The 288,358-nt window shown below is 43.5% G+C and overlaps 2 protein-coding genes and 1 long non-coding RNA gene across 3 annotated transcripts; 1 reads left to right on the top strand and 2 right to left on the bottom strand.

The window, feature by feature from the left end:
• Positions 1–47,510: 47,510 nt before the first annotated feature.
• LOC106566274 (synapsin-1) lies at positions 47,511–270,276 on the top strand. Its single transcript, XM_045692010.2, has 13 exons — positions 47,511–48,830; positions 77,023–77,080; positions 101,868–101,959; positions 125,337–125,493; positions 127,620–127,709; positions 199,855–199,917; positions 202,039–202,181; positions 212,658–212,732; positions 216,576–216,678; positions 246,102–246,233; positions 251,191–251,242; positions 263,348–264,497; positions 267,904–270,276. The coding sequence occupies exons 1-13, from the start codon at positions 48,427–48,429 to the stop codon at positions 268,058–268,060; spliced, it is 2,676 nt and encodes an 891-aa protein (XP_045547966.1). The 5' UTR covers positions 47,511–48,426; the 3' UTR covers positions 268,061–270,276.
• LOC106566273 (metalloproteinase inhibitor 4) lies at positions 148,921–193,942 on the bottom strand. Its single transcript, XM_014134161.3, has 5 exons — positions 193,398–193,942; positions 172,236–172,333; positions 162,160–162,274; positions 151,139–151,263; positions 148,921–150,047 (listed from the first exon to the last, which is right to left on the bottom strand). The coding sequence occupies exons 1-5, from the start codon at positions 193,549–193,551 to the stop codon at positions 149,850–149,852; spliced, it is 690 nt and encodes a 229-aa protein (XP_013989636.1). The 5' UTR covers positions 193,552–193,942; the 3' UTR covers positions 148,921–149,849.
• A 2,387-nt stretch (positions 270,277–272,663) lies between the features above and the next one.
• On the bottom strand, positions 272,664–284,752 carry LOC106566277 (uncharacterized). The gene is made up of 3 exons (XR_014379828.1): positions 284,277–284,752; positions 283,842–283,964; positions 272,664–277,352 (listed from the first exon to the last, which is right to left on the bottom strand). It is a non-coding gene; the product is annotated as an uncharacterized LOC106566277 (long non-coding RNA).
• Between the last annotated feature and the right edge of the window lie 3,606 nt (positions 284,753–288,358).

The following is a 288,358-nucleotide window of genomic DNA, read 5'->3' as shown; positions in this document are numbered from 1 at the left end:
AGCATACGAAAGCATCTTGGACTAAACTCACTCAAGAGGAAGCTCCAACGAGAACAGGAGGCTTGGAAAGAGACTAAGGTGAAAGAGTTTTTTTTCTTACCTCTAAATATGGCTGCTTTAAATGGAGAGAATCGTTCCGGTCAGTGAACCATTACCAAAGAATTCTTTGGTAGGAAAATATTGAGGGACCTTCATGATTTTAAAATGTTTTTATGTTTTGTCTTTTAAAATGTTGTGATTTGCATTTTTTTCCCCCCTTTTTCTTCCTCCCCCCCCCCCCTTTTTTTTGCTTTTGCTTTGTTTTTAACTTTTAAAAACGATTGTGGTATGGTAGAGACTTATTTGGGGGAATATAGTGTATTATAGTTTTTTTCTCCCCTTCCTTTCTTGGTAGGAGAAAACGATGTTTCCCAGGAGAAATCGGTCTGAGCCCTTGGTAAAGCCGATGGCCCTGGGGGGGAATATACCTACTTTAGGCTCAGATGGCCCCAAAACCTCCCTGGATCTTAAACTAACGAAACAGTATTTCAAATTGTTGCAGGCCATTCACCATGCAGAGATTCTAGCAGAATTACAGATTAAAAGGTCTTTCCCGCCTGGCATGATGAAGCAGGTGGTGAGACTTACGGCTTTTATCAAACCTTCCTCACCCAATCCCACCGTTTTGGAGCTGGTAAGAGAGAATACGGACCACTGGATGGACACTAATATGTGCATCTTAGTGGACCACTATGATTCAGTTCTGGCAGCAGGGCTACAGGAGGTAGGGAGATTTGATATTAACTGCTTTGATCGAGCTGTTGCTTGGGCAAGGGTAAGATATAGACGTAAGTTTACCGAGTCCTCAGTGGCAACATTACAGGCTATGCTCCCAAAGGCAAATGCTAGCGAGGTAGTAGGCCCAGGCAAATTGACTATGGAGGCCTTTCCGCCCTTGTCGGGTGTCCTGTCTCCAGCCCCCAGTAATGTGGTAGGAGTGGGAAATGGTAGTGGAGCAAGTGGCTTAGTTAAGGGTGGGGTAAAAAATAGACTAAAGAGGAGAAACTCTAGGATGCCCCCAAGTATACCAGCCCTTGAGCTGGATTTAGGTCCCCCGGGGGGGGAAAACCATTTCGGTTATGGCTGAAACATATTCCCCTAAACCCCAAGTATTGGCGGGAGATCAATTGACAATAGGGCTGGCTCCAGGGGGGGTGGAGATTGGGAAACACACACAGGTGAGGCAGGCTCTTGTTAATGGCCCTGAGAGGGTATTATATAGCAATGTTGTGGTAAAATGTAGTAATACTATTGCCTCTTTGTCTGACTCTGGCCAGGAGGGACCTGGAGTTGGAGGGGAGCGGGACCCGTGTGAGGTTGCGATTGGGAACCGAGAGGGGGAGGAACAGATGATGATAAGTGACGACAAAACAGAATTTTTCCTGAATACGTCCTTGTCTGAGCCCCCAGGGCGGTCCCAGTTTACCGCCGCTCCGGTTTCCCCGCTGCCACTCTCCTCGGGGACTTCTCCTCTTGGCCGAGGTAAGAGTAAAATAGTGGCACTCATATCGGCCGCAGCCTACCCAGGGGTTTCTTCCTCTTCCTCCTCCATCCCAGTGATTCATTTACCTGTTAGGAGGCCGGGATCAATTAGCCTTGAGCCAGTTAGACACCCAAATTCTACCAGGAAAATTTTGGAATGGGAACTTACAATTAGAAAACCAATTGTTATAATTGGAGACTCCAATATTTCACGGATACCTGGGTTTACCGATTCTAGAGTGCAAGCAGATAGCTTCCCTGGCGCTACGTTCCACCATCTAAAAGGAGTAGTAGAAAAACTAGAACAACATCCAACAGTGGAGAAGGTGGTGTTATCAGGAGGGCTAAACAACTGCCTGTCGAAACAGCTGGCGTTGACCTCCTGGAAGCAACTACAACAACTGCTGAAAGTGGCAGAAAGTAAATTTCCTAATGCTACACTCTATGTGCCTATTATTAACTACTCAGATAGATTGGAAAAACAGCAACAGTCACTCTTGGATCAACTTAATCAAAAGATTTTAGAGCAATGTAATTACTTACCTGAGATCAGTAAACTTAGGTTTCACACATTGCCACGGGACCCAGTACATTGGACACCGGAAACAGGAAATACCATCTTAAACTTTTGGTTGGATAATTTAAACATGTAAGGGGAGAACAGTGCTTTGATACAGCTCCATATTCAAATATTACTAATCTCTCACACTCATATATGCTTTCTGAGATAGAAAGAAATGTATTGGAACGGGGATTGTCTTTTATCCCCACTCCCGGAATTTTAGACCGGATGGAGCTTCGTAGGGACCTACACACATATCATAGAAGGCTGAAATTGTTGGATCATTTTAATTATGATACTGACATTCCTTTTGTACCATTTACAGATCCCTCAGTTTGGGAACCCAGAATACAATCAATATCTCAATCCATCCAAACATTGATTAGGAAGGATCTCGAGGCATTTAGGTGCTTCCGACCTGGGCAGGTAACTGGGGGGAATATGACGGTATTGGAGTCAGAAACCATCAAATTGTTGGGGTCAAACCGGAATATAGTTATTAAGCCGGCAGATAAAGGATCACAGATTGTAATCATGGATAGAGTACAGTACTTATTGGAGGCTAATAGACAACTGAATAACCCCAAAAATTATGTCGCATTAGATCACTCTATTCAATCTGAGACCAAAAACATGATTAAGATGATATTGTTGGAATTGCTTGAAAAAAAGTTTATTATTCCAAAGCAATATACCTATCTTCTGGGCCCAGATGTACCAAGACCGCGACAATTCTATCTCCTCCCAAAAATCCATAAACCTTTGGAAGAGTGGTCGGTGCCATTTCAGATCCCGAGTGGACGCCCAATTGTTAGTGACTGTGGATCGGAATCATACCGAATTGCTGAATATATTGATTATTTCATCAATCCACTATCACAGAAGCATGCTTCCTATGTAAAAGACACATATGATTTTGTTGGTAAACTTAAAGGTCTTGAACTACCATTGGGGGCGTTCTTATTTTCAATAGACATCAACTCACTATATACAAATATTGATACCCCTTTGGGACTGCGGGCAGTTAAACGGGCCTTTGATAGGTTTCCTGACCCTCAGCGCCCGGATAAAGAAATCTTAGAGTTGCTGGAGTTGAGTTTATTGAGGAATGATTTTAATTTTAATGATAAGTTTTACCTTCAGATCCATGGAACGGCCATGGGGAAGAAGTTTGCTCCAGCCTTTGCCAACCTATATATGTGTTTTTGGGAAGAGACAGTGTTTGTGAAGTGTCAGACCCTTCCCTCTTTGTATCTTAGGTATTTGGATGACATCTTTGGGATTTGGGTGAATTCTATGAGGGAGTTTGAGGGTTTCTTGGAATCCCTAAATACACATCATCCTGCAATTACAATATCCCACAATATACAAAGAGAAAAACTAGAGTTTTTAGACACTCAGGTTTTCTTTGTACCTTCGGAGGGGCAGACTAAATCATTGGCTACTAAAGTCTTCTTTAAGGAGACAGATAGGCATGCTTTGCTACATAAGGCAAGTTATCATCCAAAACATACCTTTAGAGGGATAATTAAATCCCAGTTGATCCGGTTCAACAGAATTTGTACATTGGGTGAGCATGTGGAGGAGGCAACAACCATTCTCTTTGGAGCTTTGGGGCCACGGGGATATTCAAAACGTTTCCTTAGGGAGATAAAAGCAGAGGTAGGAGAATTATTTGGAAGGGAAGAGGGTTACAACAAAACAGCAGAAACACATAATCTGATACCATTTGTTGCTACATACTCTGGGAGTTTGGGTGGACTTAGCAGGACGTTGAGGTCTAACTTCCGGGAAGCGCAACAAGCGGTGGAGGGGCTGTTGAATTGTAGAATAATCTCAGCATATAGGAAAAATAAAAACCTTGGGGATAAATTAGTCCACTCTGCCTTCCGGCAGAAAGAGGTACCTAACAAATTGGAAAAATATCTGGAGAGACCAAAATATATTACTAATGCCTTCTCGGGTTTGGGGTTTCCTATAAGACAGAGAATCGAATTGTCAACGACAAACTTGATTTATGTAATCAAGTGCAAATTGTGCCAAAAAATGTATATAGGAGAAACCAAGAATGCACTACAGGCTAGACTAAAACAACACCTATACAATATGGCAAAAGGTAATAAGAGCACGGGGTTGTATTTACATTTTAGCCTTCATGCCAGTGATAATTTGAAAATCTTTGGTCTGGAGACAAACGGGGGCTGGTCTAGGAAACAACGACAGGGGATGGAAAGAATTTGGATTGGGCGCCTCCAAACAATAGATCCCAAGGGCCTGAATGAAAAATATTAAATTTATTCTGGCTTACTTACCTGATGAGAGGTGCCATCTCCAGTGGGATTGGATGAGTGGGGTTTCGCTTAGGGATGGGATGGTGGGGGGCTGTGGGAGAACCGCCCAAGATAAATGTTCGTTTATCAAATAATTTAATAATTTATTTATTTATCGGTACTTTTTATTTGTGTGTTTGTCGGGCGGTTCCCCACTCCTGAAATCCTACTCCTCGAAATCCTGATCCCCTATCCTAGACCCTTATATTCAACCCTAATTCTAAAATCCTAATTATCTACCCTAATTTATAGATCCTCATGCCTAACCTTAACCCCTAGACCCTAGATCTAAACCTGATTCTTGGATTGATCCTAACTTTAACCCCAACCCCTGGTTATTAGGTCCCAACCCTTATTTTTCCATTTTCACCTCAATCTCTGCACCTTTCTTACCTAACCCCTACCCGAACCCTCATATTCCTTTATTTAATCCTCATACCCCTCTAGTTCTGATCTTAACCTTTATATCCCCTTATCTAACCCTAACCTTTACACCTGCTTACCTAATCCTAACCTTGATACCCCGTTATTTAACCCTAACTCTTATACTCCCTTATAATCCTAACCTTAACCTTTTGTATCCCTTTATGTAACCTTTATATCCCCTTAGCTCTAACCTTAACCTTATACCCCTTATCTAACCCTAACCCTTATACCTGCTTATCTAACCCTAACCTTGATACCCCCTTACCTACCCAAACCTTTACATCCCCTTATCTAACCCTCAGTTTACCCTTTATATTTCTTTATTATACCTTTACATCCCCTTAGTTCTAACCTTAACCCTTATACCCTTTTATCTAACCTTAACCTTTATACCTTCTTATCTAATCCTAACCCTTATACCCCCTTATCTAACTTTCATATCCCCTCATCTAATTCTAACCCTTATACCCTCTTGACCCTTATATCACCCCGTTTGGCCCTAACTCTTGGAGCTGGTGTGCCGTACTTCAACCCCTGTATGTCTATGACCATCCTAATTCCAGGCTGGTGGTCTTGACCTTGGGTTTTGGCTTCTATCCCTTAGGGATTGCATCTTGGGTTGCAAACCTAGGTTTATCTTCCGGGTAATCTGTTTGTAAATATTTTTTATTTTCCTTCTTTCCTTCCTCCCCCCCCCTCTTTTTTTCTTTTTTCCCTCCCCTGTTCTTAATTAAGGTATTTTATACTAGGTTTTTACCATTTATTTAAAGTTTTGCCTGTGCCAGTGCATATCAGATTCGTCTGTTTTTTTTCAAACCTAACCCTAACCCTAACCCCTAACCCTAACCCTAACCCCTAACCCCTAACCCTAACCCTAACCCCTAACCCTAACCCCTAACCCTAACCCTAACCCCTAACCCCTAACCCTAACCCTAACCCCTAACCCTAACCCCTAACCCTAACCCTAACCCTAACCCTAACCCCTAACCCTAACCCTAACCCTAACCCCTAACCCTAACCCTAACCCTAACCCTAACCCTAACCCTAACCCAACCTAACCCAACCTAACCTAACCTAACCTAACCTAACCCTAACCCCTAACCCCTAACCCCAACCCCAACCCCAACCCTAACCCCAACCCTAACCCTAACCCCAACCCTAACCCCAACCCTAACCCCAACCCCAACCCCAACCCCAACCCTAACCCCTAACCCTAACCCCTAACCCCTAACCCTAACCCCCTAACCCTAACCCTCTAACCCTAACCCTAACCCCTAACCCCTAACCCTAACCCCTAACCCCTAACCCTAACCCTAACCCTAACCCACTAAGTCCAAAAGTCTCACAAAAACGGCTATGTTTCACCTCTCAGAAATTGCACTATGTTTTATGTTTGGGTTACCAGGACCATTTTTTAAAAAAGGTTTTAAATACTTTTAAAGGCCATCACCACCCCCAGGACACATGTTTCAGCACCCCACTGCTGTCCCATGTCAGTGGGATAAAGAATGAGTGTTTTATGGAAGTTTTAAGGTTTTGGTGGGGACGTGTCCGTAGCATATGTGCACCTGGTATTATTCTGGGTTACCAGGACAATTTTTTTTTAACAGTTTTAAATACATATACCGTGTATATAGAATTTCCACGCCCGTTGTTTGGTAGCAAAAGTACATTTAAAAAGTCGCTTGAGGGCGCCATAGATCAATTTATGGAGCTTTCAAATAATTCTCTGAAAAATGACTAAGTCCAAAAGTCTCACAAAAACGGCTATGTTTTTCTTCTCAGAAATTGCACTATGTTTTATGTTTGGGTTACCAGCACCATTTTTTAAAAAAGGTTTTAAATACTTTTAAAGGCCATCACCACCCCCAGGATACATGTTTCAGCAACCCACTGCTGTCCCATGTCAGTGGGATAAAGAATGAGTGTTTTATGGAAGTTTTAAGGTTTTGGTGGGGACGTGTCCGTAGCATATGTGCACCTGGTATTACTTTGGGTTACCAGGGGTGACATTTTTAAAGGGTATACAGACCTACATGGGGGGGACCCATAGGGGGGACCCACACCCCCCACCAAGGTCACCTGGTAACCCAATACAATTCAATGACAGAGTCATACTTCTCTCTCATTGCACTAAGTCCAGCATGTGTACCTGGTGATTGAACTGGTTACCAAGGGAGCTCCATAGCTCCATTCCTCTGGGCTTACTCTCTCTACCCTGCCTGCCCACATGCCTGCCCTCTATCGCGGCCTGTCTCTTCAGCTCAGTGCACCTGGTACCCCATAACACCCTGGTATTTCAGACCCTCAGGCCTCCATACATTCTCAACCATGACCAAATGACACACAAAGACATGGGTGAATTTCAAATAAATGTTCTTTATTTATCAGTGAATCATGGGTTGATTTGTCCCTCAATTAGTGACCGCGCTCGGCTGGCGTTACGAGGCAAATTATGGTACCGGTAGTACCGTGCCTGCGTTTCCAGAGAATGACACATATGGTCAGCCACAGTTCCCCGGTCTGTAACCGAGCCTTGATTAAAGTTCAATGTAGCAACGCTTCGTCGAATTGTACCGAAGGTGACTTTACTTCCAATGCCAAACTCTGCAAATATCTGGCCCACATACTCACAGAGATTGCTGTACGGTTGACCACAGGACGTGAAAAAGAAGAGTGTTGTGTCTGAGGTGATTCCACTCAGATTAGGCCTGATCTGATGGAATCGTTTAAGCCAAGTGTATTCCTGCTCAGATAGAACAACTCTGCACTCACCGAAGCTATAGTTCGTTTTGTGGCTTGAAATGCACATCTGATAACCCCCACTTTCCGGGGTTACTTCAATAAATTCCCTCTCACTGAAGGTGGTGACTGGGGATCGTCGAGTGCCATTAAAGATGGCCAACCGGCTGGACATGAGAGCCGCAAACCTACGTCTATCAGCGCAGGTGGCTCGGACCTCCAGCCTACTGAGAACCGAAGGAATAGCTTGATTACTTAGCTCAACAAACCGGCTTAACTCCGCAGCGCTGAGCACCTCGTCCCTGCACCGTTTGCGGAATTTTGCCCTGTGTGTTGCCTGGCTCTGCCGCGAATCCCTGTCCATCTTTGCCAAGCAGAGTAACACCTTTCGAATTCCACTGGCTTTAGCCTGCAGACCTTTTGGCCGGAACTGAATAAGATAATTCAGGAAACTTCGAACATCAGCTCGGTACATTTTTAACGTGGATGGTGCCAAACAACGGTCTTCACATTGACCATACCACTCAGACACACGTCTGTAGTTATCCAGAGAACACAGTCCTTCATCGGCCTTGCCCTCTGACATATAGCGGAGGAATTGTAGTACTCGGGATAGACTGGTGCGACTATTGTCAATTCGTTTAACTGAAGGGTTTTTACCCATAGCAAAGTGTTCATATTCAGTCAAAATTCCATTCCTCCAACCGTCAATTCTGGAGGACACACCGCCGCCTTCATCACTCTCGCTCTCCGTGGAAGTCACCATGACGCAGCCTTGCTCCCTCGGTTCCGAGCATGGTTCACCACCGATCTGACTGGTTGACTGCACCGGCGCAGTCGCCGCCGCCTGCTCACTCTCGTCCCACAGCTGCTGATCCACCACCGCGGACTGCTCACCCTTGTCTACCAGCTGCTGCTCCACGGACAACTCACTTTCAACACACTGGAAATATCCAGGGTTCTCCCAGGGCTCCAGCCGCGGTGCAACACCGTTGTTAGGCTGCATACACTGCCATGATTCGGGCTGCTGTCTCTCAGTTGAACGCCGGCTAGATTGCATAGCACGCTTCCATTCTGTAGTAGCAGGCTTAAGTGCATGGACAGACTTGAAATGTCGGTCTATCCGCACGATATTCCGCTTGGAACAAAGCCCACAATCACGTTTTAGTCTGCTGTTCATAGCTTCTCTCTCCTGCCTTCCTGCGTGCGTGTATGTCTCTTTGTTAGCTCCACCAAACAACAACCTAACCCTAACCACTTCCGTGAACAAACAGATCTTGAAAAGGCTCACCTAAACCTAACCCTTAACCTAACCCTAACCTTAAACCTAACCCCAACTCTAAACCCAACCACTCTAACCACTCTAACCCTAAACCTAACCTTAACCACTCTAACCCCTACTCTAACCTTAACCCTAACCTTAACCATCCCTTAACCCGACGGACGGACGGTTCTAAGCCCAACCAACGCAACCCAGGGCACTTCTACAAGTGGGCAACCATGGGGTCTACAACTTTGGCCGGGTGCGCCCGGACCCCTCTGGAGTGCACCCCTGTCGGCTTCCACGTGTCAGAGATGGAAGTGGATCAACCGACTCAAAACTAGAAACCAAACCAATAGCCTGTCACCGTGGCATTGCTGGCCGCTGGGTCTGGACGCATCAAGCCATTGACTTTTTATCCTGGTACTTTATCTGGGATCTTTTTACAATTTTATAACTTTTTTAAATCTTTTTAGATAATTTAATCTGACCTTTTTATAAGGGTGAATTTTTATCCACCATTTTTTAGGAATGATGGGTTGGTGAAAAGGTTTAAATTAGGTTAATCATATAATACATATCTAAAAGGCAACCTAAAAATAACTCCATACGGACTCCTCAGGACATCACCTCTGGAATCTTATTTTGGAACAAAATATCACTGGACATAGCGTAAAAGTGTTTTTCAAATACACTGCCTTCACAGAGGGATCTAATAACCTTCAACACATCACAGGAACTTCTGGAATGGATTATTCTAACCCTTGGGACTTCTAGTCTTATCCAAAATTCACCTTGAACTCCCCGGATACCCACAACGAAAACAGTACCCCAAGATGTAAGAGGCTACCACCCTAGATAATTCCCCATAGGAATCAATGGAGGAGGTTTTTACCAACACAAACGGGCTACAGGCCCTACACCTTGAAAAAAACGGAGCAATCCCATTGGATGACAAGGGCCATACCTCTCACATGTACAGTGCATGCACGCCTCATGGACCAATAGGATTCGACCAAACCTGGGGATCACACCCCCCTCCTCTCCTATAAAAGAAGAGCATCCCTCAGTATCAGCACCATTCGGTCGAAAAACCTTTTTGAAGACGCTTCTACTGGAAGAACAGACAACTTGGATCTTTTAACCTTCAGCGAATACACCATACTCTGGACCACCACCTTTCAACATACCACCAGGCTCCAGCCCCATTCTACACCCAGAACTTGGACAACTCCAACCTACTTTAGGAACTTCCAGACTACAGAGCCTCCACCTCTCATCAAGAAACTTCATCGAACTTCAGACCATAGCGTCTCAACCTCCACGACACTCACCCACATACAAACACACACATAAACCATTTTTTCGGTCGAAAGAACGGCTTTTTTCCGTACTACGACCGAGTGCACATTTTTGGCACATTGTTACTTTTTACCTCCCTGCTACCTGATGAAGCCGAGTAAGGCAGAAACGCGTCATGGCTGGGATACCTCTAGATCTGTTGTGCAGCTGTAAGGAAGGCAGGATCCACACGGACGTCAGAGGTATCTCCTTTTGGCTACTTATTTTACTTTGTACTTTTCTCTCCCCTTACTTTGAGTTTTACACAGGGACACACAGCATGGAAAAATATTTCAACAACAAAACGAAACCTTTCCAAGAAAGCGGCAAACCCCCACCATACCCGGGGACCCAGAGACCCGGCCATACCCCGACCAGGGTGGCACAGGGAGGGTTCCTTTTGGGGAAACAAACCCTCCTAACCTACCCCCACATCATACCCTGACAAGGGCGATTGAGGGAGAGGAGCAGAGGTAGAGTGTTAAGGTGGCCCCTGAACTTTCATTTCCATCCCATACCCAGACCAGGGTGGTATGGAATGAAAATCAGCAGGAGCAGGTTACAACTCCCCAACCATCTACTTCCATATACTCTTCAAAGTCAACAAAATTATAACAATCATTATGACCTACAACTCATCAAGCTGCCGGGTGGCGACCAGAATTAAGAAGAGGCTACTCATAGCAACTACTTCCTCTCCACACACCCATCCGGACCTACAAAATAAATACCAGCCTGAGGGATTCCTAGGTACATAGCCGTCTCCAAAGCTCCCACAAAGAACCAAAGAAATCTCACCGGGTGACAAATATTTCACCAACTTACAGAGACTGATGAGACTGAGCAATACCATTACAACACCCCAACATCATCTAAAAATTGGATGGAAAAAAATAAAAAAGAAGACCTCCCCAGTTGGCAACAGGACCCCACAGCAAATGTAGGCAACCACCTCTAAAGCTCCAACAAGAAACCAAAGAATCTCACCGGGGACCTACAGGCCTAGGAGGGTCCTCCTAAAAATGTCTAAACAACAAAGCCTCCTGGAAACACACTACACCTACAGAACCCATACTCCACACTCATAAAAAATCTCTCTACTTGGGGTTACCATGACCATGGACCCCTGGATGAATAGGGTAATATAAATCTTGACCTATAACATCCTCTCACCAACCTACCATCTTCAGAAAACATTTTTGCAAACTTCTTTTTGGATATACCCACCTACACCCCCAACGGACGAGAAGTATTTTTTCTCCAACAACTCTGGGGACCCTGACCTTGGGGACTCCCCCGCAGCGATTGCTCTTCTAAGCAAAATAGGCCCTTCCACTCCCGAAGGAAATCGCAGGATAAAGTGGATAGACTGGACTCCTTCGGGACCTCTCCGAGACCTGTTGTGCAGACCGACAGGCCAACAATCTCAACCCCGCCAAATGAGGGCTCACGTACCGCGCTGGACGACTACCTACCCCAGTTTAGAATTGGATTGGTAGTATGTCCAGTAGCGCGTGTTTACTTCGTGTGGGTAGAGTTCTTTTAAGTTAAGGTAAAGTGGTGCTTTGGGAGGTGGGCGGTGCCACTGGAATTATCCCCGGGCCGGGAAATCCCTGGGGTGCCCAGATGATGTCTGGCGGAGCATTTCATCCCACAGAACAATTTTTCACTGGGGGAGACCTCGCCCCGCCGTACTCTGCCTGGACAACCGAAACACTTTTTGACCTTTCTGACTATGACAAAATCCACTGTCTAGGGATGACATACCACTGGTACACTACGATCCTGAAAGGGAGTAGCCCAATTGGTCACTGCCACCCGAACCACCGGATGATCCAGGACTACACTTGGGGCGGATGCACGACAACTGGGAGGTTTCCTCCTTGAGGGTTTCTTTGTCTGCTGAAACTCACAAGTATGACAGACTGACATGACTGGTATGGAAACATGGCAACCAATCCGAGAAACCGGACCCTCATACAGTAAAAAGACTATGGGGTTTTGCCTGATCCTTAACCTGACATGTATCTACAAGGACGCTGGACGGAACTCCAAGGGCGGATGCATGACAACCGTAAAGAAGGCTTGCCCTTTGGGTTTTTGTCTGCTCAAACCATTGGAAGTTCAATGACTTACCACTCGACAGGGACACATGGCAACCAACTGAGGGCCGGACCTACACAAGGTACGCTACTCAAGGGCCTTTGCCTGATCCTACGTCGAGTATACCCAAACAGACCAACTGGATTCTACTAGACATGGGTTGATTGGGAGTTAGGATCCTGGAAGGGAATAACTCTTAATTATACCAATGATTGAAAACATCCAGGACTAAAAGACAGACGGACACGGAAGTAAATACATAGACAACGTGGAGAAAAAAAGAAGGATCAGATGGGGAGTAACTCCTAGGTTGAACTATGCTTTCCACTTCCGTGGACAAACAGATCTTGAAAAGACTCACCTAAACCTAACCCTTAACCTAACCCTGACCTTAAACCTAACCCCAACTCTAAACCCAACCACTCTAACCACTCTAACCCTAAACCTAACCTTAACCACTCTAACCCCTACTCTAACCTTAACCCTAACCTTAACCATCCCTTAACCCGACGGACGGACGGTTCTAAGCCCAACCAACGCAACCCAGGGCACTTCTACAAGTGGGCAACCATGGGGTCTACAACTTTGGCCGGGTGCGCCCGGACCCCTCTGGCCAGCGCGTCAGAGCTGTGGAGTGCACCCCTGTCGGCTTCCACGTGTCAGAGATGGAAGTGGATCAACCAGCGTCATTTCCTGTTTCCGGTCACAACTTGCAGACTTGTTTACGCTGCGTTATTTTTTAATATTTTTTTGTTGCCGATCTTACTTTGCTACCTGACGGTTTTTTACTTTTTCATTACCGTATATTTTTACTTTTTCCCTCACTCAACTTTTTCACCCCGGAGGTTTTATCTGGACATGGTTCATCAGGACTTCAAACAGCCGAAGCTAAGTAACATTAACATGATGCCTTCTAATTGCAGTCGTTGTACTTATAATATACAGGAGAACGATCGCCTTACGGCAAGGATAGCTGTGCTGCAAGCCCAGCTTCAGACGCGATCGTTAGGCAAGGGCAATTTCAGTGTAGGAAAGGATGAAACAGCGTCTGTGCCACCAGTAAGTACAGATAGTAACGTTAGTATAAACCCCCTCGCACGGTCCCCGCAGCCGGACATCTTTCTCATGGCTTCTGGAGGGAAACGCTGTAGGAATGCTCAACCGGTGTCGCTTATTCAGCCGACAGAAACTTTCAACCGGTTCTCCCCATTAAGCGAGTCGGAGTCGGAGGCCGAGACTTCTCTGGTCTCTACTCCTCCCGTTGTGGGGTCTGAGACGCCGACGGCTCCCACCATTAGCTCTGACAAATTGAAAACCCTAGTCATTGGCGACTCCATTACCCGCAGTATTAGACTTAAAACTAATCATCCAGCGATCATACACTGTTTACCAGGGGGCAGGGCTACCGACGTTAAGGCTAATCTAAAGACGGTGCTGGCTAAAGCTAAAACTGGCGAGTGTAGAGAGTATAGAGATATTGTTATCCACGTCGGCACCAACGATGTTAGGATGAAACAGTCAGAGGTCACCAAGCGCAACATAGCTTCAGCGTGTAAATCAGCTAGAAAGATGTGTCGGCATCGATTAATTGTCTCTGGCCCCCTCCCAGTTAGGGGGAGTGATGAGCTCTACAGCAGAGTCTCACAACTCAATCGCTGGTTGAAAACTGTTTTCTGCCCCTCCCAAAAGATAGAATTTGTAGATAATTGGCCCTCTTTCTGGGACTCACCCACAAACAGGACCAAGCCTGGCCTGTTGAGGAGTGACGGACTCCATCCTAGCTGGAGGGGTGCTCTCATCTTATCTACGAACATAGACAGGGCTCTAACTCCTCTAGCTCCACAATGAAATAGGGTGCAGGCCAGGCAGCAGGCTGTTAGCCAGCCTGCCAGCTTAGTGGAGTCTGCCACTAGCACAGTCAGTGTAGTCAGCTCAGCTTTCCCCATTGAGACCGTGTCTGTGCCTCGATCTAGGTTGGGCAAAATTAAAAATGGCGGTGTTCGCTTTAGCAATCTCACTAGTATAAAGACCTCCTCCATTCCTGCCATTATTGAAAGAGATTGTGATACCTCACATCTCAAAATTGGGTTACTTAATGTTAGATCCCTCACTTCCAAGGCAGTTATAGTCAATGAACTAATCACTGATAATAATCTTGATGTGATTGGCCTGACTGAAACATGGCTTAAGCCTGATGAATTTACTGTGTTAAATGAGGCCTCACCCCCTGGTTACACTAGTGACCATACCCCCCGTGCATCCGGCAAAGGCGGTGGTGTTGCTAATATTTACGATAGCAAATTTCAATTTACAAAGAAAAAAACAATGACGTTTTCGTCTTTTGAGCTTCTAGTCATGAAATCTATGCAGCCTACTCACTCACTTTTTATAGCTACTGTTTACAGGCCTCCTGGGCCATATGCAGTGTTCCTCACTGAGTTCCCTGAATTCCTATCGGATCTTGTAGTCATAGCAGATAATATTCAAATTTTTGGTGACTTTAACATTCACATGGAAAAGTCCACAGACCCACTCCAAAAGGCTTTCGGAGCCATCATCGACTCAGTGGGTTTTGTCCAACATGTCTCTGGACCTACTCACTGCCACAGTCATACTCTGGACCTAGTTTTGTCCCATGGAATAAATGTTGTGGATCTAAATGTTTTTCCTCATAATCCTGGACTATCGGACCACCATTTTATTACGTTTGCAATTGCAACAAATAATCTGCTCAGACCCCAACCAAGGAGCATTAAAAGTCGTGCTATAAATTCTCAGACAACCCAAAGATTCCTTGATGCCCTTCCAGACTGCCTCTGCCTACCCAAGGACGTCAGAGGACAAAAATCAGTTAACCACCTAACCGAGGAACTCAATTTAACCTTGCGCAATACCCTAGATGCAGTTGCACCCCTAAAAACTAAAAACATCTGTCATAAGAAACTAGCTCCCTGGTATACAGAAAATACACAAGCTCTGAAGCAAGCTTCCAGAAAATTGGAACGGAAATGGCGCCACACCAAACTGGAAGTCTTCCGACTAGCTTGGAAAGACAGTACCGTGCAGTATCGAAGAGCCCTTACTGCTGCTCGATCATCCTATTTTTCCAACTTAATTGAGGAAAATAAGAACAATCCGAAATTTCTTTTTGATACTGTCGCAAAGCTAACTAAAAAGCAGCCTTCGCAAATGGAGGATGGCTTTCACTTCAGCAGTAATAAATTTATGAACTTCTTTGAGGAAAAGATCATGATCATTAGAAAGCAAATTACAGACTCCTCTTTAAATCTGGGTATTCCTCCAAAGCTCCATTGTCCTGAGTCTACACAACTCTGCCAGGACCTAGGATCAAGGGAGATACTAAAGTGTTTTAGTACTATATCTCTTGACGCAATGATGAAAATAATCATGGCCTCCAAACCCTCAAGCTGCATACTGGACCCTATTCCAACTAAACTACTGAAAGAGCTGCTTCCTGTGCTTGGCCCTCCTATGTTGAACATAATAAACGGCTCTCTATCCACCGGATGTGTACCAAGCTCACTAAAAGTGGCAGTAATAAAGCCTCTCTTGAAAAAGCCGAATCTTGATCCAGAAATTATAAAAAACTATCGGCCTATATCGAATCTTCCATTCCTCTCAAAATTTTTTGAAAAAGCTGTTGCACAGCAACTCACTGCCTTCCTGAAGACAAACAATGTATACGAAACGCTTCAGTCTGGTTTTAGACCCCATCATAGCACTGAGACTGCACTTGTGAAGGTGGTAAATGACCTTTTAATGACGTCAGACCGAGGCTCTGCATCTGTCCTCGTGCTCCTAGATCTTATTGCATAAAGCACTCCCTATTCGGCCTGTGTAGTAACGACCAATCATGCGCAGAAGGGATATGGACCAAAGGAACCATGGTTCTGAGGGACAAGCAACCCTCAAAAATGTCCATAAAGCACTCCCTATTCGGCCAGAGTAGCAACCACCTATTGGTCGCCGACAGAATGTGGTTCTCCAGTTGTCAAAAACCAGGTTTCTCAAATCGCGCCGGCACCTGTCTGCCCCACACGGCCACGAGTGTGTAAAAATAACTGTCACTCACACGGTTTCAAGGCTTTTCCCATGTCACGGTAGGACACTTTAAACTTGAATAAATCGAAAGCAAAAGTACATTTAAAAAGTCACTTGAGGGCGCCATAGATCAATTTATGGAGCTTTCAAATAATTCTCTGAAAAATGACTAAGTCCAAAAGTCTCACAAAAACGGCTATGTTTCACCTCTCAGAAATTGCACTATGTTTTATGTTTGGGTTACCAGGACCATTTTTTAAAAAAGGTTTTAAATACCTTTAAAGGCCATCACCACCCCCAGGACACATGTTTCAGCACCCCACTGCTGTCCCATGTCAGTGGGATAAAGAATGAGTGTTTTATGGAAGTTTTAAGGTTTTGGTGGGGACGTGTCCGTAGCATATGTGCACCTGGTATTATTCTGGGTTACCAGGACAATTTTTTTTTAACAGTTTTAAATACATATACCGTGTATATAGAATTTCCACGCCCGTTGTTTGGTAGCAAAAGTACATTTAAAAAGTCGCTTGAGGGCGCCATAGATCAATTTATGGAGCTTTCAAATAATTCTCTGAAAAATGACTAAGTCCAAAAGTCTCACAAAAACGGCTATGTTTTTCTTCTCAGAAATTACACTATGTTTTATGTTTGGGTTACCAGCACCATTTTTTAAAAAAGGTTTTAAATACTTTTAAAGGCCATCACCACCCCCAGGATACATGTTTCAGCAACCCACTGCTGTCCCATGTCAGTGGGATAAAGAATGAGTGTTTTATGGAAGTTTTAAGGTTTTGGTGGGGACGTGTCCGTAGCATATGTGCACCTGGTATTACTTTGGGTTACCAGGGGTGACATTTTTAAAGGGTATACAGACCTACATGCCCACTCTGAGACCACCATAGGGGGGTTAGGGAGACCCCATAGGGGGGACCCACACCCCCCACCAAGGTCACCTGGTAACCCAATACAATTCAATGACAGAGTCATACTTCTCTCTCATTGCACTAAGTCCAGCATGTGTACCTGGTGATTGAACTGGTTACCAAGGGAGCTCCATAGCTCCATTCCTCTGGGCTTACTCTCTCTACCCTGCCTGCCCACCTGCCTGCCCTCTATCGCGGCCTGTCTCTTCAGCTCAGTGCACCTGGTACCCCATAACACCCTGGTATTTCAGACCCTCAGGCCTCCATACATTCTCAACCATGACCAAATGACACACAAAGACATGGGTGAATTTCAAATAAATGTTCTTTATTTATCAGTGAATCATGGGTTGATTTGTCCCTCAATTAGTGACCGCGCTCGGCTGGCGTTACGAGGCAAATTATGGTACCGGTAGTACCGTGCCTGCGTTTCCAGAGAATGACACATATGGTCAGCCACAGTTCCCCGGTCTGTAACCGAGCCTTGATTAAAGTTCAATGTAGCAACGCTTCGTCGAATTGTACCGAAGGTGACTTTACTTCCAATGCCAAACTCTGCAAATATCTGGCCCACATACTCACAGAGATTGCTGTACGGTTGACCACAGGACGTGAAAAAGAAGAGTGTTGTGTCTGAGGTGATTCCACTCAGATTAGGCCTGATCTGATGGAATCGTTTAAGCCAAGTGTATTCCTGCTCAGATAGAACAACTCTGCACTCACCGAAGCTATAGTTCGTTTTGTGGCTTGAAATGCACATCTGATAACCCCCACTTTCCGGGGTTACTTCAATAAATTCCCTCTCACTGAAGGTGGTGACTGGGGATCGTCGAGTGCCATTAAAGATGGCCAACCGGCTGGACATGAGAGCCGCAAACCTACGTCTATCAGCGCAGGTGGCTCGGACCTCCAGCCTACTGAGAACCGAAGGAATAGCTTGATTACTTAGCTCAACAAACCGGCTTAACTCCGCAGCGCTGAGCACCTCGTCCCTGCACCGTTTGCGGAATTTTGCCCTGTGTGTTGCCTGGCTCTGCCGCGAATCCCTGTCCATCTTTGCCAAGCAGAGTAACACCTTTCGAATTCCACTGGCTTTAGCCTGCAGACCTTTTGGCCGGAACTGAATAAGATAATTCAAGAAACTTCGAACATCAGCTCGGTACATTTTTAACGTGGATGGTGCCAAACAACGGTCTTCACATTGACCATACCACTCAGACACACGTCTGTAGTTATCCAGAGAACACAGTCCTTCATCGGCCTTGCCCTCTGACATATAGCGGAGGAATTGTCGTACTCGGGATAGACTGGTGCGACTATTGTCAATTCGTTTAACTGAAGGGTTTTTACCCATAGCAAAGTGTTCATATTCAGTCAAAATTCCATTCCTCCAACCTTCAATTCTGGAGGACACACCGCCGCCTTCATCACTCTCGCTCTCCGTGGAAGTCACCATGACGCAGCCTTGCTCCCTCGGTTCCGAGCATGGTTCACCACCGATCTGACTGGTTGACTGCACCGGCGCAGTCGCCGCCGCCTGCTCACTCTCGTCCCACAGCTGCTGATCCACCACCGCGGACTGCTCACCCTTGTCTACCAGCTGCTGCTCCACGGACAACTCACTTTCAACACACTGGAAATATCCAGGGTTCTCCCAGGGCTCCAGCCGCGGTGCAACACCGTTGTTAGGCTGCATACACTGCCATGATTCGGGCTGCTGTCTCTCAGTTGAACGCCGGCTAGATTGCATAGCACGCTTCCATTCTGTAGTAGCAGGCTTAAGTGCATGGACAGACTTGAAATGTCGGTCTATCCGCACGATATTCCGCTTGGAACAAAGCCCACAATCACGTTTTAGTCTGCTGTTCATAGCTTCTCTCTCCTGCCTTCCTGCGTGCGTGTATGTCTCTTTGTTTGCTCCACCAAACAACAACCTAACCCTAACCACTTCCGTGAACAAACAGATCTTGAAAAGGCTCACCTAAACCTAACCCTTAACCTAACCCTAACCTTAAACCTAACCCCAACTCTAAACCCAACCACTCTAACCACTCTAACCCTAAACCTAACCTTAACCACTCTAACCCCTACTCTAACCTTAACCCTAACCTTAACCATCCCTTAACCCGACGGACGGACGGTTCTAAGCCCAACCAACGCAACCCAGGGCACTTCTACAAGTGGGCAACCATGGGGTCTACAACTTTGGCCGGGTGCGCCCGGACCCCTCTGGCCAGCGCGTCAGAGCTGTGGAGTGCACCCCTGTCGGCTTCCACGTGTCAGAGATGGAAGTGGATCAACCGACTCAAAACTAGAAACCAAACCAATAGCCTGTCACCGTGGCATTGCTGGCCGCTGGGTCTGGACGCATCAAGCCATTGACTTTTTATCCTGGTACTTTATCTGGGATCTTTTTACAATTTTATAACTTTTTTAAATCTTTTTAGATAATTTAATCTGACCTTTTTATAAGGGTGAATTTTTATCCACCATTTTTTAGGAATGATGGGTTGGTGAAAAGGTTTAAATTAGGTTAATCATATAATACATATCTAAAAGGCAACCTAAAAATAACTCCATACGGACTCCTCAGGACATCACCTCTGGAATCTTATTTTGGAACAAAATATCACTGGACATAGCGTAAAAGTGTTTTTCAAATACACTGCCTTCACAGAGGGATCTAATAACCTTCAACACATCACAGGAACTTCTGGAATGGATTATTCTAACCCTTGGGACTTCTAGTCTTATCCAAAATTCACCTTGAACTCCCCGGATACCCACAACGAAAACAGTACCCCAAGATGTAAGAGGCTACCACCCTAGATAATTCCCCATAGGAATCAATGGAGGAGGTTTTTACCAACACAAACGGGCTACAGGCCCTACACCTTGAAAAAAACGGAGCAATCCCATTGGATGACAAGGGCCATACCTCTCACATGTACAGTGCATGCACGCCTCATGGACCAATAGGATTCGACCAAACCTGGGGATCACACCCCCCTCCTCTCCTATAAAAGAAGAGCATCCCTCAGTATCAGCACCATTCGGTCGAAAAACCTTTTTGAAGACGCTTCTACTGGAAGAACAGACAACTTGGATCTTTTAACCTTCAGCGAATACACCATACTCTGGACCACCACCTTTCAACATACCACCAGGCTCCAGCCCCATTCTACACCCAGAACTTGGACAACTCCAACCTACTTTAGGAACTTCCAGACTACAGAGCCTCCACCTCTCATCAAGAAACTTCATCGAACTTCAGACCATAGCGTCTCAACCTCCACGACACTCACCCACATACAAACACACACATAAACCATTTTTTCGGTCGAAAGAACGGCTTTTTTCCGTACTACGACCGAGTGCACATTTTTGGCACATTGTTACTTTTTACCTCCCTGCTACCTGATGAAGCCGAGTAAGGCAGAAACGCGTCATGGCTGGGATACCTCTAGATCTGTTGTGCAGCTGTAAGGAAGGCAGGATCCACACGGACGTCAGAGGTATCTCCTTTTGGCTACTTATTTTACTTTGTACTTTTCTCTCCCCTTACTTTGAGTTTTACACAGGGACACACAGCATGGAAAAATATTTCAACAACAAAACGAAACCTTTCCAAGAAAGCGGCAAACCCCCACCATACCCGGGGACCCAGAGACCCGGCCATACCCCGACCAGGGTGGCACAGGGAGGGTTCCTTTTGGGGAAACAAACCCTCCTAACCTACCCCCACATCATACCCTGACAAGGGCGATTGAGGGAGAGGAGCAGAGGTAGAGTGTTAAGGTGGCCCCTGAACTTTCATTTCCATCCCATACCCAGACCAGGGTGGTATGGAATGAAAATCAGCAGGAGCAGGTTACAACTCCCCAACCATCTACTTCCATATACTCTTCAAAGTCAACAAAATTATAACAATCATTATGACCTACAACTCATCAAGCTGCCGGGTGGCGACCAGAATTAAGAAGAGGCTACTCATAGCAACTACTTCCTCTCCACACACCCATCCGGACCTACAAAATAAATACCAGCCTGAGGGATTCCTAGGTACATAGCCGTCTCCAAAGCTCCCACAAAGAACCAAAGAAATCTCACCGGGTGACAAATATTTCACCAACTTACAGAGACTGATGAGACTGAGCAATACCATTACAACACCCCAACATCATCTAAAAATTGGATGGAAAAAAATAAAAAAGAAGACCTCCCCAGTTGGCAACAGGACCCCACAGCAAATGTAGGCAACCACCTCTAAAGCTCCAACAAGAAACCAAAGAATCTCACCGGGGACCTACAGGCCTAGGAGGGTCCTCCTAAAAATGTCTAAACAACAAAGCCTCCTGGAAACACACTACACCTACAGAACCCATACTCCACACTCATAAAAAATCTCTCTACTTGGGGTTACCATGACCATGGACCCCTGGATGAATAGGGTAATATAAATCTTGACCTATAACATCCTCTCACCAACCTACCATCTTCAGAAAACATTTTTGCAAACTTCTTTTTGGATATACCCACCTACACCCCCAACGGACGAGAAGTATTTTTTCTCCAACAACTCTGGGGACCCTGACCTTGGGGACTCCCCCGCAGCGATTGCTCTTCTAAGCAAAATAGGCCCTTCCACTCCCGAAGGAAATCGCAGGATAAAGTGGATAGACTGGACTCCTTCGGGACCTCTCCGAGACCTGTTGTGCAGACCGACAGGCCAACAATCTCAACCCCGCCAAATGAGGGCTCACGTACCGCGCTGGACGACTACCTACCCCAGTTTAGAATTGGATTGGTAGTATGTCCAGTAGCGCGTGTTTACTTCGTGTGGGTAGAGTTCTTTTAAGTTAAGGTAAAGTGGTGCTTTGGGAGGTGGGCGGTGCCACTGGAATTATCCCCGGGCCGGGAAATCCCTGGGGTGCCCAGATGATGTCTGGCGGAGCATTTCATCCCACAGAACAATTTTTCACTGGGGGAGACCTCGCCCCGCCGTACTCTGCCTGGACAACCGAAACACTTTTTGACCTTTCTGACTATGACAAAATCCACTGTCTAGGGATGACATACCACTGGTACACTACGATCCTGAAAGGGAGTAGCCCAATTGGTCACTGCCACCCGAACCACCGGATGACCCAGGACTACACTTGGGGCGGATGCACGACAACTGGGAGGTTTCCTCCTTGAGGGTTTCTTTGTCTGCTGAAACTCACAAGTATGACAGACTGACATGACTGGTATGGAAACATGGCAACCAATCCGAGAAACCGGACCCTCATACAGTAAAAAGACTATGGGGTTTTGCCTGATCCTTAACCTGACATGTATCTACAAGGACGCTGGACGGAACTCCAAGGGCGGATGCATGACAACCGTAAAGAAGGCTTGCCCTTTGGGTTTTTGTCTGCTCAAACCATTGGAAGTTCAATGACTTACCACTCGACAGGGACACATGGCAACCAACTGAGGGCCGGACCTACACAAGGTACGCTACTCAAGGGCCTTTGCCTGATCCTACGTCGAGTATACCCAAACAGACCAACTGGATTCTACTAGACATGGGTTGATTGGGAGTTAGGATCCTGGAAGGGAATAACTCTTAATTATACCAATGATTGAAAACATCCAGGACTAAAAGACAGACGGACACGGAAGTAAATACATAGACAACGTGGAGAAAAAAAGAAGGATCAGATGGGGAGTAACTCCTAGGTTGAACTATGCTTTCCACTTCCGTGGACAAACAGATCTTGAAAAGACTCACCTAAACCTAACCCTTAACCTAACCCTGACCTTAAACCTAACCCCAACTCTAAACCCAACCACTCTAACCACTCTAACCCTAAACCTAACCTTAACCACTCTAACCCCTACTCTAACCTTAACCCTAACCTTAACCATCCCTTAACCCGACGGACGGACGGTTCTAAGCCCAACCAACGCAACCCAGGGCACTTCTACAAGTGGGCAACCATGGGGTCTACAACTTTGGCCGGGTGCGCCCGGACCCCTCTGGCCAGCGCGTCAGAGCTGTGGAGTGCACCCCTGTCGGCTTCCACGTGTCAGAGATGGAAGTGGATCAACCAGCGTCATTTCCTGTTTCCGGTCACAACTTGCAGACTTGTTTACGCTGCGTTATTTTTTAATATTTTTTTGTTGCCGATCTTACTTTGCTACCTGACGGTTTTTTACTTTTTCATTACCGTATATTTTTACTTTTTCCCTCACTCAACTTTTTCACCCCGGAGGTTTTATCTGGACATGGTTCATCAGGACTTCAAACAGCCGAAGCTAAGTAACATTAACATGATGCCTTCTAATTGCAGTCGTTGTACTTATAATATACAGGAGAACGATCGCCTTACGGCAAGGATAGCTGTGCTGCAAGCCCAGCTTCAGACGCGATCGTTAGGCAAGGGCAATTTCAGTGTAGGAAAGGATGAAACAGCGTCTGTGCCACCAGTAAGTACAGATAGTAACGTTAGTATAAACCCCCTCGCACGGTCCCCGCAGCCGGACATCTTTCTCATGGCTTCTGGAGGGAAACGCTGTAGGAATGCTCAACCGGTGTCGCTTATTCAGCCGACAGAAACTTTCAACCGGTTCTCCCCATTAAGCGAGTCGGAGTCGGAGGCCGAGACTTCTCTGGTCTCTACTCCTCCCGTTGTGGGGTCTGAGACGCCGACGGCTCCCACCATTAGCTCTGACAAATTGAAAACCCTAGTCATTGGCGACTCCATTACCCGCAGTATTAGACTTAAAACTAATCATCCAGCGATCATACACTGTTTACCAGGGGGCAGGGCTACCGACGTTAAGGCTAATCTAAAGACGGTGCTGGCTAAAGCTAAAACTGGCGAGTGTAGAGAGTATAGAGATATTGTTATCCACGTCGGCACCAACGATGTTAGGATGAAACAGTCAGAGGTCACCAAGCGCAACATAGCTTCAGCGTGTAAATCAGCTAGAAAGATGTGTCGGCATCGATTAATTGTCTCTGGCCCCCTCCCAGTTAGGGGGAGTGATGAGCTCTACAGCAGAGTCTCACAACTCAATCGCTGGTTGAAAACTGTTTTCTGCCCCTCCCAAAAGATAGAATTTGTAGATAATTGGCCCTCTTTCTGGGACTCACCCACAAACAGGACCAAGCCTGGCCTGTTGAGGAGTGACGGACTCCATCCTAGCTGGAGGGGTGCTCTCATCTTATCTACGAACATAGACAGGGCTCTAACTCCTCTAGCTCCACAATGAAATAGGGTGCAGGCCAGGCAGCAGGCTGTTAGCCAGCCTGCCAGCTTAGTGGAGTCTGCCACTAGCACAGTCAGCGTAGTCAGCTCAGCTTTCCCCATTGAGACCGTGTCTGTGCCTCGATCTAGGTTGGGCAAAATTAAAAATGGCGGTGTTCGCTTTAGCAAACTGTCACGTCCTGACCAGCAGATGGAGCTGTTGTTGTAGTTTTGGGGTCAGGACGTGGCAGTCTTGTGTGTGTGATTGTTCTGTGTTGGTCTTGTGACTCCTGATCAGGAACAGCTGGGGATCGTTGTTCCTGATTGGGAGTCATATATGTAGGAGTATATTTGTCACTTGGTTTTGTGGGTAGTTGTTTTTGCACTGCGTGTTGTGTGCCTGCAAAACTGTTCCTGTCTTATATTTTGTTTGTATTGTTAAGTGGATGCTCTACTCCTTTATTTTAATTAAAGATGAGTATTCACATACGTGCTGCGCCTTGGTCCATTTCCACAGAAGACAGCCGTTACAGAACTACCCACCACCAAAGGACCAAGCAGCGGAGAAGAGGACAGAGGCAAGTGAGGGAGGAATGTTGGAGGCAGCCCCAAGAATTTTTTAGGGGGGGGCACAAGGGCTATTTGGCGGGGCGAGATTACAGCCCCAGGCCAGCTCCCCGTACCCTTGTAGGGCAGACTGGACAGGTCCCGTGCTTTGGGGTTGGGGCTGTGGTGAGGCCTGGGATTTTCAGGCCGGTAGACAAGGTACCAGCGCCCCGCATGTGCCAGGGCGAAGTAGGCATCGAGCCGGAACGGGTGATGCCAACCCTGCGCTCAAGACCGCCAGTGCGCCCTTTCGGTCCGGTGTTTCCCGCCAGACGCACTAGCATGGAGGTGCGTGTCTCCAGGCTGGCACGTCCTATACCAGCCCCACGCATCAGGAGTCTAGTGTGTCAACCCAGCCTCGCCAGTCAACAGTCACCAGAGCTGCCCGCCAGTCAACAGTCGTCAGAGCTGCCCGCCAGTCAACAGTCGTCAGAGCTGCCCGCCAGTCAACAGTCGTCAGAGCTGCCCGCCAGTCAACAGTCGTCAGAGCTGCCCGCCAGTCAACAGTCGTCAGAGCTGCCCGCCAGTCAACAGTCGTCAGAGCTGCCCGCCAGTCAACAGTCGTCAGAGCTGCCCGCCAGTCAACAGTCGCCAGAGAGGTCAGACTGCCCTGAACTGCCGGAGTGGCCAGACTGCCCTGAACTGCCGGAGTGGCCAGACTGCCCTGTTCTGCCAGAGTGGCCGGACTGCCCTGTTCTGCCAGAGTGGCCGGACTGCCCTGTTCTGCCAGAGTGGCCGGACTGCCCTGTTCTGCCAGAGTGGCCGGACTGCCCTGTTCTGCCAGAGTGGCCGGACTGCCCTGTTCTGCCAGAGTGGCCGGACTGCCCTGTTCTGCCAGAGTGGCCGGACTGCCCTGTTCTGCCAGAGTGGCCGGACTGCCTTGTTCTGCCAGAGGTGCCCGCCTGCCCTGATCTGCCAGGGTGCCCGGCCTGTCAGGATCAGCCCGAGTGGTCCTCCTGCCCTCCGGTCCAGCCCGAGTGGCCCGCATGCCTTCCGGCCCAGCCCGAGTGGCCCGCATGCCTTCCGGCCCAGCCCGAGTGGCCCGCATGCCTTCCGGCCCAGCCCGAGTGGCCCGCATGCCTTCCGGCCCAGCCCGAGTGGCCCGCATGCCTTCCGGCCCAGCCCGAGTGGCCCGCATGCCTTCCGGCCCAGCCCGAGTGGCCCGCATGCCTTCCGGCCCAGCCCGAGGGGCCCGCATGCTCTCCGGCCCAGCCCGAGGGGCCCTCCTGCTCTCCGGCCCAGCCCGAGGGGCCCTCCTGCTCCCCGGCCCAGCCCGAGGGGCCCTCCTGCTCCCCGGCCCAGCCCGAGGGGCCCTCCTGTCCCCCGGCCCGAGGGGCCCTCCTGTCCTCCGGCCCGGCTCGAGGGGTCCGTCTGCCTGGCGCAGCTATCGGCTCCACCGAAGTGGGCGACGCCGAGGGTGGAGCAGGGTCCACGTCCTGCACCGGAGCCACCTCCAGGATAGGTGGGTTGGGGAGGGAGGGTGTAGCACAGTGCCGTCGTTGACGGCAGCCACCCTCCCTTCCCTCCCTTATTGTTTAGGGGTTATTGTTTATGGATTTTGTTTGTTGGTGTTTTTTCGTTGTTAGGTGCATTCCGGGGTCTGCACCTTGAGGGGGGGGTACTGTCACGTCCTGACCAGCAGATGGAGCTGTTGTTGTAGTTTTGGGGTCAGGACGTGGCAGTCTTGTGTGTGTGATTGTTCTGTGTTGGTCTTGTGACTCCTGATCAGGAACAGCTGGGGATCGTTGTTCCTGATTGGGAGTCATATATGTAGGAGTATGTTTGTCACTTGGTTTTGTGGGTAGTTGTTTTTGCACTGCGTGTTGTGTGCCTGCAAAACTGTTCCTGTCTTATATTTTGTTTGTATTGTTAAGTGGATGCTCTACTCCTTTATTTTAATTAAAGATGAGTATTCACATACCTGCTGCGCCTTGGTCCATTTCCACAGAAGACAGCCGTTACACAATCTCACTAGTATAAAGACCTCCTCCATTCCTGCCATTATTGAAAGAGATTGTGATACCTCACATCTCAAAATTGGGTTACTTAATGTTAGATCCCTCACTTCCAAGGCAGTTATAGTCAATGAACTAATCACTGATAATAATCTTGATGTGATTGGCCTGACTGAAACATGGCTTAAGCCTGATGAATTTACTGTGTTAAATGAGGCCTCACCCCCTGGTTACACTAGTGACCATACCCCCCGTGCATCCGGCAAAGGCGGTGGTGTTGCTAATATTTACGATAGCAAATTTCAATTTACAAAAAAAAAAACAATGACGTTTTCGTCTTTTGAGCTTCTAGTCATGAAATCTATGCAGCCTACTCACTCACTTTTTATAGCTACTGTTTACAGGCCTCCTGGGCCATATGCAGTGTTCCTCACTGAGTTCCCTGAATTCCTATCGGATCTTGTAGTCATAGCAGATAATATTCAAATTTTTGGTGACTTTAACATTCACATGGAAAAGTCCACAGACCCACTCCAAAAGGCTTTCGGAGCCATCATCGACTCAGTGGGTTTTGTCCAACATGTCTCTGGACCTACTCACTGCCACAGTCATACTCTGGACCTAGTTTTGTCCCATGGAATAAATGTTGTGGATCTAAATGTTTTTCCTCATAATCCTGGACTATCGGACCACCATTTTATTACGTTTGCAATTGCAACAAATAATCTGCTCAGACCCCAACCAAGGAGCATTAAAAGTCGTGCTATAAATTCTCAGACAACCCAAAGATTCCTTGATGCCCTTCCAGACTGCCTCTGCCTACCCAAGGACGTCAGAGGACAAAAATCAGTTAACCACCTAACCGAGGAACTCAATTTAACCTTGCGCAATACCCTAGATGCAGTTGCACCCCTAAAAACTAAAAACATCTGTCATAAGAAACTAGCTCCCTGGTATACAGAAAATACACGAGCTCTGAAGCAAGCTTCCAGAAAATTGGAACGGAAATGGCGCCACACCAAACTGGAAGTCTTCCGACTAGCTTGGAAAGACAGTACCGTGCAGTATCGAAGAGCCCTTACGGCTGCTCGATCATCCTATTTTTCCAACTTAATTGAGGAAAATAAGAACAATCCGAAATTTCTTTTTGATACTGTCGCAAAGCTAACTAAAAAGCAGCCTTCGCAAATGGAGGATGGCTTTCACTTCAGCAGTAATAAATTTATGAACTTCTTTGAGGAAAAGATCATGATCATTAGAAAGCAAATTACAGACTCCTCTTTAAATCTGGGTATTCCTCCAAAGCTCCATTGTCCTGAGTCTACACAACTCTGCCAGGACCTAGGATCAAGGGAGATACTAAAGTGTTTTAGTACTATATCTCTTGACGCAATGATGAAAATAATCATGGCCTCCAAACCCTCAAGCTGCATACTGGACCCTATTCCAACTAAACTACTGAAAGAGCTGCTTCCTGTGCTTGGCCCTCCTATGTTGAACATAATAAACGGCTCTCTATCCACCGGATGTGTACCAAGCTCACTAAAAGTGGCAGTAATAAAGCCTCTTGAAAAAGCCGAATCTTGATCCAGAAATTATAAAAAACTATCGGCCTATATCGAATCTTCCATTCCTCTCAAAAATTTTTGAAAAAGCTGTTGCACAGCAACTCACTGCCTTCCTGAAGACAAACAATGTATACGAAACGCTTCAGTCTGGTTTTAGACCCCATCATAGCACTGAGACTGCACTTGTGAAGGTGGTAAATGACCTTTTAATGACGTCAGACCGAGGCTCTGCATCTGTCCTCGTGCTCCTAGATCTTATTGCCGCTTTTGATACCATCGATCACCGCATTCTTTTGGAGAGATTGGAAACCCAAATTGGTCTACATGGACAAGTTCTGGCCTGGTTTAGATCTTATCTGTCAGAAAGATATCAGTTTGTCTCTGTGAATGGTTTGTCCTCTGACAAATCAATTGTAAATGTTGGTGTTCCTCAAGGTTCCGTTTTAGGACCACTATTGTTTTCACTATATATTTTACCTCTTGGGGATGTCATTCGAAAACATAATGTTACATTTCACCGCGATGCGGACGACACACAGCTGTACATTTCAATGAAACATGGTGAAGCCCCAAAATTGCCCTCGCTAGAAGCCTGTGTTTCAGACATAAAGAAGTGGATGGCTGCAAACTTTCTACTTTTAAACTCGGACAAAACAGAGATGCTTGTTCTAGGTCCCAAGAAACAAAGAGATCTTCTGTTGAATCTGACAATTAATCTGGATGGTTGTACAGTCGTCTCAAATAAAACTGTGAAGGACCTCGGCGTTACTCTGGACCCTGATCTCTCTTTTGAAGAACATATCAAGACTGTTTCAAGGACAGCTTTTTTCCATCTACGTAACATTGCAAAAATCAGAAATTTTCTGTCTAAAAATTACGCAGAAAAATTAATCCATGCTTTTGTTACTTCTAGGCTGGACTACTGCAATGCTCTACTTTCCGGCTACCCGGATAAAGCACTAAATAAACTTCAGTTAGTGCTAAATACGGCTGCTAGAATCCTGACTAGAACCAAAAAATTTGATCATATTACTCCAGTGCTAGCCTCCCTACACTGGCTTCCTGTTAAGGCAAGGGCTGATTTCAAGGTTTTACAGCTAACCTACAAAGCATTACATGGGCTTGCTCCTACCTATCTTTCCGATTTGGTCCTGCCGTACATACCTACACGTACGCTACGGTCACAAGACGCAGGCCTCCTAATTGTCCCTAGAATTTCTAAGCAAACGGCTGGAGGTAGGGCTTTCTCCTATAGAGCTCCATTTTTATGGAATGGTCTGCCTACCAATGTGAGAGACGCAGGCTCAGTCTCAACCTTTAAGTCTTTACTGAAGACTTATCTCTTCAGTAGGTCCTATGATTAAGTATAGTCTGGCCCAGGAGTGTGAAGGTGAATGGAAAGGCTGGAGCAACGAACCGCCCTTGCTGTCTCTGCCTTGCCGGTTCCCCTCTCTCCACTGGGATTCTCTGCCTCTAACCCTATTACAGGGGCTGAGTCACTGGCTTACTGGTGTTCTTCCATGCCGTCCATGGGAGGGGTGCGTCACTTGAGTGGGTTGAGTCACTGACGTGGTCTTCCTGTCTGGGTTGGCGCCCCCCCCTTGGGTTGTGCCATGGCGGAGATCGTTGTGGGCTATACTCGGCCTTGTCTTAGGACGGTAAGTTGGTGGTTGGAGACATCCCTCTAGTGGTGTGGGGGCTGTGCTTTGGCAAAGTGGGTGGGGTTATATCCTGCCTGTTTGGCCCTGTCCGGGGGTATCATCGGATGGGGCCACAGTGTCTTCTGATCCCTCCTGTCTCAGCCTCCAGTATTTATGCTGCAGTAGTTTATGTGTCGGGGGGCTAGGGTCAGTCTGTTACATCTGGAGTATTTCTCTTGTCTTATCCGGTGTCCTGTGTGTATTTAAACATGCTCTCTCTAATTCTCTCTTTCCCTCTTTCTGTCTTTCTCTCGGAGGACCTGAGCCCTAGGACCATGCCTCAGGACTACCTGGTATGATGACTCCTTGCTGTCCCCAGTCCACCTGGCCGTGCTGCTGCTCCAGTTTCAACTGTTCTGCCTGCGGCTATGGAACCCTGACCTGTTCACCGGACGTGCTTGTTGCACCCTCGACAACTACTATGATTATTATTATTTGACCATGCTGGTCATTTATGAACATTTTAACATTTTAACATCTTGACCATGTTCTGTTATAATATCCACCCTGCACAGCCAGAAGAGGACTGGCCACCCCTCATAGCCTGGTTCCTCTCTAGGTTTCTTCCTAGGTTTTTGGCCTTTCTAGGGAGTTTTTCCTAGGGAGTTTTTCCTAGCCACCGTGCTTCTTTCACATGCTTTGCTTGCTGTTTGGGGTTTTAGGCTGGGTTTCTGTACAGCACTTTGAGAATATCAGCTGATGTACGAAGGGCTATATAAAAATAAATTTGATTTGATTTGAAATTTGATCAACCAACTCAAAACTAGAAACCTAACCCTAACCCTAACCCTACGCCGAGTATACCCAAACAGACCAGCTGGATCTGACTAGACATGTGTTGATTGGGAGTTAGGATCCTGGAAGGGAATAACTCTTAATTATACCAATGATTGAAAACATCCAGGACTAAAAGACAGACGACACGGAAGTAAATACATAGACAACGTGGAGAAAAAAAATAAATAATAATAAATTAAAAAATTAAAAAATTAAAAATTAAAAAATAAAGAAGGATCAGATGGGGAGTAACTCCTAGGTTGAACTATGCATTCCACTTCCGTGGACAAACAGACCTTGAAAAGACTCACCTAAACTAACCTTAACCCTAACCCCAACCCTAACCCCAACCACTCTAACCCTAAACCTAACCTTAACCCTAACCTTAACCACTCTAACCCCTACTCTAACCATAACCATCCCTTAACCCGACGGACGGACGGTTCTAAGCCCAACCAACGCAACCCAGGGCACTCCTACAAGTGGGCAACCATGGGGTCTACAACTTTGGCCGGGTGCGCCCGGACCCCTCTGGCTAGCGCGTCAGAGCTGTGGAGTGCACCCCTGTCGGGTTCCACGTGTCAGAGATGGAAGTGGATCAACCGACTCAAAACTAGAAAACCTAACCCTAACCCTAACCCTAAATCAATCCCAACAGTTTCCTGTCTGAACCTTCCCCAATACTAACCTCTCCACACACCAGATACCTCTTACCCACCCCACTTAGTCTGTCTCCAAAAAATAGGGTTCCTTCAGAGCCCACTGTGAGACTCTCCCCTCTACCTTCACCTAGACACTCTACCCCAACATCCCCAGCCACCCCCCCATTCTTGTACCAGCCAACTAGACATGATATGACAAACAGAAAAATGTATGACTGGAAAATAAAATCTCTCAAACCGATTGCCATCATTGGAGATTCAAACTTGAAAAGAATACCCTACCATCCGTACAAACACATCCAAATCGACAGTTATCCTGGAGCACAGTTCCACCACATTACTGGGGTATTGGTCAAATCTACGCCAAATCCTAACACCATGGTGGTTGTGCTGTCTCTGGGCCTGAACAACAAAGATCAAACACAGAAACAAACACCCATAGGACAACTACAATCACTTCACAGTAAAGCAACAGTGATGTATCCCAATGCAACCATTTACTTCCCCATCATTAACTACTCTCCCCACCTGTCAGAGAAACAACAAACCATGTTGAAATATATTAATTCACACATCGCCACACACTACAACCCCCTATTAGAAATCCACCATTTAGATTTCCACACAGAGAAAGACAACATACACTGGACACCAGATACAGGGGCAAAAATACTCCAACATTGGATGGAACAGCTAAAATAGTGGGGGAGGGTATGCCTATATCACAGCCCCTCCACCAAGACACAAACATCCTTAATCTTTCATCCACATTTCACTTATCACCTTCTGAGACTCGGCTGCTGGAGAGAGGACTCACTTTTATCCCCACACCACTGCATTCTGACTATGGGGACCTCCAGAGGGACATCTACAGGTATCATAGAGCTCTGAAGCTTTTGGACCACTTTGATTATACATCTGATTACCAAACCCTACCATTCACAGCTCCATCCAGATGGGAACCAATATCACAGACAATATCAGCACCCATTAGGAAACTCATTAAAACCAACACACACATCATCAGAGAATTCCATACCGCCACCATAACTTCACAACAGAATATCACAGTAGAAGAAAGACAAGCCATAGCTAAATTAAGGAAACACAAACATATAACCATAAAACCAGCAGACAAAGGCTCAAAGATAATTATTATGGACAACCAACAGTACCTCTTTGAAGCCCACCGCCAACTCTCTAACACACAACACTATACTTCTATCCCTGCTTCTACACAGATCCAGACACAAATAAAAATTAGACAGATAATATCAGATCTTTATAAAAATAAATACATTACATATAGACAAAAGGAATATCTAGATGGACCAGACTTACCCAGACAGAGACTCTTATATCTCCTCCCTAAGATACATCAAACACCAGATACCTGGACAGTCCCTTTTGAGGTCCCGAAGGAAAGACCTATTGTGTCGGACTGTGGGAGTGAGGCCTCGCCAGCAGCGGAGTTTATTGACTACTTCCTCAACCCCATTTCACAAAGGCACCCCAGCTACCTGAAGGACACATACCACTTCATAGACACTCTTCACAACATTCCAGTCCCAGCAAATGCATACCTATTCACCATAGATATAGACTCTCTCTACACTAACATAGATATCTTGTCAGGTTTAACAGCGGTGAAATCTGCACTCCGGAGATACCCAGATCCAGACAGACCAGACTCACACCTCCTACAGCTTCTAGAACTTGGATTAAGAAACAATGACTTCACATTCAATAATAAACACTACTTACAGATTCATGGGACGGCGATGGGTAAAAAGTTTGCCCCAGCCTATGCTAATATTTATATGGCGGACTGGGAGTTGACAGCCTTAGATAAATGCTCATTGCGTCCCATGTTTTATAGATGATACCTGGATGATATCTTCGGAGTGTGGGAACACGATCTGGTACATTTCAAAACGTTCATCGAAATACTCAATAACCATCATCCGACCATAACTGTTAAATATGTCATTCACCCACATACAATCAACTTCCTGGATACAACAATATTCTTTCCAGATACTGACACACACATAGTCTCTTTACAAACAAAAGTATACTTTAAAGACACAGACACACATGCCTTACTTCACAAGTCCAGTTATCACCCAAAACATACATTCACTGGTATTGTAAAATCACAACTCATTTGATTCCATAGACTATGTACACAACAGAAAGACTTTCATCTAGCCACACAGACTCTTTTTAGTGCACTGAGGAAGAGGGGATATTCAAAGAGATCACTGAGGTACATAAAGGCTAACACACTGGCGGGCTTCCCCCAAAACAGATTGCCTGATCCTCCTAACCCTACCTCTAACCCTAACCTTAACCCTAACCTTAACCCTAACCTTAACCCTAACATTAACCTTAACCCTAACCCTTTCCCGATTCTGGGTCCGTATCCCTATCCCCCCCATCCTATCCCTGTCCTCCACCCTCAGACCTTTCCCAGACCCCCTGCTCCCACTCCCCCAACAGACACAGAACCCCACATTATACCCATTATCAGCACCTTCTCTGACGTAAACAGACTCCTTCACTCCAGACTGAAAGCCGCTTTCACCCAAACACAACGCACATTTCCCCCACTTCAGGAATTCAGACCCATATCAGCTTTCCGCAGAAACCCCAACTTAAGGGATCTCTTAATTTTTGCAAAATTTTCCAATAAACCCACTCCTAAACTACCCATTGAACAACAGTATTATAGACAACTCTCGCACATTCAAAATCCACATGCACAAACCTCCAGTCCTATCTCACAACTGATGACCATTCAAAGCACTAATATTGTCTATGCCATAACATGCACACTATGCCATAACATTTATATAGGAGAAACCGGTCACACAGTCTTGACACGCCTCAAACAGCACCTCTACACAATTGTAAAAAACATTTTACAAACACACCTGGTCCAACACTTTCAAACCCACCCAACCACCTCCCTCCGTATTACCGGTCTGGAGATGAAATCCACCTGGACCACAGGCCAGAGGAAAGCGGCCGAATCCAGGTGGATTTCAAAACTTAATACTTTGGCTCCACTGGGCATGAACATTAAGGAATGATAGAAAACACTAATAGTGGGAGGGGGTGGGGAGCTAATTAAGAGGGCTGGAGGGACCACTGGAACGAGGAGGAGGTTAAAATAATAAGAAAGAAGCATTTGATTGCTGAACCTGGTGGTGTCTTTTTTTGTATTTGGTGCTGAGTTTTATTATATTATACATTTTAACATGACAGGTGATTCCTTCATCTTATTTACTTGATTATTTATTCAACTTTTAAAGGAAATCCAATTTTTCTTTTTTAGTTGCCTATTGATCTGGTATGCATGTTTTAATGTGATTTTATATGAAATTTGGTTTAAGGTTAAACATTTTACTCCCAGGTGGTTTTTGGATGATTGTCCTCCTCCTACTTTTGAATTGTTGTGGATGGCCCCTCGGAGCGCTCAGTCTCTCATGCCCTCCCACTTTCTCCGGACCGGTAGGGGGTGCAATAGGCCCGTGCAACCTAAGGTTTGACACCAACACAAACATAAACCCTCTTAAACCTAACCCTAACCCTAACCCTAACCCTAACCCTAACCGCAATAGGCCCGTGCAACCCAAGGTTTGACACCAACACAAACATAAACCCTCTTAACCCTAACCCTAACCCCTAACCCCTAACCCTAACCCCTAACCCTAACCCTAACCCCTAACCCTAAACCCTAACGCTAACCCTGATCCCTAACCCTAACATAAACCTAACCCTAACCCTCTAACCCTTAACCCTAACCCCTAACCCTTAATCCCTAACCCCTAACCCTAAACCTAACCTTATCCACTCTAACCTTATCCACTCTAACCTTATCCACTCTAACCTTATCCACTCTAACCTTAACCATCCCTTAACCCGACGGACGGACGGTTCTAAGCCCAACCCAGGGCACATCTACAATTGGGCAACTATGGGGTCTATAACTTTGGCGGACCCCTCTGGCCAGAGTGTCAATGCTGTGGAGTGCACCCATTCCCTTTCCCCCCCTTCGGCTTCCACGTGTCAGAGATGGAAGTGGATCAACCGACTCAAAACTAGAAACCTAACCCAAACCCCTAACCCCAACCCCAACCCTAACCCCTAACCCCTAACCCTAACCCTATGCTTCCCAAGGCAAGTGCTAGTGAGGTGGTAGGTCCATGCCAATCGACCATGGAGGCTTTTCCGCCCTTGTCGGGTGTCCTGTCTCCAGCTCCCAGTAATGTGGAAGGAGTAGGAAATAGCAGTCCGGCCAGTGGGTTAGTTAATGGTGGGCCTAAAAACAGACCTAAGAGGAGCTCCCCTAGGAGGTCTCCAGGTCTATCAGCTCTAGAGCTGGATCTGGTGACCCAGGAGGGGAAAACTATTTCGGTTACGGCTGAAACACATTCCCCTAGACCCCAAACACTTGCTGGAGATCCATTAACAACAGGGTTGGTCTCAGGGGGGGTGGATATTTGGAAACAAACACAGGTGAGGCCTGCTCTTGTTCATAGTCCTAAGAGGTCTTTATACAGTAATGTTGTCCTACAATGTAGTAATACTATTACCTCTTTATCTGACTCTGGCCAGGAGGAACCCGGAGTTGGAGGGGAGCGGGACCCGTGTGCGGCTGCCCTTGGGACCCGAGAGGGGATGAACAGATGATGATAAGTGACGACAAAACGGAACCTTTCCTGAATACGTCCTTGTCTGAGCCCCCAGGGGGGCCACACGTTGCCGCCGCTCCAGTTCCCCGGCTGCTACTCCCTTCGGGGACAGCCCCTCTTGGTTCAGGTCGGAGTAAAACAGTGGGATTTATACCAGCTGAGGCCTACACGGGGGTTTCCTTTTCTACCCTGGTGATTAATTTACCTGTCAGGAGGCCTATATCCACCTGCCTTGAACCAGTTAGGCACCCAAATTCTACCAGGAACATTTTGGATTGGGAACTTACAATTAGAAAACCAATTGTCATAATTGGAGACTCTAACATTTCACGGATACCTGGGTTTACCGATTCCAGAGTGCAAGCAGATAGCTTCCCTGGTGCTACATTTCACCATTTAAAAGGGGTAGTGGAGAAATTAGAACAACATCCAACAGTGGAGAAGGTGGTGTTATCAGGAGGTCTAAACAACTGCCTTTTGAAACAGCTGGCGTTAACCTCCTGGAAGCAACTACAACAACTGCTGAAAGTGGCAGAAAGTAAATTTCCTAATGCCACACTCTATGTGCCCATTACTAACTACTCAGATAGACTGGAAAAACAGCAAGTTACTCTTGGATCAACTTAATCAAAAGATCCTGGAGCAATGTAATTATTTACCTGAGATTAGTAAACTTAGGTTCCACACATTGCCACGGGACCCAGTACACTGGACATCTGAAACAGGAAATATCATCTTAAACTTTTGGCTGGATAATTTAAACATGTAAGGGGAGAACAGTGCTCTAATACAGCTCCACATTCAAATATCACTAATCTCTCACACTCATATATGCTCTCTGAGATGGAAAGAAATGTATTGGAACGGGGATTGTCTTTTATCCCCACTCCTGGAATACTAGACTGGATGGAGCTTTGTAGGGACCTACACCTATACCATAGGAGGTTGAAATTGTTGGATCATTTTAATTATGAAACTGATATTCCTTTTGTGCCGTTTACAGATCCCTCGGTTTGGGAACCTAGAGTACAATCGATATCTCCATATATTCAAACATTGATCAGGAAGGATCTCGATGTATTTAGGCGGTTCTGGCCTGGGCCGGTAACCAAAGGGAATATCATTGGAGTTAGACACTATTAAATTGTTGGGGTCAAATCGGAGTATAGTTATTAAACCTGCAGACAAAGGATCACAGATTGTAATCATGGACAGAGTACAGTATTTATTGGAGGCTAACAGGCAATTGAATAATGCGAAAAATTATGTCGCATTAGATCACTCTATTCAATCTGAGACTCAAAACATGATCAAGATGATATTGTTGGAATTGCTTGAAAAAAAGTTTATTACTCCCAAGCAATATACCTATCTGTTGGGCCCGGAGGTAACAAGACTGCGACAATTCTATCTTCTCCCAAAAATTCATAAACCTTTGGAAGATCTTTGCCCTTTCAGATCCCTAGTGGCCGCCCAATTGTTAGTGACTGTGGATTGGAATCGTATTGAATTGCTGAATATATTGACTATTTTATCAATCCGCCATCGCAGAAGCTTCTTATGTTAAGGACACATATGATTTTGTTGGTAAACTTAAAGGTCTCAAATTACCACTAGGGGACTTCTTATTTTCAGTAGATATTAACTCATTATATACAAACATTGAAACCTCTTTGGGACTGCGGGCAGTCAAACAGGCCTTTGACAGGTTTCCTGACCCCCAGCGCCCGGACAAGGAAATGTTAGATCTGTTGGAGTTAGGGTTAGGGTTAGGGTCTTTTAAGGAATGATTTAAATTTTAATGATAAGTTTTATCTTCAGATCCATGGCACTGCCATGGGTAAGAAGTTTGCTTCAGCCTTTGCCAACTTATATGTGTTTTTGGGAAGAGACGGTGTTTCTTAAGTGTAAGATCCTTCCTTTTCTGTAACTCAGGTATTTGGATGACATCTTTGGCATCTGGGTGAATTCTATGAAGGACTTTGAGTGTTTTAGAAACCCTCAATACACAATATCCTGCCATTACAACATCCCACAATATACAAAGAGAAAAACTGGAGTTTTTGGACACTCAGGTTTTCTTTGTATTTTCTGAGTTTTTTATTTATTTATTTATTTATTTATTTCACCTTTATTTAACCAGGTAGGCAAGTTGAGAACAAGTTCTCATTTACAATTGCGACCTGGCCAAGATAAAGCAAAGCAGTTCGACAACATACAAAAACACAGAGTTACACATGGAGTAAAACAACATACAATCAATGATGCAGTATAAAAAATAAAAAATAAGGCTATATACAATGTGAGCAAATGATGTGAGATAAGGGAGGTAAAGGCAAAAAAATGCCATGGTGGCAAAGTAAATAAAGTATAGCAAGAAAAACACTGGAATGGTAGATTTGTAGTTTGAAGAAAGTTCAAAGTTAAAATATAAATAATATGGTGCAAAGGAGCAAAATAAATAAAATAAATAAATACAGTAGGGGAAGAGGTAGTAGTTTGGGCTAAATTATAGATGGGCTATGTACAGGTGCAGTGATCTGTGAGCTGCTCTGACAGCTGGTGCTTAAAGCTAGTGAGGGAGATAAGTGTTTCCAGTTTCAGAGATTTTTGTAGTTCGTTCCAGTCATTGGCAGCAGAGAACTGGAAGGAGAGACGACCAAAGGAGGAGTTGGCTTTAGGGGTGACCAGAGAGATATACCTGCTGGAGCGCGTGCTACAGGTGGGTGCTGCTATGGTGACCAGTGAGCGGAGATAAGGGGGGACTTTACCTAGCAGGGTCTTGTAGATGACCTGGAGCCAATGTGTTTGGCGACGATTATGAAGCGAAGGCCAGCCAACGAGAGCGTACAGGTCGCAGTGGTGGGTAGTATATGGGGCTTTGGTGACAAAACGGATGGCACTGTGATAGACTGCATCCAGCTTGTTGAGTAGGGTATTGGAGGCTATTTTGTAAATGACATCGCCGAAGTCGAGGATTGGTAGGATGGTCAGTTTTACGAGGGTATGTTTGGCAGCATGAGTGAAGGATGCTTTGTTGCGAAATAGGAAGCCAATTCGAGATTTCACTTTGGATTGGAGATGATTGATGTGAGTCTGGAAGGAGAGTTTACAGTCTAACCAGACACCTAGGTATTTGTAGTTGTCCACAAATTCTAAGTTAGAACCGTCCAGAGAAGTGATGCTGGACAGGCGGGCAGGTGCAGGCAGCGATCGGTTGAAGAGCATGCATTTAGTTTTACTTGTGTTTAGGAGCAGTTGGAGACCACGGAAGGAGAGTTGAATGGCATTGAAGCTCGTCTGGAGGGTTGTTAACACAGTGTCCAAAGAAGGGCCAGAAGTGTACAGAATGGTGTCGTCTGCGTAGAGGTGGATCAGAGATTCACCAGCAGCAAGAGCGACATCATTTATGTATACAGAGAAAAGAGTTGGCCCAAGAATTGAACCCTGTGGTACCCCCATAGAGACTGCCAGAGGTCCAGACAGTAGGCCCTCCGATTTGACACACTGAACTCTGTCAGAGAAGTAGTTGGTGAACCAGGCGACGCAATCGTTTGAGAAACCAAGGCTACTGAGTCTGCCGATGAGGATGTGGTGATTAACAGAGTCAAAAGCTTTGGCCAGGTCAATGAATACGGCAGCACAGTATTGTTTCTTATCGATGGCGGTTACGATGTCGTTTAGGACCTTGAGCGTGGCTGAGGTGCACCCATGACCAGCTCTGAAACCAGATTGCATAGCAGAGAGGGTGCGGTGGGATTCGAAATGGTCGGTAATCTGTTTGTTGACTTGGCTTTCGAAGACCTTAGAAAGGCAGGGTAGGATGGATATAGGTCTGTAGCAATTTGGGTCAAGAGTGTCACCTCCTTTGAAGAGGGGGATGACAGCAGCTGCTTTCCAATCTATGGGAATCTCAGACGACACGAAAGAGAGGTTGAACAGGCTAGTAATAGGGGTTGCAATAATTTCGGCAGATAATTTTAGAAAGAAAGGGTCCAGATTGTCAAGCCCAGCTGATTTGTAGGGGTCCAGATTTTGCAGGTCTTTCAGAACATCAGCTGAATGGATTTGGGAGAAGGAGAAATGGGGGAGGCTTGGGCGAGTAGCTGTGGGGGGTGCAGTGCTGTTGGATGCAGTAGGGGTAGTTAGGTGGAAAGCATGGCCAGCCGTAGAAAAATGCTTATTGAAATTCTCAATTATAGTGGGCTTATCGGTGGTGACAGAGTTTCCTATCCTCAGTGCAGTGGGCAGTTGGGAGGAGGTGTTCTTATTCTCCATGGACTTTACAATGTCCCAGAACTTTTTAGAGTTGGAGTTGCACGAAGCAAATTTCTGTTTGAAAAAGCTAGCCTTGGCGTTTCTAACTGCCTGTGTGTATTGGTTTCTAACTTCCCTAAAAAGTTGCATATCGCGGGGGCAGTTCGATGCTAATGCAGAAAGCCACAGGATATTTTTGTGTTGGTTAAGGGCAGTCAGGTCTGGGGAGAACCAAGGGCTATATCTGTTCCTGGTTCTAAATTTCTTGAAAGGGGCATGCGTATTTGAGATGGAGAGGAAGGCATTTAAAAAAAGAACCAGGCATCCTCTACTGACGGGATGAGGTCAATATCCTTCCAGGATACCAGGGCCAGGTTGATTAGAAAGGCTTGCTCGTTGAAATGTTTCAGGGAGCGTTTGAAGGTGTTGAGTGGAGGTCGTTTGACCGCTGACCCATTACGGGTGCAGGCAATGAGGCAGTGATCGCTGAGATCTTGGTTGAAAACAGCAGAGGTGTATTTAGAGGGCACGTTGGTTAGGATGATATCTATGAGGGTGCCAGTGTTTGCGGCTTTGGGGTTGTACCTGGTGGGTTCATTAATAATTTGTGTGAGATTGAGGGCATCAAGCTTGGATTGTAGGATGGCTGGGGTGTTAAGCATGTCCCAGTTTAGGTCACCTAGTAGCACGAGCTCTGAAGATAGATGGGGGGCAATCAGTTCACATATGGTGTCCAGAGCACAGCTAGGGTACCGAGGGGGGTCTATAGCAGGCGGCAACGGTGAGAGACTTGTTTTTGGAGAGGTGGATTTTTAACCTCTATGGGCTAGGTGGGACGCTAGCGTGCCACCCGTGGTGCACTCCATCAACAGCAGGTGCATTTCAAGAGCGGCAAATTTGAATCCAAATAAATGTCAAAATTCTAATTTTTCAAACATACAACTATTTTACACCCTTTGAAAGATAAACATCTCCTTAATCTAACCACGTTTTACGATTTCAAAAAGGTTTTACGGCGAAAGCATAAATTTAGAGTATGTTAGGACAGTACATTTACAAGAGTTGTGTGTAATGTTTTGTCAATTCAAAGACAGGGTAACCAAAACCATAAAACCAGCTAAAATGATGCACTAACCTTTTACAATCTCCATCAGATGACACTCCTAGGACATTATGTTAGACAATGCATGCATTTTTAGTTCTATCAAGTTCATATTTATATCCAAAAACAGCGTTTTACTATGGCATTGATGTTGAGGAAATCGTTTCCCTCCAATAACCGGCAGTCAAGTCAGCGTCACAAATTAAATAATAAAAATTAGAAAACATTGGTAAAATATTATATTGTCATTTAAAGAATTATAGATTTACATCTCTTGAACGCAATCAACTTGCCAGATTTAAAAATAACCTTACTGGGAAATCACACTTTGCAATAATCTGAGCACTGCGCCCAGAAAAATACACGTTGCGATACAGACTAGACGTCATGTTGGGGAGATCTAAAATCGAAAATACTATGTAAATAATCCATTACCTTTGATTCTCTTCATCAGATGTCACTTCCAGGTATCACAGGTCCATAACGAATGTAGTTTTGTTCAAAAAAGCTCATAATTTATGTCCAAAAATCTCCGTCTTGTTAGCACATGATCTAAGCCAGCCGGACTTCTCGTCATGAACGAGGGGAAAAAATATATTTACGTTCGTTCAAACATGTCAAACGTTGTATAGCTTAAATCATTAGGGCCTTTTTTAACCAGAACATGAATAATATTCAAGGTGGACGAATGCATACTCTTTTATAACGTATTGGAACGAGGGTACCCAACATGAACTCGCGCGCCAGGTGTCTAATGGGCAATCATCGTTCCATGGCTCTTGTTCGGTCAGATCTCCCTCCAGAAGACTCAAAACACTTTGTAAAGGCTGGTGACATCTAGTGGAAGCAATAGGAAGTGCCAAAATATTCCTCAGCCCCTGTGTTTTTCAATGGGATAGGTTTAAAGGCAATACAACACATCAGGTATCCACTTCCTGTCAGAAAATGTCTCAGGGTTTTGCCTGCCAAATGAGTTCTGTTATACTCACAGACACCATTCAAACAGTTTTAGAAAATTTAGGGTGTTTTCTATCCATATGTAATAAGTATATGCATATTCTAGTTACTGGGTAGGAGTGGTAACCAGATTAAATCGGGTATGTTTTTTTATCCAGCCGTGTCAATACTGCCCCCTAGCCCTAACAGGTTAAAAGTAGAAGTTCAAATTGTTTGGGTACAGACCTGGATAGCAGGACAGAACTCTGCAGGCTCTCTCTGCAGTAGATTGCAACACCGCCCCCTTTGGTCGTTCTATCTTGTCTGAAAAGGTTGTAGTTAGGGATGAAGATTTCAGAGTTTTTGGTGGACTTCCTAAGCCAAGATTCAGACACAGCTAGGACATCCGGGTTGGCAGAGTGTGCTAAAGCAGTGAATAAAACAAACTTAGGGAGGAGGCTTCTAATGTTAACATGCATGAAACCAAGGTTATTACGGTTACAGAAGTCATCAAAAGAGAGCGCCTGGGGAGTAGGAGTGGAGCCAGGCACTGCAGGGCCTGGATTCACCTCTACATCCCCAGAGGAGCAGAGAAGAATAAGTATGAGGGTATGGCTAAAAGCTATAAGAATTGGTCGTCTGTGACGTCCAGAATAGAGAGAAAAAGGAGCAGGTTTCTGGGAGCGATAAAATAGCTTCAAGGTATAATGTACAGACAAAGGTATGGTGGGATGTGAGTACAGAGGAGGTAAACCTAGGCATTTAGTGATTATGAGAGAGATATTGTCTCTAGAAACATCATTGAAACCAGAAGATGTCATAGCATGTGTGGGTGGAGGAACTGAGAGGTTGGATAAGGTATAATGAGCAGGGCTAGAGACTCTACAGTGAAATAAGCCAATAAACACTAACCAGAACAGCAATGGACAATGCATATTGACATTAAGGAGAGGCATGCTTAGCCGAGTGATCAAAGGGTCCAGTGAGATTCAGACAGCTAGCCGGGCCATAGGTAGCAAGCTGGTGGAAGATGGGAGGGAGGTCTGTTTTTAGCCACCTCGTGCGTTTCCGTCTGTTGGTTAGTGGGGTTCCGTGTGGAAGGGGGGGACCTGTCCTAGTTGGCAAAATAGTTAGTTATAGTGGCCCAAGAAAAGTGTCCGATAGACCTATTCAGATCGCAGCCGAAAAGACAGCTAACGATTAGCCGGCCGCAGATGGGCGATCAGGTTACGTCGCGACGGAGGGGCCAGTTGGATAACTCCCTCGGGCAGATAACGTCGGTGGTCCAGTCGTGAAGACCCGATGGGGCTCCGCATCGGCAGTAAAACGGGTCAGGATAGGTGAGTTGTAGCCCAGGAGACACTTCAGCTGGCTAGCTCAGGAATAGCCCAGGAGTGGCTGACGGAACTCTTCAGCTGGCTAGCTGGCTAGCTCCGTAATAATGTGTGTTAATTCCGTGACCGACGTTGCCAATAGTCACTCAGGTAGCAGCTATTTAGCTGCAAGATCCAGGTGTAAATGTCCAGAGCATGCGGTAGAAATCGGGGAAAGGAGAGAGAATAGGTCCGGGTTAACTAAATCATTGGCCACTAAAGTCTTCTTCAAGGAGACAGATAGGCATGCTCTGCAACATAAGGCAAGTTATCATCCAAAACATACCTTTAGAGGGATAATTAAATCCCAGTTGATCCGGTTCAATAGAATATGTACATTATGTGAGCACGTGGAGGAGGCCACAACCATTATTTTTAGAGCCTTGGGGCCACGGGGATATTCCAAACATTTCCTTAGGGTGATAAAAGCAGAGGTAGGCCAATTATTTGGCAGGGATGGGGGTTACAATAAAACAGCAGAAACACACAATTTGATACCATTTGTTACAACATACTCTGGGAGCTTGGGTGGATTTAGTAGGACCTTGAGGTCTAACTTCCAGGAAGCTCAACAAGCTGTGGATGGGCTGTTAGATTGTAGAGTAATCTCAGCCTATAGAAAAAATAAAAACCTCGGGGACAGGTTAGTCCACTCTGCCTTCCAGACGAAAGATTAACCTAATAAATTGGATAAATATTTGGGGAGACCCAAATATATTGTTAATGCCTTCTCGGGTCTGGGGTTCCTCGTAAGACAGAGGATCGAATTGTCCACTGTAAACTTGATCTATGGAATTAAGTGCAAATTGTGCCAAAAGATTTACATAGGAGAAACAAAGAATGCACTACAGGTCAGACTCAAACAACATCTATACCATATGGCTAAAGGTAATAAAGAGTACTGTATTGTATTTGCATTTTGGCCTACATGCAGTGGACAATTTGAGTGTTTTTGGTCTGGAGACAAATGGGAGCTGGTCCAGGACACAACGACAGGGGATGGAAAGAACTTGGATTGGGCGCCTCCAAACGATAGATCCTAAGGGCCTGAATGAAAAATATGAAAATTACCTTGGTTTATTTACCTGATGGGAGGTGTCCTCTCCGGTGCAGTGATATGGGTTATCTTCTTTCAGGGGGAAGGAAGGAGGGGGGAGGTGGTGGGGGGCCGTGGGAGAGCAGCTCATGATAAATGTTCATTTATTTAATGATTTATTTATGGATTTATTTTATATATATATGTTTTTTAAGCACTTACCATGAATATGATGGCACTTATTTTTATTATATATTTTTTATTCCTTAGTGTGGCGTGGTTTTACCTTATTTATATTTTTGTATACTTTTACAGCACTTATCTTGAGTTGAAAGCACTTACTTTTACACTTAGTGTGGTATGTTGATTCGTCCATTGTGGATTTGTCTTTGTTCGATAGCACTTATGATTGTCCTTAATACATACTTTTTATTTGTTTATTTAGTTATTGGGCGGTTCTCCTTTTTGGCCCTCCTCTTTTCGATTATTTTTCTTTCCTTTGATCCCTAACCTAAACCCCTAGTTCCTAATTCCTAATCCTAGTCCCTATACCTAAACTTAATCCATAGACCCTAATACTTAACCCTAACCCCTGGTTTCTAAATCCTAAATCCCAATCCCTATACCTAACCTTAATCCCTAGACCCCCATACCTAACTCTAACCCCTAGTTCCTAATATCCCAACCATCCCAACCCTAACCCCTAGGCCCCCATACCTAACCCTAACCCCTAGTTCCTAAATCCTAACCCTAATCCCCCACCCAACTCCTAGACCCTCATCCCTAACCCTAACCTCTAGACCCCATACCTAATCCTAATTCAACCCTGATCCTAACCCTAACCCCAACCCTAACCCTAACCCCTAGTTCCAAAATCCTAACCCTAATTCCCTGCCCTAACCTTAACCCCTAGACCCTCATACCTAACCCTAACCTCTAGACCATCATTCTGACCATGGCCCCTGGTCTCTAATTCTTAGTACTGAATCCCTGGTTCTTAACCCAAGCTTTATTTTAAATTATGATTCTGGTTCTCTTTTATTTTATTTTTTTGTCATTAAAGTATTTTTATACATAAGTCTTACCATTTATTTTAAAGGTTTTGCCAGTGCCAGTGCACATCAGATTCGTCTGTTATTTATTAAACCTAACCCTAACCCTAACCCCTAAGCCTAACCCTAACCCAGAGAAAGGCCGCAGAATCCAAGTGCATAGCCACCCTTAGATCTCTGGCTCCACTTGGATTGAATGGCAAAATGTAAGTGTAGGTAAACTATTCATACATGTCATATTTTCACACACACAACCCTCCCAATAAACCCAGAATGGAAACAATAACAGATCACAATAGGCCAGTGAAACGCAAGGTGAAAAACCTCAAAATACAGAACTTATCATAAACCTAACCCTAACCCCTGACCCTAACCCCTGACCCTAACCCCTGACCCTAACCCCAACCCCAACCCCTGGCCCGCGTGTCAATGCTGTGGAGTGCACCCATTCCCTTCCCTCCCCTTCGGCTTCCACGTGTCAGAGATGGAAGTGGATCAACCGACTCAAAACTAGAACCCTAACCCTAACCCCTAACCCCTGACCATAACCCTAAACCCTAACCCGACCCCTACCCCCAACCCTAAACCCAACCCTAACCCCCCTAAACCTAACCCCTAAACCTAACTCCCCCATTCGGCAAGCAAAGCGCAACCCTCCCCCGGTCTCTGAATTAGCTTGAAGGTATCAGATTGACCTTGTGGATTCCTTAAACAAAAACCTAACCCCAACCCCCTAACCTCTTTGGGCTAGGGGGCAGTATTTTGACGTCTGGATGAAAAGCGTGCCAAAAGTTAACTGCCTGCTACTCAGGCCCAGAAGCTAGGATATGCATATAATTGGTAGATTTGGATAGAAAACACTCTAAAGATTCTAAAACTGTTAAAATAATATCTGTGAGTATAACAGAACTGAAATGGCAGGCGAAACCCCGAGGACAAACCATCCCCCCCCCCAACAACAAAAAAATCAGCCTACCACTGTTTCCAGTGGCTTTCATGTTTATTATGAGGCTAAAAGAAGAAGAGGGGGAGGAATAGGGAGAGAGACAGAGAGGGAAGCCGTCACAGCAGAGTAGAGTGGAGTCTCTGTGCGTAAGCAACACTGCACCTCCCTCTCTATACACATTCACATTGACTGGAAACCCTTTCAGAAGCTACACTACTCTACACTAAGCCTGCCTCCCTGTAACCCTAACACTTCAGAGGCTGCAGTACACAGAGCTGCGTCACATAGCTATGATGAGGGAGAGGGGGAGGGTGACAGCAAACCAGAATACATATTACAGAGAGGAAGAGAGATAGAGCGGCAGAGAGAGAGAGAGAAGGGGGGTAAGGAGAGAGATTGAGAGAGAAGGAGAATTTAAACGAATTGAGAGAGGGGGGAGGGGGACAGCCAACCACCATACATACTACAGAGAGGAAGAGAGAGAGAGGGGAGAGAGATAGAGGGGGGAGAGAGATAGAGGGGGAGAGAGATATAATTGAATACAATTGAGAGAGAGGGGGAGGGGGACAACCAACCACCATACATACTATAGAGAGGAGGAGGAGAGAGAGCGGCAGAGAGAGAAAAGGAGGAGAGATTGAGAGAGAGAGCGAGAGATTGAGAAAGAGAGAAAGAGGTGGTGGAGGAGAAAAAGGTGGAGGAGAGAGATTGAGAAAGAGAGAGAGATATAGGTGGTGGAGGAGAGAGAGAGAGAGAGAGGTGCAGGAGAGAGAGGTGGAGGAGAGGCAGAGAGAGAGAGAGGCAGAGGAGAGAGCAGAGCTACAGAGAGAGAGAGAGAGAGAAGCAGAAAGAGGACGAGAGGCAGAGTGAAATCATCTCTTGCAGGCATTCAGGTTTCTGTCGCCGATGGGGACAGGCAGAGTAGCGGGATACCACCAGTACCTTATCGAGGGACAGCATCACCACATACACACCCTGCTGACACATAAACACGCCACAACACTCCATAGGAGAAGCTGGTGAAGCTCGGAGGGGGAAACAAGCTTCTCTTCTCTGTGGTGTAGAGAGCTAGAAGACTGGACTAGAGCCTCTGCTACACCATCACGTCGTGCAGGAGCCTCATCCAGCTCTCCAGGATCCTCTAGCAGCAACAACCCTCATACATAGCTCTCCACTCGCAAAGCTCTCTCCATCCGACTAGCTCTCTCTCTCAAATCTCTCTTGTCAGCTCTCTCTCAACCGCTACCATGAATTTCCTGCGTCGCCGGCTGTCTGACAGCAGCTTTATAGCTAATCTTCCTAACGGCTACATGACAGACCTCCAGAGATCTGATCCTCCACCGCCTCCCCCCTCTACAGCCACCTCAGGAGTCCCAGCCACATCCCCAGGACAAGTTCCAGCACCAGCCCCCAACGCTGCCCCCCCAGCTCCAGAGTGTGGGCCCCAGCCTGCCCAGGCTGCCCCAGCCCCGGCCCCCTCTTCAGGCTCTGGGTTCTTCAGCTCTCTGACCTCCCTGAGTTCCATCACTAACGTGGTAAAACAGACAGCAGTGTCAGCTGGCTTGGTGGATCAGAACCCAGCACCCGGGCCTGGTCCTGTCTCCAAGAGATTTAAGATACTGTTGGTCATCGACGAGCAGCAGTATGTGTGGTGAGTGGACACCTGGACGGCATGACTCAACAAATCAGCTCATCCTGTTGGCTATACGAGAACAGTCAGGGTGGATTCCAGTAGGGCAGTAGGAACCTGCTTAGGGTATAGGGATAACCGCATGGATCAGAATACGGCCTCAGATTGATGTTGGAGTTGGGTTTGTTGTCATAACTGTCTTAATGTAAGTTGCTCTGAATTAGAGTGTCTGCTAAATGCCTGAAATGTAATGTCAGTTCTCATTGGTGAGCTGCAGGATCAGGTTGGATTGATTTAGGATCAGGTTGGATTGATTTAGGACCAGGTTGGATTGATTTAGGATCAGGTTGGATTGATTTAGGATTAGGTTGGACAACAGTAAAATATGACTGCACAAGATGCATCTGAGGTGTGTGAGCACTGAGCATTGACAATGATATTCTATTACATGCATACATCCTATTTCCTTTTCCCATGTTGAAATTAGTGTTTGAAGCTTGATAGTCAGACGGTTCTACTATTTCAACACACAGCTACCACTCTATTCCCCGGGAATCAACAGCACCCTGCTAGCTCTAAGAGGGATGTTAAGGATGGAGACATGTTATAGAGAGGATAGAGACATGTTATAGAGAGGATAGAGAGATGTTATAGAGAGGATAGAGAGATGTTATGTAATAGAGTGGATAGAGAGATGTTATAGAGAGGATAGAGAGATGTTATGTAATAGAGAGGATAGAGAGATGTTATAGAGAGGACAGAGAGATGTTATGTTATAGAGAGGATAGAGAGATGTTATAGAGAGGACAGAGAGATGTTATATTATAGAGAGGATAGAGAGATGTTATAGAGAGGATAGAGACATGTTATAGAGAGGATAGAGAGATGTTATAGAGAGGATAGAGAGATGTTATGTAATAGAGAGGATAGAGAGATGTTATGTAATAGAGTGGATAGAGAGATGTTATAGAGAGGATAGAGACATGTTATAGAGAGGATAGAGACATGTTATAGAGAGGATAGAGAGATGTTATGTAATAGAGAGGATAGAGAGATGTTATAGAGAGGATAGAGAGATGTTATGTAATAGAGAGGATAGAGAGATGTTATGTAATAGAGAGGATAGAGAGATGTTATGTAATAGAGAGGATAGAGTGATGTTATGTAATAGAGAGGATAGAGTGATGTTATAGAGAGGATAGAGTGATGTTATAGAGAGGATAGAGTTATGTTATAGAGAGGATAGAGAGATGTTATAGAGAGGATAGAGAGATGTTATGTAATAGAGAGGATAGAGAGATGTTATGTAATAGAGAGAATAGAGTGATGTTATAGAGAGGATAGAGAGATGTTATATAATAGAGAGGATAGAGAGATGTTATATTATAGAGAGGATAGAGATGTGTTATGTAATAAAGTGCATAGAGATGTTATGTAATAGAGAGGACAGAGAGATGTTATGTAATAGAGAGGATAGAGAGATGTTATGTAATAGAGAGGATAGAGAGATGTTATAGAGAGGATAGAGAGATGTTATATTATAGAGAGGATAGAGAGATGTTATGTAATAGAGAGGATAGAGAGATGTTATGTAATAGAGAGGATAGAGAGATGTTATATAATAGAGAGGATAGAGAGGATGTTATGATTATAGAGAGGATAGAGAGATGTTATGTAATAGAGAGGATAGAGAGATGTGTATGTAATAGAGAGGATAGAGAGATGTTATGTAATAGAGAGGATAGAGAGATGTTATGTAATAGAGAGGATAGAGAGATGTTATAGAGAGGAGAGAGGAGATGGTTATAAAGAGCATAGAGATGTGTTATGTTATGAGGAGGATAGAGAGATGTTATGTTATACAGAGGATGTATGGAGTGATTGAAAAACGAGTTTTAATGACTCCAACCTAAGTGTTTGTAAACTTCCGACGTCAACTGTACATGATATGGTCATTATTTGAACTAGCTAGCCAGCTAATTTAGCATTAGCTAGCTTACAAGCTAGAAATGAAACAAAACTTTGTTTAGAAAGTTGCTTTTAATTGCTGGTTTGCTAGATTGACATATATTAAATACATTTTTAAACAGATAGGTTTATTGGTGTTAAAATACACCAGTTATGCCATTTTGTACCACCAGGATGCTGATGTTATGCAGCCTGTCGTTTTTGTGTTTATGATTTTTCATAACGACAAGTTTGATGTCGGACAACAATAGAATGTTAATGATGTCACCTCAACAACTGTATACAGACATCTGAATGGGCGTAGCATAAACTAGCCTTTAGTGTCGAAATCTTTGGTTGTTTAGTACACTACTGTACTCACTCTGTTTAGCAAAGGCCTCCTGTGAATCCTTAAGAGGGTGTGAACGATACTGAGTAATTGTAGACAAAGAAGAGCTCTCCACTAGGTGTACCAAATTATTCAAGGTACATTTTCTCAAAAGTAGGATTACAAGTTTAGCAACTTTCAAAGCAGAATGACTTTCCAATTGTTCCTCAACTGCAGTATATGATATACTATTTTCTAGCTCTGAGTCTCTACTTTTATCCAACATGAAGAAAAGTACAAAAAATACATAAGACCGAAACGAGCCGTTCGGTCGCATGTTGAAGCTTATTCATAGTGTTGAGGCATCCAGTGAGAAAAAACTGCAAAAGCTTGTAGGGATTCGGAATCTTCAGCCCTAATTGGAGGCCTCTATAACTTCTGTCAGACTCCATATGTTGGCAACTGCGGAATAGATCTCTGGGTCGCCCCATGGCGTATTGCTCGGTACTGCCTTCAATAGTATGTTCAAAGACACGTGCAAAGAACCTGTAGTCTAGTGGGTCGCCCTTAAACACTGGTACACTAAGAGCAACATTCACCAAGGTACCCTCAGGCCTTCCCATTGCATTCAGGTAATCGTTCAATCCATCATCTGATTCACATCATGTTACAAAGTGGAACACAGTCATATTACATGCTGAAACACAGTGAAATGTCACATCATGTTACAAAGTGGAACACAGTCATATTACATGCTGAAACACAGTGAAATGTCACATCATGTTACACCAACCTGATCTCATAGTTTCTTTTTGGAATTTGCAGTATTATGAATGAATGCCATATTATTTTTGACGCATTAATTCCATGTGGTTACAGGGTTAAAACTAAATGTCACATTATGTTACACCGTGAAACACAGTGATATGTCACATTAAGCTACACAGTGAAACACAGTGATATGTCACATTATTAAGCTACACAGTGAAACACAGTGATATGTCACATTATTAAGCTACACAGTGAAACACGGGTGATATGTGACATCATGTACCAGCTCTGTGTCCCTGTTGTTTTTCAGATCCCTCTGAAATATAAAACCATCTCTGAGTTTCATATGAAATGACAGGGAATCTATTTTAGGTATTAAAGAACGCTGATTAACAGGAGGACACAACACAATTTGGCTCTGAGCTGCAAGACCTGCTGGGTAAATAATCACATTTCCTCCTGCTAGTGAGACATAGCAGAGAGAGAGGACTCAGTGCTCTGTTCTACCTTGCTCTGTAATGCCATTGACTCTCAGTACACACACACACACACACACACACACACACACACACACACACACACACACACACACACACACACACCACACACACACACACCCTGAACAGACGCTGATGGGAAGTGAAAAGAGGCCGTGGGGTTCCACTCTGTTCTGTTGCCCGGGAAACGGCTGCCTGACGCCCAGAGTGGTGACACGTGCTGCATCAGTCTGAGACAGCGTCACATGACCTCCTCAGGGCTACTCTACTCCAGTCCACTGCACCATGATGTTATCAGAGAGTGAGAGAAAAAGGGTGAGGGAGAGAGAGGGAGGGGGAGAGAGACACAGAGAGGTGGAGGGAGAGTGTGAGTGGTAGGGAGGGAAGTAGAGAGAGAGGGTAGAGAGAGAGAGAGAGAGAGAGAGAGAGAGAGAGAGAGAGAGAAAGAGGGAGGGCGAGAAAAAAGGGAGAGAGAGCGACACCTTTGCTATAGAAATATTATCATGCGTCATTCGCATATGAAATGGTTTTTGGAGTTCCCACTGTTATGTTTCTATCTGCACCGCCATCTTTTTGGATGTATGTGTAAAACGTAATGCACAACAGAATGTCAACTGCAATATTCCTCTCCACTGCATGCTTTGGAGCAAACACACGGCATCGTCATTCTATGGTGAATAGTTAATAAATTAACATCTTTCATGCTTGGTATCAGGCAGAGAAGCCTCTACATGCAACAATTTCAAAGATTGTACTGTGTTACAGTTCATGGGTAGGCATAAGCTACAGACAGTGTTATGAAATGTAATGTCATGTAATCTTTTTTATTGTATATAACTGCCATAATGTTGCTGGACCCCAGTAAAAGTAGCTGCTGCTGCCTTAGCAGAAGATGACTGCAGAAATGTGTGAAGGTGAGAACAAAACTGTGTGAATGTGTAGGCAGAACTGTGTGAACATGTGAAGTAAGCAGTAGAACTGTAGGAAGGTGTGAAAGTGACAGCAGTACTGTATGAAGGTGACAGCAAAACTGTATGAAGGTGACAGCAAAACTGTGTGAAGATTACAGTAGATCTGTGAGAAGGTGGCAGCAGATCTGTGTGAAGGTGGCAGCAGATCTGTGTGAATGTGGCAGCAGATCTGTGTGAAGGTGCAGCAGATCTGTGTGAAGGTGGCAGCAAATCTGTGTGAAGGTGGCAGCAGATCTGTGTGAAGGTGGCAGCAGATCTGTGTGAAGGTGGCAGCAGATCTGTGTGAAGGTGGCAGCAGATCTGTGTGAAGGTCTGAAGTATACAGCAGAATTGTGTGAAGATGACAGCAGAAGTCTGTGAAAATATGAAAGTTAAAAACAGAACTATGTGAAGGTGTGAAAGTTACAGCAGACCTGTGAGGGGGGGGTGAAAGTTACAGCAGACCTGTGAGGGGGGGGTGAAAGTTACAGCAGACCTGTGAGGGGGGGTGAAAGTTACAGCAGACCTGTGAGGGGGGATGAAAGTTACAGCAGACCTGTGAGGGGGGGTGAAAGTTACAGCAGACCTGTGAGGGGGAGTGAAAGTTACAGCAGACCTGTACGATGGCGCCTGACCAGAAGGCAGATGTTTTACGTGCCCCCAACTGATGTGTTTTTTTTTGTCTGCGTTGTTTATAACTTAACCTGTTAGGGCTAGGGGGCAGTATTGACACGGCTGGATAAAAAACATACCCGATTTAATCTGGTTACCACTCCTACCCAGTAACTAGAATATGCCTATACTTATCCTCTATGGGCTAGGTGGGACGCAGGCGTCCCACCCGTGGTGCACTCCATCAACAGCAGGTGCATTTCAAGAGCGGCAAATTTGAATCCAAATAAATGTAAAAATGCAAATTTTTCAAACATACAACTATTTTACACCCTTTGAAAGATAAACATCTCCTTAATCTAACCACGTTTTACGATTTCAAAAAGGTTTTACGGCGAAAGCATAAATTTAGAGTATGTTAGGACAGTACATTTACAAGAGTTGTGTGTAATGTTTTGTCAATTCAAAGACAGGGTCACCAAAACCATAAAACCAGCTAAAATGATGCACTAACCTTTTACAATCTCCATCAGATGACACTCCTAGGACATTATGTTAGACAATGCATGCATTTTTAGTTCTATCAAGTTCATATTTATATCCAAAAACAGCGTTTTACTATGGCATTGATGTTGAGGAAATCGTTTCCCTCCAATAACCGGCAGTCAAGTCAGCATCACAAATTAAATAATTAAAATTAGAAAACATTGGTAAAATATTATATTGTCATTTAAAGAATTATAGATTTACATCTCTTGAACGCAATCAACTTGCCAGATTTAAAAATAACCTTACTGGGAAATCACACTTTGCAATAATCTGAGCACTGCGCCCAGAAAAATACGCGTTGCGATACAGACTAGTCGTCATGTTGGGGAGATCTAAAATCGAAAATACTATGTAAATAATCCATTACCTTTGATTCTCTTCATCAGATGTCACTTCCAGGTATCACAGGTCCATAACGAATGTAGTTTTGTTCAAAAAAGCTCATCATATATGTCCAAAAATCTCCGTCTTGTTAGCACATGATCTAAGCCCGCCGGACTTCTCGTCATGAACGAGGGGAAAAAATATATTTACGTTCGTTCAAACATGTCAAACGTTGTATAGCATAAATCATTAGGGCCTTTTTTAACCAGAACATGAATAATATTCAAGGTGGACGAATGCATACTCTTTTATAACGTATTGGAACGAGGGTACCCAACATGAACTCGCGCGCCAGGTGTCTAATGGGCCATCATCGTTCCATGGCTCTTGTTCGGTCAGATCTCCCTCCAGAAGACTCAAAACACTTTGTAAAGGCTGGTGACATCTAGTGGAAGCAATAGGAAGTGCCAAAATATTCCTCAGCCCCTGTGTTTTTCAATGGCATAGGTTTAAAGGTAATACAACACATCAGGTATCCACTTCCTGTCAGAAAATGTCTCAGGGTTTTGCCTGCCAAATGAGTTCTGTTATACTCACAGACACCATTCAAACAGTTTTAGAAACTTTAGAGTGTTTTCTATCCATATATAATAAGTATATGCATATTCTAGTTACTGGGTAGGATTAGTAACCAGATTAAATCGGGTACATTTTTTTTATCCAGCCGTGCAAATACTGCCCCCTAGCCCTAACAGGTTTTTACATATGGATAGAAAACACCCTAAAGTTTCTAAAACTGTTTGAATGGTGTCTGTGAGTATAACAGAACTCAAATGGCAGGTCAAAACCTGAGAGATTCCTTTACAGGAAGTGGCCTGTCTGACCATTTCTTGAACTTCTTTTCCATCTCTATCTTTTACTAAGGATCTCTGCTCTAACGTGACACTTCCTACGTCGTCCATAGGCGCTCAGAGCCCGGGAAAAACCTGAATGTCGTCATCCCAGCCCCAGGCTGAACCACATTATCGCCTTTCTCAAGTGGCCGATCAAGGGACTCTGGGCTTAGGCGCGTGACCCAACCGCCCCCGCCTTTGTGATTTTTTCCTCTGTTTGCCGTAAAGGAGATTCCCTGTCGGAATATTATCGGTTTTTTACGAGAAAAATGGCGTAAAAATTGATTTTAAACAGCGGTTGACATGCTTCGAAGTACGGTAATGGAATATTTAGAATTTTTTTGTCACGAATTGCGCCATGCGCGCGACCCTTCTTTACCATTTCGCATAGTGTCTGGAACGCACGAACAAAACGCCGCTATTCGGATATAACGATGGATTATTTTGGACCAAACCAACATTTGTTATTGAAGTAGCAGTCCTGGGAGTGCATTCTGACGAAGACAACAAAATGTAATCAAACTTTTATAATAGTAAATATGATTATGGTGAGTGCTAAACTTACCGGGTGTCTAAATAGCTAGCCCGTGATGCCTGGGCTATGTACTTAGAATATTGCAAAATGTGCTTTCACCAAAAAGCTATTTTAAAATCGGACATATCGAGTGCATAGAGGAGGTCTTTATCTATAATTCATAAAATAATTGTTATGCTTTTTGTGAACGTTTATCGTGAGTAATTTAGTAAAATGTTAGCGAATTCCCCGGAAGTTTGCGGGGGGTATGCTAGTTCTGAACGTCACATGCTAATGTAAAAAGCTGTTTTTTGATATAAATATGAACTTGATTGAACAAAACATGCATGTATTGTATAACATAATGTCCTAGGGTTGTCATCTGATGAAGATCATCAAAGGTTAGTGCTGCATTTAGCTGTCTTCTGGGTTTTTGTGACATTTTATGCTAGCTTGAAAAATGGGTGTCTGATTATTTCTGGCTTGGTACTCTGCTGACATAATCTAATGTTTTGCTTTCGTTGTAAAGCCTTTTTGAAATCGGACAGTGTGGTTAGATTAACGAGAGTCTTGTCTTTAAATAGCTGTAAAATAGTCATATGTTTGAGAAATTGAAGTAATAGGATTTTTAAGGTTTTGAAAATCGCGCCACAGGCTTCAAGTGGCTGTTACGTAGGTGGGACGAATTCGTCCCGCCTAGCCCAGAGAGGTTAATTTTTTACTTATTTTGTACATAATGTTGCCGCTAGCATCTCTTATGACCGAAAATAACTTCTAAAACATCAGGACTGCGATTACTCATCTCGAACTGGCAGAATCCTTTTTCTTCTTCCACGACAGTGACGAGCCCGAGGATATACGGCTCACTCGGGAACAGGCCCCGACCCCAGTGATCTGCGTGAAGAGGAGGCGGAGAAGGAGGGGCCGGAGAGCGGGCTGCCTTCTGAGACGTCGGAGGCGATCGAATATACCCCCACTCCCCTCAATTCTGCGAGCAAACATGCAATCTTTGGACAATAAAATTGACGAGTTACTGGGAAGATTAAACTACCCACGGGACATTAAACACTAACATCTTATGCTTCATGGATTCGTGGCTGAACGACGACAATATCAACATACAGCTGGCTGGTTATACGATGTACCTGCAGGATAGAACAGCGGCGTCTGGTAAGACAAGGTGCGGCAGTCTATGTATTTTTGTAAATAACAGCTGGTGCATGATATCTAAGTAAATCTCAAGCTATTGCTCGCTTGAGGTTGAGTATATCATGATAAGCTGTAGACCACACTACCTACCGAGAGAGTTCTCATATGTATTCTTCGTAGCTGTTTACATACCACCTCAGTCAGAGGTTGGCACTAAGACAGCATTGAATGAGCTGTATTCCGCCATAAGCAAACAAGAAAAATGGTCACCCAGAGGCGGCGCTCCTAGTAGCCGGGGACTTTAACCTCTATGGGCTAGGCGGGACGAATTCGTCCCACCTACGTAACAGCCAGTTGAAGCCTGTGGCGCGATTTTCAAATACCTTAAAAATCCTATTACTTCAATTTCTCAAACATATGACTATTTTACAGCTATTTAAAGACAAGACTCTCGTTAATCTAAGCACACTGTCCGATTTCAAAAAGGCTTTACAACGAAAGCAAAACATTAGATTATGTCAGCAGAGTACCAAGCCAGAAATAATCAGACACCCATTTTTCAAGCTAGCATATAATGTCACAAAAACCCAGAAGACAGCTAAATGCAGCACTAACCTTTGATGATCTTCATCAGATGACACACCTAGGACATTATGTTATACAATACATGCATGTTTTGTTCAATCAAGTTCATATTTATATCAAAAAACAGCTTTTTACATTAGCATGTGACGTTCAGAACTAGCAAACTTCCGGCGAATTTACTAACAATTTACTAAATTACTCACGATAAACGTTCACAAAAAGCATAACAATTATTTTAAGAATTATAGATACATTACTCCTCTATGCACTCGATATGTCCGATTTTAAAATAGCTTTTCGGTGAAAGCACATTTTGCAATATTCTAAGTACATAGCCCGGCATCACAGGGCTAGCTATTTAGACACCCAGCAGGTTTAGCACTCACCAATATCAGATTTAATATAAGAAAAATGGTCTTACCTTTCCTGTTCTTCGTCAGAATGCACTCCCAGGACTTCTACTTCAATAACAAATGTAGGTTTGGTCCAAAATAATCCATAGTTATGTTCCAACAGCGACGTTTTGTTCGTGCGTCCCAGACACTATCCCAATGGTAAATAACGGTCGTGCGCACGGCGCATTTCGTGACAAAAGATTTCTAAATATTTCATTACCGTACTTCGAAGCATGTCAACCGCTGTTTAAAATCAATTTTTATGCAATTTTTCTCGTAAAAAAGCGATAATATTCCGACCGGGAATCTGCAATTAGATAAACAGCCGAAGGAAAATATATCACTGGGTCGAATCGGGCACGCGCCTAATTCCATTGTCCTCTGATGGGCCACTTGGAAAAGGCGATAATGTGTTTCAGCCTGAGGCTGCCTCGTCATCGTTTAGGTTTTTCCCGGGCTCTGAGAGCCTATTGGAGCCGTGGGAAATGTCACGTTACAGCTAAGATCCTGACTCTTCAATAAACAGAAGCAAGAACAACAACACCTTGTCAGACAGGCCACTTCCTGCATGAAACCTTCTCAGGTTTTTGCCTGCCAAATGAGTTCTGTTATACTCACAGACACCATTCAAACAGTTTTAGAAACGTTAGGGTGTTTTCTATCCATATGTAATAAGTATATGCATATTCTAGTTACTGGGTAGGAGTGGTAACCAGATTAAATCCGGTACGTTTTTTTATCCGGACGTGAAAATACTGCCCCCTATCCCAAACAGGTTAATGCAGGGAAACTTAAATTAGTTTTACCAAATTTCTATCAGCATGTTAAATGTGCCACCAGAGGAAAAATAACTCTGGACCACCTATACTCCACACACAGAGATGCATACAAAGCTCTCCCTCACCCTCCATTTGGCAAATCTGACCATAATTCCATCCTCCTGATTCCTATTTACAAAAATTAAAGCAGGAAGCACCAGTGACTAGATCAATAAAAAAGTGGTCAGATGAAGCAGATGCGAAGCTACAGGAATGTTTTGCTAGCACAGACTGGAATATGTTCCGGGATTCCTCCAATGGCATTGGAGTACACCACATCAGTCACTGGCTTCATCAATAAGTATTAATGATATAGTCCCCACAGTGACCGTACGTACATACCCCAACCAGAAGCCATGGATTACAGGCAGCATCCGCACTGAACTAAAGGCTAGAGCTGCCACGTTCAAGGAGCGGGACTCTAACCCGGGAGCTTCTAAGAAATCCTGCTATGCCCTCTGACGAACCATCAAACAGGCAAAGCGTCAATAAAGGCCCAAAATCGAGTCGTACTCGATTTTATTCACAAGGCCGCAGGGATAGATGGATTACCAGGACATATGCTGCGAGCATGCGCTGACCAACTGGCAAGTGTCTTCACTGACATGCTCAACCTCTCCCTGTCAGAGTCTGTAATACCAACATGTTTTAAGCAGACCACCATAGTCCCTGTGCCCAAGAACACTAAGTTAACCTCTCTGGGCTAGGCGGGACGAATTCGTCCCACCTACGCAACAGCCAGTGTAATCCAGTGGCGCGATTTTCAAATACCTTAAAAATCCTATTACTTCAATTTCTCAAACATATGACTATTTTACAGCTATTTAAAGACAAGACTCTCGTTAATCTAAGCACACTGTCCGATTTCAAAAAGGCTTTACAACGAAAGCAAAACATTAGATTATGTCAGCAGAGTACCCAGCCAGAAATAATCAGACACCCATTTTTCAAGCTAGCATATAATGTCACAAAAAACCCAGAAGACAGCTAAATGCAGCACTAACCTTTGATGATCTTCATCAGATGACAACCCTAGGACATTATGTTATACAATACATGCATGTTTTGTTCAATCAAGTTCATATTTATATCAAAAACCAGCTTTTTACATTAGCATGTGACGTTCAGAACTAGCATACCCCCCGCAAACTTCCGGGGAATTTACTCACAATTTACTAAATTACTCACGATAAACGTTAACAAAAAGCATAACAATTATTTTAAGAATTATAGATACAGAACTCCTCTATGCACTCGATATGTCCGATTTTAAAATAGCTTTTTGGTGAAAGCACATTTTGCAATATTCTAAGTACATAGCCCAGCCATCACGGGCTAGCTATTTAGACACCCGGCAAGTTTAGCCTTCACCAAAATCAGATTTACTATAAAAAAAAATGTATTACCTTTGTTGTCTTCGTCAGAATGCACTCCCAGGACTTCTACTTCAATAACAAATGTTGGTTTGGTCCCAAATAATCCATCGTTATATCCAAATAGCGGCGTTTTGTTCGTGCGTTCCAGACACTATCCGAAATGGTAAATCAGGGTTACGAGCATGACGCATTCGTGACAAAAAAATTCTAAATATTCCATTACCGTACTTCGAAGCATGTCAACCGCTGTTTAAAATCAATTTCTATGCAATTTCTCTCGTAAAAAAGCGATAATATTCCGACCGGGAATCTCCTTTTTGGTAAACAGAGGAAAAAACAGAAAGACGGGGGCAGCCAGTGCACGCGCCTAAGCCCACTGTCCCTTGATCGGCCACTTGAGAAAGGCGATAATGTGTTTCAGCCTGGGGCTGGAATGACGACATTCAGGTTTTTCCCGGGCTCTGAGAGCCTATTGGAGCCGTGGGAAGTGTCACGTTACCGCAGAGATCCTAAGTTTTGGAAAGAGATGTCAAAGAAAGCCAATAAATGGTCAGACAGGCCACTTCCTGTAAAGGAATCTCTCAGGTTTTGACCTGCCATTTGAGTTCTGTTATACTCACAGACACCATTCAATCAGTTTTAGAAACTTTGGAGTGTTTTCTATCCAAAGCCAATAATTATATGCATATTCTAGTTACTGGGCAGGAGTAGTAACCAGATTAAATCGGGTACGTTTTTTATCCGGCCGTGTCAATACTGCCCCCTACCCCCAACAGGTTAACCTGCATAAATGACTTCCGACCCATAGCACTCACATCTGTAGCCATGAAGTGCTTTGAAAGGCTGGTCATGGCTCACAACACCATGATCCCAGAAACCCTAGACCAACTCTAATTTGCATACCGCCCCAACAGATGATGCAATCTCTATTGCACTCCACACTGCCCATTCCCACCTGGACAAAAGGAACACCTATGTGAGAATGCTATACATTGACTACAAGTCAGCGTTCAACACCATAGTGCCGTCAAAGCTCATCAATAAGCTAAGGACCCTGGGACTAAACACCTCCCTCTGCAACTGGATCCTGGACTTCCTGACGGGCCGCCCCCAGGTGGTAAGGGTAGGTAATAATAACACATCCGCCATGCTGATCCTCAACACAGGGGCCCCTCGAGGGTGCGTGCTCAGCCCCCTCCTGTAGTCCCTGTTCACTCATGACCAGGCATGACTCCAACACCATCCTTAAATTTGCCGATGACACAACAGTGGTAGGCCTGATCACCGACAACAACGAGACAGCCTATAGGGAGGAGGTCAGAGACCTGGCCATGTGGTACAAGGACAACAACCTCTCCCTCAACGTGATCAAGACAAAGGAGATGATTGTGGACTACAGGAAAAAGAAGACTGAGCACGCCCCCATTCTCATCGACGGGGCTGCAGTGGAGCAAGTTAAGAGCTTCAAGATCCTTGGTGTCCACATCACCAACAAACTAACCAAGCACACCAAGACAGTCGTGAAGTGGGCACAACAAAACCTATCCCCCCTCAGGAGACTGAAAAGATTTGGCATGGGTCCTCAGATCCTCAAAAGGTTTTACAGCTGCACCATCGATAGCATCCTGACTGGTTGCATCACTGCCTGGTACGGCATCTGCTTGGCCTCCGACCACAAGGCACTACAGAGGGTAGTGCGAACGGCCCAGTACATCACTATAGGGCAAAGATTTCTGCTATCCAGGACCTCTATACCAGGCGGTGTCAGAGGAAGGCCACCGTAGTCATAGACTGTTCTCTCTGCTACTGCATTTCAAGCGGTACCGGAGAGCCAAGTCTAGGTCCATGACGCTTCTAAACAGCTTTTACCCCCAAGCCACAGGATTCTTGAACATCTGGTAAAATGGCTACCCAGACTATTTGCATCCCCCCCTCCCCTCATCACTGCCACTCTCTGTTGTCATCTATGCATAGTCACTTTAATAACTCTACCTACAAGTACATACTACCTCAACTAACCGGTTTCCCCGCACTAACTCTGTACCGGCATCCTCCTGTATCTATTGTTATTTTTTACTGCTGCTCTTTAATTACTTGTTTCTTTTATTCTTATCTGTATTTTTTTTAAACTGCACTGTTGGTTATGGGCTCGTAAGTAAGCATTTCACTGTAAGGTCTACACCTGTTGTATTCGGTGCATGTGACTAATACAATTTGATTTGAAGGTGACAGCAAAACTATGTGAAAGTGACAGCAGACTTTGTGAAGTTGTCTGTAGAAGTGTGTGAAGTTGTCTGTAGAAGTGTGTGAAGGTGACTGCAGAACTGTGTGAAGGTGACTGCAGAACTGTGTGAAGGTGACAGCAGAACTGTGTGAAGGTGACTGCAGAACTGTGTGAAGGTGACTGCAGAACTGTGTGAAGGTGACTGCAGAACTGTGTGAAGGTGACAGCAGAACTGTGTGAAGGTGGCAGCAGAACTGTGTGAAGGTAGCAGCAGAACTGTGTGAAGGTGACAGCAGAACTGTGTGAAGGTATTCTTGTATTTATTAAGGATCACCATACTCTTCCTGGGGTCCAGCAACATTAAGGCAGTTATGCACAAGTTACAGTATTACATGACAAGACATTTCATAACACTTTACCCAATACATTTAGTGTGTTCCCTCAGTCCACTACCACATAATTACAATACAACATACATGTGTAAGCGCCTGTAAAGTGCGTGCCTTATAATGTGTATGTGTGTCTCTTCACAGTCCCCACTGTTCTATAAGGTGTATTTTTATCAGTTTTTTTAAATCTGATTCTACTGTTTGCATCAGTTACCTGATGTGGAATAGAGTTCCATGTAGCTATGGCTCTATGTTGTAATGTGTGCCTCTAATTGTCTGTTCTGGACTTGGGGACTGTGAAGAGACCTCTGGTGGCATGTCTTGTGGGGTATGCATGGGTGTCTGAGCTGTGTGCCAGTAGTTTAGACAGACAGCTCGGTTTATTTAACATGTCAATACCTCTCATAAATACAAGTAGTGATGAAGTCAATCCATATTATTAATGTTGGCTCTCCGTGTACATTTAAGGGCCAGCCGTGCTGCCCTGTTCTGAGCCAGCCGTGTTGCCCTGTTCTGAGCCAGCCGTGCTGCCCTGTTCTGAGCCAGCCGTGCTGCCCTGTTCTGAGCCAGCCGTGCTGCCCTGTTCTGCGCCAGCCGTGCTGCCCTGTTCTGAGCCAGCCGTGCTGCCCTGTTCTGAGCCAGCCGTGCTGCCCTGTTCTGAGCCAGCCGTGCTGCCCTATTCTGAGCCTGCCGTGCTGCCCTCTTCTGAGCCAGCCGTGCTGCCCTGTTCTGAACCAGCCGTGCTGCCCTGTTCTGAGCCAGCCGTGCTGCCCTGTTCTGAGCCAGCCGTGCTGCCCTGTTCTCAGCCAGCCGTGCTGCCCTGTTCTGAGCCAGCCGTGATATATTAACCATTGTCACGTCCTAGATGGAGGAAGATATACCCCCTTCCCCTGAAACACCCACAACATGGTCCCCCGTATTGACCATATTCCCAAGCATCTCCGTGCAGTCAGACCTTTGATTTTGTGCCACCAGGCCCACAATAATATACCCCCTCTCTGAGTGTGACCCCCTCCCCATGGGTTAATGCAGCTAGTGTTGCCAGCACTGCCACTGCCTGGGTCGGGGAACCCCACCGGAATCCCCACCGGCTAGGTACAAGGTCGTCAAGGTTCTCATTTGCAGTTTGGAGAATTTCCTTGTATATTATGCTCTCCCTTCAGGGGGCTTTGGCTTTGCAGGACCAACCCTGCCAAGCATGCTCAGAACCACTACAGGACCAACCCTGCCAAGCAGGCTCAGAACCACTGCAGGACCAACCCTGCCAAGCAGGCTCAGAACCACTACAGGACCAACCCTGCCAAGCGGGCTCAGAATCTAGAGGGGGCAGTGCTGCTCTAGGTCTCTGACTGCATTTTGGCTGAATACAGACCGCTTACAGCAGGCCCATAAAACAGTTAGGGACTTCTCCTTAGTATCTGGGTCATTCAGATGGGTGTCTAGGGTATAGGGTTGTGGACTGTTCCATCAATATAGGACTATAAATAAATAAATTAGATGTATAATTTTTTTTTTTTAAATGTAGTTCCCCGTGATAGGACAATAAATGAGATGTATAATTTATTTTTTAAAATGTAGTTACCCATGATAGGACAATAAATTAGATGTATAATTTATTTTTTTAAATGTAGTTCCCCGTGATAGGACAATAAATGAGATGTATAATTTATTTGAAAACACTGTTCCACCATGATAGGACAATAAATAAATAAGATGTATAATTCATTATAAATGTATATCCCTCACATGCACAACACTGAAAGCTCTCTCACGACCCCCACTCACAGAAATACATTGGTTCAGGGATATGCAACCATTTCATTACTCACTCAACGCCACACTTTCTCAAACACCACACCATCCATCTCAAAACATACACACATAGTCTTCTGTTTTTATCTCCACCATGTTGAATTTGTGCCTTTGTGTTCCAATTAGTTATATTTGAATGTTTGTTGTGTTATTACAATCCATAACAGGGAATGAATTGTGTATTTCATTATTTGCCGCCTCTATGAGAACTTTGTAATAAAAAAAAAGCCATGGAGTAGTCTGTCTCCCAATAGTTTTGTCACAAAAACGGTTGTTTTAAATGGCAGACGGAAGGGTGGGTGCTGCGGCAGGTGCCGCTTCTCATACAAATGCTGTTATTTTATCTAAAACATCAGGTGTTCGCCGACTCCAGCTAAGTAACTCATGCAAAGATTTAAAGCGCAATGATGTGTTTTATCTCCAGTACATTGCCATGATTGTCAGTTATGTAGCTGCTCTACTGATAATCTCAGTGTGTCCTTGCTGGGATGACGCAATCAATCTACTGCCGGAGAATATCAACACCAAACACATTGGTTCACCGTTCCACGGGAGCGGACTATACACAGCATACCATAATGTTCTGAATAATGGCCAAGTATACCTCGCTTCCTATTCCACTGACCTGCTTAGGCATAACAAACACAAGTCCAACATTTATCGGAAACTGTTAAACTACCTGTTCACTACCCTCCTGCTCTCCGGGGATGTGCAACTCAATCCTGGGCCTAACATCACCGAGCCAGCGATACTCACTGAAGTGGTAAGCAGTGGACTGATCCGTCCACTGATCGTCGCTACTGTGGAAGTGGGTGAGTGCTATCGTCCCATGGTTTCTCTCGATTCACCCAGCTCCAGGATAGATTTGGACTCTTCAAACATACCCAAGTCGCTATATGCGACCCCTGACTTTGCTTCTGGTACGCAAGCTGTTTTAAGTAGTTCCCCACATCCAGTGCAAGCGGGAGGGATAGATAATTGCACTACCAAACTGCCCCTAATCAAAACGAAACAAAACGGCCTTAACCCAGCCGTCAGAAAACACAGAAAATCTAACTTTTTTTCAATGTGTCAATCACTCTCGAGTCATTTGGGACCCACGAGCTAAACCCAAGGGACTACTAGGGGGACACTTGAACATTCGTAGTGTCGTTCCAAAAAGTGATCAAATTCAACATCTTCTCACAGACTCCAACCTTGACTTCCTCTGCCTTTCAGAGACATGGCTCCATAAAAACTCTCCATATGCTGCTTTGATTGTGCCTGGCGACAATGTTTTCAGGAGAGACAGGATTGGAAGAGGAGGGGGTCTGATGATTTACATTAAAGAACATATCCGATGTAAACAAATTTAGTGGTCATGTGATAATGAACTAGAATGTATTGGCCTGAACGTTACTGTCTCCCCAAATGTCTTTTACCCTTATTGGAATGTATAGACCACCTTCCACCAAAAGTGTGTTTTTTGATCAGTTTAATAACATGCTTAGGGAATGTGATTTTGGGAAAGAGGTCATCTTAATGGGAGATTTTAATATTAATTATGAAGACAAGTCTTGTAGGAAAACCCTCAAATGGATCACTAATACCTTTGACCTTACACAGCTAGTTAAAGGGCCAACCAGGGTGACTTGTTGCTCTAAAACACAGATTGATTTGGTGCTCAGCAATAAACCAGAAAGAGTGACTAAATCATTCAATATGGTTACTGGGCTGTCTGATCATAATCTGGAAACCGATGAAAGAACGAGAATATACTCTAAAAACAGCCCTAAAATCTAAATTAGAGCATGACAGACGTAGGTTTACCATGTTGAGAAATAAGGTGATGAAAGAAATCAGGCAGGCCAAGGCAAACTTTTTTATTAACATAATTGGTGAGGCAAAGGGAAATTCTAAATTGATCTGGGAGAATCTAAAAAAGTTAACAGGGAAAGACCATAGTAACACCGCAAAAAGACTAGAAATCATGGTGAATAACAATATAACACTCGATGCAGTAGAAATAGCAATAGCCTTCAATTCCTACTTTATTGACTCTGTCAGGGTACTGACACAGAACCCCTCCACTGGTTTCTTGGGCTCAGTGCTAGTAAATTACGCTCAACCTGTCTTCATCATAAGGGAGGTTTCTGAGTCAAAGGTGAACAAGGTGATTAGCTCACTAAAGAACTCTAAATCCAAAGATGTGTTTGGGCTGGACTCTACCTTTCTTAAAAACTACAAAGAGTCACTCATTGGCCCCATTACTAAGGTCACCAACACATCTATTGGTCAGGGGGTGTTTCCAAGGGTATGGAAGTTTGCCATAATAACGACCATCTTTAAATCGGGTGACCCTGACGTGAGTAACTACAGGCCCATTAGTATACTACCTGTGGTGACGAAGGTTGTTGGAAAGTGTGTAGCAGAACAACTGATTTCCCACCTCAACAACAGCCCCTTCACATTACACTCCATGCAGTTTGGCTTCAGAGCGAAACACTCCACAGAAACGGCCGACTGCTTTCTTCTGGAAAATGTGAAGTCCAAGATGGACAAAGGGGGCGTTGTTGGGGCTGTGTTTCTGGACCTAAGGAAGGCTTTTGATACTGTTAACCATGAGGTTCTCATCACAAAATTGTCCAAGTTCAACTTTTCCCCCGATGCCTTGAGATGGATGAAATCATACCTCGAAGGCAAAACTCAATGTGTCAGAGTAAGCAATGAGCTGTTGCCCACCCTTAGCTATGATGTGGGCGTGCCCCAAGGGTCAATACTGGGGCCCCTCCTGTTCAGCCTGTACATTAATGATCTGCCCTCTGTCTGTACTGGGTCTGAAGTTCAAATGTATGCAGATGATAGTGATATATGTGCATGCAAAGAACAAACAACAAGCTGCATAAGAACTCACTACTGTAATGGTCCAGGTTACAAAGTGGCTCAGTGACTCGTGTTTGCATCTCAATGTGAAAAAAACTCTCTGCATGTTCTTCAGAAAGAGGGCAACAGATGCTACTGAGCCAGATGTCTATGTATCAGGGGAGAAGCTCCAGGTGGTATCTGATTTTAAGTACCTTGGCATCATACTTGATTCTAACCTCTCTTTTTAAAATCAGGTGAAAAAGGTAATTCAAATAACCAAATTCAACCTCGCTAATTTCCAATTTATACGAAATTGTTTGACTACAGAGGTAAAAAAACTGGACTTCAAATCTGTGATACTCCCCCACTTAACATACTGCTTGACTAGTTGGGCCCAAGCTTGCTGTACAACATTAAAACCCATTCAGTCTGTCTACAAAACAGGCTTTCAAAGTGCTTGATAGGAAGCACAATAGCCATCACTGTTACATCCTCAGAAAGCATGAGCTCCTGAGTTGGGAAAATCTTGTGCAATACACCGACGCATGTCTTGTATTCAAGATCCTAAATGGCCTGGCTCCCCCTCCACTCAGTACTTTGTTAAACAGAAAACCCAAACATATGGCAGCAGACCCACAAGGTCTGCCATGAGGTGACTGCATAGTTCCCTTAAGGAAACTATACCAGATTCTCTCTCATGGATCTAGTCTGTATGTCAAGTAAGGCTTCTCTCAGAACGATGTTCTCCTTTTTAAGTTCATTAACTTCGGTTTCAATCTGATTGGCCGCCCCTTTCAGCTTGTGTCTTTCTCCAATGTAGCAGCTTTTTCATCACTCATCTCGAGGCCTTCAACTCTTTTATACCTTACTGACTAGTTCAAGTATACCCAGTTTGTCATTTATTGATTTTAACAGATCGGTTTTGACCTTTACCTTTCCCGGTGATTAAAATAATAAATCTTTCTTGACCTGGAGGCCTGCTTTAGTTTTTGCTTGTAAGCAGGAATAAGGAGGATAGAGTTAAGGTCAGATTTTCCAAATGGAGGGCGAGGGAGAGCTTTCTACGCGTCTCTGTGTGGAGCAAAGGGGGTCTAGATTTTTTTTTTACCTCTGGTTACACATGTAACGTGCTGGTAGAAATGAGGAAGAATGGATTTAAGTTTCCCTGCATTAAAGTCCCCCGGCCGCTAGGAGCGCCACACCTAGATCAGCATTTTCTTGTTTGCTTATGGCCTTATACAGCTCATTGTGTGCGGACTTAGTGCCAGCGTCGGTTTGTCGTGGTAAATAGAGAGCTATGAAAAATATAGATGAAAACTCTTGGTAAATAGTGTGGTCTACAGAGATACTCTACCTCAGGCCAGCAAAGCCTTGAGACTTCATTAATGTTAGATTTCATGCACCAGCTGTTACTGACAAAGACAGACTGCCACCCCTTACCGGAGGCATCCGTTCTAGCTTGCCGATGCACGGAAAACCCAGCCAGCTGTATGTTATCCATGTCATCGTTCAGCCATGACTCGGTGAAACATAAGATATTAGTTTAATGTCCCGTTGGTAGGATAGTCTTGATCGGAGCTCATCCAGTTTATTATCCAATGATTGCATGTTGGCTAATAGGACTGATGGTAGAGGCAGGTTACTCACTTGCCATTGGATTCTTACAAGGCACCCCAACCTACGACCCCTATATCTCCATCTCTTCTTCATGCGATTTACAGGGATTTGGGCCTTGTCCGGTGTCTGAAGTAATTCCTTCACGTCCGACTCCTTAAAGACAAAAATCTTTGTCCAGTATGAGGTGAGAAATCACTGTTCTGATATCCAGAAGCTCTTTTCGGTCATAAGAGACGGTGGCAGAAACATTATGTACTGTCACGTCCTGACCAGCAGATGGAGCTATTGTATTAGTTTTGGGGTCAGGACGTGGCAGTTTTGTGTGTGTGAATGTTTGTTGGTGATTGGGACTTCCAATTGAAGGCAGGTGTGTTGAGTTGCCTTTGATTGGAAGTCCTATATAGGTGTGTGTGTTTTTCTTTGGGGTTGTGGGTAGTTGTTTTTGCACTGCGTTTGCAGAGCCTGTAAAACTGTTGCTGTCGTCATCTTTATTGTTTTGGCAGTGAATACTTTACTCCTTTTTTTAAAATTAAAACCATGAGTATTCACATTCTCGCTGCGCCTTGGTCCTCTTCTCTCCAGTACGACATTTTCCATGACGAGTACGACATTTTCTGTGACATGTACAAAATTACAAATAACATGAAAAAGAGCTACATACAGTATACAAGTATGTGGACACCTGTTTGTTCAGATTCAGAAAACGTGAATGTCCTCAGAGGCAATTCATCTTGCAGCAGTCATAAAACATAACATCTAAAAATGTAAAATAAACAGCATATGACATTTACAAACAAATAGGCAGGGTAAGTGCAGTTTCATAGTACAAGTGCTAAGTGCAGTTAGTCCAACATTTGTTAAGTTGCTTTCGGAATAAAAAAGAGAATTTGGCCAAATGTTTTACCTTAGATAGTCTGTACCTGCATCCAGAGGGAAGGAGCTGGAATTCAGAGTGGAAGGGAAGAGTCAACTGCTATTTTATTTGCCAGATGGAGGTCTCTGCCCAGGTAGAGAGAGATGGAGGGCTCTGCCCAGGTAGAGAGATGGAGGGCTCTGCCCAGGTAGAGAGATGGAGGGCTCTGCACAGGTAGAGAGATGGAGGGCTCTGCGCAGGTAGAGAGAGATGGAGGGCTCTGACCAGGTAGAGAGATGGAGGGCTCTGACCAGGTAGAGAGATGGAGGGCTCTGCCCAGGTAGAGAGATGGAGGGCTCTGCCCAGGTAGAGAGATGGAGGGCTCTGACCAGGTAGAGAGATGGAGGGCTCTGACCAGGTAGAGAGATGGAGGGCTCTGCGCAGGTAGAGAGAGATGGAGGGCTCTGCGCAGGTAGAGAGAGATGGAGGGCTCTGACCAGGTAAAGAGATGGCGGGCTCTGCGCAGGTAAAGAGATGGCGGGCTCTGCGCAGGTAGAGAGAGATGGAGGGCTTTGCCCAGGTAGAGAGATGGAGGGCTCTGCCCAGGTAGAGAGAGATGGAGGGCTCTGACCAGGTAGAGAGATGGAGGGCTCTGCCCAGGTAGAGAGATGGAGGGCTCTGCCCAGGTAGAGAGAGATGGAGGGCTCTGACCAGGTAGAGAGATGGAGGGCTCTGCCCAGGTAGAGAGAGATGGAGGGCTCTGCCCAGGTAGAGAGATGGAGGGCTCTGCCCAGGTAGAGAGAGATGGAGGGCTCTGCCCAGGTAGAGAGATGTCGGGAAGCAAGTTCAGGGAGTGTTTTAATAAATAAACGCAACATAACGCAAAACAAGAAACACACAGACATGAAACAGAAACAATGACACCTGGGTAAGGAACCAAAGGGAGTTATTTATATATATATAACACTGCTCAAAAAAATAAAGGGAACACTTAAACAACACAATGTAACTCCAAGTCAATCACACTTCTGTGAAATCAAACTGTCCACTTAGGAAGCAACACTGATTGACAATAAATTTCACATGCTGTTGTGCAAATGGAATAGACAACAGGTGGAAATGATAGGCAATTAGCAAGACACCCCCAATAAAGGAGTGGTTCGGCAGGTGGTGACCACAGACCACTTCTCAGTTCCTATGCTTCCTGGCTGATGTTTTGATCTTTCACTCTAGTGGTAGCATGAGACGGAGTCTACAACCCACACAAGTGGCTCAGGTAGTGCAGCTCATCCAGGATGGCACATCAATGCGAGCTGTGGCAAGAAGGTTTGCTGTGTCTGTCAGCGTAGTGTCCAGAGCATGGAGGCGCTACCAGGAGACAGGCCAGTACATCAGGAGATGTGGAGGAGGCCGTAGGAGGGCAACAACCCAGCAGCAGGACCGCTACCTCCGCCTTTGTGCAAGGAGGAGCAGGAGGAGCACTGCCAGAGCCCTGCAAAATGACCTCCAGCAGGCCACAAATGTGCATGTGTCTGCTCAAACGGTCAGAAACAGACTCCATGAGGGTGGTATGAGGGCCCGACATCCACAGGTGGGGGTTGTGCTTACAGCCCAACACCGTGCAGGACGTTTGGCATTTGCCAGAGAACACCAAGATTGGCAAATTCGCCACTGGCGCCCTGTGCTCTTCACAGATGACGCAGGTTCACACTGAGCACGTGACAGACGTGACAGGGTCTGGAGATGCCGTGGAGAACGTTCTGCTACCTGCAACATCCTCCAGCATGACCGTTTTGGCGGTAGGTCAGTCATGGTGTGGGGTGGCATTTCTTTGGGGGGCCGCACAACCCTCCATGTGCTCGCCAGAGGTAGCCTGACTGCCATTAGGTACCGAGATGAGATCCTCAGACCCCTTGTGAGACCATATGCTGGTGCAGTTGGCCCTGGTTTCCTCCTAATGCAAGACAATGCTAGACCTCATGTGGCTGGAGTGTGTCAGCAGTTCCTGCAAGAGGAAGGCATTGATGCTATGGACTGGCCCGCCCGTTCCCCAGACCTGAATCCAATTGAGCACATCTGGGACATCATGTCTCGATCCATCCACCAATGCCACGTTGCACCACAGACTGTCCAGGAGTTGGCGGATGCTTTAGTCCAGGTCTGGGAGGAGATCCCTCAGGAGACCAACCGCCACCTCATCAGGAGCATGCCCAGGCGTTGTAGGGAGGTCATATAGGAACGTGGAGGCCACACACACTACTGAGCCTCATTTTGACTTGTTTTAAGGACATTACGTCAAAGTTGGATCAGCCTGTAGTGTGGTTTTCCACTTTATTTTTGAGTGTGACTCCAAATCCAGACCTCCATGGGTTGATAAATTGGATTTCCATTGATTATTTTTGTGGGATTTTGTTGTCAGCACATTCAATTATGTAAAGAAAAAAGTATTTAATAAGATTATTTCATTCATTCAGATCTAGGATCTGTTATTTTAGTGTTCCCTTTATTTTTTTGAGCAGTATATATATATATATATAGGGAAGGTAATCAGGGAAGTGATGGAGTCCAGGTGAGTCTGACGACACGCAGGTGCGCGTAATGACGGTGACAGGTGTGCTCCATAATGAGAGGCCTGGTGACCTAGAGGCTAGAGGGAGCATACGTGACACTAGCTATCTTGCCCAACCTATTTTTCTGTGCAACCTTGATATTCCCAAACCAGCAGGTCAAGCAGTAGGACAGAATGCTCTCAATTAATGATTTATAAAAGAGAACCATGATGGTTAAATCATCATTAACCTCTATGGGCTAGGTGGGACGCTAGCGTCCCACCCGTGGTGCACTCCATCAACAGCAGGTGCATTTCAAGAGCGGCAAATTTGAATCCAAATAAATGTCAAAATTCAAATTTTTCAAACATACAACTTTTTTACACCCTTTGAAAGATAAACATCTCCTTAATCTAACCACGTTTTACGATTTCAAAAAGGTTTTACGGCGAAAGCATAAATTTAGAGTATGTTAGGACAGTACATTTACAAGAGTTGTGTGTAATGTTTTGTCAATTCAAAGACAGGGTCACCAAAACCATAAAACCAGCTAAAATGATGCACTAACCTTTTACAATCTCCATCAGATGACACTCCTTGGACATTATGTTAGACAATGCATGCATTTTTAGTTCTATCAAGTTCATATTTATATCCAAAAACAGCGTTTTACTATGGCATTGATGTTGAGGAAATCGTTTCCCTCCAATAACCGGCAGTCAAGTCAACACCACAAATTAAATAATTAAAATTAGAAAACATTGGTAAAATATTATATTGTCATTTAAAGAATTATAGATTTACATCTCTTGAACCCAATCAACTTACCAGATTTAAAAATAACCTTACTGGGAAATCACACTTTGCAATAATCTGAGCACTGCGCCCAGAAAAATACGCGTTGCGATACAGACTAGACGTCATGTTGGGGAGATCTAAAATCGAAAATACTATGTAAATAATCCATTACCTTTGATTCTCTTCATCAGATGTCACTTCCAGGTATCACAGGTCCATAACGAATGTAGTTTTGTTCAAAAAAGCTCATCATTTATGTCCAAAAATCTCCGTCTTGTTAGCACATGATCTAAGCCAGCCGGACTTCTCGTCATGAACGAGGGGAAAAAATATATTTACGTTCGTTCAAACATGTCAAACGTTGTATAGCATAAATCATTAGGGCCTTTTTTAACCAGAACATGAATAATATTCAAGGTGGACGAATGCATACTCTTTTATAACGTATTGGAACGAGGGTACCCAACATGAACTCGCGCGCCAGGTGTCTAATGGGCCATCATCGTTCCATGGCTCTTGTTCGGTCAGATCTCCCTCCAGAAGACTCAAAACACTTTGTAAAGGCTGGTGACATCTAGTGGAAGCAATAGGAAGTGCCAAAATATTCCTCAGCCCCTGTGTTTTTCAATGGGATAGGTTTAAAGGTAATACAACACATCAGGTATCCACTTCCTGTCAGAAAATGTCTCAGGGTTTTGCCTGCCAAATGAGTTCTGTTATACTCACAGACACCATTCAAACAGTTTTAGAAAATTTAGGGTGTTTTCTATCCATATGTAATAAGTATATGCATATTCTAGTTACTGGGTAGGAGTGGTAACCAGATTAAATCGGGTATGTTTTTTTATCCAGCCGTGTCAATACTGCCCCCTAGCCCTAACAGGTTAAAAAAGTGCAGTTTCCGTAGGAAATACAGTCTCTGTTGGCCATTCTTAAAAATATCGTCAGTACACTGATCCCAGGACAGCTTGTTGTCAATGACTAGCCCAAGGTATTTGTACTCCTCCACTATTTCAATGGGCTCACCTTTTATCAGTGATTGTGTGTGCATAGTAGTGTTCCTTCCAAAGTCAAACACCAGGTCCTTTTTTTTAATGTATTTAATATTAGATGGGATGACTCACACCAGACAGTAAAATCATTCAGAGCCAATCCATGCTCTGTCTCATCACCTTCAAGAAGACTGACCAAAGCAGCATCATCAGCGTATTTGATCAGTTGGAGCCCTGGGAACTGGCTCTGGCAGCTGTCTGTATACAGTATGTATAGTACTGGTGAAGAACACTGCCCTGTGGGGTTCCTACTGAAACAGTGCCCACCTCAGAGAGTGTGTTGCCAATTCGTAGCTGCTGAGACCTATCAGTTAGGAAGTTGGTGATCCATGTGATATGCATCAAGTCCGAAGTCTGTCCGGGAGGGCCAACGGATTGATTGTATTAAATGCTGAGGAGAAATCTGCCAACATGATCCGCACATCGGTTTTACTGCCCTCCATCACATTCCAAAGTCATGGGCATTAATATGGAGTTGGTCCCCCCTTTGGTGCCATAACAGCCTCCACTCTTCTGGGAAGGCTTTCCACTAGATGTTGGAACATTGCTGCAGGCACTTGCTTCCATTCAGCCACAAGAGCATTAGTGAGGTCGAGCACTGATGTTGGGCGATTAGGCCTGGCTCACAATCGGCTTTACAATTCGTCCCAAAGGTATTCAATGGGGTTGAGGTCAGGGCTCTGTGCAGGCCAGTCAAGTTCTTCCATACCGATCTCGACAAACCCTTTCTGTATGGACCTCGCTTTGTGCATGGGGCATTGTCATGCTGAAACAAGAAATGGCCTTCCCCAAACTTTTGCCACAAACTTGGGAGCACAGAATCATCTAGAATGTCATTGTATGCTGTAGCGTTAAGATTACCCTTCACTGGAACTAAGGGGCCTAGCCTGAACAATGAAAAACAGCCCCTGACCATTATTCCTCCTCCACCAAACTTTACAATTGGCACTATGCATTTGGACAGATAGCGTTCTCCTGGCATCTGCCAAACTCAGATTTGTCCATCGGACTGCCAGATGGTGAAGCGTGATTCCTTATTCCAGAGAACGCGTTTCCACTGCTGAGTTTAATGGCGGCGAGCTTTACACCACTCCAGCCGACGCTTGGAATTGCAATCGCCGGCTAGTGTGCACCTGCTCAGACATGGAAACCCATTTCATGAAGCTCCAGACGAACAGTTTTTGTGCTGACGTTGCTTCCAGAGGCAGTTTGGAACTCAGTAGTGAGTGTTGCAACCGAAGACAGACAATTTTCACACGCTTCAGCACTCAGCAGTCCCGTTTTGTGAGCTTGTGTGGCCTACCACTTCGCGGCTGAGCCGTTGTTGCTCCTAGCCGTTTCCACTTCACAATGATATCACTTACAGTTGACCGGTGCAGCTCAAGTAGGGCATACATTTGAAAGGTATTATCCTATGCCATGTTGAAAGTCACTGAGCTCTTCAGTATAGGCAATTCTACTGACAATGTACTCATGGAGATTGCATGGCTTTGTGCTCAATTTCATATACCTGCCAGCAACGGGTGTGGCTGAAATTGCCAAATCCACTATTTTCAAGGGGTGTCAACATCATTTTGGGCGTGTAGTGTACCTTTAGATGTGTGGGTGTGAAAACTAATCTCTGCTCTGTTGAAGGAACATTTCCAGAGACAATGGTCTGTCTGTCTGTCTGTCTGTCTGTCTGTCTGTCTGTCTGTCTGTCTGTCTGTCTGTCTGTCTGTCTGTCTGTCTGTCTGTCTGTCTGTCTGTCTGTCTGTCTGTCTGTCTGTCTGTCTGTCTGTCTGTCTGTCTGTCTGTCTGTCTGTCTGTCTGGGTGACTATACTGGACCCAGGCAGGTTTAGGCTGGATGCTGCAGTGGGTGACTGACCGTCCTCCACAGCTGCTCTGCTGCTAACAGCTTACTGGGTAGTATAGTGGTGCCTGGGTACAGGGTAGTAGCCTATACAAAAAGGTTAGCCCATTTCTGCTAAGGTCCTGGGTTGTGATACATAACAGTCCTGCACTGCATGGGTTTCGGTAGTGTAGTATGATGCTATAGTAATCTCATCCCTTTCATATTATGTGAACAATAATAATTGTAATATTTATCAGTTAGCGCCACAATGTTTTACAACTGGCACAACCAAAAATAACATGGGGAAGGGATTGTGTACTGAAAAGTATGTACTTCATTTGCTGTATTGCCATGCTTATGCAATCTGAACAGAAGTGCATTCCAGAACCATTTCAGTAGTTGTCTTCCTGTTTACTGTCCTGTACCCAGAGGGTTAGGGTTAGAGGACCTATCTATCCAAGCAATATGGTTATTTGACCAGTGACTATGTCTCTGTCTCTTATTTTAAATACTGTATATCTCTGTCTCTCAGGTCCAGACTGTTCAGAGGGAAGAAGCTCCAAGGAGACTATGACATCAAAGTGGAACAGGTGTGTACAATCACACACACTCCAGTAATTTGAATTCATTCATCATCAGTTATTTTGTACCCTTATTATTATAATTATTATTATTATATTTATCAGTTAGCACCACAATGTTTACAACTGGCACAACCACAAAGAACGCAGGGATGGGGTTGTGTACTGAAAAGTATGTACTTAATTTGTTGTGTTGGCAAACTTAAGTAATCTGAGCCAAAGTGCATTCCAGAACCATTTCAGTAGTTGTCTTCCTGTTTACTGTCCTGTACCCAGAGGGTTAGGGTTAGAGGACATTCAGGTAATAAACACTACTGTCCTGTACCCAGAGGGTTAGGGTTAGTGGATGTACCAAGAAGGTTAGGATTTTTTGCTTTGGGGAGGGTTGTGTGTTTTGTTAACGAGCAGAGGGGAAGGTAGTGCAATTTTTCCCCGGTCTACATTCACTCTTTTGCAGGTTATACTTTATAATTTCTTACATCCTAGCCAAGTTTCCTCATCTTCCCTTATGCACTACATTTTTCAGCACACCAACTATACCGCAGGTCAATATAGTCTACCAGTATATCCTGCCCTCTATCCACCATTCATAGTGACAATAATGGTAGGTGGATCGTTTGTCCAGATCTGCAATAGGCTAACTAGCAATCATACCACACATAAAAGCATTTAAAGCTGCACCAATGTTCAATATAAGTGGAGAGGCCAGGTGTGTCATTGCGCATGAAAGAACAGTAAAGACATGAGACACGCAGCTCAAAAAGCTCCCCTATTGGTATTGTTCAGCGACATTATGCTACCTAGACGAGCCTACAACACCACAATGCAATTATTAATTGCATTATTATTTTCAAGTAAGTACAAAATTCTACTCTAAGCTGTAAACTGCAATGAAAATGTAATTTGAATAATGGCACAAAAGCCCTGTGATTTGAGATTTCATAGCCGAACATTCAGAAGTAGAGACAGCAAGTACGGGAGGGAGGCGGCAGAGAGAGAGGGTAGAAACATCTGGTCATGGACAAGGTAGCATGACTGGTGAACAGGTCAGGGTTCCATAGCCACAGCCAGAACAGCAGAAACTGAATCAGCAGCACGACCAGATGGACTGGGGACGGGGACAGCCAGGAGTTGTCAGGCCAGGTAGTCCAGAGGCATGGTCCTAGGGCTCAGTTACTCTGGGAGAGAGAGTGATGAGACAATTAGAAGGGGACATACCGAAGATCACACTGGTCACCAAATAAGACAGGAGAATTATACACAGCTCTAGTGTGGGTCTGCCTGACACCACAGATCTTGTTAGCATGGTCCTAGGGTGGTAAGATGGCACTGATGCTCCTCAGAATGAGTTTATTAAAAAATGTCAGGTTTCTTTTTCTAGGTTATTTTTTCTAGCGTTTTTGTAAAATGTTCTTACTCAGTTTGTTTTGTGAAATACTTCATACACCCGGACAGAACAATTGGAAGATGAGTCGCTGGGTACTCACTGTCCACCCGACCTTCCCGAATTCTCAGAGACGGCAGAACAATGGGCTAGTCTCTTCAGTGAGATCTCAGGCTGCCTGGGAGTCCTAATGGAGAGAAGGAAACGGACATAGAGGCAGACGTGGTGGGGTTTTAGTGAGATTAAGATGTAGAGCGACCCGTCTTCCATTACCCAGAATACTACTAGCCAATGTTCAATCATTAATTAATAAACTTGAACTCAGAGCAAGGATTTCCATCCAGAGAGACATCAGATTCTGCAACATACTCTGTTTTTATGAGACTTGGCTTTCCAACATCCAAACGGACTATTTACAACCAGCGGATTTTACAGTTTTTTGAGTGGATAGGAAGCAGACTCTCTGGCAAGAACAAAGGTGGTGGGCTCTGCTTTATGACCAACAAAATATGGTGCGACGGAAAACGTACAAGAACTTGCGAGCTTCTGCTCTCCAGACTTGGAGTACTTGGTAATGAAATTTCACCCTTTTTATCTTCCGAGAGAGTTCTCAGGGATTATCACCATAGCTGTGTACATCCCGCCCCAAGCCGACACCAAAAATACTCTCAAAGATCTACATTGGACACTAAACAAACTGGAGGCCGCATACCTGGAGGCAATGTTTATTGTTGCGCGGGTAATTTGAGGTCCATGCTCCCGAATTATTACCAACACATTGACTTTCCAATGTAAATGCACGCTCCAGCAGGTATATCTCACTGGTCACCCCCAAAGCCAATTCCTTCTTTGGTCGCCTTTCCTTCCTGCCAATGACTGGAATGAACTGCAACAATCACTGAAGCTTGAGACTCTTATTTTTTTAATTTTGTAATTTTTTTTTTTTTAAATTTTTTATTATTTTTTTTAGTCATTTAGCAGACGCTCTTATCCAGAGCGACTTACAGTAGTGAATGCATACATTTCATACAATTTCATACATTTTTTTTTCTGTGCTGGCCCCCCGTGGGAATCGAAACCACAACCCTGGTGTTGCAAACACCATGCTCTACCAACTGAGCTACAGGGAAGGCATATCTCCCTCACTAGCTTTAAGCACCAGCTGTCAGAGCAGCTCACAGATCACTGCACCTGTACATAGCCCATCTGTAAACAGCCCATCTATCAACCTCATTCCCATACTGTATTTATTTATTTATCTTGCTTTTTTGCACCCCAGTATCTATACTTGCACATTAATCTTCTGCACATCCACCATTCCAGTGTTTAATTGCTATATTGTAATTACTTCGCCACCATGGCCTATTTATTGCCTTACCTCCCTTATCTTACCTCATTTGCACTCACTGTATATAGACTTTCTGTTTTCTTTTTTTTCTACTGTATTATTGACTGTATGTTTTGTTTATTCCATGTGTAACTCTGTGTTGTTGTATGTGTCAAATTGCTATGCTTTAGTCATGACGTTGCCCTCTTTGGGTACAGCGAGCACAGTTGACCCCCTCCCTCTGCACCATCTTCCTCTGTCTCCTACACCCAGGCTGCTGCGGTCAGAAGGGGTCGTAAATTCCTATGAGGAGATTCTCTCCTCATGGCCACAGTATAGAGACAGAGTGTTTTCATAGAGAGACAAAGGAATTTCTTCCACCTCACAGAACTGGAGAACCGAACGACATTTAGGTTCTGGAGAAGGTATAAAAGATCAGTGAAGAATCCAGCTACGAACTGGTCCGTTTGGTACAATTTTGTGAAGCTCATGAGAGACAATACGGCCACATTACCATGGCGCTGTTTAACCTCTCTGGGCTAGGCGGGACGAATTCGTCCCACCTACGTAACAGCCACTTGAAGCCTGTGGCGCGATTTTCAAAACCTTAAAAATCTATTACTTCAATTTCTCAAACATATGACTATTTTACAGCAATTTAAAGACAAGACTCTCGTTAATCTAACCACACTGTCCGATTTCAAAAAGGCTTTACAACGAAAGCAAAACATTAGATTATGTCAGCAGAGTACCAAGTCAGAAATAATCAGACAACCATTTTTCAAGCGAGCATATAATGTCACAAAAACCCAGAAGACAGCTAAATGCAGCACTAACCTTTGATGATCTTCATCAGATGACAACCCTAGGACATTATGTTATACAATACATGCATGTTTTGTTCAATCAAGTTCATATTTATATCAAAAACCAGCTTTTTACATTAGCATGTGACGTTCAGAACTAGCATACCCCCCGCAAACTTCCGGGGAATTCGCTAACATTTTACTAAATTACTCACGATAAACGTTCACAAAAAGCACAACAATTATTTTAAGAATTATAGATACAGACCTCCTCTATGCACTCGATATGTCCGATTTTAAAATAGCTTTTTGGTGAAAGCACATTTTGCAATATTCTATGTACATAGCCCAGGCATCACGGGCTAGCTATTTAGACACCCGGCAAGTTTAGCACTCACCATAATCATATTTACTATTATAAAAGTTTGATTACCTTTTGTTGTCTTCGTCAGAATGCACTCCCAGGACTGCTACTTCAATAACAAATGTTGGTTTGGTCCAAAATAATCCATCGTTATATCCGAATAGCGGCGTTTTGTTCGTGCGTTCCAGACACTATCTGAAATGGTAAAGAAGGGTCGCGCGCATGGCGCAATTCGTGACAAAAAAATTCTAAATATTCCATTACCGTACTTCGAAGCATGTCAACCGCTGTTTAAAATCAATTTTTATGCCATTTTTCTCATAGAAAAGCGATAATATTCCGACCGGGAATCTCCTTTTCGGCAAACAGAGGAAAAAATCACAAAGACGGGGGCGGTCAGGTCACGCGCCTAAGCCCAGAGTCCCTTGATCGGCCACTTGAGAAAGGCGATAATGTGTTTCAGCCTGGGGCTGGGATGACGACATTCAGGTTTTTCCCGGGCTCTGAGCGCCTATGGACGACGTAGGAAGTGTCACGTTAGAGCAGAGATCCTTAGTAAAAGATAGAGATGGAAAAGAAGTTCAAGAAATGGTCAGACAGGCCACTTCCTGTAAAGGAATCTCTCAGGTCTTGACCTGCCATTTGAGTTCTGTTATACTCACAGACACCATTCAAACAGTTTTAGAAACTTTAGGGTGTTTTCTATCCATATGTAATAAGTATATGCATATTCTAGTTACTGGGTAGGAGTGGTAACCAGATTAAATCGGGTATGTTTTTTATCCAGCCGTGTCAATACTGCCCCCTAGCCCTAACAGGTTATATAATAGCCTCAGTTGTGAGACTTACATCTAATGGTTGTATAAAATGAATAATAAGGATAAAGCTATTTGGAATATGTTGGGATGCTTGTAAGATGTTAATGTGAGAGAATTGTATTTCTGTTTAAAGTTTCACCAAGTCATCCGCACGCCCCCATGAACAGACGGGACCTGGCGTCATGAGACAGCCTTTTTCTGTTATTTCCGAATATAACCCCCACCCAGGGTTTCTATCACCAGACCGAGCTTACCTCCATTACGAGTGGCTAAAGGTTGGAGACCATGCATTCCTCTTACTGAACTTTAACCATACCACATGGTTAAACTCTTAGACTATTGATACCGACAGAATAATAACAAGTCTTTGATATTAATTACTCGTCTGCAGCTAGGAATTCGGTATCATTGAACGCGAAGACCGCCGAAACATCTGTCCTATAACGACATCAATGAATGTCACTTTGAAATATCCATTCTAACCGAGAGAGAGAGAGCGAGAACGCGAGAACTCTCCAACAGAAACAAACTTTTCAACAAAGATCCCGACGACACACTGAGCGTAAATATATATATTGATTGCAATTGTTCCCGAATGAGTGAGCGTTCATGTGCAAAGGTTTAGCATTTCAATTGTTATAATTATCAACTCTTATCAACCCTTTTGTCTAACAAGCCGCCATGCCGGTTTAGCCCACTAGGGTACATTCCTCTATCATTTCTTGTAACGATGTCTACTGTTTGTTATGCATTTCTGTGAATTACTTAGTTAGTAAATAAATGATTTGAAGACAATTGATGTATGGATGACTCATAGTGAAGACTGGGTTCGTGCAGACCAACAATTTACGACGTTTGGAATGAGACTGACGAGGTAACTAATACGTCATTAATCAGAAGACTAATAGATCCGATATTATAATATCTGAAAGTTATATTAGGAAAATTATAACTTTGTAATCTGAATATTTTCCTTGGTGCCCCGACCTCCTAGTTAATTACAGTTACACGATTAATCAGTTTAATCGCGTAATAATAATTACAGAGTTATTTGATAAACATGTCTTCAGTTTTAATGATGCCAAAGACACGACACTTTATCTTGACCAGGTCGCAGATGCAAATGAGAACTTGTTCTCAACTAGCCTACCTGGTTAACCTGTTAGGGCTAGGGGGCAGTATTGACACGGCTGGATAAAAAACGTACCCGATTTAATCTGGTTACTACTCCTGCCCAGTAACTAGAATATGCATATAATTATTGGCTTTGGATAGAAAGCACTCCAAAGTTTCTGAAACTGTTTGAATGGTGTCTGTGAGTATAACAGAACTCAAATGGCAGGTCAAAACCTGAGAAGATTCTGTACAGGAAGTACCCTGTCTGACCATTTCTTGAACTTCTTTGCCATCTCTATCCATTACAAAGGATCTCTGCTATAACGTGACACTTCCTACGGCTCACATGGTCTCTCAGAAGGCGGCAAAAAGCTGAATCGTGGCTTTGCAGGCTCTGGCTGAAACAAAGTAGCGCGTTTGGGTAGTGGCTGGTTACAGTACTGTGAGACTCAGGCTCGTGCCCGCGTCGACCGAAAGCTTTCTTTTCCTTTGTCTGTTTACCTAAAAGGATATTCCCGGTCGGAATATTATCGCTTTTTTACGAGAAAAATGGCATAAAAATGGATTTTAAACAGCGGTTGACATGCTTCGAAGTACGGTAATGGAATATTTAGATTTTTTTTGTCACGAATTGCGCCATGCGCACGACCCTTATTTACCATTCGGATAGTGTCTGGAACGCACGAACAAAATGCCGCTATTCGGATATAACGATGGATTATTTTGAACCAAACCAACATTTGTTATTGAAGTAGAAGTCCTGGGAGTGCATTCTGACGAAGACAACAAAAGGTAATCAAACTTTTGTAATAGTAAATCTGATATTGGTGAAGGCTAAACTTGCCGGGTGTCTAAATAGCTAGCCCGTGATGGCTGGGCTATGTACATAGAATATTGCAAAATGTGCTTTCACCAAAAAGCTATTTTAAAATCGGACATATCGAGTGCATAGAGGAGTTCTGTATCTATAATTCTTAAAATAATTGTTATGCTATTTGTGAACGTTTATCGTGAGTAATTTAGTAAATTGTTAGTAAATTCCCCGGAAGTTTGCGGGGGGTATGCTAGTTCTGAACGTCACATGCCAATGTAAAAAGCTGGTTTTTGATATAAATATGAACTTGATTGAACAAAACATGCATGTATTGTATAACATAATGTCCTAGGGTTGTCATCTGATGAAGATCATCAAAGGTTAGTGCTGCATTTAGCTGTGGTTTGGGTTTTTGTGACATTATATGCTAGCTTGAAAAATGGGTGTCTGATTATTTCTGGCTGGGTACTCTGCTGACATAATCTAATGTTTTGCTTTCGTTGTAAAGCCTTTTTGAAATCGGACAGTGTGGTTAGATTAACGAGAGTCTTGTCTTTAAATAGCTGTAAAATAGTCATATGTTTGAGAAATTGAAGTAATAGCATTTCTAAGGTATTTGAAAATCGCGCCACTGGATTAGACTGGCTGTTGCGTAGGTGGGACGAATTCGTCCCGCCTAGCCCAGAGAGGTTAAATAAAGGTGAAATAAAAAATATAATTAATTAATGAATTAACCACTGCCACACACCTTTTCGTCATGTGTATGAGGCCCTCTCTTGCCCTCCTTTTGGCAAATCTGACCACGACTCCATTTTGCTTCTCCCCACATACAAACAAAGACTCAAGAAGGAAGTTCCAGTGGTCAGATCTGTACAGCGTTGGTATGGCCAATCAGATTCCATGCTCCAAGAATGTTTTGATCCAGTGGAATGGAATATGTTCCGGGTCGCCTCTGGGGATAAAATCAATGAGTGTGCCGATTCAATCACTGGACTCATCAAAAAATGCATAGATGACTTAACAGAATCAAAAAACATGGATTGATGGCAGCCTTGTAGGGAAACTGAAGGAGAAAGATGCTGCTTATAAACACGGCAAGGTGACCGGGGAAAATAGTATGGTTAAACAGCACAAATACGACCTACGCAGATCGAACAAGATGGTGAATCTTGATAAGTCACCAAGAGCTAAATCATTAGCTAAAAGCTCTCAAGCTTTGGCCAAAATTATTGATGAAATAGGGCTGACTGATATTTGGCCTATAGCACATCCTGCAACCAAAGACTTACCCTCATGGTTCCTATTGGAGGTTAGACTACTTTCTCATTGTTCTCTAACCATCATGGTTCATATTCGGGGTTAGACCTATTTCTCTTTACACCTTGTTAGTCTGGTCAGGAGATGTACAATAGGTTCAATCCATATTTCTGATCATGCATTCATTTCTATGGAGTTGTTCTTTAAGAAGACAACTTCCCAAAGAGCAAACTAGTGTTGTGATCACGTTATCCTGTCTGACCCAGACTTCCGTGAGAGCGTAAGTAAAGATCCTGTCTGACCCAGACTTCCGTGAGAGCATACTAATCCATCTATGTAATGGGAAACCACCAGAGAATGACAATGATGACACTAATCCATCTATGTTATGGGAAACCACCAGAGAATGCCTTATTAATCACATACTGTTAATGTCTGTTGCATGAGTAAAAGATGCATCAGGCAAACTATGTTTTGGCTCTAATGAGATTAACCTCTCTAGGGTCGGCAGGACGAAATCGTCCCACCTACTCAACAGCCAGTTGAATCCCGTGGCGCGTTATTCAAATACCTTAGAAATGCTATTACTTCAATTTCTCAAACATATGACTATTTTACACCATTTTAAAGACAAGACTCTCGTTAATCTAACCACACTGTCCGATTTCAAAAAGGCTTTACAACGAAAGCAAAACATTAGATTATGTCAGCAGAGTACCCAGCCAGAAATAATCAGACACCCATTTTTCAAGCGAGCATATAATGTCACATAAACCTAAACCACAGCTAAATGCAGCACTAACCTTTGATGATCTTCATCAGATGACAACCCTAGGACATTATGTTATACAATACATGCATGTTTTGTTCAATCAAGTTCATATTTATATCAAAAACCAGCTTTTTACATTACCATGTGACGTTCAGAACTAGCATACCCCCCGCAAACTTCCGGTGAATTTACTAAATTACTCACGATAAACGTTCACAAAAAGCAGAACAATTATTTGAAGAATTATAGATACAGAACTCCTCTATGCACTCGCTATGTCCGATTTTAAAATAGCTTTTCGGTGAAAGCACATTTTGCAATATTCTATGTAGATAGCCCGGCATCACAGGGCTAGCTATTTAGACATCCACCAAGTTTAGCCCTCACCAAAGTCAGATTTACTATAAGAAAAATGTTATTACCTTTGCTGTTCTTCGTCAGAATGCACTCCCAGGACTTCTACTTCAATAACAAATGTTGGTTTGGTTCAAAATAATCCATAGTTATGTTCAAATATCCTCTGTTTTGTTTGTGCGTTCAAGACACTATCCGAATGGTAAAGAAGGGTGACGCGCACGACGCATTTCGTGACAAAACATTTCTAAATATTCCATTACCGTACTTCGAAGCATGTCAACCGCTGTTTAAAATCCATTTTTATGCCATTTTTCTCGTAAAAAAGCGATAATATTCCGACCGGGAATCTGCATTTAGGTAAACAGACGAAAGAAAATAAAGCATGGGGTCGACTCGGGCACGCGCCTAAGCCCATAGTACTCTGATCGGCCACTTGCCAAAAGCGATAATGTGTTTCAGCCAGAGGCTGCCTCGATATCGTTCAGCTTTTTCCCGGGCTCTGAGAGCCTATGGGAGCCGTAGGAAGTGTCACGTTAGAGCAAAGATCCTCAGTCTTCAATAAAAAGAGCCAAGATGAACAACAACTTGTCAGACAGGCCACTTCCCATATAGAATCCTCTCAGGTTTTTGCCTGCCACATGAGTTCTGTTATACTCACAGACACCATTCAAACAGTTTTAGAAACTTTAGGGTGTTTTCTATCCAAAGCCAATAATTATATGCATATTCTAGTTACTGGGCAGGAGTAGTAACCAGATTAAATCGGTACTTTTTTTATCCGGCCGTGCAAATACTGCCCCCTATCCCCAACAGGTTAATATGGTTCACTGTGTGAGGTGTATGAGAGTGTGTTTGTATGTATTGTACTGTGGTGTGAGGGAGAGAAGGTCCAGAGTGGTGGTGGCAGCAGCGCCAGCTGGCAGCAGCGCAAGTCTGTGACTGTCCACGTGGCAGATAACTGCAGCGGCTATGAGAAAGAATTGGACATTTAGCTAGCTTGCTGTTCCTAGCTAATTTGTCCTGGGAGATAAGCATGGGATGTTATTCTACCTGAGGTGCATATGCTCCTTTTATGTTGCTGGACACATTATATATATATATTATATATATATAGGATGCACCTGAGCTCAATTTTGAGTCTCATAGCACAGGGTCTGAATACTTATGCAAATAAGGTATTTCCGTTTTTTTTTTTAAATCAATTTGCAAACATTTCTAAAACCTGTTTTTGCTTTGTCATTTTGGGGTATTGTTTGTAGATCTAGTAAGGGTCTGCCTGACACCACATATCCAGTCAAGGTCTGGCTGACACCACAGATCTAGTTAGGGTCTGGCTGACACCACAGATCTAGTTAGGGTCTGGCTGACACCACAGATCTAGTTAGGGTCTGGCTGACACCCCAGATCTAGTTAGGGTCTGGCTGACACCACAGATCTAGTCAGGGTCTGGCTGACACCACAGATCTAGTTAGGGTCTGGCTGACACCACAGATCTAGTTAGGGTCTGGCTGACACCACAGCACTCTTTAACGTGGATGCACATTTTGTTTAATCTGTGTAATGTGCTTCACGTGTTTGGCTGTCCGGCTCACGACTCTGCTCAACCTCAGAAGGCCTTTTCTCTCTCTCTTTTTTCTTCTCTCTCTCTCTCTCTCTCTCTCTCTCTCTCGCGCTCTCTTTTTTTCTCTCTCTCTCTCTCTTTCTCTTTCTTCCTTCCCCCCGGTCAGATCTGTCCCTATTCCCTTTAGCCCTGACTCTCTGTCTCATTACGGCTCACAGACTATCATCTGAGACTTTACAGCTCATACAAACATATTCCCTTCTAACATACACACACACACACTCCCTACACCAGGGATCACCAACTATATTCAGCCGCGGGACTATTTTTATCTTGAGAGGATGATCAAGGGGTCGGACCATAATTACAAATAATTTGTATATAATAATTCAAATCACTTGGAGCTGATTTGCTCGTGTTTTTACAGTTTACAGTCAGGTCCATAAATATTTGGACATTGACCAAGTTATTATTTTAGCTGTCTACCACAGCATGTTGGAGGTGAAATTAAATAATGAATATGAGCTGAAAGTGCAGACTTTCAGCTTTAATTTGAGAGTATTTACATCCAAATCGGGTGAACAGTGTAGGAATTACAGCACTTTTGTGACCCCCCCCCCCCCCCCCCCCCCTTTCTAAGGGACCAAAAGTAATTGGAATTCTCTGCTCAGCTGTTCCATGGCCAGATGTGTATTATTCCCTCATTAGTTCATTTACAAGTAAGCAGATAAAAGGTCTAGAGTTGATTTCAAGTGTAGCATTTGCATTTGGAATATGTTGCTGTTAACCCTCAATATGAAGTCAAAGAGCTGTCACTGCCAGTGAAGCAAGCCATCATTAGGCTGAACAATCTAAACAAATCCATCAGAGAGATAGCAAAAACATTAGGTGTGGCCAAATCAACTATTTGGTACATTCTTAAAAAGAAAGAATGCACTGGTGAGCTCAGGAACACCAAAAGGCCTGGAAGACTACGGAAAACAACTGAGGTGAATGACAGAAGAATTCTTTCCCTGGTGAAGAAAATCCCCTTCGCGACAGTTGGCCAGATCACAAACACCCTACAGGAGGTAGGCATATCTGTGTCAAAGTCAACAATCAAGAAAAGACTAAACCAGAGTAAATACAGAGGGTTTACCACAAGATGTAAACCATTGGTAAACCTCAAAAACAAGACCAGATTAAAGTTTGCCAAAAAAAACATCTAAAAAAGCCTGTACAGTTCTTGAACAACAAATGGACAGATGAGACAAAGATCACCTTGTACCAGAATGATGGGAAGAAAAGAGTATGGGGAAGGAACTGCTCATGATCCGAAGCATACCACCTAATCTGTGAAGCATGGTGGAGGTAGTGTTACGGCATGGGCATGTATGGCTGCCAACGGAACTGGTTCCCGTGTATTTATTGATGACGTGACTGCTGACAAAAGCAGCAGGATGAAGTGTTTAGGGCTATATTATCTGTTCAGATTCAACCAAATGCTTCAAAACTCATTGGACGGCGCTTCACAGTGGAGATGCACAATGACCCAAAGCATACTGCGAAAGCAACCCAATAATTTTTTAAGGCAAAGAAGTGGACTGTTCTGTAATGGCCATGTGAATCACCTGACCTGAATCCAATTGAGCATGCATTTCACTTGCTGAAGTCAAAACTGAAGTCAAAACGCCCCAAGAACAAGCAGGAACTGAAAGACCACTGCAGTAAAGGCCTGGCAGAGCATCACCAGGGAAGAAACCCCGCTCTGGTGATGTCCAGACTTCAAGCAGTCATTGACTGCAAAGGATTTGCAACCAAGTATTAAAATTTACAATTTAATTTAGGATTATGTTAGTTTGTCCAATTACTTTTGAGCCCCTAAAATTGGGGTGCTCTGTATAAAAATGGTTGTAATTGGTGGTTCATACAATAATTTGGACAAAACCCTTTTAAATTAAAAGATGAAAGTCTACACTTAAAGCACAACTTGATTGCTTCCTTTCAAATCCATTGTGGTGACGTACAGAGCCAAAATGATGCAAATTGTGTCGCTGTCTAAATACTTATGGACCTGACTGTGTCTTTTATGTCCAACAATAATAATATTTCTTTCCTTAGAAAACGTGAGCCGCCAAATAAAACCACCCGTGGGCCAAATTCGGTCTGCAGGACACCAGTTGGGGAACCCTGCACTCACTCACACTATACACAACACACAGTACTTTCCCAACAGGCAGTAGGTGGGTACTACACACCGCCTCTGTCCCTCCAGGAACAAAGGAAGAAAACCTCAACAAAGTATATTCTCTTTTATCTACTATTTAGGCAGGTTGAGAAAAGGACTTATTTAATGACAATATTTGAGTAAGTATAATATTAATCTATCTTTCATTTCTGAGAGGTCCTTGGTTGTTGTTATTGTAAGTTGGTGGACAGACCAGTCCTCCACAGTCATTTACATTTTAGTCATTTAGCAGAAGCGCTTATCCAGAGCAACTTACAGTAGTGAATGCATACATTTCATTTCATGCATTTTTTTTATTATTATTATTTTATTTATTTTTTTGTACTGGCCCCCCGTCGGAATCGAACCCACAACCCTGGCGTTGCACACACCATGCTCTACCAACTGAGTCACAGGGAAGCCACCCATCAGTACAGACTGTCTTCAGGCCAACACCATGATTATATCTACTATCATGATGTCACATGATGTTCATTCTATATTTTATCCTAGCACAGGATTTAATGTCACATCATCCAACCAATTGTGCTATTTTGTAATTTTTTTGTGTTTGTGTAACTTATTTTTTTTACTTATTGTGCACATAATGTTGCTGCTACCGTCTCTTATGACCGAAAATAACTTCAGAAAAGCGATTACTCACCGCGGACTGGAAGAAACGTTTTCCTTTAAAGACTCAGACGAGAAGGATATCCTGCTTTTGCTGGAAAAGGCCCAGATCCACGCCTTTTGCGTGAAGAAACGACGCTGGAAAAGGGGACGCAGATCGGTGATCCTTCTGAGAATCCAGAGGTGAGCGTGTAAACTCCCAATGCCTTCCATTCTTCTTGCTAACGTGTAATCATTGGTTAAGATTATCCTACCAACGGGACATTAAAAACTGTAACATCTTATGTTTCACCGAGACGTGGCTGAACAAAGATACGGACAAGATAGAGCTAGCGGGATTTTCCATGCACCGCAGAACAGAGACGCTACCTCTGGTAAGACGAGGAGTGGGGCTGTGTGTCTTTTTGTCAATAATAGCTGGTGCACGATGTCTAATATTAAAGAAGTCTTGAGGTATTGCTCGCCTGAATAGAGTACCTTATGATAAGCTGCAGAACACATTATCTACCAAGAGAGTTCTCAACTGTATTATTCGTAGCCGTCTATTTACCACCACAGACCGATGCTGGCACTAAGACTGCGCTCAACCAACTCTATAAGGCAATAAGCAAAGAAGAAAATGCTCACCCAGAAGCGGCGCTCCTAGTGGCCGGGGACTTTAATGCAGGTAAACTTAAATCAGTTTTACCAAATTTGTCACATGTGCAACCAGGGGGGAAAAAAATCCTAGACCACCTTTACTCCACACACAGAGATGCATACAAAGCTCTCCCCCACCCTCCATTTGGCAAATCTGACCATAATTCTATCCTCCTGATTCCTGCTTACAAGCAAAAACTAAAGCAGGAAGTACCAGTGACTCGCTCAATACGGAAGTGGTCAGATGACACGGATGCTATACTACAGGACTGTTTTGCAGCACAGACTGGAATATGTTCCAGGATTCATCCAATGGCATTGAGGAATACACCACCTCAGTCATTGGCTTCATCAATAAGTGCATCGATGACATCGTACCCACAATGACTGTATGTACATATCCCAACCAGAAGCCATGGATTACAGGCAACATCCACATCGGGCTAAAGGCTAGAGCTGCCACTTTTAAGGAGCGGGAGGCTAATCCGGAAGCTTATAAGAAATCCCGCAATGCCCTGCGATGAACCATCAAACGGGACGGACATCCAGCGAAAAATCATATCGCCATTAGCATAACAAAATTTAATAATTTTTTTATACACCTCTCCTGAATCGAACCACGTTGTCCGATTTCAAAAAGGCTTTACAGCAAAAGCAAATCATTAGATTATGTTAGAGGAGTATATCGTAAAAGTAGCCACATAACCATTTTCCGACCAACCACATGCATCACAAATAACCAAAAAACAGCTAAATGCAGCACTAACCTTTGACAATCTTCATCAGATGACACACCTAGGACATCATGTTACACAATACATGCATTCTTTTGTTCGATAAAGTTCATATTTATATATAAAAACAGCATTTTACATCGGTGCGTAACGTTGACTATTTTCCCTCAAATGCATCCGATGAAACAGAGCTACAATTTACTAAATTACTATTCGAAAACATTTTTAAAATGTAATATTGTCATTCTAAGATTTATAGATGAATATCTCTTGAAAGCACCTGTAATGCCAGATTTAAAATTAACTTTACTGGGTAATCATACTTTGCGATGAAAGGGGATGCGATACTCTGAAAAATAGGCTAACGTTACAGGTCAGCGCCATCTTGGAACAATCGCATATCACATCTAGTCTTGTATACTATTGTCAATAATCCCTTACCTTTGGTTGTCTTCATCAGAAAGCACTTCCAGGAATCCCAGGTCCACAACAATGTATTTTAGTTCGAAAAAATTACTCCTTTATGCTCCAAGAGCTTGTTCTTGTTAGCGCGTCTGAAAGCTGATCCAAATGCTCCGTCGGCCGCGGGACAGCCATTTCGAGAAAATGCATTTTTTTCCCATTTAGGTTCGTTCAAACATGTCAAACGTTGTATAACATAAATCTTCAGGGCGTTTTTCAACAAGAGAGCCAATAAGATTCAAGGAGGATGATTGCATTGTGTTTCAAAACGTTTCGAAAGGGGAGGGTAACCAGGGGCGCCAGCGTCATAATGGTGATGGCCCTCTCCGTGTGACCACGTTCCACAGCGTGTCATTCATTCAGTGTTCACAGTAGGAGACTCAAATCACTTTGTAAAGACTGGGGACATCTAGTGGAAGCAATAGGAAGTACTCAATGAACCATAGCTCACGGTGTGATTAATAGGCAACGTGATGAAGTTGAGTTCGCAATTCAGAATTCCACTTCCTGTTTCCATCTGTCTCTGGGTTTTGACTGCCATATGAGTTCTGTTATACTCACAGACACCATTCAAACAGTTTTAGAAACTTTAGGGTGTTTTCTATCCACAAGTATTAATTATATGCATATCCTAGCTTCTGAGTTTGAGTAGTAGGCCGTTTAAAATGGGCACACATTTTTTTCAAAATGCGCTGTGGCGCCCCCTATCCTAGGCGACCGTCAAGAGGTTAAGATTGAATCCTACTACACCGGCTCTGACGCTCGTCGGATGTGGCAGGGCTTGAAAATTATTACGGACTACAAAGGGAAACCGAGACGCGAGCTGCCTAGTGACGCGAGCCTACTAGATGAGCTAAATGCCTTTTATGCTCGCTTCGAGGCAAGCAACACTGAAGAGTGCATGAGAGCACTAGCTGTTCTGGATGACTGTGTGATAACGCTCTCGGTAGCCGATATGAACAAAACCTTGAAACAGGTCAACATTCACAAAGCCGCTGGGCCAGACGGATTACCAGGATGTGTACTCAACGCATGCGCGGACCAACTGTCAAGTGTCTTCACTGACATTTTCAACCTCTCCCTGACTGAGTCTGTAATACCTACATGTTTCAAACAGACCACCATAGTCCCTGTGCCCAAGGAAGCGAAGGCCATTTGCATACCGCCCCAACAGATCCACAGGTGATGCAATCACACTCCACACTGCCCTTTCTCACCTGGACAAAAGGAACACCTATATGAGAATGCTGTTCATTGACTACAGCTCAGCGTTCAACACCATAGTGCCCACGAAGCTCATCACTAAGCTAAGGACTCTGGACTAAACACCTCCCTCTGCAACTGGATCCTGGACTTCCTGACGAGCCGCCCCCAGGTGGTAAGAGTAGGCAACAACACGTCTGCCACGCTGATCCTTAACATTGGGGCCCCTCAGGGGTGTGTACTTAGTCCCCTCCTGTATTCCCTGTTGACCCACGATTGCGTGGCCAAACACAACTCCAACACCATCATTGAGTTTGCTGACAACACAACAGTGGCAGGCCTGATCACCGACAACGATGAAACAGCCTATAGGGAGGAGGTCAGAGAACTGGCAGTGTGGTGCCAGGACAACAACCTCTCCCTCAATGTCAGCAAGACAAAGGAGCTGATGGTGGACTACAGGAAAAGGCAGGCCGAACAGGCCCCCATTAACATCGATGGGGCTGAAGTGGAGTGGGTCAAGAGTTTCAAGTTCCTTGCTGTCTACATCACCAACAAACTATCATTGTCCAAACATACCAATACTGTCGTGAAGAGGGCACGACAAAACCTTTTCCCCCTCAGGAGACTGAAAAGATTTGGTATGGGTCCCCAGATCCTCAAAAGGTTCTACAGCTTCCCCATCGAGAGCATCCTGACCGGTTGCATCACCGCCTGGTATGGCAACTGCTCAAAGGCTACAGAGGTTAGTGCGAACGGCCCAGTACATCACTGGAGCCAAGCTTCCTGCCATCCAGAGGAAAGCCCATAAAATTGTCAAAGACTCCAGTCACCCAAGTTATAGACTGTTTTCTTTGCTACCACACTGCCAGCGGTATCAGAACGCCAAGTCTAGGACCAGAAGGCTCCTCAACAGCTTCTAACCCCAAGCCAATAGGCTGCTGAACAATTCATAAAAATCGCCACCGGACAATTTACTTTGACCCCGTCCATCCCTCCCTCCCTCCCTTCCTTCCTTTTGTACACTGCTGCTACTCGCTGTTTGTTTGTTAGCTATGCTTAGTCACTTCGCCCCCACCTACATGTACTCAACTAGCCTGTACCCCTGCACACTGACTCGGTACCGGTGCCCCCTGTATACAGCCTCGTTATTCTTATTGTGTTACTTTTTATTATTTATTTTTATTTTATCCTACTTGGTAAATATGTTCTTCTTCTTCAACTGCACTGTTGGTTAAGGGCTTGTAATAAGCATTTCACGGTAAAGTCTACACTTGTTGTATTTGGCGCATGTGGCAAATAAAGTTTGATTTGATTTGATCCCCACTGTCTCCTCTTGAGCTGTAGAGCTAACCCTAACCCTGTGGAACTGTGGTCGGAGGCTGGTGATTCAACAGGACAGGAAACAGAGGAGGTCCTTCCTCTCTCTGTCCAGCTGGCTAGGCGTCAGAGTGGGTTGGGACATAATACTGTCTCAATAACGTCTGAGCAGTTTAATTTAATATGGCTAATACCTCTACAGACATATTAGTCAAACCTTACTGGGAAAAAATTGGGTAAACCAGGAAACCCTAGAGGGTAAACCAGGAAACACTAGAGGGTAAACCAGGAAGGGTAATTCAATTCTTCACAATTTTCATGACTTTATCATTCAACTTGTTCTTAACAAATCGAAATAATTGTTTAGGGTTTCTGTATCAATATGAACAATGTAAGGCCTTTGGAATAATTTTGACCCCAGCCAAAAGCACCTCATTCAGCCTATACTAATTTGATAAATATTAGTATAGGCTGAGTAAAACTAAACAAATCAAATCAAATTTTATTTGTCACATACACATGGTTAGCAGATGTTAATGCGACTGTAGCGAAATGCTTGTGCTTCTAGTTCCGACCATGCAGTAATATCTAACAAGTTGTCTAACCTAACAATTTCACAACAACTACCTTATACACACGTGTAAAGGAATGAATAAGAATATGTACATAAAAATATATGAATGAGCGATGGCCGAACGGCATAGGCAAGATGCAGTAGATGGTATAGAGTACAGCATACAGTGAGGGAAAAAAGTATTTGATCCCCTGCTGATTTTGTACGTTTGCCCACTGACAAAGAAATGATCAGTCTATCATTTTAATGGTAGGTTTATTTGAAAAGTGAGAGACAGAATAACAAAAAAAATTCAGAATAACGCATGTCAAAAATGTTATAAAATTATTTGCATTTTAATTAGGGAAATAAGTATTTGACCCCTCTGCAAAACGTGACTTAGTACTTGGTGGCAAAACCCTTGTTGGCAATCACAGAGGTCAGACGTTTCTTGTAGTTGGCCACCAGGTTTGCACACATCTCAGGAGGGATTTTGTCCCACTCCTCTTTGCAGATCTTCTCCAAGTCATTAAGGTTTTGAGGCTGACGTTTGGCAACTCGAACCTTCAGCTCCCTCCACAGATTTTCTATGGAATTAAGGTCTGGAGACTGGCTAGGCCACTCCAGGTCCTTAATGTGCTTCTTCTTGAGCCACTCCTTTGTTGCCTTGGCCGTGTGTTTTGGGTCATTGTCATGCTGGAATACCCATCCACGACCCATTTTCAATGCCCTGGCTGAGGGAAGGAGGTTCTCACACCAGATTTCACGTTACATGGCCCCGTCCATCGTCCCTTTGATGCGGTGAAGTTGTCCTGTCCCCTTAGCAGAAAAACACCCCCAAAGCATAATGTTTCCACCTCCATGTTTGACGGTGGGGATGATGTTCTTGGGGTCGTAGGCAGCATTCCTCCTCCTCCAAACACGGCGAGTTGAGTTGATGCCAAAGAGCTCCATTTTGGTCTCACCTGACCACAACACTTTCACCCAGTTGTCCTCTGAATCATTCAGATGTTCATTGGCAAACTTCAGACGGGCATGTATATGTGCTTTCTTGAGCAGGGGGACCTTGCGAGCGCTGCAGGATTTCAGTCCTTCACGGCGTAGTGTGTTACCAATTGTTTTCTTGGTGACTATGGTCCCAGCTGCCTTGAGATCATTGACAAGATCCTCCCGTGTAGTTCTGGGCTGATTCCTCACCGTTCTCATGATCATTGCAACTCCACTAGGTGAGATCTTGCATGGAGCCCCAGGCCGAGGGAGATTGACAGTTATTTTGTGTTTCTTCCATTTGCGAATAATCGCACCAACTGTTGTCACCTCACCAAGCTGCTTGGCGATGGTCTTGTAGCCCATTCCAGCCTGACCTCCTTGGAGAGCTCTTTGGTCTTGACCATGGTGGAGAGTTTGGAATCTGATTGATTGATTGCTTCTGTGGACAGGTGTCTTTTATACAGGTAACAAACTGAGATTAGGAGCACTCCCTTTAAGAGTGTGCTCCTAATCCCAGCTCATTACCTGTATAAAAGACACCTGGGAGCCAGAAATCTTTCTGATTGAGAGGGGGTCAAATACTTATTTCCCTCATTAAAATACAAATCAATTTCTAACATTTTTTACATGCATTTTTTTTCTTGATTTTTGTTTTTGTTATTCACTCTCACTGTTCAAATAAACCTACCATTAAAATTATAGACTGATCATTTCTTTGTCAATGGGCAAACGTACAAAATCAGCAGGGGATCAAATACTTTTTTCCCCTCACTGTATGAGATGAGTAATGTAGGGTATGTAAGCATTATATAAAGTGGTATTGTTTAAAGTGTCTAGTGATACATTCATTACATCAATATTTCATTATTAAAGTGGCTAGAGATGAGTCAGTATGTTGGCAGCAGCCACTCAATGTTAGTGATGGCTGTTTAACAGTCTGATGGCCTTGAGATAGAAGCTGTTTTTCAGTCTCTCGGTCCCCGCTTTGATGCACCTGTACTGACCTCGCCTTCTGGATGATAGCGGGGTGAACAGGCAGTGGCTCGGGTGGTTGTTGTCCTTGATGATCTTTTTGGCCTTCCTGTGACATCGGGTGGTCTAGGTGTCCTGGAGGGCAGGTAGTTTGCCCCCGGTGATGCATTGTGCAGACCTCACTACCCTCTGGAGAGCCTTATGGTTGTGGGCGGAGCAGTTGCCGTACCAGGCGGTGATACAGCCCAACAGGATGCTCTCGATTGTGCATCTGTAAAAGGTTTTGAGTGTTTTTGGTGACAAGCCAAATTTCTTCAGCCTCCTGAGGTTGTCGGTAATCAAGCCTACCGCTGTAGTGTCGTCTGCAACTTGATGATTGATTTGGAGGTGTGCATGGCCACACAGTCATGGGTGAACAGGGAGTACAGGAGAGGGCTGAGAACGCACCCTTGTGGGGCCCCAGTGTTGAGGATCAGCGGGGTGGAGATGTTGTTATCTACCCTCACCACCTGGGGGCAGCCCGTCAGGAAGTCCAGGACCCAGTTGCACAGGGCGGGGTCGAGACCCAGGGTCTCGAGCTTAATGACGAGTTTAGAGGGTACTATGGTGTTAAATGCTGAGCTGTAGTCGATGAACAGCATTTTTACATAGGTATTCCTCTTGTCCAGATGGCTTAGGGCAGTGTGATTGCGATTGCGTCGTCTGTGGACCTATTGGGGCGATAAGCAAATTGGAGTGGGTCTAGGGTGTCAGGTAGGGTGGAGGTAATATGGTCCTAGACTAGTCTCTCAAAGCACTTCATGATGAAGGAAGTGAGTGCTACGGGGCGGTAGTCATTTAGCTCAGTTACCTTCACTTTCTTGGGAAGAGGAACAATGGTGGCCCTCTTGAAGCATGTGGGAACAGCAGACTGGGATAAGGACTGATTGAATATGTCCGTAAACACATCAGCCAGCTGGTCTGTGCATGCTCTGAGGACGCGGCTGGGGATGGCGTTTGTGCCGGCAGCCTTGCAAGGGTTAACACATTTAAATGTCTTACTCACGTTGGCTGCAGTGAAGGAGAGCCCGCAGGTTTTGGTAGCGGGCCGTGTCAGTGGCACTGTGTTGTCCTCAAAGCGAGCAAAGAAGTTGTTTAGTTTGTCTGGGAGCAAGACATTGTGGTCCGCGACGGGGCTGGTTTTCCTTTTGTAGTCCGTGATTGACTATAGACCCTGCCACATACCTCTCGTGTCTGAGCCGTTGAATTACGACTCTACTTTGTCTCTATACTGACGCTTAGCTTGTTTGATTGCGTTTCGAAGGGAATAGCTGCACTGTTTGTATTCGTTCATGTTTCCGGTCACCTTGCCCTGATTAAAAACAGTGGTTTGCGCTTTCAGTTTTGCGCGAATGCTGCCATCAATCCATGGTTTCTGGTTGGGGAATGTTTTAATAGACGCTGTGGGTACAACATCACCGATGCACTTGCTAAAAAACTCACTCACCGAATCAGCGTTTTCATCAATGTTATTGTCCGACGCTATGTGGAACATATCCCAGTCCACGTGATCGAAGCAATCTTGAAGCGTGGAATCCGATTGGTCGGACCAGCGTTGAACAGACCTGAGCACGGGTGCCTCCTGTTTTAGTTTCTATCTATAGGCGTGGTCAGATTTTCCGAAAGGAGGGCGGGGGAGGGCTTTATATGCATCGCGGAAGTTAGAATAACAATGATCCAGGGTTTTGCCAGCCTGGGTTGCGCAATCGATATGCTGATCAAATTTAGGGAGCCTTGTTTTCAGGTTAACCTTGTTAAAATCCCCAGCTACAATAAATGCAGCCTCAGGATATGTGGTTTCCAGTTTACATAGAGTCAAATGAAGTTCTTTCAGGGCCATCGATGTGTCTGATTAGGGCGGGATATACACGACTGTGATTATGATCGAAGAGAATTTTCTTGGTAGATAATGCGGTCGGCATTTGATTGTAAGGAATTCTAGGTCAGGTGAACAAAAGGACTTGAGTTCCTGTATGTTGTTATGATCACACCACGTCTCGTTAATCATAAGGCTTATGCCCCCGCCCTTCTTCTTACCAGAGAGATGTTAGTTTCTGTCGGCGCGATGCGTGAAGGAGCCGGGTGGCTGTACCGACTCTGATGACGTATCCCGAGTGAGCCATGTTTCCGTGAAACAAAGAACGTTACAATCTCTGATGTCTCTCTGGAAGGCAACCCTTGCTCGGATTTCGTCTACCTTGTTGTCAAGAGACTGGATGTGCCCGTCTATGGAGCCTGACCAGAAGACCGCTCCGTCTGCCCCTTCTGCAGCGCCGTTGTTTTGGGTCGCCGGCTGGGATCCGATCCATTGTCCTGGGTGGTGGACCAAACAGAGGATCCGCTTCGGGAAAGTTGTATTCCTGGTCGTAATGTTAGTGAGTTGACGTTGCTCTTATATCCAATAGTTCCTCCTGACTGTATGTAATAAAACCTAAATATTTACTGGTGTAACAATGTAAGAAATAACACATAAAAAAGCTAAATACTGCATTGTTTCCTAGGAACGCGAAGCGAGGAGGCCATCTCTGTCGGCGCTAGAAGTTAAAGACAATCCCCCATAATCATAAAGTGAAAACAGGTTTTTAGATTTTTTTTGAATTTTCTTTAAACAGAAATGCCTTATTTACATAACTATTCAGAATCTTTGTTATTAGACCAGAAAATTGAGCTCAGGTGCATCCTGTTTCCATTGATCATCCTTGAGATGTTTCTATAATGTGACTGGAGTCCACTTGTGGTAAATTCAATTGATTGGACATGATTTGGAAAGGCACACATCTGTCTATATAAGGTCCCACAGATGTGACCTGTTTCAGGAAACTAGGCATATGTCGCGGGTCACTACTTCACAGGAGAGACATTTAAATGTAAACTTATTTGTTTATCAAAATTGTTTTTTTGGCATAAATGCCTTCTCGAACATGTAAACTTTCATGTGCTTTAATAACAAACTTGTATTCCATCTGTAAATACTGATAAAATTGTTAAATTACGAGCCTAATTGGTTAAGCCACAGAAAAAACAGCAACTTTCCCAGTAGCCATGATTGGCTGAGATAATGAGTGGGCTGGACATACCCGAGAGATGAGTTTAGATTGGTCTTCCATATAGCACGCTTCTGTTAATATGAGCTGGTCAGTATGTGGAAAAGCTGCTGTGTCATCCCCCTCTTCAAAGGGGGAGACACTCTAGACCCAAACTGTTACAGACCTATATCCATCCTGCCCTGCCTTTCTAAAATCTTCGAAAGCCAAGTTAATAAACAGATCACCGATCGTTTCGAATCCCACCATACCTTCTCCACTATGCAATCTGGTTTCCGAGCTGGTCATGGGTGCACCTCAGCTACGCTCAAGGTCCAAAACGATATAACTGCCATCGATAAGAGACAATACTGTGAAGCCGTCTTCATCTGTAATTTAAATAGATTTTTATTTGGATTTCATGTAATGGACATACACAAAATAGTCCAAATTGGTGAAGTGAAATTTTAAAAATGACTTGTTTCAAAAAATTCTATGCTAAAAAAAATTGAAAAATGGTGCCGTCATATGTATTCACCCCCTTTGCTATGAAGCCCCTAAATGTTTTATTTTATTTCGCCTTTATTTAGCCAGGTAGACAAGTTGAGAACAAGTTCTCATTTATAACTGCGACCTGGCCAAGAATAAAGCAAAGCAGTTTGACACATACAACAACATAGAGTTACACATGGAATAAACAAAACATACAGTCAATAATACAGTTGAAGAAAATCTATATACAGAACATTGGTACCCTGCAAGCCATGACCCATTTTGTATTGAGTCAAATGTAATGGAGTCCATTGCCCATGTTAATGGCTGCTGCTCATACAAGGATTTGTACATTGCTAGACATGAACGCCTTATTGACCTGATAGCCAGCGAGGTGAGACAAGTGGTCTCACCAACAGCACACGTGAATAAACATCCTAGTGTAAGGGGATGCTGGTATGATGAGGTTGATGTGTTTTCCTGATGCCAAATGAACCAGATATTGTTGTTGATGGGGGAGGCCAGGGAGAGGTGCTCATTTTGGAAGTGGGCTGCTCAATTGACAGCTACATGTAGTAGGTGCAAGCTGGTGGCGCTGATATTTGGTAGTCTCGTACACATACACAGGCTTGCAGTGCGTTGTCTCCAGTTTGCGGGCCTGACAACAACTAGGGCAAAGCCATTGGCTAGGTACTGCTCTATTTCAGCTGTCGTGGGCAGCCTAGCTTTTTGGAAAAGGAGGTGCTTTCTGTACCATTGAGTGCCATGCATACAGTGACTTTTGAGATGTTTGGATCCTTTTAATGTACATTTGATTGGTGGATTCAAATAAAGTGTTAAAAATGTGTGTGTGTGTGTGTGTGTGTGTGTGTATGTGTGTGTGTGTGTGTGTGTGTGTGTGTGTGTGTGTGTGTGTGTGTGTGTGTGTGTGTGTGTGTGTGTGTGTGTGGGTGTCAGGCGGCATTCTCAGAGATCAACCTGGTATCCCATGCCAACGGGTCGTGTAACGTGGACATACAGTTGATCAGGAACGGAACCAAAGTGGTGAGGTGAGTAATCCAAATATCAGTCCAAATATCTGTAGTAATATCAGTAATAATGGTAGTCAAAAACTCAGCAAAAAAAGAAACGTCCTCTTGCTGACAACTGCGTTTATTTCCAGCAAACTTAACATGTGTAAATATTTGTATGAACATAAGAAGACTCAACAACTGAGACATAAACTGAACAAGTTCCACAGACGTGACTAACAGAAATGGAATCATGTGTCCCTGAATAATGGGGGGGTCAAAATCAAAAGTAACAGTCAGTATCTGGTGTGGCCACCAGCTGCATTAAGTACTGCAGTGCATCTCCTCCTCATGGACTGCACCAGATTTGCCAGTTCTTGCTGTGAGATGTTACCCCACTCTTCCTGAAAGTTCCCGGACATTTCTGGGGGGGAATGGCTCTTGCCCTCACCCTCCAGTCCAACAGATCCCAGAAGTGCTCAATGGGATTGAGATCCGGGCTCTTTGCTGGCTATTGCAGGAAATCACGCACAGAACGAGCATTATGGCTGGTGGCATTGTCATGCTGGAGGGTCATGTCAGGATGAGCCTGCAGGAAGGGTACTACATGAGGGAGGAGGATGTCTTCCCTGTAACACACAGCGTTGAGATTGCCTGCAATGACAACAAGCTCCGTCCGATGATGCTGTGACACACTGCCCCAGACCACGACGGACCCTCCACCTCCAAATCGATCCCGCTCCAGAGTACAGGCCTTGGTGTAACGCTCATTCCGTCGATGATAAACGCGAATCCGACCATCAACCCTGGTGAGACAATACCGTGACTCGTCAGTGAAGAGCACTTTTTGCCAGTCCTGTCGGGTCCAGTGCCGGTGGATTTGTGCCCATAGGTGACGTTGTTGCCGGTGATGTCTGGTGAGGACCTGCCTTACAACAGGCCTACAAGCCCTCAGTCCAGCCTCTCTCAGCCTATTGTGGACAGTCTGAGCACTGATGGAGGGATTGTGCGTTCCTGGTGTAACTCTGGCAGTTGTTGTTGCCATCCTGTACCTGTCCCGCAGGTGTGATGTTCAGATGTACCGATCCTGAGCAGGTGTTGTTACACATGGTCTGCCACTGCAAGGATGATCAGCTGTCCGTCTTGTCTCCCTGTAGCGCTGTCTAACCCTAACCCTAACCCTAACCCTGGCCACATCTGCAGTCCTCATGCCTCCTTGCAGCATGCCTAAGGCACATTCACGCAGATGAGCAGGGACCCTGGGCATCTTTCTTTCGTTTTTTTCAGTAGAACGTCAGTAGAAAGGCCTCTTTTAGTGTCCTAAGTTTTCATAACTGTGACCTTAATTGCCTACCGTCTGTAAACTGTTAGTGTCTTAACGACCGTTCCACAGGTGCATGTTCATTAATTGTTTATGGTTCATTGAACCAGCATGGGAAACAGTGTTTAAACCCTTTACAACGAAGATCTGTGAAGTTATTTGGATTTTTACGAATGATCTTTGAAAGACAGTCCTGAAAAAGAGACGTTTATTTTTTTGCTGAGTTTATATAGAGTGATGATTACATAGTAACAGTAAATGTACAGGATGGTCCAGACTGCACTGTGACCAGAGTCAGCTCCAGACCTCTCTAGACCGCTTCAGACAGCTTTAGATAACTTCAGACTGCTTCAGGCCACTTCAGGAATCTGCGCTGAGCATGCTTTCATTGTTTTCACAGCCTAATATAAAGTACTGGAAACTCCTGGGATTCCTTAAGTTTGCTCTGACCCTGTTCAGGTTTGCTTGGCCAGCACCCAGTCAATAGGAACCCCCATGGATTTCAGAACCCTTTTTAAAACTCCACCTTTTCCATTTTGGTTGTCAGTGGATCATTTGTTAGTTCCATTTTTCTGTTGAGCAACAAGTTTGGGTTTTCTTATTGGGAAATGTTAACAACCATGTTTTCCTTCATGCCATGAAATACTACACCGTTAAAAATATCCTGCAATTGTACAGTACACTACAGGCTACTGGTTGCAATGAAAGTTGGGTAAACAACAAGTTACTGAATTTTGTGGAATTTGCTGTGAATTCTGCATAACCTAACTGGCAACCAGTTTTTAGTAAGTTATTGTAAAATGTACATTAACTCAACCATCATACTACCAACCTACTTAACATATATTTTATTTAACCTTTATTTGACTAGGCAAGTCAGTTAAGAACAAATTCTTATTTTCAATGACACCCTAGGAACAGTGGGTTAACTGCCTTGTTCTGGGGCAGAACGGCACATTTTTACCTTGTCAGCTCAGTGATTCGATCCTGCAACCTTTCAGTTACTAGTCCAATGCTCTAAGCACTAGGCTACCTGCTGTCTGTACTGTGTTGACACCTTGATGACCAACTGGGGTAATTTTGACTCCAAGAAGAAATGTATTGGAAAAAGCAACAATCATAGCAAAATATCAACAACATTTTTATCAAAACATCATTTGACATGTCCATTTTTTTATCTGAAATGAAAAATAACCAAAACAGACTTTTGTTTCAGCAAAGTTACAGTTAATTTGCATATTATGTAAAACACACATTTAAAAGTTCCCTTTAAATAATCTGCAGCATTTTTCCCAAAGCAAGATCCACATAAGTACTAAAAAGCTGATTTACCATCATTTGATTGTAGTACCATTTAGTTTAGTATTTTGAAGTAAATACAAATTTTGTCATATTAATGTGGTAAAAATGACTGCCATTTAAAGGGGCGGTACACAAACATTTGAAATTTACTTAATTTTATTGACAAAACGTGATTCATCCATTTATTCTGAGAGACAATGAACAGAAATATGGCTTAGTTTAATTAATTTACTTACACCACACCCAGCAGTAGGATCACTGCTAGTGAAACAATGGGAGAGGTAGGCCCTATGGCAGAATGCTTCAAAAGCATGTTGAAATCATCAGTCATGTCCAACCAAACGTTATACCAATGCATATACTATTACAGGTTGAATATACAGTGCATTCGGAAAGTATTCAGACCCCTTGACTTTTTCCACATTTTGTTACTTTACAGCCTTATTCTAAAATGGATTAAATAAGTTGTTTTCCTCATCAATCTACACACAATGCACCATAATGACAAAGCAAACACAGGTTTAGAAATTTTAGCAAATGTATTAAAAATAAAAGACATATCTTATTAACAAAAATATTCAGACCTTTTGCTATGAGACTCGAAATTGAGCTCAGATGCATCCTGCTTCCACTAATCATCCTTGAGATGTTTCTACAACTTGATTGGAGTCCACCTGTGGTAAATTCAATTGATTGGACATGATTTGGAAAGGCACACACCTGTCTATATAAGGTCCCACAGTTGACAGTGCATATCAGAGCAAAAACCAAGCCATGAGGTAGAAGGAATTGTCTGTAGAACTCTGAGACAGGATTGTATCGATGCACAGATCTGGGGAAGGGTAACAAAAAATAGCTGCATCATTGAAGGTCCCCACGAACACAGTGGCCTCCATGATTCTTAAATGGAAGAAGTTTGGAACCACCAAGACTCTTCCTAGAGCTGGCAGCCTGGCCAAACTGAGCAATCGAGGGAGAAGGGCCTTGGTCAGGGAGGTGACCAACAACCCGATGGTCACTCAGAGAGCTCCAGAGTTCCTCTGTGGAAATGGGAGAACCATCTCTGCAGCACTCCACCAATCAGGCCTTTATGGTAGACAGAAGACACTCCTCAGTAAAAGGCACATGAAAGCCTGCTTGGAGATTGCCAAAAAGCACCTAAAGACTCTCAGACCATGAGAAAAACAAGATTTTCTGGTCTGATGAAACCAAGATTGAACTCTTTGTCCTGAATGCTAGGAGGAAACCTGACACCATCCCTATGGTGAAGCATGGTGGTGGTAGCATCATGATGTGGGGATGTTTTTCAGTGGTAGGGACTGCAATACTAGTCAGGATTGAAGGAAAGATGAACAGAGCAAAGTAGAGAGAGAGATCCTTGATGAAAACCTGCTCCAGAGCACTCAGGACCTTAGACTGGAGCGAAGGTTCACCTTCCAACAGGGCAACAACCCTAAGCACAGAGCCAAGACATTGCAGGAGTGGCTTCGGGACAAATCTCTGAATGTCCTTGAGTGGCCCAGCCAGAGCCTGGCCTTGAACCCAATCGAACATCTCTGGAGAGACCTGAAAATAACTGACAGAGCTTGAGAGGATCTGCAGAGAATAATGGTAGAAACTCCCCAAATACAGGTGTGCCAAGCTTGTAGCCTCATACCCAAGTAGACTTCAGGCTGTAATCGCTGCCAAAGCTGCTTCAAAGTACTGAGTAAAGGGTTTGAATACTTACAGTTGAAGTCGGGAAGTTTACATAAATGAGTTTTAATAACTCCAACCTAAGTGTTTCAACCACTTCACAAATTTCTTGTTAACAAACTATAGTTTTGGCAAGTCGGTTAGGACATCTACTTTGTGCATGACACAAGCCATTTTTCCAACAATTGTTTACAGACAAATTATTTAACTTATAATTTACTGTGTCACAATTCCAGTGGGTCAGAAGTTTAAATACACTAAGTTGACTGTGGCTTTAAACAGGTTGGAAAATTCCAGAAAATGATGTCATGGCTTTAGAAGCTTCTGATAGGCTAATTGACATAATTTCAGTCAATTGGAGGTGTACCTGTGGATGTATTTCAAGGCCTACCTTCAAACTCAGTGCCTCTTTGCTTGACATAATGGGAAAATCATCTGAAATCATCCAATACCTCAGAAAAAAATGTGTAGACCTCCTCAAGTCTGGTTCATCCTTGGGAGCAATTTCCAAACACCTGAAGGTACCACGTTCATCTGTACAAACAATAATCCGCAAGTATAAACACCATGGGACCACGCAGCCGTCATACCGCTCTGGAAGGAGACACGTTCTGTCTCCTAGAGATGAACGTACTTTGGTGTGAAAAGTGCAAATCAATCCCAGAACAACAGCAAAGGACCTTGTGAAGATGCTGGAGGAAACCGGTACAAAGTATCTATATCCACAGTAAAAACGAGTCCTATATCGAAATAACCTGAAAGGCTGCTCAGCAAGGAAGAAGCCACTGCTCCAAAACCGCCATAAACTGTTTGGCCATAATGACCATTGTTATGTTTGGAGGAAAAAGGGGGAGGTTTGCAAGCCGAAGATCACCATCCCAACCGTGAAGGATGGGGGTGGCAGCATCATGTTGTGGAGGTGCTTTGCTGCAGGAGGGACTGGTGCACTTCACAAAATAGATGGCATCATGAGGTAGGAAAATTATGTTGATATATTGACATCTCAAGACATCAGTCAGGAAGTTAAAGCTTGGTCGCAATGGGTCTTCCAAATGGACAATGACCTAAAGCATACTTCCATAGTTGTAGCAAAATGGCTTAAGGACAAGAAAGTCAAAGTATTGGAGTGGCCATCACAAAGCCCTGACCTCAATCCTATAGAAAATGTGTGGGCAGAACTGAAAAAGCATGTGCGAGCAAGGAGGCCTACAAACCTGACTCAGTTACACCAGCTCTGTCATGAGGAATGGGCCAAAATTCACCCAACTTATTGTGGGAAGCTTGTGGAAGGCTGTCACGTCCTGACCCTTGTAAGAGGTCATTTGCCATAGTAGAGTGGTCAGGGCGTGACAGGTGGGTTGTTTTGGGTGGTTTTGGGTTTTCTGTTTATATGTGGGGTTTTTCTAGATTTCTATTTCTATGTTTTGTTTTCTATGTTTTGGCCGGGTATGGTTTCCAATCAGGTGGCAGGTGTCTTTAGTTGTCTCTGGTTAGAAGCCATACTTACGCAGACTGTTTTCCTTTGGGGTTTGTGGGTAGTTGTTTCCGTTTAGTCGAGTGTACCTGACGGGACTGTTGTTGGTCGTTTTTGTTGTTTTGTTGTTAAAGTGATTTCATTAAATACAAAGAATGAGAACTATCCATGCTGGTCCCTTGGTCCCATATGTACGACCCACGTTACAGAACTACCCACCATGACTGGATCAAAGCGGTGTGCCCAGGCAGAGATGGACACCTGGTCACACATGGAATGGATGGAGAGGAGAAACTGGACTTGGGGGCAAGTCATTGACAGATATCAGAGCCTACCGGGGAAGAACGAGAGGCAGCGCCAAAAAATGTTTTTTGGGGGGGCACACGGGTAGTTTGGCTGGGCCTGGGGTGAGCCCTGAGCCAACTCCCCGTCCTTATTGTGGTGAGCATGTGCCTGTCTCTCGCACTCTCTCTCCGGTACGCCTCCATAACCCAGTACGTCCAGTGCCTGCTCCTCGCACTCTCCCTCCAGTGCGCCTCCAGGATCCAGGAAGTCCTGTGCCTGCTTCCCACACTCTCCCTCCAGTTCGCCTCAATAGCCCAGTAAGGCCTGTGCCTGCTTTGAGCACTCGGTCCTCAGTGCGTCTCCCCAGTCTGGTGAGATTGGTTCCAGCTCCCCGTAGGAAGCCTCCAGTGATGATCAATGGTCCGAAGCCTCCAGTGATAATCCATGGCACAAAGCCTCCAGTGATGATCCATGGCCCAGAGCCTGTAGTGATAATCCATGGCACGAAGCCTCCAGTGATGATCCATGGCCCGGAGCCTGTAGGGATGATCCATGGCACAAAGCCTCCAGTGATGATCCATGGCCGGAGCCTGTAGGGGTGATCCATGGCACGAAGCATCCAGCGATAATCCATGGCCCGGAGCCTCCAGTGATGATCCATGTCACAAAGCCTCGAGTGATGATCCATGGCGCGGAACCAGTTGTGATGATCCATGGCACGGAGCCTGCAGCGAAGGTCCCCAGTCCGGAACCTACAGAGACGCTCCTCAGCCCAGAGCCTCCAGCGACGCTCCTCAGCCCGGAGCCTCCAGCGACGCTCCCCAGCCCGGAGCCTCCAGCGACGCTCCCCAGCCCGGAGCCCCGCGCGCTCCCAGCCCGGAGCCCGCGCGCTCCCGCCCGGAGCCTCCGCGACGCCCCCGCCCGGGCCTCCGCGCGCTCCCCAGCCCGGAGCCCAGCGCGCTCCCCGCCCGGAGCCCCAGCGACGCCCCCGCCGGAGCCTCAGCCGGCCGCGCCCGGCCACGCGGCGGCCCGCAGCCCAGTCCTCCAGCGGCGGCCTGCAGCCCAGATCCTCCAGCGGTGGTCTACAGCACAGAGCTTCCGGTAAGGATCTACAGTCCAATTGCTCCGATAATGATCCACAGGCCAGGGTTACAGAAGCGGAGGGATCCCCGGGCGGAACGGGGCTTACACCCTGAGCCGGAGCCACCTCCGTTGCTGGAGGATCAGAGGGAGAGGAAGGGTCTGGGTGTAGCACATGAGCCGCCATAGACGTTTGTCACCCTCCCTTCCCTCCCTTTGTGTTTGGGGTTGTTTTTGTTGGTTTTTGTTTAGGTGCAGTCGGGCTCTGCACCTTAGGGGGGGTACTGTCACATCCTGACCCTTGTAAGAGGTCATTTGCCATTGTAGAGTGGTCAGGGCGTGACAGGTGGGTTGTTTTGGATGGTTTTGGGTTTTCTGTTTATATGTGGGGGTTTTCTAGATTTCTATTTCTATGTTTTGTTTTCTATGTTTTGGCCGTATGGTTTCCAATCAGAGGCAGGTGTCTTTCGTTGTCTCTGATTGGAAGCCATACTTAGGCAGCCTGTTTTCCTTTGGGGTTTGTGGGTAGTTGTTGGGGCTAGGGGGCAGTATTTGCACGGCCGGATAAAAAACGTACCCGATTTAATCTGGTTACTACTCCTGCCCAGTAACTAGAATATGCATATTATTGGCTTTGGATAGAAAACACCCTAAAGTTTCTAAAACTGTTTGAATGGTGTCTGTGAGTATAACAGAACTCATTTGGCAGGCCAAAACCTGAGAAGATTCCTTACAGGAAGTGGCCTGTCTGACCATTTCTTGTCCTCCTTGATCATCTCTAACAAATACAGGGGATCTCTGGCATGACGTGACACTTCCTACGGCTCCCATGGGCTCTCAGAAGGCGGGAAAAAGCTGAACGATGTAATTCCATCCCCAGGCTGAAACGCATTAGAGCGTTTGGCAAGTGCTCTATAAGAGGGCCATTAGACTGAGGCTCGTGCATGAGGGGATAGCATGCTTTTACTTTCACTCTCTTTGTAATAAAAAACGATTTCCCGGTCGGAATATTATCGCTTTTTTACGAGAAAAATTGCATAAAAATTGATTTTAAACAGTGGTTGACATGCTTCGAAGTACGGTAATGGAATATTTAGAAATATTTTGTCACGAAATGCGCCGTGCTCGTAACCCTTCTTTACCCTTTCGGATAGTGTCTTGAACGCACAAACAAAACGCCGCTATTTGAATATAACAATGGATTATTTGGGACCAAACCAACATTTGTTATTGAAGTAGAAGTCCTGGGAGTGCATTCTGACGAAGACAGCAAAGGTAATAACATTTTTCTTATAGTAAATCTGACTTTGGTGAATGCTAAACTTGCTGGGTGTCTAAATAGATAGCCCTGTGATGCCGGGCTATCTACTGAGAATATTGCAAAATGTGCTTTCACCGAAAAGCTATTTTAAAATCGGACATAGCGAGTGCATAGAGGAGTTCTGTATCTATAATTCTTAAAATAATTGTTATGTTTTTTGTGAACGTTTATCGTGAGTAATTTAGTAAATTCACCGGCAGTGTTCGGTGGGAATGCTAGTCACATGCTAGTCACATGCTAATGTAAAAAGCTGGTTTTTGATATAAATATGAACTTGATTGAACAAAACATGCATGTATTGTATAACATAATGTCCTAGGGTTGTCATCTGATGAAGATCATCAAAGGTTAGTGCTGCATTTATCTGTGGTTTGGGTTTATGTGACATTATATGCTAGCTTGAAAAATGGGTGTGTGATTATTTCTGGCTGGGTACTCTGCGGACATAATCTAATGTTTTGCTTTCGTTGTAAAGCCTTTTTGAAATCGGACAGTGTGGTTAGATTAACGAGAGTCTTGTCTTTAACTTCTATGGGCTAGGTGGGACGCTCAACAGCCAGTGTAATCCCGTGGCGCGATATTCAAATACCTCAAAAATGCAACACCTTCAATTTTTCAAACATATGACTATTTTACACCATTTTAAAGACAAGACTCTCGTTAATCTTCGTCAGAATGCACTCCCAGGACTTCTACTTCAATAACAAATGTTGGTTTGGTCCCAAATAATCCATCGTTATATCCAAATAGCGGCGTTTTGTTCGTGCGTTCAAGACACTATCCGAAAGGGTAAATAAGAGTGACGAGCATGGCGCATTTCGTGACAAAAAAATTCTAAATATTCCATTACCGTACTTCGAAGCATGTCAACCGCTGTTTAAAATCAATTTTTATGCCATTTTTCTCGTAAAAAAGCGATAATATTCCGACCGGGAAAGCCTGTATACGTACAAAGAGAGAGAAAATAAATACATCTCGTGCCCTCGTGCACGAGCGTGAGTCTCAGAGTACTTTGACCAGCCACTATCCAAACGCGATAATGTGTTTCAGCCAGAGGCTGCCTCGATATCATTCAGCTTTTTCCCGGGTTCTGAGAGCCTATGGGAGCCGTAGGAAGTGTCACGTTACGGGATAGATCCTCAGTCTTCAATAAAAAGAGCCAAGATGAACAACAACTTGTCAGATAGGGCGCTTCCTGTTTGGAATCTTCTCAGGTTTTTGCCTGCCATATGAGTTCTGTTATACTCACAGACACCATTCAAACAGTTTTAGAAACTTTAGGGTGTTTTCTATCCAAAGCCAATATATGCATATTCTAGTTACTGGGCAGGAGTAGTAACCAGATTAAATCGGGTACGTTTTTTTCCGGCCGTGTCAATACTGCCCCCTAGCCCTAACAGGTTAAAATGGTGTAAAATAGTCATATGTTTGAAAAATTGAAGTTTTTGCATTTGAGGTAATTGAATATCGCGCCACGGGATTACACTGGCTGTTGAGTAGGTGGGACGCAGGCGTCCCACCTAGCCCATAGAAGTAAAAGTGATTTCATTAAATACAAAGAATGAGCACTATCCACGCTGCGCCTTGGTCCCCTTTGTAAGACCCACATTACAAAGGCTACCCGAAAAGTTTGACCCAAGTTAAACAATTTAAAGGCAATGCTACCAAATACTAATTGAGTGTATGTAAACTTCTGACCCACTGGGAATGTGATGAAAGAAATAAAAGCTGAAATAAATAATTCTCTCCGCTATTATTCTGAAATTTCACATTCTTCAAATAAAGTGGTGATCCTAACTGGATTGGGAATTTTAATAGGATTAAATGTCAGGAATTGTGAAAAACTGAGTTTAAATGTATTTGGCTAAGGTGTATGTAAACTTCCGACTTCAACTGTTTGTAAATCTGAAAATTCTGTTTTTTATTTGTAATACATTTGCTAAAATTTCTAAAAACCTGTTTTTGCTTTGTCGTTATGGGGTATTTTGTATAGATTGATAAAGGGGAAAAAAACTATTGAATCCATCTTCGACTAAGGATGTAATGTAACAAAATGTGGAAAAAGTCAAGGGGTCTGAATACTTTCCAAATTCACTGTATAACATTGTAGGGAATTATAGGAATTATAGGATTTATTTCCGGTAGAGTAACTATTTTCAGATATTACACAGCAATACAGCACTACTGTATGTCTCCATTCAGAGGGTTTCTGTATCATAGTTCTACAAAGTATTCATACCACAGACAGATTTTTATGAGCTGTTTTGAGTGAAACTAAGCTTATATGTAAGGTATTTTGATTTTGTACACCATCATACCTTATTAAAACCAGTCATAACCATAAGCGAGTGCATAAGGTGTTCCATCACTGCAGGTGATCTGTCTATCTGGTCTAAATCAATGACACAGGTCAACTCAGGCCCTGTGTGTAGTTAACTGACCCTCTCTGCTCATTCATCGCCATTTTACCTGTTGTTGTCTTAGCTGATTAGCTGTTGCTGTCTTACCCGTTGTCTTAGCTAGCTCTCCCAATCAACACCTGTGATTGCTTTATGCCTCGCTTTATCTCTCTCACCAATGTCAATATGCCTTGTATACTGTTGTTTAGGGTAGTTATCATTGTTTTATTTTACTGCGGAGCCCCTAGCCCCACTCAACTTGCCTCAGATACCTCTTTTGTCCCACCTCCCACACATGGGGTGACCTCACCCAGCAGAGATGCAACCTCTCTTATCGTCACTCAATGCCTAGGTTTACCTCCACTGTACCTGCGCCCTACCTTACCCCTGTCTGTACATTATGCCCTGAATCTATTCTACCACGCCCAGAAATCGGCTCCTTTTATTCTCTGTCCCCAACGCACTAGATGACCAGTTTTGATAGCCTTTAGCCGTACCCTCATCCTACTCCTCCTCTGTTCCTCGGGTGATGTAGAGGTTAATCCAGGCCCTGTGTGTCCCCAGGCGCTCTCATTTGTTGACTTCTGTAACTGTAAAAGCCTTGGTTTCATGCATGTTAACATCAGAAGCCTCCTCCCTAAGTTTGTTTTACTCACTGCTTTAGCACACACCGCCAACCCTCATGTCCTTGCCGTGTCTGAATCCTGGCTTAGGAAGGCCACCAAAAATTCGGAGATTTCCATCCCCAACTACAACTTTTCTGCCAAGATAGAACTGCCAAAGGGGGAGGAGTTGCAATCTACTGCAGAGATAGCCTGCAAAGTTCTGTCATACTTTCCAGGTCTATGCCCAAACAGTTCGAGCTTCTAATTTTTTTAATTAATCTCTCCAGATACAAGTCTCTCACTGTTGCTGCCTGTTATAGACCCCCCTCAGCTCCCAGCTGTGCCCTGGACACCATATGTGAATTGATTGCCCCCCATCTATCTTCAGAGCTGGTTCTGTTAGGTGACCTAAACTGGGATATGCTTAACACCATCCTACAATCTAAGCTAGATGCTCTCAGTCTCACACAAATTATCATGGAACCCACCAGGTACAACCCTAAATCCATAAACATGGGCACCCTCATAGATATTATCCTGACCAACCTGCCCTCCAAATACACCTCTGCTGTTTTCAATCAGGATCTCAGCGATCACTGCCTCATTGCCTGCGTCCGTAATGGGTCCGCAGTCAAAAGACCACCCCTCATCACTGTCAAACGCTCCCTAAAACACTTCAGCGAGCAGGCCTTTCTAATCGACCTGGCCCGGGTATCCTGGAAGGATATTGACCTCATCCCGTCATTAGAGGATGCCTGGTTGTTCTTTTAAAGTAATTTTCTCACTATCTTAAATAAGCATGCCCCTTTCCAAAAAATGTAGACCTAAGAACAGATATAGCCCTTGGTTCACTCCAGACCTGACTGCCCTCGACCAGCACAAAAACATCCTGTGGCGTACTGCACTAGCATCGAATAGTCCCTGCAATATGCACATTTTCAGGGAAGTCAGGAACCAATACACGCAGTCAGTTAGGAAAGCATTTTCATCCTGTATCTCTAACTCCAAAAAGTTCTGGGACACTGTAAAGTCCATGGAGAATAAGAGCACCTCCTCCCAGCTGCCCACTGCACTGAGGCTAGGAAACATTGTCACCACCGATAACTCCACGATAATCGAGAATTTCAACAAGCATTTCTCTACTGCTGGCCATGCTTTCCTCCTGGCTACCCCAACCCCGGCCAACAGCCCCGCACACCCCGCAGCTACTTGCCCAAGCCTCCCCAGCTTCACCTTCACCCAAATCCAGATAGCAGATGTTCTGAAAGAGCTGCAAAATCTGGACCCCTACAAATCAGCTGGGCTAGACAATCTGGGCCCTCCCTTCCTAAAATTATCCACCGCCATTGTTGCAACCCCTATTACTAGTCTGTTCAACCTCTCTTTCATATCGTCTGAGATTCCTAAAGATTGGAAAGCTGCCGCGGTCATCCAGCTCTTCAAAGGGGGTGACACTCAAGACCCAAACTGTTACAGACCTATATCCATCCTGCCCTGCCTTTCTAAAGTCTTTGAAAGCCAAGTTAACAAACAGATCACTGAGAATTACAAATCATACCGTACCTTCTCCGCTATGCAATCCGGTTTCCAAGCTGGTCATGGGTGCACCTCAGCCATGCTCAAGGTACTAAACGATATTATAACCGCCATCGATAAAAGACATTACTGTGCAGCCGTCTTCATTGACCTGGCCAAGGCTTTCGACTCTGTCAATCCCCGTATTCTTATTGGCAGACTCAACAGCCTTGGTTTCTCAAATGACTGCCTCGCCTGGTTCACCAACTACTTCTCAGATAGAGCTCAGTGTGTCAAATCGGAGGGCCTGTTGTCCGGACCTCTGTCAGTCTCTATGGGGGTACCACAGGCTTCAATTCTCGGGCTGACTCTTTTCTCTGTATATGTCAATGATGTCGCTCTTGAGGCGGGTGATTCCTTGATCCACCTCTACGCAGACGACACCATTCTGTATACACCTGGCCCTTCTTTGGACACTGTTACCAAACCCCCAAACAAGTTTCAATGCCATACAACACTCCTTCCATGGCCTCCATGGTGTTGTTGACTGTACTTTTGTTTAACTACTTTTCAGGGAATACACAACAATACTGTGTAGATTTACAACGTATCCGAGGTATGTATTGCAGTTCGATCAAGTATTTACACCATTGGCAGACTTTGTATCAAAATTAACCCATTCTTTAGTATGAGTAACTGCTAGTAACGTACTTGCAACTAGCTGCCAGTAACTTACTATACTTTAACTGAACTTTTCTGATTACAAAATAGCTCAAACATTAGTTAACAACTTCTAAACATTCTTTGTGGCAAGCACACTTGGGACTCAGCCCCACCTGGCCTCAACCTTTTGGTTGTCAGCAAACTGACCTTCCTGCCACACCATCAGTTCATTTAGTGTGACAGAGATCAGGTACAGTAAGTTACTGTGAATGTTACAATAAGTACTAGCAGCAAGCTGACAGTAAGTAAATTATTGAAAAAATAAACATGAACTTTCTGGTGACCAACTGCCATTAAGTTACTGGAAAATGCACAGTAACCTATTAACCTGTTAGGGCTAGGGGGCAGTATTGACACGGCTGGATAAAAAACATACCCGATTTAATCTGGTTACCACTCCTACCCAGTAACTAGAATATGCATATACTTATTACATATGGATAGAAAACACCCTACATTTTCTAAAACTGTTTGAATGGTGTCTGTGAGTATAACAGAACTCAAATGGCAGGTCAAAACCTGAGAGATTCCTTTACAGGAAGTGGCCTGTCTGACCATTTCTTGAACTTCTTTTCCATCTCTATGTTTTACTAAGGATCTCTGCTCTAACGTGACACTTCCCACGTCGTCCATAGGCGCTCAGAGCCCGGGAAAAAACAGAATGTCGTCATTCCAGCCCCAGGCTGAAACACATTATCGCCTTTCTCAAGTGGCCGATCAAGGGACACTGGGCTTAGGCGCGTGACCCGACCGCCCCCGCCTTTGGGATTTTTTCCTCTGTTTGCCGAAAAGGAGATTCCCTGTCGGAATATTATCGCTTTTCTACGAGAAAAATGTCGTAAAAATTGATTTTAAACAGCGGTTGACATGCTTCGAAGTACGGTAATGGAATATTTAGAATTTTATTGTCACGAATTGCGCCATGCGCGCGACACTTCTTTACTATTTCGGATAGTGTCTGGAACGCACGAACAAAACGCCGCTATTCGGATATAACGATGGATTATTTTGGACCAAACCAACATTTGTTATTGAAGTAGCAGTCCTGGGAGTGCATTCTGACGAAGACAACAAAAGGTAATCAAACTTTTTTTTATAACGATGGATTATTTTGGACCAAAGATACACGTGTTATACATCGGCTTAAAGATTAACTTCTTGTTAATCCAGCCGCTGTGTCAGATTTCAAAAAGGCTTTACGGCGAAAGCATACCATGCGATTATCTTAGGACAGCGCCCTGCTTACAAAAGCATACAAACATTTTCAAGCCAAGTAGAGGAGTCACAAAAGTCAGAAATAGTGAGAACATTAATCACTTACCTTTGATGATCTTCATCTGGTTGCAGTGACAAGAGTCCCTGTTACACAGCTCAAACCCCCAGCTCAAACCCACAGGAAACCTGTAGTAACCCGGATAAATGTGCAACCCGCCCGCTCCCTAACATCAACTTCCAGCCATAATAACATTATTAGCCACACTGGGAGCAGTATGGGGGACCCACAACTCGCTGCAGCACAGATATCACCAATTATCATGCCCCTGTACAATAGCCAAGAAGCCGCCACACCCTTAGTGGAGTGAGAATGCACACCGCTAGGCAACCCTTGCTGTCATATGCCAGGGAGACAGCCTCCACAATCCAATGAGAGAGATGCTGCTTAGAAGCGCCCTACCCCGAGCTGGATTAGCAAAACGGACAAAAAGATGGTCACAAACATGGATATCCTTGGTCCTATCCATAGACGTGCATAAAGCGTGTACCAAATCAAATCAAATTTTATTTGTCACATACACATGGTTAGCAGATGTTAATGCGAGTGTAGCGGTGTAGCGGTACCAGGCGGTGATACAGCCCGACAGGATGCACTCAATTGTGCATCTGTAAAAGTTTGAGTCTTTTTGATGACAAGCCGAATTTCTTCAGCCTCCTGAGGTTGGAGAGGCGCTGCTGCGCCTTCTTCACCATGCTGTCTGTGTGGGTGGACCATTTCAGTTTGTCCGTGATGTGTACGCCGAGGAACTTAAACTTCCCACCTTCTCCACTACTGTCCCGTCAATGTGGATAGGGGGCTGCTCCCTCTGCTGTTTCCTGAAGTCCACGATCATCTCCTTTGTTTTGTTGACATTGAGTGTGAGGTTATGTTCCTGACACCACACTCCGAGGGCCCTCACCTCCTCCCTGTAGGCCATCTCGTCGTTGTTGGTAATCTTGCCTACCACTGTAGGGTCATCTGTAAACTTGATGATTGAGTTGGAGGCGTGCATGGCCACGCAGTCATGGGTGAACAGGGAGTACAGGAGAGGGCTGAGAACGCACCCTTGTGGGGACCCAGTGTTGAGGATCAGCGGGGTGGAGATGTTGCTTCCTACCCTCACCATCTGGGGGCGGCCCGTCAGGAAGTCCAGGACCCAGTTGCACAAGGCGGGGTCGAGACCCAGGGTCTCGAGCTTAATGACGAGTTTGGAGGGTACTATGGTGTTAAATGCTGAGCTGTAGTCGATGAACAGCATTCTTACATAGGTATTCCTCTTGTCCAGATGGCTTAGGGCAGTGTGCAGTGTGATTGCGATTGCGTCGTCTGTGGACCTATTGGGCTGTAAGCAAATTGGAGTGGGTCTAGGGTGTCAGGTAGGGTGGAGGTGATATGGTCCTTGACTAGTCTCTCAAAGCACTTCATGATGAAGTGAGTGCTACAGGGCGGTAGTCATTAGCTCAGTTACCTTCACTTGGGAACAGAAACAAAGGTGGCACTCTTGAAGCATGTGGGAACAGAAGACTGGGATAAGGACTGATTGAATATGTCCGTAAACACACCAGACAGCTGGTCTGCGCATGCTCTGAGGACACGGCTAAGGATGCCAAATCTTTTCTGTCTCCTGAGGGCAAATAGGTTTTGTTGTGCCCGCTTCTCGACTGTCTTGGTGTGCTTGGACCATGTTAGTTTGTTGGTGATGTGGACACCAAGGAACATGAAGCTCTCAACCTGCTCCACTGCAGCCCTGGCGTTGAGAATGGGGGCGTGCTTGGTTCTCTTTTACCTGTAGTCCACAATCATCTCCTTTGTCTTGATCACATTGAGGGACAGGTTGCTGTCATGGCACCACATGGCCAGATCTCTGACCTCCTCCCTATAGGCTGTCTCGTTGTTGTCGGTAATCAGTCCTACAACTGTTGTGTCATCGGCAAACTTAATGATGGTGTTGGAGTCGTGCCTGGCCGTGCAGTCATGAGTGAACAGGGAGTACAGGAGGGGACTGAGCATGCACCCCTGAGGGGCACCTGTGTTGAGGATCAGCGTGGCGGGTGTGTTGTTACCTACCCTCACCACCTGGGGGCGGCCCGTCAGGAAGTCCAGGATCCAGTTGCAGAGGGAGGTGTTTAGTCCCAGGGTCCTTAGCTTATTGATGAGGTTTGAGGGCACTATGGTGTTGAATCCTGAGCTGTAGTCAATGAATAACATTCTCACATAGGTGTTGTCATGACGTTGGCCTGAGGGGGGAGGTTTATGACCTCCATAAATACGTTTCCCCTTTTTCCTCTCTCTACTCTACCGATGTGACTATTGAAAATCCCTTTGTTAACATTGAGAGAGAGTCTGGTGACATCAAACAATGGGAAACGGAACCATATTTCGGTAATCCAACCAGTTGAAAATATGCGTTGGGACTTAATGAATATGATGTCAGTTCAGTTGACGTCTGACACATGATTACTGATGATAGGACGACATAAACTGTATCTTGGAAAATCTACACATTCTAGTTATCAGATTCACATGGAATTGTTCTGCAATTTAAATGTTTAAATATAAAACTATTTGTGAAAAAATTAAATGTAATTTTTAGCTTCTTAATGAGAGAACAGTTTGTCAGAAGAACACCACTTTGCTCACTCAGAGGCCCCGCCCAAGTGAACAGAGATGGGTTGTAAACTATGAAACGCCCTTCTATCACCACTATATAAACCCGTTTACGAAAATGTAACTTTCTGTTCCAAGGACGTGAGGACTTACCATCCCCACGTTGAAAGGACAAAGACAACCTACAGAACTAAGCCAACCTCAGCAAGAACCTAACGAAATTGGCATCGAATTTCAGTGTGAAGGTGACGCCGGAAGGATGAATTTCGACTATACCAGCCAGAATATAGCATGAGCTTAACCTGTCACCAACTTCCCGGCCTTCTTGTTCGCTCTCTGTTCACTGCAAAAGCCTGAAACAAGGTTCTAAAGACTGTTGACATCTAGTGGAAGCCTTAGGAAGTGCAAAATGAACCCTAAGTCACTGTGTGTTAGATAGGCAATGACTTGAAAAGACTACAAGCATCAGATTTCCCACTTCCTGGTTGGATTTTTCTCAGGTTATTGCCTGCCATTTGAGTTCTGTTATACTCACAGACACCATTCAAACAGTTTTAGAAAATGTAGGGTGTTTTCTATCCATATGTAATAAGTATATGCATATTCTAGTTACTGGGTAGGAGTGGTAACCAGATTAAATCGGGTATGTTTTTTATCCAGCCGTGTCAATACTGCCCCCTAGCCCTAACAGGTTAACCTGTCACCAACTTCCCGGCCTTCTTGTTCGCTCTCTGTTCACTGCAAAAGCCTGAAACAAGGTTCTAAAGACTGTTGACATCTAGTGGAAGCCTTAGGAAGTGCAAAATGAACCCTAAGTCACTGTGTGTTAGATAGGCAATGACTTGAAAAGACTACAAGCATCAGATTTCCCACTTCCTGGTTGGATTTTTCTCAGGTTATTGCCTGCCGTATGAGTTCTGTTATACTCACAGACATCATTCAAACAGTTTTAGAAACTTCCGAGTGTTTTCCATCCAAATCTACTAATAATATGCAAATATTTGACTCTGGGCCCGAGTATTAGGCAGTTGACTCTGGGCACGCTTTTCATCCGAAATCGAAAATACTGCCCCCTATACCTTAAAAAGTTAACAAAGAGCTGCAGTTAGTTTCTGAATGGGTGGCAAGGAATAAGTTACTCTTTAAATATTTCAAAAACTAAAAGCATTGTATTTGTGACAAATCATTCACTAAACATCAACTAAATCTTGTAATGAATAATGTGGAAATTGAGCAAGTTGAGGAGACTAAACTGCTTTGTCAAAACATATTGATACAACAGTAGCTAGGATGGGGAGAAGTCTGTCTATAATAAAGCGCTGCTCTGCATTTTTAAAAGCACTATCAACAAGGCAGGTCCAACAGGCCCTAGTTTTGTCGCAACTGGACTACTTTTCAGTCGTGTGGTCAGGTGCCACAAAGAGGGACATAGGAAAATTGCAATTGGCTCAGAACAGGGCAGCACCGCTGGCCCTTGGAAGTACACAGACAGCTAACATTAATAATATGAATGTCATTCTCTCCTGGCTCAAAGCGGAGGAGAGATTGACTTCATCACTACTTGTATTTATGAGAGGCATTGACATGTTAAATGCACCGAGCTGTCTGTCTAAACTACTGGCACACAGCTCGGACACCCATGCATACCCCACAAGACATGCCACCAGAGGTCTCTTCACAGTCCCCAAGTCCAGAACAGACTATGGGAGGAGCACAGTACTACATTGAGCCATGACTACATGGAACTCTATTCCACATCAAGTAACTCATTCCATCAGTAAAATTATATTTTAAAACAGATACAAATACACCTTATGGAACAGTGGGGACTGTGAAGCAACACAGACATAGACACATGCATATAAACACACGATAACATACGCACTATATAAAAACATGGATTTTTGGTATAGATATGTGGTAGTAGAGTAGAGGCCTGAGGGCACACACTTAATATATTGTGAAATCAGTTATGAATGTATTGTAATGTTTTTAAAATGTATAACTGTCTTAATTTTGCTGGGCCCCAGGAAGAGTAGCTGCTGCCCGCAGCTAATGTGGATCCATAGTAAATACAAATACAGTACCCAGGCTGTATGGTTCTAACACGCAGTACGGTACCCAGGCTGTATGGTTCTAACCCGCAGTACGGTACCCAGGCTGTATGGTTTCTAGCCCGCAGTACAGTACCCAGGCTGTATGGTTTCTAACCCGCAGTACGGTACCCAGGCTGTATGGTTCTAACCCGCAGTACAGTACCCAGGCTGTATGGTTCTAACCCGCAGTACGGTACCCAGGCTGTATGGTTCTAACCCGCAGTACAGTACCCAGGCTGTATGGTTCTAACCCTCAGTACGGTACCCAGGCTGTATGGTTTCTAACCCGCAGTACAGTACCCAGGCTGTATGGTTCTAACCCGCAGTACAGTACCCAGGCTGTATGGTTCTAACCCGCAGTACAGTACCCATGCTGTATGGTTTCTAACCCGCAGTACGGTACCCAGGCTGTATGGTTCTAACCCGCAGTACGGTACCCAGGCTGTATGGTTCTAACCCGCAGTACGGTACCCAGGCTGCATGGTTCTAACCCGCAGTACAGTACCCAGGCTGTATGGTTCTAACCCTCAGTACGGTACCCAGGCTGTATGGTTTCTAACCCGCAGTACAGTACCCAGGCTGTATGGTTCTAACCCGCAGTACAGTACCCAGGCTGTATGGTTCTAACCCGCAGTACAGTACCCATGCTGTATGGTTCTAACCCGCAGTACAGTACCCATGCTGTATGGTTTCTAACCCGCAGTACGGTACCCAGGCTGTATGGTTCTAACCCGCAGTACGGTACCCAGGCTGTATGGTTCTAACCCGCAGTACGGTACCCAGGCTGTATGGTTCTAACCCGCAGTACAGTACCCAGGCTGTATGGTTCTAACCCTCAGTACGGTACCCAGGCTGTATGGTTTCTAACCCGCAGTACAGTACCCAGGCTGTATGGTTCTAACCCGCAGTACAGTACCCAGGCTGTATGGTTCTAACCCGCAGTACAGTACCCATGCTGTATGGTTCTAACCCGCAGTACAGTACCCAGGCTGTATGGTTTCTAACCCGCAGTACAGTACCCAGGCTGTATGGTTTCTAACCCGCAGTACAGTACCCAGGCTGTATGGTTTCTAACCCGCAGTACAGTACCCAGGCTGTATGGTTCTAACCCGCAGTACAGTACCCAGGCTGTATGGTTCTAACCCGCAGTACAGTACCCAGGCTGTATGGTTCTAACCCGCAGTACAGTACCCAGGCTGTATGGTTCTAACCCGCAGTACAGTACCCATGCTGTATGGTTCTAACCCGCAGTACAGTACCCAGGCTGTATGGTTTCTAACCCGCAGTACACTACCCAGGCTGTATGGTTTCTAACCCGCAGTACAGTACCCAGGCTGTATGGTTTCTATCCCTCATTGCAAACCAGGAGGCCGGTGGCAGTTTAATTGGGGAGGACGGGCGTGTAGTAAGGAGCAGAATGAGTGGAAATGTCTCTATAACAAAGACATAGTTTCCAGTGACGCTGACAGATTGAAACTGGTATCAACAAAATGTTTCACTCTATCCCATAAAACATTACATTGCTAACTAGGCACCATTAAGCTAATAAAATGTTACATTTTATTATAAAGTGTAATTAATAAGTTAGACACTCACCGGACAACTTTGGTGGGTACTGTAGCTAGCTAGATAGCTTGGTTTCCATTTTCCAACAGATGTTTCTAATCTTCTTGATTTATCATCAATTGTTACTGGTCTTGGAACTCAAGTTTTCACCAGAAATGGATACTGGTAAACTGTTTGCTACTAGCGGCCATACAGTGCCATCGAAAGTTTTCAGACCGCTTGACTTTTTCCACATTTTGCTAGGATACAGCCTTATTCCAAAATGTATTAAAACATTTGTTCCCTTCCTTAATCTACACACAATACCCCTTAATTACTAAGCAAAAACAGTTTTTTAGAAATGTTAGCAAATGTATAACAAATCCAACTAAAATATCACATTTACATATGTATTCTTTACTCAGTACCTTGTAGAAGCACCTTTGGCACAATTACAGCCTCAAGTCTTCTTGGGGATGATGCTAAAAGCTTGGCACACCTGTATTTGGGAAGTTTCTCCCATTCTTCTCTGCAGATCCACTCAAGCTCTGTCAGCTTGGATGGGGAGTGTGGCTGCACAGCTATTTTCAAGTATCTCCAGAGATGTTGCATCGGATTCAAGTCCGGTCTCTGACTGGGCCACTCAAGGACATTCAGAGACCTGTCCCGAAGCCACTCCTGTTGGAAGGTAAACCTTAGCCCCAGTCTGAGGTCCTGAGCACTCTGGAGCAGGTTTTCATAAAGGATCTCTCTGTACTTTGCTCTGTTCATCTTTCCTTCGATCCTGACTAGTCTCCCAGTCCCTGCCGCTGAAAAACACCCCCACAGCATGATGCTGCCACCACCATGCTTCACTGTAGGGATGGTGTCAGGTTTTCTTCCAGACGTGACGCTTGGCGTTCACGCCATAGAGTTCAACCTTGGTTTCATCAGACCAGAGAATCTTGTTTCTCATGGTCTGAGAGTCTTTAGGTGCCGTTTGGCAAACTCCAAGCCGGTTGTCATGTGCCTTTTACTGAGGAGTGGCTTCCGTCTGGCCACTCTGCCAGACTGACCATTGTGTTCTTGGTCACCTCCCTGACCAAGGCCATTCTCCCCTGATCGTTCAGTTTGGCCGGGCGACCAGCTCTAGGAAGAGTCTTGGTGGTTGCAAACTTCTTCCACTTAAGAATGATGGAGGCCATTGTAATCTTGGTGACCTTCAATGGTGCAGAAATGTTTTGGTGCACTTCCCCAGATCTGTCTCTCGACGCCATCCTGTCTCGGAGTTCTACGGACAATTCCTTTCAACCTCATGGCTTTGTATTTCATCTGACATGCACTGTCAACTGTGGGACCTTAAATAGACAGATGTGTGCATTTCCAAATCATGTCCAATCCATTTAATTTACCACAGGTGGACTCCAATCAAGTCGTAGAAACCTCTCAAGGATGATCAATGGAAACAGGATGCACCTGAGCTCAATTTCGAGTCTCATAGCAAAGGGTGTGAATACTTATGTAAATAAGGTATTTATGTTTTTTTCTTTTTAATAAATGTGCACAAATTTAAAAAAATGTTTTTGCTTTGTCATTATGGGGTATTATGTGTAGATTGCTGAGGAAATAGTTTTATCTAATCTATTTTAGAATAAGGCTGTAACGTAACAAAATGTGTAAAAAGTCAAGGGGTCTAAATACTTTCGAAAGGCACTGTAGATGTTCCTGCCTCAGGTTTGCCACGGATTCAAATAGAATCTTGAGAGAATTATCTGTCAGAAAAAAAACTATTGTGAACTGTTTGCCACTATTGGCAATAAATATTTTTGTTGCCAAAGCTTTGCCGCCGATTCACCACTAGTGGCAAACATTTAGAAACTTCTAGCAACATTTTGTGGCACACTATTTACTTGCAGGAAGTTTGCAGGAACACATTTATTTTTCTAAGGGCACCCAGGCCGTATGCTTTCCAGGACATTACCTCAGCAGAGTTTTAATGTCTCAGTTTGATCACTTCAGACCCTATTTCTGAATGTGATCAAATCACATCTGTTCTACGCTCCCCTGTCATTCAAGCCTTACTTTGTTCTCTAACCCTCTCAGGTCCTTCAAGCCTGACTTTATTCTCTAACCCTCTCAGGTCCTTCAAGCCTGACTTTGTTCTCTAACCCTCTCAGGTCCTTCAAGCCTGACTTTGTCCTCTAACCCTCTCAGGTCCATTAAACCTGACTTTGTCCTGATGAGGCAGCATGCCTATAGCATGGCCCACAATGAGGACTTCAGGAACATGATCATCGGCCTGCAGTACGCAGGAGTCCCCAGCATCAACTCACTGGAGTCCATCTACAGCCTCTGTGACAAGCCCTGGGCGGTGAGACACACACACACAGGCACACACACACGTACACACACACACAGGCATGCACACACATTCAAAGGGGGTGGTAAGGCTTTACAGTGGGGAAATAGGCTGCACTATTAAACACAGGGCCTGACATTTTTATAACTGGCTTTTAAATTGACCTTATAACTCAGCACAACATTGATTTAATGTTGGATGTTAATGGACCAGATCACTGTAGCAGCACCACCAGCACAATAACCTGTGTTACATTAGTACTTCCCATCATTGTGCCCCAGCCAGCTAACAGATAATCATTTAGAGAATGATTTGCCTCATACAGTGAGGGAAAAAAGTATTTGATCCCCTGCTGATTTTGTACGTTTGCCCACTGAAAAAGAAATGATCAGTCTATAATTTTAATGGTAGGTTTATTTGAACAGTGAGAGACAGAATAACAGCAAAAAAATCAAGAAAAACGCATGTCAAAAATGTTATAAATTGATTTGCATTTTAATGAGGGAAATAAGTATTTGACCCCCTCTCAATCAGAAAGATTTCTGGCTCCCAGGTGTCTTTTATACAGGTAACGAGCTGAGATTAGGAGCACACTCTTAAAGGGAGTGCTCATAATCTCAGCTTGTTACCTGTATAAAAGCCACCTGTCCACAGAAGCAATCAATCAATCAGATTCCAAATTCTCCACCATGGCCAAGACCAAAGAGCTCTCCAAGGATATCAGGGACAGGATTGTAGACCTACACAAGGCTGGAATGGGCTACAAGACCATCGCCAAGCAGCTTGGTGAGAAGGTGACAACAGTTGGTGCGATTATCCGCAAATGGAAGAAACACAAAAGAAACTGTCAATCTCCCTCGGCCTGAGGCTCCATGCAAGATCTCACCTAGTGGAGTTGCAATGATCATGAGAACGGTGAGAAATCAGCCCAGAACTACACGGGAGGATCTTGTCAATGATCTCAAGGCAGCTGGGACCATAGTCGCCAAGAAAACAATTGTGACGCACTACGCCATGAAGGACTGAAATCCTGCAGCGCCTGCAAGGTCCCCCTGCTCAAGAAAGCACATACACATGCCCGTCTGAAGTTTGCCAATTAACATCTGAATGATTCAGAGGACAACTGGGGGAAAGTGTTGTGGTCAGATGAGACCAAAATGGAGCTCTTTGGCATCAACTCAACTCGCCGTGTTTGGAGGAGGAGGAATGCTGCCTATTACCCCAAGAACACCATCCCCACCATCAAACATGGAGGTGGAAACATTATGCTTTCGGGGTGTTTTTCTGCTAAGGGGACAGGACAACTTGACCGCATCAAAGGGACGATGGACGGGGCCATGTACCGTCAAATCTTGGGTGAGAACCTCCTTCCCTCAGCCAGGGCATTGAAAATGAGAATGACCCAAAACACATGGCCAAGGCAACAAAGGGGTGGCTCAAGAAGAAGCACATTAAGGTCCTGGAGTGGCCTAGCCAGTCTCCAGACCTTAATCCCATAGAAAATCTGTGGAGGGAGCTGAAGGTTCGAGTTGCCAAATGTCAGCCTCGAAACCGTAATGACTTGGAGAAGATCTGCAAAGAGGAGTGGGACAAATCCCTCCTGAGATGTGTGCAAACCTGGTGGCCAACTACAAGAAACGTCTGACCTCTGTGATTGCCAACAAGGGTTTTGCCACCAAGTACTAAGTCATGTTTTGCAGAGGGGTCAAATACTTATTTCCCTCATTAAAATGCAAATCAATTTCTAACATTTTTGACATGCGTTTTTCTATATTTTTGTTGTTGTTATTCTGTCTCTCACTTTTCAAATAAACCTACCATTAAAAGTATAGACTGATCATTTCTTTGTCAGTGGGCAAACGTACAAAATCAGCAGGGGATCAAATACTTTTTTCCATCACTGTATGTTCCTCCAGTTACAGCTTTATCTGAACATTTACCAGGTGTCTGGAACAGAGTCCTGTAAATAATTTGGCTCATCAGTTCCTCAACAACTTTTTCTTAACACTTACCCGGTGTCTGGAGGAAAGGTCTGTAGGATTTTAGTTCAGCTGCCATGTCTTCTTCAGTCCTAGTCCCAGGCCTAATCACTAGTCCCAGGCCACCTCTACTAACTGTCTCCTGTACCCCTCCACTAGTTTGCCCAGCTGATCGCCACCTGTAAGAAACTAGGCCCTGACAAGTTCCCTCTGATCGACCAGACCTTCTACCCAAACCACAAGGACATGGTAAGAATGACTTAACTACCTATCTAGCTAAATACCTATCTGTACACAAACCATAAGAGCTATCTATCTGCTTAGGTTACCGCTAGCGGAACATCTCGACAATATACAGTGAAAATGCAGAGCGCGTAATTCAAATTAAATTATTAGAAATATTTAACTTTCATAAAATCACAAGGGTAGTATATCGAAATAAAGCTTAACTTCTTGTTAATCCAGCCGCCGTGTCAGATTTCAAAAAGGTATTACGACGAAAGCAAACCATGCGATTATCTGAGGACAGCGCCCCATCATACAAATGCATGACAAACATATTTCAACCAGGGAGGTGCGACACGAAAGTCAGAAATAGCGATATAAAAAATGCCTTACCTTTGATGATCTTCTTCTGTTGGCACTCCAAAAGGTCTCAGTTACATCACAAATGGTCCTTTTGTTCGATAATGTCCTTCTTTATATCCATAAAAACTCAGTTTAGTTGGCGCGCTTCAGTCAATAATCCACTCAGTTTCCCTCTGTCAAAATGCATACGAAATGAATCGTTAATAATAAACTTTTCCAAACAAGTCAAACAACGTTTATAATCAAACCTTAGATATCCTAATACGCAAATAAATGATCAAATTTAAGGCAGAGAATTCTTATTGTCTTTAGCGGAGTTAAACAAGAAAGAACACACTTTCCTCCACGCGCTTGGAAACACTAAGGCCATTGAAAATAGTGGTAAGCTGAATTTTTTTGGGGGGGTGGTTTGTCCTCAGGGTTTCACCTGCCATATCAGTTCTGTTATACTCACATACATACTTTTAACAGTTTTAGAAACGTTAGAGTGTTTCTATCAAAATCTACCAATTATATGCATATCCTAGCTTCTGGGCCTGAGTAGCAGGCAGTTTACTTTGGGCACGCTTTTCATCTGGACTTGAAAATACTGCCCCCTAGCCCAAAGAGGTTAACCTCTCTGGGCTAGGCGGGACGAATTCGTCCCACCTACGTAACAGCCACTTTAAGCCTGTGGCGCGATTTTCAAAACCTTAAAAATCCTATTACTTCAATTTCTCAAACATATGACTATTTTACAGCTATTTAAAGACAAGACTCTCGATAATCTAACCACACTGTCCGATTTCAAAAAGGCTTTACAACGAAAGCAAAACATTAGATTATGTCAGCAGAGTACCAAGCCAGAAATAATCAGACACCCATTTTTCAAGCCAGCATATAATGTCACCAAAACCCAGAAGACAGCTAAATGCAGCACTCACCTTTGATGATCTTCATCAGATGACAACCCTAGGACATTATGTTATACAATACATGCATGTTTTGTTCAATCAAGTTCATATGTATATCAAAAACCAGCTTTTTACATTAGCATGTGACGTTCAGAACTAGCATACCCCCCGTAAACTTCCGGGGAATTCGCGAACATTTTACTAAATTACTCACGATAAACGTTCACAAAAAGCATAACAATTATTTTAAGAATTATAGATACAGACCTCCTCTATGCACTCGATATGTCTGATTTTAAAATAGCTTTTTGGTGAAAGCACATTTTGCAATATTCTAAGTACATAGCCCAGGCATCACGGGCTAGCTATTTAGACACCCGGCAAGTTTAGCACTCACCATAATCATATTTACTATTATAAAAGTTTGATTACCTTTTGTTGTCTTCGTCAGAATGCACTCCCAGGACTGCTACTTCAATAACAAATGTTGGTTTGGTCCAAAATAATCCATCGTTATATCCGAATAGCGGCGTTTTGTTTGTGCGTTCCAGACACTATCCGAAATGGTAAAGAAGGGTCGCGCGCATGGCGCAATTCGTGACAAAAAAATTCTAAATATTCCATTACCGTACTTCGAAGCATGTCAACCGCTGTTTAAAATCAATTTTTACGCCATTTTTCTCGTAGAAAAGCGATAATTTTCCGACAGGGAATCTCCTTTTCGGCAAACAGAGGAAAAAATCCCAAAGGCGGGGGCGGTCGGGTCACGCGCCTAAGCCCAGTGTCCCTTGATCGGCCACTTGAGAAAGGCAATAATGTGTTTCAGCCTGGGGCTGGGATGACGACATTCTGTTTTTTCCCGGGCTCTGAGCGCCTATGGACGACGTAGGAAGTGTCACGTTAGAGCAGAGATCCTTAGTAAAACATAGAGATGGAAAAGAAGTTCAAGAAATGGTCAGACAGGCCACTTCCTGTAAAGGAATCTCTCAGGTTTTGACCTGCCATTTGAGTTCTGTTATACTCACAGACACCATTCAAACAGTTTTAGAAAATGTAGGGTGTTTTCTATCCATATGTAATAAGTATATGCATATTCTAGTTACTGGGTAGGAGTGGTAACCAGATTAAATCGGGTATGTTTTTTATCCAGCCGTGTCAATACTGCCCCCTAGCCCTAACAGGTTAACTACCTGTCTACCTAATTACCTATCAACCTACCTGTACCCAAACCATAAGAACTACCTACAGTTGAAGTCGTAAGTTTACGTACACTTAGGTTGGAGTCATTGGGGCTAGGGGGCAGTATTGAGAATTTTGAAAAAAATATGTGCCCATATTTAACTGCCTCCTACACCAACTTAGAAGCTAGAATATGCATATTATTGTTCAGGTTTGGATAGAAAACACTCTGAATTTTCTAAAACTGTTTGAATGGTGTCTGTAAGTATAACAGAACTCATATGGCAGTCAAAACCCTGAGACAAATTCTGACAGGAAGTGGATACATGTGTTGAATTACCTTTAAGCCTATGCCATTGAAACACACAGGGGCTTATTCATCGTTGAGCACTTCCTATGGCTTCCACTAGATGTCACCAGTCTTTACAAAGTGTTTTGAGTCTTATACTGTGAGATCTGACCGAACAAGAGCCTTGGAACGGTGGTGGCCGATTAGACTCTGGCGCGCGAGTTCATGTTGGGTACTCTCGTTCCAATACGTTTTAAAAGATAATGCAATCGTCCGCCTTGAATATTATTCATGTTCTGGTTAAAAAAGGCACTAATGATTTATGCTATACAACGTTTGACATGTTTGAACGAACGTAAATATTTTTTTTCCCCTCGTTCATGAAGAGAAGTCCGGCGGGCATAGATCATGTGCTAACAACACAGAGCTTTTTGGACATAAATTATGAGCTTTTTCGAACAAAACTACATTTGTTATGGACCTGGGATTCCTGGAAGTGACATCTGATGAAGAGAATCAAAGGTAATGGATTATTTACATAGTATTTTCGATTTTAGATCTCTCCAACATGGCGGTTAGTCTGTATCGCAAAGCGTATTTTTCTGGGCGCAGGGCTCAGATTATTGCAAAGTGTGATTTCCCAGTAAGGTTATTTTTAAATCTGGCAATCCGGTTGCGTTCAAGAGATGTAAATCTATAATTCTTTGAATGACAATATAATATTTTACCAATGTTTTCGAATAGTAATTATTTAATTTGTTGTGCTGATTGACTGGCGGTTATGGGAGGGAAACGATTTCCTCAACATCAATGCCATAGTAAAACGCTGTTTTTGGATATAAATATGAACTTGATAGAACAAAAAATGCATGTATTGTCTAACATAATGTCCTAGGAGTGTCATCTGATGGAGATTGTCAAAGGTTAGTGCATAATTTTAGCTGGTTTTCTGCTTTTGGTGACGCCTGTCTTTGAATTGACAAAACATTACACACAGCTATTGTCAATGTACTCTCCTAACATAATCTAACTTTATGCTTTCGCCGTAAAGCCTTTTTGAAATCGGACAACGTGGTTAGATTAAGGAGATGTTTATCTTTCAAAGGGTGTAAGATAGTTGTATGTTTGAGAAATTTGAATTATGACATTTAATTGTTTTCAAATTTGGCGCTCTTGATATTTCACCTGTTGTTGATAGAGTGTACCAGGGGTGGGACGCTTGCGTCCCACATAGCCCCAAGAGGTTAAATCTTTGCTGATGACTGTTACGTTCCCAAGCAAAAAAAACTAATAATGTCGCTCAAACAGAAGGGGGAACTAACAAAGAATCACTGACCAACAACCAAAATGAAACAAGATGGGTTTTAGGATGAGTTCTGAAAGACACTCATGGGGGATGTCCACTGAAAGTTGACTGGCAACAACAGTTGGAACCTAAAAGACACCCACCATGAGCGCCCACTAAATTTGCCTATGAAGAGGCAAACAAAAGAAAAACCCACACCACACTTAAAGACAGGAATCGAAATCAGGGAAATCAGATAAAGGATTCTCGTCTAGAAATCAAAATACGACGTGCCAACTAAAGTATTTTATTTTACATTTTTTATTTAACTAGACAAGTCAGTTAAGAACAAATTCTTATTTCCAATGACGGCCTACCCTGGCCAACCTCGAATAACACTGGGTCAATTGTCTGCCGCCGTATGGCTAACCTGTTGGTTAACCTGTTGGGGATAGGGGGCAATATTTACACGGCCGGATAAAAAACGTACCTGATTTAATTTGGTTACTACTCCTGCCCAGTAACTAGAATATGCATATAATTATTGGCTTTGAATAGAAAACACCCTAAAGTTTCTAAAACAGTTTGAATGGTGTCTGTGAGTATAACAGAACTCATATGGCAGGCAAAAACCTGAGAAGATTCTGACCAAGAAGTGGCCTGTCTGACAAGTTGTTGTTCATCTTGGCTCTTTTTATTGAAGACTGAGGATCTTTGCTGTAACGTGACACTTCCTACAGCTCCCATAGGCTCTCAGAACCCGGGAAAAAGCTGAATGATATCGAGGCAGCCCCAGGCTGAAACACATTATCGCGTTTGGATAGTGGCCGATCAGAGTACTCTGAGACTCAGGCTCGTGCACGAGGGCTTTTATTTTCTCTCTCTTTGTACGTATACACGCTTTCGGAATATTATCGCTTTTTTACGAGAAAAATGGCATAAAAATTGATTTTAAACAGTGGTTGACATGCTTCGAAGTACGGTAATGGAATATTTAGACCATTTTTGTCACGAAATGCGCCATGCTCGTCACCCTTATTTACCCTTTCGGATAGTGTCTTGAACGCACGAACAAAACGCCGCTATTTGGATATAACAATGGATTATTTGGGACCAAACCAACATTTGTTATTGAAGTAGAAGTCATGGGAGTGCATTCTGATGAAGAACAGCAAAGGTAATAACATTTTTCTTATAGTAAATCTGACTTTGGTGAGTGCTAAACTTGCTGGGTGTCTAAATAGCTAGCCCTGTGATGCCGGGCTATCTACTTAGAATATTGCAAAATGTGCTTTCACCGAAAAGCTATTTTAAAATTGGACATATCGAGTGCATAGAGGAGTTCTGTATCTATAATTCAGAAAATAATTGTTATGTTTTTTGTGAACGTTTATCGTGAGTAATTTAGTAAATTCACCGGCAGTGTTCGGTGGGAATGCTAGTCACATGCTAGTCACATGCTAATGTAAAAAGCTGGTTTTTGATATAAATATGAACTTGATTGAACAAAACATGCATGTATTGTATAACATAATGTCCTAGGGTTGTCATCTGATGAAGATCATCAAAGGTTAGTGCTGCATTTAGCTGTGGTTTGGGTTTATGTGACATTATATGCTAGCTTGAAAAATGAGTGTTTTTGCATTTTTGCATTTTTGAGGTATTTGAATATCGCGCCACGGGATTACACTGGCTGTTGAGTAGGTGGGACGCAAGCGTCCCACCTAGCCCAGAGAGGTAAAAAAAATAAGGAGCCTAGACAGCTGCCCTGGGGAATCCCTGATTCAACCAGGATTATGTTGGATTATGTTGGTGAGGCTTCCATTAAAGAACACCCTCTGTGTTCTGTGAGACAGGTAACTCTTTATCCACAATATAGCAGGGGGTGTAAAGCCATAACACATACCTTTTCCAGCAGCAGACAATGATTGATAATTTCAAAAGCTGCACTGAAGTCTAACAAAACTGCTCCCACTATCTTTTTATCAAGTTCTCTCAGCCAATCATCAGTCATTTGTGTAAGTGCTGTGCATGTTGAATGTCCTTCCCTAAAAGTCTTGTCAGTTTGTTTACAGTAAAATAGCATTGTATCTGGTCAAATACAATTTTTTCCAAAAGTTTACTAAGGGTTGGTAACAGGCTGATTGGTCCACTATTTGAGCTAGTAAAGGAGGCTTTACTTGACTTTTGCTTCCCTCCAGGCCCGAGGGCACACACTTTGTACAGGCCCGAGGGCACACACTTTCTACAGGCCCGAGGGCACACACTTTCTACAGGCCCGAGGGCACACACTTTCTAGTAGGCTTATATTGAAGATATGGCAAATAGGAGTGGTAAAATCATCCGCTATTATCCTCAGTAATTTTCCACTTTATGAAATTTTAAATTACAATGATTGTCTTTCATAATTTGATCAGTTGTACATGGATGTGTAGTGTCAGCTTTTGTTGCTGGCATGTCATGCCTAAATTTGCTAATCTTAATTGTAATTGGCAACATCAGTGGGTTTTGTGGTGAATGAGCATCTGATTCAATGAATGATGGAGCCGAGTTTGCCTTTTTGCCCAAAATATCATTTAAGGGACTCCAAAGCTTTTTACTATCATTCATCTTTGTTTCATAGAATATTTTCTTATTTTTATTCAGTTTAGTCACATGATTTCTCAATTTGCAGTACGTTTGCCAATCGGTTGTGCAGCCAGATGTATTTGCCATTCCTTTTGCCTCATCCCTCTCAACCATACAATTTCTCAATTCCACAACGATTTATCAGTTTTTGTGATTATTAGTAAGTGGAATCAGCAATTTCATAAATGTGTCAAGTGCAGCATCTAGTTGCTCCACATTACATACCACAGAACAGCAAAAAATATTTACATCAACAGCATAGGAATCAGCACAAAATGTATTGTATGACCTCTTATACACTATATTAGGGCCAGCCTTTGGAACTTTGGTTTTCCTAGATATGGCTACTACATTGTGATCACTACATCCTATGGATTTGGATACTGCTTTAAAGCAAATTTCTGCAGCATTAGTAAAGATGTGATCAATACATGTTGATGATTTAATTACTGTGCTGTTCGTAACTACCCTGGTAGGTTGACTGATAACCTGATCCAGGATGCAGGCACTGGTTACAGTTTGAAGCTTTTTCTTGAGTGGGCAGCTTGATGAAAGCCAGTCAATATTTAAATCACACAGAAAATATACCTCTCTGTTGATATCACAGACATTATCAAGCATTTCACACATGTTATCCAGATACTGACTGTTAGTACTTGGTGGTCTATAGCAGCTTCCCACAAGAATGGGCTTTAGATGAGGCAGATTAACCTGTATAGAAAAGTGTGTTGTCATATGCACATTCTTAAAAACATAGGTGGTTCGTCAGGTCAAACAAACAAACTGAGTGCTCACTTCCCAACAGGGTAGATGAACCTGTAGCCATATTACTTCAACAGTATTTAACATATGATCATCTCTAAGATTTACAGGAATGTGGTTCTGAATATAAACAGCAAAACACTTCCACCATTGGCATTTCTGTCTTCTCTGTAGATGTTACAACCATGTATTGCTACCACTGTATCATCAAAGGTATTATCTAAGTGAGTTTCAGAGATAGTCAGAATAGGAATGTCATCTGTTACTAGCATGTTATTGACTTCATTAACCTTGTTTCTTAATACATATGTTAATATGGGCTATTTTTAGCACTTTCTGGAATGCTTGATTGTTTTCATTGCTTTACTGGGAAGCTTAGCAGAAGTAGACATGCTCATGTTATTTATGTTAGTGCAGGGTGAGCTGCACCCAGTGGACTTCCTACTAGTGCACACCACCTCAGTGCTAACAGTATAATTCTGGTTTATCGGCACATGATTACTTCATACAATAGCTGTAGGTTCAGCAGAGGCGTTCAGTGCAGTAAGGGGGACATAAATTAGGTTATTTAGATTGTGTCTTCCCACGCCCCTAGAATAATGTACATTTGCTGAAGCTTTATGACAACTCAGTGACACAATGGTCGGGATTAACTGAGCTGGGCTTGGGTCATTGATAAGTAATTGTCTCTATTGAAGAGGAGTGGGACAACATCAACAGCCTGATCAACTCTATGCGAAGGAGATGTGTCGCGCTGGATGAGGCAAATGGTGGTCACACCAGACACTGACAGTTTTTTTTATCCACACCCCTACCTTTTTTTAAATGTTATCTTTGACCAACAGATGAACATTTATATTCCCAGTCATGTGAAATTCATAGATTAGTGTTAGGTATGCGTAACTGGCTGTAAGGGAGTCAGGCGCAGGAGAGCAGAATTTGGGTAGCAAACGGAGCCTTTTATTTAGGCGAACAAAAACACACGGCACTAAGAACACTAAACACAATACGCGTAACATAACCCAGCGCAACCAGTCTAACGTGCGCATACACGAAACAATAAACAATTTCACACACAGATATGGGGGGAACAGAGGGTTAAATACACGACAAGTAATGTGGGAAATGTAAACCAGGTGTGTGGGAAAACAAGACAAAACAAATGGAAAATGAAAGGTGGATCGGCGGTGGCTAGAAGACCGGTGACTTCAACCGCCGAATGCCGCCCGAACAAGGAGAGGAACCGACTTCGGCGGAAGTCGTGACAATTAGGGCCTAATGAATTTATTTCAATTGACTGATTTTCTTTTATGAACTGTGTCTCAGTGAAATCTTTGAAATTGTTGAGTTTATATTTTTGTTCAGTGTAGATGCGTGTCAAATAGTTCATGCAATGAGAGATGGACATCACTACTCTCTACCTAGAGAGAGACACAGTTCATAAAAGAAAATCAGTCAATTGAAATAAACCATAAGAACTACCTATCTGTTGTTATGACATGATCTTAACATCAATCTGAAGACTGTTATTTATCTAATTACCTAAACATGTTTAATTGTTACCTGATTAAATTAATAATGTAACAATTAAGTCATTAGGATCTGGGGCACCACAAGAGCGGTTGTTTAAAGAGTTACCATCTCCCGAATTAAACTCTAAAGTTCTTTACCTATCACATCTATAAACAGTTAACTTATTAATCATAACCTCGTATCATATCATCATTCTGAACAGTCATAACCTCTTTGCATCTGCAAAATCCAAGCTTTACTTATGATTCAGTACTACACAAATTGGTTTAATTATTTATTTACTAGCTAACTAAATGGTAACACAGGATAAACTAAATGCTAACACAGGATAAATATACACACTTAATACATTAAAAACAGGTCCCTAGCAGACTGACAACAATATGTCTGCTTGTTACAAAAGACATGGAGAGGGCGAGAGAGAGGGACAGAGACACTTAACTTTGGTACATTTAGAAACTACTCTCACTTATAGTACTCTTGTACTTTGCACACGAGCCGCCACCCGCTTGGAGTAAGAAATCATGAAGGTATTTACGTGAAAATGCCTTGGTTCGCCGTGTATCTCTCTCGGAATTGGGCCGCCTTGGAAAGGGGGTTAGGCCTTTTCGCGTTACACTTGTAAGGCTCTGATTGTCCGAAATGGTTCTGGGTTAGGGTTAGGGTTAGTCCTTTTCTGTAGTTATCCGGTATCCGGTGACTTGTTGTATAGTCCTGAACAGAAATACAGAGTTTATTCTCCTTCCATTCACTCTGGAAGATGCTTCTTTGAAGATAGGCTAGCCTGCCGTGTCGCTGGTTTCCAGTGGGGTGATGAGAGTAGCGTACTACGGTGGTTTGAGCAGAGTAGTAGAATGGTTCCACTTCAATTTGCTTTTTTAGATACTTTACTTAGGACAGCTAATCAGCCGTACCACTGATTGTCCGGGAGGTGACATTATCGTCTCTACCTCGTGTTGAGATTCAGAGTTCAAAGCACTTTGAAGCGTGACCTGCAGCTCTATGTATCTCTGGTCTGATATGTTAATTGATAACCGATCATGTCATACAGTTTGTTAGAAAGGGCGGTTCCATCAATCTGACAAGCTCTCTGACCTCACTCAGGGCCATAGCTTGTAATTGTGCAACGTTTATGTAAAACAATTATCTCTTATGGCTCCTAAAATCATGCCCCTCTCTTAACAAAAACACTTTAATTATTTTTTATATTTTGTGCACAACGCATAGGATGGACACTTCACAAATGTGGTGGGTATACTTTCCAAGTTACAGTATTTCCTTTATAACATTTTGAATGACATCATGAAATAACAAACAAAACGTCATTAGTGTTCTTTAGATCACCACTGACCATTCACCACATTCTATGTTAGAAACACTGTTCCAGTAGTTGCCCTTGAAAGTGTTAGAGTTTTGCCTGGAAAAATCTCCTGAAACAAAGTCACATTCCTTGGGGGAATTTAGAAAGGGAGAGCTGAATGTTCTGTCCTTGATTTACAACAGGGCGTTAGTTGTTAACCCCCACCAGTTCCCTCCTCCTCCCTCTGCGGGTGAGAGGGGGTCTAATTGAAGTTATTCATTGCAAACCTCATCTGACCTATTTGGATCCTCACAGGACAGTCATGACCCTGTCTATCTTTACCTAAACCATAAGAACTACCTATCTACCTGTCTCTACATAAACCATAATAACTACCTAATTCTACATAAAACATAATAACTACCTATCTCTACCCAAACCATAAGAACTACCTATCTTTATCTAAACCATAATATCTATGTATCTATCTCTACCCAAACCATGAGAACTACCTATCCTTACCTAAACCATAGCTACTTGTGTCACGTCCTGACCATAGTAAGTTGTTATTTTCTATGGTAGAGTAGGTCAGGGTGTGACAGGGGGTGTTTGTCTGTTTTTGTATTTCTATGTTCAGTTTATAGTTTTGTATTTCTATGTTGGTGTTGTTTGGGTTGATCTCCAATTGGAGGCAGCTGATCCTCGTTACCTCTAATTGGAGGTCATATTTATGTTGATGTTTGTCCCACCTGTGTTTGTGGGTGATTCATCTTGAGTAGTGTGTCTTCCTCTCTGCGTCACGTTTTGTTGTTTTGTGCTTCAAGTATTGAGTGTATTGCATTTAGTTTCACGGAATAAATAAATATGTGGAACTACGAACACGCTGCGTTTTGGTCTGATCCTTCAGACAACCGTGACAACTTGTCTCTACTTAAACCATAAAAACTACCTACTGTATCCACGTATCTGTACCAAACCATAAGAACTACCTATCTAGCTCTACCCAAACAATCAGAACTATCTCTACCTAAACCATAAGCACTACCTATCTCTACCTAAACCATAAGAACGACCTATCCTTACCTAAACCATAACTACTTGTCTCTACTTAACCTCTTGGGGCTAGGTGGGACGCTAGCGTGCCACCCGTGGTGCACTCCATCAACAGCAGGTGCATTTCAAGAGCGGCAAATTTGAATCCAAATAAATGTCAAAATTCAAATTTTTCAAAAATACAACTATGTTACACCATTTGAAAGATAAACATCTCCTTAATCTAACCACGTTTTACGATTTCAAAAAGGTTTTACGGCGAAAGCATAAATTTAGAGTATGTTAGGACAGTACATTTACAAGAGTTGTGTGTAATGTTTTGTCAAGTCAAAGACAGGGTCACCAAAACCATAAAACCAGCTAAAATGATGCACTAACCTTTTACAATCTCCATCAGATGACACTCCTAGGACATTATGTTAGACAATGCATGCATTTTTAGTTCTATCAAGTTCATATTTATATCCAAAAACAGCGTTTTACTATGGCATTGATGTTGAGGAAATCGTTTCCCTCCAATAACCGGCAGTCAAGTCAGCGTAACAAATTAAATAATTAAAATTAGAAAACATTGGTAAAATATTATATTGTCATTTAAAGAATTATAGATTTACATCTCTTGAACGCAATCAACTTGCCAGATTTAAAAATAACCTTACTGGGAAATCACACTTTGCAATAATCTGAGCACTGCGCCCAGAAAAATACGCGTTGCGATACAGACTAGACGTCATGTTGGGGAGATCTAAAATCGAAAATACTATGTAAATAATCCATTACCTTTGATTCTCTTCATCAGATGTCACTTCCAGGTATCACAGGTCCATAACGAATGTAGTTTTGTTCAAAAAAGCTCATCATTTATGTCCAAAAATCTCCGTCTCGTTAGCACATGATGTAAGCCAGCCGGACTTCTCGTCATGAACGAGGGGAAAAAATATATTTCCGTTCGTTCAAACATGTCAAACGTTGTATAGCATAAATCATTAGGGCCTTTTTTAACCAGAACATGAATAATATTCAAGGTGGACGAATGCATACTCTTTTATAACGTATTGGAACGAGGGTACCCAACATGAACTAGCGCGCCAGGTGTCTAATGGGACATCACCGTTCCATGGCTCTTGTTCGGTCAGATCTCCCTCCAGAAGACTCAAAACACTTTGTAAAGGCTGGTGACATCTAGTGGAAGCAATAGGAAGTGCCAAAATATTCCTAAACCCCTGTGTTTTTCAATGGGATAGGTTTAAAGTCAATACAACACATCAGGTATCCACTTCCTGTCAGAAAATGTCTCAGGGTTTTGCCTGCCAAATGAGTTCTGTTATACTCACAGACACCATTCAAACAGTTTTGGAAACTTTAGAGTGTTTTCTATCCATATATAATAAGTATATGCATATTCTAGTTACTGGGTAGGATTAGTAACCAGATTAAATCGGGTACATTTTTTTTATCCAGACGTGCAAATGCTGCCCCCTAGACCCAACAGGTTAAACCATAAAAACTACCTACTGTATCCACGTATCTCTACCTAAACCATAAGAACTACCTATCTCTACCTAAACCATATGAACTACCTATCTCTACATAAACAATATGAACTACCTATCTCTGCCTAAACCATATGAACTACCTATCTCTACCTAAACCATATGAACTACCTATTTCTACCTAAACCATAAGCACAACCTATCTCTACCTAAACCATAAGCACTACCTATCTCTACATAAACCATATGAACTACCTATCTCTACCTAAACCATATGAACTACCTATCTCTACCTAAACCATATGAACTACCTATCTCTACCTAAACCATACGAACTATCTATCTCTACCTAAACCATAAGCACTACCTATCTCTACCTAAACCATACGAACTACCTATCTCTACCTAAACCATAAGCACTACCTATCTCTACCTAAACCATACGAACTACCTATCTCTACCTAAACCATAAGCACTATCTATCTCTACCTAAACCATAAGCACTACCTATCTCTACCTAAACCATAAGCACTACCTATCTCTACATAAACAATAAGAACGACCTATCCTTACCTAAACCATAACTACTTGTCTCTACTTAAACCATAAAAATGACCTACTGTATCTACAGTCAGGGAAAAAAGTGTTTGATCCCCTGCTGATTTTGTACATTTGCCCACTGACAAAGAAATGATCAGTCTATAATTTGAATGGTAGGTTTATTTGAACAGTGAGAGACAGAATAACAACAAAAAAAATCCAGAAAAATGCATCTCAAAAATGTTAGAAATTGATTTGCATTTTAATGAGGGAAATAAGTATTTGACCCCTCTGCAAAACATGACTTAGTACTTGGTGGCAAAACCCTTGTTGGCAATCACAGAGGTCAGACATTTCTTGTAGTTGGCCACCAGGTTTGCACACATCTCAGGAGGGATTTTGTCCCACTCCTCTTTGCAGATCTTCTCCAAGTCATTAAGGTTTCGAGGCTGACGTTTGGCAACTCGAACCTTCAGCTCCCTCCACAGATTTTCTATGGAATTAAGGTTGGGAGTGCTTCTTCTTGAGCCACTCCTTTGTTGCCTTGGCCGTGTGTGTTGGGTCATTGTCATGCTGGAATACCCATCCACGACCCATTTTCAATGCCCTGGCTGAGGGAAGGAGGTTCTCACCCAAGATTTGACGGTACATGGCCCCATCCATCGTCCCTTTGATGCGGTGAAGTTGTCCTGTCCCCTTAGCAGAAAAACACCCCCAAAGCATAATGTTTCCACCTCCATGTTTGACGGTGGGGATGGTGTTCCTGGGGTCATAGGCAGCATTCCTCCTCTTCCAAACACGGCGAGTTGAGTTGATGCCAAAGAGCTCCATTTTGGTCTCATCTGACCACAACACTTTCACCCAGTTGTCCTCTGAATCATTCAGATGTTCATTGGCAAACTTCAGACGGGCATGGATATGTGCTTTCTTGAGCAGGGGGACCTTGCGGGCGCTGCAGGATTTCAGTCCTTCACGGCGTAGTGTGTTACCAATTGTTTTCTTGGTGACTATGGTCCCAGCTGCCTTGAGATCATTGACAAGATCCTCCCGTGTAGTTCTGGGCTGATTCCTCACCGTTCTCATGATCATTGCAACTCCACTAGGTGAGATCTTGCATGGAGCCCCAGGCCGAGGGAGATTGACAGTTCTTTTGTGTTTCTTCCATTTGCGAATAATCGCACCAACTGTTGTCACCTTCTCACCAAGCTGCTTGGCGATGGTTTTGTAGCCCATTCCAGCCTTGTGTAGGTCTACAATCTTGTCCCTGACATCCTTGGAGAGCTCTTTGGTCTTGGCCATGGTGGAGAGTTTGGAATCTGATTGATTGATTGCTTCTGTTGACAGGTGTCTTTTATACAGGTAACAAACTGAGATTAGGAGCACTCCCTTTAACCTCTTGGGGCTAGGTGGGACGCTAGCGTGCCACCTGTGGTGCACTCCATCAACAGCAGGTGCATTTCAAGAGCGGCAAATTTGAATCCAAATAAATGTCAAAATTCAAATTTTTCAAAAATACAACTATGTTACACCATTTGAAAGATAAACATCTCCTTAATCTAACCACGTTTTACGATTTCAAAAAGGTTTTACGGCGAAAGCATAAATTTAGAGTATGTTAGGACAGTACATTTACAAGAGTTGTGTGTAATGTTTTGTCAAGTCAAAGACAGGGTCACCAAAACCATAAAACCAGCTAAAATGATACACTAACCTTTTACAATCTCCATCAGATGACACTCCTAGGACATTATGTTAGACAATGCATGCATTTTTAGTTCTATCAAGTTCATATTTATATACAAAAACAGCGTTTTACTATGGCATTGATGTTGAGGAAATCGTTTCCCTCCAATAACCGGCAGTCAAGTCAGCGTCACAAATTAAATAATTAAAATTAGAAAACATTGGTAAAATATTATATTGTCATTTAAAGAATTATAGATTTACATCTTTTGAACGCAATCAACTTGCCAGATTTAAAAATAACCTTACTGGGAAATCACACTTTGCAATAATCTGAGCACTGTGCCCAGAAAAATACGCGTTGCGATACAGACTAGACGTCATGTTGGGGAGATCTAAAATCGAAAATACTATGTAAATAATCCATTACCTTTGATTCTCTTCATCAGATGTCACTTCCAGGTATCACAGGTCCATAACGAATGTAGTTTTGTTCAAAAAAGCTCATCATTTATGTCCAAAAATCTCCGTCTCGTTAGCACATGATGTAAGCCAGCCGGACTTCTCGTCATGAACGAGGGGAAAAAATATATTTCCGTTCGTTCAAACATGTCAAACGTTGTATAGCATAAATCATTAGGGCCTTTTTTAACCAGAACATGAATAATATTCAAGGTGGACGAATGCATAGCCTTTTATAACGTATTGGAACGAGGGTACCCAACATGAAGTAGCGCGCCAGGTGTCTAATGGGACATCACCGTTCCATGGCTCTTGTTCGGTCAGATCTCCCTCCAGAAGACTCAAAACACTTTGTAAAGGCTGGTGACATCTAGTGGAAGCAATAGGAAGTGCCAAAATATTCCTAAACCCCTGTGTTTTTCAATGGGATAGGTTTAAAATCAATACAACACATCAGGTATCCACTTCCTGTCAGAAAATGTCTCAGGGTTTTGCCTGCCAAATGAGTTCTGTTATACTCACAGACACCATTCAAACAGTTTTGGAAACTTTAGAGTGTTTTCTATCCATATATAATAAGTATATGCATATTCTAGTTACTGGGTAGGATTAGTAACCAGATTAAATCGGGTACATTTTTTTTATCCAGACGTGCAAATGCTGCCCCCTAGACCCAACAGGTTAAGAGTGTGCTCCTAATCTCAGCTCGTTACCTGTATAAAAGGCACCTGGGAGCCAGAAATCTTTCTGATTGAGAGGGGGTCAAATACTTATTTCCCTCATTAAAATGCAAATCAATTTATAACATTTTTTACATGTGTTTTTCTGGATTTTTTGTTGTTATTCTGTGTCTCTCACTGTTCAAATAAACCTACCATTAAAGATAAAGACTGATAATTTCTTTGTCAGTGGGCAAACGTACAAAATCAGCAGGGGATCAAATACTTTTTTCCCTCACTGTACGTATTGTCAGGCATGCGTAAGTGGCTGCAAGGGAGTCAGGCGCAGGAGAGCAGGTATTTGGTAGCACACAGAGCCTTTTATTCAGGTGAACCAAAAGCGCACGGCACAATGAACACGAAATACAAAACGGGTATACATAACCCAGCGCAACCAGACTAACGTGCGCATACATCAACACAGATAAACAATACCACACAAAGACATGGGGGAAACAGAGGGTTAAATACACAACACATAATGAGGGACAATGAGAACCAGGTGTGTGGAAAAACGAGACGAAACAAATGGAAAATGAAAAATGCATCACGATGGCTAGAAGGCCGGTGACGTCGACCGCCGAACACCGCCCGAACACCGCCCGAACAAGGAGAGGCATTGACTTCGGCAGAAGTCGTGACACGTTTCTGTACCAAAACCATAAGAACTACCTATCTCTATCCAAACATTAAGAACTACCTATCTCTATCCAAACATTAAGAACTACCTATCTATCTCTACCTAAAACATTAAGAACTACCTATCTATCTCTACCTAAACCATAAGCACTATCTATCTCTACCTAAACCATATGAACTACCTGTCTCTACCTAAACCATATGAACTATCTATCTCTACCTAAACCATAAGCACTATCTATCTCTACCTAAACCATATGAACTACCTATCTCTACCTAAACCATATGAACTACCTATCTCTACCTAAACCATATGAACTATCTATCTCTACCTAAACCATATGAACTACCTATCTCTACCTAAACCATATGAACTACCTATCTCTACCTAAACCATATGAACTACCTATCTCTACCTAAACCATATGAACTACCTATCTCTACCTAAACCATATGAACTACCTATCTCTACCTAAACCATATGAACTACCTATCTCTACCTAAACCATATGAACTACCTATCTCTACCTAAACCATATGAACTACCTATCTCTACCTAAACCATATGAACTACCTATCTCTACCTAAACCATATGAACTACCTATCTCTACCTAAACCATATGAACTACCTATCTCTACCTAAACCATATGAACTACCTATCTCTACCTAAACCATATGAACTACCTATCTCTACCTAAACCATATGAACTACCTATCTCTACCTAAACCATATGAACTACCTATCTCTACCTAAACCATATGAACTACCTATCTCTACCTAAACCATATGAACTACCTATCTCTACCTAAACCATATGAACTACCTATCTCTACCTAAACCATATGAACTACCTATCTCTACCTAAACCATATGAACTACCTATCTCTACCTAAACCATATGAACTACCTATCTCTACCTAAACCATATGAACTACCTATCTCTACCTAAACCATATGAACTACCTATCTCTACCTAAACCATATGAACTATCTATCTCTACCTAAACCATATGAACTACCTATCTCTACCTAAACCATATGAACTACCTATCTCTACCTAAACCATATGAACTACCTATCTCTACCTAAACCATATGAACTACCTATCTCTACCTAAACCATATGAACTATCTATCTCTACCTAAACCATATGAACTATCTATCTCTACCTAAACCATATGAACTACCTATCTCTACCTAAACCATATGAACTACCTATCTCTACCTAAACCATATGAACTACCTATCTCTACCTAAACCATATGAACTACCTATCTCTACCTAAACCATATGAACTACCTATCTCTACCTAAACCATATGAACTACCTATCTCTACCTAAACCATATGAACTACCTATCTCTACCTAAACCATATGAACTACCTATCTCTACCTAAACCATATGAACTACCTATCTCTACCTAAACCATATGAACTACCTATCTCTACCTAAACCATATGAACTACCTATCTCTACCTAAACCATATGAACTACCTATCTCTACCTAAACCATATGAACTACCTATCTCTACCTAAACCATATGAACTACCTATCTCTACCTAAACCATATGAACTACCTATCTCTACCTAAACCATATGAACTACCTATCTCTACCTAAACCATATGAACTACCTATCTCTACCTAAACCATATGAACTACCTATCTCTACCTAAACCATATGAACTACCTATCTCTACCTAAACCATATGAACTACCTATCTCTACCTAAACCATATGAACTACCTATCTCTACCTAAACCATATGAACTATCTATCTCTACCTAAACCATATGAACTACCTATCTCTACCTAAACCATATGAACTACCTATCTCTACCTAAACCATATGAACTACCTATCTCTACCTAAACCATATGAACTACCTATCTCTACCTAAACCATATGAACTACCTATCTCTACCTAAACCATATGAACTACCTATCTCTACCTAAACCATATGAACTACCTATCTCTACCTAAACCATATGAACTACCTATCTCTACCTAAACCATATGAACTACCTATCTCTACCTAAACCATATGAACTACCTATCTCTACCTAAACCATATGAACTACCTATCTCTACCTAAACCATATGAACTACCTATCTCTACCTAAACCATATGAACTACCTATCTCTACCTAAACCATATGAACTACCTATCTCTACCTAAACCATATGAACTACCTATCTCTACCTAAACCATATGAACTACCTATCTCTACCTAAACCATATGAACTACCTATCTCTACCTAAACCATATGAACTACCTATCTCTACCTAAACCATATGAACTACCTATCTCTACCTAAACCATATGAACTACCTATCTCTACCTAAACCATATGAACTACCTATCTCTACCTAAACCATATGAACTACCTATCTCTACCTAAACCATATGAACTACCTATCTCTACCTAAACCATATGAACTACCTATCTCTACCTAAACCATATGAACTACCTATCTCTACCTAAACCATATGAACTACCTATCTCTACCTAAACCATATGAACTACCTATCTCTACCTAAACCATATGAACTACCTATCTCTACCTAAACCATATGAACTACCTATCTCTACCTAAACCATATGAACTACCTATCTCTACCTAAACCATATGAACTACCTATCTCTACCTAAACCATATGAACTACCTATCTCTACCTAAACCATATGAACTACCTATCTCTACCTAAACCATATGAACTACCTATCTCTACCTAAACCATATGAACTACCTATCTCTACCTAAACCATATGAACTACCTATCTCTACCTAAACCATATGAACTACCTATCTCTACCTAAACCATATGAACTACCTATCTCTACCTAAACCATATGAACTACCTATCTCTACCTAAACCATATGAACTACCTATCTCTACCTAAACCATATGAACTACCTATCTCTACCTAAACCATATGAACTACCTATCTCTACCTAAACCATATGAACTACCTATCTCTACCTAAACCATATGAACTACCTATCTCTACCTAAACCATATGAACTACCTATCTCTACCTAAACCATATGAACTACCTATCTCTACCTAAACCATATGAACTACCTATCTCTACCTAAACCATATGAACTACCTATCTCTACCTAAACCATATGAACTACCTATCTCTACCTAAACCATATGAACTACCTATCTCTACCTAAACCATATGAACTACCTATCTCTACCTAAACCATATGAACTACCTATCTCTACCTAAACCATATGAACTATCTATCTCTACCTAAACCATATGAACTACCTATCTCTACCTAAACCATATGAACTACCTATCTCTACCTAAACCATATGAACTACCTATCTCTACCTAAACCATATGAACTACCTATCTCTACCTAAACCATATGAACTACCTATCTCTACCTAAACCATATGAACTACCTATCTCTACCTAAACCATATGAACTACCTATCTCTACCTAAACCATATGAACTACCTATCTCTACCTAAACCATATGAACTACCTATCTCTACCTAAACCATATGAACTACCTATCTCTACCTAAACCATATGAACTACCTAACTCTACCTAAACCATATGAACTACCTATCTCTACCTAAACCATATGAACTACCTATCTCTACCTAAACCATATGAACTACCTATCTCTACCTAAACCATATGAACTATCTATCTCTACCTAAACCATATGAACTATCTATCTCTACCTAAACCATATGAACTACCTATCTCTACCTAAACCATATGAACTACCTATCTCTACCTAAACCATATGAACTACCTATCTCTACCTAAACCATATGAACTACCTATCTCTACCTAAACCATATGAACTACCTATCTCTACCTAAACCATATGAACTACCTATCTCTACCTAAACCATATGAACTACCTATCTCTACCTAAACCATATGAACTACCTATCTCTACCTAAACCATATGAACTACCTATCTCTACCTAAACCATATGAACTACCTATCTCTACCTAAACCATATGAACTACCTAACTCTACCTAAACCATATGAACTACCTATCTCTACCTAAACCATATGAACTACCTATCTCTACCTAAACCATATGAACTACCTATCTCTACCTAAACCATATGAACTACCTATCTCTACCTAAACCATATGAATGGTTGAGAATAACGGACCCATAACAACGTGAAGTCTTGGATCTGGATTTTATATGTTTTTGGTACAGTGAAATAGAAAGCTATAGAAAAAGACAATTAAATACTTTTTAAACCATTCCTTTAAATATAAAACATGTTGCTAAGGAGAGACTGACTTGACTTCTACTGGTGTGTATGTTAAACCAGTGGATTAGCTTTTTTTGCCACAATGCATCAACAGTACATGGGCCACAAGGAAGTAATACACACAACTATTAAAATGGACATCAATGTTGTACTCAGAGTACCTTTTTACTGTAGTTTAGCTGTTGTTAAAACTGGAACAGTTATAATCATACAGTATGTACACATTCTCACACAGGACACAGGCATTTTAGTGTGTTCATCACAGATCATCTGTAGATATTGTACATTACTCGAATTTAGATGTTTGTATCTAATGTGGATAATTTTTCCAATATACTGAATATAAGACTTGAGTGTCTAGTGCTGATTTCATACTTGTACAAGCTCAAAGGACTGAATCCAGTGGGTTTTGTACTGCATTTCCAAAACTTCAGAATCTACTGTAATGTCTAGATGGCAGTAGGACATGCAATATAGTGAGAAAACACACAGAAACCTGAATGCATGGAAAGTTTGTTCTTTACAGTACTAGAGAGGGAAAATACACAGAAGAGGCTGACATCACTCTCCATCTCTCCTTTTCTGCCTGGGTTGTGTCGGGGCATTTCCTGTCTCTTGTTACCTTCATAGTCATACATCACTCTCCATCTCTCCTTTTCTGCCTGGGTTGTGTCGGGGCATTTCCTGTCTCTTGTTACCTTCATAGTCATACATACATAGTGACAGGACAGACCTCATCCCTAAGTCAGAGGGAGGAGGAGATACAAGGAGCCTCTGGACTCTGGAGAACTAGTCAGGAAATAGGAAGAGATATTCTGTGTCTGGTGCTTCGTTCATGTGCTCCTCTGAAAATCAGAAACTCAGCAATCCTACTAAACATTGTTTTGGATGTTGGAAACTGTATTATTGATAATTCCATGAGAAAACAGCAACTCAAGTTTCCCAGTCAAACGTGTATGAATTTCCAAGTAGCACATGAACGCAGCAGTAGTGTAGTCAGTGCTCCTCTTCTCTCTCTGTCCTGGAGTACAGAAGCACCTCCCTAACCCCAATTCTACCCCTCTCAGGGGTCTGACATGTCCATGAAGTCATTCTCTGGTGGTGGGCCGCTCCGGTACCAGCTGCAGGAAGAGTCTGAGCGTTTGATGCAGGCATACTGTCTGGCCTGCTCCCCACTCAGACTGTTAACCAGCAGCCAGTCGGTCCAAAGACACTCATTATCCGTAGTGGTGGCACAAGGCACTGAGTAGCAGGTAGCAATCTGAGGATAATGACAAGGGGTTTGGGTTAGGTTGTTATAGAGGCAATCTGGGGACAGCAACCAGGGTCTGGGGACAACAACCAGGTTCTGGTGGCAATCTGGGGACAACAACCAGGTTCTGGGGACAACAACCAGGTTCTGGTGGCAATCTGGGGACAACAACCAGGTTCTGGGGACAACAACCAGGTTCTGGTGGCAATCTGGGGACAACAACCAGGTTCTGGGGACAACAACCAGGTTATAGTGTTAATCTGGGGACAACAACCAGGTTATAGTGGCAATCTGGGGACAACAACCAGGTTATAGTGGCAATCTGGGGACAACAACCAGGTTATAGTGGCAATCTGGTAACAACAACCAGGTTATAGTGGTAATCTGGGGACAATATCCAGGTTCTAGTGGTAATCTGGGGACAATAACCAGGTTCCAGTGGTAATCTGGGGACAATAGTTCTAGTGGTAATCTGGGGACAATAAACAGGTTCTAGTGGTAATCTGGGGACAATAACCAGGTTCTAGTGGTAGTCTGGGGACAATAACTTGGTAATAATGGTAATCTGGGGACAACATAAAGGATCATAGTGGCAATCTGGGGACAACAACCAGGTTATAGTGTTAATCTGGGGACAACAACCAGGTTATAGTGGCAATCTGGGGACAACAACCAGGTTATAGTGGCAATCTGGGGACAACAACCAGGTTATAGTGTTAATCTGGGGACAACAACCAGGTTATAGTGGCAATCTGGGGACAACAAGACAGGTTATAGTGTTAATCTGGGGACAACAACCAGGTTATAGTGGTAATCTGGGGACAACAACCAGGTTATAGTGGCAATCTGGGGACAACAGAAAGGGTTATAGTGACAATCTGGGGACAACAACCAGGTTATAGTGTTAATCTGGGGACAACAGAAAGGGTTATAGTGACAATCTGGGGACAACAAGACAGGTTATAGTGTTAATCTGGGGACAACAGAAAGGGTTATAGTGACAATCTGGGGACAACAGGAAGGGGTGTGGGTTATGTTATAGCTTACTGTGAGAGAGAGAGAGAGAAAAAGACAAAGACAGTGAGACATTGAGAACTCACCTTGCAGTCACAGCCCATCTGGTATCTGTAGTTGAGGTTCTTCTTCTGCGACATGGACAAGTTGTCCCAGGGTTCTACCAGATCACACAGTCCAATGGACACCTTCCCATCACTCCACATACTACCTGCAGAACAACGTAAATTGGGTCAACACGGTAAGCCAATGAAGGTACAGTATGTGTTGTAAAGTGCCTTCAGAAAGTATTCATACCCCTTGTCTTATTCCACATTTTGTTGTGTTACAGCCTGAATTCAAAATGGATTCACACAATAGCCCATAATGACAAAGTGAAAACAGATTTTTTTATGTTCGCAAATTTATTGAAAATAAAATACAGAAATGTACATAAGAATTCACATCCATGAGTCAACACTTGATAGAATCACTTTTGGCAGTGATGACAGCTGTGAGTCTTTCTGGGTAACTCTGTATGAGCTTTGCAACCTGGATTGGACAATATTTACGCTCTCTTTTTACAAGCTCTGTCCAGTTGGTTGGTGATCGTTGCTAGACAGCCATTTTCAAGTCTTGCCATAGAGTTCCAAGCTGATTTAAGTCAAAACTGTAACTAAGCCGCTCTTTCCGGCTGAAAGGTGAATTCATCTCCCAGTGTCTGTTGGAAATGCAAAGTGCTCCAACTTTAATCTACATGTACCATACAGGTTTTCCCCTAGGATTTTGACCGTGCTTAGCTCTATTCCGTTTATGTTTATGCTAAAAAACTCTCCAGTCCTTGCAGATAACAAGCATATCCATAACATGATGCAGCCACCACCATGCTTGAAAATGTGAAGTGTGGTACTCAGTGATGTGTTGTGTTTGATTTGTCCCAAACATGACACTTTGTATTCAGGAGATTAAGTTCATTTGACATATTTTTTGCAGTTTTACTTTAGTGCATTATTGCAAACAGGATTCATGTTTTGGAAGATTTGTGACTCGTTTCAGGAAACTAGGCGTATGTCACGGGTTACTACTTCACAGGAGAGCCATTTGCACATTAACTTATTATTTTATCAAAATGTGTTTTTCGGCAGAAATGCTTTCTGGAACTTTCATGTGCCTTAATAACAGACTTGTATGCCATCTGTAAATACAAATAAAATTGTTAAATTAGAGCCTAGTTGGTTTAGCCACAGAAAAAGACAGCCACCTTCCCGCTAGCCATGATTGGCTGAGATGATGAGTGGGCTGGACATGCCGAGAGATAGGTTTGGATTGGTCTGCCACATAGCACGCTTCTGTCTATTTGAGCCGGTCAGTATGTGTATGTGTCTAACGCAGCTTTATTTTTATGTATCACGTAGTAGAACTGCATAAGTGTTGCTCGCCATTTTCTGGAGGAACGAGTTTTGAAATCAGTGGAATTAGAGTATGATAACTAAGGAGATGGAGAAAACACCAGTCTACGGATCTTCAAACTAAGGGCAACCATGGCATCTGTGACAGGGAGAAGCACCCATCTATGATGTAAGATAGTCTAGCTAGCTACATTTTCAGATATTACTTGTTTCTAATTTTGACAGAACGTAATTTTCATTTCAAGTTAAAGTGTACTGTAAGCTAGCTAGCTAACATTAGCTGGCTGGCTCGCTAGCTAATGGTACGTGCATGATCTTATTATTCGTATCTCAGAGCCATTAGCTTTGCGAGTTACAGCCTAATGTTAGCTAGCTAACATTGAACCTGGTTGGTTAGCTACTTGCAGATTCATGCAGGGTAGTAACGTCATGAGTTGGGATTATGGTTAATTGTTTAGCTAGCTAGCTACATGTCTTAACAAAAGACTCCACTATGCAAGAATCCATTTCAATAGAATGTCACTGCGACAACTGTAGATAGACGTAGCTGGTAAATGCGCTCTGGCTATCTACTCTAATTTCAGAGCACTCTCATCTGAGTGTGCCAGAGTGCAGAATAACTGACGAATTTACGAACACTCAACACCAGTTGAATATGGCCGGTGTCAGTAAAAGTTGGTAAAAAAGCGTAAATTGTAAATCTAAGTAAAGGAATGGAATTAAGAATATCTAAACTCAACTCTCTAGAGACAGCAGGAGCGGTAGAGATACTCTGAATGATCGGCTATGAAAAGCCAACTGACATTTACTCCTGAGGTGATAACCTGTTGCACCCTCGACAACCACTGTGATTATTATTATTTGACCCTGCTGGTCATCTATGAACATTTGAACATCTTGGCCATGTGCTTCTATGCTTGCTGTTTGGGGTTTTAGGCTGGGTTTCTGTACAGCACTTTGAGATATCAGCTGATGTAAGAAGGGCTATATAAATCAATTTGATTTGATAAACATATGGACGAGCAATGTCAGAGCGGCATAGACTAAGATGCAGTAGAATAGAATACAGTATATACTGTACATACGAGATGAGTATTGCAATATATGTAAACATTATTAAGGGTGACGAGTAGTGATGCACCGATATGACATTTTTGTCCGATACCGCTATCCAATATTTTCCTTGCCCAAAAAAACAATACCAATACCCATAATTTACCATTTTTAGCAGCCTTTTATGCATTCTAGTACAGTTAAATAGTTAACACACACACATGGTCACAGCGGTCTAAGGCACTGCATCTCAGTGCAAGAGGCGTCACTACAGTCCCTGGTTCGAATCCAGGCTGTATCACATCCGGCCGTGATTGGGAGTCCCTAGGGCGGCGAACAATTGGCCCAGCGTTGTCCGGGTTTGGCTGGGTTAGGCCGTCATTGTTAATAAGAATTTGTTCTTAACTGACTTGCCTAGTTAAAAAAAGGTTACACACACACACACACACACCACACTGACCAAAAAGTACTTTTTGGGGCATTTACGTAAGTCCCCATTACCAGTAAAACATAATCAAAACCTATTTCTTTCACTTACTTGCTGTGCTGTTTCATTGTTCATTTGTTCAGTCTTTTCATTCTCAACCAGAATTGCATCATACATGTCAAGCACTGAAGTTTCAGCTTTGTCTGTCCGTGGCCTCTCTTCCTCCGTGTGCACTGTCACTGTGTCCATTTCCATCTTGTCCAGCTGAGTATGTAACATTTCATCTAAACCCTGTTTTTTTGTCTGCATCGAAGTAGCGGTCCTTGTACATAGCATCGAGCATGGTGGCGACACTTGTTCAGCATGGTGGCGACTATGTGGGCAGTTTTGTTGACAGGGCAAACTGTTGTCAAGGGCAACTGTTTCATTCACCAGTGTGGGCCAGTAAAAACTGGTTAGCTTAAACATTGGTGAAGTCAGAATGGGAATGCGCACTCTGCTGTTATGTGACAGAATCAGTGGCGTTAGAATTAGGAATTAGAATACAAATACTACACTGAACAAAAGTATAAACGCAACATGTAAAGTGTTTGTCCCATGTTTCATGAGCTGAAAAAAAAGATCCCAGAAATGTTCCATACGCACATAAAACTTCTCAAATTTTGTGCACATTTGTTTACATCCCTGTCAGTTTTGTTCAGCATTTCAATGCCATGAGAGAGGGTATCGCGTCTGCTGCAGGCACAGTTGATGAGCTTATTTCTCCAGTCAGTTGTTCGAATGGAGCTAGCTAGTGTGTTCATGTTTCCAAGTTTCAAACATGTTCTCAAATGCCATTGAAATGGCAGTAGAGGTATGACAACCAGCATATTCATGAGCATGCAATATGACTTTCCTCAGTACGAAATCCTCGACGGCCCACTGTGCTGTGAGACTCAGCATGCTCATGGGGCTGATATTGCTGGTCCAAATGTCAGTCGTGAAGCTAATAGCAGTGACTTTATACCTGTGTAACTCCGGTAGAGCAACTGAAGCATCTGAAAAATAGTACAAAAAAAACAGGTAAGGTAGAGGTAATATGATCCTTGACTAGTCTCTCAAAGCACTTCATGATGACAGAAGCGAGTGCTATGGGGTGATAGTAATTTAGTTCAGTTACCTTTGCTTTCTTGGGTACAGGAACAATGGTGGCCATCTTGAAGCATGTGGGGACAGCAGACTGGGATAGGGAGCGATTGAATATGTCCGTAAACACACCAGCCAGCTGAACTGCACATGATCTGAGGATGTGGCTAGGGATGCCATCTGGGCCAGTAGCCTTGCGAGGGTTAACACATTAAATGTCTTACTCAAGTCAGCCACAGCGAAGGAGAGCCCACAGTCCTTGGTAGCGGTCCGCGGCAGTGGCACTGTGTTATCCTCAAAGCGGGTGAAGAAGATGTTTAGCTTGTCAGAAAGCAAGAAGTCGCTGTCCACGAGGTGGCTGGTTTTCTCTTTGTAGTCCATGATTGTCTCTATACTGATGTTTTGCCTATTTGATTGCCTTGCAAAGGGAAAACTACACTGCTTGTATTCTACCATGTTCCCAGTCACCTTGCCATGTTTAAATGTGGTGGATTGCGCTTTCAGTTTTGCGCGAATGCTGCCATCTATCCACAGTTTCTGGTTAGGGTACGTTTTAATAGTCACAGTGGGTACAACATCTCCTATGCACTTCCTGATGAACTCAGTCACCATATAAGGATATTCGTCAATGTTATTCTCGGAAGCTACCCGGAACATATCCCATTCCGTGTGATCAAAACAATCTTGAAGGCCTTTATGGTAATGTGGTTCTCTGGTCTGATGAAACCAAGATTGAAGTCTTTGGCCTGAATGCCAAGTGTCACGTCTGGAGGAAACCATCCCTAAGATGAAGCACGGTAGTGGCAGCATCATGATGTGGGGATGTTTTTCAGCGGCAGGGACTGGGAGACTAGTCAGAATCGAGGCAAAGATGACTGGAGCAAAGTACAGAGAGATCCTTGATGAAAACCTGCTCCAGAGCGCACAGGACCCCAGACTGGGGCATTGGTTCTCCTTCCAACAGGACAACAACCGTAATCATACAGCCAAGACAATGCACGAGTGGCTTCGGGACAAGTCTCTGAATGTCCTTGAGTGGCCCAGCCAGAGCCTGGACTTGAACCCGATCTAACATCTCTGGAGAGACCTGAAAATAGCTGTGCAGCAACGCTCCCCATCCAACTTAACAGAGCCTGAGAGGATCTGCAGAAAAGAATGGGAGAAACTCCCCAAATACAGGTGTGTCAAGCTTGTAGTGTCATAATCAAGAAGACTCTAGGATGTAATCGCTGCCAAAGGTGCTTCAACAAAGTACTGAGTAAAGGGTCTGAGTACTTACGCACATGTGATATTAAAATGATTATTATATTTTTTTGGCAAAAATGTCTAAAAACCTGTTTCTGCTTGGTCATTATGGGTTATTGTGTGTTGATTGATGAGTGACAAAAACTATTTAATACATTTTCGAATAAGGCTGTAACAACAAAATGTGGAAAAAGTGAATGGGTCTGAATACTTTCCGAACTTAATGTATCTTCATATAGTGTTGAGTCATCCGCATTTACTCAAAGCCAGTGGCATGTTATTAGTAATGATTGAAAAATGTAAGGGGCCTAGACTGCTGGATTTCCTGACTCTACCTTAATTATGTTGGAGAGGCTTCCATTAAAGAATACCCCTGTGTTCTGTTAGACAAGTAACTCTTTATCCACAATACAGTAGGGAGTGTAAAGCCATGACAAATATGTTAACAAATGTCAAAAGCCACATTAAAGTCTAACAAAACAGCCCACACAATCTTTTTATCGTCTATTTCTAGCAGCCAATCATCAGTCATTTGTGTAAGTGCTGTCCTTGTTGTACTGTATGTTCTTCCCGATAAGCGTGCTGAAAGTCTGTTTTTCAATTTGTTTACTGTAAAATAGCATTGTATCTGGTCAGTCACAATTTCTTTCAAAAGTTTACTATGGGTTGGTAACAGGCTGATTGGTCGGCTATTTGAGCCAGTAAAGGGGGTTTTACTATTCTTGGGTAGTGGAATGACTTTTACTTCCCTCCAGTCCTGAGGGCACACCCTTTCTAGTAGACTTAAATTGAAGATGTGGCAAATAGGAGTGGCAATATCGTCCTATTATCCTCAGTAATTTTCCATCCAGGATGTCAGACCCCGGTGGCTTGTCATTGTTGATAGAAAACCATTTTTCAAAACTCACTTTCTGGAACGCAAAAGTACTTGTCTTTCATAAATTGGTCAGATTCAAATCACATTTTATTTTTCCCATGCACCGAATACAACCCTAACCTTACAATATGTTTTACTTACAAACCCTTAACCAACAAAGAAGTTCAAGAAATAGAGTAAATAAAATATTTACTAAATAAACTAAAGTAAAAATGTTAATAAAAAGTAACACAATAAAATAACAATAACAAGGCTGTATACAGGGGGTACCGGTACAGAGTCAATGTGGAGGCTGTATACAGGGGGTACCTGTACCGCGTCAATGTGGAGGCTGTATACAGGGGGTACCTGTACCGCGTCAATGTGTGGGTGTATAAGTTAGTCAAGGTAATTCAGATGAAGTGCCTTGCTCAAGGACAAATCGAGTATTCAAACCAGCGCCCTTTCAATTGCTGGTACAACGATCTTAAACCTGCCGGCACTTGGGTGTGCATGCGATGGGCTCTACCTCCCTGTCCAGCAGTGTTCTCTCATCATATGAGCCATAGGTGATGTGCTCTATACCAATCCCAGAAGTGTTTTATTGTCATAATAACTACAGGTGATGGGCTCTATTCCCCTGCACAGCAGTGTTCTCTCATCATATGAACCATAGGTGATGGGCTCTAATCCCCTTCCCAGTAGTGTTTTATTATCATATGAACCATAGGTGATGGGCTCTATTCCCCTGCCCAGCAGTGTTCTCTCATCATATGAACCATAGGTGATGGGCTCTAATCCCCTTCCCAGTAGTGTTTTATTATCATATGAACCATAGGTGATGGGCTCTATTCCCCTGCACAGCAGTGTTCTCTCATCATATGAACCATAGGTGATGGGCTCTATTCCCCTATCCCAGTAGTGTTTAATTATCATATGAACCATAGGTGATGGGCTCTATTCCCCTATCCCAGTAGTGTTTAATTATCATATGAACCATAGGTGATGGGCTCTATTCCCCTGCCCAGCAGTGTTCTCTCATCATATAAACCACATTATTACAATATTATTATAATTTTGACCTATACGCTGACTCGGTGAGTGCATTTATAAATAAGTGCATTGGAGACATCGTACCCACTGTGACCATTAAAACCTACCCTAACCACAAACCGTGGATGGATGGCGGCATTCGCGTAAACCTGAAAGTGCGATCCCCCGCATTTAACCATGGAAAGAGGTCTGGAGATATGGCTGAATATAAACAGTGTAGTAATTTCCTCCGCAAGGCAAGCATACAAGCGAAATGCCAGTACAGGGACACGGTGGAGTCGCAATTCAAAGGCTCAGACACGGGACGTATGTGGCAGGGTCTACAGGAAATCACGGACTATAAAAACAAAAACAGCAATGTCACGGTTCCAGACAAACTAAACACTTTCTTTGCCCGCTTTGAGGATACCCCCCCCTTCTCAGTGGCTGGTGTGAGTAAAACATTGAAACATGTTAACCCTCGTAAGGCTGCTGGCCTAGATGGCATCCCTAGCCGTGTCCTCAGAGCATGTGCAGACCAGCTGGCTGGTGTGTTTACAGACATATTTAATCGCTCCCTATCCCAGTCTGCTGTCCCCACATGCTTCAAGATGGCTACCATTGTTCCTGTACCCAAGAAGGCAAAGGTAACTGAACTAAGTGTCTATCGCCCCGTAGCACTCACTTCTGTCATCATGAAGTACTTTGAGAGACTAGTCAAGGATCATATCACCACCACCATACCAGCCACCCTAGACCCACTTCAGTTTGCATACCGCCCCAATAGGTCCACAGATGACGCAATCACCATCACACTGCACATTGCCCTATCCCATCTGAACAAAAAGAATACCAATGTAAGAATGCTGTTCATTGACTACAGCTCAGCATTCAACACCATAGTACCCTCCAAGCTCATCATCAAGCTGGAGGCCCTGGGTCTGAACCCCTCCCTGTGCAACTGGTTCCTGGACTTTCAGACGACCCGCCCCCAGGTGGTGAAGGCAGGGAATAACATCTCCACTTCGCTGACCCTCAACACTGGGGCCCCACAAGGGTGTGCTCAGCCCTCTCTTGTACTCCCTATTCACCCATTACTGCGTGCCCATGCACGCCTCCAACTCAATCATCAAGTTTGCAGATGACACAACAGTAGTGGGCTTGATAACCAACAACGACAAGACGGCCTACAGGGAGGAGGTGAGGGCACTCGGAGTGTGGTGCCAGGAAAACAACCTCTCACTCAACGTCAACAAAACAATGGAGGTGATCGTGGACTTAAGGAAACGGCAGAGGGAGCACCCACCTATCCACATCGACGGGACAGCAGTGGAGAAGGTGGAAAGTTTTAAGATGCTGAGCGTACACCTCACAGACAAACTGAAATGGTCCACCCACACAGACAGTGTAGTGAAGAAGGCGCAAAAGCGCCTCTTCAACATCAGGAAGCTGAAGAAATTTGGCCTGTCACCCAAAACCCTGACTAACTTTTACAGATGCACAACTGAGAGCATCCTGTCGGGCTGTATCACAGTCTGGTAGGGCAACTGCACCGCCCTCAACCGCAAGGCTCTCCAGAAGGTGGTGCGGTCTGCACAAAGCATCACCGGGGGCAAACTACCTGCCCTCCATGACACCTACAGCACCCGATGTCACAGGAAGGCCAAAAAGATCATCAAGGACAACAACCACCAGAGCCACTGCCTGTTCACCCCGCTATCATCCAGAAGGTGAGGTCAGTACAGGTGCATCAAAGCTGGGACCGAGAGATTGAAAAACAGCTTCTATCTCAAAGCCATCAGACTGATAAACAGCTTCTATCTCAAGGCCATCAGACTGATAAACAGCTTCTATCTCAAGGCCATCAGACTGTTAAATAGCCATCACTAACTCAGAGAGGCTGCTGCCTACACTGAGACCCAATCTGTCACGTCCTGACCAGTAAAAGGTCCTATTTAATAGGGGTGTTTTGTCTATGGGATTTGTGGGTAGTTGTTGTTCCGTGTTTAGCGTTGAGCCTGACAGGACTGTCGTCATTGTTTGTTATTTTGTTTTGTGTTCACGTTCCTTCTAATAAAAGAAGATGAGTTTACACATTCCCGCTGTGTTTTGGTCCCATCAATACGACAAACGTGACCCAATCACTGGACACTTTAATAAATAGATCACTAGTCACTTTAAACAATACCACTTTAATAAATAGATCACTAGTCACTTTAAACAATACCACTTTAATAAATAGATCACTAGTCACTTTAAACAATACCACTTTAATAAATAGATCACTAGTCACTTTAAACAATACCACTTTAATAAATAGATCACTAGTCACTTTAAACAATACCACTTTAATAAATAGATCACTAGTCACTTTAAACAATACCACTTTAATAAATAGATCACTAGTCACTTTAAACAATACCACTTTAATAATGTCTACATGTCTTACTTTACTCATATCACATGTATATACTGTATTTTATATCATCTACTGCACCTTGCCTATGTCGCTAGGCCATCGCTCATCCATATATTTATATGGACATATTTTCATTCACCCCTTTAGATTGGTGTGTATTAGGTAGTCAGTGGGGAATTGTTAGATTACTTGTTAGATTTGTGTGTCGTAGGTAGTTATTGGGAATTTTAGATATTACTGCACTTTTGGAACTAGAAGCACAAGCATTTTGCTACACTCGCATTAACATCTGCTAACCATGTGGAGGTGACAAATAACATTTGATTTGATTTGGATATGTGATGGGCTCTATTCCCATGCCCAGTAGTGTTTTATTATAATGTGAACTACAGGCGATTGGCTCTATTGAAAAGCCCAGCAGTGTTCTCTCATCATATGAACCACAGGTGATGGGCTCTACTCCCTATCTCAGTAGTGTTTTATTATCATATGAACCATAGGTGATGGGCTCTATTCCCTATCCCAGTAGTGTTTAATTATCATATGAACCATAGGTGATGGGCTCTACTCCCTATCTCAGTAGTGTTTTATTATCATATGAACCATAGGTGATGGGCTCTATTCCCTATCCCAGTAGTGTTTTATTATCATATGAACCATAGGTGATGGGCTCTATTCCCCAGCCCAGCAGTGTTCTCTCATCATATGAACCATAGGTGATTGGCTCTATTCCCCAGCCCAGCAGTGTTCTCTCATCATATGAACCATAGGTGATGGGCTCTATTCCCTATCCCAGTAGTGTTGTATTATCATATGAACCATAGGTGATGGGCTCTATTCCCTATCCCAGTAGTGTTGTATTATCATATGAACCATAGGTGATGGGCTCTATTCCCCTGCCCAGCAGTGTTCTCTCATCATATGAACCATAGGTGATGGGCTCTATTCCCCTATCCCAGTAGTGTTTTATTATCATATGAACCATAGGTGATGGGCTCTATTCCCCTGCCCAGTAGTGTTATTTATTTATTTATTTTTATTTCACCTTTATTTAACCAGGTAGGCTAGTTGAGAACACGTTCTCATTTACATCTGCGCCCTGGCCAAGATAAAGTAAAGCAGTTCGACACAAACAACAACACAGAGTTACACATGAAATAAACAAACGTACAGTCAATAATACAGTAGAAAAGGTCTATATACAGTGTGTGCAAATGAGGTAGGATAAGGGAGGTAGGCAATAAATAGGCCATGGTAGAGAAGTAATTACAATATACCAATTAAACACTGGAATGGTAGATGTGCAGAAGATGAATGTGCAAGTAGAGATACTGGGGTGCAAAGGAGCAAGATAAATAAATAAATACAGTATGGGGATGCTGTAGTTGGATGGGCTATTTACAGATGGGCTATGTACAGGTGCAGTTATATTATCATATGAACCATAGGCGATGGCCTCTATTCCCCAGCCCAGCAGTGTTCTCTCATCATATGAACCATAGGTGATGGCCTCTATTCCCCAGCCCAGCAGTGTTCTATTTTCTTATGAAGCAGTACTTTACCTGACAGCAAGTAGTGGACCTTGTTGTTGGAGTCTAGTTTGACTCCACACAGGGAGGAGAAGACGGGTGTGTACACATACTGGATGTCCTTCACCTTCTCAAAGCCTTTAAACATCTACAGGGTGGAGGACAAAAACATACCTTTAGTGTTGCACAGTGCTCCAACCAGGGCCTAAAATTAACTACCAGCCATTAAAAAAAATGTACCAGCAAAAATTACACCAACAAACACAAATGTATTACTATTAAGAAGTAATGTGATATGTTGTTTAAAATTAAATGTCTTTTAACCAAAATATCACAGTGGTAAAACGACTAGAGTCATGTTAGTGCCTGTGAGATTGAGAGTCTGACTAGAAGCCATGTTGTATTCTCTTCCCTAACAGTTGAAACTCAAACATTGAAAAACAACCTAGCTTGTGAACAAAACAATGTAAATAGCCAAGAAACACAAGGACACTTCAGTAGACTTTCGTTTCAAGTAAATTAGACCAACTTTTATACCTGTGAGTAGCACTTCTAAAAATGTATCTTTCACTCAGCTCTTCAGGTGTGCACAGCCCCGAGGGAGGTATTGCAGCGCGAGGTGGGATAGGCTATATAGGATTCGTAGTTCTTTGACTTTGTGCGATTACTTTACTAGCTATGAAACAAAATGGCAGAAATACTTTGAAAACAGCTACAGCAGCATTTATTTTACAGCATTTACAGTAATCAACTTGACTTTTTATTTAGAAATGTGAGTGAAATGCGCTGTGGAGCCTTGACCACCCACCAACGTGACTGGTGAAATATACATTTTACCTGCCAACGCCAAAATCTACCTGCATTTGGCGATGGCGGGTGTTGAATTAAGGTACCATACAAACCTCTAGTGTTGCGCAGTGCTCCAACTATAATCTACATGTACCATACCATACTGAAGGGGAAATCATTTCAGTGCATCTGTATCAAACATAAGTTTGTACTGTGAAATACATTCCAGCTGTGATCAGTTACATGTTAATGTTGAGCCAATGACTTTTATAGAAAGTACTGTGTTAGATTTTAATGTTTAACCAATAATTACTACTACTGTACAAAGTAATAAGTTACATGGTAATGTTGAACCGAGAATGAATCTAACCACACTGTCCGATTTCAAAAAGGCTTTACAACGAAAGCAAAACATTAGATTATGTCAGCAGAGTACCAAGCCAGAAATAATCAGACACCCATTTTTCAAGCCAGCATATAATGTCACCAAAACCCAGAAGACAGCTAAATGCAGCACTCACATTTGATGATCTTCATGCATGTTTTGTTCAATCAAGTTCATATTTATATCAAAAACCAGCTTTTTACATTAGCATGTGACGTTCAGAACTAGCATACCCCCCGCAAACTTCCGGGGAATTCGCTAACATTTTACTAAATTACTCACGATAAACGTTCACAAAAAGCATAACAATTATTTTAAGAATTATAGATACAGACCTCCTATATGCACTCGATATGTCCGATTTTAAAATAGCTTTTTGGTGAAAGCACATTTTGCAACATTCTAAGTACATAGCCCAGGCATCACGGGCTCGCTATTTAGACACCCGGCAAGTTTAGCACTCACCATAATCATATTTACTATTATAAAAGTTTGATTACCTTTTGTTGTCTTCGTCAGAATGCACACCCAGGACTGCTACTTCAATAACAAATGTTGGTTTGGTCCAAAATAATCCATCGTTATATCCGAATAGCGGCGTTTTGTTCGTGCGTTCCAGACACTATCCGAAATAGTAAAGAAGTGTCGCGCGCATGGCGCAATTCGTGACAATAAAATTCTAAATATTCCATTACCGTACTTCGAAGCATGTCAACCGCTGTTTAAAACCAATTTTTATGCCATTTATCTCGTAGAAAAGCGATAATATTCCGACCGGGAATCTGCAATAAACTAAACAGCCGAATTAAAATACTCCACGGGGGCTAATCGCGCACGCGCCTCACTCCATTGTCACCTAATGGGACACTTGAATAAGATGATAATCTGTTTCAGCCTGAGGCTGCCTCGTCAACCTTCATGATTTTCCCGCGTCCTGAGAGCCTATTGGAGCCCTGGGAATTGTCACGTTACAGCTAAGATCCTTACTTTTCAATAAACAGATGCAAGACGCACGACTCCTTGTCAGACAGGCCACTTCCTGCATGAAACCTTGTCAGGTTTTTGCCTGCCATAGGAGTTCTGTTATACTCACAGACACCATTCAAACAGTTTTAGAAACTTCAGGGTGTTTTCTATCCAAACCTGAACAATAATATGCATATTCTAGCTTCTGAGTTGGTGTAGGAGGCAGTTAAAAATGGGCACATATTTTTTCCAAAATTCTCAATACTGCCCCCTAGCCCAAACAGGTTAAGACTCCAAAGGGAATTGGAGTTTCCATCATTAAACAGTCCAAAATCACATTACACAATATCACAAACAGTTCTATCCTTATTCATTAACCTCTATGGGCTAGGTGGGACGCAAGCGTCCCACCCGTGGTGCACTCCATCAACAGCAGGTGCATTTCAAGAGCGGCAAATTTGAATCCAAATAAATGTCAAAATTCAAATTTTTCAAACATACAACTATTTTACACCCTTTGAAAGATAAACATCTCCTTAATCTAACCACGTTTTACGATTTCAAAAAGGTTTTACGGCGAAAGCATAAATTTAGAGTATGTTAGGACAGTACATTTACAAGAGTTGTGTGTAATGTTTTGTCAATTCAAAGACAGGGTCACCAAAACCATAAAACCAGCTAAAATGATGCACTAACCTTTTACAATCTCCATCAGATGACACTCCTAGGACATTATGTTAGACAATGCATGCATTTTTAGTTCTATCAAGTTCATATTTATATCCAAAAATAGCGTTTTACTATGGCATTGATGTTGAGGAAATCGTTTCCCTCCAATAACCGGCAGTCAAGTCAGCAACACAAATTAAATAATTAAAATTAGAAAACATTGGTAAAATATTATATTGTCATTTAAAGAATTATAGATTTACATCTCTTGAACGCAATCAACTTGCCAGATTTAAAAATAACCTTACTGGGAAATCACACTTTGCAATAATCTGAGCACTGCGCCCAGAAAAATACGCGTTGCGATACAGACTCGCCGTCATGTTGGGGAGATCTAAAATCGAAAATACTATGTAAATAATCCATTACCTTTGATTCTCTTCATCAGATGTCACTTCCAGGTATCACAGGTCCATAACGAATGTAGTTTTGTTCAAAAAAGCTCATCATTTATGTCCAAAAATCTCCGTCTTGTTAGCACATGATCTAAGCCCGCCGGACTTCACTTCATGAACGAGGGGAAAAAATATATTTACGTTCGTTCAAACATGTCAAACGTTGTATAGCATAAATCATTAGGGCCTTTTTTAACCAGAACATGAATAATATTCAAGGTGGACGAATGCATCCTCTTTTATAACGTATTGGAACGAGGGTACCCAACATGAACTCGCGCGCCAGGTGTCTAATGGGCCATCATCGTTCCATGGCTCTTGTTCGGTCAGATCTCCCTCCAGAAGACTCAAAACACTTTGTAAAGGCTGGTGACATCTAGTGGAAGCAATAGGAAGTGCCAAAATATTCCTCAGCCCCTGTGTTTTTCAATGGCATAGGTTTAAAGGTAATACAACACATCAGGTATCCACTTCCTGTCAGAAAATGTCTCAGGGTTTTGCCTGCCAAATGAGTTCTGTTATACTCACAGACACCATTCAAACAGTTTTAGAAAATTTAGGGTGTTTTCTATCCATATATAATAAGTATATGCATATTCTAGTTACTGGGTAGGATTAGTAACCAGATTAAATCGGGTACATTTTTTTATCCAGCCGTGCAAATACTGCCCCCTAGCCCCAACAGGTTAATTTTATACAACCATTTAGATGTAAGTCTCATAGCTGAGGCTAGTATATAAACATTATTATGGTAATATGGCCGTATTGTCTCTCATGAGTTTCACAAAATTGTACCAAACGGACCAGTTCATAGCTGGATTCTTCACCAATCTTTTATACCTTCTCCAGAACATAAATGTCGTTCGGTTCTCTAATTCTGTGAGGTGGAAGAATTCCTTTGTCTCTCCATGAAAACACTGTCTCTTTATACTGTGGCCATGAGGTGGGACATTTTCTTAGGAATTTACGACCCCTTCTGACCACAGCAGCCTGGGTGTAGGAGACAGCGGGAGATGGTGAAGAAGTGCAGGGGGAGGTGCAGGGGGAGGGGGTCAACTGTGCTCGCTGTACCCAAAGAGGGCAACGTCATGACAACAGTCACATGCGCCGAATACAACAGGTGTAGACCTTACTGTGAAATGCTTACTTACAAGCCCTTAACCATCAACGCAGTTCTTAAGACAACAGAGTTAACCTCTATGGGCTAGGTGGGACGCTAGCGTCCCCCCCGTGGTGCACTCCATCAACAGCAGGTGCATTTCAAGAGCGGCAAATTTGAATCCAAATAAATGTCAAAATTCAAATTTTTCAAACATACAACTATTTTACACCCTTTGAAAGATAAACATCTCCTTAATCTAACCACGTTTTACGATTTCAAAAAGGTTTTACGGCGAAAGCATAAATTTAGAGTATGTTAGGACAGTACATTTACAAGAGTTGTGTGTAATGTTTTGTCAATTCAAAGACAGGGTCACCAAAACCATAAAACCAGCTAAAATGATGCACTAACCTTTTACAATCTCCATCAGATGACACTCCTAGGACATTATGTTAGACAATGCATGCATTTTTAGTTCTATCAAGTTCATATTTATATCCAAAAACAGCGTTTTACTATGGCATTGATGTTGAGGAAATCGTTTCCCTCCAATAACCGGCAGTCAAGTCAGCATCACAAATTAAATAATTAAAATTAGAAAACATTGGTAAAATATTATATTGTCATTTAAAGAATTATAGATTTACATCTCTTGAACGCAATCAACATGCCAGATTTAAAAATAACCTTACTGGGAAATCACACTTTGCAATAATCTGAGCACTGCGCCCAGAAAAATACGCGTTGCGATACAGACTAGTCGTCATGTTGGGGAGATCTAAAATCGAAAATACTATGTAAATAATCCATTACCTTTGATTCTCTTCATCAGATGTCACTTCCAGGTATCACAGGTCCATAACGAATGTAGTTTTGTTCAAAAAAGCTCATCATTTATGTCCAAAAATCTCCGTCTTGTTAGCACATGATCTAAGCCCGCCGGACTTCACTTCATGAACGAGGGGAAAAAATATATTTACGTTCGTTCAAACATGTCAAACGTTGTATAGCATAAATCATTAGGGCCTTTTTTAACCAGAACATGAATAATATTCAAGGTGGACGAATGCATCCTCTTTTATAACGTATTGGAACGAGGGTACCCAACATGAACTCGCGTGCCAGGTGTCTAATGGGCCATCATCGTTCCATGGCTCTTGTTCGGTCAGATCTCCCTCCAGAAGACTCAAAACACTTTGTAAAGGCTGGTGACATCTAGTGGAAGCAATAGGAAGTGCCAAAATATTCCTCAGCCCCTGTGTTTTTCAATGGCATAGGTTTAAAGGTAATACAACACATCAGGTATCCACTTCCTGTCAGAAAATGTCTCAGGGTTTTGCCTGCCAAATGAGTTCTGTTATACTCACAGACACCATTCAAACAGTTTTAGAAACTTTAGAGTGTTTTCTATCCATATATAATAAGTATATGCATATTCTAGTTACTGGGTAGGATTAGTAACCAGATTAAATCGGGTACATTTTTTTTATCCAGCCGTGCAAATACTGCCCCCTAGCCCTAACAGGTTAAGAAGATATTTACTATATAAACTAAAGTGAAAAATATAATGAGGCTATATACAGGGGGTACCAGTACCGAATCAATGTGCAGGATAGTTGAGGTAATTTGTACATGTGTAGTACCTGTCAAAAGTTTTGACATACCTACTCATTCCAGGGATTTTCTTTATTTTTACTATTTTCTACATTGTAGAATAATATTGAAGACATCAAAACTATGAAATAACACATATGGAATCATGTAGTAACCAAAAAAGTGTTAAACAAATCCAAATATATTTTATATTTGAGATTCTTCAAAGTAGCCACCCTTTGCCAAGGCATTCTCTCAACCAGCTTCATGAAGTAGTCACCTGGCATGCATTTCAATTAACAGGTGTGCCTTGTTAAACATTAATTTGTGGAATTTCTTTCCTTCTTAATGCATTTGAGCCAATCAGTTGTTTTGTGACAAGGTAGGGGTGGTATACAGAAGATAGCCCTATTTGGTAAAAGACAAAGTTCATATTATGACAAGAACAGCTCAAAAAAATGTCAAGGACTTTTAAAGTTCCTTCAAATGCAGTCGCAAAAACTATCAAGCGCTATGATGATACTGGCTCTCATGAAGACCGCCACAGGATAGAAGGACACAGAGTTATCTCTGTTGCAGAGGATAAGTTCATTGGAGATACCAGCCTCAGAAATTGCAGCCCAAATAAATGCTTCACAGAGTTCAAGTAACAGACACATCTCAACATCAACTGTTCAGAGGAGACTCCGTGAATCAGGCCTTCGTGGTCAAATTGCTGCAAAGAAACCACTACTAAAGGACAGCAATAAGAAGAACAGACTTGCTTGGGCCAAGAAACACGAGCAATGGACATTAGACCTGCGGAATTCTGTCCTTTGGTCTAATGAATCCAAATTTGAGATTTTTAGTACCAACCGCCGTGTCTTTGTGAGACGCAGAGTAGGTGAACGGATGATCTCCGCATGTGTGGTTCCCACCGTGAAGCATGGAGGAGGAGGTGTGATGGTGTGGGGGTGCCTTGCTGGTGACACTGTCTGTGATTAATTTAGAATTCAAGGCACACTTAACCAGCATGGCTACCAAAACATTCTGCAGCGATACGCCATCCCATCTACAGGTTTGCACTTAGTGGGACAATCATTTGTTTTTCAAGAGGACAATGACCCAACACACCTCTAGGCTGTGTAAGGGCTATTTGATCAAGAAGGAGAATGATGGAGTGCTGCATCAGATGACCTGGTCTCCACAATCATCCGACCTCAACCCAATTGAGATGGCTTGGGATGAGTTGGACCGCAGAGTGAAGGAAAAGCAGCCAACAAGTGCTCAGCATATGTGGGAACTCCTTCAAGACTGTTGGAAAAGCATTTCAGGTGAAGCTGGTTGAGAGAATGCCAAGAGTGCGCAAAGCTGTCATAAAGGCAAAGGGTGGCTCCTTTGAAGAATCTCAAATATAAAATATATTTTGATATGTTTATAATTTCCTCCTATTTTAGCCTACAATTTGTGTTTCCACACACCTAGACCATGACGTATTCAAGACGAGGTCATTTTTATTGATCTCAGTTTGTCAGTGTCAAAGTAGCCTGCCATTTCAATCATTTGTGCTGTATTAAAAAAGATTCTGCCAACCCTAAGCTACTAAAAATGTTCCCCATGTGTGCAACTATAACTGACCTCTACTCTACTGCTCTATGCCACTACACAAATGTGATGATATGCATGCGATGCTTTATCATACAGGTGATTTCTTTTCTCATGTGTTCCGGTACATCAGAACTCCCCAGGTCATCCCCCTCTAGCGCTCACTATTTGTTCTGGCACATCCCCATTTATAATTTAAGGACTGACTGTAGATAAAACTGCAGGTAAACCTTTATTAGATGCAATGCAGGACCAAGGTTTCTTGGACTCACCTTGATCAACTTTTAGTAGATAAAGTACCAATGTTCTACTGGACTCACTTTGATCAACCGTTTTTAGATACAGGACCAAGGTTCTTGTCACGAATATAGCCGTGTTGAATAGACCAAAACGCAGCCGGGATATGTATGCTCATCTTTAATTATATTTGAATAAAGTGAACACGGGAAACCAATAAACAAGAACGACTAGTAACAGTTTTACAGGCTATACAGATACTTTAGCAGTGTAAAATAACTACCCACAAACAACAAGACCAAACACACCCTAATATATAGGACTCCCAATCAAAGGCAACTAGAAAACACCTGCCTTCAATTGAGAGTCCACACCCCAATTAACTAACATAGAAACAGAACAGATAGAAAACCCATAGAAACACAAACATAGAAAAGAAACCCAAAACCCCGGAATACATAAACTAACTACCCTCTGCCACGTCCTGACCAAACTACAATAACAAATAATCCTCTATACTGGTCAGGACGTGACAGTTCTACTGTAAATAAAGCTGTAGATACAGGACCAAGGTTCTACTGTAAATAAAGCTGTCGATACAGGACCAAGGTTCTACTGTAGATAAAGCTGTAGATACAGGACCAAGGTTCTACTGTAGATATAGCTGTAGATACAGAACCAAGGTTCTACTGTAAATAAAGCTGTAGTTACAGGACCTAGGTTCTACTGTAGATAAAGCTGTAGATACAGAACCAAGGTTCCACTGTAAATAAAGCTGTAGATACAGGACCAAGGTTCTACTGTAGATAAAGCTGTAGATACAGGACCAAGGTTCTACTGTAGATAGAGCTGTAGATACAGGACCAAGGTTCTACTTTAGATAAAGCTGTAGATACCGGACCAAGGTTCTACCCTAGATAAAGCTGTAGATACAGGACCAAGGTTCTACTTCAGAAAGAGCTGTAGATACAGGACCAAGGTTCTAGTGTAGATAGAGTTGTAGATACAGGACCAAGGTTCTACTGTAGATAAAGCTGTAGATACAGGACCAAGGTTCTACTTTAGATAGAGCTGTAGATACAGGACCAAGGTTCTACCCTAGATAAAGCTGTAGATACAGGACCAAGGTTCTACTTCAGAAAGAGCTGTAGATACAGGACCAAGGTTCTACTGTCGATAGAGCTGTAAATACAGGACCAATATTCTGCTATAGATACAGGACCAAGGTTCTACTGTAGATAAAGCTGTAGATACAGAACCAAGGTTCTACTGTAGAAAGAGCTGTAGATACAGGACCAATATTCTGCTGTAGATAAAGGACCAAGGTTCTACTGTAGATATAGCTGTAGATATAGGACCAAGGTTCTACTGTAGATAAAGCTGTAGAAACAGGACCAATATTCTGCTGTAGATACAGGACCAAGGTTCTACTGTAGATCAAGCTATAGATACAGGACCTAGGTTCTACTGTAGATAAAGCTGTAGATACAGAACCAAGGTTCCACTGTAAATAAAGCTGTAGATACAGGACCAAGGTTCTACTGTAGATAAAGCTGTAGATACAGGACCAAGGTTCTACTGTAGATAGAGCTGTAGATACAGGACCAAGGTTCTACTTTAGATAAAGCTGTAGATACCGGACCAAGGTTCTACCCTAGATAAAGCTGTAGATACAGGACCAAGGTTCTACTGTAGATAGAGTTGTAGATACAGGACCAAGGTTCTACTGTAGATAAAGCTGTAGATACAGGACCAAGGTTCTACTTTAGATAGAGCTGTAGATACAGGACCAAGGTTCTACCCTAGATAAAGCTGTAGATACAGGACCAAGGTTCTACTTCAGAAAGAGCTGTAGATACAGAACCACGGTTCTACTGTCGATAGAGCTGTAAATACAGGACCAATATTCTGCTATAGATACAGGACCAAGGTTCTACTGTAGATAAAGCTGTAGATACAGAACCAAGGTTCTACTGTAGAAAGAGCTGTAGATACAGGACCAATATTCTGCTGTAGATAAAGGACCAAGGTTCTACTGTAGATATAGCTGTAGATATAGGACCAAGGTTCTACTGTAGATAAAGCTGTAGAAACAGGACCAATATTCTGCTGTAGATACAGGACCAAGGTTCCACTGTAAATAAAGCTGTAGATACAGGACCTAGGTTCTACTGTAGATCAAGCTATAGATACAGGACCTAGGTTCTACTGTAGATAAAGCTGTAGAAACAGGACCAAGGTTCTACTTTAGATAGAGTTGTAGATACAGGACCAAGGTTCTACTGTAGATAAAGATGTAAATACAGGACCAAGGTTCTACTGGACTCACCTTGATCAGTTTGATCTCATATTGGATCATCTTCAGGTAAGGAGAAGAGCTGTTGCTAGGAGACACAACCTTTTCCCCAGAGATCTTTGCTCTGATCACTGAGAATAAAGAGAGGATCTGATTAGCATTACATTACGATTCAGTCCCCTTCCGTTTTTCCACATTTTGTTACATTACAGCCTTATTCTAAAATGGATTATATAAAACATGTTCTTCATCAATCTTCACACAATACCCCATAATCACAAACCGAAAACAGGTTTTTAGAAATGTTTCCAAATGTGTTCAAAATAAATAACAGAAATGCCTACATAAGCATTCAGACCCTTTGCTATGAGACTTGAAATTGAGCTCAGATGCATCTTGTTTCCATTGATCATCCTTGAGATGTTTCGACAACTTGATTTGAGTCCACCTGTGGTAAATAAAATTGATTGGACATGATTTGGAGAGGCACACACCTGTCTATATAAGGTCCAACAGTTGACAGTGCATGTCAGAACAAAAACCAAGCCATGAGGTCGAAGGACATGTCCGTAGAGCTCCGAGAAATGATTGTGTCGAGGCACAGATCTGGGGAAGGGTACCAAAAAATGTCTGCAGCATTGAAGGTCCCCAAGAACACAGTAGCTTACATTATTCTTAAATGGAAGAAGTTTGGAATCAGCAAGGCTCTTCCAAGAACTGGTCGCCCGGACAAACTGAGCAATCAGGGTAGAAGCTCCAGAGTTCCTCTGTGGAGATGGGAGAACCTTCCAGAAAAACAACCATCTCTGCAGCACTCCACCAATCAGGCCTTTATGGTGGAGTGGCCAGACGGAAGCCACTCCTCTGAAAAAGGCACATGACAGCCCGCTTGGAGATTGCCAAAAGGCACTCAAAGGACTCTCAGACCATGAGAAACAAGATTTTCTGGTATGATGAAACCAAGAATGAACTCTTTGGCCTGAATGCCAAGCATCACATCTGGAGGTAACCTGGCACCATCCCTACAGTGAAGCACGGTGGGGGCAGCATCATGCTGCGGGGATGTTTTTCAAAGGCAAGGACTGGGAGACTAGTCAGGATCGAGGGAAAGATGAATGGAGCAAAGTACAGAGAGATCCTTGATGAAACCCGGCTCCAGAGCAATCAGGACCTCAGATTGAGGCGAAGGTTCACCTTCCAACAGGACAACGACCCTACACACACAGCCAAGACAATGCACGAGTGGCTTTGGGACAAGTCTCTGAATGTCCTTGAATGGCCCAGCCAGAGACCGTACTTGAACCCAATCTAACATCTCTGGAGAGACCTGAAAATATCTGTGCAGCAACGCTCCCCATCCAACCTCACAGAGATTGAGAGGATCTGAAGAGAAGAATGTGAGAAACTCCCCAAATACAGGTGTGCCAAGCTTGTAGTGTCATACCCAAGAAGACACGAGGCTGAAATCGCTGCCAAAGGTGATTCAATAAAGTACTGAGTAAAGGTTCTGAATACTTATGTAAATGTCATTTTTCAGTATTTTTTTATTTTATGAATATGCAAAAAATGAAGAAGAAAAACAATTTAATCAATGTTGAAATAAGGCTGTAACGTAACAATGTGTGGAAATAGTGAAGGGGTCTGAATACTTTCCGAATGCACTGTACATTCTGATTAACCCCCCACATCCACGCCACTGGACATTTGTATTTGCATTTATTATGGATCCTCATTAGTTGTTTCCAAGGCAGCAGTTATTCTTCCTGGGGTCCAGCAAAATTAAGGCAATTATGACATTTTTTTTAAACATTACGATACATTCACAGCAGATTTCATAACACATTAAGTGTGTGCCCTCAGGCCCCTACTCTACTACCACATATCTACAACACAAAATTAATTTGTTGGTGTGTGTATAGTGCGTGTATTACCGTTTGTATGCATGTGTCTGTTTGTGTTGCTTCACAGTCCCCGCTGTTTCAGAAGGTGTATTTTTATCTGTTTTTTTTATCTAATTTCACTGCATCTGTTACAGTGAGGGAAAAAAGTATTTGATCCCCTGCTGATTTTGTACGTTTGCCCACTGACAAAGAAAGGATCAGTCTATATCATTTTAATGGTAGGTTTATTTGAACAGTGAGAGACAGAATAACAACAATAAAATCCAGAAAAAACGCATGTCAAAAATGTTATAAATTGATTTGCATTTTAATGAGGGAAATAAGTATTTGACCCCTCTGCAAAACATGACTTAGTACTTGGTGGCCCAGAGACTGGAGAGCTCTCATTCCACTTTCTGGCGCCTTCCTAGAGCCAATGGAAGCCTTAGAAAATGTCACGTTACAGCAGAGATGCTGTATTTTTGATAGAGATGCCCTAGTAGGAGAACAAATTGTCAGACAGGGCACTTCCTGTATAGAATCTACTCAGGTTTTGGCCTGCCATATGAGTTCTGTTATACTCACAGACACCATTCAAACAGTTTTAGAAACTTTAGAGTGTTTTCTATCCAAATCTACTAATTCTATGCATATTCTAGTTTCTGGGCAGGAGTAGTAACCAGATTAAATCGGGTACGTTTTTTATCTGGCCGTGAAAATACTGCCCCCTATCCCTAACAGGTTAAAGATTGCTGTACATCAGCGGAACCCATCCAACTTGAAGGAGCTGGAGCAGTTTTGCCTTGAAGAATGGGCAAAAATCCCAGTGGCTAGATATGCCAAGCTTATAGAGACATACCCCAAGAGACTTGCAGTTGTAATTGCTGCAAAAGGTGGCTCTACAAAGTATTGACTTTGGGGTGGTGAATAGTTATGTTGTGTAAATCAAATGATACAACCCCCCCAAACATCCAATTTAATTGCAGGCTGTAAGGCAACAAATAGGAAAAATGCCAAGGGGGTGAATACTTTCACTTGCCACTGTAAGTTTTTCCAGCAGCAGACTATGATCGATAATGTCAAAAGCTGCACTGAAGTCTAACAAGACAGACAAGAGGTAGACATGCTCATGTTATTTATGTTAGTGCAGGATGAGCTGCACACAGTGGTCTTCCTACTAGAGTACACCACCTCAGTGCTAACAGTATAACTCTGCTTCATAGGCACATGATTACTGCATACAATAGCTGTGGGATCATTAGAGGCATTCAGGTCAGTTAGAGACACATAAATTAGGTTACTTACATTGTGTCTTCCAACGCCCCTGGGATAATGTACATTTGGTAGGGATTAAATGAGCTGGACTCGGGTCATTGATAAGTCATTGTCTCAACGCAGCCTTATAATGCTGTGAAGGATCCAGTAACCCACATTATTTTGGTGGATTCCATCCTCCTTATAATACGAGCTTTGTTTCCAGAAGGTGTCAAAACTGTCAATCAATGTTACACACACAAAGCTGCAATTGTCTCATAGTCAGTTATGGAGGGCTGACAGTCTGTTAAACCGTTCAATGCCACGATTTAGGAAGGGCAGAGGGCCAGATATTATGAGGTGTTTGTTGGTATCAAGCAGAGTCCCAATCAGTTCTTTAAAAATCCAACTTCAGTTGTTCTGAGCATTCCTTCCTAATGTCATTGAATCCCACATGAACTATAATAAACTACATTTCCTGATGCAGGTTTAAAATGTTTGGGAGCATTGTATTTATGTCCTGTACTCGTGCTCCTGGAGAGCACAAAGACATACATTCTGATTACCCCCCCCACACCCACTCTCTGTACATACACTGCTACACAGACAAATCTAGGTATCTCATCCAACAGTAATGAGTCCTGATTTACTTATTTCTGGGATAGAAATCAACGACCCTCCTGGAATCACAAGTACCTGGCTCCTCCATGCTCAGATTAAACAACACAGAACCAGTCTCACTGCTGGATGAATGAATAGGACCGCTAGCCAGCATGCTGCTGAATCTACCCTAAAAATAGAGAACTATAACTATAGACATGTTATTGTTGTTATTAGTCTTGACATTAAATACTAGTTAAACCAGGGTTGTGTACTAATGTTTCAGTGAGTTAAGAACAATACAGTACAGTACAGTGTTACTGAAGCCTGGGATCTGGGTGGTGGAAAAGCAGCTAACAACTCAGCTTCCCTGAAGAATCTGTCTACAACTACAAACACATATCTGTCATTCCTTTCTCATTGTTACAAACACATGTCTGTCATTCCTTCCTCATTGTTCAGTCTGAGAGGCTGAATGCTCATTCAGCTGTACAGACTGAAGTCCCTCTGAGAGGCCTCTGGAGGTTTAGGGTTCAGTCCCTCTAAGTACCTCTGAGAGGCCTGGATTAGGGTTACAGAGGCCTGGATTAGGGTTACAGAGGCGTGGATTAGGGTTACAGAGGCCTGGTTAAGGTTCTATGAAGGTTTACATGCAAGCTTTGCAAAATAAATGTACACATACATGTTATTCAATAATTTCACCGACACCACTTGCACAAATGAACAAGTGTCGACATAGCCAAGGGTTAGGGTCAACAAGTGTCTGCATAGCCAAGGGTTAGGGTTAACAAGTGTCTGCATAGCCAAGGGTTATGGTTAGGGCTAACGAGCGTCTGCATAGCCAAGGGCTAGGGTTAGGGTTAACAAGCATCTGTATAGCCAAGGGTTAGGGTTAGGGCTAACAAGCATCTGCATAGCCAAGGTTTAGGGTTAGGGTTAACAAGCATCTGCATAGCCAAGGGTTAGGGTTAGGGCTAACGAGCATCTGCATAGCCAAGGGTTAGGGTTAACAAGTGTCTGCATAGCCAAGGGTTATGGTTAGGGCTAACGAGCGTCTGCATAGCCAAGGGTTAGGGTTAGGGTTAACAAGCATCTGCATAGCCAAGGGTTATGGTTAGGGCTAACGAGCATCTGCATAGCCAAGGGTTAGGGTTAGGGTTAACAAGTGTCTGCATAGCCAAGGGTTAGGGTTAACAAGTGTCTGCATAGCCAAGGGTTATGGTTAGGGCTAACGAGCGTCTGCATAGCCAAGGGTTAGGGTTAGGGTTAACAAGCATCTGCATAGCCAAGGGTTATGGTTAGGGCTAACGAGCATCTGCATAGCCAAGGGTTAGGGTTAGGGTTAACAAGTGTCTGCATAGCCAAGGGTTAGGGTTAACAAGTGTCTGCATAGCCAAGGGTTATGGTTAGGACTAACGAGCGTCTGCATAGCCAAGGGTTAGGGTTAGGGTTGACAAGCGTCTGCATAGCCAAGGGTTATGGTTAGGGCTAACAAGCATCTGTATAGCCAAGGGTTATGGTTAGGGCTAACAAGCATCTGTATAGCCAAGGGTTATGGTTAACAAGTGTCTGCATAGCCAAGGGTTAGGGTTAGGGTTAACAAGCATGTGTATAGCCAAGGTTTATGGTTAGGGCTAACAAGCATCTGCATAGCCAAGGGTTAGGGCTAACAAGCATCTGCATAGCCAAGGGTTAGTGTTAGGGCTAACAAGCATCTGTATAGCCAAGGGTTATGGTTAACAAGTGTCTGCATAGCCAAGGGTTAGTGTTAGGGCTAACAAGCATCTGCATAGCCAAGGGTTAGGGTTAGGGCTAACAAGCATCTGTATAGCCAAGGGTTAGGGTTAGGGCTAACAAGCATCTGTATAGCCAAGGGTTATGGTTAGGGCTAACAAGCATCTGTATAGCCAAGGGTTAGGGTTAGGGCTAACAAGCATCTGCATAGCCAAGGGTTAGGGTTAGGGCTAACAAGCATCTGCATAGCCAAGGGTTAGGGTTAGGGTTAACAAGCATCTGTATAGCCAAGGGTTAGGGTTAGGGCTAACAAGCATCTGCATAGCCAAGGGTTAGGGTTAGGGCTAACAAGCATCTGCATAGCCAAGGGTTAGTGTTAGGGCTAACAAGCATCTGTATAGCCAAGGGTTAGGGTTAGGGCTAACAAGCATCTGTATAGCCAAGGGTTAGGGTTAGGGCTAACAAGCATCTGTATAGCCAAGGGTTAGGGTTAACAAGTGTCTGCATAGCCAAGGGTTATGGTTAGGGCTAACGAGCGTCTGCATAGCCAAGGGTTAGGGTTAGAGTTAACAAGCATCTGCATAGCCAAGGGTTATGGTTAGGGCTAACGAGCGTCTGCATAGCCAAGGGTTAGGGTTAGGGTTAACAAGTGTCTGCATAGCCAAGGGTTAGGGTTAGGGTTAACAAGCATGTGTATAGCCAAGGTTTATGGTTAGGGCTAACAAGCATCTGCATAGCCAAGGGTTAGGGTTAGGGCTAACAAGCATCTGTATAGCCAAGGGTTAGGGCTAACAAGCATCTGCATAGCCAAGGGTTAGGGTTAGGGCTAACAAGCATCTGCATAGCCAAGGGTTAGGGTTAGGGCTAACAAGCATCTGTATAGCCAAGGGTTATGGTTAGGGTTAACAAGCATCTGCATAGCCAAGGGTTATGGTTAGGGCTAACAAGCATCTGCATAGCCAAGGGTTAGGGTTAGGGCTAACAAGCATCTGTATAGCCAAGGGTTAGGGTTAGGGCTAACAAGCATCTGTATAGCCAAGGGTTAGGGTTAGGGCTAACAAGCATCTGTATAGCCAAGGGTTATGGTTAGGGTTAACAAGCATCTGCATAGCCAAGGGTTAGGGTTAGGGCTAACAAGCATCTGCATAGCCAAGGGTTAGGGTTAGGGCTAACAAGCATCTGTATAGCCAAGGGTTAGGGTTAGGGCTAACAAGCATCTGCATAGCCAAGGGTTAGGGTTAGGGCTAACAAGCATCTGCATAGCCAAGGGTTTGGGTTAGGGCTAACAAGCATCTGTATAGCCAAGGGTTAGGGTTAGGGCTAACAAGCATCTGTATAGCCAAGGGTTAGGGTTAGGGCTAACAAGCATCTGTATAGCCAAGGGTTATGGTTAGGGTTAACAAGCATCTGCATAGCCAAGGGTTAGGGTTAGGGCTAACAAGCATGTGTATAGCCAAGGGTTATGGTTAGGGCTAACAAGCATCTGTATAGCCAAGGGTTAGGGTTAACAAGTGTCTGCATAGCCAAGGGTTAGGGTTAGGGCTAACAAGCATCTGTATAGCCAAGGGTTTGGGTTAGGGCTAACAAGCATCTGCATAGCCAAGGGTTAGGGTTAGGGCTAACAAGCATCTGTATAGCCAAGGGCTAGGGTTAGGGCTAACAAGCATCTGCATAGCCAAGGGTTATGGTTAGGGCTAACAAGCATCTGTATAGCCAAGGGTTAGGGTTAGGGCTAACAAGCATCTGTATAGCCAAGGGTTAGGGTTAGGGCTAACAAGCATCTGTATAGCCAAGGGTTATGGTTAGGGTTAACAAGCATCTGCATAGCCAAGGGTTAGGGTTAGGGCTAACAAGCATCTGCATAGCCAAGGGTTAGGGTTAGGGTTAACAAGCATCTGCATAGCCAAGGGTTAGGGTTAGGGCTAACAAGCATCTGTATAGCCAAGGGTTAGGGTTAGGGCTAACAAGCATCTGTATAGCCAAGGGTTAGGGTTAGGGCTAACAAGCATCTGCATAGCCAAGGGTTAGGGTTAACAAGTGTCTGCATAGCCAAGGGTTATGGTTAAGGCTAACGAGCGTCTGCATAGCCAAGGGTTAGGGTTAACAAGCATCTGTATAGCCAAGGGTTTGGGTTAGGGCTAACAAGCATCTGTATAGCCAAGGGTTAGGGTTAGGGCTAACAAGCATCTGTATAGCCAAGGGTTAGGGTTAGGGCTAACAAGCATCTGCATAGCCAAGGGTTAGGGTTAACAAGTGTCTGCATAGCCAAGGGTTATGGTTAAGGCTAACGAGCGTCTGCATAGCCAAGGGCTAGGGTTAGGGTTAACAAGCATGTGTATAGCCAAGGGTTATGGTTAGGGCTAACGAGCGTCTGCATAGCCAAGGTTTAGGGTTAGGGCTAACAAGCATCTGCATAGCCAAGGGTTAGGGTTAGGGCTAACAAGCATCTGCATAGCCAAGGGTTTGGGTTAGGGCTAACAAGCATCTGTATAGCCAAGGGTTATGGTTAGGGCTAACAAGCATCTGTATAGCCAAGGGTTAGGGTTAACAAGCATCTGTATAGCCAAGTGTTAGGGTTAGGGTTAACAAGCATGTGTATAGCCAAGGGTTAGGGTTAGGGCTAACAAGCATCTGCATAGCCAAGGGTTAGGGTTAGGGCTAACAAGCATCTGTATAGCCAAGGGTTAGGGTTAGGGCTAACAAGCATCTGCATAGCCAAGGGTTAGGGTTAGGGCTAACAAGCATCTGTATAGCCAAGGGTTAGGGTTAGGGCTAACAAGCATCTGCATAGCCAAGGGTTAGGGCTAACAAGCATCTGTATAGCCAAGGGTTAGGGCTAACAAGCATCTGTATAGCCAAGGGTTAGGGCTAACAAGCATCTGTATAGCCAAGGGTTAGGGTTAGCAAGTGTTTTATTAGAGACGCTCCATGCACTACAAGTCCTTATCAGATATCAGGAAGATACACACACACCCACGATGAAAGACAATGGTGCAGCAGAGAGAGGTTGAATCAGAGAGAGGTTGAAACAGAGAGAGGTTGAAACAGAGAGAGGAGGCAACAGAGAGAGGTTGAAACAGAGAGAGGTTGCAGAGAGCAACAGGTAGCTAGATACATGTCCAGGAATGTTTCATGTGTTTTTCGATCTGCCCCAAAATTATTATAGTTGGTTCACAGTTGGTTTTAACCTGTTATGAAAACAACTCTCTGGAACTTCCCGAATGTAGCCTGTTTCTTCAACCTTGGACCCCTGTTCAGCCTGTTCTGAAAACAACTCTCTGGAACTGTCTCTGAGTGTAGCCTGTCTCTTCAACCTGCGTGTCTTGTTCGAGTCTGGTGTGGATGGACAAAATCAACATGCAGGAGAAAGATAGATACATAGAACTGTGGCTCAGTTGGTAGAGAATGGTGTTTGCAACGCCAGCATGGTGTGTGCAACGCCAGGGTTGTGGGTTCGATTCCCACGGGGGGCCAGTACAATTTTTTTTTTAATGTATGTATTCACTACTGTAAGTCGCTCTGGATAAGAGCGTCTGCTAAATGACTAAAATATAGATAGATAGATACTATAGGTAGATTCTGTATATAGATGCTATAGATATATACTATAGATAAATATTATTGATAAATACTATAGATAAATACTATAGATAAATACTATAGATAATATAGATAGACTCTGGACAGAGAAAGAGAGTGAGAAAGATATAATTCATATAATTCATGTCTTACCTTTGAAGATCTTCTTCTGTTGGCACTCCAAAATGTCCCAGAAACATCACAAATGGTCCTTTTGTTTGATAAATTCCTTCTTTATATCCCCAAAATGTCCATTTATTTGGCGCGTTTGATTCAGAAAATACACCGGTTCCAACTCGCCCAACATGACTACAAAGTACCTAATAAGTTACCTGTAAACTTTGTCCAAACATTTCAAACAACTTTCCTAATCCAACCTTAGGTATCCTAAAATGTAAATAATCAATCAAATTTAAGACGGGATAAACTGTGTTCAATACCGGATGAAAACAAAGTGAAGCGCGTTCCAGGTCGTGCGCACCAAAAGACTTGAGTCCACCTGGAGTGACACATTTTCCATGGACAGGGCTACTTCTTCATTTCTCAAAAGAAAAACATCAACCAATTTCTAAAGACTGTTGATATCTAGTGGAAGCCATCGGAACTGCAAGCAGATTCCTATTAAAAAGGGCTTACCATCGAAATGAATGGAAAACAGATTGACCTCCAAAACAAAATCCCAGGATGGATTGTGCTCGGGGTTTCGCCTGCCAAATCAGTTCTGTAATACTCACAGACATTATTCAAACAGTTGTAGAAACGTCAGAGTGTTTTCTATCCAAATCTACTAATAATATGCATATCCTAGCTTCTGGGCTTGAATAGCAGGCAGTTTACTCTGGGCACGCTTTTCATCCGGATGTGAAAATACTGCCCCCTATCCCTAAGAAGTTTTAAGAATGTGAAATGTTAGAATAATAGTAGGGAGAATGATTTATTTCAGCTTTTATTTCTTTCATCACATTCCCAGTGGGTCAGAAGTTTACATACACTCAAACAGTATTTGGTAGCATTGCCTTTAATTTGTTTAACTTGGGTCAAACGTTTCGGGTAGCTTTCCACAAGCTTCCCACAATAAATTGGGTGAATTTTGGCCTATTTCTCCTGACAGAGCTGGTGTAACTCAGTCAGGTTTGTAGGCCTCCTTGCTCGCACATGCTTTTTTAGACAGACAGACAGACAGACAGACAGACAGACAGACAGAGACAGACAGACAGACAGACAGACAGACAGACAGACAGACAGACAGACAGACAGACAGACAGACAGACAGACGTTCCTGTGCACCGTAGATAGACGGTTTCTGAAGTGTCTAGGTGTACCCTCTGAACATTGGTGCTTAAGTTTGTCAGATGAATGACAGATAGAGAGAACAATATAAAAATGTCTGTCTTCACGTTAAGCCTGAGAACAAATGTATAAACTTCTAACTCAACAAATGAATCAGTGTCCTTGTCATGTTCACAAAGATGGGCTGTCAGAGCCTTTAAAGTAATGAAAATTAGTATGCAGAGTGTGAGCCTGGTCCTATAGAGATGGTAATGAAGCTGCAGATTGAGATTCAGTAGTGTGTTACTGTTGCTTTCCCACTGGCTTACCTCCAACTACTAGTCTACAGGGCTGTGTTGGTCTACAGGGCTGTGTTGGTCTACAGGGCTGTGTTAATCTACAGGGCTGTGTTGGTCTACAGGGCTGTGTTAATCTACAGGGCTGTGTTGGTCTACAGGGCTGTGTTGGTCTACAGGGCTGTGTTGGTCTACAGGGCTGTGTTAATCTACAGGGCTGTGTTGGTCTACAGGGCTGTGTTGGTCTACAGGGCTGTGTTGGTCTACAGGGCTGTGTTAATCTACGGGGCTGTGTTAATCTACAGGGCTGTGTTGGTCTACAGGGCTGTGTTAATCTACAGGGCTGTGTTAATCTACAGGGCTGTGTTGGTCTACAGGGCTGTGTTGGTCTACAGGGCTGTGTTGGTCTACAGGGCTGTGTTGGTCTACAGGCCTGTGTTGGTCTACAGGGCTGGGTTAGTCTACAGGGCTGGGTTAGTCTACAGGGCTGTGTTGGTCCACAGGGCTAACAACTCTGTAGTTTAGACCTGTAGTAACTCTGTAGTTTAGACCTGTAGTAACTTTGTAGTTTAGACCTGTAGTAACTCTGTAGTAACTCTGTAGTTTAGACATGTAGTAACTGTAGTTTAGACCTGTAGTAACTGTAGTTTAGACCTGTAGTAACTCTGTAGTAACTCTGTAGTTTAGACCTGCAGTAACTCTGTAGTAACTCTGTAGTTTAGACCTGTAGTAACTCTGTAGTAACTCTGTAGTTTAGACCTGTAGTAACTCTGTAGTTTAGACCTGTTTTAATTCTGTAGTTTAGACCTGTAGTAACTCTGTAGTTTAGACCTGTAGTAACTCTGTAGTTTAGACCTGTAGTAACTCTGTAGTTTAGACCTGTAGTAACTCTGTAGTTTAGACCTGTAGTAACTGTAGTTTAGACCTGTAGTAACTGTAGTTTAGACCTGTAGTAACTCTGTAGTTTAGACCTGTAGTAACTTTGTAGTTTAGACCTGTAGTAACTCTGTAGTAACTCTGTAGTTTAGACCTGTAGTAACTCTGTTGTTTAGACCTGTTTTAATTCTGTAGTTTAGACCTGTAGTAACTCTGTAGTTTATACCTGTAGTAACTCTGTAGTTAGACCTGTAGTGACTCTGTAGTAACTCTGTAGTTTAGACCTGTAGTGACTCTGTAGTAACTTTGTAGTTTAGACCTGTAGTAACTCTGTAGTAACTCTGTAGTTTAGACATGTAGTAACTGTAGTTTAGACCTGTAGTAACTGTAGTTTAGACCTGTAGTAACTCTGTAGTAACTCTGTAGTTTAGACCTGCAGTAACTCTGTAGTAACTCTGTAGTTTAGACCTGTAGTAACTCTGTAGTAACTCTGTAGTTTAGACCTGTAGTAACTCTGTAGTTTAGACCTGTTTTAATTCTGTAGTTTAGACCTGTAGTAACTCTGTAGTTTAGACCTGTAGTAACTCTGTAGTTTAGACCTGTAGTAACTCTGTAGTTTAGACCTGTAGTAACTCTGTAGTTTAGACCTGTAGTAACTGTAGTTTAGACCTGTAGTAACTGTAGTTTAGACCTGTAGTAACTCTGTAGTTTAGACCTGTAGTAACTTTGTAGTTTAGACCTGTAGTAACTCTGTAGTAACTCTGTAGTTTAGACCTGTAGTAACTCTGTTGTTTAGACCTGTTTTAATTCTGTAGTTTAGACCTGTAGTAACTCTGTAGTTTATACCTGTAGTAACTCTGTAGTTAGACCTGTAGTGACTCTGTAGTAACTCTGTAGTTTAGACCTGTAGTGACTCTGTAGTAACTCTGTAGTTTAGACCTGTAGTAACTCTGTAGTGACTCTGTAGTTTAGACCTGTAGTAACTCTGTAGTTTAGACCTGTAGTAACTCTGTAGTTTAGACCTGTAGTAACTCTGTAGTTTAGACCTGTAGTAACTCTGTAGTTTAGACCTGTAGTAACTGTAGTTTAGACCTGTAGTAACTGTAGTTTAGACCTGTAGTAACTGTAGTTTAGACCTGTAGTAACTCTGTAGTTTAGACCTGTAGTAACTCTGTAGTAACTTTGTAGTTTAGACCTGTAGTAACGCTGTAGTAACTCTGTAGTTTAGACCTGCAGTAACTCTGTAGTAACTCTGTAGTTTAGACCTGTAGTAACTCTGTAGTTTAGACCTGTTTTAATTCTGTAGTTTAGACCTGTAGTAACTCTGTAGTTTAGACCTGTAGTAACTCTGTAGTTTAGACCTGTAGTAACTCTGTAGTTTAGACCTGTAGTAACTCTGTAGTTTAGACCTGTAGTAACTTTGTAGTTTAGACCTGTAGTAACTCTGTAGTAACTCTGTAGTTTAGACCTGTAGTAACTCTGTTGTTTAGACCTGTTTTAATTCTGTAGTTTAGACCTGTAGTAACTCTGTAGTTTATACCTGTAGTAACTCTGTAGTTAGACCTGTAGTGACTCTGTAGTAACTCTGTAGTTTAGACCTGTAGTGACTCTGTAGTAACTTTGTAGTTTAGACCTGTAGTAACTCTGTAGTAACTCTGTAGTTTAGACATGTAGTAACTGTAGTTTAGACCTGTAGTAACTGTAGTTTAGACCTGTAGTAACTCTGTAGTAACTCTGTAGTTTAGACCTGCAGTAACTCTGTAGTAACTCTGTAGTTTAGACCTGTAGTAACTCTGTAGTAACTCTGTAGTTTAGACCTGTAGTAACTCTGTAGTTTAGACCTGTTTTAATTCTGTAGTTTAGACCTGTAGTAACTCTGTAGTTTAGACCTGTAGTAACTCTGTAGTTTAGACCTGTAGTAACTCTGTAGTTTAGACCTGTAGTAACTCTGTAGTTTAGACCTGTAGTAACTGTAGTTTAGACCTGTAGTAACTGTAGTTTAGACCTGTAGTAACTCTGTAGTTTAGACCTGTAGTAACTTTGTAGTTTAGACCTGTAGTAACTCTGTAGTAACTCTGTAGTTTAGACCTGTAGTAACTCTGTTGTTTAGACCTGTTTTAATTCTGTAGTTTAGACCTGTAGTAACTCTGTAGTTTATACCTGTAGTAACTCTGTAGTTAGACCTGTAGTGACTCTGTAGTAACTCTGTAGTTTAGACCTGTAGTGACTCTGTAGTGACTCTGTAGTTTAGACCTGTAGTAACTCTGTAGTGACTCTGTAGTTTAGACCTGTAGTAACTCTGTAGTTTAGACCTGTAGTAACTCTGTAGTTTAGACCTGTAGTAACTCTGTAGTTTAGACCTGTAGTAACTCTGTAGTTTAGACCTGTAGTAACTGTAGTTTAGACCTGTAGTAACTGTAGTTTAGACCTGTAGTAACTGTAGTTTAGACCTGTAGTAACTCTGTAGTTTAGACCTGTAGTAACTCTGTAGTAACTTTGTAGTTTAGACCTGTAGTAACGCTGTAGTAACTCTGTAGTTTAGACCTGCAGTAACTCTGTAGTAACTCTGTAGTTTAGACCTGTAGTAACTCTGTAGTTTAGACCTGTTTTAATTCTGTAGTTTAGACCTGTAGTAACTCTGTAGTTTAGACCTGTAGTAACTCTGTAGTTTAGACCTGTAGTAACTCTGTAGTTTAGACCTGTAGTAACTCTGTAGTTTAGACCTGTAGTAACTGTAGTTTAGACCTGTAGTAACTGTAGTTTAGACCTGTAGTAACTCTGTAGTTTAGACCTGTAGTAACTTTGTAGTTTAGACCTGTAGTAACTCTGTAGTAACTCTGTAGTTTAGACCTGTAGTAACTCTGTTGTTTAGACCTGTTTTAATTCTGTAGTTTAGACCTGTACTAACTCTGTAGTTTATACCTGTAGTAACTCTGTAGTTAGACCTGTAGTGACTCTGTAGTAACTCTGTAGTTTAGACCTGTAGTGACTCTGTAGTAACTCTGTAGTTTAGACCTGTAGTAACTCTGTAGTAACTCTGTAGTTTAGACCTGTAGTAACTCTGTAGTTTAGACCTGTAGTAACGAGACATGTTCAATATGATTTAAATAATGCAAAAACACAGTGTTGGAGAAGAAAGTATTAGTGCAATATGTGCCATGTAAGAAAGCTAACGTTGAAGTTCCTTGCTCAGAACATGAGAACATATGAAAGCTGGTGGGTCCTTTCTCTAGCCACATAACAATAAAAAATTTGATGTAATAAATGTATCACTAGGTACATTAAACAATGCCACTTTATATAATGTTTACATACCCTACATTACTCCTCTCATATGTATATACTGTACTCTATACCATCTACTGCATCTTGCCTATGCCGTTCGGCCGTTGCTCGCCCATATATTTATATGTACATATTCTTATTCATTCCTTTACACTTGTGTGTATGAGGTAGTTGTTGTGGAATTGTTAGATTACTTGTTAGATATTACTGCACGGTCGGAACTAGAAGCACAAGCATTTCGCTACACTCGCATTAACATCTGCTAACCATGTGTATGTGACCAATAGAATTTGATTTGATTTTAACATGAGTCTTCAATATTCCCAGTTCAGAAGTTTTAGGTTGTAGTTATTAGAGTAATCATAGGTCTATTTCTCTCTATACCATTTGTATTCCATATACCTTTGACTATTGGAATGTTCTTACAGGCACTTTAGTATTGCCAGCCTAATTCTGGGAGTTGATAGGCTTGAAGTCATAAACAGCGCTGTGCATCCCAGCATTGCTAAGAGCTGCTGTTTAAATGAATGCTTACGAGCCTGCTGCTGCCTACCACCGCTCAGTCAGACTGCTCTATCAAATATCAAATCATATACTTAATTATAATATAAAGTGGGGGAAAAAAGTATTTGATCCCCTGCTGATTTTGTACGTTTGCCCACTGACAAAGAAAGGATCAGTCTATAATTTTAATAGTAGGTTTATTTGAACAGTGAGAGACAGAATAACAACAAAAAATCCAGAAAAACGCATGTCAAAAATGTTATAAAATGATTTGCATTTTAATGAGGGAAATAAGTATTTGACCCCTCTGCAAAACATGACTTAGTACTTGGTGGCAAAACCCGTGTTGGCAATCACAGAGGTCAGACGTTTCTTGTAGTTGGCCACCAGGTTTGCACACATCTCAGGAGGGATTTTGTCCCACTCCTCTTTGCAGATCTTCTGCAAGTCATTAAGGTTTCGAAGCTGACGTTTGGCAACTCGAACCTTCAGCTCCCTCCACAGATTTTCATTGGAATCAAGGTTGGGAGTGCTTCTTCTTGAGCCACTCCTTTGTTGCCTTGGCCGTGTGTGTTGGGTAACTGTCATGCTGGAATACCCATCCATGACCCATTTTCAATGCCCTGGCTGAGGGAAGGAGTTTCTCACCCAAGATTTGACGGTACATGGCCCCGTCCATCATCCCTTTGATGCGGGGAAGTTGTCCTGTCCCCTTAGCAGAAAAACACCCCCAAAGCATAATGTTTCCACCTCCATGTTTGATGGTGGAGATGGTGTTCTTGGGGTCATAGGCAGAATTCCTCCTCCTCCAAACACGGCGAGTTGAGTTGATGTCAAAGAGCTCCATTTTGGTCTCATCTGACCACAACAATTTCACCAGTTGTCCTCTGAGTCATTCAGATGTTCATTGGCAAACTTCAGACGGGCATGTATATGTATCCTTGAGCAGGGGGACCTTGCGGGCGCTGCAGGATTTCAGTCCTTCACGGCGTAGTGTGTTACCAATTGTTTTCTTAGTGACTATCGTCCCAGCTGCCTTGAGATCATTGACAAGATCCTCCCGTGTAGTTCTGGGCTGATTCCTCACCATTCTCATGATCATTGCAACTCCACGAGGTGAGATCTTGCATGGAGCCCCAGGCCGAGGGATATTGACAGTTCTTTTGTGTGTCTTCCATTTGCGAATAATCGCAGCAAATGTTGTCACCTTCTCACCAAGCTGCTTGGCAATGGTCTTGTAGCCCATTCCAGCCTTGTGTAGGTCTACAATCTTGTCCCTGATATCCTTGGAGAGCTCTTTGGTCTTGGCCATGGTGGAGAGTTTGGAATCTGATTGATTGATTTCTTCTGTGGACAGGTGTCTTTTTTACAGTTAACAAGCTGCGGTTAGGAGCACTCCCTTTAAGAGTGTGCTCCTAATCTCAGCTCGTTACCTGTATAAAAGACACCTGGGAGCCAGAAATCTTTCTGATTGAGAGGGGGTCAAATACTTATTTCCCTCATTAAAATGCAAATCATTTTATAACATTTTTGACATGCGTTTTTATGGATTTTTTGGTTGTTATTCTGTCTCTCACTGTTCAAATAAACCTACCATTAAAAGTATAGACTGATCCTTTCTTTATCAGTGGGCAAACGTACAAAATCAGCAGGGGATCAAATACTTTTTTCCTCCACTGTAATAAACACACAGAAATATGAGCCGTCGGTCATTAATATGGTCAAATCCAGAAACTATCATTTTGAAAACAAAACGTTTATTCTTTCAGTGAAATACGGAACCGTTCCGTACTTTATCTAACGGGTGGCATCCCTAAGTCTAAATATTGCTGTTACATTGTACAACCTTCAATGTTATGTAATAATTCTGTAGAATTCTGCCAAATGAATTACGGTCTTTGTTAGGAATAGATGGCCTTTCAACAGTTCACAGCGAGCCATGCGGCCCAAACTGCTGCATACACCCTGACTCTGCTAGCACTGAACGCAAGAGAAGGGCGGCCCAAACTGCTGCATACACCCTGACTCTGCTAGCACTGAACGCAAGAGAAGGGCGGCCCAAACTGCTGCATACACCCTGACTCTGCTAGCACTGAACGCAAGAGAAGGGCGGCCCAAACTGCTGCATACACCCTGACTCTGCTAGCACTGAACGCAAGAGAAGGGCGGCCCAAACTGCTGCATACACCCTGACTCTGCTAGCACTGAACGCAAGAGAAGGGCGGCCCAAACTGCTGCATACACCCTGACTCTGCTAGCACTGAACGCAAGAGATGTGACACAATTTCCCTAGTTAATATTGCTTGCTAACATGAATTTATTTTAACTACATATGCAGGTTTAAAAAAATATACTTGTGTACTGATTTTAAGAAAGGCGTTGGTGTTTATGGTTTATCGCAACGATTGTGCTTTTTTCGCAAATTCGCTTTTGTTAAATCATCAAGTTGAAGTAGGCTGTGATTCGATGATAAATTAACAGGCACCGCATTGATTATATGCAACGCAGAACAAGCTAGTTAACCTAGTAATATCATCAACCATGTGTGATTAACTAGTGATTATGTGAAGATGTATTGTTTTTTTATAACATAAGTTTAATGCTAACTAGCAACTTACCTTGGCTCCTTGCCGCCAAAAGGTCCTTTTGATGCTGCACTCGAGTAACAGGTGGTCAGCCTGCCACGCAGTTTCCTCATGGATTGCAATGTAATCGGCCATAATCGGCGTCCAAAAAGGCCAATTACCGATTGCTATGAAAACTTGAAATAGGCCCTAATTAATCGGCCATGCTGATTAATCGGTCGACCTCTAGTTTAGACCTGCAGTAACTCTGTAGTTTAGACCTGTAGTAACTCTGTAGTAACTCTGTAGTTTAGACCTGCAGTAACTCTGTAGTAACTCTGTAGTTTAGACCTGTAGTAACTCTGTAGTAACCCTGTAGTTTAGACCTGCAGTAACTCTGTAGTAACTCTGTAGTTTAGACCTGCAGTAACTATGTAGTAACTCTGTAGTTTAGACCTGTAGTAACTCTGTAGTAACTCTGTAGTTTAGACCTGTAGTAACTCTGTAGTAACCCTGTAGTTTAGACCTGCAGTAACTCTGTAGTAACTCTGTAGTTTAGACCTGCAGTAACTATGTAGTAACTCTGTAGTTTAGACCTGTAGTAACTCTGTAGTAACTCTGTAGTTTAGACCTGTAGTAACTCTGTAGTAACCCTGTAGTTTAGGCCTGTAGTAACTCTGTAGTTTAGACCTGTAGTAACTCTGTAGTTTAGACCTGCAGTAACTCTGTAGTAACTCTGTAGTTTAGACCTGTAGTAACTCTGTAGTTCAGACCTGTAGTAACTCTGTAGTTCAGACCTGTAGTAACTCTGTAGTTCAGACCTGTTGTCCTAAAAACACAAAACCACTGACTCAATTTGGGTTCTGGGTGTCCTCATGGCCTAGATCTCATCTGGGTGTTTTTAGTCTTGAAAACAGACCTTTTTTCATCACTGTTGCTTGCCTGATGACTCAAACGGAATTCTGCCGCTGCTCTATTGTTCGCTTCATACTTCAGTCTGAGACTGCCATCATTGAAGTCGTTTGTCTTAACGTCAAAATGAGAGGTGTTATATAAAACAAAGTCATCAGCAATTGGATCAAAGATGAAATCACAAGAACGCTTGTGTCAGAGAGCTCTCCCCTCTACAGTTATCTCTACTGGGCTGTATTGCAGAGTATGATCCAAATGTTATCCATCTCAAGACAAACCTTCAAATACAGTAGCTGTTTGACTTTCCAGTCTTCCTGTAACACTAAAGACATATGGATTTGTTTAAGGATATGTAGGAAAGTTATCTGGCTAACTCTTCAATGGTGTTATACCCCCTAGAACTCTTCAATCTAGTTCAGGGGACCCAGAGTCAAACTGAACTGTTGGTTTTGGCAGAGAGAGAGACCATTGTTTTCTGAGCAGTTTGATGCTGTGGGTGGGCCTTCTGACTTTCATTGGATTTTAGAGTGCATGTGAGAGTGCACATGAGAGTACACGTGAGAGTAAACGAGTGCACTTACTTCATATTTTTGAACGTGGCCATTTCCTCTAAGCTAAATCCATTTGACGAGATTAAATTAGGATGTTCCTGTGCTGTTAGTAGTATCAAACAAATAACAACAACTAGATTAGCTTGTAACAATCAGCCCTTTAACTGTTAAATCCAAATGTATGATGCACAACAGTTTTCATAATAATAATAGCAGTAGCTAGTAGTGTTGTCTCACAGCTATTCATCAAAGGAGAGCAGAGAAAGACTCAATCATGGACACTCTTACTGACAGTTGTGGCTGCTTTGCGTGGTGTATTGTTGTCTCTACCGTTTTGCCCTTTGCTGTTGTCTGTGCCCAATAATGTTTGTACCATGTTGTGTTGCTACCATGTAGTTGTCATATTGTGTTGCTACCATGCTGTGTTGTCATGTGTTGCTGCCTTGCTATGTTGTTGTCTTAGGTCTCTCTTTATGTAGTGTTGTGTTGTCTCTCTTGTCGTGATGTGTGTTTTGCTCCCATCCCCGCAGGATGTCTTTTGCCTTTTGGTAGGCTGTCATTGTAAATAAGAATTTGTTCTTAACTGACTTACCTAGTTAAATAAAGGTCAAATAAAATAAAGAGAAAGACCATAGATTAGTCTAGGTACTGGAAACACCAAACCATTCTGTCTCTGTAGTCTAGATACTGGAAACACCAAACCATTCTGTCTCTGTAGTCTAGATACTGGAAACACCAAACCATTCTGTCTCTGTAGTCTAGATACTGGAAACACCAAACCATTCTGTCTCTGTAGTCTAGATACTGGAAACACCAAACCATTCTGTCTCTGTAGTCTAGATACTGGAAACACCAAACCATTCTGTCTCTGTAGTCTAGATACTGGAAACACCAAACCATTCTGTCTCTGTAGTCTAGGTACTGGAAACACCAAACCATTCTGTCTCTGTAGTCTAGGTACTGGAAACACCAAACCATTCTGTCTCTGTAGTCTAGATACTGGAAACACCAAACCATTCTGTCTCTGTAGTCTAGATACTGGAAACACCAAACCATTCTGTCTCTGTAGTCTAGGTACTGGAAACACCAAACCATTCTGTCTCTGTAGTCTAGGTACTGGAAACACCAAACCATTCTGTCTCTGTAGTCTAGATACTGGAAACACCAAACCATTCTGTCTCTGTAGTCTAGATACTGGAAACACCAAACCATTCTGTCTCTGTAGTCTAGATACTGGAAACACCAAACCATTCTGTCTCTGTAGTCTAGATACTGGAGACACCAAACCTTTCTGTCTTTATAGTCTAGATACTGGAAACACCAAACCATTCTGTCTCTGTAGTCTAGATACTGGAAACACCAAACCATTCTGTCTCTGTAGTCTAGATACTGGAAACACCAAACCATTCTGTCTCTGTAGTCTAGATACTGGAAACACCAAACCATTCTGTCTCTGTAGTCTAGATACTGGAAACACCAAACCATTCTGTCTCTGTAGTCTAGATACTGGAAACACCAAACCATTCTGTCTCTGTAGTCTAGATACTGGAAACACCAAACCATTCTGTCTCTGTAGTCTAGGTACTGGAAACACCAAACCATTCTGTCTCTGTAGTCTAGATACTGGAAACACCAAACCATTCTGTCTCTGTAGTCTAGATACTGGAAACACCAAACCATTCTGTCTCTGTAGTCTAGATACTGGAAACACCAAACCATTCTGTCTCTGTAGTCTAGATACTGGAAACACCAAACCTTTCTGTCTCTGTAGTCTAGATACTGGAAACACCAGCCAGTCTTCACCTGCACTCCCTGGATGTGTATCATCCACCCAGACCAACACACCTGGCTAAATGAAGGTGTAAACAGACCTTTACGTGGATAAACATACCTATCTCAGCGCTGCAGAAGTGTTGCTGGGGGTGGGCTGGGTTGCAGCTGCATGCTTCCACCAGGTGGTCCAGCCTGAGGGCCAGCAGCAGGGTGAGGGTCAGGGTCAAGACCAGGGGGGTCAGGGACACACAGCCAGGCAGGGGAATGCCCATCTCTCTCTCTCTCTCTCTCTCTCTCTCTCTCTCTCTCTCACCGACCAGAAAAACCCCTCTCTTCAGATCAGCGCCTTCTTTTTCACTTCCCAGGTCCCTCTTGTAGAAGAGATTCTATCTCAGAGAGACTGACCTGACTAACCTGGAAATCTATAGAGATCAGCTGTCTGTTTAGATCTGTCCCACTTCTTCTGTTTCTGACTGGATTTCCCCTGGAGGATCAACACATTATCAATCTATTTCATCTATCAGTTCTGTATGAGAGATGAGAGGTTGCTAGAGAAACAACCCCACTACTACTGACTGGTATGTTCAGAATCTGCTGCTACTACCACCTTCCTATATCTCAGTCTCTCTCTTTTTCAGACTCATTCTTTCACAAGCTCTCTCTCTCTCTGAATCCTTAGCGGGTGAGACTGGGAACCTCTTATGTACCCTACATCTTCAGACCGCCTCCCTCCTCCTCCCCTCTTCTCCCTCCCTCCTCCTCCCCTCTTCTCCCTCCCTCCCTCCACTCCTCCCCTCTTCTCCCTCCCTCCACTCCTCCCCTCCACCCCTACCAGGCAGCAGTGAGTGAGTGTATTCAGTCATCAGCTCAGTTTGTGCCTCAGTTAAAAACACAAGTAGAAGAACATCTCTGACGGTGGGAAAGTAGACCAGGAGAACTGCAGCTTGTTTTGAATCATAGGAGTTGACTGATGGCTCTGTGTGATTTGTTTTAATGAGACCTAGATTACAGTCTGGAACACGTTTGGAACTTTGTAGTTCAGCTGTGGCGCTGAAATGTAGTGTTACAGTTGAGAGGAGATTTCATCTTCTGTCTTGGAGATTCACAGCTTGATTATTATGCTGGACACGAGCCCTCAATATGTCGTGGACACTAGTGGAGTCTCTGTGTGCGTGTGTGGTGCATGTGGTGTGTGTGGTGTCTGTGGTGCGTGCGTGGTGTGGGTGGTGCGTGCGTGGTGTGGGTGGTGTGTGTGGTGTGTGTGGTGTGTGTGGTGTGTGTGGTGCGTGCGAGGTGTGGGTGGTGCGTGCGTGGTGTGGGTGGTGTGTGTGGTGTGTGTGGTGTGTGTGGTGTGTGTGGTGTGTGCGTGGTGTGTGTGGTGTGTGTGGTGTGTGTGTGGTGTGTGTGGTGTGTGTGGTGCGTGCGTGGTGTGTGTGGTGTGTGTGGTGTGTGTGGTGTGTGTGGTGTGTGTGGTGTGTGTGGTGTGTGCGTGGTGTGGGTGGTGTGTGTGGTGTGTGTGGTGTGTGTGGGTGGTGTGTGTGTGGTGTGTGTGGTGTGTGTGGTGCGTGCGTGGTGTGGGTGGTGTGTGCGTGGTGTGGGTGGTGCGTGCGTGGTGTGGGTGGTGCGTGCGTGGTGTGGGTGGTGTGTGTGGTGCGTGCGTGGTGTGGGTGGTGTGTGTGGTGCGTGCGGTGCGTGCGTGGTGTGGGTGGTGTGTGCGTGGTGTGGGTGGTGTGTGTGGTGTGTGTGGTGTGTGTGGTGTGTGTGGTGCGTGCGAGGTGTGGGTGGTGCGTGCGTGGTGTGGGTGGTGTGTGTGGTGTGTGTGGTGTGTGTGGTGTGTGTGGTGTGTGCGTGGTGTGTGTGGTGTGTGTGGTGTGTGTGTGGTGTGTGTGGTGTGTGTGGTGCGTGCGTGGTGTGTGTGGTGTGTGTGGTGTGTGTGGTGTGTGTGGTGTGTGTGGTGTGTGCGTGGTGTGGGTGGTGTGTGTGGTGTGTGTGGTGTGTGTGGGTGGTGTGTGTGTGGTGTGTGTGGTGTGTGTGGTGCGTGCGTGGTGTGGGTGGTGTGTGCGTGGTGTGGGTGGTGCGTGCGTGGTGTGGGTGGTGCGTGCGTGGTGTGGGTGGTGTGTGTGGTGCGTGCGTGGTGTGGGTGGTGTGTGTGGTGCGTGCGGTGCGTGCGTGGTGTGGGTGGTGTGTGCGTGGTGTGGGTGGTGCGTGCGTGGTGTGGGTGGTGGCATCAACACACCTACTCTCCTGTCTCAGGTTATTAACCATGAGCACATTCTCACTGATACACAACAAAACATGGATAGATGTTACTTTCATTTGGTTCTGTTTGCATACAATATCTCTTGTTGTTTATTGCAATACATCTAACTCTGTCACAAATACCGTCTCCCCAGCCTGTTTTGTCATATCCCTGCTCCCCAGCCTGTGAGTTGACTCATTCACACAGTTTGGCAACAGCAGTGTTTATCTCTATGGTTAAATGTCTACTAGCCCTGGTGTGTCTCTATGGTTAAATGTCTACTAGCCCTGGTGTGTCTCTATGGTTAAATGTCTACTAGCCCTGGTGTGTCTCTATGGTTAAATGTCTACTAGCCCTGGTGTGTCTCTATGGTTAAATGTCTACTAGCCCTGGTGTGTCTCTATGGTTAAATGTCTACTAGCCCTGGTGTGTCTCTATGGTTAAATGTCTACTAGCCCTGGTGTCTCTCTATGGTTACCAACCCTTAGTAAACTTCTGGGGGAAAAAATGTGTTTGACCAGACACAATGCTATTTCACAGTAAACACATGGACAACAGCACGCATTGTGGGAAGGACACTCAACAAGCACAGCACTTACAGAAATGACTGATGATTGGCTGAGAGAAATTGATGTTAAAATGATTGTGGGGGCTGGTCTTGTTAGACTTCAGTGCAGCTTTTGACATTATCGATCATAGTCTGCTGCTTAAAAAACATGTGTGTTATGGCTTTACACCCCCTGATATAATGGATTTACACCCCCTGCTATAATGGCTTTACACCCCCTGATATAATGTGGATAAAGAGTTACTTGTCTTACAGAACACAAAGGGTGTTCTTCAATGAAAGCCTCTCCAACACAATCCAGGTAGATTGAGGAATTCCCCAGGGTAGCTGTTTTGGCACCATGCTTTTTAAAATGTTTACTAACAACATGCCACTGACTTGGAGTAAAGCCAGAGTGTCTATGTATGTGGATGACTCAACACTATACACGTCAGCTACTACAGCAACACTGAAATGACTGCAACACTCAACAAAGAGCTGCAGTTAGTTTCAGAGTGGGGGGCAAGGAATAAGTTATCCCTAAATATTTGTGAAACTAAAAGCATTGTATTTTGGACAAAACATTAACTAAAACCTAAACCTCAACTAAATCTTGTAATAAATAACGGGGAAATTGAGCAAATTGAGATTACTAAACTGCTTGGAGTAACCCTAGATTGTAAACTGTCATGGTCAAAACATATTGATACAGTAGTAGCTAAGCTGGGGAGAAGTCTGTCCATAATAAAGCGATGCCCTGCCTTAAAACCTGTTGTGGACAGACGTTCCGCTAGCAGAACGCCTAGCCAATATCCAATGGAACAGCGTGGCCCGAAATACAAAAACCTCAAAAATGCAATAATTTCAACTTTTTCAAACATACAACTATTTTACACCATTTTAAAGATAAGACTCTCATTAATCTAACCACATTGTCCGATTTCAAAAAGGCTTTACAGCGAAAGCAAAACATTAGGTTATGTTAGGAGAGTACATAGACCAAAATAATCACACAGCCATTTTCCAAGCAAGCATATATGTCACAAAAACCCAAAACACAGCTAAATGAAGCACTAACCTTTGATGATCTTCATCAGATGACACTCCTAGGACATTATGTTATACAATACATGCATGTTTTGTTCAATCAAGTTCATATTTATATCAAAAAACAGCTTTTTACATTGGCATGTGATGTTCAGAACATGCATTCCCACCGAAAACTTTCGGTGAATTTACTAAATTACTCATCATAAACATTGACAAAATACATAACAATTATTTTAAGAGTTATAGATACAGAACTCCTTTATGCAATTGCTATGTCAGATTTTAAAATAGCTTTCGGCGAAAGCACATTTTGCAATATTCTGAGTACATAGCTCAGCCATCACGGCTAGCTATTTTGACACCCGCCATGTTCGGGGCACACTAAACTCAAAATTAGTATTAGAAAAATTGTATTACCTTTGCTGATCTTCGTCAGAATGCACTCCCAGGACTGCTACTTCCACAATAAATGTTGTTTTTGTTCCTAATAATCCATAGTTATGTCCAAATACCTCCGTTTTGTTCGTGCGTTCAGGTCACTATCCAAAGGGTAAAGCGCGAGCGCATTTCGAGACAAAAAAATTCAAAATGTTCCATTACCGTACTTAGAAGCATGTCAAACGCTGTTTAAAATCAATTTTTATGGTATTTTTCTAGTAAAATAGCGATAATATTCCAACCGGACAATAGTGTATTCATTCAAAGAGGAAAAGAAAAAACAGCGTGCTCGTGTGAATGCGCATATCCAATCTCTTTGTCACCAGGCAGACCACTGAGAAACTGAGCTACTATACTCTGCCCAGAGACAGGAGACGCCTCAATCCGCTTTCTGAAGGCTTTAGAGAGCCAATGGAAGCCTTAGAAAGTGCTACGTAACCCCACAGATACTGTAGTTTCGATAGAGAATCAAAAGAAGAACTACAAATTCTCAGACAGGCCACTTCCTGCTTGGAATTTTCTCAGGTTTTTGCCTGCCATATGAGTTCTGTTATACTCACAGACACCATTCAAACAGTTTTAGAAACTTCAGAGTGTTTTCTATCCGAATCTACTAATAATATGCATATTCTCGTTTCTGGGCAAGAGTAGTAACCAGTTTAAATCGGGTACGTTTTTTCATCCGGCCGTGAAAATATTGCCCCCTATCCTAAACCAAAACGATCAACAAGGCAGGTCCTACAGGCCCTAGTTTTGTAGGAATTAGGAAAATTGCAATTGTCTCAGAACAGGGCAGCACGGCTGGCCCTTGGATGTACACATATAGCTAATGTTAATAATATGCATGTCAATCTCTCCTGGCTCAAAGTGGAGGAGAGATTGACTTCATCACAACTTGTATTTATGAGAGGTATTGACATGTTGAATGCACCGAGCTGTCTGTCTAAACTACTGGCACACAGCTCGGACACCCATGCATACCCCACAAGACATGCCACCAGAGGTCTCTTCACAGTCCCCAAGTCCAGAACAGACTATGGGAGGCGCACAGTACTACATAGAGCCATGACAACATGGAAGTCTATTCCACATCAAGTAACTTATGCAAGCAGTAAAATTTGATTTAAAAAACAAATTAAAAAAACACATTATGGAACAGTGGGGACTGTGAAGTAACATAAACATAGGCACAGACACATACACACAGACACACATGATAACATACACACTATACACACTATACACACTATACACACACACACACACACACACACACACACACACACACACACACACACACACACACACACACACACACACACACACACACACACACACACACACACACACACACACACACACACACACACACACACACACACACACACACGTATTTAGTACTGTAGTTATGTGGTAGTGGTGGAGTAGGGCCCTGAGGGCACACAGTGTGTTGTGAAATCTGTGAATGTATTGTAATGTTTTTTAAATTGTTTAAAGTGCCTTAATTTTGCTGGACCCCAGGAAGAGTAGCTGCTGCCTTTGTACCAGCTAATGAGAATCCATAATAAATACATATACAAATGGTTAAATGTCTACTAGCCCTGGTGTGTGTCTCTATGGTTAAATGTCTACTAGCCCTGGTGTGTCTCTATGGTTAAATGTCTACTAGCCCTGGTGTGTCTCTATGGTTAAATGTCTACTAGCCCTGGTGTGTCTCTATGGTTAAATGTCTACTAGCCCTGGTGTATCTCTATGGTTAAATGTCTACTAGCCCTGGTGTGTCTCTATGGTTAAATGTCTACTAGCCCTGGTGTGTCTCTATGGTTAAATGTCTACTAGCCCTGGTGTGTCTCTATGGTTAAATGTCTACTAGCCCTGGTGTGTCTCTATGGTTAAATGTCTACTAGCCCTGGTGTGTCTCTATGGTTAAATGTCTACTAGCCCTGGTGTGTCTCTATGGTTAAATGTCTACTAGCCCTGGTGTGTCTCTATGGTTAAATGTCTACTAGCCCTGGTGTGTCTCTATGGTTAAATGTCTACTAGCCCTGGTGTGTCTCTATGGTTAAATGTCTACTAGCCCTGGTGTGTCTCCTGGAGCAACATGGTTACATTCAGTCAGTCAGTCTGCCAGTCAGCCAATCAGTTATTCAGTCATTCATTCAGTCAGTCAGCTAATCAGTCATCCAGGCAGTCAGCCAATCAGTCATTCAGTCAGTCAGCAAATCAATTGTTCATTCAGTCAGCCAGCCAGTCAGCGAGTCATTCAGCCAGTCAGTCATTCCAACATGTCTTCTCTTTCAGATCTCCATGCCCTCCTTCCCTGTGGTGGTGAAGATAGGACACGCACACTCTGGAATGGGAAAGGTAATGCACTCTTGCAACCTTTCGGTTACTAGTCCAACGCTCTAACCACTAGGCTACCTGCCGCCAATAGCCCCGGTATAATGTCCACATACAATGAAATACATGTCATTTGACGTTTTCCACATTTTGTTATGTTACAGCCTTATTCTAAAATGGATTAAACTGTTATTTTTCCCCTCATCAATCTACACACAATACCCCATAATGACAAAGCAAAAGAGGTTTTTAGACATTTTGGCAAATGTATAAACCATTTTAAACTGAAATATCACATTTACATAAGTATTCAGACCCTTTACTCAGTACTTTGTTGAAGATCATAGCCTCAAGTCTTCTTGGGTATGACGCTACAAGCTTGGCACACCTGTATTTGGGGAGTTTCTCCCATTCTTCTCTGCAGATCCTCTCAAGCTCTGTCAGGTTGGATAGGGAGCGTCACTGCACAGCTATTTTCAGGTCTCTCCAGAGATGTTCGATCATGTTCAAGTCCGGTCTCTAGCTGGGCCACTCGAGGACATTCAGAGACTTTTCCCAAAGCCACTCCTGCGTTGTCTTTGCTGTGTGCTTATGGTCGTTGTCCTGTTGGATGATGAACTTTCACCCCAGTCTGAGGTCCTGAGCGTTCTGGAGCAGGTTTTCATCAAGGATCTCTCTGTACTTTGCTCCGTTCATCTTTGCCTCAATCCTGACTAGTCTCCCAGTCCCTGCCACTGAAAAACATCTACACAGCATGATGCTGCCACCACCATGCTTCATCTTAGGGATGGTACCAGGTTTCCTCCAGACGTGAGGCTTGGCATTCAAGCCAAAGAGTTCAATCTTGGTTTCATCAGACCAGAGAATCTTGTTTCAATGGTCTGACAGTCCTTAGGGGCCTTTTGGCAAACTCCAAGCGGGCTGTCATGTGCCTTTTACTGAGGAGGGGCTTCCGTATTGCCACTCTACCATAAAGGCCTGATTGGTGGAGTGCTACAGAGATGGTTGTCCTTCTGGAAGTTCCTACCATCTCCACAGAAGAACTCTGGAGCTCTGTCAGAGTAACCATCGGGTTCTTGGTCTCCCTACCAAAGTCCTTCTCCCTCGATTGCTTAGTTTGGCCAGGCGGTCAGCTCTAGGAAGAGTCTTGGTGGTTCCAAACTTCTTCCATTTAAGAATGATGGAGGCCACTGTGTGCTTGGGGACCTTCAATGCTGCAGAAATGTTTTGGTACCCTTCCCCAGATCTATGCCTCAGCACAATCCTGTCTCGGAGCTTTATGTACAAGTCCTTCATGGCTTGGTTTTTGCTCTGACATGCACTGTCAACTGTGGGACCTTATATAGACAGGTGTGTGCCTTTCCAAATCATGTCCAACCAATTGAGTTTACCACAGGTGGACTCCAATCAAGTTGTAGAAACATCTCAAGGATGATCAATGGAAACAAGATGCACCTTCGCTCAATTTTGAGTCTAATAGCAAAGGGTCTGAATACTTATGTACATAAGCTAATTATTTTTATTTATTTTTATACATTTGTAAAAATCTCGAAAAACCAGTTTCCGCTTTGTCGTTATGGGGTATTGTGTGTAGATTGCTGAGGATTTTTTATATATTTAATCCATTTTAGAATAAGGCTGTAACATAACAAAATGTGGAAAAAGCCAAAGGGTCTGAATACTGTCAGAATGCACTGTTTACGCAGAACATTAGGAACACCGGATCATAGACTGATCAGGTGAAAGCTATGATTACTTATTGACAAATCACTAATAGGAGAAACTAGAATTGGAACCATACATGTTGACATGTTCATCATCTCTCCTTCATCTAATTGATCTCTTTCTGTAATCTACTGTGTATTCAGCTATATCTGTGATCTACTGTGTATTCAGCTATATCTGTGATCTACTGTGTATTCAGCTATATCTGTGATCTACTGTGTATTCAGCTATATCTGTGATCTACTGTTTATTCAGCTATATCTGTGATCTACTGTGTATTCAGTTATATCTGTGATCTACTGTGTATTCAGTTATATCTGTAATCTACTGTGTATTCAGTTATATCTGTAATCTACTGTGTATTCAGCTATATCTGCAGCCTGTAATGATGATGTTGTGTTATGCTGTCTGTGTATCCAGGTAAAGGTGGATAACCTGAGTGACTTCCAGGATATAGCCAGTGTGGTAGCCATCACTCAGACTTACACCACCACAGAACCCTTCATAGATGCCAAGTACAACATCAGGATCCAGCGGATTGGCAGCGATTACAAGGCTTATATGTAAGTACCTGTCCTTGTATGTACTGTAGGTGTGTGTGTGTGTAGCTCAAAAATCACATTTTATTTGTCAAATGTGTCGTAAACAACAGGTATAGCCTCGAGGTCGACCGATTATGATTTTTTTTAACGCCGATACCAATACCGATTATTGGAGGCCCAAAAAAGCCGATACCGATTAATCGGTCGATTTTATATATTTGTAATAAATTACAATTACAACAATACTGAATGAACATTGAATAGTTTAATTTTAACTTAATATAATACATAAATACAATCAATTTAGTCTCAAATAAATAATGAAACATGTTCAATTTGGTTTAAGTAATGCAAAAACACAGTGTTGGAGAAGAAAGTAAAAGTGCAATATGTGCCATGTAAGAAAGCTAGCGTTTAAGTTCCTTGCTCAGAACATGAGAACATATGAAAGCTGGTGGTTCCTTTTAACATGAGTCTTCAATATTCCCAGGTAAGAAGTTTCAGGTTGAAGTTATTATTGGAATTATGATGCGTCAACTATTTCTCTCTCTATACCATTTGTATTCCATATACCTCTGACTATTGGATGTTGTAATAGGCACTGTAGCATTGCCAGCCTAATCTCGGGAGTTAATAGGCTTGAAGTCATAAACAGCGCTGTGCATCCCAGCATTGCTAAGAGCTGCTGTTTAAATGAATGCTTACGAGCCTGCTGCTGCCTACCACCGCTCAGTCAGACTGCTCTATCAAATATCAAATCATAGACTTAATTATAATAAACACAGAAATATGAGCCTTAAGTCATTAATATGGTCAAATCCAGAAACTATCATTTTGAAAACAAAACGTTTATTCTTTCAGTGAAATAAGGAACCGTTATGCATTTTATCTAACGGGTGGCATCCCTAAGTCTAAATATTACTGTTACATTGTACAACCTTCAACGTTATGTAATAATTCTGTAGAATTCTGCCAAATGAATTACGGTCTTTGTTAGGAATAGATGGCCTTTCAACAGTTCACAGCGAGCCATGCGGCCCAAACTGCTGCATACACCCTGACTCTGCTAGCACTGAACGCAAGAGAAGGGCGGCCCAAACTGCTGCATACACCCTGACTCTGCTAGCACTGAACGCAAGAGAAGGGCGGCCCAAACTGCTACATACACCCTGACTCTGCTAGCACTGAACGCAAGAGAAGGGCGGCCCAAACTGCTGCATACACCCTGACTCTGCTAGCACTGAACGCAAGAGAAGGGCGGCCCAAACTGCTGCATACACCCTGACTCTGCTAGCACTGAACGCAAGAGAAGGGCGGCCCAAACTGCTGCATACACCCTGACTCTGCTAGCACTGAACGCAAGAGAAGGGCGGCCCAAACTGCTGCATACACCCTGACTCTGCTAGCACTGAACGCAAGAGAAGGGCGGCCCAAACTGCTGCATACACCCTGACTCTGCTAGCACTGAACGCAAGAGAAGGGCGGCCCAAACTGCTGCATACACCCTGACTCTGCTAGCACTGAACGCAAGAGAAGGGCGGCCCAAACTGTTGCATACACCCTGACTCTGCTAGCACTGAACGCAAGAGAAGGGCGGCCCAAACTGCTGCATACACCCTGACTCTGCTAGCACTGAACGCAAGAGAAGGGCGGCCCAAACTGCTGCATACACCCTGACTCTGCTAGCACTGAACGCAAGAGAAGGGCGGCCCAAACTGCTGCATACACCCTGACTCTGCTAGCACTGAACGCAAGAGAAGTGACACAATTTCCCTAGTTAATATTGCTTGTTAACATGAATTTATTTTATCTACATATGCAGGTTTAATACTTGTGTATTGATTCTAAGAAAGGCATTGATGTTTATGGTTTATTGCAACGATTGTGCTTTTTCCGCAAATGTGCTTTTGTTAAATCATCAAGTTGAAGTAGGCTGTGATTCGATGATAAATTAACAGGCAACGCATTGATGATATGCAATGCAGAACAAGCTAGTTAACCTAGTAATATCATCAATCATGTGTAGTTAACTAGTGATTATGTGAAGATGTATTGTTATTTTATAAGATAAGTTTAATGCTAGCTAGCAACTTACCTTGGCTCCTTGCAGCCACAAGGTCCTTTTGATGCTGTGTAACAGTATAGCTTCCGTGCCTCTCCTCGCCCCAACCTGGGCTTGAACCAGGGACCCTCTGCACACATCAACAACAGTCACCCACGAAGCATCGTTACCCATCGCTCCACAAAAGCCACGGCCCTTGCAGTGCAAGGGGAACAACTACTTCAGGTCTCAGAGCAAGTGACGTCATCCGATTGGAACGCTATTTGCGCACACCACCGCTAACTAACTAGCCATTTCACATCGGTTACACTTAGGGTCGTTGTCCTGTTGGAAGATGAACCTTCGCCCCAGTCTGAGCACTCTCGAGCAGGTTTTCATCAAGGATCTGTCTGTACTTTGCTCTGTTCATCTTTCTCTCCATCCTGACGAGTCTCCCAGTCCCTGCCGCTGAAAAACATCCCTACAGCGTGATGCTGCTACCACCATCCTTCACCGTAGGGATGGTGCCAGGTTTCCTGCAGACATGACACTTGGCATTCAGGCCAAAGAGTTCCATCTTGGTTTCATCAGACCAGAAAATCTTATTTCTCATGGTCTGAGAGTCCTTCAGGTCTGTGCCCCTGGCAATCTGTAAATTTAAAAAAACAAGAAAATGGTGATCTATGGAAATTGAAATTATTTATACTTTTACTTCTACTTTTGAAACGTAAGTATATTTTAGCAATTACATTTACTTTTGATACTTAAGTATATTTAAAACCAAATACTTTTAGATTTTTACTCAAGTAGGATTGTACTGGGCGACTTTCACTTTTACTTGAGTCATTTTATATTAAGGTGTCTTTACTTTTACTCAAGTATGACAATTGGGTACTTTTTCCACCACTGTTTGGCTATATACATGGGGTACCAGTACCGACTGACGTGCAGAGGTACGAGGTAATTGAGGTAGATATGCACATATAACGAGGAATAAAGCGACAGGTCCAGTGCTTTCAGAAAGTATTCACACCTTTTGACTTGTTCCACATTTTGTGTTACAGCCTGAATTTAAAATGGATTAAATTGAGATACACAATACCCCATAATGTCAAAGAGGAATTCTGTTTTTAGACATTTTTACAAATTAATAAAAAATTAAAAGCAGAAATGTCTTGAATCAAGCCTAAATAAGTTCACAAGTAAAAATGTCCTTTACAAGTAACATAATACATTGTATGGACTGACTTTGTGTGCAATAATTTTTTTTTTTTTTTAATAACTACCTCATATCTGTACCCCACACATACAATTATTTGTATGTTCCCTCAGTCGAGTAGTGAATATCTAACCAAGATTCAATGACAAAGACCAGAGAGGTTTTCCAATGCCTCGCAAAGAAGGGCACCTATTGGTAGATGGGTAAAATAAAAAAAGCAGACATTTTATATCCCTTTGAGCATGGTGAAGTTATTAAGTACACTTTGGATGGTGTATCAGTACACCCAGTCACTACAAAGATACATGTGTCCTTCCTAACCTAGTTTCAGGAGAGGAAGGAAACCGCTCAGGGATTTCACCATGAGGCAATTGGTGACTTTAAAATAGTTGGAGTTTAATGGCTGTGATAGGAGAAAACTGAGGTGGATCAACAGCATTGTAGTTACACCACAATACTAACCTAAATGACAGGGTGAAAAGAAGGAAGCTTGTACAGGATAAAATATTAAAAAACGTGCATCTTGTTTACAATAACACACTAAAGTAAAACTGCTAAAAATGTGTTAAAGAAATCAACTTTATGTCCTGAATACAAAGTGTTAAGTCTGGGGGAAATCCAACACAACACATCACTGAGTACCACTCTTCATATTTTCAAAGATGGTGGTGGCTGCATCATGTTATGGGTATGCTTGTCATCGGACAGGACAAGAGAGTTTTTTAGGATTAAAAGAAACGGAATAGAGCTAAGCACAGGCAAAATCCTAGAGGAAAACCAGCTTCCAGTGTCTGTTGGAAAGCAGACTGAAGACAAATTCACCTTTCAGCAGGACAATAACCTAAAACACAAGGTTTATAGTTTTGACTTAAATTGGCCTACAAATCTATTGCAAGACTTGAAAATGGCAGTCCAGCAATGATCAACAGCCAACTTGACAGAGCTTGAATAGTTTATTGAAGAATAATGGGCAAATATTGTTCAATCCAGGTGTGCAAAGCTCTTAGAGACATACCCAGATAGACTCAAAGCTGTAATCGCTGCCAAAGGTGATTCTAACATGTATTGACTCAGGGGGTTGAATACTTATGTTATCAAGATATGTTTTATTTTTAATAAATGTTTTACAAATGTTACAATTTTTCTTCCACTTCGACATGAGTATTTTATGTAGATGGTTGACAAAAAAATGACAATTAAATCTATTTTAATCCCACTTTGTAAAAATCCCACCTCAAGGGGTGTGAAGACTTTCTGAAGGCATTGTATTAAAAAGGTAGCAGCAGCGTATGTCAAACAAACAAACTATTTGTGCCAATGCAGATAGTAGCCAGACTAAGTATTTAACAGTCTTATGGCTTGGTGTTAGAAGCTGTTCAGGGTCCTGTTGGTTCCAGACTTGGTGCATCGGTAACATTTGCCGTGCATTAGCCAAAAGAACAGTGTATGACTTTATGTGGCTGGAGTCTTTTTGGGGGGGGGCCTTCCTCTGACATCGCCTTGTATTTGTATATATTAGGGATCCCCATTAGCTGTTACCAAGACAGCAGCTACTCTTCCTGGGGTCCAAACACATTAAGGCACTTACATTACATATAGAACACAATATAACATTATTACACCACTACATACAGTGCCTTCGGAAAGTATTCAGACCCCTTGTCTTTTGCCATATTTTGTTACGTTACAGATATTCTAAAATCTATTAATAATATTTTTTCCCTCATCAATCTACACACCATACCCCATAAAGACAAAGGGGAAACAGGTTTTTCAATTATTTTTTTTTAATGTAATAGCTTATTTACATAATTATTCAGACCCTTTGCTATGAGACTCGAAATTCAGCTCAGTTGCATCCTGTATCCATTGATCATCCTTGAGATGTTTCTACAAATTGATTGGAGTCCACCTGTGGTAAATTCTATTGATTGGACATTATTTGGAAAGGCAAACACCTGTCTATATAAGGTCCCACAGTTGACAGTGCATGTCAGAGCAAAAACCAAGCCTTGAGGTTGAAGGAATTGTCCATAGAGCTCTGAGACAGGATTGTGTCAAGGCACAGATGTTGGGAATTGTACCAATGTTTTTTGCAGCATTGAAGGTCCCCAAGAACCTCCATCATTTTTAAATGGAAGAAGTTTGGAACCACCAGACTCTTCCTCTTCCAGGTAGCTTGGCCCCAATGAACAAATCAAATCAAATTGTATTTGTCAAATGCGCCAAATACAACAGGTGTAAACCTTACAATGAAATGCTTACTTACAAGCCCATAACCAACAATGCTTTAAGAAGTAAAGTAAAAAAAAGAAAATATTAGTAACAAATAATTTAGCAGTAGCAGTAAAATATTATTGCTTGGGGGTAGAAACTGTTAAGAAGCCTTTTGGACCTAGACTTGGCGCTCCGGGACCGCTTGCCATGCGGTAGCAAAGAGAACAGTCTATGACTAGGGTGGCTGGAGTCTTTGACAATTTTTAGGGCCTTCCTCTGACACCGCCTGTTATATAGGTCCTGGATGGCAGGAAGCTTGGCCTTGCGGTCAGAGGCCGAGCCATACCAGGCAGTGATGCAACCAGTCAGGATGCTCTCGATGGTGCAACTGTAGAACCTTTTGAGGATCTGAGGACCCATGCCAAATCTTTTTAGACTCCTGAGGGGGAATCGGCTTTGTCGTGCCCTCTTTACAACTGTCTTGGTGTGTTTGGACCATGATAGTTTGTTGGTGATGTGGACACCAAGGAACTTGAAGCTCTCAACCTGCTCCACTGCAGCCCCGTCGATGAGAATGGGGGCGTGCTCGGTCCTCCTTTTCCAGTAGTCCACAATCATCTCCTTTGTCTTGATCACGTTGAGGGAGAGGTTGTTGTCCTGGCACCACACGGCCAGGTCTCTGACCACCTCCCTATAGGCTGTCTCTCCATTGTTGGTTTTACTGGGCCGTACGTACTACCCTCTGTAGCACCTTATGGTCAGATGCCGGGCAGTGCCAGGCACGAGGTGGGAAGGATGGTCTCGGGCTCCGGAGTAATAGCCGTGGGGATATAACGGCAAGACAGTGCATCCAGCTTGATATTTTTGGATCCTGGCCGATAGGAGAGAGAGGAGTTGAACCGTGTGGACAGCAGGGCCCATCTAGCTTGCCTGGAGTTGAGGCGTTTGGCGGTGCGAAGATTCTCCAGATTTTTGTGTTCAGTCAATACGATGAACAGGTGTTCCGTCCCTTCCAGCCAGTGCCTCCATTCCTCCAACGTAGGTTTTCTCTGTGGCTTTGAGGCGATGGGAGAAGGCAGCGCAGGGATGTAGCTTCAGTTCCAGGGCAGAACTCTGGGACAGGACTGCCCCCACTCCTACATTAGACGCATAGGCCACCACCACAAACTGATGGGAATGGTCAGGATGAACCAGGATGGGAGCAGTTGTGAAGCGGTGTTTGAGGTCCCGGAACGTCCAGTCAGCAGGATGGGACCACGTGAATGGAACCTTGGGAGAGGTGAGTGCTGACAGGGGGAAAACCAGGGTGCTGTAACCTCGGATGAAGCGGAGATAGAAGTTGGCAAACCCCAGGAAAGCTGCACCCTTTATGAAGGCTGGAGCCAATACACCACCGCTCTCACTTTCCCGGGATCCATCTGGACACTTCTAGCGGAGATGATGTACCCCAGAAAGGGGATGGTGGAGCGATGGAACTTGCACTTCTCTGGCTTAACAAACAGCTAGTTTTCCAGGAGGCGTTGAAGAACCTGTCGGACGTGGAGTACATGTTCTTGGGGGGAGCGGGAGAAGACGAGGATGTCACCAATGTTGACAAAGATGAACCTGTTCAACATGTCGCGGAGAACATAATTTAACAGAGCCTGGAAAACAGCAGGGGCGTTGGTGAGGCCAAATGGCATGACCAAATACTCGTAGTTGCCGCTGGCCGTGTTGAAGGCGGTCTTCCACTCATCCCCCTCTCGTATCCGCACTAGGTGGTAGGCGCTCCCTCTGGAGTGGCTCAAAGGCCAAGGAGATGAGTGGTAGCGGATAGCGGTTCTTCACCGTTATGTCATTGAATTCCAGTAGTCAATGCACGTGCGCAGGGTCTTGTCCTTCTTCTCCACAAAGAAGAACCCTGCGCTGGAGAGGACGAGGGATGTATAAATCCTGCAGCTAGGGAGTCCCCAATGTAGGTGTCCATAGCCTCGGTCTCCTGTCCCGACAGCGAGTATAGTCGTCCCCGGGACGGAGTGGTGCTAGGGAGAAGGTTAATCCTGCAGTCATATGGTCGGTGCGGTGGAAGTGAAGTGGCCCAGGTCTTGTTGAACACCTCCCGAAGGTCCTGGTACTCCGCGGGAATTGTGGAGCGGTCTGGGGCACCTTCCAAGCCCCCAGAAAGATGTCCCGGGGAAGGTTGCACGGACTTCAGACACTGGGCATGGCAGAACGGACTCCAGCCATGATGGCACCAGTAGACCAGTTAATGAGGGGATTGTGTCGCTGGAGCCAGGAGAATCCCAATCCATGGGTATCTGAGGAGACTTGATGAGCAGGAATTGAATAGTCTCGCTGTGATTCCCTGACACCCATAGGTTGATGGGAGTGGTATTATGAGTGACATGGCCTAGAGAGAGCCCGTCCAGTGCTCTAACATCCATGGGAGTGGAGAGGGGCTGAGTGGGGACGTTCAGCTCAGAAGCCAGGGTAGCGTCCAAAAAAACTCTCATCGACCCCAGAGTCATCGGCCCCCGGCCCCGGAGAGATTTAGGCTGGTTTCCCCACAGTAGAATGGCATGAACAGGTGTGTGTGCAAGGGAAGCAGGAAAGTTCTCCCTATGGCCCACCAGAGTACTCGCTCCTACCAGAGAGCCTGATCTTTTTAAAGGACAAGAATGTTGTGTTGATCCTGTATTGCCGTTCCACTGGTGATAGCCCAGCTCTATCTAGTTGCATAGGCTCGGGAAGCGGTGACTCAGCTGTCTTCGGCGACTCTCGGGAAGGTCAGGTAACCTCTGGTTCTCTCGGCAACGGGATTGTCGGGAACCTCCGGGATGACTCGGAGGCAAGGTGGAATCCCTGGGCATGCGAGCGAAGTCGAATTTCCTCTCCCTCCGTCATTCCCATAGTCGCCCATCGATTCAGATGGTCAAAGTGATGAGGGAATCGAGGTCTGTGGGTAACTCCCGAGCGCAAGCTCGTCCTTGATCTCCTTCGAGACGCCGTGCAGGAACATATCGAACAGAGCTTCCTGGTTCCAAGCACTCTCCGCTGCCAACGTGCGTAATTCCACCGCATAGTCGGCCACACTACAGGAGTCCTGCTGAAGCTGGATTAGCTTCCAGGCAGCTTCTCTTCTGGAAAAGAGGCAAAAAAAACCTTCTTCACCTCTCCCACAAACCCCTCCAGACTAACACATATGGTCGGCTGTCTTTCCCATACAGCAGTAGCCCAGGTGAGAGCCCTCCCGGACATCAGCGTGATGAGATAGGCTATCTTGGAGCAATCCGAGGGGAAGGAGGAGGGCTGAAGCTCAAAAATGAGGGCACACTGAGCTAGAAATGCCCGACAGGTGCTCGGCTCTCCATTGAAGCATTCCCGGGTGGGTAAGCGGGGCTCCCGAGAAGGTGGAGTGACCGATGAGATGACACTGCTAGCAGCTGGGTTACTGAGGGGCTCAGGGGTTACCAGCGTCGTAGGTTGCCTCCCAGACAGCCCGCGGAATTGCTCCAGCAAACTGTCCAATGCCCGGTCATGGCGTTCAGCCAATGTTTGGACCCCCTCCATAAGGCCACGAAGCAGTTCCTCATGCCTCCCGATGGTGACTCCTTGGGAGGAGATGGCATCGCGCAGCTGGCCCGGGTCTGCTGGGTCAGTCATGGCCAGTTCGTACTGTCAGGTTTGAAGGTAAAACCCAGATGCAGACTGTGTCGAAGTAACAATGTTTATTACAGCAACAGGGACAAAGGTACAGGACGGCAGGCAAGCTCAGGGTCAGGTCAGGCAGAGGTTGGTAATCCAGAGGTGGAGCAAAGGTACAGGACAGCAGGCAGGCTCAGGGTCAGAGGCAGGCAGAGTGGTCAGGCAAGAGGGTTCAGAGACAGGACAGGCAAGGGTCGAAACCAGGAGGTTGAGAAAAAGAGAGACTGGGGAAATACAGGAGCTGAGACAAAAAACGCTGGTTGACTTGACAAACAAGATGAACTGGCAACAGACAAACAGAGAACACAGGTAAAAATACACAGGGGATAATGGGGAAGATGGGTGACACCTGGAGGGGGGTAGAGACAATCACAAAGACAGGTGAAACAGATCAGGTGTGACAGAATGTGGTTATGAATATAGACCGCAATAGACCCCCATTGGCATTTCTGTCTTTTCGGTAGATGTTATAACCATGTATCGCTACCACTGTATCATCAAAGGTGTTATCCAAGTGAGTTTCAGAGATAGTCAGAATATGAATGTCATCTGTTACAAGCAAGTTATTGACTTCATAAACCTGATTCTTAAGCTACATATTTTAATATGGGCTATTTCTAGCACTTTTCTGGGATGCTTGATTGTTTTTAATGCTTTACTGGGAAGCTTATCAGAAGTAGACTTGCTCATGTTATTTACATTGGAGCTGATAGTGCAGGGTGAGCTGCATAAAGTGGTCTTCCTACTAGGGCACACCGCCTCAGTGCTAACAGTATAATTCTGGTTCATAGGCACATGATTACTGCATACAATAGCTGTAGGATCAACAGAGGTATTCAGGGCAGTTCGGGATACATAAAGTAAGTTACTTACATTGTGTCTGCCAATGCCCCTAGGATAATGTACATTTGATGCAGCATTATGACAACTCAGCAACACAATGGTAGGGATTAACTGAGTTGGTTTTGGGTCATTGGTAAGTAAAGCAGCCTTGAAATATGTGGACAGAGTCCAGGAGCCAAGATGATTTGGATGGACTCCGTCATTCCTGTAGAGTATCTTATGTTTCCAGAAGGTGTCAAAGTTATCTATTAAAGTGTTTCCAACAGATCTTTCACACCCGCGGCCCAATGATGGTACTGGACCAGAAACCTTTGGCCGCTTTTTGGATTCTTTCAGCGCTAGAATCAGTTCTTTAAAATCAATTTTCAGAAGTTCCGAGCTAGCCCTCCTGATGTTGTTTGACACCACATGACCCCACATTGATTGGTATCGAGGTCCTGAATAGGTGTAGGTGTGTGTGTGTTCACCATGTCTGTTAATTTTTCTCCCCCAGGCGGACCTCCATCTCTGGGAACTGGAAGAGCAACACAGGATCAGCCATGCTGGAACAAGTGGCCATGACAGACAAGTGAGTCACATCGGTCTGACTAATATTACAAGCAAGGTAGGGGTTAGGGTTCTAGGTAGGGGTTAGGGTTATATGTAGGGGTTAGGGTTATATGTAGGGGTTAGGGTTATAGGGAGGGGTCAGGGTTATAGGGAGGGGTTAGGGTTATAGGGAGGGGTCAGGGTTATAGGGAGGGGTCAGGGTTATAGCGAGGGGTTAGGGTTATAGGGAGGGGTCAGGGTTATATGTAGGGGTTAGGGTTATAGGGAGGGGTCAGCGTTATAGGGAGGGGTTAGGGTTATAGGGAGGTGTTAGGGTTATAGGGAGGGGTTAGGGTTATAGGGAGGGGTCAGGGTTATAGGGAGGGGTTAGGGGTATAGGGAGGGGTTAGGGTTATAGGGAGGAGTCAGGGTTATAGGGAGGGGTTAGGGTTATAGGGAGGGGTTAGGGTTATAGGTAGGGGTTAGGGTTCTAGGTAGGGGTTAGGGTTATAGGGAGGGGTTAGGGTTCAAGGTAGGGGTTAGGGTTCTAGGTAGGGGTTAGGGTTATAGGGAGGGGTCAGGGTTATAGGTAGGGGTTAGGGTTATAGGGAGGGGTTAGGGTTATAGGTAGGGGTTAGGGTTATAGGGAGGGGTTAGGGGTATAGGTAGGGGTTAGGGTTATAGGTAGGGGTTAGTGTTATAGGGAGGAGTTAGGGTTATAGGGAGGGGTTATGGTTATAGGGAGGGGTCAGGGTTATATGGAGGGGTTATGGTTATATGTAGGGGTCAGGGTTATATGGAGGGGTCAGGGTTATAGGGAGGGGTTAGGGTTCTAGGTAGGGGTTAGGGTTCTAGGTAGGGGTTAGGGTTATAGGGAGGGGTTAGGGTTATAGGTATGAGTTAGGGTTATAGGTATGAGTTAGGGTTATACACTACCGGTCAAAAGTTTTAGAACAACTACTCATTCACCTTCTCATTATATTTACTATTTTCTACATTGTAGAGGGTTAATGGTAGTGGTTAGGGTTATAGGTTAGGTTTAGGTTTATATTCATGAGTTAGGATTATAGGGAGGAGTTAGGGTTAATGGTAGGGGTTAGTGTTAATGGTAGGGGTTAGGGTTATAGGGAGGAGTTAGGGTTATAGGGAGGGGTTAGGGTTAGGGTTATATGTAGGGGTTAGGGTTAATGGTAGGGGTTAGGGTTAATGGTAGGGGTTAGGGTTATAGGGAGGGGTTAGGGTTATATGTAGGGGTTAGGGTTAATGGTAGGGGTTAGGGTTAATGGTAGGGGTTAGGGTTATAGGGAGGAGTTAGGGTTAATGGTAGGGGTTAGGGTTAGGGTTATATGTAGGGGTTAGGGTTAATGGTAGGGGTTAGGGTTAATGGTAGGGGGTTAGGGTTATATGTAGGGGTTAGGGTTCTAGGTAGGGGTTAGGGTTATAGGTAGGGGTTAGGGTTAATGGTAGGGGTTAGGATTATATGTAGGGGTTAGGGTTAATGGTAGGGGTTAGGGTTAGGGTTATATGTAGGGGTTAGGGTTAATGGTAGGGGTTATGATTAGGGTTATATGTAGGGGTAAGGGTTAATGGTAGGGGTTAGGATTATAGGGAGGATGTAGGGTTATATGTAGGGGTTAGGGTTAATGGTAGGGGTTAGGGTTAATGGTAGGGGTTAGGGTTATAGGGAGGATTTAGGGTTATATGTAGGGGTTAGGGTTAATGGTAGGGGTTAGGGTTAATGGTAGGGGTTAGGGTTATAGGGAGGGGTTAGGGTTATATGTAGGGGTTAGAGTTAATGGTAGGGGTTAGGGTTAGGGTTATATGTAGGGGTTAGGGTTAATGGTAGGGGTTAGGATTATAGGGAGGGGTTAGGGTTATATGTAGGGGTTAGGGTTAATGGTAGGGGTTAGGGTTAGGGTTATATGTAGGGGTAAGGGTTAATGGTAGGGGTTAGGATTATAGGGAGGAGTTAGGGTTATATGTAGGGGTTATAGGTAGGGGTTAGGTTTATAGGGAGGGGTTATGGTTATAGGGAGGGGTTAGGGTTATAGGGAGGGGTCAGGGTTATAGGGAGGGGTCAGGGTTATAGGGAGGGGTTATGGTTATAGGGAGGGGTCAGGGTTATAGGGAGGGGTCAGGGTTATAGGGAGGGGTCAGGGTTATAGGGAGGGGTTAGGGTTATAGGGAGGGTTCAGGGTTATAGGGAGGGGTTAGGGTTATAGGGAGGGTTAGGGTTAGGGTTAGGGTTAGGGTTATAGGGAGGGGTTATGGTTATATGTAGGGGTTAGGGTTATAGGGAGGGGTCAGGGTTATAGGGAGGGGTCAGGGTTATAGGGAGGGGTTAGGGTTATAGGGAGGGGTCAGGGTTATAGGGAGGGGTCAGGGTTATAGGGAGGGGTTAGGGTTATAGGGAGGGGTTAGGGTTATAGGGAGGGGTTAGGGTTATTGGTATATGTAGGGGTTAGGGTTTTATCAACTCTACTCTGCTCTTCACTGACCAAGTCAATTATAGACAATGCTAGCAACACCACTCTACTCCTTTTAAAGATTCCCAATACAGAGAGATTTGCACTTCCCTCAAATCCTGGATGTTGTGGAGCGTGTTCTGTCCAGGGTGGTTCTGAGTAGATCACGCTAGCAGACAATGACTGAATTATTGATGGCCAAGCTGCTCCACTCCGCCTGCCTCCTCTCCTCCCAAGAAGCCAACCTCCTCTTTGTCTGAAACCAGCGGACTTGAATAATGATATGGCTTCTTGGCATTCGAGGAAATACTTTGTGAGACTATGTAGCCTGCAGATACAGTACAGTCGGTGTGGAGTCGCCTCAGTGTGGCTCACCTGGAGGGCCTGTAGTCCACATGCTGTAATTGAGGTGGTTCAGTGAACTATGCGCTTGTGATATGTAACCTTGCCTGAGACCTGAAGACTCGTGTTAGCTCCCCATGATAATGGCCAGGATTTAGCTCAGTGGATTTACACCGTCTTGATTAATGTGAACGACCCAGGTTTTGATACCTGGTTGGTTACACTGACATTGTGATGTCTCTCTTCTGTCAGGAACAAGCTGTGGTTGTCTTTAGCTCTGTGGGCTAACCCTGTCTCTCTCAGGAACAAGCTGTGGTTGTCTTTAGCTCTGTGGGCTAACCCTGTCTCTCTCAGGAACAAGCTGTGGTTGTCTTTAGCTCTGTGGGCTAACCCTGTCTCTCTCAGCAACAAGCTGTGGTTGTCTTTAGCTCTGTGGGCTAACCCTGTCTCTCTCAGGAACAAGCTGTGGTTGTCTTTAGCTCTGTGGGCTAACCCTGTCTCTCTCAGCAACAAGCTGTGTTTGTCTTTAGCTCTGTGGGCTAAATCTGTCTCTCTCAGGAACAAGCTGTGGTTGTCTTTAGCTCTGTGGGCTAACCCTGTCTCTCTCCTGTCAGGAACAAGCTGTGGTTGTCTTTAGCTCTGTGGGGTAACCCTGTCTCTCTCAGGAACAAGCTGTGGTTGTCTTTAGCTCTGTGGGCTAACCCTGTCTCTCTCAGGAACAAGCTGTGGTTGTCTTTAGCTCTGTGGGCTAACCCTGTCTCTCTCAGGAACAAGCTGTGGTTGTCTTTAGCTCTGTGGGCTAACCCTGTCTCTCTCAGGAACAAGCTGTGGTTGTCTTTAGCTCTGTGGGCTAAATCTGTCTCTCTCAGCAACAAGCTGTGGTTGTCTTTAGCTCTGTGGGCTAAATCTGTCTCTCTCAGCAACAAGCTGTGGTTGTCTTTAGCTCTGTGGGCTAACCCTGTCTCTCTCAGCAACAAGCTGTGGTTGTCTTTAGCTCTGTGGGCTAACCCTCTCTCTCTCAGGAACAAGCTGTGGTTGTCTTTAGCTCTGTGGGCTAACCCTGTCTCTCTTGTCAGGTACAAGCAGTGGGTGGACATCTGCTCAGAGATCTTTGGAGGTCTAGAGATCTGTGCAGTCAAAGCCATCTGTGGAAAGGATGGGAAGGACTACATCACTGAGGTATGCTCTGATCTCTATAATATTGTCATTAAAATCCCATCAATTAGCTGATATGTTACACAATCTATTTGTCTGTGGTGGTGTTCAGTAGACCAATGAAGAGTTATGTAGTTCATTTTAGCCTGTATGTCATTGTTTAAAGTGTTTTTCCTTCTAAGTAGGGTTGGTAGTCGAGCTGATAGTAGGGCTGGTAGTAGGGCTGGTAGTAGGGCTATTAGTGGGACTAGTAGAGGTCATTGGGCTGATAGTAGGGCTGGTAGTAGGTCTGGTAGTAGGGATGTTAGTGGGACTAGTAGAGGTCGTTGGGCTGATAGTAGGGCTGGTAGTAGGGCTATTAGTGGGACTAGTAGAGGTCATTGGGCTGATAGTAGGGCTGGTAGTAGGTCTGGTAGTAGGGATGTTAGTGCTGATAGTGGGGCTACTAGAGGTAGTAGGGCTGATAGTTGTAGTAGTGTTGATAGTATTAGTAGGGCGGATAGTGGGGTTGGTAGTTGTAGTAGTGCTGATAGTAGGGCTGATAGTAGGGCTGATAATGGGGTTAGTAGATGTAGTAGGGCTGATAGTGCTATTAGGACTGATAGTGGGGTTAGTAGAGGTAGTAGGGCTGATAGTGGGGCTAGTAGAGGTAGTAGGGCTGATAGTGCTAGTAGGGCTGATAGTGGGGCTAGTAGAGGTAGTAGGGCTGATAGTGCAAGTAGGGCTGATAGTAGGGTTAGTAGAGGTAGTAAGGCTGATAGTGAGAGTAGGGCTGATAGTGAGGCTAGTAGAGGTAGTAGGGCTGATAGTGGGGCTAGTAGAGGTAGTAGGGCTGATAGTGGGGCTAGTAGAGGTAGTAAGGCTGATAGTGATAGTAGGGCTGATAGTGGGGTTAGTAGAGGTAGTAGGGCTGAGAGTACTAGTTGGGCTCATAGTAGGGCTAGTAGAGGTAGTAGGGCTGAGAGTGCTAGTTGGGCTGATAGTGGGGCTGGTAGTGCTAGTAAGGCTGGTAGTGGGGCTGGTAGTAGGGCTGGTAGTACTAGTAGTGCTGGTAGTAGGGCTGATAATAGGGCTGATAGTACTAGTAGGGCTGATAGTGGGGCTGGTAGTGCTAGTAAGGCTGGTAGGGTTGGTGGTAGGGCTGGTAGTAGGGCTGATAGTGGGGATGGTAGTGCTAGTAAGGCTGGTGTTAGGGCTGACAGTGGGGCTGGTAGTAGGGCTGATAGTGGGGATGGTAGTGCTAGTAAGGCTGGTGTTAGGGCTGACAGTGGGGCTGGTAATGCTAGTATGGCTGGTAGTAGGGGTGATAGTGGTAGTGGTAGTGGGGTTGGTAGTGGTAGTATGGCTGGTGGTGGGGTTGGTGGTGGTAGTAGGGCTGGTAGTGTGGTTTGTTGTTGTTGTAGTGCTTATAGAAGGGCTGGTAGTTGTAGTAGTGCTGATAGTAGGGCTGATAGCAGGGCTGGTAGTTGTAGTAAGGCTGATAGTAGGGCTGATAGCAGGGCTGGTAGTTGTAGTAAGGCTGGTAGTAGGGATGCTTGTAAGGAAGATAGTGATAGTAGGACTAATAATAGGGCTGGTAGTTGTAGTAGGGCTGATAGTAGGGCTGATAGTAGGGCTGGTAATAGGGCTGGTAGTGGTAGTAGGGGTTGATACTAAGGCTGGTATTATGACTGGTAATATGGCTGGTAGGGGTAGTAGGGCTGGTAGTAGGGCTGGTAATAGGGCTGGTAGTGGTAGTAGGGGCTGCTAGTAGGGCTGGTAGTAGGGGCTGCTAGTAGACCTGATTTGAGATAATATACAATTTTGAATATTTGAAACTTAAAAATGTGGAAACTTGGCATATGTCGCGAGTCACTACTTCACAGGAGAACCGTTTGAACGTCAACTTTTTTTTAAATCAAAATGTGTTTTTTGGCAGAAATGCTTTCTGGAACATGTGAACTTTCATGTGCCTTAATAACAAACTTGTATGCCATCTGTGAATACAAATAAAATTGTTAAATTACAAGCTTAGTTGGTTTAACCACAGAAAAAGTCAGCAACCTTCCCGCTAGCCATGATTGGGTGAGATCAGTGGCGGTTCTAGCTGGTATGGCTCACTCGGCGACCCCCCCCCCCCCCCCCAACACAAAAAAATGATCATAACATTTAATTTAAAACTATATAAAAAATAAAATATGTACAAAATTAAGAATCATAAATATCAATAAGTAACAAAGACAAATATAAACAAATTTGTAATGATTTGGCACTTGAGCATCAATACATTACCCATCCCCCAACACTGTCAACCAAAAGTCAAGACTAAACCAGTTCACCTTGGTGATGTGCAGACTGGTTTTATATTATCCTTAACCTCTATGGGCTAGGTGGGACGCTTGCGTCCCACCTACTCAACAGCCAGTGTAATCCCGTGGCGCGTTATTCAAATACCTCAAAAATGCAAAAACGTCAATTTTTCAAACATATGACTATTTTACACCATTTTAAAGACAAGACTCTCGTTAATCTAACCACACTGTCCAATTTCAAAAAGGCTTTACAATGAAAGCAAAATATTAGATTATGTCAGCAGAGTACCCAGCCAGAAATAATCACACACCCATTTTTCAAGCTAGCATATAATGTCACATAAACCCAAACCACAGCTAAATGCAGCACTAACCTTTGATGATCTTCATCAGATGACAACCCTAGGACATTATGTTATACAATACATGCATGTTTTGTTCAATCAAGTTCATATTTATATCAAAAACCAGCTTTTTACATTAGCATGTGACTATCATGTGACTAGCATTCCCACCGAACACTGCCGGTGAATTTACTAAATTACTAATGATAAACGTTCACAAAAAACATAACAATTATTTTAAGAATTATAGATACAGAACTCCTCTATGCACTCGATATGTCCGATTTTAAAATAGCTTTTCGGTGAAAGCACATTTTGCAATATTCTCAGTAGATAGCCCGGCATCACAGGGCTAGCTATTTAGACACCCAGCAAGTTTAGCACTCACCAAAGTCAGATTTACTACAAGAAAAATGTTATTACCTTTGCTGTTCTTCGTCAGAATGCACTCCCAGGACTGCTACTTCAATAACAAATGTTGGTTTGGTCCCAAATAATCCATTGTTATATCCAAATAGCGGCGTTTTGTTCGTGCATTTAAGACACTATCCGAAAGGGTAAATAAGGGTGACGAGCATGGCGCATTTCGTGACAAAAAAATTCTAAATATTCCATTACCGTACTTCGAAGCATGTCAACCGCTGTTTAAAATCTATTTTTATGCCATTTTTCTCGTAAAAAAGCGATAATATTCCGACCGGGAATCTGCGTTTAGGTAAAAAGAGGAAAGAAAATAAAGCACGGGGTCGAGTCGTGCACGCGCCTAAGCCCATAGTACTCTGATCGGCCACTTGCCAAACGCGATAATGTGTTTCAGCCAGAGGCTGCCTCGATATCATTCAGCTTTTTCCCGGGCTCTGAGAGCCTATGGGAGCCGTAGGAAGTGTCACGTTAGAGCAAAGATCCTCAGTCTTCAATAAAAAGAGCCAAGATGAACAACAACTTGTCAGACAGGCCACTTCCTGCATGGAATCTTCTCAGGTTTTGGCCTGCCATATGAGTTCTGTTATACTCACAGACACCATTCAAACAGTTTTAGAAACTTTAGGGTGTTTTCTATCCAAAGCCAATAATTATATGCATGTTCTAGTTACTGGGCAGGAGTAGTAACCAGATTAAATCGGGTACGTTTTTTATCCTGCCGTGTCAATACTGCCCCCTAGCCCTAACAGGTTAACGATTTCGCACAAACCATAAAAAAATGCAACAATATGTCTTTGAAACTATATATTCACAGTATTATGAATGACCTGTGGTTTATTTGGTAGCATTTCGTAGTGTGACTGATTTTACTAATTGCATTAGTACTGTACAAAGTTAGATGTGCGCTATTTGATAGATTCCCCTGCCTCTCCTACCTCGGGCTTCCAGAGGGGAGACCTGAGGTCAACCTACCCCCGCCCCTCTCCACATCTCGTACTTCTGAGTGGGAGACCTTCCCAGGCAGTAGCCTGCCTAGCAAACAAACTAGAATCAGGGGGCCCACTCCAACAAGGTTAATTGACCCACAGTCCCACACGGGGACATATCATTGACGTGACGCGCAAATGAGCGATAGAAAACCGATCGCGCAAATGTCCCCATTCCAATTTTTTTTGTTCAGGCACCCCGTGCCACCCCGGAGAGATGCCGCCATTGGGCGGCCCATGTTGCCTATACCTAAATCCGACACTGGCTGAGATAATGAGTGGGCTGGACGTGCCGAGAGATGAGTTTGGATTGGTCTGCCATATAGCACGCTTCTGGGGTCCCATTTGGCTCAGTTGGTAGAGCATGGTGTTTGCAACACCAGGGTTGTGGGTTCGATTCCCATGGGGGACCAGTACAGGAAAAAAAAAAAATGAAATGTATTCATTCACTACTGCAAGTCGCTCTGGATAAGAGCGTCTGCTAAATGACTAAAATGTAAATGAATGTAAATGTCTATTTGAGCCGGTCAGTATGTCTAGGTAATCCTGTCTAACGCTGCTTTTTTTCAAATGTATCGCGTAGTAAAACTGTATAAGCCTAATGTGAAGTTAAAGTGTACTGTTAGCGAGCTAAGGTTAGCTGGCTGGCTCAGTAGCTAACGTTACGTGTATGCTCTCCACTTTCTGGAGGACCGAATTTTGAAATCAGTGGAATTCGAGTATGATAGCTAAGGAGATGTAGAAAACACCTGTCTCCGGATGACATATTCAAACTAAGGGCAACCGTGGCATCTGACAGGATACACTGTCCATCGATGATGTTTACGGGTGAGATAGTCTATCTAGCTACATTTTCAGATATTACACGTTTCTAATTTTGGCAGAATGTGGTTTCATTTCAAGTTAAAGTGTACTGTTATCTAGCTAACATTAGCTGGCTGGCTTGCTAGCTAACGTTACGTGTATGATCTTACATTTACATTTACATTTAAGTCATTTAGCAGACGCTCTTATCCAGAGCGACTTACAAATTGGTGGATTCACCTTATGATATCCAGTGGAACAACCACTTTACAATAGTGCATCTACATCTTTTAAGGGGGGGGGGGGGTTAGAAGGATTACTTTATCCTATCCCAGGTATTCCTTAAAGAGGTGGGGTTTCAGGTGTCTCCGGAAGGTGGTGATTGACTCCGCTGTCCTGGCGTCGTGAGGGAGCTTGTTCCACCATTGGGGTGCCAATGGTGGAACAATGACTAGTTATAGCCTAATGTTAGCTAGCTATAGCCTAATGTAAGTTAGCTACCTGCAGATTTATGCAGGGTAGTAACGTTATGAGTTGGGATTATGGTTCATTGTTTAGCTAGCTAGATACATGTCTTAACAAAAGACTCCACTATGCAAGAATCCATTTCAATAGAATGTTCTGTTGATAGACGTAGCTGGGAATCCATTTCAATAGAATGTTCTGTTGATAGACGTAGCTGGGAATCCATTTCAATAGAATGTTCTGTTGATAGACGTAGCTGGGAATCCATTTCAATAGAATGTTCTGTTGATAGACGTAGCTGGTAATCCATTTCAATAGAATGCCATGGATTATTGAGTCATTGTTAGTTTTACACTCAACACATGACTTCGCCGTTATGCTGTAGAATTTGACCGACCGACTCGATCTTATGTGGCAATATTTGAAATTGTGGTTTTTTGCATTGGATAAAAGTAGAGACTCAGAGCTAGAAAATAGTATATCATACACTACAGTTGAGGAACAATGGGAAAGTAATTATGCTTTGAAAGTTGATAAACTTGCAACCCCATTTTTAAGAAAATGGCCCTTGAATGTTTGTGCACTTACTGGAGAGTTCTTTGTCTACACCCATTCAGCATCGTTCCCACCCATATCTTTAAGCATTCACATGTGAGGCGGTAGTGTACTAAACAACCAAAGATTAAGACTAAAGGATGGTTTATACTTCGTCTATTGACATGTCTGTAGACAGTTGTCGCAGTTACATCATGAACATTCTAATGTCATCCAACATCAAAGTTAATCTCAGTATGAAAAAGTCTAATCACAAAAATGACAGGCTGCATTATATCAGCAGCATGTTGGTCCTAAATAGCATAACTGGTGTATTTTAACACCAATAAACCCATCCATTTAAAAATGTAATATTTGTCAATCTAGCAAATTTTGAAACAATGTCTTGGTTCATTTGTAGCTTGTTAGCTAGCTAGCGCTAAATTAGCTGGCTAGCTAGTTCAAATAATGACCATATCATATAGCTGACAATGTCTTAACTTATAAATAACATCATTTACAAGTTAATGGTGAACTAATTACAAAAAAATTGCTTATGGTTGAGAGTGTGATGAAAGAAAAGCAGGGCATTCTAGCTGAGAATTTTAGAACTTGGACACTGCCTTGTTGGCCTAATGTTATATCCCAATTTGACGTTGGTGCAGGTCATATTGTTCTACACATTACCGTCTCTGGTAAACCCACACTACATCAACTTTGATTTGTCACATGCACAGGATACAGAAAGTCAAATCAAATCATATTTTATTGGTCACATACACGTGATTATCAGATGTTATTGCGGGTGTAGCGAAATGCTTGTGCTTCTAGCTCCGACAGTGCAGTAATACCTAACAAATTACACACAAATCTAAGTAGGAATAAATTAAGATCATAGACAATGTTAGCTAGCGAGCCAGCCACCCTTACAAAAAAAGATTACAGTTTTGAAACTGGTAATTTGGACGCAGTAATTCAGTAATTGCAGAATAACTGCAATGCACTGCACTGTAACCCCAGTTACACTGCAGAATGACTGTAATATAAAAATGGACACAGTACTTGCAACATACTGCTGTTAGACTGCACTCTGTCTCCAATCTTTTTTCGTAAGGGCAGCTAACTAACGTTAGCTAGATAACAGTACACCAACTTGGACAAAATTTGAGACATATCAGAAAATGTAGCTAGCTAGACTCTTTTGCCCGTATACATGGATGAATGCTTCTCCCTCTGTCAGGGATGCCATGGTTGCCCTTAGTTTGAAGATGTAATTCGGAGAGAGGTGTTTTATACAACAGCCTTCTTTCTTTTTGACTCGCTCCACATATTTGCAATCAAAACGCCATCTCCTTAGCTATCATACTCTGCTTCCATCGGGCATTCCACTGATTTCAAACCTCAGTCCTCCAGAAAGTGGAGAGCATCAACAGTTTTGCAGTGCTTTATATCCTTCAAAAAAGCTGCGTTAAAATAATTACCTACACATAATGAGAAGCTCATGTTAGACAGAAGCCTGCTACATGGTAGACCAATCCGAACTAATCTCTCAGCATGTCCAGCACATCCATTATCTCAACCAATCATGACTAGAGGGAAGGTTCATGTCATTTTCAGTGGCTAAAACAACCAGGCACGTAATTTAACAATTGCATTTGTAGTTAAAGATAGCAAACAAGTATTATTCACACATGCTAGATCGAATCCCTGAGCTGACAAGGTAAAAAAATCTGTTGTTCTGCCCCTTAACAAGGTAGTTAACTCCCTGTTCCTAGGCTGTCTTTGTAAATAACAATTTGTTCTTAACCAACTTTCTGTTACGCACGCCTCTTGGAGGTGTAACGCAACACCCTGCTACACTCACCTCTTTCACTCCACTGGGAGTTATGTGAGGATGACAGACAGAGAATTTTACTGTTTACAGGTAATTTATTTCCTTCACACAGTAATTTGGTGGAAAGGGAACCAAAGCAAAGAAAGTAAAAGAGCCCCCCTCTCCTACATACCCACAACTTATCTAACTAGCACACTAATCAAAATACAGGGGATGGTCCGCCCAGGTCTACCTAGTGTGCATAGACATAGTACATACTACGGGTATATGTATGCCTGCAGGCCTCTTGCCTAAGCACTCCTTCCCCCCTGGGGATAAAAACAGAATAATATAAACTTAAAGTCCTATGCCATACACAAACATCAGCAGGACCAGCTAAAAAAATAAAAAATAAACATGCTTTACAAAAATTCACACAAACCAACAACAAAACACAGGACATACCAAGAAGCACTCTTTAACAAAGGAACACTGGCTTATATCCTGCTGCAGAAGGAGTCTGTAATTCAAGACAGCTGTATTCCCTGACGAGAGGGCGGGGTCAGAACTCCAATTAGCAATGGGGCTGACCAATCCGCTGCTTTGGACTTCAGGAAGCCATTTCCTGAAACACACATAAACCCACAACAACACAGAAACTGGGGAACGTAACACTTGCCCAGTTAAATAAAGGTTAAATTTAAAAAAAAATATCTGATATTTTTAAGTCTTGGTTCCAATAGTTTATATTTTTTTTCTGAGAGCTTGTCAGTTGGATAGTCTTTCTGCAATGTAACAGTGTAGGTTCCGTCCCTCTCCTCGCCCCAACCCGGGCTCGAACCAGGGACCCTTGCACACATCAACCACTGACACCCCACGAAGCAACGTTACCCATCGCGCCACAAAAGCCACAGCCCTTGCAACGCAAGGGGAAACCCTACTTCAAGTCTCAGAGCGAGTGACGTCACTGATTGAAATGCTATTAGCGCGCACCACCGCTAACTAACTAGCCATTTCACATCAGTTACACTCACCCCCCCTTCGACCTCCTCCTTTTCCGCAGCAACCAATGATCCGGGTCAACAGCATCAATGTAACAGTGTAGGTTCCGTCCCTCTCTTCGCCCCAACCCGGGCTCGAACCAGGGACCCTTGCACACATCAACAACTGACACCCACCGAAGCATCGTTACCCATTGCGCCACAAAAGCCACGGCCCTTGCAACGCAAGGGGAAACCCTACTTCAAGTCTCAGAGCGAGTGACGTCACTGATTGAAATGCTATTAGCGCGCACCACCGCTAACTAACCAGCCATTTCACATCGGTTACACTCACCCCCCCTTTGACCTCCTCCTTTTTCCGCAGCAACCAATTTCAATCCTTTTCTGACTCAAATAGGAATCCCTCAAGATTGCTCTGATGTCCAAAAGATTTCAAATCAAATTGTGATAAAAACTTTTAAGTTGCATGGTCACTACCGTTGAAAAGTTTGGGGTCACTTAGAAATGTCCTTGTTTTTGAAAGAAAAGCACATTTTTGGTCCATTAAAATAACATAAAATTTATCAGAAATACAGTGCAGAAATTGTTCATTTTGTAAATGACTACTGTAGCTGCAAACAGCAAATTTTTAATGGAATATCTACATAGGCGTACAGAGGCCCATTATCAACAACCATCACTCCTGTGCTCCAAAGGCACATTGTGTTAGCTAATCCAAGTTTATCATTTTAAAAGGCTAGTTGATCATTAGAAAACCCTTTTGCAATTATGTTAGCATAGCTGAAAACCTCTGTTCTGATTAAAGAGGCAAAAAGTTTATTTTTTGTTTTTAGTTTTCTTCTGTCCAAGATGGCGTAGCAGTCAGACGTCTTTGTCCTTCGTCTTGTCGTGTCCCATGTATATATATCTTTATATCTTTTCTTCGCATATCTTTTTTATATTTTTCTAAACCTCAACTTCAAAATACTCTCCTGCAACCCGCCTCACCCAATGTGGTGTGGATCTGTTTTTTCTAAAGTATTTTTATTTACCACGGAACCGGAATCCCCCAACAGAAGCTAGCCAGCTCACTAGCTACTAGCTAGTATTTACATTTACATTTAAGTCATTTAGCAGACGCTCTTATCCAGAGCGACTTACAAATTGGTGCATTCACCTTATGATATCCAGTGGAACAACCACTTTACAATAGTGCATCTAAATATTTTAAGGGGGGGGGGGGGGGGGGGTTAGAAGGATTACTTTATCCTATCCTAGGTATTCCTTAAAGAGGTGGGGTTTCAGGTGTCTCCGGAAGGTGGTGATTGACTCCGCTGTCCTGGCGTCGTGAGGGAGCTTGTTCCACCATTGGGGTGCCAGAGCAGCGAACAGTTTTGACTGGGCTGAGCGGGAACTGTGCTTCCTCAGAGGTATGGGGGCCAGCAGGCCAGAGGTGGATGAACGCAGTGCCCTTGTTTGGGTGTAGGGCCTGATCAGAGCCTGAAGGTATGGAGGTGCCGTTCCCTTCACAGCTCCGTAGGCAATCACCATGGTCTTGTAGCGGATGCGAGCTTCAACTGGAAGCCAGTGGAGAGAGCGGAGGAGCGGGGTGACGTGAGAGAACTTGGGAAGGTTGAACACCAGAGTCAGTAGTCAGCTAACCACTGCTAGCGGTCATCAGCTAACCTTTAGCTCGGAAAGTTCTCGCCAGTTTGTACAACGCGACTCAAACCAGAGCATACCGGACCTATTTTCCCTCCATATCCCCGGATTCCTACCGCAACTCTGAACCTTTTCACCTGGATCATCGCAGCTAGCTAGCTGCAATCTGAGTGACTACCCCTGGCTAACGTCTGTTCCGAAGCAAGCACCAATTAGCCTGGAGCTAGCCCAAGCTAGGCCCATTCTCCCAGCTAGCTGAAGAGGCCAATCAGCCAGTACGGGGCACGGAACCCCACCGATCCTTCACGACTGGACTACCGACGTAACCTGCTCGAGGGGGTATTCAACTGGCCCCTACGCCACGACGTCCCCTGAATGCCCATCTGCTAGCCGCGGCCCGCTAGCTGTCTAGAGCATATTGGACTGTTAGCTGAATAGATCCATCAGACAATTTCTTGGGCCACTATACCTATTTTGCCAATTGGACTTGGACCCCTCTGCTACTCGGAACCCTACTAATCTATCACGACTGGTCTATCGATGTCACCGCACGTGGAGGCTGAAACACACTTTCCTCCATTGCGACGTCCCTCTAATGCCCTTCTGCTAGCTTACTAGCCCCGGCCTGCTAGCTGTCTGAATCGCCGTGTCACCAGCCAGCCCAACCACTCACTGGATCCCTATGATCACTCGGCTAAACATGCCTCTCCCTAATATCAATATGCCTTGTCCATTACTGTCCTGGTTAGTGATTACTGTCTTATTTCACTGTAGAGCCTATAGCCCTGCTCAATATGCCTTAACCAATGGTGTTGTTGCACCTCCCACATATGTGGTGACATCACCTGGTTTAAACGTCTCAAGAGAGAATATCTCTCTCATTATTACTCAATGCCTAGGTTTACCTCCAACGTACTCACATCCTACCATACCTTTGTCTGTACATTACGCCTTGAATCTATTCTATCGCGCCCAGAAACCTGCTCCTTTTACTCTCTGTTCTGAACGTACTAGACAACCAGTTCTGGTAGCCTTTAGCCGTACCCTTATCCTACTCCTCCTCTGTTCCTCTGCTGAGGAACCTCTTCCTCTCTGTGCCTAGCTCCACTCCTACTCCCCAGGTGCTCTCATTTGTTGACTTCTGTAACCGTAAAAGCCTTGGTTTCATGCATGTTAACATTAGAAGCCTGCTCCATAAGTTTGTTTTATTCACTGCTTTAGCACACTCTGCCAACCCGGATGTCCTAGCCATGTCTGAATCCTGGCTTAGGAAGACCACCAAAAACCCTGAAATTTCCATCCCTAACTGTAACATCTTCGGACAAGATAGAACTGCCAAAGGGGGCGGTGTTGCAATCTACTGCAGAGATAGCCTGCAGAGTTCTGTCTTACAATCCAGGTCTGTACCCAAACAATTCGAGCTTCTACTTTTAAAAATCCACTTTCCAGAAACAAGTCTCTCACCGTTGCCGCTTGCTATAGACCACCCTCTGCCCCCAGCTGTGCCCTGGACACCATATGTGAATTGATTGCCCCCATCTATCTTCAGAGCTCGTGCTGCTAGGTGACCTAAACTGGGACATGCATCCTACAATCTAAGCTTGATGCCTCAATCTCACACAATTATCAATGAACCCACCAGGTACAACCCCAAATCCGTAAACACGGGCACCCTCATAGATATCATCCTAACCAACTTGCCCTCCAAATACACCTCTGCTGTTTTCAACCAAGATCTCAGCGATCATTGCCCCATTGCCTGCATCCGTAATAGGTCTGCGGTCAAATGACCACCCCTCATCACTGTCAAACGCTCCCTAAAACACTTCAGTGAGCAGGCCTTTCTAATTGACCTGGCCCGGGTATCCTGGAAGGATATTGACCTCATCCCGTCAGTAGAGGATGCCTGGTTATTCTTTAAAAGTGACTTCCTCACCATCTTAAATAAGCATGCCCCATTCAAAAAATGTAGAACCAGGAACAGATATAGCCCTTGGTTCTCTCCAGACCTGACTGTCCTTGACCAGCACAAGAAACATCCTGTGGCGTTCTGCATTAGCATCGAATAGCCCCCGTGATATGCAACTTTTCAGGGAATTTAGGAACGAATATACACAGGCAGTTAGGAAAGCTAAGGCTAGCTTTTTCAAGCAGATTTGCATCCTGTAGCACAAACTCAAAAAGGTTCTGGGACACTGTAAAGTCCATGGAGAATAAGAGCACCTCCTCCCAGCTGCCCATTGCACTGAGGCTTGGAAACACTGTCACCACCGATAAATCCACTATAATTGAGAATTTCAATAAGCATTTTTCTACAGCTGGCCATGCTTTCTACCTGGCTACCTCTACCCTGATCAACAGCCCTGCACCCCCCACAGAAACTCGCCCAAGCATCCCCCATTTCTCCTTCACCCAAATCCAGATAGCTGATGTTCTGAAAGAGCTGCAAAATCTGGACCCCTACAAATCAGCTGGGCTAGACAATCTGGACCCTCTCTTTCGAAAATTATCTGCCAACATTGTTGCAACCCCTATTACTAGCCTGTTCCAACCTCTCTTTCGTATCGTCTGAGATTCCCAAATATTGGAAATCTGCCGCGGTCATCCCCCTCTTCAAAGAGGGAGACACTCTAGACCCAAACTGCTACAGACCTATGTCTATCCTATCCTGCCTTCCTAAGGTCTACGAAAGCCAAGTTAACAAACAGATTACCGACCAATTCGAATCCCACCGTACCTTCTCCGCTATGTAATCTGGTTTCAGAGCTGGTCATGGGTGCACCGATATCATAATCGCCATCGATAAGAGGCATTACTGTGCAGCCGTATTCATCAACCTGGCCAAGGCCTTCGACTCTGTCAATCACCACATTCTTATCGGGAGACGCAACAGCCTTGGTTTCTCAAATGATTGCCTCGCCTGGTTCACCAACTACTTCTCAGATAGAGTTCAGTGTGTCAAATCGGAGGGCCTGTTGTCCGGACCTCTGGCAGTCTCCATGGGGGTGCCACAGGGTTAAATTCTTGGGCCAACTCTCTTCTCTGTATACATCAATGATGTCGCTCTTGCTGCTGGTGATTCTTTGATCCACCTCTTCGCAGATGACACCATTCTGTATACCTCTGGCCCTTCTTTGGACACTGTGTTAACTAACCTCCAGACGAGCTTCAATGCCATACAAGTCTCCTTCCGTGGCCTCCAACTGCTCTTAAATGCAATTAAAACGAAATGCATGCTCTTCAACCGATCGCTGCCTGCACCGGCCCGCCCGTCCAGCATCACTACTCTGGACGGTTCTGACTTAGAATATGTGGACAGCTACAAATACCTAGGTGTCTGGTTAGACTGTAAACTCTCCTTCCAGACTCACATCAAGCATCTCCAATCCAAAATGTAATCTAGAATCGGCTTTCTATTTCGCAACAAAGCATCCTTCACTCATGCTGCCAAACATGCCCTCGTAAAACTGACCATCCTACCGATCCTTGACTTCGGAGATGTCATTTACAAAATAGCCTCCAACACTTTTCTCAACAAATTGGATGCAGTCTATCACGGTGCCATCCGTTTTGTCACCAAAGCCCCATATACTACCCACCACTGCTACCTGTACGCTCTCGTTGGCTGGCCCTCACTTCATACTCACCGCCAAACCCACTTGCTCCAGGTCATCTACAAGTCTCTGCTAGGTAAAACCCCGCCTTATCTCAGCTCACTGGTCACCATAGCAGCACCCACCCATAGCACGCACTCAGCAGATATATCTCACTGGTCACCCCCAAAGCCAATTCTTCCTTTGGCCGCCTTTCCTTCCAGTTCTCTGCTGCCAATGACTGGAACGAACTGCAAAAATCACTGAAGCTGGAGACTCATATATCCCTCACTAGCTTTAAGCACCAGCTGTCAGAGCAGCTCACAGATCACTGCACCTGTACATAGCCCATCTATAAACAGCCCATCTTTCTAACTACCTCATCCCCATACTGTTATTTATTTATCTTTCTCCTTTGCACCCCAGTATCTCTACTTGCACATTCATCTTCTGCACATATACAATTCCAGTGTTTAATTGCTATATTGTAATTACTTCACCACCATGGCCTATTTATTGCCTTACCTCCCTTATCCTACCTCATTTGCACACAGTGTATATAGACTTTTTCTTCTGTATTATTGACTGTATGTTTGTTTATTCCATGTGTAACTCTGTGTTGTTGTATGTGTTGAACTGCTTTGCTTTATCTTGGCCAGGTTGCAGTTGTAAATGAGAACTTGTTCTCAACTAGCCTACCTGGTTAAATAAAGGTTAAATATTTTTTTTGGAACTGGCCTTCTTTAGACTAGTTCAGTATCTTGAGCATCAGCATTTGTGGGTTCGATTACAGGCTCAAAATGGCCAGAAACAAAGAACTTTCTTCTGAAACTCAGTCTATTCTTGTTCTTTGAAATTAAAGCTATTCCATGCGAGAAATTGGCAAGAAACTTAAGATCTCGTACAAGGCTGTGTACTACTCCCTTCACAGAACCGCGCAAATTGGCTCTAACCAGAATAGAAAGAGGAGTGGGAGGCCCCGTTGCACAACTGAGCAAGAGGACAAGTACATTAGAGTGTCTAGTTTGAGAAACAGATGCCTCACAGTCCTCAACTGGCAGCTTCATTAAATAGTACCCGCAAAAAAACGGTCTCAACGTCAACATTGAAGAGGTGACTCCAGGATGCTGGCCTTCTTGGCAGAGTTCCTCTGTCCAGTGTCTGTGTTCTTTTGCCCATCTTAATATTTTATTTTTATTGGCCAGTCTAAGCTATGGATTTTTCTTTGCATCCCAGAGTCACCTCTTCATTGTTGATGTTGAGACTGAAAATTTGGAAAAAATAAATAATTAAATATTTATATAATGCAGCCCGTGTAATCATCTGCCAGAGCGTAGCCCCAATCGGCCCGAGCCCCAAGTAATACATTTGGCCCAGATAACTCACACTGGAATCTGCCCGAGCTCAATCCCCGCATCCATAAGTAATACTGCCGAAGGCGGCCCAGACTCAGGCCACATGACGTCGGCCGAGTCTGACTCTCAGCCGAGTGCCCCGACTCTCAGCCGGTATCAGCCGTGGGTATACACCCCGGTGGGAGTCGGAGCCGTTTAAGATGAGGGAGGACAAAAAAAACGTTTTATGAGCATGGCCTTATTTCTATTACAGCATATTGGATGACTCATTCATATTCCTGTTGGGGCTAGGGGGCAGTATTTGCACGGCCGGATAAAAAACGTACCCGATTTAATCTGGTTACTACTCCTGCCCAGTAACTAGAATATGCATATAATTATTGGCTTTGGATAGAAAACACCCTAAAGTTTCTAAAACTGTTTGAATGGTGTCTGTGAGTATAACAGAACTCATTTGGCAGGCCAAAACCTGAGAAGATTCCTTACAGGAAGTGGCCTGTCTGACCATTTCTTGCCCTCCTTGATCATCTATAACAAATACAGGGGATCTCTGGCATGACGTGACACTTCCTACGGCTCCCATGGGCTCTCAGAAGGCGGGAAAAAGCTGAACGATGTAATTCCATCCCCAGGCTGAAACACATTAGCGCGTTTGCCAAGTGCTCTATCAGAGGGCCATTAGACTGAAGCTAGTGCATGAGGGGATAGCATGCTTTTACTTTCACTCTCTTTGTAATAAAAAAAGATTTCCCGGTCGGAATATTATCGCTTTTTTACGAGAAAAATTGCATAAAAATTGATTTTAAACGGGTTGACATGCTTCGAAGTACAGTAATGGAATATTTAGAAATTTTTTGTCACGAAATGCGCCATGCTCGTCACCCTTATTTACCCTTTCGGATAGTGTCTTGAACGCACGAACAAAACGCCGCTGTTTGGATATAACAATGGATTATTTGGGACCAAACCAACATTTGTTATTGAAGTAGAAGTCCTGGGAGTGCATTCTGATGAAGAACAGCAAAGGTAATAACATTTTTCTTATAGTAAATCTGACTTTGGTGAGTGCTAAACTTGCTGGGTGTCTAAATAGCTAGCCCTGTGATGCCGGGCTATCTACTGAGAATATTGCAAAATGTGCTTTCACCGAAAAGCTATTTTAAAATCGGACATAGCGAGTGCATAGAGGAGTTCTGTATCTATAATTCTTAAAATAATTGTTATTTTTTTTGTGAACGTTTATCGTGAGTAATTTAGTAAATTCACCAGCAGTGTTCGGTGGGAATGCTAGTAACATGCTAGTCACATGCTAATGTAAAAAGCTGGTTGTTGATATAAATATGAACTTGATTGAACAAAACATGCATGTATTGTATAACATAATGTCCTAGGGTTGTCATCTGATGAAGATCATCAAAGGTTAGTGCTGCATTTAGCTGTGGTTTGGGTTTATGTGACATTATATGCTAGCTTGAAAAATGGGTGTCTGATTATTTCTGGCTGGGTACTCTGCTGACATAATCTAATGTTTTGCTTTCGTTCTAAAGCCTTTTTCAAATCGGACAGTGTGGTTAGATTAACGAGAGTCTTGTCTTTAAAATGGTGTAAAATAGTCATATGTTTGAAAAATTGAAGTTTTTGCATTTTTGAGGTATTCGAATATCGCGCCACGGGATTACACTGGCTGTTGAGTAGGCAAGCGTCCCACCTAGCCCATAGAGGTTAAGCTACTACATTACTCAATTTCTCCCTATACCCATCATGAGGTTGCTACAACCTAGCCTATGAATTAAAGTATACAACGTAGTGCACAGGTCAAGAGGAATTAGAGTAATCAAGGTGACGGTGACACATTAAATACCGGCTTGCACACTCTTGCCTGCATCTAGCTGATCTAGTTGTAATCATTAGTCCAACAGTTTCTATTGGACAAATTAACTTATGTTTATCCCCATTTCATTCTGTATAAGAAATGTTTTTCAACAGAATCGGCGGTATGAATGCACCCCTGATCACACGCAAACAGTTCATTTTCTCACCTTTTCCCTTCACTTGTGGACTTCAGATGTCTGTTTAAACTACTAGCACACAGCTCGGACACCCATGCATACCCCACAAGACATGCCACCAGAGGTCTCTTCACAATCCACAAGTCCAGAACAGACTATGGGAGGCGCACAGTACTACATAGAGCCATGACTACATGGAACTCTATTCCACATCAGGTAACTGATGCAGCAGTAGAATCAGATTTTAAAAAACAGGTAAAAATACACCTTATGAAACAGCGGGGAATGTGGAGACACACACACACACATACACATGATAAGACACACACTCTACACACATGTACACATGGATTTTGTATTGTAGATATGTGGTAGTAGAGTAGTGGCCTGAGGGAACACACTAAATATGTTGTGAAAAGTGTTACAAAATGTAATGTCATGTAATATTTTAAATTGTATATGACTGCCTTAATGTTTCTGGACCCCAGGAATATTAGGTGCTGCCTTGGCAGCAGTTAATGGGGATCCTTAATAAAGATAAATACAAATTCTGGGCAAGACGATTGGCCCACTGCATTTCAAATTGTCGTTGCAGTTCCACTTCAACAAGAGATACTGAGATTCTCACACAATGGTAGTATCGCAGGCCATCTTGGGGTCAAGAAGACATTTGACCTTATCTTGCGTAACTTCTTCTGGTCAGGTTTGAAACAGGATGTTGTGGTTTACTGTGAATCCTGTCGCGTTTGCCAGCTGACAGTGCTGGTTGCACCTTTGCAGCCTATACCTGCTTTTGACAAACCTTTCAGCAGGTCACTGGTGGACTATGTTGGTCCTTTGCCTAAATCAAGTATAGGCTGATTTGTCCTTCGAGGGAGTGCAGTCAATACGTATTTGTTTTTTTTAGCCAGTGTGTAGCCCTGACACGCATTGTATTGACTGCACGTTTTGCTGTATTGGAGATGGATGTTTTGTTTTGGTTAGGCTCGTCCCGAGGGAATGGGAATTTTTATGACTTAACGACCGGTCGTAAACTTTCTCTCTCTTGCACTGCAGTATGGAGAAGTCAAAAATCCTTTGTGTGGAGAGAGAGACAATATTTCTAACATAAAGAATGTGGGAAATGGTCTGTGGGGATCTAAACAATAAATCCTGTCAAGTTTGTTTTGTGATATCTGTGTCAACGAAGGGGTTCGAGTGATAAATGGCAGATATGTGAGAGCAGAACTAATAAACGGGCTCTGCCCGATCACTAAAATGGCCACCCCGGTCAGAACTACAGATCACAAAATGACCGACTGCCAAAACTACAATTCCCAGAAGCAAGGGGAACCCTCAGAAGGTGGAGCCAACCCACAGATAAAGGGTCAAGACAAACTAGGAAGAGAGAGAAAGAGGGCTGGAAGGATCTATGAACCATAGAGAAAGAGACAAAATATATTGGCTGGATTTACCGTGTATGAGCTGGACTGTTTTGAACTTACCTGTTGGCATTTGGACCTGGACCTACCGAGAACCCGATTCGTGTACCGAACCCTGCTATCCTTGATGTTGCCTGTGGCCTGGGTGGACCAGGACGGAGAAACAAACACACAGGTACTGTCCTGTTCGAAATAACTCTCATTCTGGGGTGATTTTGTTGACAGTTTCCCACTTCATTTGTGACAAACGCTCCTAACCTTGAAGAGGTTTGCCACACGTGGTGGAGAATGCGGGCAATGGACTAGCCATACCGCTGGTTAGGTAGAATAGTTTTTTTTCAGTTAGCACTCCAAAGGGGAGTCAGGTTTTTTTTGTGGCTTTGTTTGGTTAGGACAGTTTCTCAGGAAAATGAGTATGGAGGGAGCCATACAGGCCCTGTTACAAGCGGCGGCCGCCCAACAAGAGGCAACTAGAGCTCAACAAATAGCTCATCAGGATATCAGTGTTACGTGCATTCATGGGGATACCCGTCTGTACCCCACAGCCTTAGTGAGCATACAAATAGAGTATGGTCTGCTGGATTATGAGGTCGGCGTGGTCCCAAAGATGCCATATGATGTAATATTGGGTAGATACTTTCCTAACTTTGTGAAGTTAGGCTAGAAGAACGGCATATTTGTGAAGCCAACAACCCTGACCAAGCAGGAAGTAGCATGTAGCCTCCAACCAAAGCCAAGAAAAGAGGTTTCCCAGGGGCCAACCTCACAGGTGCTAGTAGGGGACGATGAGGATGAAGTGGCAAACCTCGTTGATAACAAACAGCCCGGTACTAGTGGGGCTGGGGTCGATCTGAATCCAGAGGACGATTATCTAGAACCAGCAGACCTGGCAGGGTCCTTGACTAATTTCGGAACGGCCCAAAACCAGGATCCAACCCTGCAGCAAGCCAGAGCAGACGTGCAGGTCGTAGATGGTACTCCCATAAATGATGGGATGATGCCTAATAGTTTTCCCCACTTCATCATGAAAAAGGGTTTGGTGTACAGAATCTCAAAAATAGGGGTTGATGTGGTGGAACAGTTGTTGGTCCCCACCAGGTACCAGAGGACAGTACTGGATCTAGCTCATGGGCACATTCTGGGTGGACACCTTGGTATCGATAAAACCCGAGACCAGATTGTAAGGAGGTTTTACTGGCCAGGAATTCAGGCTGAAGACGCTCGGCATTGTGGAGAGTGCCCGGAGTGCCAGTTAACAGCTCCCCGACCAGCTGTTAGAAGCCTGTTAGTGCCACTCCCCATAATCGAAACGCCATTTGAGAGGATAGCGATGGATATAGTGGGCCCACTACCCAAATCCGCCAGAGGGCACCAATACATTCTGGTTATTCTAGATTATGCCGCTCGCTACCCAGAAGCCATTCCCCTTCGGACGATGGCTTCCAAAAATATCGCCAAGGTGTGTGCTCTTGTTCACCAGGGTAGGGGTTCCAAAGGAGATCCTAACTGACCAGGGGACCCCCATTATGTCCCGCCTTATGGCGGACCTTTGTAAATTCTGGCAGGTGAAACAGTTGAGGACATCAGTTTACCATCCTCAGACGGACGGGCTGGTTGAGAGATTCAACCGTACCCTGAAGTCAATGCTCAGGAAGGTAATCGATAAGGATGGGAAAAACTGGGATTGCATGTTGCTATATCTGATGTTTGCCATTAGAGAGGTTCCTCAAGCCTCGCTGGGGTTTCTCCCTTTGAGCTGGTATATGGGAGGCACCCCTGGGGAATCTTAGACATCGCCCGGGAAACCTGGGAGCACCAATCCACCCCGTATACTATTGTCATTGAGCACGTCACGGCAATGCAAGACAGGATAGCCACAGTCATGCCCGTAGTCTTCCCTGTGGCTCAGTTGGTAGAGCATGGTGTTTGCAACACCAGCATGGCGTGTGCAACGCCAGGGTTGTGGGTTCGATTCCCACGGGGGGCCAGTACAAAAACATTAAAAAAAAAGAAAATGCATGAAATGAAATGTATGCATTCACTACTGTAAGTCACTCTCGATAAGAGCGTCTGCTAAATGACTAAAATGTAAATGTCGTCAGCGAGCTCATTAGACAAGCACAAGAGCACCAGTGGCACACTTATAACCGGCAGGCTACCCTGAGGGAATTTCAACAGGGAGATAAGGTGTTAGTGCTGATCCCCACGGTAGAGTGCAAACTACTAGCCAAATGGAAAGGACCATATGAGGTACTGGAGAGAATAGGAGAAGTTAATTATCGGATCCGACGGCCCCAGGAACAGATCTATCACATAAACTTGTTAACTTCTATGGGCTACGTGGGACGCTAGCGTCCCACCTGCGGGACACAGCCAGTGAAATATCAGGACGGCAAATTCAAAACAACAAAATCTCATAATACAAATTTCTCAAACATACAACTATTTTACACCATTTTCAAGATACACTTGTCCTTAACCTCTATGTGACCGGCGGGACGAATTCGTCCCACCTACGTAACATCCACTGCCAGCCTGTGGCGCGATTTTCAAAATCTTCAAAATCCTATTACTTCAATTTCTCAAACATATGACTATTTTACAGCCATTTAAAGATAAGACTCTCGTTAATCTAACCACACTGTCCGATTTCAAAAAGGCTTTACAACGAAAGCAAAACATTAGATTATGTCAGCAGAGTACCAAGCCAGAAATAATCAGACACCCATTTTTCAAGCCAGCATATAATGTCACCAAAACCCAGAAGACAGCTAAATGCAGCACTCACCTTTGATGATCTTCATCAGATGACAACCCTAGGACATTATGTTATACAATACATGCATGTTTTGTTCAATCAAGTTCATATTTATATCAAAAACCAGCTTTTTACATTAGCATGTGACGTTCAGAACTAGCATACCCCCCGCAAACTTACGGGGAATTCGCTAACATTTTACTAAATTACTCACGATAAACGTTCACAAAAAGCATAACAATTATTTTAAGAATTATAGATACAGACCTCCTCTATGCACTCGATATGTCCGATTTTAAAATAGCTTTTTGGTGAAAGCACATTTTGCAATATTCTAAGTATATAGCCCAGGCATCACGGGCTCGCTATTTAGACACCCGGCAAGTTTAGCACTCACCATAATCATATTTACTATTATAAAAATGTCATTACCTTTTGTTGTCTTCGTCAGAATGCACACCCAGGACGTCTACTTCAATAACAAATGTTGGTTTGGTCCAAAATAATCCATCGTTATATCCGAATAGCGGCGTTTTGTTCGTGCGTTCCAGACACTATCCGAAATAGTAAAGAAGTGTCGCGCGCTTGGCGCAATTCCTGACAATAAAATTCAAAGTATTCAATTGCCGTACGTCGAAGCATGTCAACCGCTGTTTAAAATCAATTTTTACGTCATTTTTCTCGTAGAAAAGCGGTAAAATTCCGACAGGGAATCTCCTTTTCGGCAAACAGAGGAAAAAATCCCAAAGGCGGGGGCGGTCGGGGTCACGCGCATAAGCTAGTGTCTCTTGATGGGCCACTTGAGAAAGGCGATAATGTGTTTCAGCCTGGGGCTGGAATGACGACATTCTGTTTTTTCCCGGGCTATGAGAGCCTATGGACGACGTGGGAAGTGTCACGTTAGAGCAGAGATCCTTAGTAAATGATAGAGATGGCAAAGAAGTTCCAGAAATGGTCAGACAGGCCACTTCCTGTAAAGGAATCTCTCAGGTTTTGACCTGCCATTTGAGTTCTGTTATACTCACAGACACCATTCAAACAGTTTTAGAAAATTTAGGGTGTTTTCTATCCATATGTAATAAGTATATGCATATTCTAGTTACTGAGTAGGAGTGGTAACCAGATTAAATCGGGTATGTTTTTTATCCAGCCGTGTCAATGCTGCCCCCTAGCCCTAACAGGTTAACCTCTTACATCCAGATGTTCTGCTAGCGGAACACCGCTCCAATATCCAATGATAGGGCGTGGCGCGAATTACAAATTCCTCAAAAATCCAAAAACTTCAATTTTTCAAACATATGACTATTTTACACCATTTTAAAGACAAGACTCTCCTTTATCTAACCACATTGTCCGATTTCAAAAAGGCTTTACAACGAAAGCAAAACATTAGATTATGTCAGGAGAGTACCGAGCCAGAAATAATCACACACCCATTTTTCAAGCTAGCATATAATGTCACATAAACCCAAACCACAGCTAAATGCAGCACTAACCTTTGATGATCTTCATCAGATGACACTCCTAGGACATTATGTTATACAATACATGCATGTTTTGTTCAATCAAGTTCATATTTATATCAAAAACCAGCTTTTAACATTAGCATGTGACTAGCATGTGACTAGCATTCCCACCGAACACTGCCGGTGAATTTACTAAATTACTCACGATAAACGTTCACAAAAAGCATAACAATTATTTTAAGAATTATAGATACAGAACTCCTCTATGCACTCGATATGTCCGATTTTAAAATAGCTTTTCGGTGAAAGCACATTTTGCAATATTCTCAGTAGATAGCCCGGCATCACAGGGCTAGCTATTTAGACACCCAGCAAATGTAGCACTCACCAAAGTCAGATTTACTATAAGAAAAATGTTATTACCTTTGCTGTCTTCGTCAGAATGCACTCCCAGGACTTCTACTTCAATAACAAATGTTGGTTTGGTTCAAAATAATCCATAGTTATATCCAAATAGCGGCGTGCAAGACACTATCCGAAAGGGTAAATAAGGGTGACGAGCATGGCTCAATTCGTGACAAGAAAATTCTAAATATTCCATTACCGTACTTCGAAGCATGTCAACCGCTGTTTAAAATCAATTTTTATGCAATTTTTCTCATAAAAAAGCGATAATATTCTGACCGGGAATCTGCGTTTAGGTAAACAGACGAAAGAAAATAAAGCATGGGGTCGACTCAGGCACGCGCCTAAGCCCATAGTACTCTGATCGGCCACTTGCCAAACACGATAAAGTGTTTCAGCCAGAGGCTGCCTCGATATCGTTCAGCTTTTTCCCGGGCTCTGAGAGCCTATGGGAGCCGTAGGAAGTGTTACGTTATACCAAAGATCCTCAGTCTTCAATAAAAAGAGCCAAGATGAAACACAACTTGTCAGACAGGCCACTTCCTGCATGGAATCTTCTCAGGTTTTGGCCTGCCATATGAGTTCTGTTATACTCACAGACACCATTCAAACAGTTTTAGAAACTTTAGGGTGTTTTCTATCCAAAGCCAATAATTATATGCATATTCTAGTTACTGGGCAGTAGTAACCAGATTAAATCGGGTACGTTTTTTATCCGGCCGTGTCAATACTGCCCCCTAGCCCTAACAGGTTAATGAGGGGTAAGTACTTGGGAAGTAGGAACAGTGAAAGTGTGGCCAGAGGGGTCAGACTCATTACTACAGCACCAGTTTCAACACACAGACTGGAGATTGTTTGCCACTCAGGCCACCCTTGACTCCCATACGGACATTGAAACATATGCTTCTTCCGTTCTGGATTACATCTGCATCAACAATGTCACCACCCATGAACTAATAAAGACCTTCCCCAACCAGAAGCCTTGGATGAACAGAGAGGTCCGACTACGCAACGCTGCTTTTAGATCCGGCGATGCGGAAGCCTACAGCTCATCCAGGGCCCCTGAAAAAGGGCATTAAGATGGCTAAACATGACCACAAACTGCGGGTTGAGGAGCACTTCTACAACAACTCCGACCCTAGACGCATGTAGCAGGGCATCCAAGCCATCAGACTACCAGACAAAAAACCCTACCCCCACAGCCAGCGACGTCTCCATCACCGACGAGTAAAACAGGTTCTATGCTAGCTTCGACAGGGTCAACAAAGATCCAGCCATTAAAGCTGAGCTCCCCCCAGACAACCTCCCCTTCAGACTATCCATCGCAGATGTGTTGTCTGCACTGAGCAGGGTGAATGCACGCAAGGCTGCTGGTCCTGATGGCATCCCTGGTCGTGTGCTCAGAGCATGTGCTGGGCAGCTGGCCGAGGTCTTCACTGACATTTTCAACCTGTCACTGGCCCAGGTGGTTGTGTCCACGTGCTTCAAGGCCACAACCATTGTGCCAGTGCCGAAGCAGTCGACCGCATCAAGCCTGAATGACTTCCGACCTGTTGCACTCACTCCCACAATCATGAAGTGCCTCGAAAGACTGGTTTTGGCCTACCTTATTAAGCTCTGCCTCCCTCCAACACTGGATCCCCACCAGTTTGCCAACAGACCAAACAGGTCTACAGAGGACGCCATCTCCACAGCTTTACACTCTGCCCTGACCCACCTGGACAAAACCAACACCTACATTATGTGAGAATACTGTTCATAGACTTTAGCTCAGCATTCAGTACGGTCAGTCCCTCTAGGCTGGTCACCAAACTCCATGACCAAGGGATGAGCCCCTCTCTCTGTAACTGGGCTTTGGACTTCCCAACCAACAGACCCCAGTCTGTCAGGTTAGACAACTTCACTTCCTCAACCCTGAACCTGAACACCGGTGTGCCACAGGGCTGCGTGCTGAGCCCCCTCCTGTACTCCCTCTTCACCTACGACTGCGTTCCTGTACATGGTTCCAACACCACCGTCAACTTCGCAGATGACACCACGGTGGTAGGCCTGATCAGTGACAATGATGAGTCAGCCTACAGGGAGGAGGTCAAGCACCTGGCTGCATGGTGTGCTGATAACAACCTGACCCTCAATGCAAAGAAAACCAAGGAGCTCATTGTGGATTACAGGAAGTCTAAAAGCTGCAGCCACGCCCCAGTTCTCATTGATGGCACTGAGGTGGAGAGTATGCCCAGCTTCAAATTCATGGGTGTCTACATCTCTGATGACCTCTCCTGGACCCTCAACACCTCAACCCTGGTCAAAAAGGCACAGCAGCACCTGTACTTTTTGAGGAGGCTGAAGAAGGCCCGCCTGTCTCCCAAGATCCTGGTGAACTTTTACCACTGCACGGTTGAGAGCATTCTGACTAACTGCGTCACCGTGTGGTTTGCCGGATGCTCCGTGGTCGACCGGAAGATGCTGTAACGGGTGTTGAAAACGACCCAGCACATCACTGGTGCCCAGCTCCCTGCCATCCTAGACCTCCAGTGCAAGCGGTGTCTGCGTAGGGCGCGCGGCATCATCAGGGACCCTTCACATCCATACCACAAACTGTTTTCCCTCCTACCATCAGGCAGGCGGTACAGGTCTTTACGTTCCCACACTAGCAGGCTCAAGAACAGTCTCTTTCCAGCTACTGTAACCCTGCTGAACTCTGTGACACGGCACTAGCCATAGCCACCCGCCCACCGCTGAGTACTGCCTCTCAGGGACCTGGTTGCAATACTCCCTTTTCACTGTTTACGGTACTACTGGACTCTGACATTGCTTTGCAAATTCTGATTAAGGACATTATTCAGTTGTACATGTCTACCTCGGTAACCTCATTGCTGCTATCCCTGCATTTCAGTTGCATGCCTCCTTGCACTTTAAATGTTCCTTCATTGCACATTTAGACTTGTCATTTGTATTTGCCATTTGCCGTCATTGCACATTTATACATCCCACTTAATAACATACAAGTAAAACAATTAAGTACAATGTAATTTTTATGCACTCTTTTATTTGCACTTCTGACCAGATGCTAACTGCATTTCGTGGTACTGTACTTGTTCAATGACAATAAAGTTGAATCTAATCTCATAAGAAAGACAGTGAATATGCTCACTCACCGGGGATATGGCTGATGTTCTCTGCTGGTGCTAATAATTTAGGATACTGTTTGCTCAATAAATTTAATTTTGATAACTAAAAGACAGATTGGAGTCTTTTCATTGTCATCTCTTTACAGCAATAGCCATTTGCTTTCTAAACTGTTTTTCTGCGATTGTATTTTTAAATATTGCGATATCCCTGGCTGGGTCTCTCTTCTTTTCACTGACAGCCGTAACTCAAAAATCATCTATTTGGTATTTGCTGCACATGCTGCCCAAACTGCGGGCCCTTCCGACTGTAGGCTATGCGATTTAAAACAATCCACAACAAATAAATAAATAAAAGAAGCTAATGATCCTATGTGGCCAAATCATGCCTTCTGGTGTAGTAGCCTATTTTGAATAATTGTATTTTTTTCGGTATAGACAGGAGTAAGCTAATTAGACTATATCATTTTGGCAATTTAGTTCAATTTACTTTAGGGAAAGCTTAGCTTCCCTAGCTTTGCTGGACTCCATAGTACCCCCACTATTTATTTTGCTGGACTCCATAGTACCCCCACTATTTATTTTGCTGGACTCCATAGTACCCCCACTATTCATTTTGCTGGACTCCATAGTACCCCCACTATTCATTTTGCTGGACTCCATAGTACCCCCAATATTTATTTTGCTGGACTCCATAGTACCCCCACTAGTTATTTTGCTGGACTCCATAGTACCCCCACTATTCATTTTGCTGGACTCCATAGTACCCCCACTATTTATTTTGCTGGACTCCATAGTACCCCCACTATTTATTTTGCTGGACTCCATAGTACCCCCACTAGTTATTTTGCTGGACTCCATAGTACCCCCACTATTTATTTTGCTGGACTCCATAGTACCCCCACTATTTATTTTGCTGGACTCCATAGTACCCCCACTATTCATTTTGCTGGACTCCATAGTACCCCCACTATTCATTTTGCTGGACTCCATAGTACCCCCACTATTCATTTTGCTGGACTCCATAGTACCCCCACTATTTATTTTGCTGGACTCCATAGTACCCCCACTATTCATTTTGCTGGACTCCATAGTACCCCCACTATTCATTTTGCTGGACTCCATAGTACCCCCACTATTCATTTTGCTGGACTCCATAGTACCCCCACTATTCATTTTGCTGGACTCCATAGTACCCCCACTATTTATTTTGCTGGACTCCATAGTACCCCCACTATTTATTTTGCTGGACTCCATAGTACCCCCACTATTTATTTTGCTGGACTCCATAGTACCCCCACTATTTATTCTGCCGGACTCCATACCGGACTCAATTTACTGTTTATTTTGTTTGCCAGTTTGGTTCTAGTTCTAACTGGTGTACAGCCGTGGCCAAAAGTTTTGAGAATGACACAAATATTAATTTTCACAAAGTCTGCTGCCTCTGTTTGTATGATGGCAATGTGCATATACTCCAGAATGTTATGAAGAGTGATCAGATGAATTGCTATTAATTGCAAAGTCCCTCTTTGCCATGCAAATGAACTGAATCCCCAAAAAACATTTTCACTGCATTTCAGCCCTGCCACAAAAGGACCAGCTGACATCATGTCAGTAATTCTCTCGTTAACACAGGTGTGAGTGTTGACGAGGACAAGGCTGGAGATCACTCTGTCATGCTGATTGAGAAAGAGTAACAGACTGGAAGCTTCAAAAGGAGGGTGGTGCTTGGAATCATTGTTCTTCCTCTGTCAACCATGGTTACCTGCAAGGAAACACGTGCCGTCATCATTGCTTTGCACAAAAAGGGCTTCACAGGCAAGGATATTGCTGCCAGTAAGATTGCACCTAAATCAACCATTTATCGGATCATCAAGAACTTCAAGGAGAGCGGTTCAATTGTTGTGAAGAAGGCTTCAGGGCGCCCAAGAAAGTCCAGCAAGCGCCAGGACTGTCATTTTCTCTGATGAATCCCCTTTCCGATTGTTTGGGGTATCCGGAAAAAAGCTTGTCCGGAGAAGACAAGGAGAGCAAATTCTCCCAACCATCCAGGAAGAGTTAGATGACGAACAATGCCTTTTCCAGCATGATGGAGCACCTTGCCATAAGGCAAATGTGATAACTAAGTGGCTCGGGGAACAAAACATCGATATTTTGGGTCCATGGCCAGGAAACTCCCCAGACCTTAATCCCATTGAGAACTTGTGGTCAATCCTCAAGAGGTGGGTGGACAAACAAAATCAAATCAGTTTATTTGTCACATGCGCCGAATACAACAGGTGTAGACCTTACAGTGAAATGTTTACTTACAGGCTCTAACCAATAGAGCAAAAAAGGTGTTAGGTAAGAACAGGTAAGTAAAGAAATAAAATAACAGTAAAAAGACAGGCTATATACAGTAGCGAGGCTACATACAAACACAGGTTAGTCAGGCTGATTTGAGGTAGTATGTACATGGTTAAAGTGACTATGCATATATGACGAACAGAGAGTAGCAGTAGCGCAAAAGAGGAGGTGATGGGTGGCGGGACACAATGCAGATAGCCCGGTGGTGGGTGGCGGGACACAATGCAGATAGCGCGGTTAGCCAATGTACGGGAGCACTGGTTGGTCGCCCCAAAACCCACAAATTCTGACAAACACCAAGCATTGATTAGGCAAGAATGGGCTGCCATCAGTCAGGATGTGGCCCAGAAGTTAATTGACAGCATGCTAGGGCGGATTGCAGAGGTCTTGAAAAAGAAGGGTCAACACTTCAAATATTGTCTCTTTGCATCAACTTCATGTAATTGTCAATAAAAGCCTTTGACACTTATGAAATGCTTGTAATTATACTTCAGTATTCCATAGTAACATCTGACAAAAATATCTAAAGACACTGAAGCAGCAAACTTTGTGGAAATGTAATATTTGTGTCATTCTCAAACTTTTGGCCTCGACTGTATACTGTGTCTTTGGGTTGCCAGGTTAGTTGTAGTTCTAACTGCTGTATACTGTGCCTTTGGGTTGCCAGGTTGTGGGTTCCTCCATGCAGCTGATCGGAGAGCACCAGGCAGAGGACAGGCAGCTCATCTCTGATCTGGTGCTGACTAAGATGAACCAGGCTCAGCCAAGGACGACCGCTCACTCTCCTGTCCAGAGACCGGTAAGGAAGCTATCACTGTCCTGTCCAGAGACCGGTAAGGAAGCTATCACTGTCCTGTCCAGAGACCGGTAAGGAAGCTATCACTGTCCTGTCCAAAGACCGGTAAGGAAGCTATCACTGTCCTGTCCGGAGACCGGTAAGGAAGCTATCACTGTCCTGTCCGGAGACCGGTAAGGAAGCTATCACTGTCCTGTCCAGAGACCGGTAAGGAAGCTATCTCTACTGTGTATCTGCATCCCTCAATAGACACTATATCTGAGTTGAAGGTTAAAGATGTGAGGAGTGAAATGCAGATGAAGTTTGATCTTTGCTGTCATGTTGTTTTCAGAACAGTTTGTCTTTGCTCACGTCGCCCCCTGGTGGGAAGACTCATTATCAGTCCTTTCTCATTGTACATTCTGTCATGTTTGTCTTTATTTGTCAACAGCCTTATATGTTACAGTTTTTCTCAATTGCTTGAGTACATTTGTCCAATCAGAATTCACTTTTTCAAAACAATTAACACGCAGCCCCAAACTGAAACACGGTGGCCAAAATAACCCACTTCATTTGCAAAATGCATTAAACCCCTATAGTTGATGTCTGGGCTCCCGCAAAAATCCAATTAGCATAATACAACAATTCCCATAAAAATCTGTCAGTTTAAGCTAGAGATGTTTTTTTTAATTGGATGTGTCTCAATCCACCACATCTGCCGATGTCGCACTTCCGCGGTAAAAGTTGTGTTTGTCAGACCATGAGATATCCCACAAAATCGTCTGTAGCGTCCGAATGGTTTGGCCTACATTTTGCTATAAGACCCCTACAAGCGTGTGAAGTTGGTACAGCCGGTCTGTAGCATATGAACAGTTTGGGCTACACCAGTTTGGGCTTTTCCCTCTGTGGAAAGGTGAGACTCTCACAAACACGTGTCGGTTATTTTGCTCTAGGATGCCCATAGGCCTCACAACACTCATCTGAAGGTCCCCCAGTACCAGTTGAATAAAATTAATGGAAGTATACAGTGCCTTCGGAAAGTTTTCAGACCCCTTGACTTTTTCCACGTTTTGCTACGTTACAGCCTTATTCTAAAATTGATTAAATTGTTTTTTCCCCTCATCAATCTACACACAATACCCTATAATGACAAAGCAAAAACAGATTTAAAGAAAATGTTTGCGAATTTATAAAATAAACAAACCTGGAAATATACCATTTACATAAGTATTCAGACCCTTTACTGAGTACTTTGAATCACCTTTGGCAGCAAACACAGCATCGGGTCTTCTTGGGTATGACGCTACAAGCTTGGCACACCTGTATTTGGGGAGTTTCTCCCATTCTTCTCTGCAGATCATCTCAAGCTCTGTCAGGTTGGATGGGGAGCTTTGCTGCACAGCTATTTTCAGGTCTCTCCTGAAAAGTCCGGGCTTTGGCTGTCCCACTCAGGACATTCAAAAACTTGTCCCGAAAGCACCCCTGTGTTGTCTTGGCTGTGTGCTTAGGGTCGTTGTCCTGTTGGAAGGTGAACATTCGCCTCCGTTCATCTTTGCCTCGATCCTGACTAGTCTCCCAGTCACCGCCGCTGAAAAACGTCCCCACAGCTTCATGCAGCCACCACCATGTTTCGACGTAGGGATGGTGCCAGATTTCCTCCAGATGTGACGCTTGGCATTCAGGCCAACCAGTTCAATCTTGGTTTCATCAGACCAGAGAATCTTGCTTCTCATTGTCTGAGAGTCCTTTAGGTGCCTTTTGGTCCAACTCCAAGTGAGCTGTCATGGGCCTTTTACTGAGGAGTGGCTTCCGTCTGGCCACTCTACCATAAAGGCCTAATTGGGGGAGTGCTGCAGAGATGGCTGTCCTTCTGGAAAGTTCTCCGATCTCCACAGAGGAACTCTGGAGCTCTGTCAAAGTGACCATGATCACCTCCCTGACCAATGCCCTTCTCCCCCGAATGCTCAGTTTGGCTGAGCGGCCAGCTCTAGGAAGAGTCTTGGTGGTTCCAAACTTCTTCCATTTAAGATTGATGGAGAACACTGTGTTCTTGGGGACCTTCAATGCTGCAGATATTTAGTACCCTTCACCAGATCTGTGCCGCGACACAATCCTGTCTCGGAGCTCTACAGACAATTCCTTCGACCTCATGGCTTGGTTTTTGCTCTGACATGCACTGTCAACTGTGCGACCTTATATAGACAGGTGTGTGCCTTTCCAAATCATGTCCAATCAATGAAATGTATGACAGGTGGACTCCAATCAAGTTGAAGTTGATACTCAAGGCTCTGAATACTTACGTAAATAACACATTTTGATTTTTTTTAATTTAATATATTTGCCAAAATTTCTAAAAACCTGTTTCCCTTTTGTCATTATGGGGTATTGTGTGTAGATTGATGAGGATTTTTTTTATTTAATCCATTTTAGAATAAGGCTGTAACACAACAATGTTGAAAAAATCAATGGTCTGAATACTTTCTGAAGGCACTGTTTAGTGCCAAAAAATGGGGCTAAATACATGTAAAAAAAATAACAAATGTTTCTTGATCTTTCTTATATTGCTCAGATATAGGAAAGACACTTCAGAATAAACTTCCTTTAGATTTTTTTGGGGGGGACTATCTGTTGTTCCATGTAGTGAATATAAGTTATTCACTGTGTTTGTAAGGGCTAATAGCAGTAAGGCCCCAAAAATGTTTTCATGAAATATATACAGTACCAGTCAAAAGTTTGGACACACCTACTCATTCAAGGGTTTTTCTTTTATTTGTACCATTTTCAACTTTGTAGAATAATTGTGAAGACATCAAAACTATGAAATAACACATATGGAATCATGTAGTAACCAAAATAGTGGTAAACCCTTTGCCTTGATGACAGCTTTGCACACTCGTGGCATTCTCTCAACCAGCTTCACCTGGAATGCTTTTACAACAGTATTGAAGGAGTTCACACACATGCTGAGCACTTGTTGGCTGCTTTTCCTTCACTCTGCGGTCCAACTCATCCCAAACCATCTGAATTGGGTTGATGTCGGGTGTTTGTGGAGGCCAGGTCATCTGATGCAAAATTCTATTACTCTCTTTCTTGGTCAAATAGCCCTTACACAGCCTGGAGGTGTGTTTTGGGTCATTGTCTTCTTGAAAAACAAATGATAGACACACTAAGCACAAACCAGATGGGATGGCGTATCACTGCAGAATGCTGTGGTAGCTATGCTGGTTAAGTGTGCCTTACATTCTAAATAAATCACAGACAGTGTCACCAGCAAAGCATCCACACACAATCACACCTCCTCCTCAATGCTTCACGGTGGGAACCACACATGCAGAGATCATCCATTCAGCTACTCTACGTCTCACAAAGACATGGTGGTTGGAACCAAAAATCTCAAATTTGGACTCATCAGACCAAAGGACAGATTTCCACCGGTCTAATGTCCATTGCTCGTGTTTCTTGAGAGATTGAGATGTGTCTGTTACTTGAACTCTGTAAAGCATTTATTTGGGCAGCAATTTCTCAGGCTGGTAACTCTAATGAACTTGTTCTCTGCAGCCGAGGTAACTCGGTCTTCCTTTCCTGTGGCAGTCCTCGTGAGAGCCAGTTTCATCATAGCGCTTGATCGTTTTTGCGACTGCACCTGAAGAAACTTTAAAAGTTCTTAATTTTCCAGATTGACTGACCTTCATGTCTTAAAGTGATGATGGACTGTTCCTCTCTGGTTATTTGAGCTGTTCTTGCCATAATATGGACTTAGCCTTATTTGGTAAAAGACCATCTTCTGTATACCACCTCTACCTTGGCACAACCAAGTGATTCACTCAAACGTATTAAGAAGGATAGAAATTCCACAAATTATCTTCTAACAAGGCAACCTGTTAATTGAAATGCATTCCAGGTGACTACCTCATGAAGCTGGTTGAGAGAATGCCAAGAATGTGCAAAGCAGGTCATCAAGGCAAAGGGTGTCTACTTTGAAGAATCTCAAATATAAATTATATTTTATTTGTTTAACACTTTTTTGGTTACTACATGATTCCATATGTGTTATTTATAGTGTTGATGTCTTCACTATTATTCAACAATGTAGAAAATTAAGAAAAAAATAAGAAAAACCCTTGAATGAGTAGGTGTCAACTTTTGACTGGTACTGTATGTGTGTGTGTGTGTGTGTGTGTGTGTGTGTATGTGTGTGTATGTGTGTGTGTGTGTGTGTATATATATATTTTTTTTTTCACGGGGTTTTAAAAATCAAACAGCTACATTATCCTTGGTATGACCTTATTAAAACAATTCCATATAGCTTAGTATATAATTATAGTATGCACCATAATGGGCAGTAAAAATATTATCACAGCATGGGCTATATTACTTTTTCCTAAAATTATTTTGACCAAAGATGACCAATGCAGAAAGAATGTCACTAAAGAGCATGAATATCCAGAAACAAAAGGCTTTTCTTGAACTTTTTCCATTTGAACTTAGAGCTGAACTTTCTTCCTCTAAGGGCCCCTCTACCTCTCCTTATCCTTGGCCTCTTACTTGGTCCATTCTTGCAAAAAGCAATTCAGAGGTGGCCTCTTTTATGCATGAATAAGGTCTGATTGAACAATTGGGTAAATAAGTTTTGCACATGCGCAGTAATTTGTATCAGCTTTTGCGTTTTTTGGAGTGCTTACTGTTTTGCAAAAATTTGCTTAGCGTTTGCATTGTGTGTGAAAGCAATGAGAAATTGCTTACACTTTAGCTAAAAATAATACTGTTGTGCTCAGTAGGTTCTGATGGGGATCAAGTGGATCCCAGTTCATTAAAAGAGTCTTAGCAATCCAGGAAAACTGTAATCAATGTTTAATGTGTTACAGCTGTCACAGACCTGTATTGTACTGCTGATTATGTTGCTGATACCTGAGCTATTCCACCATGTAACTATACCCGTGCTACCTGTCATGATGTCTGTTCATGTCTCTGTCTGTTTCAGAAGGAAGTGGCAGAGCCAACCAAGAACCCCGGACAGTGGCGCCAATCTCAAGGTTGTTTACTTTACATCCTAGACCGTAATGGTGTTGCTGTAGAAACCACTCAGGTTCAGGCCAAGTGTTTGGCCAGTTAGAAATCTCAGGCTGGCCTCCTGAGTGGCGCAGCGGTCAAATGCACTGCATCGCAGTGCTTGAGGCATCACTACAGACCCGGGTTTGATCCCAGGCTGTTTCACAGCTGGCCATGACCGGGAGACCCATGAGGCGGTGCACAATTGGCCCAGCGTCGTCCTGGTTAGGCAATGGTTTGGCCGGCCGGGATGTACTTGTCCTGTCGGGCTCTAGCGACTCCTTGCAGCGGGCCAGGCGCATGCAAGCTGACTTCGGTCGCCAGGTGTACGTGTTTCCTGCGACACATTGGTAAGCTGGCTTCCGGTTTAAGCGAGGAGTGTGTAAAGAAGTAGTACGGCTTGGCAGGGTCGTGTTTCGGAGGACGCACGCAAAAGTGCACTGTATGTAACTTAGGAATTTTGTATTGTCAATTTGTGGTCTGCTGTATTTAAATGCCACTTTAATTAAACATGTACATGTTACTGCAACAAAAGGTCCCCATGGGGACAATAGTCAGCAAAGTAAAGAAAGAACCATAAATGTTTAAGCCATCTGAAATATTTCTATGAGAATTAGAAAACATACATTTAGTTTTTCCTGCATTAAGTACCAATTTTAAATCAACCAGGACTTTCTGCAAGGCAACAAAATCAGATTTCAGCTCCAACATAGCCTGGTCAGCCATAAGGGCAATGGCATACATACCAGTAATCTGCATACAGATGAATGTTACAGGTTTTTACAGATAGACTAACATTATTTATCTAATTAGTAAAGAGGTGTCACGGTTGTCGTCGGTAATGGAGGACCAAAACGCAGCAGGTATGTGTAAACTCATCTTGACGTTTATTAACTTCCCAAAATGAACACCAAAATAACAAAACAAGTGAACGAACGATATACAGACAGTCTGGCAAGGCACAAGGCTAAACACAGAACAATCTCCCACACACACACAGACAAACACACCCAACTAATATAGGACTTCCAATCAAAGGCAACACCACACAGCTGCCTTCAATTGGAAGTCCACCCCAATTAACTCTACATAGAAACAGACTACCTAGACTAAACATAGAATTACATAGATCATAACCCAAAAACACGGAAATACTAAATCAAACACCCTTTTACCAAACCACCACCCCAAACCACATAAAACAAATACCCTCTGCCACGTCCTGACCAAACTACAATAACAATTAACCCTTATACTGGCCAGGACGTGACAAGAGGACAGGTCCCAAACTCGATCCCTGCAAGACACCTTTAGTAATATTGAGGTAACTTCACACCATCAGAAAGCACACATTGTGCCTTATCTCAGCGGTCCCCAACATTTTTTGGGCCACGGACCGGTTTAATGTCAGACAATATTTTCACGGACCGGCCTTTTAAGGTGTGGCGGATAAATACACAAAATAAAATGACTCGACCGACATAAAAACGGTGGTATTTTTAAAATATATGTAACAAGTGTCGTGTGTGGAGGACCAAGACACAACAGGGAAGTGTATACTCATCTTCTCTTTCTAATATATAAGAAGGAGAAACAAAATTAACAGAAACGACACTAACAGTTCTGTCAGGTGACAAGCACAAAACAGAATACAACTACCCACAATACAAACACACCCCTAATTATAGGACCTTCAATCAGAGGCAACGATAGACAGCTGCCTCCAACTGAAGGCCAACACCAATTAACTAAACATAGAAATACAAATGACTAGACAGAACATAGAAATAAACTAACATAGAACAATAACCAAAACCCTGGACTAATAAATCAAATACCCCTCTCTACATGGACACATACACCCTGAACCACATAAAACAAATACCCCCTGCCACGTCCTGACCAAACTAAACACTAACAAATCACACCTTTACAGGTCAGAATGTGACAGTACCCCCCCCCCCCCCCCCCCCCCCAAAGGTGCAAACCCCGGATGCACCTAACAAAAAGAAAATACAAAAATAAACCCGAAAACTAAAAAATTCCCCGCTTATATGGGAGGGAAGGGAGGGCGGCCACCGTCACCGACAATACCTCTGCAACGCTCCCCCCTTCCCGCATACTAGTCCCTACAGAGGTGGCTCTGGAGCGGGACGTATCCCTCGCTCCGCCACTTGCTCACCCCTCTTCTTTGCAGACTCTGGGGCGAGGTCCCTCTTTGTCAACCTCGGACTTGGGATCCTCGCTACGGGCGACTCTGGCTGCGTCGGACTGGAGGGCGACTCTGGCTGCGTCGGACTGGAGGGCGACTCTGGCTGCGTCGGACTGGAGGGCGACTCTGGCTGCGTCGGACTGGAGGGCGACTCTCTCTCGGGCATAGGTGCCGGACACTCGGGCTGAGGCACTGTCGTCAGGCACTCTGGGTTAGGCGCTGTCGCTGGGCACTCTAGGCGAGACGCTGTCGCTGTGCCGACTGGGCTAGGCGCTGTCGCTGGGCACTCTGGGTTAGGCGCTGTCGCTGGGCACTCTGGGTTAGGCGCTGTCGCTGGGCACTCTGGGCGAGGCGCGTGCACTGAAGGCCTGGTACGTGGGGCTGGCGTAGGGGATGCCGGACTAGGCCCACGTACCTCAGGGCTAGTGCTAGGGGCAAGAGTAGGACGAGTTGGGCTGGGCTGCCGCACTGGGAGCCTGGTGCATGGTGCTGGCTTCGGGGGAGTCAGACTAGGGACACACACCTGTAGGCTTGTGCGGGGAGCAGGAGTAGGATACACCGGGCCTTGGGTGAGTACTGGAAGTCTCGAGCTCACCTCCTGCACAACCCGTCCTGGCTGGATGGCAGTAGTAGCCCTGTACGTTCGGGGTGCTGGTACAGGGTGGACTGGGCTATGCAGGGGCCTGATGGTCACCGTGCGTCGAGGAGGTGTCCTGTAGCCTGGACTTCTGAGGTGTACCGGTGGCCAGACGTATTGGGCTGGCATCCTCCTTCCAGGCTGGATGCCCACTCTAGTACGGCCTTTAATTGGGGCTGAGATCACACGCACCGGACTGTGCGTGCGCATGGGCTAGATCTTGCGTACCTCTTCGTACTTCGACGCTCTCCACTCCATGTGCTCCCCATAATAAGCACGAGGTGTTGGCTTCAGGGGCATCCTTTGCCCAGCCACCCACCCTGTGTGCCCCCCAATTTTTTTTATTGGGGCTGCCTCTCAGGCTTCCTTGCTAGCCGTGTCCCAACGTACTTCTCCCGGTCCTCACCGTTCCTTCGCCACGGACCTTCTCCCGCCAGGATTTCCTCCCATGACCACGATTCCCTGTAGTCCTCCTGCTACCTTGGCTGCTCCCTCTTCTGTTGCTTGGTCCGGTTGTGGTGGGTAGTTCTGTAACGAGTGTCGTGTGTGTGGAGGACCAAGACACAACAGGGAAGTGTATACTCATCTTCTCTTTTTAATATATAAGAAGGAGAAACAAAATAAACACGTATACAATTAACAGAAACGACACTAACAGTTCTGTCAGGTGACAAGCACAAAACAGAATACAACTACCCACCATACAAACACACCCCCTAATTATAGGACCTTCAATCAGAGGCAACAATAGACAGCTGCCTCCAACTGAAGGCCAACACCAATTAACTAAACATAGAAATACAAATGACTAGACAGAACATAGAAATAAACTAACATAGAACAATAACCAAAACCCTGGATTAATAAATCAAATACCCCTCTCTACATGGACACATACACACAACCACCCTGAACCACATAAAACAAATACCCCCTGCCACGTCCTGACCAAACTAAACACTAACACATCACACCTTTACAGGTCAGAACGTGACAATATAATAATAATAATAAACGTGAATCCACTGTGTACTCGTATGCAACTTTATTAGCAGCGTCCTCTTAACATCGCACCAACAACATAACATGAGTAACATCCTCTCTGCCCCTAACACTCTCTGGTTGCTATGGTAACGTTTAAACATGCCTTAAAAATAAGATGCAACACAAAAACAAATATAAAGTTCATGAAAAATACAACTCACCATAACGCTAAATCAGTGGGAGCACTGAGCTTGTCTCTCTGCAACGAGACGGTCCCATCTAGGGGTAATGGGAGACAATGACACCCGAAGTGTGTTGCTTATGTCCAGTCTACTCTGTCATTTGGTTTTGGTTGCTGTCACTGCAGAAAATCCCACTTCACACAAATAGGATGTTGGAAATGGCAACAGGGTTTTCAGTGCTGTTGTGGCGATCTGAGGGTATTCTGCCGTGTCTTTAATCCAGAACACCGGCAGAGTTGTTGTCTTGAACATACTTTTAAGGCCGCCGTCACTTGCGATCTCCAGCAGTTGATCTTCTTCTTGCATAGACATGCTGGATTCACCTGGTTTGTTGACAAATGGGTCGCGGATCCATTCCTTGGCGGTTCGTGGGTCTTTTGTGGTTGGGAAGTAGCGCTCAAACTCTTTTAAAAGCAAAGACAGGTGATCGTGCACCAGCTGGGACAATGAAGGCTCAGTCTCTTCCAAAATCCCCGCGAATGTTTGAAACATGTCAAATATAACTCTGTTAACGCGCCGTCCCCACAAATACAGTTTGGCTTTAAATGCAGTTAATTTATCTGCCAACTTGAAGACAGTTGTCATTTTCCCCTGAAGTGACCGATTGAGTTCATTGAGCAGGTTGAATATGTCGCACAAGTAAGCGAGTTTTGCGACCCATTCCTCATCACTGAAATGTGCTGCCAGCGGTGACTTTTTTTCTGAGAGAAATCTCTGCAGCGGCTCTCGTAATTCAAACAGTCTGGCCAGCGATCTCCCTCGGGATAACCATGTTATTTCTATGTATAAGAGAAGGTGTCTGTGCTCCGCGTTCATCTCCTCACAAAGCTGCTCGAACAGGCGCTGGTTAAGGGCGTGTGCTTTGATGGGGTTAATAACTTTAACGACATCATTCAATACGCTGTTAAGTTCCGGTGGTGTTTTTCGGCTAGCCAGCATTTCCCTGTGAATGACACAAGTGGGTCATAGACAGATGTAACAGAGGGAATCCGGTCATTTTTCAAAATAAAACATAGTTCAGACTCAGATAATAAAAAATAAAATATATATATATATATATTTTAAACGGAAATAATGTAAGTTATTTATTCTTTCTCTGCGGCACGGTACCAAATGACCCACGGACCGGTACCGGTCCGTGGCCCGGGGGTTGGGGACCGCAGCCTTATCTGACAGACGGTTCCCAAACCACTTGCAAAAAACCTGTTCGAGGCCCATTTCAGACAACCTTTGAATGAGTAGGGGATGGTCGACAGTATCAAAAGCCTTGGATAGGTTTATAAATATGTCAGCACAGTGATTCCTATGATCTAAGCTATTTAATACATCATTTAAGACAAGCATAGCAGCTGAAACAGTGCTGTCCAGGTCTAAAACCAGACTGGTGCACATTAAGAGTATAATTTGAAGTTAAAAAGTTCTTAGCTGAGAGTTTGCCAGTGTTTCTAATATTTTTGCAAGGCATGATAGTTTAGACATCGGATGGTAATTATCTAAAGGGGAGGATATGTTCCAACTTCCAGATCATGGATAGCACTTAGTACATCATTGAAATGTTTCAAATGGAAAATAGTGAGTGGAGGGGCATTATTCTCAGCTATCTTTTTAGAGGTGAGTAAAGGACTTCCTAGCGGAATTTGAGGTATTTTCAGAAACCATTCTTTCAAACAGATGGCCAGCTTAGGATAAATGCTTATCAAAAATACCACAAATGGAGGGGGGGGGGGGAGAGTTTATTTATCAAAGACTTGACCACTTTCAAGAATTGAACAGGATTTCCACCACTTTCAGATACACAATTCAATCTAGCCTTAGCCCTAGCTAAGTTTCTTACAGGAAAACTTTTAGACAATTCATACGTGAACCATGGGTTAGATCTGTCCTTTACCCTTAATCTCTTATATGGATCATGCTTATCTACAACAGAGTTAAACAGAGAGGTAAAACATTTAAGGATCTGAATCAGAGATTGAAGACACACCCTCCCCAGGTCATCCCCAGGTCAACCAGGAAATTTTGCTCAGTGAAAGTTCTAAAATGTCTCTTTATAATAATGTGTATCTCTAATGCAGGAAATGGGACAATGGTCACTGATTCCATTGGCTTTATACTGTACTTGTGATGTTAAAATAATATCCAAAAGAGTTGATTGTTCAGGGTGTTTTGTATTTATTATAGATCCCCATTAGTTCCTGCCAAGGCAGCAGCTACTCTTCCTGGGGTTTATTATGGATCCCCATTAGTTCCTGCCAAGGCAGCAGCTACTCTTCCTGGGGTTTATTAAGGATCCCCATTAGTTCCTGCCAAGGCAGCAGCTACTCTTCCTGGGGTTTATTATGGATCCCCATTAGTTCCTGCCAAGGCAGCGGCTACTCTTCCTGGGGTTTATTATGGATCCCCATTAGTTCCTGCCAAGGCAGCAGCTACTCTTCCTGGGGTTTATTATGGATCCCCATTAGTTCCTGCCAAGGCAGCAGCTACTCTTCCTGGGGTTTATTAAGGATCCCCATTAGTTCCTGCCAAGGCAGCAGCTACTCTTCCTGGGGTTTATTATGGATCCCCATTAGTTTCTGCCAAGGCTCTTCCTGGGGTCCAGCCAAATTAAGGCAGTTATACAATTTAAAAACATTACAATACATTCACAACAGATTTCGCAACACATTAGATGTGTGCCCTACTCTACTACAACATATCTACAACACAAAATGAATGTGTACGTGTGTGTATAGTGCGTATGTTATCGTGTGTGTATTCATGTGTCTTTGCATATGTTTGCATTGCTTTACAGTCACCGGTGTATTTTAATCTTTTTTTTAGAGAGAGAAGACATCAAAACTATGAAATAACATATGGAATCATCTAGTAACCAAAATTGTGTTAAACAATTAATAATATATTTTATATTTGAGATTCTTCAAATAGCCAACCTGCGCCTTGATGACAGCTTTGAACACTCTTGGCATTCTCTCAACCAGCTTCACCTGGAATGCTTTTACAACAGTCTTGAAGTAGTTCCCACGTATGCTGAGCACTTGTTTGCTGCTTTTCCTTCATCTGCGGTCCAACTCATCTCAATTTGGTTGAGGTCGGGTGATTGTGGAGGCCAGGTCATCTGACACGGCACTCCATCACTCTCCTTCTTGGTAAAATAGCCCTTACACGGCCTGGAGGTGTGTTGGGTCATTGTCCTGTTAAAAAACAAATGATAGTCCCACTAAGCCCAAACCAGATGGGATGGCGTATTGCTGCAAAATGCTGTGGTAGCCATGCTGGTTAAGTTTGTCTTGAATTCTAAATAAATCACAGACAGTGTCACCAGCAAAGCACCCCCACATCATGACATCTCCTCCTCCATGCTTCACAGTGGGAACCACACATGCGGAGATCCCAAAGACATGGCGGTTGGAACCAAACATCTCCAATTTGGACTCCGGACCAAAGGACAGATTTCCACCGTTCTAATGTCCATTGCTCGTGTTTCTTGGCCCAAGCAAGTCTCTTATTATTATTGGTGTCCTTTAGTAGGGGTGGCAGGTAGCCTAGTGGTTAGACCGTTGGGCCAGTAACCGAAAGGTTGCTGGATCAAATCCCTGAGCTGACAAGGTACAAATTTGTCATTCTGACCCTGAACAAGGCAGTTAACCCACTGTTCCCAGTAGGTCGTCATTGTAAATAAGAATTTGTTCTTAACTGACTTAAATAAAGGTTAAATAAAAATATTAATTCAAGTAGTGGTTCCTTTCCAGCAATTCAACCATGAATGCCTGACTCACACAGTCTCCCCTGAACAGTTGATGTTGAAGCATTTATTTGGGCTGAAATTTCTGAGGCTGGTAACTCTAATGAACTTATTTTCCGCAGCAGTGGTAACTCTGGGTAGCAGTGGTCCTCATGAGAGCCAGTTTCATCATAGCGCTTGATGGTTTTTGTGACTGCACTTGAAGAAACTTTCAAAGTTCTTGACATTTTCCAGATTGACTGACCTTTATGTCTTAAAGTAATGACGGACTGTCATTTCTCTTTGCTTATTTGAGCTGTTCTTGCCATAATTCCACAAATGTACTTTTAAGAAGGCACACCCGTTAATTGAAATGCATTCCAGGTGACTACCTCATGAAGCTGGTTGAGAGAATGCCAAGAGTGTGCAAAGCTGTCATCAAGGCAAAGGGTGGCTGTTTGAAGAATCTCAAATATAAAATGTATTTTGATTTGTGTAACACTTTTTTGGTTACTACATGATTCCATGTGTTATTTCATAGTTTTGAAGTCTTCACTATTATTCTACAATGTAGTAAAACTTTTGACTGGTAGTGTACAGTAATACATACAATAATACGTAGTACAGTAATACATACAATAATACGTAGTATCGTAATACATGAATTAATACAAAGTACAGTAATACATAGTACAGTTAAACACACAATAATACATAGTACAGTAATACATACAACAATATATTATACTGTAACACATAGTACAGTAATACATAGTACATATATAAAGTAATACATAGTACAGTTAAACATTGTAGAGTAATACATACAATAATACATAGTACCGTAATACGTAGTAAAGTAAGACATAAAGTAATACATACTACAGTAATACCTACAGTAATATATAGTACAGTAAAAAATAGTATGGTAAATACAGATACATAGTACAGTAATACATAAAGCAATATATGGTACAGAAATAAATAGTAGAGAAATACAAACAATAATATGTAGTACAATAATTCTTGCAGTAATACATACTATAGTAATACATACAGTAATACATAGTAGAGCAATACATACATAGTACTACATTCAGTAATACAAAGTACAGTAATAGAGTACAGTAATACATACAGTAATACATACAGTAAAATATAGTATGGTAATACATAGTACCTTAATACATACGTTAATTCATAGTACAGTAATAAATAGTTATAATTCTAGAATAATACATAGTAGTACATAGTACAGTCATACATAATACAATAATACATATTACAATACTACATACAGCAGTACATAGTACAGTAATACAGTAATTCATAGTACAGTAATACATAGTCGAGGCCAAAAGTTTTGAGAATGACACAAATATTAATTTCCACAAAGTTTGCTGCTTCAGTGTCTTTAGATATTTTTGTCAGATGTTACTATGGAATACTGAAGTATAATTACAAGCATTTCATAAGTGTCAAAGGCTTTTATTGACAATTACATGAAGTTGATGCAAAGAGTCAATATTTGCAGTGTTGACCCTTCTTTTTCAAGACCTCTGCAATCCACCCTAGCATGCTGTCAATTAACTTCTGGGCCACATACTGACTGACTGGCAGCCCATTCTTGCATAATCAATGCTTGGAGTTTGTCAGAATTTGTGGGTTTTTGTTTGTCCACCCGCCTCTTGAGGATTGACCACAAGTTCTCAATGGGATTAAGGTCTGGGGAGTTTCCTGGCCATGGACCAAAAATATTGATGTTTTGCTCCCCGAGCCACTTAGTTATCACTTTTGCCTTATGGCAAGGTGCTTCCTGGATGGTTGGGAGAAGTTGCTCTCGGAGGATGTGTTGGTACCATTCTTTATTCATGGCTGTGTTCTTAGGCAAAATTGTGAGTGAGCCCACTCCCTCGGCTGAGAAGCAACCCCACACATGAATGGTCTCAGGATGCTTTACTGTTGGCATGACACAGGACTGATGGTAGCACTCACCTTGTCTTCTCCGGACAAGCTTTTTTCCGGATGCCCCAAACAATCGGAAAGGAGATTCATCAGAGAAAATGACTTAACCCCAGTCCTCAGCAGTCCAATCCCTGTACCTTTTGCAGAATATCAGCCTGTCCCTGATGTTTTTCCTGGAGAAAAGTGGCTTCTTTGCTGCCCTTCTTGACACCAGGCCATCCTCCAAAAGTATTCGCCTCACTGTGCGTGCAGATGCACTCACACCTGCCTGCTGCCATTCCTGAGCAAGCTCTGTACTGGTGGTGCCCCGATCCCGCAGCTGAATCAACTTTAGGAGACAGTCCTGGCGCTTGCTGGACTTTCTTGGGCGCCCTGAAGCCTTCTTCACAACAATTGAACCGCTCTCCTTGAAGTTCTTGATGATCCGATAAATGGTTGATTAAGGTGCAATCTTACTGGCAGCAATATCCTTGCCTGTGAAGCCCTTTTTTTGTGCAAAGCAATGATGACGGCACATGTTTCCTTGCAGGTAACCATGACTGACAGAGGAAGAACAATGATTCCAAGCACCACCCTCCTTTAGAAGCTTCCAGTCTGTTATTCGAACTCAATCAGCATGACAGAGTGATCTCCAGCCTTGTCCTCGTCAACACTCACACCTGTGTTAACGAGAGAATCACTGACATGATGTCAGCTGGTCCTTTTGTGGCAGGGCTGAAATGCAGTGAAAATGTTTTTGGGGGATTCAGTTCATTTGCATGGCAAAGAGGGACTTTGCAATTAATTGCAATTCATCTGATCACTCTTCATAACATCCTGGAGTATATGCACATTGCCATCATACAAACTGAGGCAGCAGACTGTGAAAACTAATATTTGTGTCATTCTCAAAACATTTGGCCATGACTGTACAGTAAAAGATACTTTAATAATACATACAGTAACACATAGTAGAGCAGTACATAGTACAGTAATACATGGTGCAGTAATACATAGTGCGGTAATAAATAGTACAGTAACACATAATAACACAGATTGCAGTAATACATAGTACAGTAATACATATAGTAAATCATAGTGCAGTAATGCATAGTACATGGTCCAGTAATACATAGTACAGTAATACATACAGTAATATAAAGTGCAGAAATACATAGTACAGTAATACATAGTACAGTAATAGTGCAGTAATACATGGTACGGTAATACATAGTGCAGAAATACATAGTACGGTAACACAATGCGGTAATACATGGTGCAGTAATACATAGTACAGTAATATATATAATAACACAGATTGCAGTAAATCATAGTACAGTAATAGTGCAGTAATACATACAGTAATACATAGTACATTAACACATACAGTAATACATAGTGCAGAAATAAATAGTACAGTAATACATAATGCGGTAATGCATAGTACAGCAATACATAGTGCGGCAATACATTGTACATTAATACATAGTACAGTAATACATGGTCCAGTAATACATACAGTAATATAAAGCGCAGAAATGCATAGTGCAGTTATACATAGTACAGAAATACATAGTGCAGCAATACATTGTTCAGTAATTCGTAGTACAGTAATTCATAGTGTGGTAATGCTTATAGTAGTACATAGTGCAGTAATATATTGTGCAGTAATAAATAATACAGTAATTCATAGTGCAGTAATTCATAGTACTGTAATTCATAGTGCAGTAATACATAGTACTGTATTACATAGTACTGTATTACATAGTGCAGTAATACATACAGTAATGATGTTTTAATTATGTCTAAGTCTTATTTGAGTCACAAGCAACCATTGGGATGTTTATGACATACATTGATGAACATAAGACTATTGATCCCATAGGGCTGGCTAACCACCATGTTGATCTGGTCAATCCCCCTGTTATGTTGATCCACACCACAACCTGCAGGTTCCCCCTGCTGGCCACACCACAACCCTCAGCCTCTAACCCTCTTAACCCTCCAATACATTGACTCTATTCCCTTGCTGAGACTAGTGATGTCTGCCTGTCTGTCTGTCTGCCTGTCTGTCTGCCTGTCTGCCTGCCTGTCTGTCTGTCTGTCTGTCTGTCTGCCTGTCTGTCTGCCTGTCTGTCTGTCTGTCTGCCTGTCTGCCTGTCTGCCTGTTTGTCTGTCTGTCTGTCTGTCTGTCTGTCTGTCTGTCTGCCTGTCTGTCTCCATACACTTGATTTAGAAAGATTATAAACAAAAGCTTTTTGGTATTTGTCAGGGTTTTTCTTTATTTTGTGTTTTGTATTGTATTTTCCAGTATGTATTATAACATGATACTGTTCTGTGTCCTACCTTTAGGGGGTGCAGTGCAGGCCCAGCTCACTCAACCACAGAGTGTGGAGCCTCCAGCAGAGTTAGCGCCCAAGGTGTCCCCTCCGGTTTTAAGAGCGGCCACCATCCCCATTCAAAAGCAAGCCTCCACTCCAGTGGCAAAACCATACTCTGCTCCGGTCTCTAGGCCAGCCCCTGCCCCAGTGCAAAAGAAATCCTCTTCCCCTCCACCAAAGCCACCCCCTCCTGCGATGGTAAAGATGACCTCTGCTCAAGTACCAAAGCCTATCCCTTCCCCAGTGCAAAAGCCTGCCCCAGCCCCAGTTCCAGCTGCTGCCCCTGTCTCAGCCCCAGTCCCAGCTGCTGCCCCTGTCTCAGCCCCAGTCCCAGCTGCTGCCCCTGTCTCAGTCCCTGCCCCTGTCTCACCCCCAGCCCCAGCCCCAGCTGCTGCCCCTGTCTCAGTCCCTGCCCCAGCTGCTGCCCCTGTCTCAGTCCCTGCCCCTGTCTCACCCCGAGTCCCAGCTGCTGCCCCTGTCTCCCACCCAACCCCTGCCCCCACTACACAGCAGCCCAAGCCCCAGCCTCAGATGTCTCCATCACCAGCCCCTCCCCCAGGGAAGCCAGCAGAGCTGCCCCCTCTGCCTCCCAAGCCCAAGCCTATACCTCCTGTACGCCGCAACTCCAAGCCCCTGATCCAGCCCAAACCCCAGACCCCCCTTCCACCCCTTGGCCTGAAGCCCAATCCTGATGCTGTGTCTTCATCCAGAGCGCCAGGCCAGTCCCTGTCCCCAAAGAGGTCCCCTGGGAGGGTGCAGTCCCCTTTCTTGCCCCAGTCTCCAGCTAAAGCTCAGCCACCAACGGTCCTTTCCCCAGACTTTCACCCAGACCCCACCCCTATTATGATGCCCATGTCCTCCACTGGCACTGCCATGGCTCCTGAGCCTGCTCCAGAGCCTACTCCAGTCTCAGTTTCAGCCTCATTCCCATCCGCAGCCTTATCCCCAGTCTCAGCCTCATCCCCAGCTCCAGACTCAGCCTCATCCCCAGCCCCAGTCTCAGCCCCAGGCTCAGCTTCATCCCCACTACCAGTCTCAGCCCCCGCCCCAGCCCCAGAATCAGCTGAAGCTCAGCCTCCGGTTGAAGAACAGCCAGCACCCAAGGGCCATCCACTGCTGAAGTAAGAGCTTTAGCTACATTAAACAAAAATGATGACATGGTGACAATGTTGTCAGAGCCATTACCCTGATGTACTGTGTGTTTGTTCTAGTAAATCCCAGTCCCTAACCAGGTTAGCTTTAGGGTTAGATTTAAGGTCAGGTTTAATGGGATGTCTCTGTCTCTGCGGTAAGTCCCTGACCAGGTTAGCTTTAGGCTTAGGGTTTAAGGTCAGGTTTAAGGTGATGTCTCTGTCTCTGTAGTAAGTCCCTGACCAGGTTAGCTTTAGGCTTAGGGTTTAAGGTCAGGTTTAAGGTGATGTCTCTGTCTCTGCAGTAAATCCCTGACCAGGTTAGCTTCAGGGTTTAAGGTCAGGTTTAACGTGATGTCTCTGTCTCAGCAGTAAATCCCAGTCCCTGACCAGGTTAGCTTTAGGGTTTAACCTCAATACGATCGGTGTCCCTGGGACAGTTGATGCTAACGTGCGCTAACATGCGCTAATGTGACTAGAATTACGTTGTAAGTACCAACAAACGTTTCAGGACATAGGTGTGTCTTATATTGGCAGAAAGCTTAAATTCTTGTTCATCTAACTTCAGTGTCCAATTTACAGTAGCTATTACAGTGAAAACATACCATACTATTGTTTGAGGAGAGTGCACGACAACAAAAAACTTTTATCACTGTAACTGGTTAACATTCAGTAATCTTGCTCTGATTTGTCATCTTGAGGGTCCCAGAAATAAAATGTAGCATAGTTTTGTTTGATAAAAACATTTTTATATTCAAATGTAGGAACTGGGTTCTACAGTTTGAACACCTGCTGCCTCTGGCTCCAGAACCACCCCACTGTTGAAGTAGGAAGTTTACATACACTTAGGTTGGAGTCATTAAAACTCGTTTTTCAACCACCCCACTGTTGAAGTTGGAAGTTTACATACACTTAGGTTGGAGTCATTAAAACTCGTTTTTCAACCACTCCACAAATTTATTGTTAACGAACTATAGTTTTGGTAAGTCGGTTAGGACATCTACTTTGTGCATTACACAAGTCATTTTTCCAACAATTGTTTACAGACAGATTATTTCACTTATAATTCACTGTATCACAATTCCCGTGGGTCAGAAGTTTATATACACTAAGTTGACTGTGCCTTTAAACAGCTAAGAAAATTATGTCATGGCTTTAGAAGCTTCTGATTTACATAATTTGAGTCAACTGGAGGTGTACCTGTGGGTGTATTTAAAGGCCTACTTTCAAACTCAGTGGCTCTTTGCTTGACATCATGGGAAAATCAAAAGAAATCAGCCAAGACCGAAACCTCCACAAGTCTGGTTCATCCTTGGGAGCAATTTCCAAACACCTGAAGATATCACGTTCATTTGTACAAACAATAGTATGCAAGTATAAACACCATGGGACCACCCAGCCGTCATACTGCTCAGGAAGGTGACGCATTCTGTCTCCTAGAGATTAACGTACTTTGGTGCAAAAAGTGCAAATCAATCCCAGAACAACAGCAAAGGACCTTGTGAAGATGCTGGAGAAAACAGGTACAAAAGTATCTATATCCACAGTAAAACGAGTCCTATATCGACATAACCTGAAAGGCTGCTCAGCAAGGAAGAAGCCACTGCTCCAAAACCGCCATAAAAAAGCCAGACTACGGTTTGCAACTGCACATGGGGACAAAGATCGTACTTTTAGGAGAAATGTCCTCTGGCCTGATGAAACAAATATAAAACTGTTTGGCCATAATGACCATCGTTATGTTAGGAGGAAAAAGAGGGATGCTTGCAAGCCGAAGAACACCATCCCAACCGTGAAGCACGAGAGTGGCAGCATCATGTTGTAGGGGTGCTTTGCTGCAGGAGGGACTGGTGCACTTCCCAAAATAGATGGCATCATGAGGATGGAAAATTATATGGATATATTGAAGCAACATCTCAAGACATCAGTCAGGATGTTAAAGCTTGGTCGCAAATGGGTCTTCCAAATGGACAATGACCCCAAGCATAATTCCAAAGTTGTGGCAAAATGGCTTAAGGACAACAAAGTCATGGTATTGGAGTGGCCATCACATAGTCCTGACCTCATTCCTATAGGAAATGTGTGGGCAGAACTGAGAAAGTGTGTGCGAGCAAGGAGGCCTACAAACCTGACTCAGTTACACCAGCTCTGTCAGGAGGAATGGGCCAAAATTCACCCAACTTATTGTCGGTATCTTGTTGAAGGCTTCCCGAAACGTTTGACCCAAGTTAAACAATTTAGAGGCAATGCACCAAATACTAATTGAGTGTATGTAAACTTCTGATCCACTGGGAATGTGATGAAATAAATAAAATCTGAAATAAATCATTCTCTCTAATATTCTGACATTTCACATTCTTAAAATAAAGTGATTATCCTAACTGACCTAAAACAGGGAATTTATATTAGGATTAAATGTCAGGAATTGTGAAAACTGAGTTTAAATGTATTTGGCTAAGGTGTATGTAAACTTCCAACTTCAACTGTAGATGTGTGAAAGTTAGTGTATCAGCTAATGATCCATCATGCATGACATTCCTGGGACTGCCTTCCCTGTAGCTCAGTTGGCAGAGCATGGTGTTTGCAACGCCAGGGTTGTGGGTTCGGTTCCCACGGGGGGCCAGCACAGAAAAAAAAAAATGTATGAAATGTATGCATTCACTACTGTAAGTCGCTCGGATAAGAGCGTCTGCTAAAATGACTAAAAAAAATGTAAAAATTTATAAACTATAATGTTATATTACCATAGGATGTTTGTATGCTCTCTATCGTTATGTACTTGAAAATGTATCAATTGACCAATTCGGCACATTTGGTCAGACTTCATGCAAAATACTGTGAAACTATGCACACAACCCGCAAAACTGCAATATTATATTATGGCCTTTCTCTTGCATTTCAAAGATGATGAAAAAATAAATAATAGAAAACGTATGTTTTTTTGTTTGCATTATCTTTTACCAGATCTAATGTGTTATATTCTCCCACATTCATTTCACATTTCCATAAACTTCAAAGTGTTTCCGTTCAAATGTTATCAAGAATATGCATATCCTTGCTTCAGGTCCTGAGCTACAGGCAGTTAGATTTGGATGTCATTTTAAGTAAAAATTGACAAAAATGTCCGATCCTTACGAGGTTTGGTCAGGTTTAATGTGATATCTCTGCGGTAAATCCCAGTGCCTGACAAGGTTAGGTTTAGGGTTAAGGTTTAAGGTCACGTTTAATGTGACATCTCTGCGGTCAGTCCCAGTCTCTGACCAGGTTAGCTTTAGTGTTAGGGTTTAAAGTCAGGTTTAATGTGATGTATCTACAGTAAATCCCAGTCCCTGACCAGATTAGGGGTTAAGGTTAGGAGTTATTGTTAGGGTTAACGTTATGTCTCTGTGTGTTTCAGTAAGTCCCAGTCCCTGACCAATGCCTTCAGCGCGTTGGGAGATGCGTCGTTCTTCCGCTCCAGCTCGACCAGCTCCTCGGCGGGCGGAGAGGATGAAGCCAAGGCCGAGACCATCCGGAACATCCGCAAGTCCTTCGCCAGCCTCTTCTCTGATTAGTCCTCTCCCACATGCTCTAGGATTGGCTGATGACTTCATTGACATAAACGTGACCCAGTCTGAGATTAACTGTGTGTAACTGTATAACTCCCAAGTCCCGCCTCCATCCCCTGCCTCTCTGTGTCTCTGAGGACTCAATTGGCCAGTTGAGTGTGATGATGTCAAAGTGCCAGCTACCTGTAACTACCTGTAGCTAGCTACCTGCGTGAAGCTTGGCCCTCGGTCAGTGTGTGAGGAGGAGGAGATATATATGACGTTCTAATGCATGAAGATGACGGCTCCATCAGTAGGTGTTGTGGAGCAGAATGGATGTTTGTGTTGAGTTGATGTTACCCATTGCCTCTGGATGTTGTAGCCTTAATGTGATGATGTGTTTTATTACAGATTAGTGACTGTGAGTGGTGACCCCTGACTCCTATATCGCCATATGTACTTCCTGTGTAGTACAGATATCTGCAGTACGTTCTTCATCATTAACAGTTATTTAATAATAATACCTCTGTTGTGGCTGTTGACCACTGTCACTCATACATACAAGTATACCTTTCCTTTATTAATCAGTCAGACCTCTCCTTTAAGGTGTCAGTCCCCTCCTTTAATCAGTCAGACCCCTCCTTTAAGGTGTCAGTCCCCTCCTTTAATCAGTCAGACCTCTCCTTTAATCAGTCAGACCTCTCCTTTAATCAGTCAGACCTCTCCTTTAAGGTGTCAGTCCCCTCCTTTAATCAGTCAGACCCCTCCTTTAAGGTGTCAGTCCCCTCCTTTAATCTGTCAGACCTCTCCTTTAATCAGTCAGACCTCTCCTTTAATCAGTCAGACCTCTCCTTTAAGGTGTCAGTCCCCTCCTTTAATCAGTCAGACCCCTCCTTTAAGGTGTCAGTCCCCTCCTTTAATCTGTCAGACCTCTCCTTTAAGGTGTCAGTCCCCTCCTTTAATCAGTCAGACCTCTCCTTTAATCAGTCAGACCTCTCCTTTAATCTGTCAGACCTCTCCTTTAATCAGTCAGTCCCCTCCTTTAATCAGTCAGACCCCTCCTTTAATCAGTCAGACCCCTCCTTTAATCAGTCAGACCTCTCCTTTAATCAGTCAGACCTCTCCTTTAATCAGTCAGACCTCTCCTTTAATCAGTCAGACCTCTCCTTTAATCAGTCAGAACTCTCCTTTAAGGTGTCAGTCCCCTCCTTTAATCAGTCAGACCTCTCCTTTAAGGTGTCAGACCTCTCCTTTAATCAGTCAGACCCCTCCTTTAATCAGTCAGACCTCTCCTTTAATCAGTCAGACCTCTCCTTTAATCAGTCAGACCTCTCCTTTAAGGTGTCAGTCCCCTCCTTTAATCAGTCAGACCTCTCCTTTAATCAGTCAGACCTCTCCTTTAATCAATCAGACCTCTCCTTTAATCAATCAGACCTCTCCTTTAATCAGTCAGAACTCTCCTTTAATCAGTCAGTCCCCTCCTTTAATCAGTCAGTCCCCTCCTTTAATCTGTCAGACCTCTCCTTTAATCAATCAGACCTCTCCTTTAATCAGTCAGACCTCTCCTTTAATCAATCAGACCTCTCCTTTAATCAATCAGACCTCTCCTTTAATCAGTCAGACCCCTCCTTTAATCAATCAGACCTCTCCTTTAATCAGTCAGACCTCTCCTTTAATCAGTCAGACCTCTCCTTTAATCAGTCAGTCCCCTCCTTTAATCAGTCAGACCTCTTCTTTAAGGTGTCAGTACACTCCTTTAATCAGTCAGACCGCTCCTTTAACTCAGTCAGATCTCTATTTAATCAGTCAGACCGCTCCTTAAACTCGGTTAGACCTCTCCTTTAAGGTGTCAGACCTTCATTTAAGCTATCCGACCACTCTCTAAGTGGTCAAGCCAACACCAGAACCGGTCAGTTTCAATAACGTTTCAGATCATCTGTCCTGTAAGCACCTTGGTGTACAGCAGTTCTACCAACCTGTCAGCTTATATCAACTTAAAGCCATCTAACATGTTATATTGTTAATGCTTTGTAAATGTTGTATTGTACCGTTACTGTATGTGAGTCATCCAGAAGTTTATTTTGTGATAATGAATCATTGATAATGTATTGTAGGTTCCTGTACTGTTTTATTTGTCCGTATGCAGTACTGCCTTGCATGACCAATATGACCCAGTGACCCTTGGTACCATAGTAATGTTACCTGTACATAAATGTCAATAAATAAAGATGTGGTAAATCGTTCCACTAATGTATCTGTATTACTGACTCCTCCATTTACAATGACTAACTTGTTTTGTTATAAATGGATAAATGCAGCTGTTCTTTCTGTCCAGAAGGTGGTGGAAGGGACCATTAATGTGATATATTGTGGTAGATATCTCTATGACTGATATATTGTGGTAGATATCTCTATGACTGATATATTGTGGTAGATATCTCTATGACTGATATATTGTGGTAGATATCTCTATGACTGATATATTGTGGTAGATATCTCTATACTGATATATTGTGGTAGATATCTCTATGACTGATATATTGTGGTAGATATCTCTATGACTGATATATTGTGGTAGATATCTCTATGACAGATATATTGTGGTAGATATCTCTATGACAGATATATTGTGGTAGATATCTCTATGACAGATATATTGTGGTAGATATCTCTATGACTGATATATTGTGGTAGATATCTCTATGACTGATATATTGTGGTAGATATCTCTATGACTGATATATTGTGGTAGATATCTCTTTCGGATGGGACGTTAAACAGGTGTCCTGACTCTGTGGTCACCAAAGATCCCATGGTACTTATTGTAAGAGTTGGGTTATTAACTCCGGTGTCCTGACTACATTCCCAATCTGGACTTCATACCATCCTGGCCACCTAATCATCCCCAGCTTACAATTGGCTCATTCATCCCCCCTCCTCTCCCCTGTAACTATTCCCCAGGTCGTTGCTATAAATGAGAATGTGTTCTCAGTCAATTTACCTGGTAAAATAAGGGTTAAATAAATTAATTAATTGATCCTCAACACTGGGGCCCCAGAAGGGTGTGTGCTCAGCCCCCTCCTGTCTCCCTGTTCACCCAGGACTGCATGGCCAAGCATGCCACCAACTTAATCCTCAAGCTTGCAAACGGCACAACAGTAGTAGGCTTGATTACCAACGATGTCGAGACAGACTACTGGGAGGAGGTGAGGGCTCTGGGAGTGTGGTGTCAGGAAAACAACCTCTCACTCAAGGGGGGTGCACCCTCTGCTGTTTCCTAAAGTCCACGATCATCTCCTTTGTTTTGTTGATGTTGAGTGAGAGATTGTTTTCCTGGCACCACACTCCCAGAGCCCTCACCTCCTCCCTGTAGGCTGTCTCATCATCGGTGGTAATCAAGCCTACTATTGTTGTGTCATCTGCAAACTTGAGGGTTGAGTTGGAGGCGTGCTTGGCCGCGCAGTCATGGGTGAACAGGGAGTACAAGATGGGGCTGAACACACACCCTTGTGGGGCACCAGTGTTGAGGATCAGCTGAGTGGAGGAGATGTTTCCTACCTTCACCACCTGGGGGTGGCCCGTCAGGAAGTCAAGGACCCAGTTGCACAGGGCGGGGTTCAGACCCAGGGCCTCAAGATTAATTTTCTATTTATTTTTATTTCACCTTTATTTAACCAGCCTAGTTGAGAACAAGTCCTTTATTTAACCAGGTAGGCCAGTTGAGAACAAGTCCTTTATTTAACCAGGTAGGCCAGTTGAGAACAAGTCCTTTATTTAACCAGGTAGGCTAGTAGAGAACAAGTTCTCATTTACAACAGCAACCCGGCCAAGATAAAGAAAAGCAGTGTGACACAAACAACAACACAGAGTTACACATGGAGTAAACAAGTGTTCAGTCAAAAACACAATGGGGAAAAAAAGAAAATCTATATACAGTGTGTGCAAATGCCGTGAGGAGGTAAGGCAATAAATAGGCCATAGTAGCGGAGTAATTACAATTTAGCATTAACACTGGAGTGATAGATGAGCAGAGGATGATGTGCAAGTAGAAATACTGGTGAACAAAAGAGAAGAAAAGTAAATAAAAACAATATGGGGATGGGGTAGGTACATTGGGTGGGCTATTTACAGATGGGCTATGTACAGATGCAGCGAACGGTTAGCTGCTCAGATAGCTGATCTTTAAAGTTAGTGAGGGAAATATGAGTCTCCAGCTTCAGCGATTTTTGCAATTCGTTCCAGTCATTGGCAGCAGAGAACTGGAAGGAAAGGCGGCCAAAATAGGTGTTGGCTTTGGGGATGACCAGTGAGATATACCTGCTGGAGCGCGTGCTACGGGTGAGTGTTGTTATCGTGACCAGTGAGCTGAGATAAAGCGGAGCTTTACCTAGCATAGACTTAACCTGCTATGGCTAGGGGACAGTATTGATACGAGATAAATTGCATAAAAATTGATTTTAAACAGCGGTTGACATGCTTCGAAGTACGGTAATGGAATATTTAGAATTTTTTTGTCACGAATTGCACCATGCGCGCGACCCTGATATACCATTTCGGATAGTTTCTGGAACGCACGAACAAAACGCCGCTATTCGGATATAACGAGGGATTATTTGGGACCAAACCAACATTTGTTATTGAAGTAGCAGTCCTGGGAGTGCATTCTGACGAAGACAACAAAGGTAATAACATTTTTGTAATAGTAAATCTGATTTTGGTGAAGGCTAAACTTGCCGGGTGTCTAAATAGCTAGCCCGTGATGGCTGGGCTATGTACTTAGAATATTGCAAAATGTGCTTTCACCAAAAAGCTATTTTAAAATCGGACATATCGAGTGCATAGAGGAGTTCTGTATCTATAATTCTTAAAATAATTATGCTTTTTGTGAACGTTTATCGTGAGTAATTTAGTAAATTGTTAGTAAATTCCCCGGAAGTTTGCGGGGGGTATGCTAGTTCTGAACGTCACATGCTAATGTAAAAAGCTGTTTTTTGATATAAATATGAACTTGATTGAACAAAACATGCATGTATTGTATAACATAATGTCCTAGGTGTGTCATCTGATGAAGATCAAAGGTTAGTGCTGCATTTAGCTGTCTTCTGGGTTTTTGTGACATTATATGCTAGCTTGAAAAATGGGTGTCTGATTATTTCTGGCTGGGTACTTTGCTGACATAATCTAAAGTTTTGTTTTCGCTGTAAAGCCTTTTTGAAATCGGACAGTGTGGTTAGATAAAGGAGAGTCTCGTCTTTAAAATGCTGTGAAATAGTCATATGTTTGAAAAATTGAAGTTTTTGTATTTTTGAGGAATTTGTAATTCGCGCCACGCCTATCATTGGATATTGGAGCAGGTGTTCCGCTAGCGGAACGTCTAGATGTAAGAGGTTAAAGATGACCTGGAGCCAGTGGGTCTGGCGATGAATATGAAGCGAGGGCCAGCCGACTAGACCATACAGTTCGCACTGGTGGGTGGTATAAGGGGCTTTGGTGACAAAACGGATGGCACTGTAATAGACTGCATCCAGTTTGCTGAGTAGAGTATTGGAAGCTATTTTGTAAATCACATCGCCGAAGTCGAGGATCGGTAGGATGGTCAGTTTTACGAGGGTATGTTTGGTGGTGTGAGTGAAGGAGGCTTTGTTGCAAAAAAGGAAGCAGATTCTAGATTTAACTGTGGATTGGAGATGTTTAATATGAGCCTGGAAGGAGAGTTCACAGTCTAACCAGACACCTAGGTATTTGTAGTTGTCCACATATTCTAAGTCAGAATCCAGAGTAGTGGTGCTAGTAAGGCGGGCGGGTGCGGGCAACGAATGGTTGAAAAGCATGCATTTAGTTTTACTAGCGTTTAAGAGCAGTTGGAGGCCACGGAAGGAGAGTTGTATGGCATTGAAGCTCATTTGGAGGTCAGTTAACACAGTGTCCAAAGAAGGGCCAGATGTATACAGAATGGTGTCACCTGCGTAGAGGTGGATCAGAGAATCACCAGCAGCAAGAGTGACATCGTTGATATATACAGAGAAAAAAGTCAGCCCAAGAATTGAAACCTGTGGTACCCCCATAGAGACTGCCAGAGGTCCGGACAATAGGCCCTCCGATTTGACACGCTGAACTCTGTCTGAGAAGTAGTTGGTGAACCAGGCGAGGCAGTCATTTTAGAAACAAAGGCTGTTGAGTCTGCTGATAAGAATACGGTGATTGACAGAGTCGAAAGCCTTGGCCAGGTCGATGAAGACAGCTGCACAGTACAGTCTTTTATCGATGGTGGTTATGATATCGTTTAGTACCTTGAGTGTGGCTGAGGTGCACCCGTGACCAGCTCGAGAACTGGATTGCACAGCGGAGAAGGTAAGGTGGGAACAGGCAGGGCAGGGATGGCAGGGTAGGATGGATATAGGTCTGTAACAGTTTGGGTCTAGAGTGTCACCCCCTTTGAAGGGGGGGATGACCGCGGCAGCTTTCCAATGTTTAGGGATCTCGGACGAAACGAAAGAGGTTGAACAGACTGGTAATAGGGGTTTGCAACAATGGTGGCGGATCATTTTAGAAAGAGAGGGTCCAGATTGTCTAGCCCAGCTGATTTGTTCGGGTCCAGGTTTTGCAGCTCTTTCAGAACATCTGCTATCTGGATTTGAGTGATGGAGAAGCTGGGGAGGCTTGGGCAAGTAGCTGCAGGGGGTGCGGAGCTGTTAGCCGGGGTTGGGGTAGCCAGGAGGAAAGCATGGCCAGCCGTAGAGAAATGCTTATTGAAATTCGATTATTGTGGATTTATCGGTGGTGACAATATTACCTAGCCTCAGTGCAGTGGGCAGCTGGGAGGAGGTGCTCTTATTCTCCATGGACTTTACAGTGTCCCGAAACCTTTTGGAGTTTGAGCTACAGGATGCAAATTTCTGTTTGAAAAAGATAGTCTTTGCTTTCCTGACTGCATGTATTGGTTCCTGACTTCCCTGAAAAGTTGCATATTGCAACACAAAAACATCCTGTGGCGGACTGCACTAGCCCGGGCCAGGTCGATTAGAAAGGCCTGCTCGCGGAACTGTTTTAGGGAGCATTTGACTGTGATGATGGGCGGTCGTTTGTCTGCGGGCCCATAGCGGATGCAGGCAATGACGCAGTGATTGCTGAGATCCTGATTGAAAACAGCAGAGGTGAATTTGGAGGGCAAGTTTGTATTTGAAGGGCAAGTTGGTCTATGAGGGTGCCCATGTTTACGGATTTAGGGTTGTACCTGGTGGGTTCCTTGATAATTTGTGTGAGATTGAGGGCATCTAGCTTAGATTGTAGTACTGCCGGGGTGTTAAGCATATCCCAGTTTAGGTCACCTAACAGAACGAACTCTGAAGATAAATGGGGGGCAATCAATTCACATATGGTGTCCAGGGAACAGCTGGGAGCTGAGGGGGTTCTAATACAGACGGCAACAGTGAGAGACTTATTTCTGAAGAGATTAATTTTTTTTTAAAGAAGCTCGAACTGTTTGGGCATAGACCTGGAAAGTATGACAGAACTTTGCAGGCTAACTCCTCCCCCTTTGGCAGTTCTATCTTGACAGAAAATGTTGTAGTTGGGGATGGAAATCTCAGAATTTATGGTGGCCTTCCTAAGCCAGGATTCAGACACGGCAAGGACATCAGGGTTGGCGGAGTGTGCTAAAGCAGTGAGAAAAACAAACATAGGGAGGAGGCTTCTGATGTTAACATGCATGAAACCAAGGCTTTTTTGGTTACAGAAGTCAACAAATGAGATTGCCTGGGGACACGCAGGGCCTGGGTTAACCTCCACATCACCAGAGGAACAGAGGAGGAGTAGGATGAGGCTACGGCTAAAGGCTATCAGAACTGGTCGTCTAGTGCGTTGGGGACAGAGAATAAAAGGAGCAGATTTCTGGGCGTGGTAGAATAGATTCATGTCATAATGTACAGACAGGGTTATGGTGGGATGCGGGTACAGTGGAGAAAAACCCAGGCACTGAGTGATGATAAGAGAGGTTGCATCTCTGGACGTGCTAGTTATGCTGGGTGAGGTCACCACGTGTGGGAGTTGGGACAAAGGAGTTATCTGAGGCATGTTGAGTAGGACTAGGGGCTCCGCAGTAAACTCAAACAATGATAACTATCCTAAACAACAGTACAGTATACAAGGCATATTGACATTTCAGAGAGACATAAAGCGAGGCACAAAGCAATCACAGGTGTTGATTGGGAGAGCTAGCTAAGACAACAATGGGTAAGACAACAATGGGTAAGACAACAGCTAATCAGCTAAGACAACAACAACAGGTAAAATCGCGATGAATGGGCAGCGAGTTTAGTTGATTTTTTTTTTGTTTAGTTTATTAATTCGACCATTTTAAAAAACAAGCACACATAAAACTTAAAAGCTATACATACACATGAATAAAATCATGGAGGATAACACACAATAAAGTCTGGGACTTATTTCCATTGTGGTCCTCTTGAGACAAGATGGCTAGACAAAATCAAACACAGTATGGCAGTGAAATAATAAAACAAAAACATACAAGAAGACAAAAAAAGAGGGTCGGTTAACTACACACAGGGCCTGAGTTCGGGGCTGGGGCCGACAGATAAACAAAAAAAATAAACAAAATGGAGTACCATGATTAATTTACAGTCCAGCAGGCATCAGCTATGTAGCCTTGTGATCATAGGGTCCAGTGAACAGCAATAGATGGAACAGGGAAGCCGTGGGGTAGTCGTTACTATGCGAGAGACAAGGCGTTTAAAGTTAGCAGGTCGGGGTTAGTAGAAGCTTCTGCTCTGACGTTCGGCAAAGGCCAGTTGAGGGCACAACGGATGGAGTTCCGTCGGCAGACCAGTCGTGGTTGTACGGCGGGGTGCCATGTCGACAAAGGGTCCAGGCCAGATGGCGAAAGAGGTATTGTAGTTGTAGTAATTTCGTTTGCTAGCCGGGAGATGCGCCTGACTCGCGGCTAACAGGTTCTAGCTTCGGAGTAGGGGCTTTAGCCACTATAGCCACTCGGTAGCAGCGATTATCCGATGCAAAGGTCCAGAGCTTCCGGCAAGGATCGGTGGAGTAGTGGATTCTAGCCGTGTTGGGGTAGAGTCCGGGAGGCATCAGCTGTGTAGCTGAGTGATCACTGAGTAGGCCGGGAGGTGGGCCTGGCTCAGAGCTAGCTTCGGGGCTGGTTCACTCGGTGACAGCTAGCTAGCTGTGATGATTAGGAGTAATGGTCCAGGGCTTATGGCAGGAATCCGGCGTTGTAGTGGAGAAAACTGTCCTATACTGGCAGGCTGGCAAGTATTATCCAGGCAAAAAAAACGGCTGGTGTCTGTGAGGAAGATAAAGGCCGCTAGCAGTGGGTGACAATGACTAAATAGCTAGTAGCTAATTAGCTGGTTAGCTGCTGATGGCTAGCCTCTGATGGAGGTTCTGGCTATAAGGTCTAAAAAAATTGCGGATCTGTATCACATTGGGTGAGGCGGGTTACCGGAAGGTATATCAAATTTAAAAATGGAAAAGAGATTGAAAATAATTAGAAATATATACAAAAAAAGACGAAAAATACTAAAAGTACACGAGAGAATGACAAACCACATCTGCACTGTTCGGCCCTGTCCGGGGGTATCGTCGGATGGGGCCACAGTGTCTCCTGACCCCTCCTGTCTCAGCCTCCAGTATTTGTGCTGCAGTAGTTTATGTGTTGGGGGGCTAGGGTCAGTCTGTTATATCTGGAGTATTTCTCCTGTCTTATCCGGTGTCCTGTGTGAATTTAAGTATACTCTCTCTAATTCTCTCTTTCTCTCTTTCTTTCTCTCTCTCTCTAGGAGGACCTGAGCCCTAGGACCATGCCTCAGGACTACCTGACATGATGACTCCTTGCTGTCCCCAGTCCACCTGGCCGTGCTGCTGCTCCAGTTTCAACTGTTCTGCCTGCGGCTATGGAACCCTGACCTGTTCATCGGACATGCTACCTGTCCCAGACCTGCTGTTTTCAACTCTCTAGAGACAGCATAAGCGGTAGAGATACTCTCAATGATCGTCTATGAAAAGCCAACTGACATTTACTCTTGAGGTGCTGACTTGTTACACCCTCGACAACTGTGATTATTATTATTTGACCATGCTTGTCATTTATGAACATTTGAACATCTTGGCCATGTTCTGTTATGATCTCCACCCGGCACAGCCAGAAGAGGACTGGCCACCCCTCATAGCCTGGTTCCTCTCTAGGTTTCTTCCTAGGTTTTGGCCTTTCTAGGGAGTTTTTCCTAGCCACCGTGCTTCTACACCTGTATTGCTTGCAGTTTGGGGTTTTAGGCTGGGTTTCTGTACAGCACTTAGAGATATCAGCTGATGTAAGAAGGGCTATATAAATACATTTGATTTGATTTGCACTGCTACACCATCTTGGTTCACCTTGGTTCACTTAACCTGTTGGGGCTAGGGGGCAGTATTTGCACGGCCGGATAAAAAACGTACCCAATTTAATCTGGTTACTACTCCTGCCCAGTAACAAGAATATGCATATAATTATTGGCTTTGGATAGAAAACACCCTAAAGTTTCTAAAACTGTTTGAATGGTGTCTGTGAGTATAACAGAACTCATATGGCAGGCCAAAACCTGAGAAGATTCCATACAGGAAGTGCCCTGTCTGACAATTTGTTCTCCTTCTAGGGCATCTCTATCAAAAATACAGCATCTCTGCTGTAACGTGACATTTTCTAAGGCTTCCATTGGCTCTCAGAAGGCGCCAGAAAGTGGTATGACGTCTCTGCAGTCTCTGGGCGAAAAAAATCAGGAGTTTTTGTGAGTGGTCAGGCAGGGAACAAAGACACTGGAGTGCGCGTGCACGAGACGACTCCATGTTTTTCTTTCAGTCTATGAATGAATATAACGTCGCCCGGTTGGAATATTATCGCTATTTTACAAGAAAAATAGCATAAAAATTGATTTTAAACAGTGTTTGACATGCTTTGAAGTACGGTAATGGAATATTTTGATTTTTTTTGTCACAAAATGCGCCCGCGTGTCACCCTTCGGATACTGATCTGAACGCACAACAAAACGGAGCTATTTGGATATAACTATGGATTATTTCAAACCAAAACAACATTTGTTGTTGAAGTAGAAGTCCTGGGAGTGCATTCTGACGAAGAACAGCAAAGGTAATCCAATTTTTCTTATAGTAAATCTGAGTTTGGTGAGCCCCAAACTTGGTGGGTGTCAAATTAGCTAGCCTGTGATGGCCGAGCTATGTACTCAGAATATTGCAAAATGTGCTTTCGCCGAAAAGCTATTTTAAAATCGGACACCGCGATTGCATAAAGGAGTTCTGTATCTATAATTCTTAAAATAATTGTTATGGTTTTTGTAAACGTTTATCGTGAGTAATTTAGTAAATTCACCAGAAGTTTGCGGTGGGTATGCTAGTTCTGAACGTCACATGCTAATGTAAAAAGCTGTTTTTTGATATAAATATGAACAAAACATGCATGTATTGTATAACATAATGTCCTAGGAGTGTCATCTGATGAAGATCATCAAAGGTTAGTGCTGCATTTAGCTGTGGTTTTGGTTTTTGTGACATATATGCTTGCTTTGAAAATGGCTGTGTGATTTATTTTTGGCAGGGTACTCTCCTGACATAATCTAATGTTTTGCTTTCACTGTAAAGCCTTTTGAAATTGGACAATGTGGTTAGATTAACGAGAGTCTTGTCTTTAAAATGGTGTAAAATAGTCATATGTTTGAGAAATTGAAGTTATAGCATTTAAGGTATTTGTGTTTCGCGCCACGCTCTACCATTGGATATTGGTGATATTGATTGTCCCTAACAGGTTAACCTCTTCGGGCTAGGGGGCAGTATTTTCACGTCTGGGTGAAAAGCGTGCCCAAAGTAAACGGCCTGCTACTCAGGTCCAGAAGCTAGGATATGCAATTGGTAGATTTGGATAGAAAACACTCTAAAGTTTCTAAAACTGTTAAAATTATGTCTGTGAGTATAACAGAACTGATATGGCAGGCGAAACCCCGAGGACAAACCATCCCCCCCCCAAATAATTCAGCTTACCTCTATTTTCAATGGCTAGTACTATAATTATAAGCCCCTGTCCTCCCAAATTGCAGTTCTCAGGGCTTCCACTAGATGTCAACAGTCTTTAGAAAGAGTTTCATGCTGGTTTTTGGAAAAATGACCCAGAAATTGTAGTTTTCTAGGTGGCTCCCATTTTGGCTTGAAGTGTTTCCTTGCGCATGGACGAGTGCGCGTTCTTTTTGTTTATCTCCGGTAAAGACAATAACGATTCTCCGTCTTAAATTGTATTGTTTATTTGCATAATAGGATACCTAAGGTTTGATTATAAACGTTGTTTGACTTGTTTAGAAAAGTTTATTAGTAACGTTTGGGATTCATTTTTAATGCATCTTGACGGAGGGAAACTGAGTGGATTTTTGACTGAAGCGCGTCAGCTAAACTGAGTTTTATGGATATAAAGACAGACATTATCGAACAAAAGGATCATTTGTGATGTAACTGGGACATTTTGGGGTGCCAATAGAACAAGAGCATCAAAGATAAGGCATTTTTTATATCGCTATTTCTGACTTTCGTGTCGCACCTCCCTGGTTGAAAAGGATTTGTTATGCATTTGTATGATGGGGCGCTGTCCTCAGATATTCGCATGGTTTGCTTTCGCCTTAAAGCCTTTTTGAAATCTGACATGGCAGCTGGATTAACAAGTTAAGCTTTAATTTGATGTATTGCACTTGTGATTTCATGAAAGTTTAATATTTATAGCAATTTAATTTGAATTTGGCGCTCTGCCATTTCACCGATGTAGTCGAGGGGTTCCGCTAGCGGAACGTCTAGCCGTAACAGGTGCTGACTTCCCACATGTTCTAGTAAAGGGATTCTAAAGCCTAACTCCCCTTTATACAGGATAAGGTTTATAGGGTTCACAGCGAATGCCCCTTAGCCCTTTCTGGCTTTGGGCGGCCTTCACTTCACATGCTGTAGTTTACTTAGCTCGTTTCGGAGAACTCGGGAACATCCTCTCGGAGCTTCATGTATAGCCAGTACAGCACACCATACTCTACACAGAGCAGGAACAAGACATACCTGTCTCATAGCTGTCCGATTGGCAGTGGATTAAGAAGTCTGGCCCTCAGTTTCTTCATGAGCCTTTTGCAACACTGCCTGACGCTCTACGGCAGCGGTCCCCAACCCCCGGTACCGGGCCCCAGAGAAAGAATAAATAACTTACATTATTTCCGTTTTATTTATTATCTGAGTCTGAACGATGTTTTATTTTGAAAAATTACCGGAATCCCTCTGTTACATCCGTCTATGACTCACTCCGTCTATGACTCACTCCGTCTATGACTCACTCTTGACGCTTGTCTCGGTCACGTGATACGTTGCTGCTAAAATTAAACCCCCAAGCAAAGCAAAATGAGTAAAAAACAAACGTCTTTGGAAAGTTTCTTTGCGAAGTGGAAAAGGCCCAGTGAGGAGACAGAAGAGCCTACGACTTCCAAGAAAAAGAAAGCTGCATTTAATAGACAATACCAGGAGTCCTACTTAAAATATGGCTTTATCGCGACAGGTGATTCCCGCGCACCAAGCCCGCTCCGGCTCTCTAATGAGGCAATGAAGCCACTTGGAGACCAAGCACCCTGCATTAAAAGACAAGCCTTCGGAGTATTTTGAAAGAAAAAAGCATGAACAAGAAGGACAGATGCAATTACTGAGGGCCACCACATCAACAAATGCGAGTGCACTGAGAGCATCATACTTGGTGGCTAATCGTATTGCTAAGGCTAAGAAGCCATTCACCATTGGTGAAGAATTGATCCTGCCCGCCACTAAAGACATTTGCCGTGAACTTCTAGGAGAGGCTGCGGTTAAAAGGCTGCGGTTAAAAGGATGGCACAGGTGCCTCTTTCGGCTACCACCATCACTAGGCGCATTGAGGAAATAGCAGAGGACATTGAGACACAATTGTTGGAGAGGATTAATACATCACCGTGGTACGCACTCCAGGTTGACGAGTCTACAGATATTGACAACAAGGCAATACTACTTGTTTATGTGCGATATCTTTATCAGGAGGATGTGCATGAGGATATGTTATGTGCACTATCGTTGCCAACCAAAACCACAGCCGCAGAACTATTCAAGTCGCTGGATGATTATATATCAGGAAAACTGAAATGGTCCTTTTGTGGCGGCATATGCACAGATGGAGCTGCTGCCATGACCGGACGGCTGTCTGGTTTAACGACTCGGATTAAGGAGGTTGCACCTGAATGTGAGTCTACGCATTGTGTCATTCACAGGGAAATGCTGGCTAGCCGAAAAACACCACCGGAACTTAACAGCGTATTGAATGATGTCGTTAAAGTTATTAACCCCATCAAAGCACACGCCCTTAACTCGCGCCTGTTCGAGCAGCTTTGTGAGGAGATGAACGCGGAGCACAGACACCTTCTCTTATACATAGAAATAACATGGTTATCCCGAGGGAGATCGCTGGCCAGACTGTTTGAATTACGAGAGTCGCTGCAGAGACTTCTCTCAGAAAAAAAGTCACCGCTGGCAGCACATTTCAGTGATGAGGAATGGGTCGCAAAACTTGCTTACTTGTGCGACATATTCAACCTGCTCAATGAACTCAATCGGTCACTTCAGGGGAAAATGACAACTGTCTTCAAGTTGGCAGATAAATTAACTGCATTTAAAGCCAAACTGGATTTGTGGGGACGGCGCGTTAACAGAGTTATATTTGACATGTTTCAAACATTCGCGGGGATTTTGGAAGAGACTGAGCCTTCATTGTCCCAGCTGGTGCACGATCACCTGTCTTTGCTTTTAAAAGAGTTTGAGCGCTACTTCCCAACCACAAAAGACCCACGAACTGCCAAGGAATGGATCCGCGACCCATTTGTCAACAAACCAGGTGAATCCAGCATGTCTATGCAAGAAGAAGATCAACTGCTGGAGATCGCAAAAGATGGCGGCCTTAAAAGTATGTTCAAGACAACAACTCTGCCGGTGTTCTGGATTAAAGACACGGCAGAATACCCTCAGATCGCCACAACAGCACTGAAAACCCTGTTGCCATTTCCGACATCCTATTTGTGTGAAGTGGGATTTTCTGCAGTGACAGCAACCAAAACCAAATGACGGAGTAGACTGGACATAAGCAACACACTTCGGGTGTCATTGTCTCCCATTACCCCTAGATGGGACCGTCTCGTTGCAGAGAGACAAGCTCAGTGCTCCCACTGATTTAGCGTTATGGTGAGTTGTATTTTTCATGCACTTTATATTTGTTTTTGTGTTGTATCGTATTTTTAAGGCATGTTTAAACGTTACCATAGCAACCAGAGAGTGTTAGGGGCAGAGAGGATGTTACTCATGTTATGTTGTTGGTGCGATGTTACGAGGACGCACAGTGGATTCACGTTTATTATTATATTTAATAAATACCAAGGTTTTTATGCCGGTCGAGTCATTTTATTTTGTGTATTTATCCGCCACACCTTAAAGGCCAGTCCGTGAAAATATTGTCTGACATTAAACCGGTCGGGGACCACTGCCCTACGGCACACTTTTGACTGCGCTCTTACGCACGGTAGCCCCACGGGCTGGAATGGCTAGTGACCCCAAAGTGAGACTTTTGGAATGAAATTCCACTTGTGAAATACGTACTTAACTCATAATATCAGAGAACTTGGGTAAATAACCTTGAGATTTACAACATTTTGTAACAAAAAATGTTTTTTTTTACAGAAATCTAAGTCTATAGACTCACCTCAGGGGTGGAATGGCAGCACAGGCAGACAGCTCTGCAGGCGAATGACGAGACACAGATGGACACTATGAACTCCAGCAAGGAGAAAACAACCAAAACACCTGATATTCCCTGGGACCTGACCTATAGACAGAGAGGAACAGGAAACAGCAGTTAACTAGACTACACCGCCATTTTGGAGCAATTATGAACACTTTGTCAACTTTCAGTTTCAATGTGGACTAAAATGAACTATAAACAAACGTTATAACAGTTATCTACCTTACTATTGCTTTCATGTTGCCAATGTCACATGTAGGCATTATTTTTTATTAAGCTAATTTAAATTTTCAACAGTACAATATAAAAGATTATAGATTATATATAACCCTTTATCAATTTACAATTATCTCCTGACCAATGAAAGTTAAAAATGAATAAGCATTTGGTATATACCCAGTACTGTTGACAGAAATCGTGTGGATAATGGTATGGATAGTCACAGTATAACATGATCCCAGCACTGTCTAAAGAATGGAGGATGATGCCAGTAAGAGCAGTAACCGTGGCGACAACGTTCATTCCCAGGGAGCCTTCCACCTAAGGGACAGAGAGAGAGAGAAGAAAGAGGACATGGGAATGGCTGGTTGTGGAAGGAAATTTCGGAAGCATTGAACGCAATACCGAATTCAGTATGTTGTTATTCCTTATCATTGTTATTACGATTCTTTAAAGGGGAAATCCACAGTTAATGGTCAAAGTAACATACAGTACAAAAAAATACACAACGAACAGTGTAGAGTTCAATGTGTCTGGGGTGTAGAGTTCAATGTGTCTGGGGTGTAGAGTTCAATGTGTCTGGGGTGTAGAGTTCAATGTGTCTGGGGTGTAGTAAAAGGCAGAGAACTGGTAGCTACGCATTGTTACTACAGATCATGTGATTTAACCAAAGAATTTTGGTATCCAATATTAGGAGTTGCAGAATAGGTACTATTAGGTATAGCACAGAGAATGTTCGACCAGCCTTAGCGATGCCGTCGTCGTCCTCAGTTGGTGGAAACAGGAGTCTCAAAATGTCTGTGTCCAGTTGCAGGGGATGTGTTGGAATTTAGAAAATGTTCCGTTATTAAAATAATAACATTTTTGCTCCATGAAGTAATCCAACAGTGTACGTCATTGATTGAGACAGGTGAGTGTCCACCCCAAAGTGCCGCAGGTCATTATGACGCACACACACAGCCACACACACAGCCACGCACGCACACACACACACACACACACACACACACACACACACACACACACACACACACACACACACACACACACACACACACACACAGCCTATATTCAATGGAGAGAGTTCAAAGTTTCATGAGTGGCTGACACACTTGCTATTCATGACAGTCTCATGTAACTTATTATCAGGAAGTCCCAGGTAAAGTATAAAGCATAACACACAACAACAAGTCACATCCTCTCTTACACAAACATCCTTCCCTCCTCTGTGAAGATGTCCAGCTCTCAAACAACCACCACTAATGGGGTGGTGGTCATCACCCATGTCCACCCCTATGGGAACGGTGATGGCTGCAGCACCGTGTTTGGATAATATTGGAGTAGCCAGTGGAATATTTGTCTGGGGATCTATCATTGTGAGTGAGCTGCTCTGTCTAACAATTCTCCCTTACATTTCCTGTCTGCCTGGATGCAAAACAAAACGTCCTCATAGTTAAATCATGTCACTTTAAAAAATATATTTATTTAAGTTGAAGTAATGCTTTAAAAATAATGACTTGTCTTAACTAACAATTTGTCTTAACCAATGACTTTTATCAACATATATGTATTTGGCTAGGCCTATGCCATGTATTCACTCATGCATTTCATTTTGTATTGACTTCTATGTGGGAGTAATTAAACTTGAATTTGAACTTTAGTCATACTGTAGAAATCTGTGTGTCTCAAAAGGCACAGTATTCCCTATATAATGCACTATGTAGGAAATAGGGATACAGTATTCATATGGTGCACTATGTAGGGAATAGGGATACAGTATTCATATGGTGCACTATGTAGGAAATAGGGATACAGTATTCATATGGTGCACTATGTAGGAAATAAGGATACAGTATTCATATGGTGCACTATGTAGGGAATAAGGATACAGTATTCATATGGTGCACTATGTAGGGAATAAGGATACAGTATTCATATGGTGCACTATGTAGGGAATAGGGATACAGTATTCATATGGTGCACTATGTAGGAAATAGGGATACAGTATTCATATGGTGCACTATGTAGGGAATAAGGATACAGTATTCATATGGTGCACTATGTAGGAAATAAGGATACAGTATTCATATGGTGCACTATGTAGGGAATAAGGATACAGTATTCATATGGTGCACTATGTAGGAAATAGGGATACAGTATTCATATGGTGCACTATGTAGGAAATAGGGATACAGTATTCATATGGTGCACTATGTAGGGAATAGGGAGCCATTTAGGATGCGCTTGAATAATCTCTTCCTTGTTCCTTCTCAGTATGTAATTGCAGGCTCTCTCACTGTTGCCGCTGACAACAAACTGAACAAATGTCTGGTCAGTATCAATATTTTTTTCCCCCAATAAAGTTTAGGCTTTTGATTTATAAAGTTCCACTCTATTTGACGACATAGAATCTACTGTACGACAGACACTCATGTTTTCGTTCATCTGCTTGTTTTCCTCCCAAAACACAAACAGTGTGGAGGCCACTGGCATTAACCTCTCTAGGGTAGGTGGCACCAAATCGTCCCACCTACGTAACAGCCAGTGTAATCCCGTGGCGCGTTATTCAAAAACCTCAAATGCAAAAACTTCAATTTTTCAAACATATGACTATTTTACACCATTTTAAAGACAAGACTCTCGTTAATCTAACCACACTGTCCGATTTCAAAAAGGCTTTACAACGAAAGCAAAACATTAGATTATGTCAGCAGAGTTCCCAGCCAGAAATAATCAGACACCCATTTTTCAAGCTAGCATATAATGTCACATAAACCCAAACCACAGCTAAATACAGCACTAACCTTTGATGATCTTCATCAGATGACAACCCTAGGACATTATGTTATACAATACATGCATGTTTTGTTCAATCAAGTTCATATTTATATCAAAAACCAGCTTTTTACATTAGCATGTGACTAGCATTCCCACCGAACACTGCCGGTGAATTTACTAAATTTCTCACGATAAACGTTCACAAAAAGCATAACAATTATTTTAAGAATTATAGATACAGAACTCCTCTATGCACTCGATATGTCCGATTTTAAAATAGCCTTTCGGTGAAAGCACATTTTGCAATATTCTGAGTAGATAGCTCGCCATCACGGGCTAGCTAATTTGACACCCACCAAGTTTGGTACTCACCAAACTCAGATTTACTATAAGAAAAATTGGATTACCTTTGCTGTTCTTCGTCAGAATGCACTCCCAGGACTTCTACTTCAACAACAAATGTTGGTTTGGTTCCAAATAATCCATAGTTATATCCAAATAGCGGCGTTTTGTTTGTGCGTTCAAGACACTATCCGAAGGGTGACGCGCGGACGCGTTTCGTGACAAAAAATTCAAATATTCCATTACCGTACTTCGAAGCAGGTCAAACGCTGTTTAAAATCTATTTTTATGCGATTTTTCTCGTAAAAAAGCGATAATATTCCGACCGGGAGACGTCCTTTCCGTTCAAAGACTCAAAATCTAAAATGGACTCTTCACGTGCACGCGCACGCCCGTCTCATTGTTCTCAGATCGACCACTTACCAAATGCGCTACTGTTTTTCAGCCATGGACAGCAGAGTCATCATTCAACATTCTGGCGCCTTCTGAGAGCCTATGGGAGCGTTAGAAAGTGTCACGTTACAGCAGAGATCCTTTGTTTTGCATAGAGATGACAAAGAAGGCCAAGAAATGGTCAGACAGGGTACATCCTGTACAGAATCTTCTCAGGTTTTGGCCTGCCATTTGAGTTCTGTTATACTCACAGACACCATTCAAGCAGTTTTAGAAACTTTGGCGTGTTTTCTATCCAAAGCTACTAATTATATGCATATTCTAGTTTCTGGGCAGGAGTAATAACCAGATTAAATCGGGTACGTTTTTTATCCGTCCGTGAAAATACTGCCCCCTATCCATAACAAGATATACCATTCTTGTTGAATACCCAGTTCTCCTTTTTAGTTAGCATCATATATTGTACACTCCCTTGTATTTTAGATTTTGACAAATAAACATTATTTGGATATATCTGAATGTCTAACATCTGTTTGATGCTCCAGAGCCCTGTACAGCTTATATAAATATTGTGGCAGATGGCAGGGAGAGGTGAGGGGAGTGGTAATGTAGGCTAACCCCATTCCATACAAATGTGAACAACCGCGACAGTCAAAGGAGGCTGCAAAGAAAACTAATGGGACTGTAGCGACTGTGTTGACGTCAACATCTGGGGTGTGAACTACGTTTCTATTCAAGCGTTGATT

The sequence above is a fragment of the Salmo salar genome, chromosome 12 (genome assembly GCF_965601325.2).
Source record: "Salmo salar chromosome 12, fSalSal1, whole genome shotgun sequence".
Lineage (NCBI taxonomy): Eukaryota > Metazoa > Chordata > Actinopteri > Salmoniformes > Salmonidae > Salmo > Salmo salar.
This window is presented reverse-complemented; position numbering and strand designations above follow the sequence as displayed.

What these genes read in the sequence shown, in the direction of transcription:
- LOC106566274 (XM_045692010.2), top strand. Translation starts at nt 48,427, where the DNA reads ATGAATTTCCTGCGTCGCCGGCTGTCTGACAGCAGCTTTATAGCTAAT. An exon ending in GACGAGCAGCAGTATGTGTG is followed by an intron (nt 48,831 to 77,022) that starts GTGAGTGGACAC and finishes TCTGTCTCTCAG; the next exon opens with GTCCAGACTGTTCAGAGGGA. An exon ending in ACCCAAACCACAAGGACATG is followed by an intron (nt 127,710 to 199,854) that starts GTAAGAATGACT and finishes CTTCTCTTTCAG; the next exon opens with ATCTCCATGCCCTCCTTCCC.
- LOC106566273 (XM_014134161.3), bottom strand. Translation starts at nt 193,551, where the DNA reads ATGGGCATTCCCCTGCCTGGCTGTGTGTCCCTGACCCCCCTGGTCTTG. An exon ending in ATGAGATCAAACTGATCAAG is followed by an intron (nt 162,275 to 172,235) that starts GTGAGTCCAGTA and finishes TCCACCCTGTAG; the next exon opens with ATGTTTAAAGGCTTTGAGAA. An exon ending in AGATGGGCTGTGACTGCAAG is followed by an intron (nt 150,048 to 151,138) that starts GTGAGTTCTCAA and finishes CATTATCCTCAG; the next exon opens with ATTGCTACCTGCTACTCAGT.